General features: G+C 44.9%; 2 protein-coding genes and 2 pseudogenes across 7 annotated transcripts; all 4 read right to left on the bottom strand.

Moving 5' to 3' along the window:
* Positions 1 to 25,736: 25,736 nt before the first annotated feature.
* LOC135362157 (histo-blood group ABO system transferase 2-like) lies at positions 25,737 to 26,453 on the bottom strand (annotated as a pseudogene).
* A 25,003-nt stretch (positions 26,454 to 51,456) lies between these two features.
* Positions 51,457 to 192,484, bottom strand: LOC135362140 (alpha-mannosidase 2-like). Of its 6 annotated transcripts, none has more exons than XM_064575576.1 (22): positions 192,183 to 192,475; positions 189,026 to 189,283; positions 186,542 to 186,686; positions 172,807 to 172,978; positions 153,592 to 153,719; positions 144,855 to 145,028; positions 141,925 to 142,111; positions 137,451 to 137,628; positions 131,435 to 131,637; positions 127,688 to 127,870; positions 123,266 to 123,380; positions 121,990 to 122,057; positions 103,532 to 103,601; positions 101,992 to 102,210; positions 101,109 to 101,231; positions 97,257 to 97,371; positions 83,952 to 84,085; positions 81,001 to 81,142; positions 78,172 to 78,302; positions 63,701 to 63,895; positions 53,462 to 53,572; positions 51,457 to 51,890 (listed from the first exon to the last, which is right to left on the bottom strand). In XM_064575576.1, exons 2-22 carry the CDS (start codon positions 189,269 to 189,271, stop codon positions 51,738 to 51,740), a joined length of 3,192 nt encoding a protein of 1,063 aa, XP_064431646.1. In that variant the 5' UTR covers positions 189,272 to 189,283; positions 192,183 to 192,475; the 3' UTR covers positions 51,457 to 51,737. The 6 variants fall into 6 exon arrangements, with proteins under 6 accessions (XP_064431646.1, XP_064431645.1, XP_064431647.1 ...); XM_064575575.1 differs by having other exon boundaries at positions 103,532 to 103,697; positions 192,183 to 192,474; XM_064575577.1 differs by lacking the exon at positions 144,855 to 145,028 and having other exon boundaries at positions 103,532 to 103,697; positions 192,183 to 192,484.
* A 12,730-nt stretch (positions 192,485 to 205,214) lies between these two features.
* Positions 205,215 to 228,203, bottom strand: LOC135362141 (TBC1 domain family member 22A-like). Its single transcript, XM_064575581.1, has 4 exons — positions 227,855 to 228,203; positions 211,895 to 211,951; positions 210,564 to 210,903; positions 205,215 to 205,386 (listed from the first exon to the last, which is right to left on the bottom strand). The coding sequence occupies exons 1-3, from the start codon at positions 227,914 to 227,916 to the stop codon at positions 210,600 to 210,602; spliced, it is 423 nt and encodes a 140-aa protein (XP_064431651.1). The 5' UTR covers positions 227,917 to 228,203; the 3' UTR covers positions 205,215 to 205,386; positions 210,564 to 210,599.
* Positions 228,204 to 258,175: 29,972 nt separating this feature from the next.
* LOC135362156 (histo-blood group ABO system transferase 2-like) lies at positions 258,176 to 258,893 on the bottom strand (annotated as a pseudogene).
* Positions 258,894 to 288,358: the final 29,465 nt, after the last annotated feature.

Raw genomic sequence — 288,358 nt, 5'->3', positions numbered from 1 at the left:
TGCAGAAGGTGTGAGCTGTGCAGTGCACCCTTTTCTCAAAATGAAGTCATTTTGCGTAGGTGCTCCTGTGGAGCTGGGGAAGTACCGTGCCCACTCCCCCCACCACTGTCACAGTTTCTCGAAGATTCTCACTCACTCCTTACAAGCGCACGTGGGGGGGGGGTGCATGGAACCTCAGAAGTATGTGTAAGTGTAACAAATTCTAAAGAAAAGAGCTTTAAATACAGCGTGTCAGGTGGAAATAAGCCTTATCAACTCAGAAATTCTGAGGCAGAACCTACCAAACAAGCCATAGAGCATCTCAGCGATTGCTGCAGATTTTCTGTGAGTAGATTTGCTGCCTTCTGGTAAAACAAAAACACGTTTAACAGGCCCCCAAGTCCCCCCGGCTGGATTTGTTTTACATTCAAGAGCAAAGTCATTAATGATATTTCATGGTAAGTCTCAAATTCTCTATCTTCTGTAATCTCTCAAGGTTCTTGAGGATATTAAAAACACTTCCCAGGAATATTATGAGAAAAACGATCTTTTAAGTGCAGCTCACCATATAATAGGATTTTTTTTCTATGTCCGTTCCATAGCTCCTTTTAACAAAATGTCATGATTCAAGTACAGAAGTCCCTGGGAATCCCTTGGCATATTAAAGCATTTTGAATTTGTTAATTTGATTTAAGAAAAAGCCTGGGTAACCTACTTAGAAGACCTATCAAACCTCCACTTCGTATGTGGTTGGTTGTATTTCCTTAAGTGCATAAAAGACCTTGGAAATTCTTAATTTAATCAAGATTATTCACCTTGGCAAGATAACTCTGTACAGATAGCCAGCGGTGGTAGATGAGAGCAAATCTGTCTATTTGCATAAGGCAAGAAGAGCTGTGATTTTACTATGGAAGCAGAACAAGGACTGAGGACAATCCCGAAATCTAATGATTAGAAGTAGAGACAGCAAATCTCTTCACTGTAAATTTAAAATTTGTAAAGCATATCTGTAGTAGGCTCTTCTCTGTCTGTCTGTCTCTCTGCTATGGTATTTCACCGTTTGCAGAGACAAATCGTTAACAACAAAAAATGCTTCTGCCAGAACAGAGGGTTTTTTTGTTTTGTTTTAAGATTTTATTTTTATTTATTTGACAGAGAGAGAGACACAGTGAGAGAGGGAACACAAGCTGGGGGAGTGGGAGCAGCTGGATGCGGGGCTCGATCCCAGGACCCTGGGATCATGACCTAAGCCGAAAGCAGACGCTTAACAACTGAACCACCCAGGCGCCCCCAGAGGGTTTTTTTTTTTTTAAGATTTTATTTATTCATTTTCTAGAGAAAGAGAATGCACATGCGCGAGCAGGGAGAAGAGCAGAGGGAGAGGGACAAGCAGACCCCATGCTGAGCACAGAACCAGACTCAGAGCTCAATACCAGGACCCTGAGATCACGACCTGCACGGAAACCAAGAGTCAAATGCTCAACCGACTGAGCCACCCAAGGCACCCAGAACATTCAGTTTTTATTAAAAATCCCCAAGAAGTCAGAGCCTTATGGGCAAATGTATGAATCACGGGGAAGAGATGAGCTAGTCATTATTTAATTTTATTTTTGTGCCAGAGGATGTTTCTTTAATGATGGAACAATGTTGCTCAACTAAGAGACCCTAGGCCCCCTTACCTTGGCCAACATCTTTGAAGACAGGACAGATTCATTTCCTCTCTTCTTCCCGCCATCCCCTTTCCTTCATGCTCTAGAATCTCTTGGAATTTCGGGTGAAGCCTTAATCTCTGCTCCTTTTCCTGAGTTTTAACAAAACTGAAATCTCCTGATCTTCACCCCACCTTTTTGTTTCTGCTTTGCTTTCATTTTATATTTTGTAAAACTTTTTTTTTTTCTGTAAGGATGTACAAAGCAACTCTAAATTATGGTTCTCTGTGTGGAAGTAGGGTGAGCAAGAGGGGCCTTTTAACTGTGTTCCCTTCAGCACTGTTAAGATTTTGTTTTATTATAAGCATACACTACTTCTACCGTATTTAAATATTATTTTCTGATTCCAAGTAGTGTACGTTCATGGTAGATAATTTGTAAAATAGTGAAAAAGGGAAAACTCGAAAACCATTCCCACCCTTGGCCATGCCTGGTGAGAGCCATCGTCCGCAGTGTGGATGCTACTCAGCCCCTCTCAGGAGGGACCCTCTGGACTTCTGTGGGGCGGGAGGAGGGGAAAAGAACAGACCTGTGGCTGGCGAAATGTTATCTCCAGGTCTAGATAATTTTTATAAGATCTCAACCACTCCACTTTTTCATCTTCACCCATACCCAACTCCAGCTTCCTGAGACTTTCTGGGGTTCTGAGGAACGGATTGGCTTGCTTCTAGTTCCCCTCTGGCCCCTGCCCCCAGGCCCTTAGCGATCATCTTTTTGGTATGTCAAGTCAGTTAAAGCTCATCTGTTTGCTTTCAAGCTTCTAAAATTGTAGGACCTGTCTTAGGTGCTCTGGTCTCCTCTCCTGTTCTTTACCTTTATGGGCTTTTGCCTTTTTGATCATTTAATGTAATTTTGTAGGGTTTCCCAAGGGAGGAGATGTAAATACATAGGTTCGACTTGCCACCTTTAACTAGGAGTGCCCATATACTGCTTACATTTTTAAGGACTACGTAATATCTTGCATATAATTGTGCCAGAATTTGTTTAACCTTATCCTACAAGTCCCGTTTTGCCTATATTATTTATTCCCTTAAGATAAAACACAAAACATGGACCTGTTGGCCCTAAGAATTCCTCATGTTGGAAGGGGATCCATTTTCTATTTGGCCAAAGCTCTATGGAAGCTCTCTCTTCCCCGTCCCCGAGAGCCCGCCGCTTCCCTTGGTGCTCCACTTCCTCTTGCATTGTTCCTCCTTGAAGGGTGCTCCTCAATTCTGTTTGACTTTACTTCTGTTTGGTTGTCATTCCCTACACACAGCTCCTCTGGGCCTCAGGGAACCGGCTTCCTGCTCTGAGCACACCCAACCAGGATCAGAATGTCTTCCTGGAACACTCCACAGGGCTCTCTTCCAGTAATGTTTTGCATTTTGCATTTAGCCTGAATTTCCATGTTGGCTCTTCTGTATGGGACGCTTCATCAGAATGCTGGTCCCTTTGCTTTTCCGCCCTGTTTTATCTCTGCAGCTTATGTTGTGACATTCTCTCTGCTCCTCTACTAGTTGGTATGATGAATATTTGGGCCTTAGTCTTATTAGTCTGTATTTCAGAATCTCTTAGGCAATTGCATGACTAAATCTGCCTGATTTTGTTGGTCTACTCTCAGTAGCAAAGAGAGCTTGCTTAAAAACAAGACAAGTGCTGTGTATAGATAGAATCTCTCTTGCTAAAACTTTACAGGGTAATAGGCTCAAGCTGCTCGATTTTTTACTGTCTATTGACTTGAGCATGTTTGGGGGCGGGGGAGGGAGGTCCATGGGTGGTACACAGTCCCTGTTGGGCTCACCCTCTCCTAGTTCCAGACACATGTGGAACCCCCAAGGACATTTTAGCCATTTAAAACCCAGCAGCAAACAAGCCTGAGGGTCTTCCTCAGGGATGGGATGTGGCGGGGGGGGGGGGGTTGGGATGGGGGGGTGGGGGCTGTGCCCTTAATTCCATGTATCCTTCCAGTAAAGAAAGTGCCACTAATACTACACCCATTAATACTTAAAATCACAGAAATACAGCAGCAATTTTAGATTTTAATGACAACCTCACAAGAGCCAAAATGATGGAGGTTAGACACCATGAAATGTGCTCTATGCCTGTTTCTTGCTCTTCTTATGAGTGTTTCCGTCATTTTGTATCTTCTTTCTCTGCCTGTTTTTGGATATGTGTCAGCTTGTCCATTTCTGTTGCTCAATCTATGTACCGATTTTATTCTCCTTTTCATTTTTCCCTCTCATTAGCTTTTCCACCCCTCTTTCCCTCTTCTCTAACAGGTTATAATACAGAATTCTTCTCCCGTTTACAGTTTTGTTCTGTATCTTGAATGGCTGTCCATTTCCAGTCGTATATATTTAATAGTTTTCTGTTCTCAATTTTAAAGGAAGATGACTGAATTCTTTTTATGTCTTTCTCTTTAAAATATAAATTACTTTCGAATTGTTGGGTTTGGGGCTCATTTTTTCCCCCGTCTGTGGGTCAGTATCACCTAGTAGCAAGGTTTCTTGATACAACAAAGCATTCCTTGACTAACATTTCCAAAACACTACAAAGGTTCTGCCAATTATCCAGTCACTTCTGTATGTCCATATATCCTTCTTCTTGGTGATTTAGCAAGTTTAATATTAACACAACAAGTAAAATATATTTCAAATACAGATAATAAAAATAAGCTAACAGGGCACCTGGGTGTCTCAGTCAGTTGAGCATCTGACTCTTGATTTCGGCTCAGGTCATGATCTCAGGGTGGCGAGATCGAGCCCTACGTTGGGCTCCACACTCCTCGGGGAGTCTGCTTGGAAAGTCTTTCTCTCTCCCTCTCCCTCTGCCCCTCCCTCTCCTCTCTCTGTCTCTCTCTCAAATAAATAAATCTTAAAAAAAAAAAAAGTAACAGCTAACATTTGTCAAGTGCCAGGCATTCTTCTTGAGACTTGATGGTAATCGCCAACTTTGAGCTTTACTCAAATGTCCCCTTCTCAGTGAAGCCTTCTTCGGCCACCCTATCTAAAATGACAACGTTGACTTTTCCTATCTCACTGGCTTTACCTTTTTCTCCTTAGTGTTCATCCCTAACATACTATATTTTTCATTATTTAGCTTCTTATTTCTCATTCTCTGGAATATATGCTCCCAGAGGACATAGGTTTTTGTGTGCTTCGATCATTGCTAGATATCCTGGCACCTAGAACAGTCCCTGGCACATGGCGGGCCCTCAATAAATACTTGTCAAGTGAATGAATGAATAAATGAGCTCATGTAACCTTCACCACCACCCCATAAGATAGCTGCTCTTATTTATTTCCATTTTTAAAAAGATGTTATTTATTTATTTGAGAGAGAGTAAGAGCGAGAGAGATCACACAGGGAGAGGGAGAAGTAGACTCCCTGCTGAGCAGGGAGTCCGATGCGGGGCTCAATCCAAGGGCTCTGGGATCATGACCTGAGCTGAAGGCAGATGCTTAATTGACTGAGCCACCCAGGTGCCCCTGTTTATCCCCATTTTAAAGATGGGAAAGCCAAGGCACAGAGCGGTTAGTGAACCTGCTAAGGTATCTAACTTGTAAGGGAAACAGCTGGTAGCCTAACCCCAGCAGACCGGTTCCATAGTCCCGTTCTTTTTCTCTTTTTTTAAAGTAGGCTCCATGCCCAGCATGAAGCCCAGCACGGAGCTTGAACTCACAACACTGAGATCAAGACCTGAGCTGAGATTAAGAGTCAGCTGCTCAACCAACTGAGCCACCCAGGCACCCCATAGGCCTGTTCTTAGTAACTAACAATGCTTGGGGACCCACTATGCGCATTTATTTTTTAAAGAAAAAAAAATTTTCAGGAAAAAAAGAACAATTGAAGCCTTCCCAGTTCTGACCCCTTCCAGCCTTCCTCAGGGGTAAACACTGTCCTGAAGTTGTATATTTTAGGTATGTAATTTACTGTTTGAACTGCCTTCCCAATGGCTTCTGAGCCATGGGAACAGTGTGTGGAGGCAGAGGATCTACATAATTGAAAACTTCCCAAATCCATCTCTCAAATAAAGTATTGACTGCTTTTGTTCCTTTCATTTTCCTATTATTTTTTTTTCCTTCTCTACTTACAGACACTCATTTTTCTAGCTGGAAATAGAAAACCTTATCAGATTGGAATAACAGTCTTTCTTGCTGTACTTTTTCCCCAAAGACGGGATGAATTTGAGCCTCGTCAGAAAGCCATCTGCTGTGTACGCACAGACCTATTCAGAGCCAGAAAAAGAAAAAGAAGAAGGGGGAAAGCCCAGGCTTACTCATTTTAAAACAAAGAGTGGTGGCTTGTGAACTGCATGCCTTTGACAAAGGCTGACCACTGGGCGGTGTGCACAACAGGGAACAGAGGGTGTGAGGAGCTCTGCACTATTCACAGTGACCTTGCTGACCTTGGCTACCCATAAAACAAAAGGCGCTTGACGAACAGGGGAGAAGCCTCCACATCCAGCCCTCAGCAATCAGGCCAGTTCTCCTGGAAAATGGCCATTGGATTTGTGGTTTGCTGCCCATACCATCATTTCCAACCCCTCTATTGGTTAGAATGAACTCACTGTTATTCCTGCGGTGTCAGACCTTGCCAGTCTTGGTTCAGGCCTACCACAGGACGATGCTGTGAGGTCTTCAGAGGACACGTCATTCGATCCAGGGGACCACACCTGCCACCCAAGGGAGCATTCACGTTTGCTGCTGCAGACCAGCAGATCTGAAGCTGAGGGGCTTCCCACTCCTGGTTTCTGCCCAAATACTTCGTTCTCTACTTTCCTAGACTCAGCACAGCAAAAAATAAATGGCAGCATGAAAGCTCAAGGCCCAAATGAACATTTTCATATTCTTGAGCACATTTGAATACTGTTCTTTTTGTTCTCCAATTCATCTTTTAATGCCTCTATTTTTTATAAACACAAATATAGGCTGGTTGTAAAAAATATTTAAAGAATATATAAATATATAACTTAGAAAGTTAAACATCTTTGTTATCCCACCTCATAGATAATTGTGAACAGTTTGATGTATATCCTTCTAGAGTTTTTTTACCATCTGCACACTTTTCATTTATGTAAAGCTCTACACTTTCTAGCACTCTTAGTACATTATGGAATCTCCTTTCCATAGTTCTCATTCTCCCATTCACCTCTGCTCACTCATTGAACATGTCTTACCTGTTTGACTATAATCTCCATCAGGATGGAGACCCTGCCTGTCTCACGTAGTGGTTGCACCCCCCAGGGTCTACCACTGTGCCTGGCACACGATTGGCACTCAGTATAAACTGGCTGAAGGCATGGTTCTCACTCTGGCATGAAGCAGGCAGGACAGGTTCTATACGGCCTCTTCTCTGGTAAAGAAACAGACTCGGAAATGATTCGTAACTCGTCTACGTTCACAGCTATTCCACAGTCGAGCTGAGTCTCAAACCCGGGTCTTCTGATTCCAAATCAAGAGTTCTTCCCATCAAAGTACAGCTTCCCCTTAATAACTGCCAGAAAATCAGGACCAAGTCCCCAACCAGAGGCTTACCCATGTCCAACCTACCCCAGGAAGTCTCCATTTCACAGAGAGGAGGAATGCATTCAGTTTTGATATATTTGAGTTGGCAGAAAATAAATTAGAATGGAAAGATCCCCCTTCATTACTTCAGAAGATAAACCAGTGTTCAGGGAGTGACCTGTGAGGCTGCTTGCTGAGTAAATTATTCAAACATGGCGCTCAGTTCCTTTTGGCCATGCTGACAGAACAGTTGGTGTCTCTTAACTCTTGCTCTCACACCCCTGGGCTCCCGGCTGCACACAATTAGCTTCCAGAAGCTCGGGCAAGCTTGGGTCTCCATGGTGTCCGCTGGAGGTGAGGATCTACACAGTCAGTTGACTACAGAATGACTTCTCTGTCCAAACACTCAAGCCTGGCCAAGGAGTAATTGAAACTGGGATTGGTCCAGAGATTCTCAGGCATGCGGCTCCTGGGAAGAGACTGACCTCCCAAATGACTCTCTTTTGTGGTATAATCCTTTTTTTTTTTTTTTTTCCTCTGCCACTCTTGCATAGAGCTGAACTCCTTTATTTTCAGAGGGGACAATTTTCTTCAGGGAGGAATTGTGCCAATTCTTCAACAATAATGTTACTACTTAAAGGACATTTGTCTTTCTGCCCTTGATTTGATTTTACATTAAGCCAGTTTCAGTTAGTCATTCTGGTATAGAATCACTAAAGGAAGCCCTTCCGACACTCATGGTTTTAATCAGAGAAAAAGAAATATTTTTCTCTGTTTCTGCTCTTTTCTTCTCTCTTCTCCCTTCCTTCTCCCTGTCCTTCCTCCTTCATGCTCTTCCTTTCTTCCTTTCTATATAGAACATCTTAAGATATTGTTTTGCAAAGTGCTTTGTTCATGGAAGACATTGGTTTTATATATTTTTTCAAAAATAGTACATAACCCTGACTCAACCAGATATTTAAAAAGTCCCAACTATTAAAGCAGTCAGAGTAGATGGGCCTGATCATGGATAGATCAAGAGTATAAAACTCAATGTAGTTGCAAGTATATGTGGGAATAAAGTACATTCTAAAATTAACAACTTTTCAGATCAATACAGAAAAAGTTGATTATTCAATAAATGGTGATGAAAAACACTGGCCCTTTGGAAAAAATAAGCCTAATCCAAACCTCAGTTTTTATATCAAAATAAAATCCAGAAATATCATTGTAAAAGTTCATGTAAAAAATGAAACCATGAAAACAGTACAAAATAAGTAAAAATTTTTATAATTTGGGCATGGAAAAAACTTTATGACATTAAAAAAAAAACTCAGATTAGAAAGAACTGGTAGATTTTGCAATATAAACATTACATCCCCTCACGAAAAAGAAATATACCCTTAAAAAGTTAGATGAGAGTGAACAAATTATGAAAATATATATGACGCACATAAGGTTAGTATCTTCAATATACAAAATGCTTTCATGAATCAATAAAATTTAGTCATCTATCCTTCTATCAGGGTAGTAGGATTTGGGACAATTTTTACTTTCTTTACAGTTTTCTGTACTTCTGATTTTTTTTCTTTACAACTTGTTTTTTTTTTTTTCAAGATTTTATTTATTTATTAGACAGAGAGAGACACAGCGAGAGAGGGAACACAAGCAGGGGGAAGGGCAGAGGGGGAAGCAGGCTTCCCGCCGAGCAAGGAGCCCGATGTGGGGCTCCATCCCAGGACCCTGGGACCATGACCTGAGCTGAAGGCAGATGCTTAACGACTGAGCCACCCAGGCACCCCTACAGCTAGTATTTTTAATACATCAAAGCCATTATCAGTTTGAAAAAAAATTACTTAAAAAACATGTAGATGGGCATCTTTTAAAAAAAATACTTAAATTCAAAGCCCAAAATAACTTTTCCAGAATTGTCCAATGCTTCTGCTTTATAATATTAACCATTACACTTAGCCTTTAATATTCTCATGTAGTAAGATAAGACCAACTAAAAAAACAAGATACATGAGAAGTAGTAAGAAAAACTCATAAGACAAAAGAATTTTAAAATGACAGGGCAGGCCCACACTGAAGTTATGTGTTCTTTCAAAACCAGATTTGTACCTCGGAATAAGCCTAACCAAAGAGGTAAAGGATCTATACTCTAGGAACTACAGAACACTCATGAAAGAAATTGAAGAAGACACAAAAAGATGGAAAAATATTCCATGCTCATGGATTGGAAGAACAAACATTGTTAAAATGTCTATGCTACCCAGAGCAATCTATACCTTCAACACCATCACGACCAAAATTGCAATGACAATTTCAAAGTGCTGGAATAAACAATCCTGAAATTTGTATGGAATCAGAAAAGACCCGGAAAGAGGAGAAGGAAATGTTGAAAAAGAAAAACAAAGCTGGGGGCATCACGTTGCCAGATTTCAAGCTATATAACAAAGCTGTGATCACCATGACAGCATGGTACTGGCACAAAAACAGACATATAGACCAATGGAACAGAATAGAGAACCCAGATATGGACACTCAACTCTATGGTAAACTAATCTTTGACAAAGCAGGAAAAAATATGCAATGGAAAAAAGACAGTTTCTTTAATAAATGGTGCTGGGAAAATTGGACAGCTATATACAGAAGAATGAAACTCGACCATTCTCTAACACCATACACAAAGATAAACTCAAAATGGATGAAAGACCTCCATGTGAGACAGGAATCCATCAAAATCCTAGGGGAGAACAGAGGCAGTAACCTCTTCAACATCGGCCACAGCAACTTCTTTCAAGACACGTCTCTGAAGGCAAGGGAAACAAAAGCAAAAATAAACTTTTGGGACTTCATCAAGATAAAAAGCTTCTGCACAGCAAAGGAAACAGTCAACAAAACTAGGAGGCAACCCATGGAATGGGAGAAGATATTTGCAAATGATATTACAGATAAAGGGCTGGTATCCAGGATCTATACAGAATTTCTCACACTCAACACCCAAAATAGTAATAATACTAATACTAATAATCCAATCAAGAAATGGGCAGAAGACATGAACAGACATTTCTCCAAAAAAGACATAAAAATGACTAACGTTTAACATCACAAGCCATCATGGAAATTCAAATCAAAACCACAATGAGATACCACCTCACTCCGGTCAGAATGGCTAAAATGAACAAGTCAGGAAATGACAGATGTTCTGAGGATGTGGAGAAAGGGGAACCCTCTTTACACTGTTGGTGCGAATGCAAGCTGGTACAGCCACTCTGGAAAACAGTATGGAGGTTCCTCAAGATGTTAAAAATAGAACTACCCTACTACCTGACAATTGCACTACCGGGTATTTACCCCCAAAGACACAGACGTAGTGAAAAGAAGGGGCACCTGAACCCCAGTGTTCATAGCAACAATGTCTGCAATAGCCAAACTGGGGAAGGAGCTCAGATGCCCTTCAACAGATGAATGGATAAAGATGTGGTCCATATATACAAGGGATTACTCAGCCATCAGAAAGGATAAATACCTACAATTTGCACTGACGTGGATGGAACTGGAGGGGATTAGGCTAAGTGAAATAAGTCAAGCAGAGAAAGACAGTTACCATATGGTTTCACTCATATGTGGAACATAAGGAATAGCATGGAGGACCGTAGTGGAAGGGAAGGAAAACTGAATGGGAAGAAATCAGAGAGGGAGACAAACCATGAGAGACTCTGGACTCCGGGAACCTAACTGAGGGTTACAGAAGGGAGGAGGGTGGGGGGATAGGGTATCTGGGTGATAGGTATTAAGAAGGTCACATGTTGTGACGAGCACTGGGTGTTATATGCAAATAATGAGTCATTTAACAATACATCAAAAAATAAAGATGTAGTATATGTTGGCTAATTGAGCATAATTAAATGAGTAAATAAATAAATATGCTTTCTACATAAAAACAAATAATGGGTACAGAATTTCAGATTTGCAAATGAAATGTTCTCAAGATATGTATCACAGCAGTATAAATATACTTAACACTACCGGACTTTATCCTGAAAATGTTAAAATGGCAAAATCAATGTTATGATTTTTTACAACTTTTTTCCCTTTTTTTATGTTGTTAATCACCACACATTACATCATTTTTCCCTGCCTACTATCTTCTTTTTTCTTAACATATAATGTATTATTTGCTTCAGAGGTACAGGTCTGTGATTCAACAGTCTTATACAATTCACAGTGCTCGCCATAGCACATACCCTCCCCAATGTCTATCACGCAGCCGCCCCATCCCTCCCACCCCCCACCACTCCAGCAACCCTCAGTTGGTTTCCTGAGATTAAGAATTACTCACATCAGTGAGATCATATGACAGACTTTTTACAACTTTTTAAAAGTACATTCTGTAGGATTCCATTTTTATAAAGATTTTATTAATTTATTTTAGAGAGAGAGAGTGTGGCACGGGAGTGGTAGTAGAGGCAGGAGGTGGAAAAGAGAATCGTGAGCCCACGCTGCCCTGAACACAGACCCCACATGGGGCTCCATCCCACACCATGAGATCACATCCTGAGCCCAAATCAAGAGTCAGCGGCTTAACGGACTGAGCCACCATCCATCTCCTTGGGCATTACTGCTGTTCCATTCCCTGCTCCCTCCACCACTGCTGTGCTGAACACTCCTGAAAACACATCTGTGAAAAACCGGGCCAGAGTTTCCGGGGGTGAGTCTGAGGCCAAGCACTGCCAGGTGATGGGTGCACCTGCGGCCTGGGATGGGTGCTGCTCACTGTTCTCCCAGACAGGGGTGCCCGTCACTCTTCTCTCCAGGGGACCTGCGGGGGACCCCCATGACCTCAGGCAGCTGAGGGCCACCCGGCCCAGGAATTCACCTTCTCTAGCAGAGGACAGATGGGACTTCTTTCTCTGGCCAGGAATATGAACCCTGATCCTGGGAAAGGAGAGCTCTCCTGGACTCCTCACCCAGCCAGGCAGCTGTGGCCACGATGTATGTGATGGAGCCAGAGCGGCTGGGCCTTGGAGGGAATGAGTGCCTTAAACCAGCCTTGCGCAGGGCATGTGGGAGCAACAGCCCCTGCTTCCTGGGGAGCAGTGATGTGTGCGGAAGGAAGGAGGCTGGGGTGGAGCCTTCCAAGCCACACCACAGTCTCTCCCTTGGTCCTGAAACCAGCAGGAAGGGAGCTCCAAGAGCGGAGACGAGACTCCAGGAGGATTCCGATCCAGAGAAAGGGTGCCCGGAAGCAGCCAGCCCCACCGGCCCGCAGACCATTTGCACAGGATCACCTCCCGCGCTTCCTCAGCAAGTTGTCCGTCTTCGTGTGTGGACAGTGACTGGCTGGTGCACTTCCAGAGGCAGACTAGAAACTTTTCAGTGCTTGCTCGTGGGTCAGAGGACCACCGCCCAAAGAAGCAGAGGATGTCCCTCTTCCTCCGGAGCTGGGGAAGGCAGCCACCGTCCTGGAGCAGGACCGGGTCCAGGAGTGTGTTCTTTCTGAAGCGCCCACTTTCAGTGGGCGTGGCTGTGCCTGAGAAAGGCCCACTGAGCCCCAGAGTCAGGAGCAGTGAGGGGCTGTCTCCAGCCCTGGCCCAGGATCACGACCCGAAACCATCCTGTCTTTGGGAGGACAGGTCTCCTTCAGGAGCCAGGGAGGGGACTGGCCCCTCTCCCCTCCCCAGGTCCAGGACGCCCGGGACCTGCAAGAGCTCTTCATCTGAGGAGGAGTCATGGAGAGCGTGTGTGTCTCGTCAGCCCAGCAAGTGAAAGAACCAAACCCCAACGCTCAGGTTCTAACAGAAGCAGAATTTCAATGTACCATTTAGGGGCAGCCTCCTCCCTTCTTACGTGGCCTTAGGGGACCCCAGGGAAAGTCTTTTTTCTCCTTCCGTCAGAGACAGGAGCTGGCCCTATGTCACGGGGTCCCCACCACATCCCCATTCCTGAGGAAGAGCCACACACAGGGGCCTGGTGTCTGGAGTGTGGTCGGCCACTGCTCCTGGGCTCCCAGCCAGGGGCCTGGGGGCTGCATGGAAGGGCTGGATTGCTTTTGGGGGGAGGGGTGCTCACTGCCGACACGGCTCACCATCCCCCACTGCACTCTGCAATCCAGGTTCTGTGCCCAGCACCACACATGTTCCTGCCATGGGAGCAATCATTCAGCATTGCCCCATTGCACAGAGGAGGAGAGTGAGGCCCAGAGAGGGGAGGTACATGGCTCCAGTCCCAGGGCTGGTCAGCAGAGAAGCTGGAAGGCCAGCCCTCCAAAGCCCCTCCTAGCCCAGCCAGAGACTCCCTGAGCTGAAAGCAAGCACTCCCCTGCCTGCACAGCCACACACTGGCCCCTGAGCTTCATGATGGCCTGTTCTTGGCCCTGAAGGTGTTGCTGGCCGACTAGGAGGGGGACTCCAGCTCGGGAGACAGGCTGTAGATACAGGACAGAGGGACACGTCTGAGCTAATAGGAACCACACTCTGGTCTCCCTCCCAGAGCCTGCCCGGGAGCTGAAATCTGGGTGCCCTAGGGGCCAGCACACAACAGGGTCTGCGCTGACCAGGGAGCCATGGCCCCCAGGGAGAGTCCACTCTGTCCTCTCCCCGCTCCTGCCTGGCCTCACCTCTCTTCACTGTGGGGCTGCAGGACCCGGAATCAAGCCCCATTGAGCTGGCTCTGCTCCACCTTGTAATGAGTTTGCAGCCCCCAGAACAAATGGATTTCCTGGGACTGGAGGGAGGACTGACTGCAGACAGGGACTGGGCTGGGGAGGATGCGGGGCCTTGTGGAGGGTGAAGGATGGGGCAGGGGCCGGGTCCTGGGGATGAAATCCCTGAATGCCCATGGGTTCCCTGATTACAGTAATGACCACCTTCACACTCGGGCATCCTGCTGGGGGGCCCCTCGTCCCCGGCCTCCTTCCTGCCCCTCTGACTCCAGCCAGGCCTGCAGCCAGGGACAGGCTAGACTTCTGTCCTGGGTCCTGCCAGGAAGACAAGGCAGAAGGAGGAGAGGAGAAGGGGAAGGGGCGGACTGATCTTCCCCCTGCCCTGAGTTGGCTTCACGGATGCCTCCAGGTCCTCTGGCCCAGCCCTGCACTTAGCTGGACCCTGAGAGGGTATCTGCATTCCAGGCCAGCTGGGTGGGGGGTATTTAGTGACTTTTGCATCCCCAGATGTCCACCGCACCTGTCCTTACACCCTAAGGCCTGCTGCCCAGGATGGGTGTGGTTGCAGGGCTCAGTGGACTTCAGGGCCACAGAGCAGTTGGCGGTGGTGAGAGAACGTGGGGGACCAGTCAGGTACGGAGCCATGGGTCTCGCGCACATCCGCCGCAGGGCTGGGTCATGGTACAGGAGCTGTGGGCAGGTCATCTGTGCACACCTGGCCATGACACACCTGGCTGGCCCTCTCGGTGGGGAGGCCTGCGTGCCTGGTGCACCTGTCCCCCACCTACCCCTGGAGGAGCAGCCACGTTCAAGCCTTTCCATGTCCGACCCTCAGGGACAGTTGGGAACCTGGGTCAAGAGAGGCAGGGACTGGCCCAGGACAACTGAGGGGTGCAGAGTCCAAGGAACAGGGCCGCTCTCCAGTCCTAGGCCAGCCTCCCATGAGGTTCGCTTTGGGGGTGAGAGCCCCTCAGATCCTCGGGAATAGCTACCCACCCTGTCCCATGTGGGGACATGACCTTGGTCATCCACAGGAACATAGATGCATGCGCACCTGCACACACACACACACACACACACCACTCTGACTGCCCAGCTGGGGGTCAGAAGGGGAGGACACCCTGGGAGCGAGGTGGGTGACAGGGGGGAAAGAAGAAACAGGTTGCAGACAGCTGGACCATGGGGCAGGGCATCTGGACTCCTGGCGAGGACCCAGATCCATAGCATGGGGAGGGGAGACAGGCCAGGCTGAGGGTCAGGGGTCCCCAAGGGGCCCAGGGGGGTGGCCAGGGCACTGGGAGAGGACAGGGTCTGGGTTCCAGTGTCCATCACCAGCCTGGGCACTTGGAAGCACGAAGAGATACCCACCCCCAAGTCCAGAGGGGCTCCAGCCAAAGGCCTCAGCTTACTCTTCTGTCACGTGGGCTGTAGAGATGCAGTGTCCCTAGGGTCCCACAGGCTTGTGGGAGAGCCTGTTGGCCTTGGATCTCCATCACCGACCCCCTGTGCTCTCAGTCCTGGGAAAATGCTTTGTACTCCCTCGAGGTCTTCGGAGCAGGGGACAGACTGGGGGCTTGGGGGGCTGAGGACCTGGGTACGCAGAACGTGGCAGAGCACTGACCACTAGTCTGGGGACCAAGGCCAAGACCCTCCTTGTTGCAGCCTCTGGGTCTCCATTTGGAAGAGGTTCCAGATTCACTGCTCTGGTCCGGGTGACAAGGCCTTAGGAAGGAACGGAGCACCGGGACAGAAGAGGGAAACACGGACAAGGGAGGCTTCTGAGGTTTCTCACATCACCCCTGGAGTCCACAGATCCTGCTCCTGTGAGAGACACAGAGACAGAGACAGAAACAGAGGAGACAGAGAATGAACACATGACAGAGGGAACCAGAAGAAGTCACAGACTTTCCTCCATCAGCTTGGAAATGACATCCCAGCATTTGGCCCCATTCTCTTCCTGAGAGCGCGGTCACACAGGCCATCCACCCCACAGGGGAGGGGATTCCACACGGATGTGTGAGCAGGATGTGGGAATGCCCGGGAACCACTGTGGGGACTGCCCAGCACATGGGCGCAGACGAGGCCCCGGGGCCTGAGCCTAAACCTAATGGGAGCCCCTGGAAGTGTGCGTCACCAGGGGACAAGGTCGGAATCCGTTCATTGCAACCTTCCCACAGGGGCTGGGAACAGGCAAGAAGGGGGTGGCTTTGCCCAGACCCCAGAGCAGACCCAGGCCCCTCTGAGCTGTGCTCCATGTCCCGCCCAGCCCCTGGCTCCTCCTTGCACTGCCCAGTGTGCCCCAGCCTCCTGTGAGAGCAGGTCCGGAATGTATGTAGAGGTCCTACCCCTGATGGCGTCCTTAGGAGTAGAAGCCAGAACACCCCACTGTGCAGATGGGGAGCCTGAGGAGGCCCTGAGAGGCACAGGGTCTGTCCAGGGTCACAGCCCTGGGCACGCACAGGAGCCCAGTCTGAAGCCAGCTCTGTGTCCTCACAGCGGGGACACCGGCTGCACCCAGGCCTTGGGAAGGCTGTGGGTAGGCTGTGAGGGAGTCATTGTATGGATGGGGCATGGAGGGAGGGGGAGCATTGAGCAGCTGGGGGAGGGGGCCCTCGGGGGCGGGGCTCTTGTGTGAGGAGGAAGTTGGGTAAGGGGACCCCAGGCAGTGGTGACCTCACTTCCCTGACAACAGAGCCCAACAGAATTTGGAACCCCGGTAACCAGGCACCCACATTCCAGAGACAGCCCCCTGCCCAGCCTATTTCTTTGGAGACCCTCCAACAAAAAGCATGTTCGGGTGTTGCCTCCCTAAGTCTGGAGGCTGCAGTCTGAAGAAAGAGCGCCCTGCAAACGCTGGCCCCCGCTGGGGATGTCGAATCAGGGCTCCCCACCGCCTCTGGCCATTTGGCCGGAAGGACAGAAAGGTGACACCAGGAGGCCCAGAGCCTGCCACCCAGCCCCATACGCTCTGATCTGACCTGTGCAGCCCCAGGCCCCCCTCCGTCTGTGTGTGAGTGTGCGTGTGCGTGCGTGTGTGTCTGTGGGTGTGCGTGCGTGTGTGTGTGTAAAGAGGGGTCATGCGGGGTGGGGCCACCCTGAGCAGGAGCAGACTGATGAGGGGTCAGATTCCCAGTGGGCAGGTCATGCTCAAGGTCAAGGCTGGCCGTGTGGGATGGGGTGTGCGGGCGCTGCCCCTTCTACCCAGGGTTTATCCCGATAGCCCTGCAGGGATGGGTCACTGCATCCCGGGTGCAGGGCTGTGCACTCACAGGTCTGTGTCTGATCTGGGAGCAGCAGGGGGACTGGGCAGGAGGACAGTGAGGATGGCCGGGCAGGGCTGTGATGCCTCCAGCCGGCTACCCGTCCCTGTCTTTGCAGAAGGCCACGGATGACCTCCCGAGGCGGCTGGCGGACATGCCCTCTTCCCTGACGGAGGGGTTGACCCCACAGGCATCCCCAAAAACAAGTGCTGGGGATTGCCGGGCAAGACCTCCAACACCCCCCAGACCACTGTCCCAGGTGGTTGGTCACCGGACAGTGGTCCAGGAGCCGGAGCCCACGGAGACCGAGCCCGAGGGTGAGAAGGCTGGGGCTGGGTGTTTGTGGTGTGTGGGGATGGGTTGGTGCTGGCCCCACAGGGACGAGCCCCCAGAGCCTGGTGTGGGGCCTGGAGCAACGACTGGGCTCAGAGCACCCAGCGGGTGGACTGCGGTCGGGGAGACGGCCCGGGGAGGGCTCCTTCCTGGCTGTGGCTTCTCTGGGAGGCCCTGGGCTGGGTTCTGTCTCCATGGAGAGCAGGCTCGGGCTGAGCTTTTCTCCTCTCCCAGCTGCCCCACCACCTGAGGAGCTAGAGCCGGTTCCAACTCCATCGGCAGCTCTGGACGGAGTGGTGGTGCCTGCAGCGACCTCAGGAGGAGACCAGGAGCCGGCAGGTGACCCGGCACCCACCCACGGACAGCCTGAAACGGACCAGGAAGAACTGGCACCTGCCCCTGACCCAGCTCCTGCTACTGTTCCTGCCCCTGACCCAGGTCCTGCCCTGGATCCTGCACCTGCCACTGCTCCAACCCAGCTCCTGATCCTCCTCCTACCCCTTCCCCTGCCCCTGCCAGAGCCACTGCCCCTTCCCCTGCCTGAGCTCCGGTTCCTGCTCCTTCTCCTGCTCCTCTCCCTGCCCCTGCCAGACTCTGCTGCCCCTTCCCCTGACCCTTCCTGGGCTCCTGTTCTTGTCCCTGACCCTGCTCCTGCCCATAACCCAACCCCTGCCAGACCTGCTGCCCCTTCCCCTGCCCCTGCCTGAGCTCCTGTTCCTGCTCCTTTTCCTGCTCCTGCTTCTGCCCCTTCCCCAGCATGACCTGCTGCCCCTGCCCCTGCCCCTGCCCCTGCCCCTGCCTGAGCTCCTGTTCCTGCTCCTTTTTCTGCCGCTGCCCCTGCACCTGCAACTGCCGGAGCTCCTGTTCCTGCTCCTTACCCAGGTCCTGCCCTGGATCCTGCACCTGCCATGACTGCTGATCCTGTCCCTCCCCTTGCCCCTGCCCCTAGCCCTTCTCTTACAAATGGCCCTGCCCCTGGCCCTGCTCTTACACCTGGCCCTGCCCCTGGCCCTACCCCTATCCTAATCCCTGCCCCTACTGCTGCTCCTGCAGGGCTCCCAGAGCCACATCCAGAGCCCACAGCCCTGCGGGGAGAGCTCCTTGTACAATTGCCCTTAGTTCCATCATCGGACCCTGACGCCCCGCCAGATTGTTTCATCCCCTCCCCCTATATTCTTTCTCTCTGGTTCATATTGTTCTGGTTCATATTGTTCATTTTCATGTTCTGTATACTGTTTATTATTTGTTTTAAATAAAATTACTTGTTTTCAACTGAACATGTGATGAGCATAAGTACATTCCCAACGCTGTGCCACCACACCCCAGAACATTGCTGCGGAATATCTCGTGTCCCAAAGGAGTCCCCGAACCAGAAGCCCCCCTGCCCATTTCTCCCCCAGCCCAGACCCTGGAAACCCCTAAGCTGCTTTCTCTCCCTGTTCCTTTCCCTGTTCTGGATGTTTCTGTAAGTGGAATCACGCAATAGGTGCCTTTGTGTCTGCCCACCTATTTTCAAAGGGGACTTGTTTTCGTCTGTGTTTATTTGTCATAAAATTTCCCTTATTCGATATTAAAATGCCTGATGGATTACAGATCAGATGTAATCAGAGATGCCGCTTTAGGAATTATGGGCTGAGACCCCTGTTCCTGCTGGGACACCACAGCCTGACCCCAGACAGGACAGGGCTGGCCCCTGTGGCCCACACAGAAACCAGGGAAATGCAGAAGCTGGAAGACACACCACAAAGGGCAAAAGCATTGCTCACAACCCAAGGCCAGAGAAAGGTTTCCGATGCCTCTTGTCCAAACAACACACCAAGTCACTGGGTTCCACAAGGACAGACACCAAACGCATGCAAGTCCAAGGGGGGAGGACAGGCACGTGCAGAGTCAGAGATGAGGGAGCTCCCGGGGAAGGACTCTGGCAAAGGAAACCCTATGGAGGCAGCACTGGTCACCCTCAGACTGGCAGGTGTCTGGTCTGGGGAGAGCGTGAGGAAGCGGAGATCCCCTGCAGGTACCCTGGAGAGAAGGGTGACAGGCACCCCTGTCTGGGAGAACAGTGAGCAGCACCCATCCCAGGCCACAGGTGCACCTGGCATGCTTGGCCTCTGACCAACCCCTGGAAACTCTGGCTCGGTTTTTCACAGATGTGTTTTCAGGAGTGTTTATCACAGCAGTGGTGGAGAGAGCAGGGAATGGAACAACGCTAATGCCCAAGGAGATGGATGGGATCCACAGTCCCAGTCCTCATGATAGAATGTCCTGTATCCACTGTCACATTGTCATTCGGGGCACAGGATCCGGGAAGCCCCTCCTGAGACCCCTCCTGCCACCCTGTTCCTGGGAACATTCAGAATTGGAGGAGGAGGAGGTGGAGAGGATCCAGGATAACAGAGGGCCAAGGAGAAGGAAGGTCAGCACTGGGAGGACCTGAGCCACCATCCAGGGCCGGGGCTGTGGTGCCCTCGGACCTCACCCCAAATAAGGGCTCCTGATGGATGGACCCAACTTCTGCGGTTTCCCTCCCTCCCTCCCTCTCTCTCCCTCCCTTTCTCCCATCCTCCCTCCCTCTCACTCCCTCCCTCCTTCCCCCCTTCCTCCCTCATTCAGCAGAGGACCACGGGTCCCTGCTGTGTACTGAGCAATGGGGCTTCATCAGTGAGCACCCCCCAACCCACATGGTCACGTCCACTGTGGGAGGTGACAGGGGTCAGTCTCACGGCTAGGAGTGGTGATGAGCACCAAGAATCTGTTCCTGAAAACAGAGGCCAGTTACACAAAGAATGGAGAGACCCATGCTTAGCACTTCCTCTAGAAAAATCGAGTCCTGAAAAGTGATGAAGAGTGAGTATATCCTAGACTTCCTGCAGTGTGAGTTCTAATGGCAGGTACGCACTGATTCTTAGAACAAATAAAGTAAATTACCCAGTGTCGACTGGGGGGTTGTGACTAACTTTTCTGACCCAATGACAGCATTTCAGCTAACATCTCCAGGGCTTCCAAGTTGTCCCAAGGGTCTCTGCGATCCTCTGATCCTTCCATTGACCTCCTTGGGAAGCTCTGTCTTGTCGTCTTCCTTGTCTCCTGCCCCTTCTGGGACCCTTCTCTGGCCTCCCCGCCAGGGCCACCCCCACCAGGACTTCCTGTGCCCCGTGGCCTGGCGCCCGCATCCCATGGGGGTCCTGGGAGCCCGATGCATTGTGCAAAGCCTGTGCGCTCCCTCTGGGGTCACTTGGCATCTCCCCTGCAGCTGCCTGCATCATCCTGCACTGGGTCTCCTCCAAGCATTCTGTGAGGCCAACCTGTGTCCGTGTCACGGGCACGGAAGCGAGAGTCCAGAAGGTCCAGATGACCTGCTCCCAGTCCCAACGTGTGGAGCCTGGGCCAAGGATGGTCAGCGAGCAGAGGAGGACTTAAGCCTAGGAAGCCTGAGGGAGGACATGGCACAGTGAGCCTGCAGGAGGAGAGTGAACACCGTGGGGACCTGGCGCTCAGGCCTACTGGGAGACCACATCCCATCCTCACTGGCTCTGTCCCCAGGGCTGGAGGTCGTCCAGGTACCCACCCTCCCAGCCTGTAGGCTGACAGTGGCTGCCAGGAGAGGAGGCACCTGGTGCAGGAGAGAGCCTTCAGAGAGGAGGGGACAGGTGCTCCCCCAGCAGCTGGAGGAACTCGGGGTATCCACCCTCCCAGGCTGCAGGCTGGCAGTGGCTGGCAGGAGAGGAGGCACCTATGCAGGAGAGAGCCCTCAGGCAGAGAGGAGGGGGCAGGTACTCCCCCAGCAGCTGGAGGAACTCAGGGTAGCCACCCTCCCAGGCTGCAGGCTGGCAGTGACTGGCAGGAGAGCAGGCACCTAGTGCAGGAGAGAGCCCTCAGGCAGAGAGGAGGGGGCAGGCGCTCCCCCAGCAGCTGGAGGAACTCGGGGTAGCCACTCTCCCAGGCTGCAGGCTGGCAGTGGCTGGCAGGAAAGGAGGCAGCTGGTGCAGGAGAGAGCCCTCAGGCAGAGAGGAGGGGGCAGGTGCTCCCCCAGCAGCAGGTGCACTGGGTCGGGCTGAGGGGGCATCATTGGACAGCAGTGCCTGCAGCTGGGGTCTCCACACAGACCCTCTCCTTAGGCTCAGCACAAGCTTGTCTGGATGGCCTTTATCCCCCAAATACAAAGTCTGGTCCAGGGCCACCCCACCAAGTCCTGACTCCCAATCCTTTATACTCAGCTCAAGTGACAAGAAATGGCCAATAGTTTAGGTGGTGTTGGGTGCACAGGGAAATTTGCTTTTCTGGCCCATGCTGTAACATTGCTGGCATTTTAAAGATCTCAGGGCTCTGAATCAAAAACAGTAGGATGCCGGGGACCCCAGCTGGCTTTCTGGAAACCTACCTCTGTGCCTTCCAGCCTTCCCATCCCACCAGCTCTGCTCAGAATCCCTCCGGGCCACAGACCCACAGTCTTGGGTCCTCAGATGGCCCAGGCGACGTGCCCTCAAAAAGTGATCCCGGTGGGGCAGTAGGACACAGTGTAGATTCCAGCAAACCCCCCTCCCAGAAACTGAGGGTACCGCTGGATGAGCTGTCTGAAAACAGCCAGGTCAGGGGTCCAGGAAGACACCAGAAGCACAGGAGTCACTGAGGGGCATCTGAAGCTCAGGTACGGGCAGTCAGAGCTTCCAGGCCCTTCTTCCCTAAAGCTCCTCATTCCTCAGCCTTTCTTCCAGTGATTCTGCTCGGTTTCTATCTGCCCCAACTGTTATCCATTGCCTAGGCAGCAGAGACTCACATATGCCTTTAAATGTTTTGGACAATGAATGTTCACTTCAGTACATAGCCACTTCACTACTGGGAGAGTTGGTAGAAAGCAAAAAGTCACAGAGGACTCCAAGGGTCTGGACTTGGTGTTTCCCTCTCCTGAGATGGGGACACCTGTGGGATGAGCAGGTGGCCAGCTGGTGGGGGATGGGCAGGGACCTGACGTGGACAGATGGGGTAGGTGAGGCCCGAGGTCCCCAGGGTATGTGCCTGGCATCTGGACTGAATAGGTCTTCAAAGCTGCGGATTGGCTGGGATCATCTTCAGGCGGAGGAGGAAGGTGAGGGGAGCAGAAGGGACTGAGGAGGCTTGGCTTAGACAGGAGAGGGCTGAGACACTCCTTTGGGGGGAAAGTGGGTCAGGTCCAGGCTCACAGGGACAGACCTTGAGGCCATTGGGCTATGTGAAATAAGCCAGTCCCTAAAGGACCAATACGGGAGGACCCCACTTGTGAGGGACAGAGAGCACTCCGATTCATAGAGGTGGAAGGAGCTGCTGGGTGCCGGGGCTGGGGAGGGGAAATGGGGGGTTAGTGTCTCCTGGGTAGAAGTTCAGTTTGGGAGGATGACAAAGTTGTGGCAGTGGATGGAGGTGGCAGGTGCAAAAGAGTGAATATACTTATTGCCACAGAATTGTACCCTGAAACGTGCTTAATGGTATCAGGTGTATGTCTATTACACAATAGGAGAGTAGTGAGTCAGGAGGACGGGTCCATCGAAAGTCCCAGGAAGGCCCAAGAGCAGGGATCCTGTATCTTAGTTCTCGCTCTCATGCTCTGCGCCTTGTTGGGTGTCTAAGCTCACAGTAGCATCACTAAATGCTTGCTAAGACACAGTGCAGGCGGATGGTCCAGAGAGAGTGCACAAACCATCTGTGGGCACTGAGGAATCCCAACGGCACATGCATCCAGACTGAGTGAATACCCACATTTCACAAACACCAGCATAAAGAGCCATTTAAAACGAAGGCAGACGCCACTCTGGAAAACACTAGGGAGGTTCCTCAAAAAGTTGAAAAAAGAGCTACCTTATGACCGAGCAATTGCACTACTGGGTATTTACCCCAAAGATACAAATGTAGGGATCCGAAGGAGCACGTGCACCCCAATGTTTATAGCAGCAATGTCCACAATAGCCAAACTATGGAAAGAGTCTAAATGTCCATCAACTGATGAATGGATAAAGAAGATGTGGTGTGTGTATATATATATATATATATATATATATATATATATATATATATACAGAGAATATTATGCACCTATCAAAAAAATGAAATCTTGCCATTTGCAACGACGTGGATGGAACTACAGTGTATTATGTTAAACAAAATAAGTCAATCAGAGAAAGACAATTATCCTATGATCTCAGTGATATGAGGAATTTGAGGAACAAGACAGAGGATCATAGGCGAAGGGAGGGAAAAATGAAACAAGACGAAACCAGAGAGAGAGACAAACCATAAGAGACTCTTAATCTCAGGAAACAAACTGAGGGTTGCTGGAGTGGAGGGGGTTGGGAGGCGTGGGGTGACTGGGTGATGGACATTGGGGAGGGTATGTGCTATGGTGAGCACTGTGAATTGTATAAGACCGATGAATCAAAGACCTGTACCCCTGAAACAAATAATACATTATACGTTAATTTAAAATTCACTAAAATAATAAAAATAAAACAAAAGCAGGTGACCTCAAGCTGTATTACAAAGCTGTCATCATCAAGACAGTATGGTACTGGCACAAAACACACACATAGATCAATGGAACAGAATAGAGACCCCAGAAATGGACCCTCAACTCTATGGTCAACTAATCTTCCACAAAGCAGGAAAGAATACCCAATGGAAAAACGACAGTCTCTTCAATAAATGGTGCTGGGAAAATTAGACAGCCACATGTAGAAGAATGAAACTGGACCATTCTCTTACACCATATACAAAGGTAAACTCAAATTGGATGAAAGACCTCAATGTGACACAGGAATCCATCAAAATCCTAGAAGAGAACACAGGCAGTAACCTCTTCCACTCAAGAAATGGGCAGAACACATGAACAGACACTTCTCCAAAGACATACAAATGGCTAACAGACACATGAAAAAATGCTTCACATCACTAGCCATCAGGGAAAAAGAAATTAAAACCACATTGAGATACCACCTTACACCACTCAGAATGGCTAAAATCAACAAGGCAGGAAACAACAAATGTTGGTGAGGATGTGGAGAAAGGGGAACCCTCTTACACTGTTGGTGGGAATGCAAGCTGGTACAGCCACTCTGAAAAACAGTATGGAGTTTCTTCAAGACGTTACAAATAGAACTACCCTACCACCAGCAATTGCACTACTGGGTATTTACCCCAAAGATACAGATGTAGTGAAAAGAAGGGGCACCTGCCCCTCAATGTTCATAGCAGCAATGTCCACAATAGACAAACTGTGGAAGGAGCCGAGATGCCCTTCACCAGACGAATGGATAAAGAAGATGAGGTATATATGTACAATAGAATATTCCTCAGCTGTCAGAAAGGATGAATACCTACCATTTACATTGACATAGATGGAACGGGAGGGGATTATGCTAAGTGAAATAAATAAATCAGAGAAAGACAATTATCATATAGTTTCACTCATATGTGGAATGTCAGGAATATCACAGAGGACTACAGGGGAAGGGAGGGAAAACTGAACAGGAAGAAATCAGAGAGGGAGACAAACCATGAGAGACTCTGGACTCCGGTAAACAAACTGAGGGTTACAGAAGGGAGGAGGGTGGGGGGATGGGGTAACTGGGTGACGGGTATTAAGGAGTGCACATGTTGTGATGAGAACTGGGTGTTATAGGCAACTAATGAATCACTGAACACTACATCAAAATCTACTGATGTACTATATGTTGGCTAATGAATTTAAATTTAAAAAATTAAATAAAATTAATAAATAAAAAATAAATCCGCGGCAGGAAATGGAAATAACCCAGAGGGCGCCATGCTGCTGGAGGCTGAGCTAGCGGTTACGGCCAAGGCCTCTGGCGGTGAGGGCACCGGGGTTCTGAGAGGTGGCTCGGTGCACCCCTGACCCTGAAGCCCCATGGCCATGGCAACATGCAAGGACTGGGAGGGAAGACCCAGCCAGGACCCGTTCTGGCTCCATGGCTGCTACAGGGCTGTCCCAGCCCCACCAGGCGGTGTCTGTTTAGAACTAGAGAGAAAACCTTTTCCCTCAATTGTTCTTTTTAAAAATGGTTGCTCAGCATCGACACAGAAAAACATCTGACATAAAACTGGAGCCGTTCACAGCTGCAAATGACCCAGAAGTGAAGAAAATGTAGTGAACGCAAAGAGAGGACGCTGTATCCCCAGGCAGGCCTCCTGTGAGCAGGTGCGGCTGGGGCACTGGACGTGCCCGTGCAGACAGTACTGGACTGCACAGTGTCCCTCGAGGGGACAGAAGTGGGAACCTGCTCTGATGGCTCCACTGAAGTCAGCACCCCCTGCTGGAGACGGGGACAGCCCCTCATGAGTTCCAGGTGTCCTGGTGATTCTTGGGCATGGCCCAGATCTCAGCTTCTTCATGACCCGGGGCCAGCCCAGCAGCTGCACACAGGTCCTCCAGGGCCAGCCCAATAGCTGTGGGTCCCGCAGGTCCTCCAGGGACAGCACCTTGGTGGGCTTGTGGTCCAGCAGGTACCTGTTCAGGTGGCTCTTATTGTACCACATGGCCTCGATCCCATTGGCCCAGTTGACCACCATCACCTGGTGACAGGCTAAGGTCAGTTGGTGAACCTCTGGCACAACCCCCCAAAAAAGGCCCCCATGTAGTAGAAGTCACCCTTGTCCCTGGGGATGTGGGCCTGGGACTGGGACCAGCGCTCATAGCTTAAGTCCTCACGGGCCACCCAGTAGAAACCGGGGTGCAGGGTGCCAAAGAGGGGGGACAGGATCTCCATGCCCACGTGGTCACAGAACTTCATGTCCACGTCCCCGCACACCATGTCATCCACCTCATAGAGGAAGCACTCCTCATAGAAGCAGCTCATGATCGCCGTGTGCTGCATGGACACATCCTGCCAGTGTGGGGCACCGCGGACCTCAAGAACCACCACCCTTCAGTGCTCCTGGAGGGGCACACGGGACACAGCAACCAGCTGGTCGGTGAAGACATAGTAGATGACCCTGTGTCCACCATGAAGTGATTCTGCAGGAACAGCTCCAGGAAGACCCCGTATCCACAGGGGCAGGGGACAGGGCAGGAAGAGGGTCACTGCCAGAGGCTGGCAGCAGGACCCCAGAGCTGGGGGTCATGGACGTGTACACCTTCTTCATGGGGACAGGCCCTGTGCTGCTTTAAGCAACAGCCACCCTGGCTTGTCCTGAGCAAGTCCACTGGCAGGGCCTCCCTACCTTCTGCTCCCAGAGATAGGGGCCATCAGCACCCCATCTTACACAGGGGAGCCTGAGGCTTAGGAGGCTGGAAACCCATGCAGCCCCACTCTCAACATGCTGGAGCCAGGAACACCCCCCTCTCCTGAGCTCCCAGGCAAACCCTGCAGGTGCCCTACCCTGGCTGAACCCCTGCAGGTTCTGTCCCCACCTGCCATGAGTTGAGCACCTTTGGGCACAGCCCGTGTTTCTATGTCCTACAGACTGCGTAGAATCAGCAGGGCCGGCCAGCTGCCCCACTTTACTTTGAGTGGGCTGTCGCTGGTCCCCAACAGAGCTGTCTCCACCCCCTATAGGGTTCTCCCTTGAAGGCTACTGGGCCTCTGGCTGACAAGGTCCATCAGTAAACCACTGGTATTTCTAGGAGGGGTCACCCTCGAACTCCCCAGATCAGGAATCAGGTTCAGCCCATGGGCAGGGAAGGGGAAAGATGACCCCTGGAAAAAGGGGGCTTGCTTAGGCCCTAGCCTTGAATCCAAGGGGGTGAGCTTCTGGGTCCAGGTCTACATCTCCCTGGCCCCCAAACATTGGAAGTCTTGTCCAACTGCCTCACATGGCTGGTCCCCCGTTGAGGGGACTACCTGCCCCTCACTGTGGGGACAGCAGCTCCCCCATTGTCAGCAAGTGTGGTGAGCCCCTCTGAGACTGATTTTTTTTAAGATTTTATTTATTTGACAGAGAAAGAGACAGCTAGAGAGGGAACACAAGGAGGGGGAGGGGGAGAGGGAGAAGCAGGCTCCCTGCTGAGCAGGGAGCCTGACATAGGACTTAATCCCAGGCCCCTGGGATCACGACCTGAGCCGAAGGCAGACGCTTAAGGACTGAGACACCCAGGCGCCCTGAGACTGGCTTTTTTACACAGGCACTAAGACTACTTCCCTGTGCCTACCCCATACCTCGCAGGTTAGTAAATCGCTCACACAGGGAAGGTGGATACTACATTTAAATATGGGACGAGCACATACACCCAGCAGACATGAGTCAGGTCACCAGGGGGCAAGTAGAGGCCCAGCCAATGGGGAAAAAGCCAGACATGATGCAAGGGGAGAGAAGAGTGCTCCTGGCAGAGGGCACAGAGAATGCAAAGGATTGGAGTCAGGCCCAAGGAACATGTGGGACAACCACACAGCTTGGTGGCCCACAGAGGGGGGCTGCAGTGGGAGAGGTGAGGCTGGAGAGGACAGACAGGTGGGGAGCGGATCGCAGAGAGCCTCAAAGGTTATGTTCTGAAATGATCAATCTGGTTACCGGAGGAGAATGGTCTCTATACAGCAGAGGACAGGGAGACCCTAACCCTAACCCTAAACCTAACACTAACCCTAAACCTAACTCTAACCCCTAACCCCTAACCCCTAACCCTAACCCGTACACTAACCCGTACCCTAACCCTAACCCTACCCTAAACCGTAACCTAACCTGTACCCTAACCCTAATCCTAACCCTAACCACTAACCCCTAACCCTAACCCTAACCCGTACCCTAACCCTAACCCTCGCCCTACCCTAACCCGTACCCTAACCCGTACCCTAAACCGTTCCCTAACGCTAACCCTAACCCGTAACCTAACCCGTACCCGTACCCTAACCCTAACCCGTACCCTAACCCGAACCCTAACCCGTACCCTAATCCTAACCCGTACCCTAACCAAGCCGTACCCTAACCCGTACCCTAACCCGTACCCATACCCGTATCCTAACCCTAACCCGTACCCTAATCCTGACACTAACCCGTACCCTAACCCGTACCCTAACCCTAACCCGTTCCCTGACCCGTACCCTAACCCATACCCATACCCGTAACCTAACCCTAACCCGTTCCCTAACCCGTACCCGTCCCCTAACCCTAACCCTAACCCATACCCTAACCCGTACCCTAACCCTAACCCATACCCTAATCCTAACCCGTACCCTAACCAAGCCATACCCTAACCCGTACCCGTACCCGTACCCGTACCCTAACCCTAAACTGTACCCTAACCCTGACCCTAACCAGTACCCTAACCCTAACCCGTACCCTAACCCGTACCCTAACCCTAACCCGTACCCTAACCCTAACCCGTTCCCTGACCCGTACCCTAACCCATACCCGTACCCGTACCCTAACCCTAACCCGTTCCCTAACCCGTACCCTAACCTGTACCCGTACCCTAACCCATACCCTAACCCTGTATATCCTCCCCAGGGACAGCGAACAAAGTCAACACATATCTGCACACTTTGAAATGTGAACAGAAACCTGCAAACTCAGGTTCTCACAGGAGCTAAATGTTAATGACCAGGTGACAAAAAGGTGACACAGATAGCAAGTAACCAAAAGAAGATGTCATGTGTCTGTGAGCTGGCCACCTTCTCTACCTGTCGGAAGGAAGCCATGCCTGACAGGAGGGAGCCACACCTGGACCTGGTCTCTCTAGGCTGCTCTTGAGCAGAGCAGAGGATTTGCTGAGCTGGGTGTGGGTGCAGCAGGGAGAGATGGGCAGCTGGCCACAGATGTTACCTGCCAAGTACCTGTAGGACCAGCTCCCGGTCCTCAGCCAAGGTTAAGCAATACTTATGTTTAGTTACATATTTACTGTGACAGGAAAGGTGCTCAGTACTTTGAGTGACTATATTCTCTCCCTTTTTTTTTTTTAAATACACTTTATAGAGGTATGATTGACATACAAAAAGCTGTACATAATTAATGTATTCAGCTTGACCCTGACCCTAACCCTAATATCAAGTTAACATATACTCTGATTTAGAATAGAGCTCATAAATTATTTCATGATTATTAGGAGCTAGGGGATCCAAGGACCAACCTTCCTCTATCTTATTCTCCCTTGAATTTGACAGGTTGGAACACATTCGGCCACATGCTATCTGGAGAGTGGCCACACGGGGGCAACAGTGAGTAAAGAGTAGGGCAAACCGGGCCACAAAGCCAATTCTTCCCTCATCCTGTAAAACCTTGCTCATTCAATGTTTACAGATCATTCTATAGAGTATTAAAAGTGTGACTTTCTGGAATTTTTTAAAAACCAAACTAATTCTTTGAAACTGCTAAAAATATAATGTTTTTAAAAATCTCAGCGTTGGTGAGCAGATGAAGACCCAGGGGCCTGGGGAAAAGCTGTTATTATTGAATATGTTCAGATCTAATTAGGAAACAAGTAGGATTTATACTCCACTTATTTTCACAAAGAATTTGTGTCAACTAACAGTACTGAACCCACACAAAATAGTGCACTTCAGAGGAAAATAAAAGGAGATTCAACAGCCTCAAGAGGCAGAGAAAGAGCCACACCCGGGAGCAAAGAAGACATACCACGGATGCTAGCCTCAGGCTGATTTGCAGCCTGTAGATCCTCCAGAGCTAGAATGCCCCCAATGCCCCTGGGGGTCGTGGGTCAAGCAGAGCTCAAACCCTGCTGCTGCACTGTTGTACCTGGTGACGGGTCTCCTTGGTCACTTCCTCCATGAGCCACCCCCCACCCCGTGACTACCCCAGCCTGCTTCTCGAAACTCCCATTCCTCTTTATGACCCTGTTGTTTACTTTTCCCTTCACTTACGTAGTATATAGTATGTTTACCTACATCCTATTCTGTCATTTAAATGTTTTTGTCATGTTCTCACTGCACTGTACTTTGCATCATCCACCCTGATGTATAATCACTTGCTGCACTGCATGACTTAATTGGGGACTGGGAACACCCTCACAGTGTCATGGGGCTAGTGTCCTGGGCAAGGTCCTCACTAAGCCGGCTCATCCTGCAGCTGTTGCACTGAAGGCCTGATCCAGGCACTGGAGCCCAGTCTGAAGCCAGCTCTGTGTCCTCACAGCGGGGACACCGGCTGCACCCAGGCCTTGGGAAGGCTGTGGGGGGGCTGTGAGGGAGTCACTGTATGGATGGGGCATGGGGGGAGGGGGAGCATTGAGCAGCCGGGGGAGGGGGCCCTCGGGGCGGGGGTCTTGTGTGAGGAGGAAGTTGGGTAAGGGGACCCCAGGCAGTGGTGACCTCACTTCCCTGACAACAGAGTCCAACAGAATTTGGAACCCCGGTAACCAGGCACCCACATTCCAGAGACAGCCCCCTGCCCAGCTCATTTCGTTGGAGACCCTCCAACAAAAAGCATGTTCGGGTGCTGCTTCCCCAAATCTGGACGCTGCAGGCTGAAGAAAGAGCGCCCTGCAAACGCTGCCCCCCGCTGGGGATGTCGAATCAGGGCTCCCCACCGCCTCTGGCCGTTTGGCCGGAAGGCCCGAAAGGTGACACCAGGAGGCCCAGAGCCTGCCACCCAGCCCCACAGGGTCTAATCCGCCTGTGCAACCCCAGGTCCCCTCCCCTCCGTGTGTGTGTGTGTGTGTGTGTGTGTGTGTGTGTGTGTGTGTGAGAAGAGGGGTCATGTGGGGTGGGCCAACGCCATTCAAGAGCAGGCTGAGGAGGGGTCAGATAACCCGCGGGCAGGTCATGTTCAAGGTCCAGGCTGGCTGGGTGGGACGGGGTGTGGGGGGCTGTGAGCTTCTGCCCAGGGTTCCTCTCGATCGCCCTGCAGGGATGGGTCACTGTCCCGCGTGCAGGACTGTGCACCCACAGGTGTGTGTCTGATCTGGGAGCAGCAGGGCGACTGGGCAGGGGACAGGGAGGTTGGCCGGGCAGGACTGGGATGCCTCCGGGCCGGCTAGCCGTCCCTGTCTTTGTAGACATCCAATGAGATCGGCACGAGGCTGGCGGACACCCACTCCATGTCCGGGATCCGGAGCGTGACCCCACAGGACTCCCCTGGAGCAGGTGCTGGGGATTGCGGGGAGAGGCCTCCGACACCACCCAGACCACTGTCCCTGGTGGTCAGTGACTGCACTGGGCTCCAGGAGCCGTAGCCCACGGAGGCCGAGCCTGAGGCTGAGAAGCCCGGGGCTGGGTGCCCGTGGGTGTGTGCGGAAGGGTGGGGGCTGGCCCCACAGGAAAGGGCCCCCAGAGCCTGGTGTGGGGCCTGGAGCAACGACTGGGCTCAGAGCGCCCAGCGGGGGGACAGCGGTCGGGGAGACGCCCCGGGGAGGGCTCCTTCCTGGCTGCGGCTTCTCTGGGAGGCCCTGGGCTGGATTCTGTCTCCACGGAGAGCAGGCTCGGGCTGAGCTTTTCTCCTCTCACAGCTGCTCCACCACCTGAGGAGCTAGAGCCGGTACCAACTCCTTCGGCAGCTCTGGACGGAGGGGTGGTGGCTGCGACTTCAGCAGGAGACCAGGAGCCGGCAGGTGACCCAGCACCCGCCCACGGAGAGCCTGACGGGGGCCAGGAAGGGCCTGCTGGAGAACCTGCCTGCGGAGAGCCTGCCCCTGTGCCTGCCCCTGTGCCTGCCAGAGCCGCCACCCCTGCGCCTGCCCCGAACTGTGGCCCTGCTCCTGCCCCCGACCCAGCTCCTGCCCTGGATCCTGACCCATCCCTACACCTGCCAGTGCCCCGGTTCTTGCCGCTGACCCAGATACTGCCCCGGTTCTTGTACGTGCCAATGCGGCAGACCCTGTCCCTCACCTTGCACCTGCCCCCTCCCCTTCCCCGGCTTGTGCTCCTATTCCGGCCCCTGCCCCAACTCCTGCCCCTTACCCTGCCCCTGCCCCTGCCTCTGCGCCTACCCCTGCTAGAGCCAATGTCCCTTCTCCTGACCCACCTCCTGCCCCTGCACCTGCCCCTTCCCCAGCACCTGCCTGTGCACCTGTTCTTGCCCCTGACCCAGCTCCTGACCCTGCACCAGCCCCTTCCCTTACCTGTGCACCTCTTCTTGCCCCTGATCCGGATCCTGAACCTGACCCAGCTCCTGCCTGGATCCTGCCCCTTCCCTTGCCCCTGCCTGTGCTCCTATTCTTGCCCCTGACCTGGGTTCTGCCCCTGCCCCTGCCTGTGGTCCTGTTCCTGTCCCTGACCCACCTCCTGCCCCTGCACCTGCCCCTTCCCCTACCTGTGTTCCTGTTCTTGCCCCTGACCCAGCTCCTGCCCTGGATCCTGCCCCTTCTCCTGCCCCTGCCTGTATTCCTGTTCTTGCCCTTGACTCGGCTTCTGCCCCTGCAACTGTCCCTTCCTCAGCCCCTCCCTGTGCTCCTATCTTTGCCTCTGACCCAGCTCCTTCCCCTTTCCCTACCCATTTCCCTGCCCCTGCGTGTGCGCCCATTCCTGCCCCTGACCCACACCCTGCCCCTGCACCTGTCCCTTCCTCTGCCTGTGTCCCTGTTCCGGCCCCTGCCAGAGCCGATGCCCCTTCGCCTGCCTGCGCCCCTGTTCCTGCCCCTGCCCCTGCCAGAGCTGATGCCCCTTCCCCTGCCAGTGTCCCTGTTCCTGCCCCTGCCAGAGCCGATGCCCCTTCGCCTGCCTGCGTCCCTGTTCCTGCCCCTGCCCCTGCCAGAGCCGATGCCCCTTCCCCTGCCAGTGTCCCTGTTCCTGCCCCTGCCAGATCCGATGCCCCTTCCCCTGCCTGCGTACAAGTTCCGGCCCCTGCCCCTGCCAGAGCCGATGCCCCTTCCCCTGCCTGTGTCCCTGTTCCTGCCCCTGCCAGAGCCAATGCCCCTTCCCGTGCCGGTGTCCCTGTTCCTGCCCCTGCCCCTGCCAGAGCCGATGCCCCTTCCCCTGCTTTCCAGGACCGCTGCCCCTTCCCCTGGCCCTGCCTGTGCTCCTCTACTTGTCCCTGACCCAGCTCTTACCGTGGATCCTGCCCCTGGCCCTGCTCTTGCATCTGGCCCTGCTCTTGCATCTGGCCCTGCCCCTCCTCCTGCTCCTGCAGGGCTCCCAGAACCACATCCAGAGCCCACATCCTCACGGGGAGAGCTCCTTGTACCATTCCCCTTAGCTCCATCACCCGACCCCGATGCCCCGCCAGATTGTTTCCTCCCCTCCCCCTATGTTCTTTCTCTCTGGTTCGTATTAACTGTTCTGTTCTCTTTCCATGTCCTATATGCTGTTTATTATTTATTTTAAATAAAATGAATTGTTTTCAGTTGAACAAGTCCTGAGGATCAAGTACATTCCCAAAGCTGGGCCACCACACCACAGAACATGACTGTGGAATATCTGCTTCCCCAAAGGAGTCCCCGAACCAGAAGGCCTCCCTGGAAACCCCTAAGCTGCTTCCTCTCTCTGTTCCTTTACCTGTTCTGGAGGTTTCCTGTACGTGGAATCACACAGGATGGGCCTTTGTGTCTGCCCCCCTGTTTTCAAAGGGGACTCCTTCTTTTCTGGGTTGACTTGACATAGAATTTCCCTTATTGGATGTTGAAATCCCCGATGGATTACAGATGAGATGTAACCATAGAGCCCCCTTTGGTAAATATGGACACAATCTCGGGGCGGAGACCCCTGTTCCTGCTGGGACACCTCAGCCTGACCCCAGACAGGAAAGGGCTGGTTCCTCCTGTGACCCACAGAGAAACCAGGGAAATGCAGAAAGCTGGAAGACACACCCCAAAGGGCCAAAGCATTGCTCACAAGCCAAGGCCACAGAAAGGTTTCCCATGCCTCTGGTCCAAACCATGCTCCAAGTCACTGGGTTCCACAGGGACAGAGACGAAATGCATGCAAGTCCAAGGGGAGGGGGACAGGCATGGGGGGAGTCAGAGATGCAGGAGCTCCCGGGGAAGGACTCTGGCAAAGGAAACCCTATGGAGGCAGCACTGGTCACCCTCAGACTGGCAGGTGTCTGGTCTGGGGACCAGCAGCCCTGGCGAGAACGTGAGGAAACGGAGGTCCCCGGGAGAGAAGGGTGACGGGCACCCCTGTCTGGGAGAACAGTGAGCAGCACCCATCCCAGGCCACAGGTGCACCCATCACCTAGCGTGGGCAGCTCACTCCCACCGTGTCGAAGGGAACACCGTGTCCATCAACCTCTGTTTGCAACAGAATCCATAAAGTGGAGTTTCTGGGTCAACACGTATCCAGTGTTGAAGGTACAAGCCTCAACTTCCAACATCCCAGGTCTGGTTGTCCACCTTGAGCCTTGTTTGGGAAGCAGGGGTAGGGATCCCTGGGGCTGTGACCTGTGGGAGGGGTGGGGAGGGGGAGCTCTGAGTGGAGTGACCAAGGTACCCGGGGTGACCTGCCCAGCAGGGACCCTCCCGCCCCCAGCCCCTCTCCTGACCTCGTGCACGATGGCGAGGGTGTGATGGGGAAGGTGGTGGCCCTTGGCTGGCGAGTTCCCTAGCTGGTGCTGGAGCTGCTCAAGCTCCAAACCGGGCTCTGATCCCAGAGCTGGCGTGAGAGCCGAAGCTGCAGCTGCCCGTCTCGGGAGTTGCGGTACGCATCGGTGGAGGACCTGGCTCGAGCTCTGGGGCAGGTGCTGGAGCTGAATCCCCCTCCAGAGATGATCCAGACCCGGTTCCGCACTTGGATAGGGCTCTTGAACCCACGAACGGCTTTCCTCCCCTGCCCACTTCATGGATGACAAAACTCGGGACGGTGACGGGACCGGCTACAGGGGGGTAATGGCTACGGGGGGATTCAGACCAAGGATCCTGCATCCCCTTCACCACGCGCCCCACGCGGGTCGGTCCTGAGCTGCCAGACGGGGACAAGGGCCTGACCCGCTGCTCCCGGCAGTTGCCCCCAGCTGAGCAGAGACACTTGCCGGGGACCTGAAGTCCTCGTTGGACCTCTGTTCCGGCCAGCCCCACGCGAGCAGGGACCGTGCTTCCTCACCGCTGGGTCGCCAACCCCCAGAACAGTGCCTGGGAGGTGGTAGCACTTCACAGTTTAGTGAGTCAGTGGGATTCCCCCAGCAGCCCCGGCATGCGGGGTATGTTGTTACACATGAGAGGTCTGGGCCACAGACTCTTGTGTTAACGCTTTCTTCCACGCGGGCATCACCCACACCTGTGTCTATTCGCTGGAATGCAGAAGGGACCCCCAGACACCCTCCCTGCCCTCGGAGCTCCCAGCCTAACCGGTGGGTCAGCATCTCACCCACGGTCAGCAAGTGGGCGATACAGAGCTAGAGCACCTCGAGCACGAGACCTTGCACGAGCCGTGGGGCAGCTAAGATCTCGAACCATCTGACGCACCAGAACGTGCCCCGGCGCTGACTCGAGCCAGCCGTGGAAGCAGCTCGAGAGCCTGAGCCAGGGCCCCGCACACTAGAGCCCCTCCAGCTCCGACCCGCGGTCCCCCTCCGGAGGCAAAAGCGGCTCCGGGGTGAATTCCAGAGCAGAGCCACCTCCACACCAGTTCTCCCACCTGATCCGGCACCACTGGCAGAGTGAGAGGCAGCCCGAGAACGAGAGCCAGGTCTCGAGGCAGCTCAGCGCTGCTGGGGGAGGCCGGTTTCCTCTGAGAAGGCACAGGGACGGGCAGTGGGGATCAGCACAGGGTGATCCCCCTGGCAGGGTGGTGATCTTCTCTCCTCCTGCTGCTTCGGCACCATCTCGAGACGGAGAACTGGCCTCTGCCCCGGGGCCGGTCACCGCTGCAGAGTCGACGCGGCTGCCGAAGCAGCTACAGACCCAAAGCCCGCTGCAGAGCTCGAGGCATTTCCATGTCCTGCTGCGGGGCCTTCGCCAGGAGCTCGGGAGCTGGAGCCACGTGCGCCCCAGTGGGAGGAAGCCCCTGGACCTACGGCTCCATCGCCGACTGCAGAGCTAGAGCCATTTCATAATTGCCTTAATGCACCAGCGCATGGCTCCAATAAAAGTATCACAAAATCAGGGCGCCTGGGTGGCTCAGTTGGTTAAGCGACTGCCTTCAACTCAGGTCATGATCCCAGGGTCCTGGGATCGAGTCCCACATCAGGCTCCCTGCTCAGCGGGAGGCCTGCTTCTCCCTCTCCCACTCCCCCTGCTTGTGTTCTCTCTCTTGCTCTGTCTCTCTCTGTCAAATAAATAAATAAAATCTTAAAAAAAAAAGTATCACAAAATCAGAGATACAGGTGTCCTTTTCTTCACAATTTTGGCAACTATGTGACATTGCATTAAAGTTTCCTGAAAATGACACACGTGTTTCTTTCCTTTCACTTTCTTCAATGTGCCAACAGATCAACCTTCATGGGCACACTACCACATATCCGTCCTCTTCGGTGGGGTCCAAAGCTTAGATACACATTACAGAGGGTCTTTAAATTCAGCAAAGACACTTCCAGTCTAACTTCCAGTGATTTCCCTTCATGAAACTTCCGCCAGATTTGAGATAACTACTTTTGGTGCCGTTCGTGCCTTGCCACCTCCTCTCCCACACCTGGTAGGTGATATGCGTCCATCCTTCCGGGCTCAGCTCAGAGCCTCCCACCTCCCTGCTGTCCCTCTGCATCACTCGGGGCAGAAGCCAACTCTCCTTCCCCTGTATCCAAATATCCATCACCCGTGCAGTCAGCGCTGAGGTGACTCCCTTGCTCTCTGATCGTATGGCTTCTTGACTCCATACAGGATTTCTTCTCTCCTTTACTAGACCACAGGGTAAGATTATTAAAATCCTTTTCCCTCGGAGCCTAGCACAGGTACCCTGCCCAAATGACAACCTCAGTTAATGTTTATTGAAAGCTCAGTGCAAAATCTAAAACAGATTACTTTCAGGCTCTATTAAGGGGAGCCCCATAAATTAAATGGGATTAATTTGTAGTTTTTACCTAAGAAAATAGATTTTAACTTCAAAGTAATCTTATTAACTGCACTTAAAAAATCCATTTAGGAAGACAAATGAATGAGTCAAATTTTTTCCTTGAAAACTCACTTCCATACAGGCAGCCCAGAATGATTTCAGTCCTGTGTGTGGCAAGGAAATCTGTCTCAAGAAAAGCAAGTGCTCTGATCTTTCGCTCCAGAGGGGAGTTTTGGACCAAAACAAAGACCTTGCTGAAACTTCAGATCATGCTTTGAAAGCCAACCAACGAAGGCTACCTTTGGTTTAGTGAAGAGTTTTATACATCCAGACCCTAGAGACACATCCTGCTTGGTAGCAACGCTACTCAGATTTGGGACCAGAAAATGAGCCCCAAGGCTAAGCCTGTGAATAAAAAAATTGGGAAGCTATATGGAGCATGGGAACCAAGAACACTAGGCTCCATCCAAAGCCCTTAAAATATGCCCTTTTAAACAGCACTCTTCCAATTTCCCTCCTTTGCCTGTTCGGAGATTCAGAAATTCACTTATAATCTTTCAATGATAGACATTTATTGGGAAAAAAATATTAAAATATTTAAAGCGTTAGCTGGCGTACTTCAAAGGAGCTAGTCCCATTGACTCGTTGTTCCCACCCCAACCCCTTGGTCCTTTTCTCCTCTGCCTTCCAGATTTTGTTTGACATTTGGAAGGTTCATCTCGGTACACAGGAGCCAGCCCCAATCCCACACTTGAAGTGAATCTGACTCTGTGCCAAAGGAACTTTGCAATCTTTGGGCAAGTTGCTAGTACACACATCCTTAACTCACTTATCATTTTTTTAAAACCTTCTTCTTCCTTACATTTGAAAAAAATTCCTTCACGATATAATTAATTAAACACAATTTTATTAAACATATTGAGCAAAATATGCAAGGTGGTGGGAGCAGCAGGGACAATGTAAGAGGATGTGTTCTGAGGAACCTACTACGACCGAGTCTTAGTTGTGCAAGTACACACGCCCCCGTCCAGGAAAGTACCTAACGGAGAAAGCACAGCACTGGGGCAGTGGTGAGAACCACCAGTTTAAGTGTTTTTAGCTCTTTCTAACAAAACACTAAGCTCAAATGGCTTAAACATTTAGCAAGGTGGCATTATTTCACATAACGAGAAGGTTGGAGTTGGTTCATTCAGCTGCTCAATATCATCAGGGACCCAGGCTCTACTCATTTTTGACTTGGTCGTCTAGTTGACTTTTGTCCTCAGGCTTGCCACTGCAAGGTTGCAAAAGTGGCTGGGGCAGCCCAAGCATCAACACTTACACCAATACTACCTTTAAACATTGCGCTCTGAGGGTAAGATGCTCCCTCCTTCTGAAGAGGAAGGAGGCCTCCCCCATGAGTCCCCAACTGACTTCCCATTGGCCAAAATTGTGTCACATGCCAATTCCTAAATTCATCATCCAGCCTGGAGAAGAAAATTCTCATGACTAATTTAGATCAAGAACAATTCACATCCTGAAGCTCCTGGGTATCTGATTATGAATAAAATCAGGGTTTATTAGCATGGAAGGCAGAGGGGCAATGACTGGTCATTAAGCAACGACAGTATCTTCCATAAGGAGGTCACATACTTCAGGGAGATTAGGAATGCAGTTTGAAACCTCTATACTTTAATTTCTGGTAATGGGAACTTCCTGAAGGCTTTTGAGCAGGAAAATAACATGAGCAGATTAAGATGTAAGGGATTTGGAAAAATTGTAATTCTGAAAATTATAATTCTTGTTTCACAACATTTACTGGTGGTACACATATTTTCATTCATTTATTGAACAAATATCTTCCGAACGCCTGCTGTTCCAAGTGTGAGGATGCAGTGCTGAATAAATGCTGGGGTTCTTGCCTTCAGGAGAGCTTATATTCTGGTGGGGAAGGCAAACTACATCATTTCAAATTTGACTCTGTTTAAGCAGAAAGGAAGCAGTGTAATAAAAATACTCAGTGAGGGAGTGGAGGTGGGACTGGTTTAAATTGGCTGGTCAAGGAAGATTCTTGAGAAGATGATGCTTGAATTAAACCAGAATAATAAGGTGCCTGCCAGGGGAGGATTTGAGAGCAAGTTTGAAGCAGAAGGAACAAGTACAAAGCCCCGAAGAGGGATAATCTTGGCATGTTAGAGACCCATAAGGATCCTAGACAACAGTCAGAAGGGGGCGTGGTGGGAGATAAAGCTGATTTGGGTCGGGAAAGGATTTCTTAAACACCCTCGCCCCCTTCTCAGAGTTGAGATGAAGGAGAAGGACACGGACCAAGCCAGGCACGGCTTCTGGCCATGGTGAAAGGTTGTATGTTATTCCAGGTGTAACAGGAAACACACAGTTTTCAAGAGGGAAGATATTTTTCAAATTTTACTTTCTTTTATTTTCTGGCTTCTGTGTGAAAAAAAAGAGACATAAGGGGCAGGAGCCCTCTTACAACTCTTTTGTAAGGCAGAGTCCCAGGTGCACGAAGGTGACTTGGAATTGGGTGGCAGTGGGACAAGTAGACAGGTATTATGGGATGCTTCCTAGAGACTGTGAGGTATAGGAGTTACGGTCAAGAGCTACTTGGAAAAGTTCGGTAAGAGCAGAGAGAAATTACTCCCTGGGAATGTTCTAGGCCAGTGCTTTAGTGTGCATGTGAATCCTCTAGGGATCTTTGTAAAGTGCAGATTGTGACTCGGGAGGTCTGAGGTGGGGCCTGGGATTCTGCTTGTCTAACCAGTTTCCAGGTCATGTCACAGCTTCTGGTCTGAGAACCACACTCAGTAGCAGGATTCTAGCACAAGTGACCTTAACTTACATATTTAGTTGTATTTCCTACTACTGTCCTGTGCATACCATGTACAGACCGGTACTGAAACAGTGGCTACATGTTGCTAAATTTAATTAAGCTAAAATAAGACATTCAGTTCCTTAGTTGCACTACTACATCTCAAATGCTCAAAGCCACAGGTGGCTAGTGGCTGCTCTATGGGACAGCCCATGGATGACGAACTTGCCCTTATTAAAGAAAGTTTTACTGGGTGGCGCTGCTCCAGGCAGAGGAAACTATCTCTAGTTCTGTACGCCTCCTGTTACCATCTTTCCTTATTCTGTCTTTTCCAAGGAACGCTCGTGTTGTCTCTGTTCGAATCAAATGCATCTTTTAAGAACTGTCTCAAATCTGTGTCTTCTACGGAGCTTCCTGGAACTGAAACTGGGTGAGCTGCTTCCTTCCGATCTGCGTATTTGGTTTTTCTCCGCGATGTGTTTCTACTGTATTTTGTCCACCTCGTATTCAAGGTCCCCAGCCCTTTTCTCTGGTTGTAGAACCCCACCTTCTATGGGTGTGCACGTTGCGGGGGGGAGGACTATTTCTCGCTCACGCGATTCCGTGGGATTCATGCGAGCCGAACGCCGCCCTCACCACGGTCATTAGCACATGAGCCAGAGGAAGCGACGTCAGTGCCAGGACATTGGCTGAATAATTGAAGGCGCTCTCTCAGCGGGGCACCCAGGAGATGAAGACAGATCCTGGACGACGTCATCTCGTGCTTGGCTCTGCCTGTCTCTGGAGCTCCTTCGACCCTCAACCGTTCCTTACCGGGAACAATCGATCTCCTCGTTCCGCTTCAGCCAGGGGGCCACGGTCATTAGCACATGAGCCAGAGGAAGCCAGTGACGTCAGTGCCAGGACATTGGCTGAATAATTAAGGGCGCTCTCTCAGCGGGGCACCCAGGAGATGAAGACAGATCCTGGACGACGTCGTCTCGTGCTTGGCTCTGCCTGTCTCTGGAGCTCCTTCGACCCTGGACCGTTCCTTACCGGGAACAATCCATCTCCTCGTTCCGCTTCAGCCGGGGCCTTGCTGACGCTCGGCCACCCCCCGTCCGGCCGTCCGTTCAGCCGGCCAGTCGCGCTCGCGCTCCCTTGGTTGCCGCTCACGGGTTCGCGGGAGTCTGTGAGCAGATACCTACCGAAACTACGTGTTTCTTTACAAGTCTTGATAGCCAAATTATTTTGACGTGTTGATAATCAAATGTGATGGAGCCAAACACGATTTTCCTTATATGCTAATGAGATGCTTATGGATAGTTCTCTCCCGAGTTTTTAGCTTGGCACATGCATACTACAAATTGACTAGCCTCTGTACTACGTCACCCAAAACAAGCCCAAACTCCCCAGTTAGCACGTTCTCACTTGCCCGGCTAACCCACAGGATCCTGCGGCGTATTTGTCCTTCAGCCGCCCCACCTCCCGCCTTTGAAGGACGTCTCTGAAAGCCACCGCCCTGGGCGCTGGGTGGGGCCGGCGGGGTGCCTCCGGATCCCGCTCGCCCTCCTGATCAGCTCACGGGAAACTTCTTGGCTTCCTGTGTCGTCTTCCTCTCACTACTGTCCTGTAACATACGGAATCTGACCAGACCCTGCTCCTCCAATTGGCTCAGAAGGCCCCACAGGCACCACTGTCCGGAAGGCTCCTAGACCCGAAACTCAAAGGTGGCCACAAACCCAGACGAACTCATCACCACCGCCGCCTGCCACTTGCTCTCTCAAACTGTATTTCCCAACTAGCACTGGGCAGAAGGTGGAGTGATTCATTCTTGAAGGAACAAAGAACAGACCCTCACTCTTCCACCCTACCCCTCAAAATGTACTAATTCTTGTTGTTTACAAAATAAGACTTAAGCAGCACTCTGGAGGACTACGTACATGGTAAGATTTATCTTTTATTAGAGACCTTATATTACATATTCCCCAAAAGATATAAAACCTTCCAAGAGAAAAATATCAAAACCTATTTGATTCCAAGATAAGCAACATAATCAAAATGAAAGCAAAGATTTTCTTCCAAAGGAATGTGAAAACATTTCGACACAAGTACAACAAAGACATGGGAAGGTAATTAAAATGTTTCACAACACATTTTATAGCATTTTATTTTAATCAGTATTTGAAGAAAACAAGAATGCCGAGTTCTCAAACACTGCAGGTAAAAAGCTCAAATTACCAAAAAAAAAAAAAAAAAAATCACAGGAATGACCTACTCGCTCAACCGAACATCTGCGGTAACAAATGTAATAAAACCCAAGCAAACAAATATGCCACCGAGATCACAACTGAAATGTATGGTTTTTAGGTGTGCCAGAGACACTAAATTAATCAGTTCGTGACCGCAACCCAAAGCAAAAGCATCCTCTCCTCATTTCCCTGATGATTTATTCTAAAAATAAAAAGCAGAAATTTGCTGGTTTAAAGAGAATTTCTGCTTTACCTGTGAACGGTGGCAACACACACTAAGACCCCGACTGACATGGGACAGATCCATCTCAAACAACCAGAAGTGGCAAAACCACTGTTATTGCATCAAGATTTTTTATTTCAACTGATCAGAATTTCCACAATGATTAAGCACACCCACTTAACCACAGAACACAGTGAACTCCCAAAGGAAGGTTTTACATTTAAGATGCAATGAAAATACTGATCTTATTCCTGGGATTTGCTTCTGGCAATCTTAACATCTATAGATGTCCACAAAAAGGAAGTGCTTTGTTTTTCTTTTTTCTTTTAGTTGTTTATCCCCCAAAATGAGGAAGGAAACTTACAGTACATGTTTATTGCATGACATTACTCCCTTATAATATCTTCATCAACACCAGTATTGTTTCCTTAATTATTAAAGGCGAAAAAAATTTATGAACTTAACATAACTTAGCAATAATTGTAGGAGCTGCATCTTGGTAAAAAAAAAAAAAAAGGATGATCATCAGACTACCTGGTGAAACAGAAATTAGGTTTCAACTTCTCTATAAAGATGCTGGAATGGCAGGAGGTAAAAGGAAGTTTAAAGTCAGAGAATACTAAATTTATTAGGTAACACAAAGAGAATTTTCAAAAGTGTACATACTCAGTGAATCCTTTCTATCCTAAAACTGAATATTCTAAATGTTTCTAATGTTGCTTCAGTGTTAATGTCATGTTAATCATGATCCCAAATAAATTTCATCAAAAGTACTGTAATGGGAGAGAGGGAGCAAGATGGCGGAGGAGTAGGAGACCTGGATTTCGTCTCCTCTCAGGAATTCAGCTGGATAGGGATCAAACCATTCTGAACACCTACAAACCCAACAGGAGATCAAAGAAAAGAAGAGCAACAACTTTCTGAACAGAAAAGCGACCACTTTCTGGAAGGTAGGACGTGCGGAGAAGTGAATCCGAGGCGATATTCGGGAGGATAGACGGCGGGGGAGGGGCCTCCGTCGGCCGCTTCTGGCAAGTGATAAAGCCGCGGAGCACAAAATCGGAACTTTTAAAAGTCTGCTCCGCCGAGGGACGTCACTCTGGTGGCTAAGCGGGGGGTGGAACCCTCCGGGACAGTGTGGTCTCAGGACCCTCGGGGTCACAGAAGGACCGGGGGTGCCTGAGGGCGGCAGAGCTCCCAGGTATCGGAGCAGGGAAGCCGGCTGCAGAGGCGGAGCCCAGGCGTGGGCTCTCAGCTCGGGGTTGACATAAACCGTGATCCGCGGCACAGCCGGGCCACTGCTCCTCCAGCAGGGACCCAACAAGCGGCAGATCCGGGGAGACTCACCTTCCTCCCCCGGGAGGAGCCGCGCGGGAGGGCACCGCAGGGATCTGCTGGGTTTGGAGACTCCAGACCGGGTCGGGTGCCAGAGATAGAAACGCGCGGTCACAGGCCGGTTGAGCATGGAGTGCAGCCGGAGACCGGGGAGACGGGAGTGACTGACGGCTTTTCTCTGGGGGCTCACTGAGGAGCGGGCCCGAGTTCTCGGCTCCTCCGGGGCGGAGATTGGGGGGCCGCCATTTTCACTCTCCGCCTCCAAAGATGTTCGGAAAGCTCGCAGGGAACAAAAGCCCCGGAGAGCAAACCCGAGCAGATTACTTAGCCGGGAGGGGGCAAGGGCGGGGCAATTCCGCCTCCAGCAGAGACATTTGGAAACCACGGCAACAGGCCCCTCCCCAGAAGATCAGCGAGAACAGCCAGCCAAGACCAAGTTTACCGATCAATGAGAACGGCAGAACTCCAGCGCTAGGGGAATACTGCACATAGAATTCACGGCTTTTTTACCATGATTCCTTAGTCTTTTAAAGTTAATTTTTTTTTTTAACTGTCTTTTTGTCTTTTTATTTCTTTTTGAATTTTTCTTTTTCCCTTTTTCAAACAACATCTTATCAATCCCTTTTTTTAAAAAAAAAACATTTTTATTTTTCATTTTTAGAGTCATATTCTATCCCTTCATAGTAGTTACCCATATTTTTGGCTTATATATATAAGTTGTTCTCTCTTTAAAATTTTGAGATAGTTTCTTCTAACAGATTAAAATATACCCTAAATCTCTAGTATATGGTGTTTTCTATTCCCCTGCCTGATCACATCCTCTCCCTTTTTTTTTTCTTTTTCTTTTTCTTTTTTCTTTTTTAAATCTTCTTCTTTCTTTTTCAAACAACTTCTTATCAATTCCTTTTATAAAATTTTTTATAATTTCCATTTTTACAGTCATTTTCTATCCCTTCATCATATCAACCCTTATTTTTGTACATATATCTTTTTCTTTCTTTAAAATTTTGGGAGACACTTTCTTCTAAAAGACCAAAACACACCCCAAATCTAGTGTGTGGCACTGATCTATATACCATATAGATCATATTTGATCACATTCTGGTTTTTCTTTTGTTGTTGTTGTTTTGTTTTGTTTGTTTTTGTTTTTATCTTTATCTTTTTCTTTTTTTTTTCTTTTTCTTTTTTCTCTCTTTCCCCTTCTTATCCCACTGCTTCAGGTCTTTTCTGATTTGTTTAGAGTATATTTTCTGGGGACGTGGTTACTCTGCTAGCATTTTGTTCTCTCATTAATCTATTCTCCTCCACACAAAATGACGAGACGGAAAAAATCACCTCAACAAAAAGAACAAGAGGCAGTACCGACTGCCAGGGACCTACTCAATACGGACATTAGTACGATGTCAGATCTAGAGTTCAGAATCATCACTTTAAAGATACTAGCTGGGCTTGAAAAAAATATGGAAGTTATTAGAGAAACTCTTTCTGGAGAAGTAAAAGAGCTAAAATCCAACCAAGTAGAAATCAAAAAGGCTATTAATGAGGTGCAATCAAAATTGGGGGCGCTAACTGCTAGAATAAATGAGGCAGAAGAGAGAATCAGTAATATAGAAGATGAAATGCTGGAAAATAAAGAAGCTGAGAAAAAGAGAGATAAACAACTACTGGATCATGAGGGCAGAATTCGAGAGATAAGCGATACCATAAGACGAAACAACATTAGAATAATTGGGATCCCAGAAGAAGAAGAAAGAGAGAGAGGGGCAGAAGGTATAATGGAGCAAATTATAGCAGAGAACTTCCCTAATTTGGGGAAAGAAACAGGCATGAAAATCCAGGAAGCACAGAGAACCCCTCTCAAAATCAATAAAAATAGGTCAACTCCCCGACATCTAATAGTAAAACTTACGAGTCTCAGAGACAAAGAGAAAATCCTGAAAGCAGCTCGGGAGAAGAGATATGTAACCTACAATGGTAGAAACATTAGATTGGCAACAGACCTATCCACAGAGACCTGGCAGGCCAGAAAGGACTGGCAGGATATATTCAGAGCACTAAATGAGAAAAATATGCAGCCAAGAATACTCTATCCAGCTAGGCTGTCATTGAAAATTGAAGGAGAGATAAAAAGCTTCCAGGACAAACAAAAACTAAAGGAATTTGCAAACACAAAACCAGCCCTACAGGAAATCTTGAAAGGGGTCCTCTAAGCAAAGAGAGACCCTAAAAGCAACATAGACCAGAAAGGAACACAGACAATATACGGTAACAGTCACCTTACAGGCAATACAATGGCACTAAATTCCTATCTTTCAATAGTTACCTTGAATGTAAATGGGCTAAATGCCCCAATCAAAAGACACAGGCTAACAGACTGGATTAAAAAACAAGATCCATCGATATGCTGTCTGCAAGAGACTCATTTTAGACCCAAAGACACCCCCAGATTGAAAGTGAGGGGGTGGAAAACCATTTACCATGCTAATGGACACCAAAAGAAAGCTGGGGTGGCAATCCTTATATCAGACAAATTAGATTTTAAACCAAAGACTGTAATAAGAGATGAGGAAGGACACTATATCATACTTAAAGGATCAATCCAACAAGAAGATCTAACAATTGTAAATATCTATGCCCCTAACATGGGAGCAGCCAATTACATAAGGCAATTAATAACAAAAGCAAAGAAACACATCGACAACAATACAATAATACTGGGGGACTTTAACACCCCCCTCACTGAAATGGACAGATCGTGTAAGCAAAAGATCAACAAGGAAATAAAGACTTTAAATGACACACTGGACCAAGTGGACTTCACAGACATATTCAGAACTTTCCGTACCAAAGCAACGGAATACACATTCTTCTCTAGTGCCCATGGAACATTCTCCAGAATAGATCACATCCTAGGTCATAAATCAGGTCTCAACCGGTACCAAAAGATTGGGATCATTCCCTGCCTATTTTCAGACCACAATGCTTTGAAACTAGAACTCAATCCCAAGAGGAAAGTCGGAAAGAACTCAAATACATGGAGGCTAAAGAGCATCCTACTGAAGAATGAATGGGTCAACCAGGAAATTAAAGAAGAATTAAAAAAATACATGGAAACCAATGAAAATGAAAACACAACTGTTCAAAATCTTTGGGATGCAGCAAAGGCAGTCCTAAGAGGAAAGTATATAGCAATACAAGCCTTTCTCAAGAAACAAGAAAGGTCTCAAGTACACAACCTAACCCTACACCTAAAGGAGCTGGAGAAAGAACAGCAAATAAAGCCTAAACCCAGCAGGAGAAGAGAAATCATAAAGATCAGAGCAGAAATCAATGAAATAGAAACTAAAAGAACAGTAGAACAGATCAACGAAACTAGGAGCTGGTTCTTTGAAAGAATTAACAAGATTGATAAACCCCTGGCCAGACTTATCAAAAAGAGAAGAGAAATGACCCAAATCAACAAAATCATGAATGAAAGAGGAGAGATCACAACCAACACCAAAGAAATACAAACAATTATAAGAACATATTATGAGCAACTCTATGCCAGCAAATTAGATAACCTGGAAGAGATGGATGCATTCCTAGAGATGTATCAACTACCAAAACTGAACCAGGATGAAATAGAAAACCTGAACAGACCTATAACCACTAAGGAAATTGAAGCAGTCATCAAAAATCTCCCAACAAACAAAAGCCCAGGGCCAGATGGCTTCCCAGGGGAATTCTACCAAACATTTCAAGAAGAATTAATACCTATTCTTCTGAAACTGTTCCAAAAAATCGAAACGGAAGGAAAACTTCCAAACTCATTTTATGAGGCCAGCATTACCTTGATCCCCAAACCAGACAAAGACCCCATCAAAAAGGAGAATTACAGACCAATATCCCTGATGAACATGGATGCAAAAATTCTCACCAAAATACTAGCCAATAGGATCCAACAGTACATTAAAAGGATTATTCACCATGACCAAGTGGGATTTATCCCTGGGCTGCAAGGTTGGTTCAACATCCGCAAATCAATCAATGTGATACAGTACATTAACAAAGGAAAGAACAAGAATCATATGATCCTCTCAATAGATGCAGAAAAGGCTTTTGACAAAGTACAGCATCCTTTCTTGATCAAAACTCTTCAGAGTATAGGGATAGAGGGTACATACCTCAATATCATAAAAGCCATCTATGAAAAACCTACAGCAAATATTATTCTCAATGGGGAAAAACTGAGAGCTTTCCTCCTAAGGTCAGGAACGCGGCAGGGATGTCCACTATCACCACTGCTATTCAACATAGTATTGGAAGTCCTAGCCACAGCAATCAGACAACAAAAAGAAATCAAAGGCATCCAAATTGGCAAAGAAGAAGTCAAACTCTCACTCTTTGCAGATGATATGATACTTTATGTGGAAAACCCAAAAGACTCCACCCCAAAACTGCTAGAACTCATACAGGAATTCAGTAAAGTGGCAGGATATAAAATCAATGTACAGAAGTCAGTGGCATTCCTATACACCAACAACAAGACAGAAGAAAGAGAAATTAAGGAGTCGATCCCATTTACAATTGCACCCAAAACCATAAGATACCTAGGAATAAATCTAACCAAAGAGACAAAGGATCTTTACTCAGAAAACTATAAAATACTCATGAAAGAAATTGAGGAAGACACAAAGAAATGGAAAAACGTTCCATGCTCATGGATTGGAAGAACAAATATTGTGAAGATGTCAATGCTACCTAGAGCAATCTACACATTCAATGCAATCCCCATCAAAATACCATCCACTTTTTTCAAAGAAATGGAACAAATAATCCTAAAATTTGTATGGAACCAGAAAAGACCCCGCATAGCCAGAGGAATATTGAAAAAGAAAAGCAAAGCCGGTGGCATCACAATTCCGGACTTCAAGCTCTATTACAAAGCTGTCATCATCAAGACAGCATGGTACTGGCACAAAAACAGACACATAGATCAATGGAACAGAATAGAGAGCCCAGAAATGGACCCTCAACTCTATGGTCAACTAATCTTCGACAAAGCAGGAAAGAATGTCCAATGGAACAAAGACAGTCTCTTCAACAAATGGTGTTGGGAAAATTGGATACACATGCAGAAGAATGAAACTGGACCACTTCCTTACACCACACACAAAAATAGACTCCAAATGGCTGAAAGACCTCAATGTGAGACAGGAGTCCATCAAAATCCTAAAGGAGAACTCAGGCAACAACCTCTTTGACCTCAGCCGAAGCAACTTCTTCCTAGAAACATCGCCAAAGGCAAGGGAAGCAAGGGCAAAAATGAACTATTGGGACTTCATCAAGATAAAAAGCTTTTGCAAAGCAAAGGAAACAGTTAAGAAAACCAAAAGACAACCGACAGAATGGGAGAAGATATTTGCAAATGACATATCAGATAAAGGGCTAGTATCCAAAATCTATAAAGAACTCATCAAACTCAACACCCAAAGAACAAAGAATCCAATTAAGAAATGGGCAGAAGACATGAACAGACATTTTTCCAAAGAAGACATCCAAATGGCCAACAGACACATGAAAAAGTGCTCAATATCGCTCGGCATCAGGGAAATCCAAATCAAAACCTCAATGAGGTATCACCTCACACCAGTCAGAATGGCTAAAATTAACAAGTCAGGAAACGACAGATGTTGGCGGGGATGCGGAGAAAGGGGAACCCTCCTACACTGTTGGTGGGAATGCAAACTGGTGCAGCCACTCTGGAAAACTGTATGGAGGTTCCTCAAAAAGTTGAAAATAGAGCTACCATATGATCCAGCAATTGCACTACTGGGTATTTACCCCAAAGATACAAAAGTAGGGATCCGAAGGGGTACGTGCACCCCGATGTTTATAGCAGCAATGTCCACAATAGCCAAACTGTGGAAAGAGCCAAGATGTCCATCGACAGATGAATGGATAAAGAAGATGTGGTATATCTATACAATGGAATATTATGCAGCCATCAAAAGGAATGAGATATTGCCATTTGCAACAACGTGGATGGAACTGGAGGGTATTATGTTGAGTGAAATAAGTCAAACAGAGAAAGACATGTATCATATGATCTCCCTGATATGAGGAATTCTTAATCGCAGGAAACAAACTGAGTGTTTTTGGAGTGGGGGGTGGGGTGGGAGGGATGGGGTGACTGGGTGATAGACACTGGGGAGTGTATGTGCTCTGGTAAGCGCTGTGAATTGTGCAAGACTGTTGAATCTCAGATCTGTACCTCTGAAACAAATAATGCAATATATGTTAAGAAAAAAAAAAGAAGAAGAAGGTAGCAGGAGGGGAAGAATGAAGCGGGGGAAATCGGAGGGATAGACGAACCATGAGAGACGATGGACTCTGAAAAACAAACAGGGTTCTAGAGGGGAGGGGGGTGGGAGGATGGGTTAGCCTGGTGGTGGGTATTTAGGAGGGCACATTCTGCATGGAGCACTGGGTGTTGTGCACAAACAATGAATCATGGAACACTTCATCTAAAACTAATGTTGTAATGTAAGGGGATTAACATAAGAATAAAAAAATTAAAAAAAAAAAGTACTGTAATGGCACATAGGCTTGGAACTTCACTTTGAGGTTAGCACGTACAAAAGTTTGGAATTCACTCAACACACATGTTCTTTAATAAAAGAAATCAGGATGAGCTACCTATAAGTGGATTTCAAAACAGGGTCCCTTTTAAAGCATTCTTTCATAGAGTTACCTCCTGTGAAATGGAAACAGTGTATGGATTTTGCATGTCACAAAATCCTTGCTTCAAGCTGCCATCTTCTTGGCAGCAGCGGATTTTAATGAACAGTAGTTTTTCTTCCTTGTTTTGTTTTCTGACATCTCAGTACATTCAAATAGTCAAAATGTTTAGAATAACATCACCACAAATTTAATGAAACAGATCAGAATGTGGCCAGCATTGTCAGGCAAAACCGATAACACTTTATGTGTCATAGAAAGTACCCACCTCCTCCCCACCCCCGCCCTCTCCCCCTTCCTCAGTCATATGGACACCAAAAGATTTAACAAGACTTATAAAAAAATAAGGCACATTTATTTTGATATGGTTATTTTTAAAATAGAAAACCCCTCTCCGAACATCTGTATTCAAATGAGCTGTGTAAAAAGACACCTTGTGGTACCTAAAAGAGGTTATGGTACCTATGGGATTGCTTTTTCTATCTTAGTGACAATGGAATAAATTGCACCTATCCCACCCACATTGTCAAGTAATGAAAATATGCCTCTTTTTCTACTATTGAATGATTCAAAATCTGCTATTTCTGGAAATACAAAGAGTGAGAAGGGAGGGGTCAAGTGGTACATTAGAAAAAGGTGTGAAGATCAATGATGTACAGATATCATAAGGGTTGATGGATTGCACTTTTCCACATATTTCAATACACAAAATTTTTCGAATGCGTATGAACGATTGCAACCATTTTGGCCATTAGCTATTACCCTTCAGCTTTTTATTCCATTTTGGTAAAAATGGGTATTTTTGTAAAACTAATGAAGGATCAGCAACATGAATACTTATAACAATCTCTTCACAACTCCCGACACAGATATAGTTAGTTAGCATTTAACCTGAGATACAATCTGTGGAGAGGTTGTTTTAGACATTTCTTCCTTCATTGTTGCATCGATTCATACTGATGGTGGTGATTCATGGATGGAACTTAAAGAAAAACTGGCTATAGCATGGCTTTTTTTTTTCTTTCTGTACTAGTAAAATAATAATAATAATAATAATAATAATAATAATAATAATAATTATAATAACAATCACATAATTCATGTCCTCACAGTAGCCAGAAGCTAAAATAATGTGCTTCCTTATTGCACGTCAAACCAAGAAGTGTATAAAAGACAATGCTTCCCAATCAAAATTTGAAAGCCAGGTTCATCTCAACTGGATTCGGAATGTGCTGATTTCCATGGGACTCAAGTTGATCTCACTTATATTTCGGGCGTCTGGAGGTGAATGCATCAAGGATAATGATGAAGGTATGAGACTTGCGACAGTAAACATGCTAAGAAGCTTCTGTACCAAAATCTAGAAAATAAATGATAAAAAAAATTGCACAGTTAGGTCAACTTTGAAGAAAGATTAGTAGCACATCTATATATTTATTCAGTGGAAAATAGTAGGAGAGTAAAACAGTGTATTTGAAGTTTCCTTTTAATGATAAAAAGAGGAAGAGGAAGGAGATTAGATACAGCTATGCGTGCCTGGACACACAGACCACCCTGGGAGGGACACCTAGGAGAAGTGTAACCAGGAGAGGACAGCTCACTCTACATTCTTCTTCTGAATTTCTTGAGAACTTATCACGTGCAGGGGCCACTTTTTCAATAAAAGAAAACACATCTATGAGCCAGCAAGCTTTAAAAACATCCGTATCCTCTTACACCCAACATTTACACCTAACACTTGTCGTTCTTCTTGTTCCCAAAGAGCTGAGAGAAAGGACACAGGCTCCTCATGTCAGTGAGTCCCATTTTCAGGGTTGGGGGGTTGCTGAGAAAGTACTACCCTCATCCCATGTCTCTCTGGACCATATAATCCCCTTAAAACTTGACGCCTTAATGTCTATATACAAATGCTTACAACCAAGTACACTCACATCATCAGTAATAAGGTAAAGCGTAAATATCATGAAAAACAAACCCAAAACCATCAGTGCTTTCTTCGCACCAATTCCACGGAGGGCATGATATGAGAAATGAAGAAGCTTATCTGCCTAAGTGGATTTTGACCCCCTACCATATTGTCTTTTCTCTCCTTTTCAGACCCTATGCACATTCTAGTTGGTGGGGTTGGAAATGAATCTCTTAAGTCTGATCTACAGGTTATCTGTGAGGTTTTGGAGAAGAGCTGGGTCAGCTGAGCTGCCCCGTGGGGCAGACCTGCCTGTGTGCCATCCAGCTGTCTTCTCTGAGCACAACCTGCTCAGAGCCAGAGGCAGAAGGCTGGAGGTTCATTTCCTTCCAAGGAGAGCCTGAGGGAACTATCAGAAAGACCAGCTCAAAGGAGACAGAAAAACTGGGCAGCCGGCAGGTCAGCCTGAAGACCTGTTTGGCTGGCACGGTGAGGACTCCTATGCAAATCTGTCTTGATCAGGAGATCTAGACCCTCATTTCCCCTGGGACAACAACTGACTGGAGCTAAGTAAGGTTGCTTCGGGGCCGACTGGCCAGTGTCACCACTTCCCTACCCCACCCCACCCCACCTTTAGTTATTATAAAACCTGCTTTTGCCCCTCTGAGACTTCATGGACCTAGATCCTACATGAGCATGTGTGAGAGAGGAGGGAATATTGGGGGATGGGGGGCGGGGAGAGGATGTTTTGTCGGCTGGCAACGGAAGGCCTAGGAATGGAGGAGAATGTTGCCCCTACACGTGCCCATGTTCCAGACGTGCATTTTGATGCTGACAAGGAGAAGAGATCGAAGGTTGAGAAAGTGCTTTCTTAAGATGGAGAGACTTGAGCTAAATTACAGCAGCTGAGGGGAATGAGTCCACGAAGAGGCAATGAAACGTTATCTTATTGTCAGAATGATTAGCAGAAAGCAAGGATTTCAAAGCACATGAAATCAACAAGCAAAAACCACTTTTCAGCTCACCTTTCCCTGGGTTGTGGAACAAAGCAGCCCCGTGTCTCTGCTCGAGAAGCGGCAGTCAAACCCCTTCCTGTGGAGGATCAAGGCTGCCTCATCGGAATGCTTGCCATCCACCTGCAGATGAGCATAGAGTGACAAGACGCCACAGCGACATTAAGGCAAATAGCGACACCACTGTATACTCCACTGTTTTAAAGTCAGCGTCCCCAAACCAAAAATGCTCACTTTATTTAGCAGTGAAGCCAGGAAAATTCATTTCCCCTCCAGTCCCACGTTCACTGTCACACCTGCTACATCCCCTCTACCTCCCCCACAAGGAGGCAGGTGACAATATGTTTTAAGTCACCTCATGCCCTGGTTTCTGGCACAGTCCCCAAGGACCTGCGTGTCCTTTTGTCTACATGCCACATACTGTTTTATCAAAGTTTCTTCAAATAAAGCATTTACTTTTTTTAATTTAAATTCAATTACTTAACATATAATGTATTACTGGTTTCATGTCTAGGTAGAGGTCAGTGATTCATCAGTCTTATATAATACCCAGTGCTCATTACATCACGTGCCCTCCTAAATGTCTATCACCCAGTTACCCCATTCCTGTAACCCCTCCCCTCCAGCAACCCTCAGTTTGTTCCCTATGATTAAGAGTCTCTTATGGTGTCTCCCTCTCTGGTTTTGTCTTGTTTTACTTTTTCCTCCCTTCCCCTATGATCCTGTTTTGTTTCTTAAATTCCACATACGAGTGAGATTATATATGATAATTGTCTTTCTCTGACTGACTTATTTCGCTTAGCATAATACCCTCTAGTTCCACCCACGTCGTTGCAAAGGGGCAAATAAAGCATTTAATTTTTATTTATTTGGTTTTTAACATACACGCCAGCTGAATAAAGTGTACCTGAATTTAGTCCTTATCTGGTCATTGAATGATGTATCATCCATCTCAAAACTGAAACACACTTCTTTATTGAATGCTAATTTTTGCTAATTGCATTAATATTTTTAATCTTTAATGCACTGGTTCATTATTTTTATATAAAAGACATTTAAATTGAGTTAGTTATGCTTATCACTTGCTAGGCCAACCACATTTATTAGCTTGATGTATCATTTCAATTCACATTACAGAAGCTATTCTTCTTGTGCAAAGAGAAAAATACTAAACATGACAAGTCAGCTACAGGGATCAATATATACTTTCTTGCAGTAAAATTTCTTGCATCCATTTAAGTAAAGATGCCAGGAGTGCTCTGAATATTTTAAGTTACAATTCTCTTAATAAATTTTATGTTTCCTCAAGGGGGGAGACGCTTCTGATAATAAGCAAAATAAATTAAGAATCCTTGGACGAATTAAGAAAGGGACAGCTATTCAAAGGAGTTCAGTGTGCTCAGCACTGACCTGTGATGAAAATGATCCCTTTTTCTCCTCTGTGGCCACAGATACGAATATGTCCAAGTTCTTAATCATCTTCACTGGGGGATATGATTTTTAAATGTGCCACAGAGACATCTTTTCTGAGGAGGAGCTGTCAGCATTCTCACCACTGATTTGACTTTAATGTGCCTCAACAATTTAAAGCTGGCCTCACCTCGGATTCTTGGCTGGAATAACCTGCTTTGTGATATTTCACACTGGTATTCTGCAGTGGTACTGCTAAGATTTTGTTTGAAGGGAGAGGAAAAAGTCATTTAAGGAATTCTGAGTCATCACAGGACCAACATGATAAACATAGCAAGTTTAAATCATATGACAATGTTTTCTAATAAAATTTCAAGGTGGGGCGCCTGGGTGGCTCAGTTGGTTAAGCGACTGCCTTCGGCTCAGGTCATGATCCTGGAGTCCGGGATCGAGTCCCGCATCAGGCTCCCTGCTCGGCAGGGAGTCTGCTTCTCCCTCTGACCCTCCCCCCTCTCATGTGCTCTCTCTCATTCTCTCTCTCTCTCAAATAAATAAATAAAATCTTTAAAAAATAATAAAAAAATAAAAAAAATAAAATTTCAAGGTGTTTCACACAGTCCCAAAAGAGCATGAAACGAGCACAGTAAAAAAAAAAAAAAAAAAAAATCCTTCATTTATGACATACATAAGGTCTCCAGAAGGACAAGGACAAGTCTCTCGTGTGCTAAGTGTATAGGCTTGGAATAGTTACTGATCACCTAAGCATCAGTTTCTTTGCCTATAAAATGGACCTAATGCAGGTTTCCCCTCTTCATGGAGTCATGGCGTCTAGTAAGACGTTGAAAATATGAGGTATGGTGGCTTAGCTTATAGGACAGAATGTGTTGGTGTAGAAGCTACAGAAAATGGATCAGAACCTGGGCTGGGAGTCAGGCAGCTCGACATCTAGATCCTAGCTCTGCAATTTCCTAGATGCTTTTAGCAAAACCTGGTTTCTCCTGTAGCATAAAATGGAGATGAAATTCAATTGTGTAACAGAGACTCAGCCCAGTGTCTGCAGCAGAGGAAGCCCTTGGTACATTTTAGCCATTATTCTTTCTGTCATTGTAATCTATCAGATAAGTACTGGTGATTATTTTCCCAATAGCTCACTTAATTTTTTATTCACAAATTTTCTTTAGTGACATTATAACTCTGTAGCTGAGGAATCAAGAGACCCTCCAAACTGTATGTCAACAATTATGCATCAAAATCATAACATAACAAAATCATGACTAAGTCCCAATTCAGATTCACTATTTACATGGTCTATTGATGAGGCTCTTTTAAAAGCACTTATCATTATAACCTGAAACATTTAGCCATTTTAACTCACTAAACCATCCTTACAAAACCACCAGACAGCAGGCTTTGTGAAAATTCCTGCAACACATCTGCTCTTGAAATAATGAATGTGTGAGGCCTTTACCAGACTGGAGGTGATAATAAAAAAAAAAAGCAAAAGGAAGCATCTTTGGAATTTTGCCATTAGTTTTACAAGAGATTTAAACAATGCAAAAGTAGAAATTGAAGTCATAAAGAGTAATTTTCACTGATGGAAAAATGTTACACTTTCTCTAAAAACCAAAACTGCATCACTTTCGTAAGGACCAGAACACCAACTGAAATAGCAATCATCTTGTCCAAGTTTTTAAAAATTAAATATTCATGAAAGTATCAGTTTTCAAGCAAAAATACCTGAGGCAAAGCAGCAGTTTTTCAGTTTCAAAGTCTGTCTCATCATTTTATATCCAAGAAAACTGTTTTTCAAAGTAGGGAAACTGTGAATTTAACTTGAATATGCAGCTTCTTTCAAGTGTAATTTCATGGTTACACATTAATGGTCTTTCACATTAATGAATATAAAAACAGGTCTTTCAGAGTCTGTTTACTCTCCTCCAGTGAACACCATCTTTTTTGTGAAGGTATCTGTTTACAGCTCAGATCACATTTGAGACTGAATCCCCTCGGGAAGGCCTGGGTGTTCCGAAGTCACTTGGAGAATCCACCGCAGAACTTACTTCCAGGGGATAAAGCAACCTGTGGCTCTGAGGCTAAGCAGGGCCCGGGAGGTTTCTCTGGCAACGGGGTGGGGTGGGGGGGACGGAAGATGGTGCGGCTGGCAGAACGACGCCATCAAGGCTAGAAGCAGCTGGACTGGGGGCAAAACACACGAACCAGTCCTGTGTCTGCAGATACGTCATTTAACCTCTCAGAACTCAGAAAACTCGGGAGACTCGTGAAGCGCCCCTCTGAGGATCAAGTCCCAACCACAATGACAGTAACAGTAATCGCAGCTAACACTTTTTGAGCACTTGCCGTGTGTGGGACCCTGTACAGAATACTTCTCATGGAAGAACTCAATTCATCTCATAACAGCCTTTGAAACAGTGGAGGTGGTATACAAGTTTGTATTATTATATTTAAGTGCACATGAACATCGCAATCATGAAGCATGCCTTCTCATAGTCAACTAGCAATGATCACTGACCGACCCTACATTAGTCCTTCATGACCTTTCCCACAGATGGTGGATCCTTCTGAGGGTGTCCCATCATAACTGAGTGGTCAAGAGAAAAACAGGCAGAGTATTCCCTAACATTTTCAGCACTCTCACTCCCCTTTGTTTCCATACAAGAGGAGTAGAAGGTTCTGGGCGGGGATCTGCAGTCAACATGCTGGGGTGCGCCTCTCAGCACACCATTTACTGGCTGCATGACCTGGGAAAGCTACCTACCATCTTTAGGTCAGCTAGTTTCCTCTTCTGTAACAGGGGGGCACAATATTGCCTACCTTCACAGTACTGCTGGGAGAGCTAAATAAGGCTCTCTTTACAAAGAAAACACTCAGCATAATGCCCAGCACACAATTTTAGGTATCTTATTAACTTTTCAAAAAATATATACGGAATACAAGTCAAGGTGACATCGAGATTTACTTTGGGAATAAAATTCAACCTCCAATTTATACAAAAAAAAAGTGCCTACATTTTATTTCATTTTTAGCAACAATCACCACTGCTCATGGCTGAACTCTCACTGTTGACAACCTTCATTCGTCACGCACTCAGTGCTTAGTATGTGCCAGATACTGTTCTAAGTGCTCTACAAACATTAACTCATTTGATCCCTAGGACACCTCTGAGGTATGTCCTGTTATCATGGCCACGTTGCGAATGAGGCAAATGGGAGAATGAGGGGCTGTGTGCTAAGCAAACTGGCCGGTAAGCACAGGTGATGTGCTCAAACAAAGGCAGCGGGACTCCAAAGTGCTCTACCAGCTTCGCCCCCCTGCCTTCGCGCTAGCTATGGACTGGCGCTCAAGGACACCCGCTAGGAGGGGAAAGAGAAAGATCACTTTTAATGTAACAGAAGAAAAGGCTATAACCCGAAGGAGCTCACTCTCTGATCTGAGCTTAGAAAAAGGGAGTATTTAATCCAAGGTTCCAGCAGCCTAAAACCACGACTTATCAGAACATACATTAGTTGAGAAAGGAAGGCATGGACACTGTCATTTCCACCCACCCGCCCCATTTTAAACGGGATTTAAAGCCATTCTGAAAATCATATATGCACACGGCAGTGTCTCATAAGCAGAGCAGCAGGCAAGTGTCCCTCCATCGACATGGGTGAGAACCCAGAAGAGAGAGCTGTGGCCGTCCCGTCTCACACCAAAAGAAATCTGACTTGCTCATTAATAAGGTGAGCTTCACAGATAAGCACACTCCTGGAAACTGTAGTCAACGTTATGTGTGCACCCTTTTTTTCTGTGGAAGAGAGAAGCCATAACTTCGACTAGATTCCCTAAGAGAAATGTGTCTCTATCCTCCTCAAAGAATGTCTAAGGTCCATACAAATTAAGGCATGGCTAAACAGCTGGTGGAGAAATTTCTCCAACCTGCCCAGATTCCTTGAAAATGCCGACTGACATCCATCTTTCCCTGTATTCTGGCAACTGGAAAGGTGGGAAAACTGCACACTGCATTTTAAGTCCTGAGACAGGAAGTAACCAGTAGGAATTCATTTTCCAGGGCATTCATTAAAATGTCCAATAACAGTTATCCTGTTTCGATCAACAAGATAAGATGACAGAAAGAACAGAGAAGGTGAAGGGCTGTACAACGAGGAAATTTTCTCCACAATTTTCACCTTTCCAGAAGCCAGGGAGATTAATAAAGCACCGATCAATTCTTCTAAGAAAGGCAAAATGAAGTAAAAACCTTAAACTGCCTCTTATAAGAAAAGGGGGTGTGTAAACAAGTGGAAAGAGAAAATCTTATTCAGTAAGTGGTGATGTTGAAATGATAATATTTAACTATTTGCAAGAAATGGTTAAGCAGAAATCAGAATAAAATGTCAGAGATAGAGCTAAATGTAATACACGGAGAGAGAAGTAGATACAGATATAAAGATACATATCTATAAATGAATTAAATAAAAATACATCTGAACATAAAAGAGGTGGAAATAATCTGGGGGAAAGAAAAAGGTTGAACAACGTATCATTGTGCAAAACATCAAGGCAGCATGGCTCCATGAAGCCTTTAATTAAATGGCTTAATCAAATTCCTTCTGGTCCCTGGAATGTCTGCATTCCAGGCTGAAGCTATCTCTCCAGCCTACAGAACCCTGACCGATGATCCATGCCCCTGTGAGATTCTCCCAGCATCCTCTCTACCAAGACTCCCTTCCCCCCTAATCAATACCCTTTCCTGAGGATGGCATGGTTTTCCTGTTCCCGACCACTTCACTGGTGCTCCTGTTCCCCAGCTTTCAAGCCTTTACAGAATCTTCTTTTTAATATCTCAAGCTTCTGACAGTACAAGAAAAGGAGATGGTAAAGAGAAGAGAGGGGGGCCGAGCCTCCAGGAGGAGAAGGCTGACAGTTCACTGCTAGACGGGACTTCACTGGCACACTCGGCGGTGCTGCGAGGCAGGGTTTAAGAGATGCCTGCTCCCATCGTCCTCTGACTGCAACTAGATGACATGCAATCAGTTTTTTTCCAAAAACATATAAAATAAGAGCAACATATGCTTATATAAAACCATAAACTCATCTACCAATACAGAATAATTCCTGAAAAACTGGACTCTGAGGAACAGATTTAGTAACTCTTAAGAAGTCAAACGCCACCCTCTGAGGCCCTGTACAGCACCCAGATTCAGAAAACCTGCATGTGGGCCCTAATTCTGCCATGTACCACTGTGTAATTTTATCTTAGTCATTTAATTTCTAACTTTTACTTTCCCAATTTAGTCAATGGAGATAACAGTAATTTCTAGAATCATGAGAGTTTTTGAAAATTACTGATTCCTAAGTTGCCCCACCCCAGACCTAGGGAATCAGAATCTCAGAGATGGGGAAATTTGTAAGTCTTCTCTATTTCAAAATCTCCCTGGTGTGATCTGGACACATAGGACTCTGAGGACTGGTAGCTCGAAATGCTGCAGCACCTTGGTGGGTTAGCAACACCTCCAACCCTACCTTGCCTCTCTCACTGTTGCTCGAGTCCATAACCCCTTTCTCCCTGAGGAGTCAGGCTGCCCATGTGACGTTTAGAACTTGAGGAACCATCAGACGGTGACCTGGGAGCTGGGCAAGCAGGGGCCTCCTCCATCCCGCTGCCGACGAGGAGGTGCGGCAGAAACAAAGACATGCCTCCATCGTGTGAAGGTGGTTCTCAGACATGTTTCTTGTGGGAGGTGGTAGTTAGGAAAATGCTTACTTACATACAGGCCAGTGGAGACCCTGGTCTGGCTTGGAAGCTAAGAGCTATGTTCACACTACTTCAGTGGGAAAAATGCTTTGCAACCTCCAGAGGAACAATTCATTATTATATGTTTGGAGCTGCCAGCACACAGAAATAGGGATACAATCCAAAATGCTGAGGTCTGGTTTCTGGATTTCTTCCAAGTGATTTTTGTCTTCTTTTAGTGTAACCATGAAATTACACTTGACGCCTTTTTAAGTACCGAGCTTTCTTTGATTCAATACCTACGTCAGCTTCTTTCAATGATTATTTTCCTATTATCAGAGGTTAAGGGACAGAATGCAATTCTTTAAAGAAGTGATTTTGAATGGACAAATCAATCCCCTTGGATTACCGGTGAGCTTTTAACCAACTGTTAGAAATATGTGCTAAGAGTCAAAGACTAACACAGGAACCGGCACTGATAGGATAAAGTAAAACAGCCCCCAATAATACCGACTTCTGATCATGTGCCAGTGTGCTAGTTATGGTTACACATAATATTTCAGCCTTTATTCTTCCTGGTCAAATTGTTAAATTGCTTTCTATTTCCTCTGCTAAAACCCTAGTTTGCACCTGAGACGACAAGTACCATAAGCACCATCAGGACAACGTATGTTTATAAAGCACTTCTGTTTCCAAAGGGCTTTCACAAGCATTAGTTTATGTGTTGCTCACAACAGACCCGCAGCAGGCAGATCTGATATCAGCCCCATTTTATAACGGGCAGCTGAGTCGGCACTCGGCCAGCCATCAGGGAGTGGAGGTGGGCCACCTGTTGAAGGGTGTGAGGAACAAGGGGAAGCCAAGCGGACATAGTGAGTGGAGACCAGACCACACGGAGCCGAATTCTTCAGAGTGTGAACCAACTGAATAGCAACATTCATTGACTCCAGACAACTGGATCTGCTTCCAGAAAACAATCATGGGAAAGAGTCATCTAGAAACGAGGCTAAGGAACAGTGGCCGCCATGTGCCCCAGAAGCCTTCAGATCCTTAGGTTGCTAATGTCCTCTACCATCATGCCCAGAGGTGGCAACCTGAGGCTCAGAGTCTTTAGTACCACCCCCCCATCCCCTCATTCCCTTTGGCTTATGAATTAATGAGAGGAAAAGCTCAGGGAGGCTATCCATCGCTGGTGTGTTCTTTCCATGAGTCAAAAAGTTGACCCACAAAAGACTAGCAGAATCCTAGAAACAGAGCTCATGAGATTCGCTCAATCAGCAAATTGTTGCTGAGCCCCTTCTATGTGCAACCATTCTTCTAGGCAACAGGATGCAGCAAGGAATCAAAGAAAAGACCAGCTCACATGGAGCTTCTATTCTCACCATGGCACCCACGTTTAGGCCTTTCTACTTGCTTGTAACTCTTCCTGGACCACTCTACCCCCAGAAATCTGCATGAGTCACTTACTCTCTAACCTCCTTCAGATTTTTACTCCATTAACACCCTTTCTGCAAGGTCCTCTTCCAACCACACTATGCAAACTCGCATCATCTTCCAGAACCATCCTTCCCTATTTTCCCTAACACTTATCACCATCTAACACATTATATGTTTCTCTTATTTTTTCTTATTTTTCTCCTCCCACCAGAATCCATGCTTCAGGAACGCAGGGGTGATTGTCTGGTTTGCTCATGACAGTATCCCTAGTGCCTTTAGCTATAACTGGCACGTAGTAGGCATGAAATAAATCCTGGTTCGTTCGCATGATCAAACAAGGCTTTTGACACATGCAGATATGTGCAGGCCTCCTGTGTTCACCTGTATTCATTATCATAAGCCTCATGGATATTCCTACATAGGCCTAAGTTCCTTCTCTTGGTCATACAGTTTTAAAAGCCCTATATGTCCCAATTTGCAGGCATTTATCCTTACTTTACTTGGTTTGCTTTAGTTCTTTGTGCTTAAACGAAACATTTTTCTCTTCTTATGTGGTCTTCAACATGAGCATTCTCTTCTTTTCATACTCAGACCATTTATTACATTCCCTGCAGAATCCCTAAGCACTTAAGACTATTTGTAGCTACACATATGTCAATTCACAATATCACAAAACAGCTCTACAAAAGATAAAAATGATGTCAAATGTCTAATTTTTATTCTTTTCAAATGCAATCTCTGACTTTAAAAGTAGGCATACATGTAAACAAAAGCAGTCTAACTGAATTAAAATTCCAAATCTAATAAAACCTTCCCCTCTCTTCCTCTAGTATATCTTTGGATGTCTCTAAATAGTTGCAACATCTGAGTTGCAGTGATTTTCAAGAGAAAGATATGAATGTACAAGGCCTCTGATACAGAAATAATTAAATGCTATGCTTCTTAATTCTCTAACTCCTCAAGAAACACTGGCTAACAAGGAGAAATGAATGGAAAATGCCAGAAGAGCTGATCTTACGGCCTGTTCTCCCACCTACTATAATGTGACCCCAGGGCCAGTTTTTGCTTTCTAATCTGTACAAAGATAATATACCCTGACCTTCTCACCACATAGAACTTTTCCGGGAATAACATAAATTAGTAGTGGGATATGCTCTAAACTACACAGCAACAGTCAAATGAAAGGTAGAATGATTTTGCCTAAAGGCCAAGTCCTCTTAACGGCTCCTTGAGGCGCAGTAAAACCCACAGTACAGTTGACCCTTGAGCTGTGCAGGGGGTTAGGGGCGATGATCCCCCTCCCCCGAGTCAAAAATCCGCATGACTCTGACTCTCCCAAAACATAACGACTAATAGCCTACTCTTGGTTGGAAGCCTTACTGATAACATGAACAGTTGATCAGCACACATTTTGTATGTTATATGTATGTTACACTGTATTCTTATAATAAAAGAAGCTAGAGAAAAGATGATGTTAAGAAAATCATAAGGAAGAGAAAATACATTTTCAGTCCTGTAGTGTGTTTATGGGAAACAATCTGTGTAAGTGGACCAGTGCAATTCCAGCTCATGCTGTTCAAGGGTCAGCTGCAGTTCTTTCTGCTTCTCATCCCCTTATATCAAATACATCACAAAAAAGTAATTCTTTATAGATACATTTTGGGATATACCTTTGACTGTATTGTCCTCAGATTAACGAGATGAATGTCACAAGGCAAAGATGACAGTAACGGAGAGAATTCACCTAGCAGCTGAAGGGTGGGCACGGGGATCTTTTCTGTCATTGTAAAGACAGGATGATTCAGGAAAGAGGAAGTTATGTGGCTAACGAGAGAAGGATAACTGACTGACTTCTTTTCTTCTTCCTATCAAGAAAAAACAGGGGGGGCGGAGCAAGATGGCGGAGGAGTAGGAGACCTGGATTTTGTCTCCTCTCAGGAATTCAGCTGGATAGGGATCAAACCATTCTGAACACCTACAAACCCAACAGGAGATCAAAGAAAAGAAGAGCAACAACTCTCTGAACAGAAAAGCGACCACTTTCTGGAAGGTAGGACGTGCGGAGAAGTGAATCCGAGGCGATATTCGGAAGGATAGACGGCGGGGGAGGGGCCTCCGTCGGCCGCTTCTGGCAAGTGATAGAGCCGCGGAGCACAAAATCGGAACTTTTAAAAGTGCTCCGCCGAGGGACGTCACTCTGGTGGCTAAGCGGGGGGTGGAACCCTCCGGGACAGTGTGGTCTCAGGACCCTCGGGGTCACAGAAAGACCGGGGGTGCCCGAGTGTGGCAGAGCTCCCAGGGATCGGAGCAGGGAAGCCGGCGGCAGAGGCGGAGCCCAGGCGCGGGCTCTCAGCTCGGGGTGACCATAAACCGTGATCCGCGGCCCAGTCGGGCCCCTACGCCTCCGGCAGGGACCCAACAAGCGGCAGATCCAGGGAGACTCACCTTCCTCCCCCGGGAGGAGCCGCGCGGGAGGGCACCGCAGGGATCTGCTGGGTTTGGAGACTCCAGACCGGGTCGGGTGCCAGAGATAGAAACGCGCGGTCACAGGCCGGTTGAGCACGGAGTGCAGCCGGAGACCGGGGAGACGGGAGTGACTGATGGCTTTTCTCTGGGGGCTCACTGAGGAGTGGGCCCGAGTTCTCGGCTCCTCTGGGGCGGAGATTGGGAGGCCGCCATCTTCACGCTCCGCCTCCAAAGCTGTGCGGAAAGCTCGCAGGGAACAAAAGCCCCAGAGAGCAAACCCGAGCAGATTACTTAGCCGGGAGGGGCAAGGGCAGGGCAATTCCGCCTCTGGCAGAGACATTTGGAAACCACGGCAACAGGCCCCTCCCCAGAAGATCGGCGAGAACAGCCAGCCAAGACCAAGTTTACCGATCAATGAGAATGGCAGAACTCCAGCGCTAGGGGACTACTGCACATAGAATTCACGGCTTTTTTACCATGATTCCTTAGTCTTTTAAAGTTAATTTTTTTTAACTGTCTTTTTGTCTTTTTATTTCTTTTTGAATTTTTCTTTTTCCCTTTTTCAAACAACATCTTATCAATCCCTTTTTTTAAAAAAAAAATTTTATTTTTCATTTTTAGAGTCATATTCTATCCCTTCATAGTAGTTACCCATATTTTTGGCTTATATATATAAGTTGTTCTCTCTTTAAAATTTTGAGATAGTTTCTTCTAACAGATTAAAATATACACTAAATCTCTAGTATATGGTGTTTTCTATTCCCCTGCCTGATCACATCCTCTCCCTTTTTTTTTCTTTTTCTTTTTTCTTTTTTTAAATCCTCTTTCTTTTTTCAAACAACTTCTTATCAATTCCTTTTATAAAATTTTTTATAATTTCCATTTTTACAGTCATTTTCCATCCCTTCATCATATCAACCCTTATTTTTGTACATATATGTTTTTCTTTCTTTAAAATTTTGGGAGACACTTTCTTCTAAAAGACCAAAACACACCCCAAATCTAGTGTGTGGCACTGATCTATATACCATATAGATCATATTTGATCACATTCTGGTTTTTCTTTTGTTGTTGTTGTTTTTTTTTGTTTGTTTTTGTTTTTATCTTTATCTTTTCCTTTTTTTTTCTTTTTCTTTTTTCTCTCTTTCCCCTTCTTATCCCACTGCTTCAGGTCTTTTCTGATTTGTTTAGAGTATATTTTCTGGGGACGTGGTTACTCTACTAGCATTTTGTTCTCTCATTAATCTATTCTCCTCTGCACAAAATGACGAGATGGAAAAAATCACCTCAACAAAAAGAACAAGAGGCAGTACCGACTGCCAGGGACCTACTCAATACGGACATTAGTACGATGTCAGATCTAGAGTTCAGAATCATCACTTTAAAGATACTAGCTGGGCTTGAAAAAAATATGGAAGTTATTAGAGAAACTCTTTCTGAAGAAGTAAAAGAGCTAAAATCCAACCAAGTAGAAATCAAAAAGGATATTAATGAGGTGCAATCAAAAATGGGGGCGCTAACTGCTAGAATAAATGAGGCAGAAGAGAGAATCAGTAATATAGAAGATGAAATGCTGGAAAATAAAGAAGCTGAGAAAAAGAGAGATAAACAACTACTGGATCATGAGGGCAGAATTCGAGAGATAAGTGATACCATAAGACGAAACAACATTAGAATAATTGGGATCCCAGAAGAAGAAGAAAGAGAGAGAGGGGCAGAAGGTATAATGGAGCAAATTATAGCAGAGAACTTCCCTAATTTGGGGAAAGAAACAGGCATGAAAATCCAGGAAGCACAGAGAACCCCTCTCAAAATCAATAAAAATAGGTCAACTCCCCGACATCTAATAGTAAAACTTACGAGTCTCAGAGACAAAGAGAAAATCCTGAAAGCAGCTCGGGAGAAGAGATATGTAACCTACAATGGTAGAAACATTAGATTGGCAACAGACCTATCCACAGAGACCTGGCAGGCCAGAAAGGACTGGCAGGATATATTCAGAGTACTAAATGAGAAAAATATGCAGCCAAGAATACTCTATCCAGCTAGGCTCTCATTGAAAATTGAAGGAGAGATAAAAAGCTTCCAGGACAAACAAAAACTAAAGGAATTTGCAAACACAAAACCAGCCCTACAGGAAATCTTGAAAGGGGTCCTCTAAGCAAAGAGAGACCCTAAAAGCAACATAGACCAGAAAGGAACACAGACAATATACGGTAACAGTCACCTTACAGGCAATACAATGGCACTAAATTCCTATCTTTCAATAGTTACCTTGAATGTAAATGGGCTAAATGCCCCAATCAAAAGACACAGGCTAACAGACTGGATTTAAAAACAAGATCCATCGATATGCTGTCTGCAAGAGACTCATTTTAGAACCAAAGACACCCCCAGATTGAAAGTGAGGGGGTGGAAAACAATTTACCATGCTAATGGACACCAAAAGAAAGCTGGGGTGGCAATCCTTATATAAGACAAATTAGATTTTAAACCAAAGACTGTAATAAGAGATGAGGAAGGACACTATATCATACTTAAAGGATCTATCCAACAAGAAGATCTAACAATTGTAAATATCTATGCCCCTAACATGGGAGCAGCCAATTATATAAGGCAATTAATAACAAAAGCAAAGAAACACATCAACAACAATACAATAATAGTGGGGGACTTTAACATCCCCCTCACTGAAATGGACAGATCATCTAAGCAAAAGATCAACAAGGAAATAAAGACTTTAAATGACACACTGGACCAAATGGACTTCACAGATATATTCAGAACATTCCACCCCAAAGCAACGGAATACACATTCTTCTCTAGTGCCCATGGAACATTCTCCAGAATCGATCACATCCTAGGTCATAAATCAGGTCTCAACCGGTACCAAAAGATTGGGATCTTTCCCTGCCTATTTTCAGACCACAATGCTTTGAAACTAGAACTCAATCCCAAGAGGAAAGTCGGAAAGAATTCAAATACATGGAGGCTAAAGAGCATCCTACTGAAGAATGAATGGGTCAACCAGGAAATTAAAGAAGAATTAAAAAAATACATGGAAACCAATGAAAATGAAAACACAACTGTTCAAAATCTTTGGGATGCAGCAAAGGCAGTCCTAAGAGGAAAGTATATAACAATACAAGCCTTTCTCAAGAAACAAGAAAGGTCTCAAGTACACAACCTAACCCTACACCTAAAGGAGCTGGAGAAAGAACAGCAAATAAAACCTAAACCCAGCAGGAGAAGAGAAATTATAAAGATCAGAGCAGAAATCAATGAAATAGAAACTAAAAGAACAGTAGAACAGATCAACGAAACTAGGAGCTGGTTCTTTGAAAGAATTAACAAGATTGATAAACCCCTGGCCAGACTTATCAAAAAGAGAAATGACCCAAATCAACAAAATCATGAATGAAAGAGGAGAGATCACAACCAACACCAAAGAAATACAAACAATTATAAGAACATATTATGAGCAACTCTATGCCAGCAAATTAGGTAACCTGGAAGAGATGGATGCATTCCTAGAGATGGATCAACTACCAAAACTGACCCAGGAAGAAATAGAAAACCTGAACAGACCTATAACCACTAAGGAAATTGAAGCAGTCATCAAAAATCTCCCAACAAACAAAAGCCCAGGGCCAGATGGCTTCCCAGGGGAATTCTACCAAACATTTCAAGAAGAATTAATACCTATTCTTCTGAAACTGTTCCAAAAAATCGAAACGGAAGGAAAACTTCCAAACTCATTTTATGAGGCCAGCATTACCTTGATCCCCAAACCAGACAAAGACCCCATCAAAAAGGAGAATTACAGACCAATATCCCTGATGAACATGGATGCAAAAATTCTCACCAAAATACTAGCCAATAGGATCCAACAGTACATTAAAAGGATTATTCACCATGACCAAGTGGGATTTATCCCTGGGCTGCAAGGTTGGTTCAACATCCGCAAATCAATCAATGTGATACAGTACATTAACAAAGGAAAGAACAAGAATCATACGATCCTCTCAATAGATGCAGAAAAAGCTTTTGACAAAGTACAGCATCCTTTCTTGATCAAAACTCTTCAGAGTATAGGGATAGAGGGTACATACCTCAATATCATAAAAGCCATCTATGAAAAACCTACAGCAAATATTATTCTCAATGGGGAAAAACTGAGAGCTTTCCCCCTAAGGTCAGGAACACGGCAGGGATGTCCACTATCACCACTGCTATTCAACATAGTATTGGAAGTCCTAGCCACAGCAATCAGACAACAAAAAGAAATCAAAGGCATCCAAATTGGCAAAGAAGAAGTGAAACTCTCACTCTTTGCAGATGATATGATCCTTTATGTGGAAAACCCAAAAGACTCCACCCCAAAACTGCTAGAACTCATACAGGAATTCAGTCAAGTGGCAGGATCTAAAATCAATGCACAGAAGTCAGTGGCATTCCTATACACCAACAACAAGACAGAAGAAAGAGAAATTAAGGAGTCGATCCCATTTACAATTGCACCCAAAACCATAAGATACCTAGGAATAAATCTAACCACAGAGACAAAGGATCTGTACTCAGAAAACTATAAAATACTCATGAAAGAAATTGAGGAAGACACAAAGAAATGGAAAAACGTTCCATGCTCATGGATTGGAAGAACAAATATTGTGAAGATGTCAATGCTACCTAGAGCAATCTACACATTCAATGCAATCCCCATCAAAATACCATCCACTTTTTTCAAAGAAATGGAACAAATAATCCTAAAATTTGTATGGAACCAGAAAAGACCCCGCATAGCCAGAGGAATATTGAAAAAGAAAAGCAAAGCCGGTGGCATCACAATTCCGGACTTCAAGCTCTATTACAAAGCTGTCATCATCAAGACAGCATGGTACTGGCACAAAAACAGACACATAGATCAATGGAATAGAATAGAGAGCCCAGAAATGGACCCTCAACTCTATGGTCAACTTATCTTTGACAAAGCAGGAAAGAATGTCCAATGGCACAAAGACAGTCTCTTCAACAAATGGTGTTGGGAAAATTGGATAGACACATGCAGAAGAATGAAACTGGACCACTTCCTTACACCACACACAAAAATAGACTCCAAATGGCTGAAAGACCTCAATGTGAGACAGGAGTCCATCAAAATCCTAAAGGAGAACACAGGCAACAACCTCTTTGACCTCAGCCGAAGCAACTTCTTCCTAGAAACATCGCCAAAGGCAAGGGAAGCAAGGGCAAAAATGAACTATTGGGACTTCATCAAGATAAAAAGCTTTTGCAAAGCAAAGGAAACAGTTATGAAAACCAAAAGACAACCGACAGAATGGGAGAAGATATTTGCAAATGACATATCAGATAAAGGGCTAGTATCCAAAATCTATAAAGAACTCATCAAACTCAACACCCAAAGAACAAAGAATCCAATTAAGAAATGGGCAGAAGACATGAACAGACATTTTTCCAAAGAAGACATCCAAATGGCCAACAGACACATGAAAAAGTGCTCAATATCGCTCGGCATCAGGGAAATCCAAATCAAAACCTCAATGAGATATCACCTCACACCAGTCAGAATGGCTAAAATTAACAAGTCAGGAAACGACAGATGTTGGCGGGGATGCGGAGAAAGGGGAACCCTCCTACACTGTTGGTGGGAATGCAAACTGGTGCAGCCACTCTGGAAAACTGTATGGAGGTTCCTCAAAAAGTTGAAAATAGAGCTACCATATGATCCAGCAATTGCACTACTGGGTATTTACACCAAAGCTACAAAAGTAGGGATCCGAAGGGGTACGTGCACCCCGATGTTTATAGCAGCCATGTCCACAATAGCCAAACTGTGGAAAGAGCCAAGATGTCCATCGATAGATGAATGTATAAAGAAGATGTGGTATATATATACAATGGAATATTATGCAGCCATCAAAAGGAATGAGATCTTGCCATTTGCAACGACGTGGATGGAACTGGAGGGTATTATGTTGAGTGAAATAAGTCAAACAGAGAAAGACATGTATGATATGATCTCACTGATATGAGGAATTCTTAATCGCAGGAAACAAACTGAGTGTTGTTGGAGTGGGGGGTGGGGTGGGAGGGATGGGGGGACTGGGTGATAGACACTGGGGAGTGTATGTGCTCTGGTAAGCGCTGTGAATTGTGCAAGACTGTTGAATCTCAGATCTGTACCTTTGAAACAAATAATGCAATATATGTTAAGAAAAAAAAAAAGAAGAAGAAGAAGGTAGCGGGAGGGGAAGAATGAAGCGGGGGAAATCGGAGGGGTAGACGAACCATGAGAGATGATGGACTCTGAAAAACAAACAGGGTTCTAGAGGGGAGGGGGGTGGGAGGATGGGTTAGCCTGGTGGTGGGTATTTAGGAGGGCACATTCTGCATGGAGCACTGGGTGTTGTGCAGAAACAATGAATCATGGAACACTTCATCTAAAACTAATGTTGTAATGTCAGGGGATTAACATAAGAATAAAAAAATTAAAAAAAAAGAGAAAACAGAAATGCTTAAGTGTTATATGTATATATATATATGCAGTTTTCACAATATTAATGGAATTACCTGACAGGGTTTAAATAGAAAAGAAATATAAACAAAAACAAATATTTTAATTTTATATTTTGTAAATAACAGTCTTAGCCAACACAGAGATTACCAAGTCCATTTGTAAGCAATACAAGAAAATGAACAGTGTCCACCTAACTCATGTTTAGAAAGATCTTTTTTCCATTGCTTTAGTACTAAAAATCCTGATAACATTTTCCAAAAATCATTTTAGGACAAGGCATAACATTTTATGGAAACTCTTTCTCAACCTACCACAAAATTCTTAAATAGATGGGCTGGAATATTCACACATCTTGCACATCATCAAATGTGATCTCTTCTCCCTCAGGTTTTACCCACCATATACTCATGGTTTCATTTATACACTCAACTAGACCATAACATCTTGTGATCTGAAGCTATGCTCCATACATGTTACCCAATGACAGGATTTTTTGGGGAAAAACTCTCAAAATAAATAAGGTTTTTAAAATAACACAAGGAGTATACCTATATCATCTGTTAAATTTGGTAAATCACTACCACTGAACTGAAACTGTTAAATTATGTTATATAATAGTTAGTACATATTTACCTAGTACACAATTATTCAGTAGAATTTAAAAGTACTTTAGTCATTGCTATGGTATATACTTAAAGACAAGTGGTTCTGCATGTTCAAACATTAAACAAGTCTGCCAGGGCTGGCAATAGGCATATGGTAGATGACACACTTAATTAACTAAATCGATGACTAAGTAGAATCTTAACCAATAATGCCTAAGGTATAAGAGCACACAGAGAAAAACACTAAGAAGAGAAAATAATTTATGTGGAAAGTTTTTTTGATCAACAGTGACATGTGGAACAAATTTAATTTTGTATCTTATTTTTAAACTGTCCATTTCACTGATATCCTCTGATTTTGCATCCTTTCTGCAATACAGGGCTCAAATAAAAGGCTTGGCTACTTATCTGGCCGAAAAGGTAGGATTTATAGGAGATACGGGGCTTAAAATTCAGAATGTCAGATTAGCACTGAACAGAGGGTATTGAGCAAAGAGTGACAAGCATCTTGCCAGCAGCGAACTGTAGATGTCATTACAATTCAGACTATGGAGAAAGAAAAAAAAATAAAGGCAGTAGAGGGACAGTGCATACTGAGATACTGACACAAGGTCTAAATGACTTGTAAATAAAATATGCACCCATCCCACACTTTTTTTAAAAGAAAGATTAAAAAAGCATATATAATAATATTCACCAACAATACTGAAATTTAATGCATGTTGTTGAATACTGAGGGAACAGTTTCAACTGGAAACTTTAAATGTACTCCAAGATCAAAGGACTTCATAATCTAGGTCAGGATTGCTGACAAAATCACTTTTCAATAATAAAAGATAAAAGATCCCAACAGAAAAGAAGACACCTGCCGTATCAGAATCAGAAGGCATTAAGTCCATTCTAGGTCAAGTAACATTCAGAGAAAGCTCTCTGGCTTTGTTCTATGCTCTTGGAGGAATCCCTGGACACTTCAGTGAATAGGTGGGATACTTCTTGATGGATTATGTATACCTTTCAAACAGTAATGTGCATATATACTCTTCCTCCCAACCACACCAGTTCCCTTGACTCTCAGTGCCCCCCTGCAACCTACCATACATAAAAATGGCTTGGGGAGCTTTAAACATAGATCCCCGAACCCTAACCCAAATCTACTTAATCAGAATTTCCAGGGGTGAGCCCTAGGAAGCCAAAGCTTAACAGCCCCCAGAGTGAATCTCAAATCTCGGTCAGTCTGACACAGCTCTGTGGACACGTGCTGGGAACCATCACCCCAGACATCCTCCCAACCTTGTAGAAGAAACCGCTGCCTTTGCAATCAAATGTCTGAGTCTCATCCTTTAACTAGTTTTGGATTAAGAAAATGATTCAGACTCAGAAACATGTTAATGCTAAGTCTCGTCAAAGGAAACAATATCATGACTGTAAGTGCTTCGAGAATTCAAGAACTGTGCCATTTACTGTCCTAAGCAGGATAAGGGAGAGAAGTTTAGGGAAGATTTGTGGTTCAGAGCTATAAAAGCACCACGAACAAATAACGCTGCTGGAAGCTGGCCAGGCAGGGTGGGACAAAATCTCACAGAAGGTTCCATGATTCATGCACTTTCTTAACATGTTTATAGCAACGAGGGGCTCGACAAGATATTTAGCTGGTGAATTATCACCTTTTGATTAATCTCCTGGAAAGGTAATCTTTTAACTGTAACCTTTATGATAAACCCAAAGCTTATAACACATGTTTGCTATAGGAAATTTTAAGCTGTAAATGAATTCTCCAGCCTTGCAGTACTAATATTCTACTCTAAACATTATTTGGTTCCTTGTGGGTTGGAAGGCTTCAAGCTGTTCAGATCTAGCTTTCTCCTTGCATTCTGTATGAAATTATAAAGAGTTTATAGCACATTCTGATCCAAACCACAAGAAGTTGAGATCTCCATTGGGTTCCAGCCCTTATTTTATAAATCAGAACTTCCTGCTAGGCTCCATGGTGTCCTTCATGAAGCCCATTTAAGTTATCTGATCCCTAAACATCAAAGGTTTCCATCCATCTACAGCAAAACTTGCTAAATAAATTATCTAAGACAATAAGAGATGATATTTTGAGTCACTTTGGCTTATTCAGTATGACCTGATACATGGTGAGAACTTGATAAATGTTTTTTTAAACTTAATCTATCAACAAGTAAATGTAATATAAATAAAGGAGAGAAAAATACAGTAGGAGAAAGGATGTGGTAAAAAGAGACAGAAGAAATAATTGATGAAAATTAATGAATCATAAGATTTAGAAATATATCTCATTTAGCGCAGAGGTGAAGCCTGGTGATCTGTGAGCTAAATCTGCCTACAGATAGGTTTTGATAGGTCTGCATGGTATTAAAAAGTTGTCTGTTTTTTGGCCAACTCTCAAAAAAGAAAAAAAATCCAGGAGATTTCACAGTGAAATTGTCAACAACAACAAAAAAACTCCCTAAAACAGGTAACTTTTTTTTTTTAAACCCAAAACACTGGAAACCCAAGTCACCCTGGGCCCCCATATTCCCTCAAGTGCAGCTGAGTTGTAGCTCCTTGGTGGGATGTGTCCTCACTCATCACAGACCTGGGGTCACCTCACTTACGCGTTTGCCCTTAAACCTGACCAACCTCCCTCATGCCATCACTTTTCTGAGTCCTGTCAGCATTTGAGCTTTTCATCTGATCTCTCCTAGCTCCTTTTCCTGACATGTAAAGAACTGGTATCCACAGGTAAAATGACACAACTGTAATACCTGAACACTTCCCAGCACTTCTAATTCCTGGTTCAATGCCCTCTACCTATAGCAGTCTTCAGCAGGAAGGGATAGGGAGTAAGTGTCAAAGAAACAAAACCTAAAGGGTCAATGCCAAAGAGACAATTCCCACTTTCCGCTTCCATTGGTCATTACACACGGATGATAGTCCACCTCACATAGCTACAGTAACCCACTGGGCATCTGCACATCTCACAGCAATTATCATTCCAGTCCTTGTTCTCACTGCCTCTCTGCAGAACACTCACGAACAGGATTCGGTTCCACTTAGTCACCCAGATAACTCCTCCCAGAGGCTCTGGCAGGCTGAAGACTTTCTACTAAAATGCCTTCCTGTACAGAGACTGTCTCCTCACCATGGTTCCTACCATCGACATCTTAAACATGAGAGTCTGAGTTGAAAATAAAAACACTTTCTGCAAAGTTTAAGTTATAGGAGATGGAACATTCCTTAATCAAATGCCTTTTTAATCAATTGCACTAGAAATTAAAATGTATTTTCTCTTCTCTAGTTCATTTTTTATTTAAAAGAAACTATTGATTTAAGTCCAAGAATCTATAGTTGAGCAAAAAGAAAAATTTAACCAACATAGGATTATACAAACACTGGATCAAATTTCAATCAATTACTATCCAAGGAGTTTTGAATGGGAATAAACAAATTATTTCACTTCTAAGTGAAAGCTTTATAGATCTGACATGAAAATGCTTATTGCCATAGTTAATAGAAGCTTTGCAAATTAGTGTCTATATAGAGAGAAAAAAAAAAATCATAAAAGCCAGAGACATTTTCGGGAGGAGAAAAAGACAGTAGCTGCCAGCACTCAGACAATGATTTTCCTGTGCAGTTTTAGTCCTCAAATTAAGCTATCTTGTCAGTAATTGATTTAAACCATGAGTCCCAAGAACTGGTTTAAATCTTGACATCTAAAAATGGATATTAAAATCTTTTTTCCTAAAAGATTCTAGATACTGAAAGAATTCTTGGCTTTAATGAGCTGTTGCCATTTCATTCAATCAACCAGTGTTTTATTTATAGAATAGCTACCATAGGCAAGGAGCCCTGTGGGGTACATAAAAATGAAGCAGACAAGTCCCTGGAATGGAGCAGGGGAAGAGAACATGCCGAGTATGACAAGGCAGTAAGCAGGGGCTGGGATAAATGCGGTGGCACCATGCGCTATTACAGCTCACTCATTTATGCATTTGTGCATTCATTCATGCAACACATATCGGGTGCTTCCTCTACCAGGAACAATTCTAGAAGCAGAGGAACATGGCCCCCACTCTCATGAAGTTATGGTCCAAAAGAGGAGAGAGACAATGATCAAATATAATCACATCTATGCACGGAGGACAGATGCGCAATTCTGAGGAGGCACTGAGGATGGTGATCTGGCCTGGTCAAGAAAAAGCAGTTGACCAAGGCAGCTTTGGCCTGAACTATTATGAAGAGTTCCCTGGGCACAGAATGAAACCACAAATGCAAAGGTGCTGTGGGCCCCAGGTGCGTAGGGAGCACTTGGGACTGAAAGAAAACTAGTGGGCCTAGAGCAGAAATAACACGAGTCATGCTGGATGAAGCTGGGGGACAGGCAGGGCCCAGATCATGAGGGGCTCTTCAGGCCATGGGAAGGATTTTGGCTTTTATTAGGAGAGCAATGAGAAGACACCTGAGGGTTAAGAAGGGAGCAGTGAGGTCAGATTGAATTTTGAAAAGATGAATCACTTTGCTTACTTGATTTGAGAACAAATATGGCAGGAAAAGAAGAGCAGAATGATTCAGGGAACACATGATGTTTGTTTAGATAATGGTGGTCAAAATAAGCGAGTTTATAGATTTGAAATATTTAGGCAATAAGATAGTCAACACTGGTGATCATTGTTTTAAGAAAGGGGCAGGCAAAGGAGAAGTATCAATGAGAGATGACTGCTATGTATGTGGCACTGGATGGAAGGTGGTACTAGTCCCCGAGAGAGCAAACACTAGAAAAGAGCAGGTCTGGGGGGAAGGGAAGAGAGATCATGAGAGTGATCATGGATATGTCGGGTCTGAATAGCAGGATGCAGCTAGGTAGATGGGTCTGCAGGTAAGAGGTGAAATATATGTGTGGGTTTCATCTGCGTAGAGGTGGTCACCAAAGCCACAGGAGTAGGAGAGATTGCAGAGGGAGAACATATAAAACGAGAAAAGGAGAAGGCGTGGGGCCAACCCTTGAGGACTCTGACATTTAATGGCTTAATAACCATCAGAGAGATAAAGAACCACTTGAGAGCTAGGAGGAAAACCAGATGAGCATGGCACCACGGAAGCCCTGGCTAGACTGTCTTCTAAGAAGTGACATGGTCAGTGTCGAATGCTGCTGCAAGGTGAAGTAAGATGGTGGATCTCGTGACACTGGCAAGGGTGTGTGTGTGGTGGGGGAAGCTAAAGCAAATCCGAAATGAGTTGAGTGTGACACGGAAGCAATGAAATAAACCCATCTTCCAAAGCGGCTCAACTGGGTGTGGAAGACAGGACGGGAGAGCAGGGCAAATGGACATGAGTCTGTGTGGAGGTTGTTTTTGGTATGTATGTATGTATGTATGTATGTATGTATGTATTTATTAAAGATTTTATTTATTTTTTAGAGAGCGAGCGAGCGAGAAACAGCATGAGAGGGGAGAGGGTCAGAGGGAGAAGTAGGCTCCCCGCTGAGCCGGGAGCCTGATGTGGGACTCGATCCCAGGACCCTGGGATCATGACTAGAGCCGAAGGCAGACGCTTAACCATCTGAGCCACCCAGGCGCCCTTGGTTTTTATTTTTAATAGGAGAAAATGAAGAGTGTCTAAAAGCCTGCAGAAAGGGTTTCTTTCCTAGGGAAATGTCAGCTATGAAGGGCAGAGAGAGGGAAGGAGGATGATGATGCTGAGGAGGGCGCTGGGGTACGTTGCAAGGACAAGTGGAGGTACTGGCCTGGGAGGAAAGGAAGGTAAAAATGTCTCTATTGCAACATGAGGGAAGAAGGAAAGGGTGGGAGGAGATGGTTGATACCCAGAACAGAGAGCCCTGTCAGATGTGAAGTCGATGGTGAGGCCACCAGCTAAAAAGAGTAGAAAAGATCTGAAATGGATCAGTGAAGAAAGAAGGAGAGCAGAGTGAGAAAAAAAGGGCTGTGTACAGATCATCTGAGGTGGGAAATCAGTAAAGCACGGAGGACTGTGATGATGACTTTTGTGTAGCCTTGAAGAGGCGTATTGTCATGTTGGTTTACATCCAACTGAGCTTTAGCCAGATTTTTTTAATGGAATGCTGAGGTTTTGTCTTGAGAAATGAAAACTGAGCAAGAAGATAGACAAGTAAATCCATTTTCAATTGAGGAGTCTAAGACTAGAATAAGCACACTAAGGTTTCCCATAAATTTTACTAATCAAACTTAATCTAAGTATGTGATTAAGTTCTATTCTTAAATTCAACTCTTATTTTCTTTCAAAATAATCTCAGAAAATCTCACCCAAACTGATTCTTTAACATTTTACATCTACATAATAAGGAAAAATAAAAAATAAGATGACCTACATGCAAATCTGACATATGTGTAACTGAAGTTCTCTTTTTTGTCAATATAGGCTACACCTATTATAAAGATATCTCAATCCTGGGAACTGAAAATCATAAAAAAAGTGGACAGTCATAATTTCAAATTTTGGGTGGCAAAGAACAAACAACATCAGAACGTATGAGTTATTATTTTTTTCCTACCGTATTCACACTTCTTTTTTCCAGTAGTAGTCGAAATAAATTAGCTGTAACCTTGTTATCATGGACACCTTGCTCAAGGCCGCGATTATCATCTTGCATGAGTCTTCGATCCATGATAACTTCAATCTGACCTAACAAACAAACAAACAAACTGGCCAGAGTTATTTAATACAAACATCCAGTGACAATCACATAAGTTTAGGCACGGTCCTGATTTAAGCCAAGGAGACAGATCCATATAGCCCAAAGTACCAAGGGCTTTCTCAAAACAGCTAGGATAAATGCAAAAAACAGGACTTTATTTCCGTTCTTCTTCATAAATGTCTGGTAAAATTTGGTAAGAAATTTAAAAATGAGACAGATCAAAACTTAAGTGAAATTTAAAAAGAATTAATCTGAAGAGTAAATTATGTCCTCTAAAATTTTTAGTGGTAGCACCTGGAATTTAAAAACATTTACGAGGTTCATTAGGAAACATACATCACACCTGGAGTAACAAGGCAACTACAGATGTGTAGAATCTAAAAAGGATTTGAAAGACTAAGCGTTTTGGTTACTTGGTATCTGGTGATTCTCTGAAGAAACCCCAGGATTTGGAGACACCCAGCACGTACCCCCTTCCCTCCCTGGTATTAAGTTAGTGGCATCAACTATCCTCTCTCCTCTAGTTCAAGAAGAGGTCATATTTGGTTCCTTCATTGGCTGTGCAGTAATTCCACACCTCCTCTAGGTTAAGTTGTAAGCTAAGAATTAGGCTATGAGACTACAAACCAAAAAACCCTATCCAAAACAAAGCAAAAAACCACCCAGAGCCACAGTCATATATTTACACTAAAAAAAAACCTAGTCATACATAAAAATATATGCATATTCATCCATCCACTCATTCACATTTGTTACAGTACTAAATGATCTTTTGGCATAAAAGAGCAATACATAAAATATTTTAATAACTATTATTTTTACACAGTCAATCCAACTCTGTTTAGTTCTTTCTTCTCAATTTAGGTACCCAGTACATAAAACTGCCAGTGATGGTCAGAATTTTCGTTGTTACTACCTCCATATTTATTTTAGAACACAACTGTCTAGAATGTGCTCCTCAGGCACTGGGACGAATTGGCCATCTAGAGCTTGATCATGTCACACCCAAATGAGTACATCAATCTCTTGGCAGTTTCTCTCTTCTCCCTGCCTCCAAATGTTAGCCCTCATAATATGTGACACTCAGTAAATCTCCTGGGCTGTACTCAAATTGTTCTTCTGTTTGTAGGTACTGAAATGCTAGGGTGCTTGGCTGTCTGTAGCAGGGGCACCTGGGCCAGGTGTGACTCTTGAGCCCCCCATTTTTAAACGTTGCCTTAAATTCTCAAAGCTGGGTCCTTAAATAGGGAACTAGACATTAGGACTGGAGCAATCATGGAGTAGACAGTTATGTCACTTCCCTTGACAAAGGCAAGCTGAGAAATAAAGCTCCTCTGTCCCTAAACCACATTTAGGAATTTTATGTGAAGTTGTCCAATCTATAAATAGTTGACTTAATTTTTTAAAAATCAGAACATATGGAGTGCCTGGGTGGCTCAGTCATTAAGCGGCTGCCTTCAGCTCAGGTCATGGTCCCGGGGTCCTGGGATCGAGCCCCATATTGTGCTCCCTGCTCCCTGGGAAGCCTGCTTCTCCCTCTCCCACTCCCCCTGCTTATGTTCCCTCTCTCGCTGTCTCTCTCTTTCTCTGTCAAATAAATGAATAAAATCTCCAAAAAAAAAAAAAATAAAAACATAAAAAATTCCAGACTCCTGGGCTCTTCAGAAGCAGAAAAATTTGGCAATCCTGGGCCCCTTTCCCCATGGTGACAACAACCTGGCGCTGAGCAGCGGCTGCCCCACCGTTCACTGGGAATGGTGTGCCCCAGTTTGCCGAAGCCCCACCACTCCCCGCTGCATCCCTGATGTGAGGCCATTATTATTTTTCTAACAGCGTTAATGTCTTTATGGCATCATCCCATGAGTCTGTGTAATGAAAGCCACAAAAGAAGATGAGTAGTATGCTTTTTTGTGTGGGTGGACATATGGAATGTATGTATATGCCCAATTAAAAAAGTGGGTTTGGGGCAAAGGGTACGTCAGGTACCTGCACACCTTTATTATCTGCCTGGCTCCTTAAGACATTTGTCTTAGCAACTCTTAATATGTAAGAAAGAAGAGCAATTTGACTACATATAAATGATAATGAAAAAATATGTATTATAAAGGACATACGCCTCTCCATAGAAGGTTTTATAAAAATTAATCTGTGTTTACGATTTATTTTCTCTTTCCATCTTGTTCTATCTTTTGGAATCCTTAAAGTTGTGTCTGTCACCTCTTTATCTGCCTAGCTGTATCATTGCAACTCCCTTTCTTCTTTCGGGTAGAAGTGCCCTAGAACGATACGATTCAGAGAAGCACCTAGGTTTGAACTGTTACGTCCCGCCTTTGCGAACTTAGGCAACTCTGGGAATTTCTAACTTTTACCCCAGCTCCCTCTCCTCTTTGGCTTCTGGGAGAGTTTCCACAGCCATTCCATTATGACAATGACAGAGGCTTGTGCAAACAATGAGCTATCAGGAGAGAAAAATTATCTTTAAGAAGCCATGGTTTCATGGAGCTTTAGGTCCCTCATTCTTCATCAGAAGATTGAAGAAATACATTATTTTATGTTATTCTCACAAAACCAAAATTAACTAATAGCTGGTGTCTGAAGATGATAATTAATAATATGACCAACAGAAAAATTATACATTTGGAACTGAAACTTGTAAGAGCAAAAAAGAATCCAAACAACACGCACCACTTTTCAAACTTGAAACCCCTAAAGACTGAGCTGAGAGTAATGTCAAGCAATGCTTGGTGTCCTGTATATAGGCCATTGTGGTCATCGGATAGACATTTGCTTGAAGAGGCAATTTGCTCATCGTCATTCTGGGCTGAATCTATAAGACCAAACAGTTCACTTTAAAAAAAAGAAATCAAGGGATATTTACAGATGTACTTTAAAAAATTAGTACTGACTACAGATGACGTTTCTTCCAAAAAGAAAAAGGTATAGCTTCCTTTCTTGTTCAAAGGAAGAGCTAATTTAGGAATTAAAACATTCTTTCAAACAATATGAAAAAAAAAAAATAAGGAGGATCTTAGAAAACTTTTAGGTGAGAAAGGTAGAACTCATCCAGGTTCTTAAAATAGGCATTCCTATTTAAATTCAGAATAAAAATCCTTAACAAAAGTCTTCTAGCTTTCCAATATTTGCATAAAACAAATTATAAAGGTATCAAGTATTCATTTCTCATCTAAATCTAACATACTGCTTTTGTAATGAATGCTAAGCATAATAGCTCTCTATCCCCTTTCAAAAAATCTCTCTTATAATTCTTGAATCAGTTTTAATAAATACCACAGATCCCCTTATCAAATCCTCTAACATATTACATTAAAATAATCAAATTAATATTTATATTTAAAAACTCGTCAGTGCTTATTCTTCCTGTTTAGTGTCAATGTAGGTAGTTCCATATTTTAACTTTTCTTGGTCTGGTATGTGAATGCATGAAATACATTATTTTATTTTTTGACCGAAAATTCACTAAGCTGGTTGGGGCTGAGGAGAGTCCCTCAAACCTCAGGAGGAAACATCAAACAGAGACTTTGTTATGAGGTATCTTATTCACACCACATAAAAATGACATCTCTCCTGTTCAGCTCATGCAAGTGTGACATGACACTCAAGAAGAAAAGGAGTACAAAGTTAATGTAATAGTATTGAGTGCCCATTATAATGAGACAAAGTACGGGCTTTCACAAATATGATCTTTAATCTTTACAACAACCCTGTAGTGCATCCTTTAACTTACTGGTTGTACTTAATAGTGTCCCCCAAATTCATGGTCATCCATAACCTGTGAATGTGATTTTGTTCTGAAATAGGATCTCTACAGACATAAGGTATAGTGGATTAGGGTGGGCTCTAATCCAAGGGCTGGTGTCCTTCTAAGCGGGAAACCTGGACACGAAAGGACACACACGGCAACACAAGGAGAATACGACAGGGACTCTGGGACAGCAGAGGCAGACAGTGGAGTGATGGGTCTACAAGCCCATCAGAAGCCCCAACAGGCAAGGAAGAGTATTTCCCTAGAGCCTCTGGAGGGAGTGTGGCCCTGAAGACATCTTGATTTGGGACTTCTGGTGTCCAGAACTATGACAGAATAAATTCTTGTTGTTCTAAGCCACCCATTTTGTGGTAATTTGTATCACAGGCCCAGGAAATTATGAACCTGAAGAAACAACTGCAAAATGTTAAAAAAAAAAAAAAAAAGAAAGAAAGAAAAAAGAAGAGAGAGTTTCAAAGAATTTTCCATTTCTCCTTTCCAATCTGGATCTTCCCAATCAAATTAACTTGTATACTCACTGAAAAGGACATTCACACTGTCATGACTATAGGGCTGCCACCCTCACTCCCTACCTGTTGGTCTAGATTTCTAGTTTTGCTCAAGGACTACTCTTTCCAAGGCTTAAAAAATGGCCTATTTTAGAAGCAGAAATATTTAGGTCATAAATTTAGAAATTTAGAAGTTTAGAAATAATATTTTCCCATTTATTCAAATGCTCGATCCTTGAAAAGAAAATTCACATGTTTATTCACTTTTACTAAGTTTTTTTCATTCATGTATACACCCACACATACAAATAATTGCTTTTGTAAGATTTTAAGAAAAGAGTTTCTTTTGTACACAAGGAAAATGAATCACCATAAAGTCAGGGCTTCATTTGAAAACCAAACAGCTGTGGTAGAATTAACATGTAAATTCAAAGTGTATAATGCAATTTTTATGCTTTGGAAAAGGTTTAAATTTAACCTTTGCAGGAAATTGTAGAAGAGAAAATTATCACAACCCCTTCCACTCATCCCAGTTGAAAATCAGACAAAGTAAAAGCATTTGTTGTGAAATTATTTCTATTCATAGCCAGAAATTTCTAAAATGCTAATGTCTCAAAAACATGCTAATGTTTTTAGTGGTAGTATTTCAAAGCTATGTTGTCACACACATATACTCTGAATATAGAAATTTATGTAACAATCAAAAGAGCCCTATTAAATTAGAGAGCTAACAATCTGAAAAAGATTGAGTCAATTTTCTCATTACTATTTCAAACTATTTTGTGAACATTTTGATTAAATACATACCTGCCCACATTTCTATATATGTGCTTGTATTTCTTTGTCTATGTATATGTACACAAGTGTGTGCATAAAGGTAAATACACATACATTATTGATAAAAAGAGGGAAAGAGCTTTCCTGAAATTTAAAAGAGCCCATTATTACATTATACATTTAAAAGTATATATGTAATAAATTAAATACACACATACCATTTCTTTATGAGGGGAAAAATACATACTCCACCAATCCCTAATTATGTTTCCTTTCTATTAAACAAATTCAGATATATTTTGGTGTCAAGGCATTTAACATGCAAATGGTCACCAAATCTGCCTTTGAAAAAACTACCTCCGTAAATCAGATGCTCTACAAACCAATCTCTCAAATATCTGTTCTAACTTTGGACATCTGGTTGAATATAGAACCTATAAGTACCTGTTAAAATTCAGTTTTCCTTTAGAAATAATTTGTAAACTTAAGCATATTTTTCAAAGGATCCAAAATTAACTGGCCCACTACCATATATAAAAGTTACACACTAACACAGCTATTACTTAGACATTTTAAGGGAAAATTACCTGATATCCATTCAGGTCAGTATAAAATTTGTTTTGACTGTTTATGCTAGAAGAAATTCTCATTGCAATCTCACGGTTATGTTCTTTTCGGATGTCCACGATATTGGACACTTCCACAGACTGTCCGTCTGTTCCTAAATTTAAAAGAATATATATGTTAATAGAAATTGATTGCTCCACTTTTCTTATATTGTACAGAACTTCCAGAGTGACATACATTTTCCCGTTTTCTATTCCTATCTTCACCATTTTTCATGCTAACTGTGCCACCGTTCACCTTTTTCTTTCTTTTCTTTCTTTCTTTTTTTTTTTTTACACTGTCAGACAGTAGAAAACATTTACTCCAGAGAACATGTAACTCAACAGAAGGATGAAGAGCTTGGGATGAGATAAACGCAGATGAAATATAAGATGCAAATGATTCTCCAATGAGTTCTGGAGGGAAAAGAGAACTTTAAATGAGAAAAGGTTAGCCCACTCCAGGCCAGGCCGCCTGTCACGTGTACGGCCATTCTCCAACAGAGCCATGTGAGCCTACTTCTTCATGGCTCGCCTTCCGTGCTGGAAATCTGAAGCAGTGAGATCTACACTCTGTTGGTTCGAGAGACAGTCTATTACTGCCCATGATCTATAATCTAGGAAAAGAGACACGAGATCCAATGAGATGCTTTATGGCTAAAATGGATATTATCATATTAGTATTTGTGGAGTATAATCTGGACAGCTCCCCAGAAGTTAAATCAATTTTTTTTAAGATTTTATTTATTTATTTGACAGAGAGAGACAGCGAGAGAGGGAACACAAGCAGGGGGAGTGGGAGAGGGAGAAGCAGGCTTCCCGCTGAGCAGGGAGTCCGATGCGGGGCTCGATCCCAGGACCCTGGGATCCTGACCTGAGCAGAAGGCAGCCGCTTAACCGACTGAGCCACCCAGGTGCCCCAAGTTAAATCAATTTTAATTGAGTTTGGTATCTCTTAGGACCCCTTGTTATGGAGTGATTCATTTTGTCCTTTGCTATATAAAGCAGAGGACAGCTTGAAGAAGTCCCATATGTATCAAACATTTATTTTTTTGGATAAGCCTAAACTTTTCACTAATTTCTATCTGTCATGCCACCCTAACTATATCTTCTGGTCCTGAGTGAAGCCTTGGGTCTATTTCCGAGACGGAGAGGGGAGTTATGGAGAAATCCAACACTCCTAATACAGACTGAGTATGTAGAAGAGATACTGGATCTTCTACAAAAGAGCAATCAGGAAAGCAAGCAATCAAAGGAAGAAAGACTGGCCCTATCCTATTTCATACGGCAGAAGGTTTTTAAGGTTCTAAGAGCCCTGGACACGTACCTGCAGTTGTCAGTCGTTACCCACCAGTCCTCACACACACTCTGTCACAGCGTGCTGATCACCAGGACACTCTTTAGACAAAGAAGGCTATGTAAAGAGAAATGGGGAGTGGGAGAAGGGAGTAAGGAGGACTTTTTCTGGAAGCCAAGAAGAATCCCCAGGGCTTAGAGAAGATGAAAGCAAACAGTTAAAGGAAGGAAGTTTGAATCGGTGGGACTGGTGGAAAATAATGAAAATGCAGCTAGCTGAGGCACTATAGGTTTATGTGAGAAGTACACCGGAAATTGTAAGACATCAACAGTAATATGCTGACAATACTAAATGGGCAGAAGCCTCCATCAACAGATTTTTCAGAATTCTCACAGAAGTTCTTTTCTGGGAGATGTTACTCCTCCAACTCGACAACCTCAGTCAGAGATGACTTCAGTTTCTTACTATGTTCATAAAGCTGTGATGAGCAGTATGACCTCATGTGTGGGGGAAGAAGGTCCTTTTCTTTTCCCTCCCACTTTATGGCCAGTCTGAACCACTAACCAGTAAAATATACATATAACTTTCCTTCTGACAATTACCAGATAACTGACCCAAATAGCTTCACTACTACTGGGAAGTTAAAAGAAAACAAAAATCGCATCCACTGATGCCAGAACAATGGTGTTTTCTTTGACTAGGAAATGTATTACTTTCGATGCAAACTTTCCTTTCAGTAGGTTTATGTCAACCCCAATATCTTTCAAAGCCAATGAAATGTATATGGAATTCTAACAGACAAGCTTCCACAAATGAACCAAAGATGCCAAAAAACACAAAATACAGCATAGGGATGAAGTCCCCCATGAAGCATTCAGGCAAACACCTCATCTACTGGAGGCACTCGTGGCTGTTTGGCACCACGTCCGTTTTCTCCTCTCTAGACTGGATATTCTCCCAGGGGGTCAATAGAGTACATGAAATGAAATAAAGTCTTTACAAAGGAGAGTGTCATTAATTTCAAGTCACGTATCTCTGGAAAACATTTACAAAAAACATGCTTCAAGAAAAAATAAATAATTTCACATTACCTCTGGCAATAATAAATTATTTCTGTTGAGAAAATGATCTTTCTTGAGCTCAGTATTATGCTCAGATCCGGTTGTGGCAACAAATGCTTAAGTCTCCTTTAAAAGGAGCCTCGATGTCCATTCACAGTTCAGCAAGACATCTGTGCCAGGACAGGCTTTTAAAGTAAGATCAAACCTAATACACTTATTATGAACAAACCAAATAAATCTTGTAATGGTAATCAAAGCAAGGAGGTATCCCTGAGTCATCAAAGGTAATTTATTACTTTTTAAAGAAGAATCTATGTTAGGGGGATAAAGGACTGCTACCTTTTCCTACTCTAGGTCAAGAATTCCCTAAAGTGTGCCATTCCCAAAGAAGCTCATGGGATTGAGGGGAGAACTCCCTGGGAAGCATGGGTATGAACCGATCGGTCTCAGTGACCTGCAGAATCTTTGCAGCAAAAGGTTCTTTTACCAAATTGGTTCCACCTGGGCATGGATGGCCAGGAATTTCTAAGCCCCTCTGGTTTTTCTTCAGTCCTGGGAAAGAAAACAGCTCCTACCTAACAAGCGTAGTCCAAAGAGTTATGTCATTGATAAAGACAGAGAATTAAGAACTCCCTTGCTGCTAACACCTCACCCTCTGTCCCCAGAAAGAGAGAATGGAGATTATTTATCTTTATTAACAGAGGCAATGCAAGGTAAAAACAGAGCAAGTCCACAGGTGGAAAGCCATCATAGAGAAGCGGAAAAAGTCTTGCAGAACTCTGAAGTTTTGTTTGTTTTTTTTTTTTCTCCTCCCTGGAGCCTGTTAGCTCCTTACAGATTGTCTTACACACCATCTCTGCATTCCAGTTTTTAACAATAATTTGGGGATGTAGTAGGTGCTGAATCACCATTAAAGAGAATGAGTTAAGATGTGAGAGGCTGCCCTTCATGATGCAGAAGTCAGCTGACATGGGAGGAAAGCAAACTAGGCCATGGACAGAGTTTAAATAGAAAGAAAGGAATAAGTACTTAGATTTTGAGCAAACACATGCATGTTAGAATGTAAGCTCCTCAAGCACTGGGACCATGTCTTATTTATCTTTATGCTCCCAGCACATAATAGGCAGATAGTGTTTGCTGAGTAACGGGCAGCAGCTACATGGAAGAATCAGCCAACAATTACTGAGTCCTCGCTATGTACCATATGCCCCGCCATATGCTTTACATACAGTAACTCATTCAATCCTGACCCTAAGCCTAGGAGAACATACCTTGCCCCAGATCACAAGGCTGACAGAACCAGCACTAAGCCTCTCGGCCATCATGTCTCACTGGCAAATTGACCACTAGAGAATGTTAAAGTTACTTTGGGACCATCGATTGGAGAAGCTTTGCAGTGACTCTAAGTAGAAAGGAGACCTCCAGGTTATTTTTTAAGAAAGGGAGAGGGTACTGATCTGGGATGATATGCTGCAAGTGCTACCTAAAGGAGACAAATACATTATCAGTAAAATAAAATAAAAATAATAAAAAATAATTATGGGACAGGCTTGCCAGAATACAAAACTTCTTCAAAACAATCCGAAATCTTTTCTTTAAAAATGTCACGGTCACTTTAGAAGCCAATAAAGTAATATATACTAATTAAAGACACTGTGATCTCACGTATTTACCTAAGATGAACACTAATCACAAGCACAAGCATGTTCACTGTGCACTGGTGCCAAGGGTAGAAACATGGGGAAACAGGCTAGATGCCCACCAACAGAAAAATGAATAATAAAACCAGTACATCCACGTTTTGGACTGCTCTGTAGCAAATGAATGAGGTAGCTCTCTGCCCTGGCAAAGAAAGATATCTGATGCAAGAGGTGAATGGAGCATTTGTACAGTGTGATGAACTTTTTGCTAAAACCAAACACAATACTATACCTTTCTGCAGATATGCATGCAAGAGAGGTGTGTGTGAGAGAGAGAGAGGAGATAGAGATAGAGAATGCAAGTGATCCGAGGGTGCACACAGGTATCTGATTACCTCTCTTGAGTAGTGGATAGGGACCACGCACAGATTCTAGAGGGATTTTACATTATATACATATACTATAATGTGTGACACTTTTGTCAAAAGAGTATACATATATATTATTTGTATACATAAAAATTATTATCTTTTTTATTCTATTTTTTTTTTTAGATTTTATTTATTTGACAGAGAAAGACACAGCAAGAGAAGGAACACAAGCAGGCAGAGTGGGAGAGGGAGAAGCAGGCTTCCCGCTGAGCAGGGAGCACGATACGGGGCTCGATCCCAGGACCCCGGGACCATGACCTGAGCCGAAGGCAGACGCTTAACAACTGAGCCATCCAGGTGCCCCCGAACTTACCCAACTTAACCAGGAGTTGACGCTTAGGGTTATTAACTAATACACACTGCTTCACTCAACACATAAACGACAATTCTCACAACAATGATAAATTTAGTAGGACGATATGGAGATGATGTTTCTAAAAAAGCAAATATTATCATTTTTAAAAACTGTACTCATATCTGAAAGTACCAAGAATAAAAATGGTAATAATTCCCATAACTAGATGACCTTTTTGTCCATGTTGACTTATTCAACTTGCCTATCCATTGTAAGATCTAATTTATCCTCTGAGGTACTTGCTGATTTCCAGGTCTGTAAATGTTCATATTGACTATTTCTCCACAAGTGAAAATTTTAACATCTGCTTTCATGAATATAAATTTGAGTAAATTTCATTCCAAGTCTTGAATTTAAGAAAATGATGATGCACCACTTCGTTTCATTTCTAAAGCACTTGATAAATAACTACTACGACTTATTGATCAACTTATCATGAGCAAGGCACTAGTCTACATATTTTAGGCTTTTCATTTCAGTAATTCTTAAAATGACACAAAAGTAAATGCATAATAGGAAAAGTAGAGCATTTTGATTCCATGGATTGCAATTTTTGGTTAAAGATGACACCAATTAACTACAATATACTTGAAGACCTAGTAATAGAAAAAAACACACAATAACACTGAAAGCTGTCTTTTTTTTTTTTTTTTTGTCCTATTAAGCATTGATTTTAAGAAACAATAGGTTTGGGACGCCTGGGTGGCTCAGTCGTTAAGCGTCTGCCTTCGGCTCAGGTCATGATCCCAGGGTCCTGGGATTGAGTCCCGCATCAGGCTCCCTGCTCCTTGGGAGCCTGCTTCTCCCTCTGCCTCTGCCTCTCTCTCTCTATCTCTCATGAATAAATGAATAGAATCTTTAAAAAAAAAAAAGAAACAATAGGTTTTTTGGAAGCTCTCTCTTGGAGGGAATACAACATCTACATCAGTAACATTTTTTTAAATCCAAAACAGACAAGATCTAACGAAAGCACTTCCATGGGGAGTGAATAAAACAGCTCACAACACTGTAGAGCTTTCCTGTTCCCTTCCCAACGATCCAAGCTGGGGCTGGTCCAGGACAAGCGAGGGAAGAATGCTAGAATACTCATAATGGTCTGTTCGCATACTCTCCACACTGACAGTCACTCTGAACTTGCCTACTTCCCGCTCTCCCAAACATGCTCCTTTCCAAGGTAGCTTAATGCAGGAAGCCTGGATTCTGTGTACTCTTACTTCTCAAGTTGATCTTGCTATGGAGGCAAGCAGTTCTTCCTTGTTTTTTTCTTTTTTTTTTAAATCACACTTTTACCGTTCCTTCTCTTGAATTAACAAAAAAGAATCAGTAGCATACCACTCATTCATCCTAACTCCAGTGGACGCTGAACAGAGACAATTTGCAATACTGGTGTTTGGTTGAACTTTAAAGGCTGGGTAACAAATATTTTCCAAAACATGTGATTTTCTATTGTTTGGCTTCAACAAAACTGAAGGTGTATCTAATCAATTTGTCAGGCAGTAGATCATTAAAAATAATTGATTGAAACTCAAGTTTGACAATAGACAATTCTGTGATTTATGGACCATAACTCATAAGGAGTTCAAGGGACTGAATGACATTCTTATAATAAAACTCCTTCCATTCCCACCTATTTATGGTAACATCATTTTTTGGCCTTACCTTTATAAAAACAAAAATTAAGAAGAAAATCGATGCTGAAACCTATCTCATTCTAGCAATAAGTAACATTCACCAATGGATACATGAACATATGGGGATACAAAGGGTAGAAACGATTCATCCACTGAGCAAAAAGTTTCCTATAAGTTCATGAAATAAATGACCAAAATGGCAATATACAGGAGGCAGACGCTTAACGACTGAGCCACCCAGGTGCCCCTATACAGGGACTGTTTTGATCAACTGTATACTACTAATAATCTTTATAACTCAATCCAGAAAAAATTTAATACTTACTTTTAGGATGATAGAATTTTTAAACTTAATATACACATACATATGTATTTAATAAGAGTAATGAAAGGTTGATAAATAACAAGACTCTCAAGCATAAAAATATTACATTAAGATAAAATTCTGTGGAAGTAGAATGGAAATACGAGTTCAAGGAGAAAATAAGGATGTGAAATTTGACTGTTAAAGATCTTATTCAGGCCTTTTTAAAAATGCATGATTTGGAAATCAAATTGCTACTCACTGGATATGCTTATCTTAAAATATCAATATTTATTATATCCCAGAAAAAAGCATCTGCAATTCTTTAAATGTATAAAAACTAGATGCCAACTTAAATATATGTAATAGTTTTTTCAAATTCTAATAGGAACAAAGGAGTCTGATTAAAAAAAAACCCACTTCACGCTTTGTAATGTTCTTTCCCTCCTTTCTGCCTATATAAATGACATTTCTCTAAGACATAGCATCTCAACAGCTCACTTCCTTTATCAAATCTTCCCCAAAACCCCCAACCCTCAATGGCTACTGTCTTTTGTAACACTTATGTCTAATTCATCTGGCCCACATCCTCTTTTTTTTTTTTTTTTAAGTAGACTCCACACCCAGCACGGAGCCCAATGTGGGGCTTGAACTCACAACCCCTAAGATCAAGACCTGAGCTGAGATCAAGAGTCAGACGCCTAACCGACGGAGCCACCCAGGTGCCCAAAGCCTACACAACCTCTTAAGGAGACACAACACTTAATATGTGCCAGGCTTTATGTATATTAACTCAGTTAATCTTCCAACACTTCTGTGAGGTGGATTCTATTATTGTCACCTTTTTCAGTATGACAAAACCAAGGACAGAGAGGTAATAACTTGCGCAAGGTCAAGCAGCTAGCTAGTAAGCGGCAGAGCTGGGATAGGAGCTGGAGATGACATGCAGGTACGTGGACTCTGGAGTCTGAGCTCTTAACCACCATACCCCCCCATATTTCCCATCCCCCTGCCCTTCATCTGAGTTTAGTACAACACTTATTTGTGGGGGAGGATGCTTCCCTGCTAAGAAGCTATGCTTTCAACACAGCAGCTGCTGTCAACGAGCCCCCAAGATAACCTCTGAGTTCTCAATTTGTTTAGCCAGAATGTGCTTATAGTCCCTTAAAATAACCTCCTCTTTCATGCCTGTAGGGAATAATCAGATTCAACACATAGCTACTTATTTCAATTTTTAAAAGTTCCAATTAACAGGAAAGAAAAATCCTTAGCAGTCAATTGCATATTATGGTATTCCAAAAATGTCTGAATTACCTAAGTCTGCCTAGCCATAACTTACTTAATGTTTTTTACTCTTAAACTAAATATGGAACGCAGTCCTGGGAAAAAAATGAGAGATTGATTGCAAACCATTTTAATATCCTCATGAATCTTTTCATGGAAATAAAAACAACTTCAGTGAAGCTCTGAGACCTTGTTTACAAGGAGGAGGACTCCAGGGATGGAAGGCCCAGATTCAACCATCCTTAGAAGATGAATTTAGGAGCAAGGAGTTAAGCACAACAGAGACTTTATGTAATACTAAGTTTTGTGAAGACTCTTTAATGGTTATACCTAATTGGCCATCTATCTAGTCTTTCTACAGTTTAAGAAACTGAGTCCGTAAGAAATCTAAGGACAAACTCAAGGTCACTGGTTGGCTTCAAGGCACAACTGAGGATTCAGACCTCTAATTCCCAGTGTGATTCTCTTATGTGTTTAACTAGATGGAGTTCATTTTGACTTTCTAAAAGTCAAGGGTCATGTTATGAATCCAATCACATTACATATTCAAAACAGAGAAAAACTAAGCGACCTCTTTTTGAATGCTAAATGTGCCCATGCAAGGAAATTACTCAGTCATTGCAGCCAAAGGAAAGTCTTTTCTTCCATACTTTTTGATGGCAGTTCATTACATTTTACCTCCAGGCTACTTGCTTTCTTTTAGCAAGATCCATTACATATAGTACTTTCATAGTATGTTGGTGGAAAATAGGCAAAAGTATTGCATTTAGATATTTCTCTTAAGGGTTGAAACATGGTTTGCACACATACTCATTCATTCACAAACACCCGCCTAGGAGAACGTAGTCCTGGGGCGGAGAGGCGGGGGGAAGCTTGAAGGTATATATTTTAACCGATCTGGAACCTGAACCTTGTGCTAGTGAAAATGTACAGGACACACTGGTAACCCATAGCAACCTCATTCTTCAAAGTAGCTGTTGATGTCAAAAAACTAGGGCACCAAAGTCTAATAATTACAACTCCAAAGACAAATGAAGCCACAGCTAGCAAATGTCACTTACTGATCATGATGTCACTGCAAGGTATGCACTTGTTGTGATGAAACATATATAACGTAAGGGGATACAGGGGCTTCTGCCTGTATCACATTCTATCTTCCAAATCAAGATTAACAAAGAAAAGCTAAAGTAGCCTTAGTGACACGAAAAGCTTCAATTTAATTAAAGATGATTATAGTGCAAGAAAAATTAATCCTCATTTCTCCCATCTTTTCCTCCAGAAAAATGTTATTTTCTACAAACTAAATATAATCTTTGAAAAATTAAAAAAAAAATAGTTCCAAAAGGGCATTTCATTAAATTATGGGTGCTACAAAATGGATTTCTTATTTAACCTGATAGAAGGCGATACATTGTGTTGCATTAGAACTCTTTCAAATCCCTCTGATCTTGTAGAGCTTTTAAAGCTAGTGAGCACAAGATTTCCTCTAATTTAATATTTCTAGAAACGTTTTGAATGTAATGTTTGAACAATAATGAAAAGAAACACAAGAGTGTTTTTTAATAGCTTAAATGATGTTAAGAGAGGACTCTAAACTGCACCTCTGACCATTTTCAGAATCTGGAGAGAACACAAATAGACACTAAAACTTAAATATAAAACACCAAGAAAAAAACAAAAAACAAAAAAACAAAGTTGGTTGAACCTACGCCTCCCAACTCAGTTTGTTGCAAAATCAATGATGACCACACAGTTTTTATAATCTGGGAAGTGCTGTTTGATTTCTGTTCTTGCTTTTGTTTTCTCTCAAAGCTTAATTGGAGCCAAAGGTTACTTTGGGGGAGAAAACGGTCAAAGAGTAACTAAAATAGAGACTGAGGAATTTAAGGATACTTTATCAGGTTTGTATTACTTTAGTTTTTTTAAAAGAATATTTCAAGTAAACTGAATTTGAAACATTTAATATAGACTCTCAATAAAGACAGATATTCCATAATATCAACTCTTTCTGTTTCTTTATCCTTGTTGCTGAGAGGTAATAAAATCTTTTGTATAATTAATGGTTTAGTAACCTAATACCATTATAGTACCTAATCATAAAATATTAATAGTTTCTCTCCCCCAAGCCCCATTTTTTTCTGGCTCATAAATTTGGTACTAACAACAAACAGGCTCTATTCATTAATACTCATCCGAATAACTGCATCTGGTCAGTTTATTTAAAGGGGGCACAATTAGCATACATCCAAAGACAATTTAGAAAGTTAAATTTGAAAGTAGGTATTTACGTTCTTTCAAGAAATATTAAACACAAGCCACTCGACAAAAGCATGGAAGTTGGCTGATGTTTTCTCTACACCTAAGACGAAAAGCTACATCCTGTCCATGGATTTTGATCAATCGCCCAGATACCTGGTTTACATGAGGCCGAAGTTTAAAACACCGAAGAGCTTTCAAGTATTTCACAGTATGGCTGCTTTGGTGCAGCATAACCAGACCCCATTCAGGCACTTTGAACTCGTCGACATCCAAACACCCTGAAGACCTCACATCTCTTCCTTAGGTTTTGACCAGTGATTTAATTAAAACCCCAATGAGCCAGGATCCAGACAACCTGAGCCTTCATGCACCGGTATGTGAAAGAAAACGACAGATGGAGGGAGGTCAGGAAGGCGACTGAGAAGAGGCTCTCTCTCCACAATGGGGCTTATTTTTTCCAAGAGGGAGATTTGTTGAGAGGGGCTCAGATACAAACATAGAAGGATGTATAGTTTGAATGAAAGCCTTTCAGGTGAACTGGTATCTCCATCTCCCACCGATTGCTTTCATGTTGGAAAAAAACAAAAAATATAAACACTCTGGGCTTGAGAGAGCAAAAATAAAGATCGCTATGTCACTTCGAATGGTTATACACGCTGGTTTCAGGTTCAATCCAAGCCAAGAACAGTAAAACCCATCTGGAGAAGCACTCTAAGTTAACTTCACGTTATACCTAACTTATTTATCTGTCGTTTCCCACCAACTTCTGAAGCTTTCTGCTTTCAAGCTACAGAAATCTCATCCAAATGCTTCACCCTGTTTATTCCACCCATTGTGACATCCAGAGGCAATTCGAGGTCTGTATTCTTATTTTATTATTATTATTTTTGTTATGCTAATACTCTAAGCGTCCAGTTGAGAACAACTTCTCTTTCTTAACTGACCAATCCACTGGCATTGTCACCTTGGAGGGCTGGGAGGCAGTTAAATCTTGGTGGTTCCTGGTTCTGCAAAGGGGCTACTAGTCAGCCATTGGGCATTTTGGACTGCTTAGCTGGGGAGAAGGAAAGAGGAGAAAAGAAAAGCTTTTAGGGCCTGGTAAATGCATGTTTGTTGGGTTGAGTACACAGGCAAGTCAGAGCCTATTAATTTCCAAATCAACCACTGGGATATGACGGCAAACTAAGCTTATAGTCACAGCAGCAGAAGAGGGCCCTCTAATTTACGGAAACCATCCTCTGTGATGAGCTCCAGATCCCCTGGACAACCTGCGAAAACTCTGAGGCTGCAATGATGGTGACAGACTCATTTAAACAAAAAGAAAAGCAATTAAGCAAACGGACTTGACTGAGAAGTAGGAATTCTCTGGCGAGCTGCTTCAGCATGAACTCTGTCACACAGCCTACCTCCTAAGTAGACCTAAGGAAAAACAACAGTAAACCATGCTTGATGACACAGGCCTGGGCCAAAGTGGGGGCCATGCTGTACTCAAGGAAGAAACATTCCATTACAAGCAACAGTTTTTTAAGCAAATCTAAAAGCAGATAAGCACATCTCCTGTGTGATGGGGATGCTACTTTCTACCCATAAAATGAAACCTCTGGCCGTAGCTGAAGGTATAATTTTAGAGCTCTCAGAGATGTTGAACAATGGCTTATACAAGAGTAGAAAAGGATGGTCAAAAATATTGTTTCTGGCTTACCAGAGATTTTAGAAAACTCAATAAAACTCAATAAAAGATTATTTCAGACTTTCTTGTAGGTAGCAAAGTGAACATTCCCTGAACACAGTACCCTTTGCTTCCCCACAAAACCCAAAAAGCAAACAGCGCCTGCCCATATATTTTATCATTAGTTTTCAAACGCTTTATTATCTACTGGTATAAAGATTCAAGGAAACAATATTTCCTTTTCTAACTTTTTCAGCCTAGCTAACAGCAAAGAAGAATCTAAAGTGGCATTTTTATGAGGTCCTTTTCTAAGAGAGTTGATACCATGGTTAAGTGGTCTGGTTACTAGGATTAAATTTGTGGTTGGAAAAGTACTCCATTCTAAAAAAAGTGAATTCAACATGAACCAACATAAATGTGCAACTCTGAGGGTGTCTGGGAGCCACGGCTCCATCCAAATCCTAAGGAAGGACAAGAACCACTGCCCATGGTTAAGTCCCTAAGAGGATTAAAAGCCTATTTACTGTCACTTGGTTGATAAAGATGCTGCTCATCAGTCCCATCCTAAAAGCAATAAACAATCGCCCGATTTTATACTCTCCCAGGTAAAGACTTGTAAACAGAAAGAACTAGTAACGAACGTTTTTCTTAAAAGAAAGTTAAATTCCAGTAACACCTGCTATTGTAATACATTCCATATTTAAGGCAGGCCATACGTGGGGGGGGTGTGTGCATGTCAGAGACGGTCAATGATCTACTAACTGAAAGCCGTAATTGACAGAATGCCCATTTTGTAAAATTAAAACAACAACAAAAAACCCCACTGTTTTTAGATCTTAGAAATAAAGATTCCAATTAATGAACTCATGACCAAGACAAATATTATGAGACGTAAGAGGAGATATATATAGGGAAAGAACATACATATGTAGAGTTAAATGTTTTACCATTTCTGATTATCAAAAGGCTAAGTATATTTTTAAACCACACAGTGAGTATAATGACAAGTTTAGGAAAGACCACCATAAATACCATGTTCAAAAACCAATTGCTCCATGAGAGGCGATGGACTCTGAGAAACAAACTGAGGGTTCTAGAGGGGAGGGGGTGGGGGGATGAGTGAGCCTGGTGATGGGTATTAAAGAGGGCACGTACTGCATGGAGCACTGGGTGTTATGCACAAACAACGAATCATGGAACACTTCATCTAAAACTAGTGATGTAATGTATGGTGATTAACATAACATAACAAAAAAAAACCCACACAAAAAACCAATTGCTAGTTTATTAAAAATGACACACAAAGAATTCCAGAACCAGAGTACATGTTTCACAGCTATTGCTTTGTTTTCTTACCTTGGATGTTGTACAGTCGGACCCTATGGGTAACATGTTCCAAAAAGCAAGTCACGTCTGAGTAAAACCTTCCACGTTGCACTCTGACAAAGGGCAGTGTTGTGTAAACATAAGGCTGAGGAGGAAATGACATTTTTAAGAAAAAATTTCAGCTTTTAACTTTTCCAAGGGATGTTTATTATCATTTCCCAAATGGCAAATACATACCACCTGATATTTGCAATCTCAGGTGAAAACAAAACCTTACAAGGTATCAGAACAGGCGCATGCTATAAAAATGGAGTATAAGGTTTTTCATTAGACAAAAAGTGCTGAAAATAGAAAATAAAAATGTTTACAACTTGACTGGCCTAGGTGATCTACAAACATTCCCTCCCAGCTATAAAAATTTCTAATTAAAACCCTTCTATATTGTCCATGTGCTATTTATTAGAAATACCATTCATTCTACAGCAGTGACATTTTCCCAGGCAAACGTTTATTATAACCGTGGCCCCCTAATGTTCAGGGGTCGGGCAGGTGGCAAGGATGACCACAGGGAGTCATCTAAGCAAACAGAAAGCAGGATTCAGAGAATTGCTTAATCACAGTTAGGTTTACTAGTCTATAAAACACACTGCCCTTTTACTAGAAAGAACTGAATATAAAGCAAATTTACAAACTTGAAAAAACTATGGCAACCACTGGTTTAAGGTTCGTCATTTCGAATCTAGTTGTCAAGAAAAATCAGGAACAGAACATACTTCTGTGACATAGGAACACATTGAAAGCATTTATGAAGAATTATATTTTCTCTTTTTTTTTGAAGGAATTATATTTTCTTAAGCATTACAGGCTGCAGAAGCTCAACAATGGCATGACGAGCTAGGCTTGCATTGCGAACTACTTAAGTAGCATCAGATTTTCAGAACTGTGAAATTTTCTTCCAAATGTACCTCTCTGGTTCTAGAAAAAATATTCTGAAATTAATATAATGCATTAAGAGTTTACAAAGTTCTTGGACCTAATTTTACCATATAGCTAAAAAGTAAGGGAAGAACATGAAAGCTGGCATGGGGATTTCTGGGCTCCTACCTGTTTCTGATGCACCCACCTGCCTCCCTGATAGTCTTTTATTTTCTCTTTGTAAATATATGATAATTCTCTTGGTTTTTTAATTTAATATTAGAGCTATTTAAAGATAGAATAATTTTAAATAAATTAGTCACAATTGCCCATGCATAATATTCCAGAAGTATTGTTATTTTTCATTTTTTCTTTGGTATAAGAACAGTCAATCAAAACCAAATTCCTGGGGTGCCTGGGTGACTCAGTCGGTTAAGTGTCTGCCTTTGGCTGGGGTTATGATCCCAGGTTCCTGGAATCAAGCCCCACGTCGGTCTCCCTGCTGAGCAGGGAGCCTGCTTCTCCGTCTCCCTCTGCTGCTCCCCTTGCTTGTGCCCTCTCTCTGACTCTCTCTCTCAAATAAATAAATAAAAATCTTAAAAAAAAAAAAAAACAACCCAAAACCCAAATTCTTGTCCAAGTGAGAACAGACTGATACAGCTTATACTTAGGATCCACTACCCTTCCTAGAACGGCTACTATGAGCTGTAGTTTACCTTTAATTCCTCACTGATTAAAAAAAAAAATCGAAACAACAAAAAACTAGACTCCTTAGAACGGTCAATGCTATTCTTTAAAATCTATTATTTGGGGCGCCTGGGTGGCTCAGTCATTAAGCGTCTGCCTTCAGCTCAGGTCATGGTCCCGGGGTGCTGGGATCGAGCCCCGCATCGGGCTCCCTGCTCAGCGAGAAGCCTGCTTCTCCCTCTCCCACCCCTGCTGCTTGTGTTCCTTCTCTCTCTGTGTCTCTCTCTGTCAAATAAATAAATAAAATCTTTAAAAAAATAAAATAAAATAAAATCTATTATTTGATTTCGGTTAACAGGTTTTTCGAAATTGAAGAACAACAGTAACTTCTGCAGGAGACAGGTTTCTAGGCAACAAAATATGGAGAATATTTAACTTATCTTGAAGTAGAGAAAACCTATATAAGTAGAAAAGCAAAGGAAGATGTTCTAAAGAAAAAAATACAGAACTGACTACACAAAAATTAAAAAAAAATACTATAACAGCATAACATAATTAAATTAAATGACACACTGATGGAACATTTTGCAGTATATAGGAAAAAGGATTAATTTTTACCATATATAAAGAATGCTTATAGATCCGTAAGTCATACCAGTAGAAAAATGGTCAAAGAACTTATATATGAAACTCACAAAAGATATAGGAGAGAGAAATAAATGTATGAAGTTTAGCTTCCCTAATAATCACAAAAACTTAACAGTAAAATATTTTTCACCCATTATTATAGGTAAAGCTTTTGATATGACTGATTCTCAGTGCTTGGAGTGGTATATTAGAGAGCTACTCTCAAAAATGCTGGTGGGAGCGAATATTTATGCAGTCACTTTACAGGACAGAGAAATAGTATGTATCAAGTCTTTTTTTTTTTTTTAAAGGTTTTATTTATTTGACAGAGAGAAACACAGCTAGAGAGGGAACACAAGCAGGGGGAATGGGAGAGGGAGAAGCAGGCTCCCCGCAGAGCAGGGAGCCTGATGCGGGGCTCCATCCCAGGACCCTGGGACCAGGACCTGAGCCGAAGGCAGATGCTTAACAACTGAGCCACCCAGGCGCCCCAGTATGTATCAAGTCTTTTTTTTTTTAAAGATTTTATTTATTTATTTGAGAGAGAGAGAATGAAAGACAGAGAGCAGGAGAGGGAGGAGGGTCAGAGGGAGAAGCAGACTCCCCGCCGAGCAGGGAGCCCGATGCGGGACTCGATCCCGGAACTCCAGGATCATGACCTGAGTCGAAGGCAGACGCTTAACCATCTGAGCCACCCAGGCGCCCCTGTATCAAGTCTTAAAGGCCTCATCCACTGACACAAAATAACTCTTCTAGAAAGTTATTCTCAGGAAATAATCATCACTGCATAAAAAGAATGCTACAAAGAAAGCTTATCACAATGTTACAGTAGTGAAGTATTGGGAGAAAATCTACATATGCAACAATAGGAAATTCTTTTTTTTTTTTTTACATATATATACATTTTTGTGTGTGTGAAAACATTTAAGTTCTACTCTCTCAGCATATCATATAATATGGTGTTATCAACTACAGTCACCATGTTAGACATTGGACCCTCAGACCTTTAATCACAACAGTATATATTAAAAATGTGTTTTCGAAGAATATACCATTTGATTGTGAGCACTGTCACAACAGTGAAAATGGGGGAGAAAGGGATATGCATAGTAAGACAATAAAAAATACATCAAAATGTTGGCAGTGGTTTGCATGGCCTTTGGAATAGTTGGTAAATTTTATTGTTTTCTTCAGTTTTCTGCATTTTCAAAAATGTGCCAAAATTTGTATATATTATTACACCTTTACAGTCAAGGGGAGGGAAAATTTTTTTTGTTTTTTAAAGTGCTGAAAGTTAAGGAGAAAAATGGCCCACTGGACAATTTATTTTTCTCCTATGGCTAGATAATTTGTCTCTGTATATGTGCTGTGCCACACAGAACACCACAACAGCACCTGAACCCTCCAACAAATCTGGCTTCTTTCCATGGAGAGCAACTGTTCATTGTAGCACCTTAATGAATTCCAACCCTGAAAAATTATTTGTTTACCTAACACTCACGACTACCGATTGCCAAGTGTCAATAAGGAAATATAATAGTGGAACCAACTCATCTATACCTAACAGATGACAAAATAATGAGATGAACTTATTTTTTTCTTCATTACTCTTTCAATAAATGCTTATTCACAGCTCAGTTCATTGGCACTTACCTTGGCTTCCCCATCAGGTAAGAAGAGGTAGGCACCACTTTTGTCCTTTTTACTGGTGGTTCCATACCATGAAAATTGCACTTTTACTTCATGATGTTTACTGTCTTCTTTACTTATCATTTCCTAAGGATAAAAACAATGTTTAAAAGCAACTTACTATATTAAGATTTTAATGATGTTGCATCTGGTTCCATGTATATGTTGATTAAAAAAAAAAACACCAAAAAACCTCAAGACAGACAGAAAAATGCCAACATTCAGCCTCTAATGTTCACGATTCTTGGATGAACACCCAAAATCTTATATTTAAAAGTATACTTTTATAGCTAATACTTAGAATTTAAAACTTTCACAATAGAAACAAAAAGAACACACTTCATTAAGGAAGAAAGAGATACACAAATTAAGAGATGTGGACCAGTGCTTCTCAAACTTTCTGTACTGAAGAAGCAGGTTTATTTTTTTATTTCCAGTATGCATGGACCAATATTTTTGTGAAGTACAATAAGAGTGAATTACTAGAAAAATTAAATTTAAAGTGATATACCAAATATACACTCAAATTTTTTATTATTAGATTCAGTAGGCATAAATTTATTGTGTCATTGTGCTTTCAGAGTTTCCACAAACATTTTTCTCAACCATTACAGCTTCTATACTTATCTTGTGGACCAGTAACAGTTCACGGAGCAGCACCACCCACAGACCACCCTTGTTAGGAGCAAGTGGTCACAGTGGACCACATATATCAGATACATATAGCTCATCCATCCTTTCTCCCAGAGTATTTGCATCGACTTTCCCCCCTCTGCATAAATAATCTGCACATATTATAATAAAAGTGATAAGCCTTCCATGAATTTGGAAACTATTCAGAACATACCTCCAAAAGCCCAGACTGATCAAACCGAAGTTTAACAAAGGAGTTCTCTAGAGTTATATCTTCTTCAGTACTTTTTACATTCTTCATGTTGAAAATTCCTTTATCTTTTACGTTACCATTATGCAGCACATACTCAGCTAAATGTGGGTCTGAACTTGCTGATTCCAAAATTTTATACACTTTCAGTCCGAGTGGTGGCATCTGCACTAGGAAGGAGATCTTTAAAAGACAGAGGAGAGAATTTTTTTAAAGAGAAATGCAATCTACTGAAAGAAAAGGATTTATACATCTAGTAAGAACAACAACAAAAAAACTACCGTATTTTAAAAAGAATTTAATACTCTAAAGATGTTTTGAGAATTTATGGGTAGAGTATCCACATTTCCGTTTATCCAGGGAATCTAATAACTTCAGGTTGGTAGGACTATCAAAGGCATGAATGCTTTCATTCAATATATGAAATTATACGAGCAACCTCAATTGTCCTCTGGTGCTCTTAATGGATGCTCAGAGGAGAAAATGCTTCATGAAGGTAGGAGCTTTAGGTGAACAACAATTTTTCCTAATTATCAGGACCCTTTTTATACTATGGTTTCAAGTACATTAAAAATAAAAGTGGTAAATGTAATACTATAAATATTAGGCAGGCTAACAGTGGCCATCGAATGCCTGGGGTCCAGCAGACAATGCACAAAGCACAGAGGATGCACACACACTGTAAGTCGTGACCTCTGCCTTCTAGGAGCTATTCCTCCCTTTTCTAGATAGGCTGTTTCCTGTAACATCTGACCAAAACTTCTATTATCTTCTCCTTTCTAACTAAAGGATTATGAATTTATGAAAGCAGCCAGCAATGGCTTTTAACAAGCAAAGTAATTCTCATTTAGAGTTCCTAGCTTTTGGCTGCGTCTTCAGAAGTACAGTTTAATTTGCACTCGAGACTCCAAGAATTCAACTTTTCTAGTGATGTGGGGGTCCAGTTTAATATTACTTTAAGAAATTTTCTCCAAAAATGTCTATTACTTCAGGCCAGGCTTTCCACAGTTGTATCTCAGGTAAAAAGCACCTTCCTCTATTTTAGGAAGTCCTTCTTTTATGGTGTGTCACGTCACCTTTGCAATGAAACGCTGAAAGGACCTAAGTTATTTAGAAAAGGTGTTATTCATCTCAACTTCAGTGTGCATAATTGTTACTGAATTGAGTTAAACAAAGAATTTCAAAATTTTTTAGGTAATGATGACTTCATTACTTCAGGAAAAAGTTCCAATACTTACAAAGATATACAATATACATGCTAATAACATACTAATAATAACATGTGATATACACACTAAAGAAGATATTAGTATTCTAGGAAACACAGGATCTCTTTTCCTTTAGTGTCATTTAACTGGTCAGTTAAATCCCCTGGTATCCACAACTTTAACCACTTCACATACACCAATGTGATGACTCAAAGGGAGCAGGGATACATATATAAACTACATACTGGCTATGCTTTTTTAATGGTGACTCTTTAAGTTCTATGGCGAAAACGTACCTCATAGGCTGTCTGTGAAATAGTAGTTGCTGTATTCCAAACTGCACTCATCTGAATTTCCACAGGCTTTCTGGAAGCAGAAGACACTTGTGCTGTGGGGGAACTCACATAGACTGAGACCACTGAGATTCGGTCTTGTTCTGAAGGATTACAGACCACAAGATACCTGCAAAAACGGCTGCTTCACTACTCGGGTCTTAAAACAGTATTTCTACTTCTTTTACACTATGTGTAAAGACTCAGCTTGTAGACATAGAGTCAACACACGGAGAGGACTTATAAGGAACACATTCTGGTAAAATTTTTGGAGAACACGCAATTTCATCACAAATAACACACACTACAAAGGGTAATGAAATAATGATTCACTTTCTAAGAATAAAATGTTATACAAATGGAAGACATTAATAGAACTATAATAAAGTTATTTCCATGGCCCAGAAAATGACCTATATAACACATGGTTTTATTAGCCTTTCTAAAATAATCAGCTTGATCCAACTAATCTCCTGATCCCTGCCTAAGCTCGCTGAGTAAGAAAACACATACATTGCCTATTTGTACTTTAGCCACAATTAATTTCAATTAAAATCCTGACATTCATTTTAGACCACTAAAAGACAACAAAAATGTATGGCTATCCATGCAGAATCACACATTTATTTTATATACATGGGGTCCTTATTCCCCAAGAGAGTTGGTTCTGGAAAAAAGATCATTTCAAGTAGCTCCACTTAAAAAGGGTGTTAAAATTTTATACAAATAGTGCTAAAAAAGATTTGACTGGGCCTAGCTAGAAAAAGGACAACACACACTATTAAAATAAGTTTAGACAATTATTTAAAACTACATGCAATTCTTAGAATGAGCAAAAAAATGAATGAACTGGAGTTTCTGGCAGACTTTTTCCAACAATATTTTATATTAGCACATTATGACACCTTCACGCATTTAATTTTTATAGGATGGTTTTAAACATAACTACATTTGTAAACAATATTCAAGGACTTCATCATTTTTCCTAAAGTCCTCTTCTTAATTTCTTTGATATTCAAAGAATTCTTAGTTGGAGATCCTCACTGTTTCATGGCTTTGCCTGTGAGCAGAAATGTTCTAGACCATCATATCACAGACTTCATGAAACAGAGTCTTTGAAAGATTTATGATTTTACTTTATGATCAATTCGAATCAGATTATCTTCAAATAAATCAAAAGATATTTCAAAGAGGATGTTTGAATAATATAACTCACTGATTCATTAGTGAATATTTTCTTGATTGAAATATTTTGGTTTCCTATACAATTTTGTAACTGCAGGACCACAGAACTGAATAGTCAAATAGCAACCCCATCTCCCCCTGACCCATAGCAGCTACATCAAAGATGGCAGACACCAGCTAGTATTGTGTATTTAGTGCATTAGAAAGCGTAGTCATGCTCTTTTATTCTACGTGTGTTCTGTGTATTTCAATTGCATCGCAAATCGCATAAGAAGTAAAACTAATACTTGCAGTGGTCAAAACTAAAGTGAAGGACAACAGGAAAACACAAAAGAAAAGAGCGAGCATGTAGCATAAAATCTATAAAATGTTTGACTTATAAAGGGTTTATCGGGAGAAGCTCTTATGATAGAAATGGTATTCTGAGATACCAAAAGCGACAACACAGCAATAAAAATGTCTCTAATTCCTAATGGCTTATAGTATGCATCAGGATCACACAACCTAGCTTACACCACTTATGTTCACCGAGATTCCATAGATGTGCGAAAGAAGAGTGGCTGAAGCTGTGTAGTCAAAAACGTATTTACAAAGGACACTGAAGTCTTGACATACTGGGTAAAACCCTATTTTATCCACAGAAGCAATTCTAAAGAATAGTGAGGGCAATGCTAACAGACTTACCTGAAGGATCTGCCAACCTATTGGTGCCCTCCTACTGCCCTCTACCAGAGCTTACGTGTCACCTGACTTGTCCCATCACAAACACACCTGGAGAATCACAACTGCCAGGATTCATTGTTACCAGCAAGACAATACTATATTCCTAATGTGCAACGTGGAGAAGAAAAACAGTTGAGGATCACCTATCCTCAGCACCAAAGATGTTTAAGCCAGCATCCCAGAAATGAGTGATTTACTGCTTAACCCCATGTTCCCAGAGGCTTAGAGATAATATGGTCTGAAGACTCGGGCCAGTATCCTGATTCTGCAGAAGCCCTGAGGCACATCCAGGTACTGAGCCTAGAATTCCTACTGGCAGGTTTGTTGGATGCTCTACTACACAGGTCTAGTCATAAGGGCTCTGATAATAAAATGTAACATGTGCCCAACCAATAAATTAGGTAATAAGCATCCAGAACACAGATTCCTTCCCGTGTCCCATAGGGGAAAAAGATTCACATTTAAAGCAAATAATAATTTTAACCATACATTTAGTTTTATATAATATTAAATCACTTTTTATAATAAGCTGTGAACTAGGTTCTGTTTTGTTTCATTTTAGTAGCTAATTAGTATGAGTCCTAATTAGTATGTGACTCTGACACACACATTAGTATGTGATCCCGACTTTTTCAGGATCGGGATACCTTCACTAAAATCCTTTTCCTTGTTCCTCTTGTAGTGCATGCTTTATTAATCTGCATTTAGAAGGAAAAAAAAATCTGGTTCAGAAGAACAGAAGACTTTGAAATACGCCATATCACTTCAGTCTATGCTGTGAACTGCTTTGAGTTAATTAGCTCTGTCTCAGCAATTTCAGAAGACATGATGGACACGGGGAGGAAAGAAGAGAGAGAACAGAGGACTGAGTGTGCAAGAAACCAGAAAACAAAACAAAACAGAACAGCTAAGGACTCTCATTTAATCATCACTTCCCCCCTGCCCAACCCTAATACAAATCACTTTTTAAAATGACTCGTAGTCCAGATATTTACTTTCTCTCTTTCGTGGTGCATTACACAGTTCCAACTAACGGGGGGAAAACCTCTGGCATTACAGCAATAACAGAAGAGGATCATTTAAGATTTGCATTACCTGGCAGATACAGCAAAACTAACGTCAGCTTTTCTTTGCCACTATCTCATCTCCTTTCCCAAGTTTTTCTTAAGTTCTACCAAGTTATGCATTTCCAAATATCATAACTGGAAATGATTATAATCCTTCCCAGATTACAGTTGGTAGTCCCCATGCTAACTCTGCCTTCACAGTGTAACAAAATATCTCATCATAATCCAACACACAGAGGGCACACATTTTTCCTCTCCATCTTCTGCACTCTCCCAATTATGATCCTTGATGAGGTAATTGCAAGATGTTGGAAGCAACAAACAAAATCGCTTTGATTTCATTAGACAAACCACACAACTAAAACACCTTGTATAAACTTAATTCACTGTATAATAATCTGACAACAAACTAGAACCACACAGCTAGTTAAGAAAGTTTGATTTAAAGTATAGACAATAAAAAGGCAATTAAAACACAGACTAACCAGGCAATTTAGCAGGTGTTCACTGAACACATAACTACTTTGCCATTGCTTTTCAAGAAATAAAACTTAAAACTATCATTTTAAATGCAGTCTGTTCAGCCACTTCCACAGATAAAATCTAAAGCTAATAAAATCTAAAATAATTTTGTACCTAGGAACAAAATCACAGTAGACTAATTATAAGGGCCTGGGAAGGAAGATTCTTTTCAAGTTCACATAAAATTGATGAAAAGAATGATTTAAGATATCATGCCCTGAAAGCACTAAGGAGACAAACTCTGACCACGTTGTAAATCTTTCAGAAATCAGTATGTGAGAATGATGGTCGCCTACTGATAAATATTTTCTTCAAACTTCTAGGTGACAGTAAAAATGTATATATAATAAATACAGTTATATTATTTAAAGCTGCCTATCATAAACTTTAAACTGCCTAACACAAAACCATAAAAAGTATTTTTTCAGGAGGTGCAAGAAAGGAATAAGAATTTCTTTTTTAATTCTGATAACGAGGAAGCCTAATGAATATTCAAGAAGCTAGATCACTAGTAGACAAGCAGAATCAAGGAAAGGACTCTTATAAAGAAGAAAAGTTAGCACTTAAATACCTCTGTGCTTCGGGAATGTGGTACAGAGGGTGAAAAGTCAGCACCAGTTGACTTGCAAAAATTTCTTGAAAGACAGACATTTTTCAGTTTTTGGAAGGGATGGGAAGCTGGACAAAGAGGAAAAGTTGAGGCACTTAAGCATGATGCTAGTAACAATCCAATGCAAGTCAGAAGAGTTATGGTGCTTTCTCCTGTACTGTGCCTTTATTAGGGAATTTGCTAATTACTTTAAACTAATTATTTCATAATTCTTCCAAACCTTTATTATATAGCTCTACAGTCTCTATCTGCAAAATCTGAAAAATTCTGAAAATCAGGTTTTTTCAAAACTCATTTGGTGGCAAAACCTAAACTGAACTGACATGAAGCCACATAAAATTATTTATTCCACTTGATCTTTTAATATTCAGAAATTTTAAATTATTTAATGAGCCCTGTCCCAGACTGAAATATTTATGTAATAATATGCCATATATGCATATTATGTTCCTAGAAAATAAAAATTCTGAATTCACAAAAGATTTCAGGTAAAGGATTGAGGATTTTATTTAAAGGTAGGCTATACAAGCAGTCCAAGGCATAGACTTCTTATAGAAGACACCCTATCTGTGGTTCTGAACAAGAAAGAAAAAGAAAAAAACAAAAAACAAACAAACAAAAAAAAACACAAGAAATGAAAGGGGAAGGAGAACATGAACATATCCCAGCACAGTGCGACAAAGGCAGGAACACAAAATAAATCTGTCACTGAATGGCTGACTATCTGAACCAAGGAATAAGTATCTTTTAACATGACCCTAAATAGGTCACTAAGAAACAGTAAACATTTAAGAATATTTTCTTTATATATGAATACCCCAAATCCCAACAGGACATATATGCTTTTACTTTATCTCTATCCCAATTCTTAATTTTACAATATCTAATTATGTTTTGGTTTTAGAATAAATGGAAAATCTGTTTCTTTAATAATTGTGTTAGATATGATTTTACTACCTAACTGGTAGGAGAGTCTTGAGAACAGGATTTTAAGAAGCTTCTAGCATCCAGGACTGATTTATTCAGCACAGACCTGTTTCCACAGTGTGCAGAATACAACTCCAGTCTGAGAGGAAGAGGGCAGGGAAGAGTAGTCCATGATCAGAAAATATGGTAGCTGGCCTGAGTCGTCTAGTTAATGAACCTAATGAGTAGATAATGCTAGTTGCCTACCCAATAGCCATTCCCATATTCTCCTTTCCTGACAGAAACTCAATTTTACTCAGGAAGACAGTAATCGTACCTTTAAAAAAAAAAAAAGCCCTTGATTCTCCATGCTTGTGGCTACGTGACACAGTTCTGGCCAATGAAATATAATTAGAATTCAGCAAGTGGAGCTTCCCAGAGAATTATTGTATCCTCAATTTAATAAAAGTCAGCAGACTCAAGTGGCATAACTTTCATCCTTTGCTCCTCCTACCCCTTCCTGGCTGGAACACAATGCAATGTCTGGAGAACCAGGCACAATCTTGAAACCATGAGAACCACCACAGGCTAATGCAGAGCTGAGAGGTAAAAGGGGCCTGGTCCTTTCATGACCTCATGGAACACATCACAAGGCCTGGACTACCTACTACTTTGAAACTTGGTTTCTTGGGAAGCCAATGTAGCACGCTTTTTGTTACATGCAGTTGAATGCAATCTGAAGCGAAACACTATACCCACAACAAATTATACTGAAGTACCCAAAACTCCTATTGATCTTAAAAGAAGGTAATACTGAATGCAAGATGATTCTCCTAAAGCAAAAATTTTCCCATAAAGATTGATCACTACAAACATACTTTTCCTCAGAGGGATGCTTAGTTTTAAATCTGTCCTTAACTGCCTATCAATTACTACACGTAACTTCTCATAATTGTCACCTTCTCTACCACAATTTTTAATGATCAATCAGCAAACATCTCTTGTATACCAAGTACTTCTTATTTCATTCAACCATTCATAACTTCTTTAATTCAGGCGAGTCTTCTTTATTTTCTCCATGGAATGTGAAAGGCAGATTTCATAAAAACTTAAGCTAAGCCTCAGAATTTACCAATCCTATGCTCTTTATTACAAAATACATGCTAGCAGAGGCATCTTCTTTAACTTTATATAGAATTTTATGAACATAGTTTATTTGACCAATTCCTCGATGGTTATTATTGAACATTTAAGTCTTTTAAAGTATTTTTTCAGATGATAAAGCTGAGAGAAAGGTTTTGCCCACAGTTCTCTTCATCTCTACACAGGATCGATTTTTTCCAGTGCAATGCCTAGTTTGAACGCTCCTGGCACGTATTACTGGGTTACTTTCTAGACAGACTGCTAGGTGTCATGTAAGAATGATGAATAAGACCCAACCTATGCCTTCACGGGGTTTATAGCAAGCATCTTCATAGGAATATTATACATGTGCTATGTGGGACAACAGTGGTTAGACACACAGTCCCATGGGAGCATACAAGAACGACACCTAATATGACTCAAGTATACTGGAAAAAGTTTCCAGAGAATGTAACACTTAAGCTGAGTCCTAAACGATAACCAGGGGTCAATCAGGCAAAGAGAGTGTGTGTGTGTGTGTGCGTGCGTGCCTGGGGATGTGCTGGTAGGGGGTTTTTGTTTTGTTTCCAGGCAGCAAAGGTCTAGAAGTAAGAGAACATGGTATGTTAAGAGAATTGATAGTTGAAGGGCTGAAACACAGAGTGCAGGCTGGGGTAATGTGAAAGATGATGCTAGAGAAACCAAAATGTAGACACATAATTCAAGTTAAAGAGTCTGTAAGTTTAGCCTTAGGGCAGTGGGCAAAAGAAGAGTTTTGAGCAGCTGAAACATCATGGCTAGTATCCGTTAAATGCCTACTAAGTACCAGATTCTACACTATAAAATTCATATACGTAACCTTATTTAATTCCTCCAACAAATGTATGAGGGAGGGACGGACACCTGTTACAGGAGTGTCGCCATCACTCAGGGGAGAGACAGTAGCAACCTAAAGGAGGGCACTGGTACTGAAGTTAAGGAGAAGCGGACAAAACTGTGATACGTTTAGGAAGTAGAATGAAAAGACCTGGTATTTGTTTGGGTACAAGGAGAAAGTGAAAGAGACAGAGATGAGCAGGGACTGAAGGGGACACTAATGAAAAACTGCAATGCATGATCACTCAAAAATTGAGGCCCAGGTAACTGGATGATGCTGCTGAAATTTTATTAAGGAGCTCAGGACCACAGAATATTTGAGTAGAGAGTAGGAATCCGGTTTTATTTTTAATTTAAAAAAATTTTTTAAGAAAAGATTTTATTTATTTGACAGAGAGAGAGCACACACACACACACACACACACAAGCAGAGGGAGAGGGAGAAGCAGGCTTCCTGCTGAGCAGGGAGCCCAATGTGGGGCTTGATCCCAGGACCTTGGGATCATGACCTGAGCCCAAGGCAGACGCTTAATGACTGAGGCACCCAGGCGCCCCAGGAGTTCAGTTTTATACGCACTGAAATGGAGGTACAGGTGGACCATCCCGATGGAGCTACCTATCTGGCCTGTGGGCAGAACTTGGCCAACTTTTCTCAGAAGAGATATGGATGTGGTGAGTCACCAGTACATGGACAATAAATCAAGGCAACTGAGTAGGAAATATCACTCTCACCAGGAGCTTTTATCTTTTAAATCTTCCTGAGGCAAAACAATTACTTATTTAAGATCTCTTATATGCTCTTGACTCTCCACCTCTTTTAGATGTTAACATAATCTGAAGTCACAGATCTATATTCCTGTAGCTTTTTCTACAGTACATACCTAGCTTCAGTTCCGGTAACCAAATTTCCAGTCATGATCTGCATTTCACGATGTCTCATTATTTTCAAGGCCTTCTTACTTTTGATTCAAATATTAGTCAGCTGAGTTGACTTTATCAAGAAAATATTCAAAAAGAAGAGTACCCATGGTTCATTTTGTGTTTTCATATTTGAAAATGTCTTTTTTTGTTGCTTTCACATACAAAAGATAACTGTGAGTATAAAATGATTTAAAAACTCTATAGTCTTCTCATTACAGAGAAGAAACCTAAGTCTGTTTAGCTTTTGTTCCATATTACACAGTATATATCTTTCTGCTTGGGTACTTCTACAATATGTCCCTTTCCTTTTAATTGGACTAAGTTACCAAGACATAACAGGAGTGACCCTCTTTTCATTTGTATTACCCAGAACTTAACCCTTTTATCTATAAAGTCAGACCTTCTCAGCTCAGAAAACTTTCCATCAGTTCTGTCTTTGATCATTGTCTCTGCTCCATTTTTTTCTCCTGAAGAAAATCACTGTCTTTTGTTTAAATCTTACCCTGCATACCAATCATCTTCTCTCCTGTTGTTTCCACTCCTCTTCCTTTTCTCTGCATTCTTGCAAAGCATCTCATGGGTTTTTTTCTTTCGTGTCACTGGACACTCTTTCACAATGTCGGCCTCACTCTTCAGTATCACTTGTAAAGATGCTCACTCATCGCGCCCCCACCAATAACCTTCCCTTTTGTCCCTTCCCCGTATCATCTCACCAGTTTTTCATCTCGGCTCTTTGTTTCTCGTTTCAGATTTCTTAGAGATCATGACTCAAATTTTTTGAGAACTCCAAAGAGGTTTTTTTGTAATGTTTTCCTGGTCTCTGTAATAAATCATTTTAAAAGGTAAATTGTTCTTCTGAGTCTTCATGTAGCGCTACTTTCTGTCGTTCTGTAGAGCCTTTGCAAAGGTTTGCTAGGATAACTTTCCCTTTACTTACCCTCACAGAAGCAGATATCCAGACCCTGTGTATGCTAAAGGTACTCTTGGTCTTTATTTTGGCATTAAAGCCCTCTCTTACCTAGAGTTAGTTTATTTGACGAGTATTTGGCAAGGGATTCAAAAGCAAGGGATTTGCCAGGGGATTCAAAAGCAAGGTAGTTCCCTGCCATCATGGAGCTAATATTTTAGCAAGGGAGACAGACAGCAAGAAATAAATAAATTAAATAACCAGTTTGTTAATAATGCCTAAAGGAGGGGAAGAAAAATGCAGTGATGGAGAAGAGTAAGTTATATAATATATAAAATATATAATAAGGAATGTAAGTCCACATGCATAGAGCCAGCCTGATTGCAAAGGTCCAAAGGGCTACCATCCAAGGTGGCTATGCCTGTATATTCATTGTTTTATGCCAACTCTGGTGAACAAATGGAGGGATTCTTTCTTCAGCAAAGACTATCATGGGTATCCTTCTGGCCCATGCCACTGTCAATAGTAATTTCCTTGAACGGATACTTCCCTAGGTCAGTGCTCTACCATCAGTTCCCCACTTGTTTCTGCCTATTTTATTTCTTTTTTTTTTTTTATTTCATTATGTAATGTTAATCACCATACATTACATCATTAGTTTTTGATGTAGCATTCCACGATTCATTATTTGCGTATTAACACCCAGTGCTCCATTCAGTACGTGCCCTCTTTAATACCCATCACCAGGCTAACCCATTCTCCCACCTCCCTCCCCTCTAGAACCCTCAGTTTGTTTCTTAGAGTCCATAGTCTCTCATGGTTCATCTCCCCCTCCGGTTCCCCCCTCCCCCTTCATTTTTCCCTTCCTTCTATCTTTTCTCTCTCTCTCTTTTTTTAACATATAATGTATTATTTGTTCCAGAGGTACAGGTCTGTGATTCAACAGCCTTACACAATTCACAGCGCTCACCATAGCACATACCCTCCACAATGTTTATCACCCAGCCCCCCATCCCTCCCACCCCTCACCACTCCAGCAAACCTCAGTTTGTTTCCTGAGATTAAGAATTCCTCATATCAGTGAGATCATATGATACATGTCTTTCTCTGATTGACTTATTTCGCTTAGCATAATACCCTCTGGTTCCATCCACGTCGTTGCAAATGGCAAGATATTTTTTTTGATGGCTGCATAATATTCCATTGTGTGTGTGTATGTGTGTATATGTGTGTGTGTATATACACACACACACACACACATATATACCATTTCTTCTTTAACCATTCATCTATTGATGGACATCTTGGCTCCTTCCATAGTTTGGTTATTGTGGACACTGCTGCTATAAACATCCGGGTGCACGTACCCCTTCGGATCACCTCATTTGTATCTTTGGGGTAAATACCCAGTAGTGCAATTGCTGGGTCGTACGGCAGCTCTATTTTCAACTTTTTGAAGAACCTCCATACTGTTTTCCAGAGTGGCTGCACCTGCCTATTTTATTTCTGTCAGATTCAGTCTCCAAATTGGTTGTGAAATACAGACACAATGGAAGCCCTCTTTTAAGTGTGATTAAGGCTGGCAATAGACCTATTAACTGAAAGAGATAAAGTTGACTTGAAAGTTAAAGTTTAAGTAGTACAATTTTAAGTTACACACATATGACTTAATAATTCATGTTTTCATATATGTTTTATATATACTTATATATATATAACATTTCCTAATCTATTGATATTAAGAGCAAAGCTTCTGGTTTAACTATGGGACCACTAACTGGAGTCCTGTGTCATATTTTCTGCATAACCATGCATGTGATTAATCATGTATGGTTTCCAGATTAGGTTTTTCTAAAGCAGACCAAGAATTTCACCACTTGAAAAAAATATTAAGCCATATGAGTACAGACTGCTTCTACATCTTTATGACTTCTTCCCAATTTTTTTTAGGCATCTCACCAGTGACTCACATTTGTTGAAAATTTCTAAAGAACCCAACTTCATTTAAAAAAAAAACAATCTTTTGTATAATTCATCAGTTCAATAAAAATTAATCAAATTGTGTAAGAAAAATAACAAGAACAACTGATCTGGGAATAAATAATTGTTTCATGATAATCATACAATTCAATGGAAAGACCAGAGGGAGAGAATTGTACCAGTTTCCCTAGCTAGTGGCCTGTTAGGGACAAGGTCAGGCTATCATGGGCACAGAAAAGGAATGGAGTGAATCAGTTGATCTAGTTGGCCAATTAAATGGAGATTGGTTAACAGAAATCTTAGGAAGAGAGAATGAAAAGAATAGTTACTTTATCTCCTTAACAGCCTCAAAAAAGGAGCCCTGTCCCTGTATTAAAATATTAGTTCTCTGTTCTAGGTGGTAGGTACACAAATTTCAAAGCTTTGGGGGTAGACATTATAAAAAGGAAAAGGAATCAATCTCCACACCTGCTTCTAGAGACCTGCAATGTAGCTATTATTTCTAACTGTTTACCACTGGTCAGTGAGTAATTGTATTTTCCAGTCCAGTTGATCAACTTTATAGTTTGTGGATATCTTAAATTGTGGCAATAGGCTGACTGTCAAACCAAGATTTGGTGTTCCTCTGATTGTTGATCATCATCTTTGTTTTCGTGAGTTTTAATAGGAAATTGAGAGAGTCAGTCTCAGAGTCCCTAGTCTGCCATCACATAAAACAAAGTGTCAACTTTTTTGTTTTTTCATAGAATAGGCGTTATTCATCTAAGTCAATGTAAGGCTGAAACAGTATTTCTGGAATTAATACTCATCATTTCTGATATCATAAAATAAATAGAAATGTTAAGGGTAGGGAGACTGTTGTGGGAAAGGTAGGGCCTTTTCTATTCTCTCCCCCAGAGACCTTTATATCTCCTTGGAAAAAGTCAGGCAAAAGACAAGCCTGCGAATGACCGATTTAGAATGGCAAACACCAGATAAGATTATTTGATGTTGTGATCCAGACATGATTGCTCTAAAACTAGTTATAACATAAAATTAACTAATATATCATGTTGAAAGTATCCCCAACTCCCTAGGAAGTTTTTGGTTACTTAAAGTAATGTACTATATTCTACTCAAGTCTTTTGGGTGAGACATCCTTTCTAAAAATATCCCACATTACACACAGGCTGAAACGTGTTTCTGGATAATTGGAGAACCGGTCACAATCTATATCTTGAAACAAGTCAAAATGAATAAAATGTAACTCAGATGCAACATAGATGAAAACACACAAACACCTTTCACAAGCAAGAAATACTTAAACAAAAAAGCATCTCAGAGGAGAGTTTAGGAACGCCTTCAAAACCAGTAATGAGCATTAACTCTTAAATAGACTATGCTATTAATACCCAGACAGACCTCTACTAGACTAGAACTCAGTTTTTTATTTTTAAGAGTCTCCAGTACTCTCAGTTAACAATTGCCCCATTAAAGGAAAAGTTCTAAAGTCTCTCATAATAACAGAACCTGCAGAGGATCCAGAGAGTCAAATCCTAGTCAAATCATGTATTCTATTATTACTTTAAATTCCCTTGGGATAATGTTAAAAGGCAGCCCTTCATTATCAAGGACAGAAACCCTCAATCTCTGTGACTTTGTACATTTGTTTTTCTGCTAACTAATGTGAAGACATTTCTGTACTAGTTTTCTAGTGCATGACAAGATTTGAGCTCACACTGTTACGATCCATGAGCAATAAAGCACAGTTCTTACACTACTCATCACAGTTATCACTGCTAACACTGTTCCAGCTCCCCCAAGAAAAACCACCAGGTACAAAGTAAGGTGCATCGTGACGTTCACAGCTCTCTCAGGAGACGCCACGTGCTCAGATTAGAACCACTTTCGTTCAAGTAGCGGAATCTCAGCTCAGTTCTTGAGCTATAAATGACTCTACCAGGTCTATATTATAATAAATAACACTGCCAGAATCTGAATGGTGAGAATTCCATTTCCCTAGAAATTCCACTCCAAACAATAACTGTACGGCTGTGAATTTGGTTACTTCATTTAAAACTTACGTTTAAACAACTGGTAGGAAGATTAGATACAGTGTGATTTGGTCTAAAAATACACTGATGATATGGTAACAGATGAAAAAATGATTTAAAGTCTTGAATGCCATTACACTAATAGATAATTACTGTGAGAAGAATGGTTTGTGATAACAACATTAAAAACACAAAATGCAGAATCAGGCAAATACTCTAAGTCAGCAACAACAGAAAGTCTTGTGTGTAAAAACTGATCTGATCAGCAATGTCCACAGTACCCAAAACACGGAAAGAGCCCCAATGTCCACTCACTGATGAATGAATAAAGAAGATGTGTATGTATATATACATACATACACACAGTGGAATATTACTCAGCCATCAAAAAGAATGAAATCTTGCCATTTGCAACAATGTGGATGGAACTAGAGTGTATTACGCTAAGTGAAATAAGTTAGTCAGAGAAAGACAAATACCATGATTTTACTAATATCTAGAATTTAAGAAACAAAACTGATGAACATAGGGGAAGGGAAGGAAAAATAAAATAAGATAAAAACAGAGAAGGAGGCAAGTCACAAGAGATGCTTAACTACCGGGAACAAACTGAGGGTTGCTGGAGGGGACGTGGGGGGGATGGGGTAACTGTGTGATGGGCATTAAAGAGGGCACTTGATGTAATGAGCATTGGGTGTTATAGGCAACTGATCAATCACTAAATACTACCTCTGAAACTAATAATAAACTGTATGTTAACTAACTTCAATTTAAATAAAATCTAAAAAAGAAAAAAAGTCATCTGATCAAGTCAACTCATTTAGATATTTGGGAGTATCTTTTGAACCCACCCATTCTAAAGAGCCTTCAAGAAAGCAATCTCAACAAAGGTAATTCTGTAAGAATGCAATGATGCTGAGAGGCAACCTAAAATTTTTCAGGTCCCATGGTATGAAACTCTATAATCTCCAATGAACAGTTATCCAAATGTTGAGCAAATTCAAAGCTTTGAGTTGTTATTTATTTTTGCTTGTAGTATTATTTAGTGTATTCAGAAGCCCTCTGGCATCCAAACTCCAAATACTAGATGAAAGAACTATTTGGAGAGAAGATATACCAGGATACCACATCTTCACGTAGAATGTCTACGCATATCTGGTGTCTGAAGTTTAATAGTCTCTTCAATCAGTAATTAATTGTATTTCAACAAGTCTTTATTCAATTCTTACTATGTTGACTGCAATTCCACAGGCATGGTGGGAGAAATAAATAAAAGAAATAGTTCCTACTGTCAAGGAGTTTACAGTCTAGCAGAATTAACTTCAAATAATTATTATACTGAGAGAAATAAGAAAACATCAATTCCCAGTTACATGATTGAGTCATTTTGGATCTGATTTAGATGAAAATTTGAGGCCAGTACCATAATGGGATGGCACTTTGGCATCATGGGAGGAGGTGGAATATTGTGCACATGGTGAATTGTATGTGAATTGTAGTGGCCAGTGGATAAACTGTGGTAGACCGTCTCCAAAGATGACTGCCATCATTCCCTTCAAGTCATGGAGAATAATTCCCTCCCCCTGAATCTTGGCTGACGCTAGTGACTTGCTTCACTAAGAATGTAGTGGAAAGGACCTTCTAGGAGTTCTGAGGCTAGGTCCTAGAAGCCTTGCTGCTTCCACCCAGGTGTCTTTCTTGCGTTCCGCTATGGGTAGATTCCTGTGACAACTACATGCAATAAATTAGGGGCAGAGAGAAACTGAAGACAGAAGAGCAGGAAGTCATTGCAGTAGTTCAAGTAAAACATTTAAAAAAAAAATCATAATAGAGGCCTTAAAACCAGAAAGTAATAGGAAGACAGGAGACGAAGAATGTCAGAGATGAGCAGAGGGGAAAATCCAAAACACTTTCCAGCTGATGAAACTTAAAAGAACAAGAAAAGGTAGAAGTCAAAGTGGGTTCTAGAGGCTAGAAAATTTATGACTTGTTCAGGGTGTCCTAACTCTTAACTCTTAATTGTACCTGCTTTCCATATAAAGACTATTTTTCAGCACCTAGACAACCAAAAAGAGAATGATGCTATTAATAAAGATTAGGATCCAAAAAGAAAGCACACGTGGAGAAAACAAGAGGAAATTAAATTAGAGGTGCTGGGCAGCCATCCAGGAAGAACCATTACAACAAGCACATGACAATGGAGGTACTGAGTGCCTTTTCTGGAACTGAGTACTTTTAATATCTGTTTGATACTCTAAAGTCACCCAAGCCCCAAAAACAAGGACTTCTTTTGTGTCTCCACATGGTTGGTGGTTTCATTTGAAGTTAATCCCTTCTTTTTTCTGGCCAAAAATCCCTTACCAATAAATGCCTTGTTAAACATTAAAAGCACTTAATGGTAAATTTGTAATGGGTTTGAATAAATTGCTCTCAAACTAAAAGTTTTCTACTTGAAAAGTTAAATTTTCAGATTTACAGAAGTTTCAGATTTTAGTTGTATACTCCATGGCATTTCAAATTATCCACATTTAAAAAACAAAGTTCCTTCACACGTTGTCAAAACACATGATTTGGCGTCCTGGGCTGCGGTGATATTTGCTTCCATCCTGCCTCAAGTACTAAACACTGAAAGGAGACTGAAATCCCTGCCTGTCCTAGGAGTTTACCTTCCATCCTCTATGTCCTCCACGTCCCTAATCCTGTAAATCTTTGTACTACAGTTTTTTTTTTTTACAATTGGGCCTTGGAGGAAAAGAAACACCTCGGTACATTAAAGGATTATTTAAGGCTAGAAAATTTATGACTTGTTCAGGGTGCCCTAACTTTTAACTCTCAATTATACCTTCTTTCCACATAAAGACTATGAATGCATATACTATAGAGCTTACCCAACCTTGTGAACTCAATCAGGCTCACAGATATGTACCACATCCCCATGAGCAGATTAGCCACTCCTTTTTAAAGACTCCCAAACTAACTTATGTTAGGTTATAGCTATAACTAATGTTGCCAAACAGCATGATCAAATTCATTTACATGTATTATTGAAATTGTGTGAGTTAGGGGCACCTGGCTGGCTCAGTCATTAAGTGTCCGCCTTTGGCTTGGGTTGTGATCCCAGGGTCCTGGGATTGAGCCCCACATCGGGCTCCCTGCTCAGCGGGAGGCCTGCTTCTCCCTCTCCCACTCTCTCTGCTTGTGTTCCCTGTCTTGCTGTGTCTCTCTCTGTCAAATAAATAAAAACTTAAAAAAAAAATAGCTATGAAATTGTGTGAGTTAGATCAGTATTTCTCAGACTTTTCACATAACTCCTTAAAGACTCTTTAGACATTTTTTGTTAATCATCCCCCCATACCATTTTAATACACTTAAAAGTATATCTGTTATTGTACTATTGAGTACTATTTTTATGCTTTATATATTTAAAAAAATACTTTTTTTCAAACTCCCCAAGAACCAATTTTTACCCTCCTAAGGAGGATGTCTCTCTCACTGAGAATGCATGTTTTATTTAGATTAATAAATTGTTGCTCAAACAAGAATTATTCTTATCGCCAAAATAATGCTAAGCCTTAGATCATTATATAGGGACTCATGAAGAACATGAGAAAGACTCATGACCATACTCCTGAAACTTTCAACTTCAAGACTGAGAAGTGCAATGATATCACTTTCAGTATCTGCTAAATAAAACTATGAAATTCTTCCATTTTAAAGGCCACTGTCATTCCTCCATTCTTCTCTGATTTTGTTGAGAGATCAGCTCAGATTATTTGTGGCTAACAAGTAAAATATAGATTTTAAAACCAGAAGTATAAGTAGTTCTATTCATGAGGTCCTCAAGTACAAAACAGATAATAAAGATACAAATAAGAACTTGACAATCCTAAGTACTCCCAATTCACCTAACTACAGAAACAGTAGTAGCACTGACATTTGGTAGAAAAGAACTGTGAAGGAGTAATATTAAGATGAAGAACACTATTTAAATACAAACTGTTTAAAAGGAAATATCAGAAAGCAATCATTTTACTAATAGTCCCAAAAATGCTATTTACGTTGATGTATAATTAAAACTCCTCAATATTAAAGCTCAAAATATATTTCTTCTTAGTTAATACACCTGGATCTCCTTTCTTCCTCCAGCATAAGTAGAGCTAAAATACCACTTACTCCTGGCTAAAGCAAGGACAATAGAGGAAGAAGAAAAGCCATAGGGTTTGTAACCCATTAGGGCTCCATCCCACCCACCCTACCATTCACCCAGAGGAAGACTAATGGGGTGGGGAAGGGGCATAAATTATTTATAGCAAGCATAAGGCATTCTTACAGTCAGCAGAAACAAAGATCTTCCCCTACCAAAATAGAAAAAGGGGGATTATGCCTAATACCAGAGTTTATTAGGGGCAAAATAGTTAAGGAACAGCCACACAACCTCAACTACATCAAAATATTACATATTTTAAGACAAAGAAAACATTTTGTAATGGGAGTATCATTACTCTCTTATGACTTGGCAACCTGAAAGCTGTTAAGCCTGCAACAGGACTTCAAAGTTGAGACTTAAACTGTCTTTTCCAGTGAATCCCTTCTTTTTCTGGCCAAAAGAAAGAAATGTAGGATTTCTTTACCATTACTTTAGTGATACTTTAGTGTTACTAAAAAATACCTGTCTTCTTGTTCTAAGGTATGAGCTGTATACATTTTTAAGTCTCTACTTCCTGAAGAGATTTAGCAAACTAAGGCTTTATTTTCTGAGTAACCAAAATGTCAATTTTATTAGCAATTGTAAATTTTCTGTAATACTTTGATTCCATTTATTTTAAAATAATTCTAATAAAGAATACCTAAAATCATGAATTATCCTTTACAATTATTTTTTTATCCTACAATTTGTACATACTAAATTTCTCAATTTAGATAGCAAAAAGTTATATTATATAAGAATATAGTGTGTATCTGGGGATAGTGGGTACTGACCTAGTGATATTTGGTCATTTAAAACAGAAGACTTGGTTAAATGATTACCAATAAAAACACAAAACATTTCTTTATAAATCAGAGGCAGCCACCAATTAATCGCCCCATTTTCAGGTCAACTGAACACCCTTCCCATTTGCCTTAACATAAATCCACAATGCCAAAATGAGACAGTCTGGCCAGCACAATGACAGTTATCTAGTAAGCAATTTATAGTAGGAACTTTTCATAATTAAGTTTCTTCCTTCATTTTAAAAATGGGATCGGGGATCAATGAAAAGATAAGTTAACAAAGGGTTAAGAAAAAACATAATCATAAATCATATTTATGATCCCATACCAAATATCTGTAAAAAAATAGTTGTAATTGTTCATTCAGCAATTAATGTATCAAACACTGTGTTAACTATTAACATTGAACATGACAGTCATGGGAGAAAAATCCATTTCTTCAAAAAAATTTTTTAAATTAATAAATTTATTAAACAAAATACTGCCTCAAAGTATATCCTGGCGAGGGAAAAGAAACATGAAAAGCAAAAAAGTCAAGTCAGAACAGTAGCAAAGTGTATGAGAAATTATGTATTTACCTTGGCTCTGCACTCAGTGTTATTACAGTTTTTTGTGGTAGAGAACCTTGTGAGTTTTGTTTCAAATCCTGTAAAAATAAACAAAAATTTTTTATTTTACTTTTAAAACTTAAGTTTCAAAACTAGCTATGTAATAGTACTTACAAAAATCCTAAAAAGGACACAATGGTGTCCTCCTTCTAGCTACATAAAGGTCCATCAAAGTTCAAAATAAGTAATTCTTGTGTGTGTGCATTTTTATGGGTGTGTCTTTAGACTTCAGTACGGCATGTGTTACACGGACTACTAGAGTCCAGTTAGGAACCAAGTAAATCAAAGTTCTAAAGATCATTTTGCAAAAAGTTTCACTATTTTACCTTTGTATCACAGGTTTCATATCCTTAAGCAATGTATGTCCATTTATTGGATTTTTTACTTCAACATGAAAATATGTAACCATAATTTGATTGCAAACATCAGTATATGAAAATACTGAACTTACTATCTCTGATTCCAGATGTGTAAGTTCCAATTACATGTAAAATTTCAAAGCCTATGGCTCACAATAGACTCTAATGATAAAATATTACAGTTTTAAAACATCTGAGTTGCCAAATCGAAGTCTAAAGAGGTTTGCAATCCCCCATTTTTTCCCACTGTTCTTCCTTGCTGCTGAAGAGTATATTCTTCCTCTCAGAGTATGTTCTGTTTTATTGGCTCCCCTGATCCTAACCACGATACAAGCCAAGGCAGGAATCATCCCATCTAACAGATAAATGAATGAGGGCTCACAGATGTTAAGCAGCTTTTTCAGGCCCATGCAATCAGGTACAGAGGTGGGGCTAATAGCTAGTCTTTAATTCCTCAACTGCTCCTCTGCTGTTACACACATCTGAGCACTGCTCACAGCGCTCCATGGGCTCATCCTGAAACCAGAAGACAATTCAGGGGCTTCTAATCAAAGCCAAGCAAAATAACTAATTACAGCGTCTAGTTACCTTACAGTATCATATTAATAGTGTTCTCAAAGCTGTATGTTCCACATAATGAAGTTCATTAGTTTTCATGCTTAGATTTCGTCAGAACAAAATATACACCATAAATCAAATACAGACACACTTACAGGAAAGAAGAACACATAGGTATTTCATATAAAATGATGCAAATTCTTTCAAATCATGTATAAGGAAATCACTATTTTTCAAGGTTTCTTTTCACTCAGCTTCTCACCCCCTTTTCTGAATCAAGAACAAAAGAATCACACATTTTTATGATAATATAAAAGGTAGCAACTAACCATGTCTAGGAGGTTATCAAAAGAGTAAGAGTTGTACGAGGTTTTGTCCTTCAAAATAAGAAGTAGTGCAGAATATCCAATTATCTTCTTCAAATTCGTTAATGAATGAAAGAGTCTGTGAACCAAAAATTATTACTGGTCTGAGAAGCAATTCAAACATCAGTATACAATATTTTCAGTTTCTTTAATAATGGCCAAACCACCATCATCCTGTATTCACAAAGTGAAACCTATAATGAAGCTATAATGAACGGACTCTTCTTTGCCCAGAACTAAGTACTTAGGAAAAAAAAGTTAGTCAAAAGATTTCACTAATAAGGATTCATTTAAAATAGAAAACTTTCTGTATACACCTGAAACGTGTAAACTTAATCAAACTACCGATACTTTCTACAAGTATCATGCCAAATACTAAGAATATTCAACATGATCACTCCAATAGCTTTAAGGCTTTGTTACCAAAAAAGTGATTTGGTCCTTTACTTTAGAGAATTCTTTAACAAATGTTGAAACAGCAAAAGAAAGCATGAGATTAACTGTCACTCACAAGAATATTCGTTCAGTATACATACTTCAAAAAACTCAAATTCCTGAAAACTTCAAATAAATATTTTGTTGACTTTAGTTTCATGTTCTTGTTCAAAAAAAGAGAAAGTTTTCACAGGTCTGGATAATGAAATTGTCTTTCTCCTTGTTACTTTTCTTGGTCATTAAAATTGTTAATTGTATTCCAATTGTACTTTTATGTCTGAGGAACCAAAGAGATGCGTATGAATCAACCTACTCAAGATCAATTCTGGAATATAATATTGGTACAATATCAACTATTGCTGAAGCACTACACGTGGGAAAAGAATTTGAAGGTTTTTTTTTTTCAAGTTCCATCTTGTTTATTTAAACCTTTATAGAACAGGTAACCCTAAGTAAAGCCACTGAAGAAATCTGTCGAAAAACTTGGCTAAACATGCTTTCAATCAGCCATTGAATCTATTATGTTTATAGAGTGATTATATTATTTTCCCCAATACAGGACGCAATTTTGGACCTACATGTTAAGAACATTTTTGTTGGCATGCAACGACAAAAAAATGTTTAAGAGAATTAAAAATAACTTCTTTTTGCAGAACACTGAGATTACTTTCAAAGATGTAAGTGATCACAATCAGTAAGTTAATTAACTATGCAAATGTGTTATACATACATAGTGTTAAAGTCTTCTGCATGTGAGTTCAGGCCATCATCCAGCTAAGTTTCTTAGTCTATTCAAATGTTTTCCTAGGTGATAACAAGTGTTTTCACCAGACTAAAAGACAATATGAGTGACTACAATTCAGTTATAGGAACAAGCCCCTCGATTTAAGTTTATTTTTATCTATATGGCAATCTTTATTAGGCTGTCAGAACCTGAAGAATAAAAGTCATGTTCCACTCCCCCTGCTTGTGTTCCCTCTCTCACTGTCTCTCTCTCTGTGAAATAAATCTTTAAAAAAAAAAAAAAAAAGAAGGGGCGCCTGGGTGGCTCAGTTGTTAAGTGTCTGCCTTCGGCTCAGGTCATGATCCCAGGGTCCTGGGATCGAGCCCCGCATCAGGCTCCCTGCTCAGCGGGAAGCCTGCTTCTCCCTCTCCCACTCCCCCTGCTTGTGTTCCCTCTCTCACTGTCTCTTTCTCTGTGAAATAAATAAATAAAATCTTTAAAAAAAAAAAAAGTCATGTGCTCCATCAGCTAAAACCTTATATGTATTACAGTGCACTGGAGCTTAAACTGAGGGAATGCCACACATCAATGTTTGTATCCTAAAGGCACATGCACAGTCTTCTAACGAGGTAAGCACTAAGAACTGGTAGTGTATTCCCCAAATGCTTTCTCAGGATGCATAAAGCCATTCTGTTTAAAGCAAAACAAGACTAAACACAGTAAATAAGTTTGGGAAACATTGGGTAAAGCAAAATTTTAATGTTTCAACAATTCATCATTGTGGGACTTCCCAGAGCCTCTAATTTTCTAACATGCCCGTATTTTATTATCACTGAACCGGACCATCACTTAGAAATCACAGTTTTCTACTCTGGTATCATTACTACTGTTTCAGGCAGATACTATCATGTTTGTCAGTGAAGTTTGATCTATACATATGGGCCCTCATACTTACCCTTTGTTCATTTTTTTCTCCTACCTACCTTAACTACAACATAGAAATAGGCAGAATTCTAAATATTTCTGTAACTGATCTCATTACCATTTCTTCTCTTGCACATAGCCCCATTATCCACTTTTAGGCTGAACATCCATCACAAACACTGTCCCCCTCTAATTCATTTTTTCATGCCATGATTAGAATTTACCTTCAAATAGCCATGATGTATTCTTGTTCTCCAGGTGATAATTATATAAACATTCAATCTACTGTTGAGAGCAGTACTCTAAGTAAGAATCACCTTTAGATGGCAGAAGAGAAAGCTAGAAGGGTCTGGACCCCTGTCGGCACTGTAGAGCTGCTATACCTGAACTGGGGACCTGCAGACTTCTTCCACGTGGCATAAAAATAAGTAGGATAGGATTTATTCAGTTTTAAGTTGTTATTACTAGCAGCCAAATGCAATCCTTAACTCATACACTTGTTCACAGGGACACTTCTGCCAACATTTGAATAAACAGTCAACAGTCTAAGAACAAGAGAGCACCCAATGCTAGCTGCCTCTTTGTTTATAACTCTCTAACTTGTGTTTTGAAATTTCCTACTTAAAATGTCTATGCTAATGACTTGATAATTGTGTATGACTTCTCAATGAAGTGTGAAGTGCTCGCAAAGCAAATTTACAAATGTCAAGTATAATTTGAGAATTATTGTCTTTTTTCTCTAAGATGCAAATTTGTATGGTGATGTTTTTATAAGCTAAAAGCATAACCAAACATATGGAGGAACTAATGACAGCCCTTCTGGAAAGGTTATGAGATAGAAAATGTTCAGTTGCAAAAACTCAATGACCTGTACCCAAGTCTCTTTCAATATGGCAGCCAGAGAGAGAGCAGGTAGACAGTATAGGAGAATGACTTCTTCATTTCCTCTTAGGAACTCTTTTCTGAATATAAGCCTCACTTTTAAATTCAATAAACCAAGAAGACAGGAGCAGGTGAAAAGGAAAAAAATGGAGGATCTGACCTTATTTTAAAAAATGCCTTCTGTGGGAGAAAAACCAATTATCATTATCAGCCAATGAATGTTTTCCATTTTAAGCCCAGCTCAACCTCAACAGATGCCAAATACATTTGCCACAAGAAAACTGAGAAGATATTCAAGATGCTACCATGAATATATTTTCAAGGATTCAAGTCAACTAATGAAACCTCAAGAATTTGTTTTTCAAATATCTAGAAAGGCAGTCAAAATACTATAACTAAAATTTTAATTAACACTTATAATGATTAGTGATATCAGTTGTGGATCAATCTGTAATGTTGACTTTATATGTTGTATACACTTTTAACATATGGGAGAGAGCATTTATTAAAAAAAGAGGTTCACTTCTTAAATCTGTATTATAAGAAAATCAGAGCACACTTTAACAATTTTAAAATATTATTGAAGTACACCATTTTTGATAGGAAAAAAATCTGGAAGAAATAATAACTAAGCCATAATGAAATAATAGTCAAAACTCCTTCCCCAACATAGGAATCTCCTCTACAATGATCCTAATGAATGGTTACCCAAACTAGGGCATGATGATGGAAATCTCACTATCACAAAAGGTAAGCCTTTTGATTATTGGGAAGCACTATTTACAAAGTCTCCTGCTGTTCTGAGCTAAAGCCTGTACTCACTGTTTCCAATCCTGCAATGTGAAAATAACTGAGCTTCCCCTCCCTCACTCATCTCACAGACCTTCTAAGAGTTGAAGATGGTTTTGATATCAATACCCAAGCCAACCCTTCTCATCCCAATTCCTTATATCATCTATATATGTCAAAGTTTCTAGGTTCTTCTACTTCCTGGCTAAACTCTAGGCTGAGAACAACTGGATATGAAATAGGATGAAATTAAACTGCTATACAATCAAGTATGGCTCTTTATCTCCTTGGATTATAGCTATGATTTATTTGATACCAAATCCCTGGTCAACAAGGTAACCCCAATTACCACATTATACTTGGGAGAAAACAGAATCAGCTTTATAATAATGTTTTACTACTCCATTTGCAGAAATGCACTGCAATAAAAAGTTAGGACAGCTAGTACATTCTCAATACAATTCTTGAAAAATGCTTTGAATATTGATGTTGTTTTTCTATAGCAATACTTATAAGGGATGTCATTATTGATATGGTCTGATGTACATTAACAATTTCATCAAAGATATAAGCCTGTGACCCAAAATTAAAAAAAAAATTGTTTTATAATCACTTTTTAATAATTATATTACCTGGTACCATAATCCACAACCACCCAATCTTTTGCAGTTCCTGTGATAGCATCATGATGTTGAAACAGTCCCAAATTTCTTCTGGCTTCTGTCAGTGCCATGTAATGGGATGATGAAAGAAATTTACTTATCTTGTATTTCTGAGCTTGTTTCAGGGCGAAACAGTAAAGAATTTCAGCAGCCCTAATTGTATAAAACAGTCATTAATTCTTATTTCAAAACAAACATTTACTATTTAAAATATGTGGTACTGATACAATTTTTAAATGCATTTTTTAAAAAATCCACATTTCAAAGTCAAACAGAGAAAGACATGTATCATATGATCTCACTGATATGAGGAATTCTTAATCGCAGGAAACAAACTGAGTGTTGTTGGAGTGGGGGTTGGGGTGGGAGGGATGGGGGGACTGGGTGATAGACACTGGGGAGGGTATGTGCTCTGGTAAGCGCTGTGAATTGTGCAAGACTGTTGAATCTCAGATCTGTACCTCTGAAACAAATAATGCAATATATGTTAAGGAAAAAAAAAGAAGAAGAAGAAGGTAGCGGGAGGGGAAGAATGAAGCGGGGGAAATAGGAGGGGTAGACGAACCATGAGAGACGATGGACTCTGAAAAACAAACAGGGTTCTAGAGGGGAGGGGGGTGGGAGGATGGGTTAGCCTGGTGGTGGGTATTGAGGAGGGCACATTCTGCATGGAGCACTGGGTGTTATGCACAAACAATGAATCATGGAACACTTCATCTAAAACTAATGTTGTAATGTATGGGGATTAACATAAGAATAAAAAAAAGAAAAAAAAAAATCCACATTTCAGCACAATTGATAAAAAAGATATTGATAATAAACATTCCTATAAAACCATCTAGGTATCCATCTAATATATCTAGATTATCAATCATCAGAGAACATCATGTCTAAATTGATATAAAGGGCGCTTGTTCTAGATGGTCCTGGAAAGAAGCCAGTACCCACTGGCAGCGAGACAGGTATACTTATGTATAACATAGTGAAAAAAAAAAAAAAAAGCTCGAAACAGCAGTAAAAAGTGGATAATGGTTGCTGCCCTTTCTTTTCTCCAAGATCAGCCCAGACACATACCAGGAACTTCATCACCAGAAAGCCATTCACTCTCACATACATACATTAAAGGAGAGACGGTGCAGAAATGGTCACATGAGTGGGAGACTAACAGTGAAGGAGAGGCAGAAAGCGATGGCCTGACAGCTCAGTGACAACAGCTAGTCTCTGTGCTGAATGAGAACATTCGACAACTAGAGGGAAAGTAACAATATAAACTGAAAGGTGATAAAACATATGCTGTCGCTTCTCGTTTATTTTAAAGAAAAAACACTTGGGCTTACGAGTAGTTTTTGAGCAAGAATATGGGGACTTATCATTTTCATGCTTTATTTTTTTCATCAGAGGATATGGTTCAAGACAGGTTTCGAAAAAGTTCTTTAAAAAAGAGATATGGCTTGGGGTGCCTGGGTGGCTCAGTCGTTAAGCGTCTGCCCTCAGCTGAGGTCATGGTCCCAGGATCCTGGGATCGAGCCCCACATGGGGCTCCCTGCTCAGCGAGAAGCCTGCTTCTCCCTCCCCCACTCCCCCTGCTGTGTTCCCTCTCTCTCTGTGTCTCTCTCTGTCAAATAAATAAATAAAATCTTTAAAAATAAATAAATAAAATCTTAAAAAAAAAAGAGATGGCTTGATGAAGTAAAAAGTTTAAGAAGGTTCTTTATGCCAAACATATTAAGAAGGATGGAGAGAAAACCAAGGCAGCTTGAAAATGTATCACAATATAAGGAAAAGGATAAATTTAAAGTACTCAAAAAAAAAAAAGAATTGTTTTAAATTTTGAAATAATTAGAAGATACTAAATAATCTCTGCCTTTAAATTCTAATCTTTCTAAAATTCATGGCAGGAGAAACACTAAGTTTGAATTAAAGAAATTGTGTATATATGTTCATCTATACCCATAGCACATATTCCTGGCTTTGCAAAGAGTACCTATACATATAGATATCCCAAAATGTAAAAAGGGGGTTTAAAAAATATTTTCTTCTTTATACTCTTCTATCCTATCCAAATGTTTTACAAATGAGCATCAAGATGAAATATCTATAATCAGACAATAAACTTATTTTCAAGTAAGTTGATTACATTTTGAAATTTGTCATTATTATATGGTTTTTTGTCATTTTATTTTAAAGCAGAATTTTCAAAATATATTATTACTCACACTAAGTACTTCACCTTAAATATGTTCAATAAATTAAAATTGAATCAATATTTGTAACTCTGTCACTAAAAAATAGTTGACACTTTTAAAAAAGTGCAGTAGTCCAAAAGAATCTCTACATTACTTAGTACTTTCTCTGTTTTTATCATAGGTAGTTTAGAGTAACATAATAGAGAATTAATATTCTATTGGGCAAGAATGCATCAATCTCTCTAATATAGAAATACTATTTTATTACAAATACAGGAATATGTATCCATCTGGCACATTTGTGAATATCCCCAAAAAAAGGCAAAGATCAGGCTTTTGAAATAATGCTGACAGCATGAAACAGTAAAAATAAAAAAAAAACACACTACTATACCAAAGTACAACTCTGGGAGAAATTCATGATCTTTATAAAAGGGCTTTCCAAAATGTACTATTTCTACCAGTACGGAGAAGAAGGTAGATATAACATGACTTTTTATTTTTAATACTGAGATTCATCATGAAAATTAATCATCATGAATTCATGATCTGAACTAAGCTGAAAGTGAACTCATCACGAAAATGAATTAAGCTCCCACGCTACACACACATAGAGAGAGCCCCAGGAGTCCCCAGGGTGGTTCATCCTTACCAAAAAGTAACAGGACCCACAAAGATAGCTACTAGCCACGTGTGATTATTTATTTACATTTAAATCAACTCAAATTAAAGGAAATTAAGAGTTCACTTCCTCAGCCACACTGGTCACATTTCAAGTGCTCAACAGTTACATGTGGCAAGTGGCCATACTAAACAGTGCAGAAAACAGAAACAGAAGATTTCTACCACTGCAGAAAGTTCTGTTGGACAGTGACTGAAAGTTCTACTGGACAACGCTGGTTAGAGCGTTTTTGTTTTCTCCTGACTTTTCTGCTTTCTCCCTGTCACTATGCTTTTTCAGCCAATCACTCTGCCGCCATCAGTTCTCATCTCTTTCAAGTTTTGCTCTTCTAAGCAGAGAATCACACCTATAGAACTATGTTTCAATAAATAAGAACTGAGGTGGAGCCTCTGAAGTTCTCCCACATATAAAATGCATTAGTTTTAGATTGTGTACTTTGAGGCCCACATTTTAGCCACAGAGAGGCCCTGTTTGTTCCTTGTGACCCTTGCTTGTTTCCAGCAATTTAGTCTGTCTGGCTACTGACCTGCAGACACACATAACAATGCCACTGGATATTATCACGGTGTGCAAACAATACCAGTAATTAATTAGAAACATATAAAACATAAGATACAAGAGAAAGTCTAATCAGATAAACTGCTTTTTTCAGAACAAAAGCCCATATAATAATCTGATTATGCACTAGAGACATAGCTCTGATTGCATTAAAATTTCACAATTACATTAAACACATCCCAATACTGCATACATGTTGTATATTATGCAAAACTCTATGCTATGCTATGTGCTATGATCACATAAAAAAGGTGAATAATTAATGTAGCTTTCTAAACGTAAATTTTGTACCTTAGATGGGATTCCAATATCCTATCCATTCGTTTGTAGAAGGGTCTGGATGTAAAGTAGCCGCTCCAGTAATGATCGTCTCGGTCAGCATAAGTGAAAAAATCTCCACTTAGAACAGGGGACATGGATTGGCTATTCTTTCTAATGGTTACATCTTCTTTATCCAGTGCATCAAAATAATCTGATAAAGTCCCAAACTGTATCTAATAAAAAAAAAAGTGACACTTATTCATCTCTACCTTAAAATTACTTCTAGCACTAAAAGGAAAAGTTAACAGTAAATATTTAAGATGCGCTTTCCAGTTAAGATGAAATTCTAGCTCAGATTTTACAAAACTCAAAAGCAGGGGGAAAAATATACAGTAGCTCTTTCACTTGCATCAGGTCCCAAATTAAACTAAAATAAAACTTACACCCCTAAGGGGTTAGAAGAACTACTGAGATATACAAATCTGTGGATCTGAAAACACCTTACCAATCTCCAGAATTTCAAAGTGTGCAAGGGTCAGGGAATAGAATAATTCAGAGATGAATAAAAGATGGGAGGAAGCAGCAAAAATAAAACATTTACATACAGTTTGGTTAACCATTAAGTATTTTCATATGTCATATGCACATACACACCCCTGGCCTCCCCATTCCCCTTGCTTGAGCTCTCATAAGGGAGACTTTAAGAACAGCAGGTCATTAAAAAAATGGACTTTATCTACCAGCAGGTAACATTGAATAGAAGTAAAACACAAAGAGTGACAAGAACTGCAAGGTTGACTGCTCAAATGAAAAGGTCTTTTGACTAATGATTTAAATTAACAGAACATAAATCCATTTTTATGAGCCCAAGCTATTCCATAAATCAAAGGAAAAAAGAAGTATTATACCACACCATGTAAACAGATATTAAAAGGCAGTGTTTTTAGAGATAAACAGAGAATTTAACAGGGAATGTATTTCTTTGAATATTAAGATGCTATTTTTGTTGTTTCCTACCACACACAGATACACACACACACACACACACAGATACTAAAAGCTACTTTAATTCAATGTGGCAGAAAAATAATTAAGAGCAGTTAAAAACAGGGGTGCCTGGGTGGCTCAGTCATTAAGCATCTGCCTTTGGCTCAGGTCATGGTCCCAGGGTCCTGGGATCAAGCCCCACATCGGGCTCCCTGCTCTGCAGGAAGCCTGCTTCTCCCTCTCCCACTCCCCCTTCTTGTGTTCTCTCTCTAGCTGTGTCTCTGTCAAATAAATAAAATCTTAAGAAAAAAAAAAAAGAGTAGTTAAAAACAGTGAGTAGCACTCTAGAAGAGTGGTTAAGAACAGCACAGAACCTGGATCCAGATAGCATTGGTTTGAATTCCATCTCTACCATTTACCTAACAATGTGGTTTTGAGCATATTTATATATTGTCTCTGTGTCTGTGTTACAGCTAATAGGGTTCTAAGTAAAATGCTTAGAAACACAACTGGGAATAATGGTCTAAGTTTTAGCTATCATTTTTCTATTGCAAAGGCAAAATTTCAGCTGGAAACATGATGATATTAGTAAGACAAATAGAAGTTATCATGTACCTGTGACACAATAAATTTTATAACAGCAAAATAGATAATTATTTCTAAATCCTTATGTTTACATCACAGAAAAGCAATTTTCAACAATATTACCTTGTCTTATCTTGGCTTCACCAAATACAATGTATCTTGGGCAAGTTAATATATTTGTGCCTCAGTTTCCTCATCTCTAATGGGGATAATTATAGTACCTACCAGAAAATGTTCAGAGAATTAAATAAGTTAACTAAAGTGAAGCACTTTAAAAAGTTAATAGCAGGGGTGCCTGGATGGCCCAGTTGGTTAAGCACCTGACTCTTGGTTCCAGCTCAGGTCATGATCTCGGGGTCATAAGATCGAGCCCCACATTGGGCTCTGTGCTGGGCATGGAGCCTGCTTAAGATTCTCTCTCTCCCTTTCCCCATCCCCACGCCCCCGCACCCCCAAAGTGCATGCTCTCTCTCTAAAAGAAAACGTTAATAGCAAATAGTAAGTACTCAAAAATTAAGTGTTATTTATTACTCACTTAACACATTCTAAGAAGCAGAATATAAGTGTGTGTGTGTATAACCATGAGGGTCACAAATGCAAAGAAATACAGCATTAACTTCAGGCCCAATAGTACAGACAAGCTCAGGGAAGTATACTGATAAAAGTAAAAAATTTTCAACAATCTAAATTTCTGACTCACTTTCTCATCTATATAAAAAGGGATTTCTATGAGATAACAAAAATTCCCTTCATTTTCAGATTTCAGGGAACTGTGGCATGCTACAGAGTTAATATTAACAACAAAGTATACCCTTTTAGAATATTGTAACTAATTTTTGGTATTAGCCAAGATGAAAGTATTTCCTTCTTGGCAATTGCCCCAGGCAAAGTTCATTTAAGTAGCCTGGTGAGCATTCTCACAAATTTAATTCAATCTCAAAGGACTGATATATAATCCTGTATCTATCCTAGAGTAGTTTCAAAAGAAATTATTTAAGAGTGAATTTTTCTATAGTCTCTTGGTAGCTCAAAGTACGTATTCCAAATAACCAAAAAAAAAAGTAGATGTTTTTTACTTCAAAAGGCAACAAATTATATCTTTAACATAACCTTAATCTTAAACATAATCAAACTCCTCTATCAGAGCAACATATGAGAAAAATACATAAATTGTTAAATAAGTGATGACCAATGGGAAACTGACTGGCTTGGTTGGTACAATGTCAATTTTTAGCCATCTAAATTCAATTGCTTACTTGGGTTTTTCCTTTCATTAAAAGAAAATAATAAACTGAAGCTTCTGGCTTGGACAAAATAACTTCAAACATCCTACAGAGAACAGATACTAGATAAACCACAGAGAGAAAAAAAGCTTTTGTTTGAAGGTATCTAAGGACAATCAAAGCAGCCAACACTTGAGTGACAAAAATTCCAGAAAGAAAGGAAATGCATGAAGGTTACTGGGTACAAGGTTAGAATGCAAAAGTCAACTGTATTTTTATACATGGAATATACCACATTCATGGATGGCCTAATATTTGTAAAGAAGTTAACGGTACTCAAATTGATCTATAGGTTCAATGCAATGCCAATCAAAATTCCAACTTTTTTTGGTAGAAATTTAAAAATTGATCTTAAACCTATACAGAACTATAAAGAAAACCAATGCAATCTTGAGAAGGAAAACAAAATTAGAAGACTTATGCTATCAGAAATTAAGATCCATTCTAAAACTATAGTAATTAAGACAGTCCGAGACTAAATAGACAAAATTGAATAGAGTCTATACAAGAGCCACACAAATAGTTTCACTCAAAATTAATGAAAAAGATGATGCTGCAGTAAAGTGGGCACACTGGTCTTTTCAATAAATGGTGGTAGATACCCATATGGGCAAAAATGCACCTCGATCCCTGTCTTCATACAATTCACAAAAAAATCAATTCCAAACAGATTACAGACCTAAATATTGAAGGTAAAACAATAAAGCTTCTGGAGGACAGCTTCATAGGAAGCGTATTTTCATAATTATGGGGTATAAACAAAAATTTCTTAAGCAGAACATGACATGGAAAGGAAAATACTGTTATATTAGATTTAATTAAAACAAAGAATTTCTGTTTATCAAAAGACAGCATTAAGAAAGAAATTAAAAAACAGGCTCACATAGTGGGAGACAATATTTGTATAACTTTTATCTGAAGGAAGACTCAAACCAAAATATATAAAAGAGTTATAAATGGTACAAAATAAACAGACAACCCAATTTAAGGAAAAGTCATCAAAAGATTTAAATAGTCACTTCACAAAAGAGGATACCTAAATGGCAATAAACTTATGAAAAGAGGTTCAATTCATTAACTACCAGGGAAATATAAAATAAAACCATCATATCGATCATAAAAATTAAAAATGAAAAAAAAATCCTAACAAAAAATCTGAGTAAGGAAGTACAGCAACTGAAATTGTCATACAATGCAACGACTAGTGCATCTATTTTGGGATACCATTTGGCAATATCTACTGAAGTTGAACATGTGCATACCCATGACCAAAAATTTCTATCCCATTTTATACCCACATAAATTCACATACATGTATATAAAAACATGCACAAAATATTCAAAATGGCTTTATTTGTAATACACAAAAACTGGAAACAACCCAAATGTCCATCAATAATACAATGGACAAATTGTGATGTATTTATCAAATGGATATTAAAGATAATATACAGTATTAAAATTGAATATACTGTGGGGCGCCTGGATGGCTCAGTTGGTTAAGAAATCCAACTCTTGATTTTGGTTCAGGTCATGATCTCAGGGTCATGAGAATGAGCTTCACATTGGGCTCCGCACTCAGTACAGAGTCTGCTTGAGAGTCTCTCTCTCCCCTCCCCCTGCCCCCCCCCCGCTCATTCAAATCATTGCCAAATCTTACAAAAGTAACCTTATTTTCCCTTCTATCATCATGGTTAGTGTTTTTTCTTTTGAAATGATACAAGAAGGAAATCTTAAGTATGTGACCCTGAGACCATGACCTGAACCAAAATCAAGAGTTGGATGCTTTTTAAAGTGACTTTACAAATTGCCCTACTGGGCAAAGAAGGAAATAGGTAAAATACAAAAATCAGTACTTTAATTCTTTAGAATGAGTGGTAGATCCTTTTATGGATCTCAAAACCATTCACTAGGAAGATGTACTTAGGGATAAAATACCCATCTGCATATGCCATCCCCTAAGTAAATGTTTGTGTATCAGCTTCATCTTTGAGGAGATTATAGAGATGATTTAAACATAGACCTAAAGTTCATAATTTGGTAGAAATTCAGTTGTAAGTATCTTGAATACACCTGGCATTTTATTTAAGTTTATTTAACTATTTAATATTATTTACATTTACTTAATAAACTTGAATTCTCCCTACATAAAATGTGACCTATCATCAGCTTTCTAATTTCCTAAACAGTAACATCTCTTCCTTTCTGTAGTATTTCCACAAATATTCTACTGTCTCATAGGTTAGTATGTGAATATAATAAACACATTGGGTAATTTTCTCATATAGGGTCTAATATAGGACTCTTGTTTGAATCCTGACTCATGAAACATATGCTTTAAAAAAAATGCCTGTATGTGATCAGGAAAATCTGAATCTATCTGGATATATGATAATATTGAATTATTGTTAATTTTTTAGATATAATAGTGGCATTATGATTGTATTTTTAAACAGAGTCCTTATCATTTAGATACATAATGAAATGGTTACAGATGAAACTACATGACTACTATTTCCTCCAAAATAATCCCTGGGAGAGGGTGAGAGAGGACAGTGAGGCACAGCTGAAGTGAGAGTGACCTCGAGTTGATCAATGTGGTAGCTGAGCTATGGATATGGGGAGGCAGGGGTCAGGGGAAGGGTACTTAAGTTGTTCTCAAAACTTTAGGGTACATTCAAAATTTTCCAAAAGGGGAAAAAAAAAAGAGAGAAAGAACTACAGGTAAATGATTAATTTTGGAAGTCTTCTCAACTAAGAAAGATGCTAGTGTATTCTCTGGACACAAGACATTAATTTGCAAAATTCATGACACGTTCATCTGCATTGCCCGTCACATTACTAAAATCACAAGGATGCAGCCGTCAGAGAAACAAACTTTTGATGCTGGTAGAAAAACAGGACATCACTGAAAACTGAAGATCACAACTTAGTAGGTGCATATTTACAACTACATAAAAGTAAAGTCTCTTTAATGCTGTAGGAATGGGGGGAAAGGGACAACTTCAGAAATGCAACTATAGTACTAGATAATTTTCCTCTTTAAGAACTACACTCTTACATACAAACTACATATTCTAGGAAATATTGGGATGTGGGACAAAGAAACTAAGGCTGTTGTGTTTTAGCCTCATTTAATAATGAAGGCTCAACTTCAAATACAGTATCATAATTAAATATTTTCAAATTACCTTAACATTATACTCAGGATGAGAATTCATATAATCAAAAAGCAGCTGATAATTCTTATACTGATGATCCCATTCTATGCGTTCACAGTAGCGAAAATCATCTCCTAGTGGGGCCAGGACAACTGTAGTACGGAAGAGCTTTGACTTCTTTCGGTACTGATCTAGAAGCATCTCAGCCCTACAAAAGAAAAAGGAAAATAAGAACAGTACTAAGAAAAGGACAATGGGGCAACTCATTAAAAAGTGTATTATGTTAAAAGAAATTGTTGTATACTTTACCTGTATTCTAGGTTAGTATGATTTATAAGGCAGATTTTTTAAAACTACTATACTAATTTTCATTATCCACTTAAAATATTCATAAATTTTGGGGTGCCTGGGTGGCGCAGTTGGTTGAGCATCCAGGCTTTTGGTTTTGGCTCAGTCATGGTCTCTAAGTCATGAAATCAAGCCCCACATTAGGTCCTGTGCTCAGCGCAGAGTCTGCTTGGGATTCTTTCTCGCTCTCCTTCTGCCCCTCCCCTCTGCTCTTTCTCTCTAAAATGGATAAATAAATCTTCTAAAAAATATATTCATAAATTCTTACCAGAGAGAAAAACCCACAGGTTTCCAATGGATTATCCTTAGAGAAATAAAGTCACATACCAACTTTGACATAAAATTACTGGGAACATCAATGGCCTCCTGAAGCCCGGCCATAGACACTGGATCCCAGATTGCCTGTATTTTAAAATAATTTAGTCCAAGAAGACAATAAGGATTTCTTATCTATATAAACTTTGAAGTTGGCTTTGACTCAAGATGCCTTTCTCTAATTTGATCTAAACTTGCCTGATTACACATAAAAAAATTAATAGTTTGAATGAAACCAATTATAGAACCTGATTTCCTCTTCAAACAGAAGAAAAACAACTCACTTAACACCTGCCATCAATAAACTGGATATCTGTCAGTGTCCTTCTCAGGGCTGATCAACAGATAAAGTTTTGGAGATCAAATAGCTTTTTTGATTTCTACCTTCCTCAGATCTAACCCATGAGTCCAAAGGTCAGCTAAATACTAAATGTGCTGATGTGTTTTTATATTTCATATTATTCTAGTATTCTGCAGAAAACCTTTGGGGTTGAACTGCTGAATGCTGAACCGGGGTACCATTTGAGGAAGTCTAGGAATACAAAGTATTTAAGAGGAATGGCTTATAAAAATGAAATTAAATAAGCGGATGAAGAACTCAGAGTAGTTCTCTATGTTTGTAATGCCAAGCTTAAGAAATCAGTGATAAATGACTAATGTGCTTTTTACCCAGTATTCCAATTTTCATTTCTAGGGTTATCGAGAAGTTCCAATTCACAATATAAAAACTTACGAAAGAAACTCAAAGACCATCAATAATGGAACGAAGTATTTTATAGAATTAAAAACATTTAACTAAATTTAGAAATTCACATGATCTTTTTATACTGATAGTCTCTGAAACTGCTTTGCAAATATTAAATTATTAGCAAAATTCAATAACTTGGTGAGTAAAATATAACCATAATGTTCTTACATAACATAGTTTTCTGAGATTAGCGTTCAGTAGAGTACTTAATTTTTACTAATAATTTACTAATATTCCACACTTAACCAAAAATAACCTTGGATTATTAGTTATAATTAAAAAAATACATGTCTAATGAGACTAATCAAATAGAAAGAAAAATAAGAGAAAAAAACCAAACATATAAATCAGATATGAGAAAGATACACTATGACTGAGCATCCAATCGGATTCCCCTAGGCAACCAGCATAGAAAAGGATAAGTGATCATTTAAATGAATGCCAAGGTTTACTACTAGATATACCGTATCTTGTGTGTATATGCATATGACACATAAGAGGAAAGAATCACAAACATTAAGTGTGAGTCTTCCATTCAGCATCTGTCCTAACTCCCAAGCTCCTGCTCAGAAGGTGTCAACACGGAATTCAAGAGACCAATCTACACTACCTGGTAGAGAGTGGATATTCACTAAATACATTGTACACTAATGCCAAATGAAATGACCGATATCACACTTGAAGATGTGCAGCAGCAATCTGCTCTTCACTCCTACCAGTTAGAAATGTCAACTTAACTAGAACAAAGAAAAAAAATTTCCTAGAACATCCTGTATCATTTGACACACAAATCACCATCATATGTAAAATACTTGTATGAGAACAAAAACTCAATGTGATAAAGAATGGTACCTCTTTATTTGCGAAGTAGAGGAACCTGCTGAACTAAACAGTACCAATTTTATCACCTGTAAATTGTAGTTAAATTTCATTTTCTTTAGGGTATTAAAAATCACGTGCCACTAAGCTGGAATGCCCGTGTTTGCTCTCCATTAATCACAAAGTAAAAAGGACGGTGATATCTGGATGTGAAGTAACCAGTAAAGATTTCAAGAATTATAAGAAGTTTTTTAAAAAATCTACAGAAGTATTAAATAGACTCTTTCATCTCTATGCCCCCAGGTGCCTGGAAATCACTTGCAGATTCACTGGAACTGACTGAGCACAAGGTATGTTCCCGGGGGGCAATCTTTGTAGTGTCAGATGGGACACAGCAAAAGGATTACACAAAATAGCTTCCCCCCTCCAATAATGCACTTTAAACAGGTACTCTCAGCAACACCCAAGAAAAGAAAAAGAGGAGCCTCACAAGGTCTTTGGTGCACTGGGAGTCCCCAATTAAAGCATCTGGTTACCTTCAAAGAAATTCCCTATCTCTGACCCCCTGAGCTACAGAAGAGCGTATGCTGCCTAGCTCTATACCTTTTGCCACATAATACACTGGATTATTCTCCTCCGCCTAACTAACCTAAGCCCAGAAAGCACGCCATTCACTCTTCCTCACTGATCTTCACTGCTGTAGGAACCAATAAAATGAAACCAGGTTGATCCCTAATCTCGGGACAGTTTTTCAAAATAACTATAAAAATCAGATTTTGCTGGAAGCGATCTATGTTAAAGGCTGCCATGTTAAAATACTTTTGTGTGTGCCAGAGTGAGAGACCCTCAATGAAATATTTTATGGCCACAAGGACTGACTCAAGGCAGAGACTCAATCTCACCTTCTCCTTCCAGTTTTTAAAGAAGCAATTTTTAAAATAAATAGACTTGATAGTGCACAGTGCAAAGATCTTACTTTATTTAAAAGGCTTTATCATTGTGCTTCGAAACCACCTGGGGGCATGGTTATGTTGGCACCCTATTCTCATTTTGTTGGGCTGGAGATTTTTTGAAAGCTCCCTGGGTAATTTGGGCAGCCATGCTTGGTAACTACCGACCTGCCTCATCCTTGCCCATTTAACCCTCCTGTGGAACGCAGGATGCCTGGCTTCTTCTTAGCAATTCACACGAGCGTGGAGTTCCCAAAAACCATCAAACTTACAAATGGCAAAAAAAAATTGCACATAATTATTGTTATACAATTAGTGTACACAATATGGTGAGTTTAAAAATATTCCTACACTCGTGTTGCCATCATGTTATTGAAAATTTTTTAAGGATAACATGTACAAGAACCTAGGCAGAGTAGGTTTTCAGAAACCAGAAATTCCAGGGTCTTAAAAACAGTTAATGAATGTTGTGGTTTGCAGAATTTATGGCTGTCATCCTACTTTAACTGTTTATAGCTACCCCCCTCACTCTCAAAAATCTCCTCATGTGTTTAATAAATAACATGATCGATCTAAAAAAATAAAATAAAAGCCTGTATCATTTTTCTGCCAGAGGTGAGTGGTTTATATTGCAACACAATGTTTTATTTAAAGGCATTATACACCAGTAATTTTTAAGTGAAGAAATTAAACTTTAAAAGCAAACAAATGACAAGTATAGGTAATGAGATGCTTCCGTCATGAGCATAATTTTCTTCCTAAAAAAAATGTTTCATCCCTTTTTTATTTAAGTAATTATCTTTAAGTATAAATATTCCTAATTAAAAATTGTCTGCAAGTCAAAAATATCAGAATGATCGAAAGAGTGTATTCATCAGAGCTGGGCAGCATCCACTATTATTGAAATTGTATTAAAAGAACAGATAATTATACTCTTTATGTGTTCCATTTCAATAAACCTGTTTTTGCAGTTGGGTTGCTTTTCTTACCAATGTATACAATAGAGACCAGAAGTTTTATTATCAACTAAAGTATGTGAGATCAATCAAAAGCAGCAGAAGGCTTTTATAATGAGGGCAAAGGAGAGGGTAATAACAGACTGTTATAGGTTCTCCATTGTATATTGATCAACTGTTGTTCATTTTCCATTAAGTTATAACACATAAAAGGCACAGTCAAAGCTCTGCATTTTTAAGTTGCTTTAGATCTGGTTGAATAAGTACCTTGAGCATGGATAATGTTGGCTACTGAACCCTTTAGCAAAGAGCAGCAGAGTTGTTGCTTTGCTCAAGATGCTGTCTTAATGAAATGCATATTTTCATACCTCTTTTGGACATTTCCAAGATGTATTGTTTCTGGGGGGACTCCCCAGGGACAACCAAATCTGCCTCCGGGAAGCCGTTTAAAATCAAACTGGCAGCATATTTTAGGATCAGGTCCACACGTACGAGGGATGTCATAGCTGTAGAAAGGCATCATGTGGCAAAAAATATCTGTGCCAGATCCCAGATCTAAAATAAAGAGCCAACAGACAAACCTGGATTTATAAATTGTGTTTTCCCAAAACTGTTCAAAATGCCAGTACTTTCTACATATATAATGCAAGCTCCACCCTAAATCTACAACCTACTTAACTACTACTCATACATAAACTCCAGTGGCATTTAAAGACCACCAGCCTGAAGGAAGAGACTCACATCTCAGTCTCTCTCTACCTCCTCTATCTAAACTGAGCAGAGACCCATCACGGACCAGCGTGTGCTGGCCTGGAAAGATACAAACGAACAGAAGCAAAAGTTATCCCTGGCTCATCCAAAAATATGGGCTGTGTCCATCCCTGGCTGCCAGCTCCTTGCAACATCTGTCCCCACATCAGTAACGGGACACACTGGGGAAGACCATGACACTAGCCGCAGAGGAAAGGAGAGAAGGAGAGAGGAAGAGAATAAAAGGAGGAAAGGAAGAAGTAGGGAGGCTTGTGAGAATGCTGGGCAAATTCCTATCTATTTCTCGCTGTGAGGAGAAGAAAGGGCAACCGGAAGAGTTCACAGAGTCTCCCCGTTGTTCACCAATGAAGAGCCACCAGGACTTTTCACCAAGAAAGCAGCACAGGACAAGGGGAAGTACTTCTTAAAACCAAAACAAACAAACAAACAAACAAACAAACCCAAGAATAAAAACGAAGCAAACAAAAAATATACTGAAAGGGAGCACTGGTTCCTGATGCAGAACTGTCTTTAATTAAATGCCCAATGCCAGCAAGTGTTGTTATCACTGCCCTTGAGAGGTCAGAAGCCTACCACCCAGTGATGGAGGACTTGAGCAAGGGTTAAATATGGTTACCTTTTAGGCTCCTGACCTGTAAATACCTCTCCCTCTTTATTTATAAAGTGTGGATTTCTACTTTTCAGCAATGGGTTATGTGATGCTTTTATGACAAAGACAGACACAACAACGAAAACAAAAAAGCAACACGCACGTTTTGAAAAATGAAAATACCTCCTTCATTAAGAACCAGAACACACAAAGAAGCTCAAATGAGTTCCAAAGCATAATTTTGAAGCAACATGTTCAAATCTATCTGGTAAGTGCTAACATATTCCAGTTCTATCTCGTGCTCCATTTAGTTACCAGCTCTTTTCCAAAATTTAAAGCTTTTATAATTTGAATATTTTTGTGCTGTCAGTTGCTTCACTGAATCACACTCGAGTGTGACATCACGGATCTGGTCACTAATGCTTGCTAACCGCACAGAGGCCCTCGGTGACAACTCCTCTTCCCTTCTCCGGTAGATCAAAGACACTCAACAGCCCCACCCCTTCGCCTCAGCCATACTATTTAGCAGCTCATTTACACGTTTCAGTTTATCTGCTGCTGTTGGTCTTGTCTTTCATCAAATTAAGACTATAATTTCCTGATAGGCAAGGAAGTTTTCTGTATTTCTTCCAAGCATGGTATTAAGTACATAAAAGTACTCAGTACTTTCTTGCTGATTGGTATTTATGGGCAATTTGAATGTAGGCAATACTGTTAAGTAGGGCCTCTTCAAATTAACAATCCCTTTTTTTTAATTAATATGCTCTTTGCATTTGATCAAACTATACAGGATATAACCCCCTACAAGTTCTCGTTTTCCCTACAGGTTTTAAATTCCAGAATAAAAAATTATATAGTTAATTTCTTTCCTTATTGAAAAAACAGCAGTACGTATCAGGAAGTTACTGTCTAGTTTTACAAACGATTTTTTGAAAACACTTAAGGGGGGATCTAACTTACACAGGAAAACAAGTATGATGCAATGCAGTAATTTCTGAACATTGTTTTAGTAATGAAACCCTTTTTGTGGATGAAATCTTACAGAAAGCCCAGTACCGGGAAAGCAGTGAATGGCAGGGGCTTAAAAGCCTGGGCTTCTGAACTACACAAAGCTGGATTCAGATCTCGCCTCTGTACCTACTACCTGTACGACTTTGGCAAAAGGCTTCACAGCTCTAAGCATCCATTTCTTCACCATTTAAGAGGGATAATGAGAGAAGAGAAGATAAAGGATAAAGATCTAGTGAGAGAGCAGATATAAAGCATACAGTACAATGCATGGCCCAGAATAAAGAACTCAATAAAGAAAAAGAAATAATAAGGTATTCTGAATTAAATGGGGGTTGGGAAAGGCAAAAACCTCTCAAGAAGCCTAAATCTTGTCTCCTTCCCACCCCTCAGCAAAGAGCTGTAGAAGTATGACCTTGGGAACACCTGTGCACCCACAGAATACAGCGTGAAAACAAGCAGGACAGGTAATAGGAGGGCTGTTCAGGAGGACAGGATTAATGGTTTAAAAGGCAATTCTTACTAGATGCAGAGACAGGAAAGACAGAAGGAGGAAACACAGGCTGAATGTGAAATAAAGGACTGGATATAAGTTCTCACACATGTTCAACTTTGTGATAAAACAAGTCCTTTTCAAAACAGAAGCATGTAAAAGCATTATTTGCAAAAGACTAATTCCTTACATTTATTTACTTCCTTTAGGCATAAAAAAGAATCCACGGTGTTCTATAGATAAATATCCTCACCACTGCTTAAGAGAATCTTAACACCAATACACTGGGAAAAAAATCGTAAGAACGTATATCTTGAAGCAACCTAATTTTCAAGACTGACACTCTGAATAAAGCCCGTAACAGGAGGAGTTCATAACCCTTATGAAATAACATCTAGGTCAAGTGAGATCTTCCACTTTCATCACACCCTATGTACCCCAATTCTGTCTCCAAAAAAATTCCAGCGTTTTATGCAATGCAAAATGTTTTTTAACTGCATAATGAGCTCTCTGAATAAGCATGTGAGAAAATCCGGCGCGTTTGAGGAGATAAGCCATTGTTGGTGAATGTCCAAAAGGATCAATAGACCAACCGGACCGAGGTTTCACTCCTGTCGATAAAGAAAATAAGTGTTATTTTTTTAACTGATAATGAAACGAAAAGAAGTCACAATCCATTCAGAGCCATCAGAGTTCTATGGTATTCTGGGTCTGAGGACAAGGCATCTGCCCAGCATTCCCCTTGAGCATACGTTCCCAGCAGGGCTCCCAGACGGGAGGATGCTGCCCCTGCCATGTCTTCTTCCCAGGCAGAGGAATCGCACTAGAGGTTAGTCAACTGGCACTGAAATCAGCACTCTGCCATCTCATAGACACTAGAAAGCTCCTGCCATTTAGTGGAGCTAGAGAAACAAACAGGACCTAGCCCCCATCCTTCTAAGACCTCACAGTCTTGTTTTCCTTTGAGGTGGATAACCCAGCAACTTGCTATGTAATAAGGAAAAGTAAGCTAACTTATTTCAACCTGGACTCCTCAATCCCAATGTGAAGGAATTTTCAGGCTGTCTTTCATACCTCACAATAGCTTCAAATCATCTTTTTATACAGTAGCAGAAGTGACCAAAATAACTGCACCATATTTCATTAAATCTTAGTGAAATATAATAAAATTGTAATATAATATAATGCTGGTACTTTCTCTCTACCCAGAAAGGATTAATGGAATTTTCCACAACTGACTAACAGCAACTGTTAAGAGCCATTGACTAAAGATATAGCTCAATTTCACATAGGGTACAATGTAAAAAATAAACATAATAAATGTAAAGACTGGAATTAATGAAAGAAGACTAGTAATCTGGCATTATACAAATCTGATCTTTTATTTATTCAGGATACTCAAAAGCAAACTTGTACATGCAACCTATAGAAATCTATAGACGTAGTATTACTATGTGCATTTTTTTCAAACACCTGGTTAGCACTTCCATATACCTAGACTATGAGAGGTTCTAGGATTACAAAAATGAGTTTATCTTGATCCTGACTGCACAGAATATCATGCAAATAGGTGTAACACAGAGTATCAGAATATGGAGGGGAGGGAAGAAGTCTGTGGAACAATCTTGAAGATGAACACAGAGCTGGGAAGCCAGCAAAGGAGACTGAGGAGAAAAAGTCAGAACTCTCAGAGGACCAAGAATATGTGTCAAAACTCAAAGAACTGACCACATATTTTTGTTTTTCACATATGTAATTCACCTCTAAAAACTGTAAAGAAACCTTTTTTAAAAATATTTTATTTATTTGAGAGAGAGAGAGAGGGAGAGATCACGAGCAGGGGGGAGGGGTAAAGGGTGAAGCAAGACTCCCTGCTGAGCAGGGAGCCTGATGCAGAACTTGAACACAGGACCCTGGGCCAAAGGCAGATGCTTAACTGACTGAGCCACCCAATTTAGCTCATATTTCTGTGCTGTCAGTTGTTTCACTGAATCACACTCAATTTAGTATTTTTGGTTTTTTGTGGTGGTATGGTTTAACAATTCTGGAACTACTTTTCATGTATTCTAAGGTTGAGCAAATTAAGACCAGGGAGCCAGGGTTCACACTGTTAAGGAACTACCAAATATGTAAATGTGGGAGAGCAGAATGTACTTTAGAACCCTGACTTGAAATAGGAGGTATCAGCACTAACTTACAGTTTTGTAACACACACCCACACCCACACCCATTTTCTAGCTCTGCCCCAGGAGGGCCTAGATACAGTAACACCTCAGGACCAATGAGCACACCTTAGCTTCTAGATGATGACTTCTAAACACTATGCTCTATTAAAAATAACCTTAAAGAAATGGCTCATCCCAGGACGGTGGCTGGGAAAATACAAAATAAGCCCGGAACATATACTTACAGCATAAAGTAAAGAAATGGTCAAAGAATCATCGGAACATATTAAAATAACTCAGGAGATAGCCTGTAGGGGCTTCCACTATCCAAATGTGTGACAATTGGGGCATCAAAATAAACAATGATAGTACTGGGTTATAACCCATTGAATAAAATAAGAAGCCACGAGATCCATGAGCCCTAAATAAAAAGAAAATAAAAAAAGAAATAGGAAATAAAGGAAAACAAAAAGGAAAGGTGTATTCCTTTCAGTAGAATGCCAACTAATAATTATAGAAGGAATGACAGAATTAGAAAACCATCAATGGATCCTAAAAGTACAACAGGCAAGTTTGATGAGGAATAGGATATTTAGCTAATCTCAATGTGTCCCCCACAAATAAGTTATTAATTAAAGAAGAAAGATGTAACAGTACAGCAAAGAAACTTAAGAGACCCAAATTAAGCAACTGACCAAGGCTAGCAGCACCAGTATTAGAACAGGGAGACATCATGTGCCTCCTGACAGGATGCACTGAGGCCAACAGAACATCACTGCAGTGATATTCGAGCAAAAGAAGTAGATTGGTTTAGGGGCGCCTGGGTGGCTCAGTCGGTTAAGCGACTGCCTTCAGCTCAGGTCATGATCCCAGGATCCTGGGATCGAGTCCCACATCAGGCTCCCTGCTCAGCGGGGAGCCTGCTTCTCCCTCTCCCTGCCACTCCCCCTGCTTGTGCTCTCTATCTCTCTGACAAATAAATAAAATCTTTAAAAAGAAAAAAAAGTAGATTGGTTTAGGTTAGGAAGGAGGGAAGAAGGGAGGGAAAGAAGGAAAGCGGGAAGGAGGGAAAGAAGGAGGGAGGGAAGGAAGGAAAAACAACCTGAAGCTAATCGTGAGGAAATGGACATACTCAAATAAAAGGACTTCCTACAACAAAGTCCTTCACTCCTCAAAAATATCAAGGTCAAGAAATTTTTAAAAAAGGCTGAGGAGCTAGCTGTTCCAGATTAAAGGAGACTGAAGAGATGCGATAACTAAATGCAACACATGAGCATGGTTGGATCCTGGACTTAAAGGGAAAAAAAAAAAGCACCTTTTATTAAAAAAAAAAAATGCTATTGAGAATTTGAATATAGCCTATGAATTTGATTACAGTATTATATCACTGCTAACATTCTGGATTTGGTAACTTTCTTCTGGTTATATAAGAAAATGTCCTTTTTTTTAATTTAACTTTTTTTAATTTTGTTATGTTAATCACCATACATTATATCATCAGTTTTTGATGTAGTGTTCCATCATTCATTGTTTGCATATAACACCCAGTGCTCCATTCAATACGTGCCCTCTTTAATACCCATCACCAGGCTAACCCATCCCCCCACCCCCTCCCCTCTAGAACCCTCAGTTTGTTTCTCAGAGTCCATAGTCTCTCCTGGTTCGTCTCCCCCTCCATTCCCCCCCCTTCATTTTTCCCTTCCTGCTATCTTCTTTTATTTTGACATATAATGTATTATTTGTTTCAGAGGTACAGGTCTGTGATTCAACAGTCTTACACAATTCACAGCACTCACCATAGCACACACCCTCCCCAAAGTCTATCACCCAGCCACCCCATCCCTCCCACCCCCTACCACTCCAGCAACCCTCAGTTTGTTTCCTGAGATTAAGAAGAAAATGTCCTTATTTTCTTAGAAAACACACAATGAAGTATTGGAAGATAAAGAAAGAAGATGCCTCCAACTTACTGTCAAATATTTCAGAAAAACATGCATTATGAATCTAAGTACAGGACATATGAAAGAGCCCTTCCCAGCTGTCATGCAGCTTTTTATAAGTTTGAAATTATATCAAAATTAAGTTATAAAATAATAAAGGATTGCAATGTCCCAAATAACAAGGGCGGAATTAGCTTACAAGTGAGAGTAAAAATCACCATCAAATTCTACAGTGATGTCAGATTTTAGCAACGTTAGGGATGTTTTCCCTATCAAACTCACATGATCCACAGGAGCAGCAACCTAGCTGCAGTGGACATAAGAGTCCCTGGGAGGTGATGATACAGAAAAGGAAGAATGTAAACCATATTTTTTAAAACTCTGACATGAAAGGAGGTGAGAGCTAGGCAGAGACCTAGAAAGGACCCCAGTATCCCACTAGGGTTTTCCTTGGTATGGTAAGTACTGTTTTAAAAGGGGTAAGGGGCAAATTTAGGTAAAAGCGCAGCATAAAAAAGCGCCAAAGTTTTATAAAGGGTATGTTTGCCAATAATACCAGGAAAGATCATGAAAAAGATTTTGTGCCATCAAGCAAGATTATCAAAATACATAATAAAGTAAAAATTGTTAGGAAAAATGACAAGAAATGGTCATTAAAAAGAATAAAATACACCCCTCAATTTTTGACAAACCTAACAGACTTAAAAATTAGAACAGAAGTAATATGAATAATATAATTAGTCACTGGATTATTCCAAGTACATTTAATATTAAAGCTTAAGAAAAGTCAGGGAACAGTTAGAAAAACAGGTATTTTGGGCAAAAGACAATGTTGGTAACTCAAACTTCAAAAAGTTTATGATATTTTGGGTAAAAGATAATCTTAATAACTCAAACTTCAAAAGGTTTATAATGATCATATTTGCATAACAGAGGTCACAAAGGCAGAAATTAACAAAAAACAGAACAATTTAAAAAGCATTCCATGACCAAATATAAAGTATCCAAAACAACATGCTGTTGTTCTAAATTGCTTAAAAAACAAAACAGAACATGAATTTACAAAATGCAGCCAAAGCTACAAAAAGATATTCCATTTCTCAAATGTGTCCATTATCTAAATGTAAGAGCTAAAAACCATAAAGTTCCTAGGTAAAAACCACAAAGTAAATCCTATGACCTTAGGTGAGACAATGGTTTCTTAGCTGTGACATCAAAACACAAGTGACAAAAGAAAAACTAAAATGGACTTCATCAAAATCAAAGCTTTTGTGCATCAGAGGACACCTTCATGAAACTGAAAAACAACCCACAGAATGGAAAAAAGTATTGGCAAATCATTGTCTGACAAGAAACTAGCGTCAAGAATATACAAAGAACTCTTACAAGTCAACAATAAAAAGACAAAGAACCCAAATGTAAAAATAGCCAAATAATTTGAACAGACATTTCTCCAAAGAAGATATATAAATAGCCAATACACACATGAAAAAACGTTTAACATCATTAGTCTTTAGGGAAATGCAAGTCAAAGCCACAATGAGGGACCATTTCATACACACTAGCATGGCTAAAATAAAAAAGACAATAACAAATGTTGCACATGTAGAGGAATTAGAAATCTCATACATTGCTGGGGGGGAATGTAAAATGGTGCAGCCATTATGGAAAACAATTAGGCAGCTCCTCAAAATGCTAAACACAGAGCTACCATATGACCCAGCAATTCCATTCCTAGGTATAAACTCAGAAGAAATGAAAACATATGTCCTCACGAAAACTTACGCTAGTGTGGGGTAGGGGGATGGGGTAATTGGACAGTGGTCATTAAGGAGGGCACTTGATGTAATGAGCACTGGGTGTTATATGCAAGTGATGAATCACTAAATTCTACCCCTGAAACTAATAATACACTATATGTTAACTAATTGAATTTAAATTAAAAAAATATATTTGCTGGGGAAAAAAAAAACAAAAAACAAACAAACAAACAAAACCTTACACAAGTGTGTATAGCAGCATTATTCACAGTAGCCAAAAAGGGGAACACTCTAAATGTCTAGCAACTGAAAAAAGGAGAAACAACTGTGGTCTTTCCAAACAAAATAGTATTATTCAGCTATAAAAAGGAATGAAGCACTGATACATGCTACAACATGAATGAACTTGAAAACATCGTGCCAAGTAAAAGAAGCCAGTTATAAAGGCCATATTGTATGATTCGGTGTATGTAAAATGTCCAGAAGAGTCAAATCCATCCACACAGAAAGCAGGTGAGAGGGCTCCTGGGTGATTAGTCGGTTAAGCGTCCAACTCTTATTTAGGCTCAGGTCACGATCTTAGGGTCCTGAGATTGAGCCCCATGTCAGGCTCTGTACTCAGTGGGGAGTCTTACTTGGATTCTCTCTCTCCCTCTGCCCTTCCTCTGCCCCCCCCCACACTCTCTCCTGTCTCTAAAATACATGAATACATCTTAAAAAAAAAAAAAAGTAGATTTGTGGTGGCATGGGCCTGGGGCAGGGAAGGGTGGAGTCAAGAAAGGAGTGTGACTATTAATGGGTAAGAGATTTCTTTTGGGGATGTTGAAAATGTTCTAATAGAGGGTGGCAACGGTTGCACAACTCTGTGAACAGACTAAAAACTACTGAGTTGTATACTTTAGGTGGATAAATTTTATGATATTGGAGACAACACAATTTTAAGAAGAAAATTTATGCTGAGCAAAAACTGATGGATCCAAAGGAGTCAGTCCATATATATGAAGTCCTGAAACAGGCAAAAATAATCTACAGTGATAGAAATCAGAGAGCAGTTGGCTGCAGGAGAGTTGAGGAGGATGAGGGAACTTTCGGGGGTGATGAAAAAGTGGCTTAACTGGGTATATATATTTGCCAAAACTAGAACTCTATAGTTAAGATTTGCATGTTGCACTGCATAGAACTTATATGTCAATAAAAGCTAAACATAAAGAAAAAAATCCCCAAACTGAAGTTTATAAAAAGAAATATTCCTGGTTTAGAACATAATTATTTAAGAAAAGTGGCACTGTGTAGGGGGTCCCTAAGTCTGCCACCCCCATTTAGTGAGCTGTTAAGAAAATGTACAGGACTCGGCATATGGTCATACCCACAGCTATGACTTATTACAGTGAAAGGACACAATGCAAAATCCACAAAGGGAAAAGGCACAGGGGGCACAGTGTCCACGGGAAACCAAGCACAAGCTTCTAACAGTCCTTTCCCTATGGAGTCACAAAGGATGGGTTCAATCCCTCCATGTTGTGACAACTGAAACAACTGTGACAAAAGTGAAATGCTATCAAACAAGGAAGCTCCTGAAGAGACTCAGCGTTCAGGGTATTTGTTGGGGGCTGGTCATGGAGGCATCCTCAGCCTAGCAGTACATATTAAGATTCTGGACTTCCAGAAGGAAAAGAACTCAATACATGATCACAGTAGCATCTGTGATTAGCATAAACTACATTGTTTTTACACAGTTTAAACACAGTGAAACAATTCCACAGTATCTGTGTGGTAAGGATAGATGTTTTTTATTGGACTTACTTCTTGGCATTTCTATTTTTTTCCTATTTAAAATTTTTTTCTGTGTTAGAGATAAAATCCCTGCCATCCCCATTCATTCTTTCTTTATATTTTGGAATAATTCAAACTTAAAAGAAAAGGTTTAAGAAAAATATGAAGAACTCCCATAAACTCCTCCACCAGATTTACCAATTATTAACATATTTGCTTTACTTTTTCTTTTGCCATATCATTGGTGTGATTGTTGTTGTTATTAGAATAAGCTGCAGATATCACGCCTGTACACAAAAAAGAGATAACACAGGGGGTCTGAAAGTGCTATCTTTAGAAAGGTCTTGCTTGGAAGGTTTGCCCTTGGCTGGTGTCTGGGGACCTGGATTTCCTAAATGCTACAAAATTGTACTCAGATATGAAATATTTGAAAAGAATTACATACCACGTTGCAGGATGCAAATACTAGGTACTGCAAAGATTTAAATGAGTCCCATGTTCTTACCAGTTGTATTGAACACCTGGTTTTATCAGGGCAGTGTCCTCTTCCCCATGTCTTGTGGTAACAAGATCCCTCTTTCCCATGGAGGACCTATTCACATGGTTCCAGTAGAGCGGACCATGCCTTCCACAAACCCCTCTCCCGCATGACCATTTCCAATAAACTGACTAGGGCTTGATGATTTCAGCCTCTACACCTCTGGCCACAGAAACTGGCTCAGAGTTATGCACTTAATCCAAAGTGAGACAATTAGGTAAGACATTAAGAAAAACTTCTACTGATTAGACTGGGAAGATGAGAATCCTAGTTGCCTATGGCCCTCTTACTCACCATGTGAAGAGAACCAGGAGAAGACTAAGGCCATGCAAAAATAAGCAGAGCCAAGTGGAGCCTGGGTGGCTCAGTCGACTGAACATCCGATTCTTGATTTCAGCTGAGGTTATGATCTCAGGGTTGTGAGATCAAGCCCCGAGTAGGGCTCCATGCTGGGCATGGAGACTGCTTCAGATTCTCTCTTTCCCTTTCCCTCTGCCCCTCCCCACCCTCTATCTCTCTCATAAATAAATAAATAAGCAAGCAAGCAAGCAGAGCCAAAAGAGATAGTGTCCAAACAATATAATCCAACTTTACCTGAACCTACCGTACCTCTTGAATTCTCAATGACAAAACTAATACCTTCCTTTTGTTCTTCTTTTTCTTTGGCAAGTAAATTAGGTTTTTGCCTCTTCTAACCAACAGTCTTAACTAATATAAAATTAAAATCCCAATGGGATACTGTTAGAAGAAAATTATTCTAAAAATTAATAAAAACAGTACACAAAATAATAGATTACAAAGTAGATGACACTAAAAATGACCACATTATATTTATGCAACTTAGCTTATGATGGAGGAAACATCATAAATTAATGAAGGATAAAAAAAATACTGGGAAAATCAGTTATTTAAAAAAATAAAATAGAGCCTCATCTCATGTTCCCCAAAATTAATTGCCCAAAGTAGTCCAAATGAAGGAAAAAGACGTCAATACATACCTAGATTTTTTTCCAGCCACTGATGTCCTTCAATTAGTTGGTCAATTAAGGCAAAATAATGTGGAGCAGCTTCATCAGGCATAACCCAGCCACCTGTCACAATTTCAAACTGACCATTCTGTAGCAAACTAGAGAGAAAATAAATATAGGAGTTTACAATAACATATACAAGAAAAGTTCAAATAAAAGATTTAAAATAGCATAAACATCAGGGACAGCCCTTAAGCAAGTATAAACATTACTTACATGAGTTACTAAAAAAGTTTTTTAAACCAGGGAATAAATTTCAACTTTGGGGCCCTGGTGATAAAACATCCTTAGTGAAGCGTGTGTATGTGACCCTTCCTTCCTAGGCAAAGCCTCTGCAGGTCACTTTGGAAGTTCCTTTTCATAAGGTTATAATCTCCCAGACAACTTCAAAGATCCTGATGTCAGGAGACACATCTGATTTATTTCTGAATCTTACAAAGCACCTAGCAAGGTGCTTTACTTGCAGTATGTCCTGAATGTTTACTGGAGGGCTGTCGTTTTAAGCATGATATTTGTTTCAATATACCTATATTGAATATCAATATTCATTTTAGTCCTTCTGACAATGGTAAGTTAATCATGCAAACTACACAAAAGTAATAATAATAAAGGTAAAGCCAGTAAATAACATATGCCTCTGGGAATACAGAAAACATCATAAAGCACTTTGCTCCAGATTCAGTTAAAATGTGTCTATATAGTTTATTTTACATTACTGAGTGAAAAGCTCTAACATTACCATTATCTGTCCATTGGGTACTCCTTTGCCATAATGCCATACAAGGTAACTAGATTCCCCACCCCTGGAACAACTGAATTGTTACAAGAAGATCCCTTCCTCCAAAAAAAAAAAACAAAATCGCAGACTATTAAAAATTTGAAGAAGTACCTGAGGAAGTATAGAGGTCAAGAATTTAAGCAAACACCTTAAATGCCATAGACTTGTCAGTCTGCAGTAAGATGGCTTGAGAAATTGTGTAGAATTCCAGAAAGAAAAGCAGCTTTAATAAGGATACACATCACCGGATACCTACCCTGAACAGCCGAATACCAAGCCAAATTTTGTTAAAGCAGCCCAGAGGCATAGAAGATAAACGTTTTCCTACAAAGCCTATAACAGAATCCACTACATTAACACAACATCTGATTTATTCAAACATGTGCATAACCATACAACCAGTGAGAGAGTGGATAATGGACACAAATTTTAAAAATGAATGAATAATTCCTTGTATAAAATTTTTAAATGTTAATTTAATCCTGTATTGCCATGGGAATCACCAACTAACATAATTTCACATGGACACTATGATGGCTCATTATAGTGCCTAAAAAAACCCAAATGTCCAGTCAAACCTTAGATTCTCAGAGGCCCAAATCAAGAACTTAACAATATACAAACTGGGAATCTCCAAAAACAAAACAAAACAAAAAACCCACATTTCTTTAAGAACACAACTAAATCCAAGGCTATTTTATCCTATTCTTACTGTCAAACTGCTTCCAGTCAGTTCTCTTTCTTATCTTTCTGGTGATTGCCAGATTTAGCCACACTCTGGAGGCCTTGGCCCAGACCCAGCTCTTAAGTCTTATGACCAGTACGTGGAAGCCTGAGACGTCAGGACAGATCTGGGATTTAAACTCTGGCCATCAATATAGAAACGTGGCTCCTTATCTCAGCACTCCAGTAAAGAGATCTTTTGGAAAATTTCAGAAATAAATTGGTCAAAACAAAGTCTTTGCTGCTTCTGAACAGTTAATAGAAATTACAGATTAAGAAGTCTAAAAATTAAAATTTAAAAAAAAAAAAACACTCCAATGATGGAATTTCTCATCTCAGTTTTATTTTGCTACATGATCCCTATCCCCAGGCATGAATGGACTCCAAGAAACAGCTAAGTGAGCAAAGAATCATACCTACTATATACATTAACTAATTTCCCCAGGTCCATTTGTAAACAATCTATCCCTTCCTCCTCCCCATGATGCCCCAGATGTCTGTGATCAGTATTGAGTTCTTATTCGAATGCAATGCTTATCTTAAAGACTGACTTGTCAATTTGGGGAAGGCATGAAAAGCCTCCCATGCATTAAAATGTTTTCCACGATCTTTTTTACCTACTTATTTTCTTCTCTCCTATTTTTCCCAAACTGATTGGTCCCAGGTGTCCTCATGTCTCAGCCCAAATAAAACCTGCCCAGAGAAATCTCCCTGAGCACCCAACCTAAATCAGTTCTCCCACCATACTACCACACTCTCACACGACAGCATTTATCACCAACCAGAATTACCTTGTTCCGTTTCCATGTATGTCTCCTCCCTCTCCCTCCTCAACCCCACCCGCCATGAGAGCAGAATGTAAGCTCCCAGAGAGCAGGGACTAGCACCTGCTGTTTTTTTTTTTATTTTTTTTATTTATTTATTTGAGAGAGAGAATGAGATAGAGAGAGCATGAGAGGGAGGAGGGTCAGAGGGAGAAGCAGACTCCCTGCCGAGCAGGGAGCCTGATGTGGGACTCGATCCCAGACTCCAGGATCATGACCTGAGCCGAAGGCAGTCGCTCAACTGACTGAGCCACCCAGGCGCCCTAGCACCTGCTGTTTTGCTCACTTATCCACACCCAGCACTGAGAAGTGTGTGTGGCATGTAAGGGGCACTCTGACAGTTGTGAGATAAATGATGAATGACTGAACGAGACTCTCGGCTCAAAGTCAGTATTGACAGAAAGTTTTAGATTAGATGAAGCTCACAGACATATGCAAAATAAACTGGACAGAAAGGGGCCAGGTGGAAAGGGGTCTGAACAATCTGGGTGTGAGGTGGTACGACCCAGAATATGAAAGTGGTGGGGCCCCCGGGTGGCTCAGTCAGATGAGTGTCCGTCTTCGGCTCAGGTCATGACCTCAGGGTCCTGGGATCAAGCACCGTGTCGGGCTCCCTGCTCATAGGGGAGTCTGCTTCTCCCTCTGCCCCTCTCCCATTGCTCCTGCTTGCTTGCTTGCTCTCTCTCTCTCAGAGAAATAAATAAAATCTTTTTAAAAAATATGAAAGTGGTAGGAAATATGGAAGAGGAAGGAGAGAAAGGAGGTGTCTCATGAAAACTCATCCATGGGAATTGGGCAATGACTGGCAATAGAACAAAGGACGAAAGCACGTATGTCTTGGGTGTTAATTCCTGGTGTCTAACGGCACCGTAGTGTGACACACACAGTGGAGGTGAGAAGGGAGGTCACTTTGGGATCATAAATATAAATTTGGATAAGGCTGTCCGATAGGATGGTGAGACACCCCAAAGGAGCTAACCGAAGATGAAAAGTTCAAGAAAAGAGGCTGATAGAAAAATTAAGCTTGGAGGGACTAAAACAAAGAGGAAACAGAGAAGCTAGGAGGTGAGGAGAAAACAATCAAAAGGAGAGTCAAGGACCAAGCAGAAGGAAAATATAAAAGGAAATAGAGGCAATAAGAAATGTGAAAGATAAAAAGAATAAATCTGTGCAAACAGCCTGAAACATTCTAGAAAACAGTAATGAGGTGCAACCTACGCTCCCACTTGGTAAAAGGCATTTTTACAGTTAAAAAGCTACCATGTAATTGCGACTTACTCAGAAAAGGACACATTGGTGGACCAGAATATAAAGCTGAGAAATAAATTTTTTAAATATTTATATGATTAAAATAGCAAATTACATTACTGGAAAAGAATGGGATATAGTTTTATTTATAAAAGCTTCACTCAGAGGGATTTAAAACAAACTTGTAAGAAAGCCAAGTTATTATGTCATATAAGCCAAAAGACTGATACTTTGAAAGAGCATGCTCATATAGGTTTTTAAGAAAAACTATATGAATAGGTCACAACAGGCATGAATGTCACAGTCGCAGGCCAGAAAGGACACAGGTTTTAGCTTTTCGTAGGATAGTGTCTCTAACCAAGCAGAAGAAAAACCAAACGGAAAAAAAAAACAAAAAAAAAAAACATGATATGAAGTACGAAGCAATATAACAATGACTAGACACCTGGCCAAACAATCAGGTTGGTGAGTACTCCTATTCCACTGAACTGCCTGGTTTTCCTAGTCTATACATAAGAATGGTGAAAACCAGATGATAAACTGGAAGACTCCTAGAGGCAGGAAGGTGTGGTCTTATATTAAATATTCACTGCGTTAGGCAAAAACACTCCCCAAAACCAAAACCAAACCAAACCAGAAACCCACACACAGCAGTTGCAGAAGAGAGAAGGGCACAAAATTCCCATGTATATGCCTGTATTCTAGAATATATGCAGTTAAGTATCTCATGAATGACAGAAAAACAAAAAAGGTCCAAAGAAACACGAGGAAAACATTAACCTGATGATTGAGAAACACAGCAATGATCTTCATCATTTAGTAACAAGTACAAAAAGTAGAACTGCCAGTCTACAGAAACACCACCTCAGGAAAGACTTAGAAAAATATTTATAAGCAATAATAGAAAGGCTATGGTAGCCTACAAAAAGGTGGCTTTTTTATTTATATATATATTATTTATATATAATATATAAAATAAATATATATTAAATATATATTATATATTAAGTATATATTATTTATATATTTATAAATTGCCACTGTTAGCAACATGATGAAAATAAAATTAAGACAGACCGCAACTGTATATTTGAGACTTTGATTTTTTTTTTTTTTTAAATCAAGCAATGGGAAGTACCTACAGCTACAGAAAAAGTCACTTAGAATACAGGTGCTTCCAATGTCCATGCACTTAGTGCTCAACAAGCAAAACTGAGCTATTTCTCTGGCCCAGAGGAATACAAAATCGAAAAAGACATGCCCACTCCATCGGATCTATTCATCGTTTCTGCCAAGAGACTGGCTTCTGGCAAAATTTTTGCATGTACACTTTTCCTCGTATTTCCTAATAAACATGAGATCTAGAAACAAAAGTGAAAAGACAGGGAAAGGGAGGGAAAGAGAAGAATATAGACATACAGAAAATAGGAAACCAGGCATTAACTTCAACATTAACAACACTCCTGTTTCACTTTTTCAAATGGCTGACTTGTAACCACTGGTAACAGCATTACACATTTCTGTTTCTACTATTTCATTGCCTAGGAATTTGGTATAATAAGCTTAACAAAATAACCGATCAAAATTAGGCTTAGCATATCTGTCACAGCTCAATTTGCCTAAGATGCAGAATTTACACTTAAGAATGTCCTTGCTGACCACACGAAGCTGCAAATCATTTTCTCTGAGTGTCACTTTTTCCCCTCTGTAGACTCATCACACATTTGGAACTTGGTCACACATAGAAAGATAGACTCAAAGAGCTTTTTTCCCTAATGCGGAAATGGTTACAGATAACTTAGTAGTAAAAAATGCATCATTTAGCCAGCTTCAAAGAACCACAAATTAATTTCACATGAGAAAACAAATTGAATTTGTAATCACACATCTGGGGAAATATGAAATAATATAAGATGATGTACAGGAATTCATTCTTAAATAAAAATTTAGTTACGTGGAAAATTCAAAAGATGGAGGCTCCCAACAAATCAATTAATAGCCTAAAAACATTTGCTTATCATGTGCCTGATTCATACGCCTTTCATGGGAAGTACCTAATATATGAGAACAAAAATAAAACCTGTTTTAAGACCCCTCATAGAATACTAATTGGGGATATTCATCGTATACTTCTGAATATTGTTGACGCCTGTCTTTAAAACTATAGTACACGAGGGGGCGCCTGGGTGGCACAGCTGGCTGAGCATCTGACTTGGGTTTCAGCTCAGGTCATGATCTCAGGGTGGCGAGATCGAGACCCAGGTCAGGCTCGGATCTCAGTGCAGAGTCTACTACAGATTCTCTCTCTCTCCCCCTTCTTCTGCCCCTCCCCCTGCTCACACATTCTCTCTTTCTAAAATAAATTATATAAAGATTTAGAACGTGAGGGACAGATGGCAAATGTGTTCTCTCATCATTCCTTCCTCACTTCATTCCAGCCACACTCCTTTCATTTCACTGTCCACGCGCTCTCTGCCTGGCATCTCTTCCCTCCCAACACCTGCCTCACCGGCTCTTGTGGATCCACCTGGAGCCTTTCCTAGCCACCACATCTCGTCTAAAGCTCAGCCACCTATACAGTTATCTGTCATAAAGCCCAAAACTTTCCTTTTATAACATTTATCACAAAACTTAATTACACACTATATGTTTACTGTCTTTCTCCCTCCATAGACTGTAAGCTCCGTGAGGGCAGGAGTCACACCTAGTTTCCTCACCATTTAACACTCAGGGTTCCTATTAAAAAGGATACCAATAACTCAAAAGACAAGTGAACAAAGAATATGCAGCATATATTTCAGAAATGATGGCCTCCCAAAAATGAAAAGAAATTTAGCCTCACTCATAAGGAAATGCAAATTAAAACTTCAAGATGTCACTTTTATTTATCATATTGGAAAGATCAAAAAGTTGTGTAACATACTATGAGGTCAAAGATGTATGGAAATCGGTATTGTTACACATTTCTGGCAGTAACTATCAAATTGTAAAATGCATATACACTTTTATACATGTTCATTCAAATTAAGTCAAAAAATAAAGTATAAAAATAAACAGAAGCATTATACACACTAAATATAAAGATACATTCCATGCATTCACAAAAGACCAGAAATAAAACTACATGGTCACCCACTGGGAAGAGTCAAAAAATAGATTTTTATACTGTCTTTAAAAAGAAGGGCTCTTCTTTCCTGAAAGGTTCTCCAAGATATATTAAGATTGAAAAGCATGGTACAATATCCATTAGGATGGAAATTAGATTAAAAAAAAAAAAACAGCAAATAGGTGTCAAGGATGCAGAGCTATTGAACATTGTGGGTGGCAATGTAAAGGGGTACAGTTGCTGTGGAAAACATGAGGGGTCCTGCAAAAATTCAAACATAGAATTACTACATATCCAGCAATTCCACTTCTGGATATACACACAAAAGAATTAAAAGCTGGGACTTGAACAGATATTTGAACACCTATGTTCACAGCAGTATTATTCACAATAGCCAAAAGATAGAAACAACCCAAATGTCCAATGATGGATGAATGGATAAGTAAAATGTGGTATATTCATGCAATAAAATATCATTATTCAGCCTTAAAAAAGGAAGGGAATTCTGATACATGCTTCAGCATGGATGAACCCTGAAGACTTTGTGCTAAGTGAAATCAAAGTGAGACACATATTATTCCATTCATATGAGGTACCTAAAGTAGTCAAACTTACAGAAACAGAAAGTAGAATGGTGATGCCAGAGGCAGGACGGGGAAGGTGAGTGGCAAGTTATTGTGTTACACGTACGGTTACAGTTTGAGATCATGAAAAAGTTCTAGAGACAGATGATAGTTATGACTGCACAGCAATGTGAATGTACTTAATGCAATCAAATGGTACAAATAAAATCAGTAAGATGCTAAGTTTTACGTTATGAATATTTTACAATAAAAAAAGACTCATTCAGAAAAAGATCAGCACAATGTGCGTGCCATGCTATCATTTGCATAATAAACATGTATTTGCACACAGGTATATGTACATAGGTTTTCCTGTATATCTATAATAGAGTTCACAGCAGCTGCATTCTGTGGGAAGAACTAGATGGCAAAGAGACAAGAGTGGTTCATCTCTTACCTTTCACTGTGTACCCTTTATACACTTGGGACTTACATTAACACATTAATTAAATGAAAAATTTTTTCTAAACTATAAATATTATACCGATTTCTCCTAAACATTGAAAACTAACATAGCTATAGCATAAAATAATCATGAAATGTTATTTAAGAATATTTCCAATATTAGATGGCTCAATTAATCTTTTTTTTTTTAAGATTTTATTGATGTGAGCAAGAGAGAGAGAAGGGGGGTAGAGAGCATGAGCGGGGGAAGAGGGAGAGGGAGAGGGAGAAGCAGACTCCCCACTGAGCAGGAAGCCTGACACGGGCCCAGGACCCTGGGATCATGACCCGAGGCGAAGGCAGATGCTTAACTGACTGAGCCACCCAAGGACCCCCATTTCTGTTAAGTTTTAATAAGAGGATATTCTTTATGCAAACTGGTGCAGTTTGCATAACAGTATGGAGTATCCTCAAAAAGTTAAAAATAGGACTACCCTACAACCCAGCACTGCACTAGGCATTTACCCAAAGGATACAAAAATACTAATTCAAAGGGATACATGTACCCCAAAGTTTACAGCACTATTATCAACAACAGCCAAATTATGGAAAGACCCTAAATGTCCATTGACTAATGGATAAAGCCGTCATATATATATGTATATATATACATAATGGAATATTAGCCATAAAAAAGAATGAAATCTGTCTCAAATAAATAAATAAAATCTTTAAAAAAAAAAGAAAAAAGAAAACAAAAAAAAAGAGGATCGTCTTTAAATATTTCACTGTATAGTGAATATTACTTCACTCTATCATTTTCCAAAACAAATTAATAAAATGCTCATTCATAATGAATCAAAATATATATGAGATTAAAGAATAAAATTCAAAAATTTATTCACTATCTTGCTATAAATGCATAAGGGGTTATGGTAGGCACAGTTTTTGACCAACTTCTTTTACTTAATACTATACCAGTGCACACCTTTCCATGTTAATAAACAGACCTATCATCATGTTTATGGCTGTACTGTATTTAAAGGGCTTTTGAGATATCAACACACAATACACGTGTGTTTGGTTTGATCAGTTTTGACAAGTGTTTATACCCCTATAATCACCACCAAAAACAAGATATGGACTATTTCCATTAACTCAGAGAGTTCCTTCATGCCCCTTTCCAATTATCTCCCACCTCAATTGCTCCAAAAAGAAAGACATTCTTACTTCATTTCTATCATAATAGATAGGTTTAGCTACTCTTAGACTTCATCAAGTAAAATTACACAATATTTATTATTCTGTCAGGCTTTTTTTGCTTAACACGTTTATTAGATTCATCCATCTTACCATGTATTTCAGTAATTCATTCTTTTTCACTGCTGAGCAGTAATTCCACTGCACGAATATGCCTTTTTTCATCTATTATCTTGCTGATGGACATTTGAACTGTTTCCAGTGTGAAATCACCATGAAAATGTCTAAACAAGTCTTTTTGTGAGCATGTTTTTATTTCTCTTAGGTAAATTCCTAGCAGGGGGCTCCTAGGTCTCATTATGTATGTGTTACTTTGGAAAACTTTGGTGGCTTTTCAGAAAGCAATTGTCCCATTTTATATCCCCACTAGCAATATGAGAGTTCCAGTTGCTGCACATTCTTGTCAACTCTTGGTGTTGTCAGGCTTTTTGATTGTAGCTATTCTAAAGGGTTTGGGATAGAATCTTGTAGTAGTTATAATCTGCATCTCCTTGATGACCAGACATTAACCAGCCCGAGCACACACACCTTCCTCCTCACTGCTGAAGCCTCATAAACTTCTTCTGGGTGTTTGAACATGCCAAGCTCTTGCTAATAATCCCTGGCCCATAATCACAATTCTGCTCTCATAACCTGGAATTCCTTCCCCACCCCCTACGTAACTGGCTAATTATAACCCCTTTCAGGTTTCAGCCTGAATACCACCTGCTTCAGGAAGCCTCCCAAGACACCCTTCTTGCTTCCATAGAAGCAAACACTTTATTGTGATACTAAGTTTTTTTCCCTTATTTTATTATTTTATTTATTTTTATTTTTTATTTTATTATGTTATGTTAATCACCAAAATTACATCATTAGTTTTTGATGTAGTGTTCCATGATTCATTGTTTGCATGTAACACCCGGTGCTCCATTTAGTACGTGCCCTCTTTAATACCCATCACCAGGCTAACACATCCCCCCACCCCCCTCCCCTCTAGAACCCTCAGTTTGTTTCTCAGAGTCCATAGTCTCTCATGGTTCATCTCCCCCTACGGTTTCCCCCCTTCATTTTTCCCTTCCTGCTTTTTTTTTTTTTTTTAAACATACAATGTATTATTTGTTAGAGGTACAGCTCTGTGATTCAACAGTCTTACACAATTCACAGCACTCACCATAGCACATACATCCCCAATGTCTATCACCCAGCCACTCCATCCCTCCCACCCCCCACTACTCCAGCAACCCTCAGTTTGTTTCCTGAGATTAAGAATTCCTCATATCAGTGAGATCATATAATTATCTTTCTCTGATTGACTTATTTCGCTTAGCATAATACCCTCCAGTTCCATCCACGTCATTGCGAATGGCAAGATCTCATTCCTTTTGATGGCTGCATAATATTCTATTGTATATATATACACCACTTCTTTATCCATTCATCTGTCGATGGACATCTTGGCTCTTGCCACAGTTTGGCTATTGTGGACACTGCTGCTATAAACACTGGGGTGCACGTACCCCTTTGGATCCCTACATTCGTATCTTTGGGGTAAATACCCAACAGTGCAATTGCTGGGTCATAAGGCAGCTCTATTTTCAACTTTTTGAGGAACCTCCATACTGTTTTCCAGAGTGGCTGCACCAGCTTGCATTCCCACCAACAGTGTAGGAGGGTTCCCCTTTCTCCGCATCCCTGCCAACATCTGTCATTTCCTGACTTGTTAATTTTAGCCATTCTGACTGGTGTGAGGTGGTATCTCATTGAGGTTTTGATTTGGATTTCCCTGCTGCCAAGCAATGTTGAGCATTTTTTCATGTGTCTGTTGGCCATCTGGATATCTTCCTTGGAAAAATGTCTGTTCATGTCTTCTGCCCATTTCTTGACTGGATCATTTGTTCTTTGGGTGTTGAGTTTGATAAGTTCTTTATACATTTTGGATACTAGCCCTTTATCTGATATGTCATTTGCAAATATCTTTTCCCATTCTGTTGGTTGTCTTTTGGTTTTGTTGACTGTTTCTTTTGCTACTATCAGGTCTGTCTTCCTCATCTCCTGTATCCCCGGAGTCTAGCACAGTATTTGTTGAATGAATGATGGAGTAAATAAGGGAAGGCTTCAGAAAAAAGGTAATATTTCAGCTGAGTCTTGAAAAATGAATAAGACTGAGATTATCCATTGCACAAAAGGAAAAAAAAAATTCTAAGCTCAACTCATGGGCAAATTCCTAAACAAGAAATAACATGTGTCTGAGGACACCCACGCAGCTCAGCAGGGCTAAGAATAGACTGTGAGGCAGGAAGTGATCAGAGGGAAGGATGGACAAGTAGGGAGGAATCAGAGCAAGAGCCAGTGTGTGCCAGACAAGAGATGGGTCTGTACCTTTTGACACTGAAGCATCACTGAAGTGTTTTAAAGTCAAGAAGTGACATGGACAGAATGATACATTAGAAACCTAACTCTGTGGGAGAAATGGAGGACACCTGGAAGAGACAGAGCTAGACACAGGAAGACCAGCTGGAGGTTTTCATAATAGCAGGAAACACAGAGTAATGGGCCTGGAACTGGGGTCCAGAGCACAGAAATACTAAAGAGGAGTAAGTGACAAGGCTTAGGGGACTAACTGGATTTGGCCTGAATGGCAGATGGAAAAGGCAGAGCACACAATACTTAACAGCACTGATTCTGGGGCCAGGCTGCCTGGCTCTGGTCTTCATGACCTATTCACTAGCTGGAGAATCTTAGGTGCGTTCCTTTACACCCCTGCCTCAGTTTCCTCATAAGGAAACTCAACTCATCTTAACTCCTAAGAAAGCTATAGGACTGACTGGATAAATACATGTAAGTGCTTACAACATGCCTGGTATACGTTAAGCACTCAGGAAGTGTTAGCTGTAACTATTGTCATTAAATAGGGAAAAAAGAAGTTGAGGTTGGCACTCTAGATCTGGAAGCAGCCCAAACACCTAGTAATTAAAGTAACAGTGTGGATGAGCCTGCAGGATGAAGAGGAGAAGCAAGGGGTACGACCCCACAGGCGAGAAAGGGACATGGAGGAAGTGAGCAGAGGAGGAAACTGAGGGGATGAAAAAGGCATGCTCAGCAAGGCAGGAAAAGAAACAGGAGACAAACAGCTCTGGGTCAGAGAAGACAAGAAAGAAAGAATGTCAAGGACAGTGAAGTGGTCAGTGTTGATGCTGCAAAGAAAGCCTTCAGGGGGACGGCGCCAACATCCAGTGGATGGAGCAGCTGAGAAGTCCCTCGTGGCTTGTGCCAGTATCCGTGAGGTAGACAGAAGCCAGCAGCCGGAGTGGCTGAGGGGTGGCAGCTGCACAAAGCTGCCTCATTGGAAATAAACTGGGAGTGGAGGAAGTGGGGTGAAATACGTACTTCTTCAAATACACATATGCTGCTGCTTCAACTATGAGAACTAAGATTATTTTAGACACCGACGAATTGCTTTGATTCCTTTGATTAAATGCTATGTATCTTTAGCCTCTAAACTCAGTCCAAATCTGCAATTTGCTCTGAACATCACAAGACACACTGTAACTTCTTATTGCTCTGCAAATTTCACAGCAGCCTTCGGTCAAGTACCATAAAATTTGACCTGTATAAAATGTATAATAAATTAACCTGTATGAGAACTTTAAAAGTACATTTTTATAGTGAAACCTGAAATGCACATCAATAAGTTTGGATTTGTATTATTTAAGAAAGTGATCTCAACCATTTCTCTGATTTCTTTTTTTTTTTTAAAGATTTTATTTATTTATTTGACAGAGGGATAGAGAGAGAGCACAAGTAGGCAGAGTGGCAGGCAGAGGGAGAGGGAGAAGCAGGCTCTCCACTGAGCAGGGAGCCGGATGTGGGGCTCGATCCCAGGACCCCAGGATCATGACCTGAGCCGAAGGCAGCCGCTTAACGAACTGAGCCACCCAGGTGCCCCCATTTCTCTGATTTCAATAAGCAAACAGATAGTTAAGAAAATAGGGTACAAGGTTCACTTAAATATAAACCTAGGAAAAAAGATGTAAGAGAATGACAGATTAGAAATTGTCCATTCTTGGGGCACCTGAGTGGCTCAGTCTGTTAAACATCTGCCTTCAGCTCAGTCATGATCCTGGGGTCCTGGGATCAAGTCCCACATTGGGCTCCCTGCTCAACGGGGAGCCTGCTTCTCCCTCTCCTTCTGCCCCTTCCCCCATCCAGCTAGTGCTCTCTCTCTCATGCATGCGCTCTCTCTCAAACAAATAATCTTAAAAAAAAAAAAAAAGATTGTGCATTCTTGGCAAAGCAATGAAACCCAGCAATGTGTTGAAGATAAAATATTTTCATTAACCATCACTTCAATAACCATTCACTGATGATACCTTTCCTCCCCACACACATATGAAGCCTTATTTCATACCAAAATGTCCACACAGAAGCTGGTCAAGACTTCGGTGAACACAAACTGTTCTAGGTTCCAACAACTCATTAAGCTTCTTCACTGAACACCAGTCTCAACAGCAAGAGCACATGCACCGTAAAAACTGTTTCAGTGTCTCAGTGCCCAGAGAGAAAAAAATAAGTATGTAATATGCTGGGTGCTAGTCAAAAGAAATGCTAAGGTTAATGTTTCAGCTGCTTGATTCTGAATAACGATTCACATTTTGATGTATTATAAACATCATGCAGTATTTAACTGCATTTAGCTGAAGAATATTCAAATATGAAGCCTAAAAAGTAAAAAGAATGTTAACATCCTAGTCATTTTCAAAAATAAAACAAGCCTAGACAGAAAATGTGTTGATTATTTAATGGGAGGAAGTTTCTTTTAAATCCACTGGATATGTGTTACAAGTAGGCACCATGACTATAATTGATTAAATTACTTTGAATCACACACACACACACACACACACACACACACAAAAGGCTAGATGTTGTTTGCATGGATCTCCCTTTAGTTAACTAGATTCTCATTTTTAAAAGCTTATAGAGCTGAAGACTGCTGCCACAGGGGGTGAGAATCAAACAAGTCACTGCTAGAATAGATTACGGGGATCATTTGAGTTATGTTTCTGTTAAGTTCCCACAATCAATTGGTATTCTTCAGGGACAATAAAAGCTTACATGGAACTCTGCTGGAATTAACAGGTTCTGTTCTGCAATAGATAGCTTGCAAATTTAGGTACAGACATAGAATCCATAGACTCATCTTCAAAAAGGAAAAAATAAGCCACTGCATAAGCATTATACTAGCAGTCAAAAAAATTCTATCAGTTAACACCACTTAGTACAAGCTCAGAATTTTAAATACTGAAAGCACACCTGTACATCTATTAATTTTTCCCCAAAACATACATTTAGGCAAGAAATACTAAGAATGTTATGTTTAAGTAAGTAGGGGAAAAAATGCTATGACCCTAATTCCACAGATAAATGTAATAAGTGAATAAAAGTGTATGATGATGCCAAGAAGGGAGAAAACTCTGACAAAGCTTGACCAGAAACAAAACTCATTTGCCTTAACTTTGCTATAAAAAACAATGTTTTCTTTGGGACTCCTAGGTGGCTCAATCAGTTAAGCGTCTGACTTTGGTTCAGGTCATGATCTCAGGGTTCTGGGATTGAGCTTGTCAGGCTCCCCACTCAGCAGAGGGGTCTGCTTGTCCCTCTCCCTCTGCCCCTCCATTTGTGTTCTATCTCTCCCTCAAATAAATATAAAATCTTAAAACAAAACAAAACAAAAAGAACAAACAAACAAAAACAATATTTTCTTCAAGCAAAATGGTATCATCAAGATCAGGCCTATATTCCAGAATATTTCCCACTGCCAAAATAGCATCTGTCAAAAGAAGTTTAAGACAATGAATTGAGCATTAGATTCTCATTTGTATTCCCACTCCTTACCACATCTTACCATTTTCTATCCTTAATCTTAGGTTGAATCCCATGAAATTGCTATTTTTGTACATCAAAAATGGTGAAATACCGGCAATTTCATACAGCTCAACGTAAGTAAAATGGCCAACAGAGCAGAAAAAGAGAGAGAGATATGCACCCAGCTAGAATAAGGAGAAGGGGACTATCCTCATGCTATAAAATTGGCAGTGGTTCTGACAGATACTACATAGATGAAACTAAAATAATTCAAGTACTAACTTGCCATCATCCTACAAGAAAAATCAACATGGAGTCTCAAATCATAAAGAGAAAGGACTCTGAGAGATTTGGGCAACAGCCCCTAATTTGGAGGGCCAAGGACTGAAGCAAAGCTGTATCTTGGGACAGACACTAATCACTATCTCCATACTTCAACCTGAGGGCTCTTTGAGAGCTCATCCTACAGAGAAGCCTCTCAACCCCAAGGTCCTTACTGCTGCAGAGGGTAGCTCCCTCATGCAGCCATCCTGGGAGGAAACAAGCATGGCCTCACCTTACGAAAAGCAGCAGGCAGCAAGCCCACTTTCCTTCGGAGGTAGCTGGACTCTAGTCTCCTATACTCTTGTGAAGCAGGACCTTCAGACAGGCCAAAGCTCTTACTTGGCTTACACGTCACAAAAGAGAAAGCTGAATGGAGAAAGCTAATCCTGGCCTCCGCAGCTTCACCCAGCAGAGAACAAACACTTCATAAATCTCCCCATCTTCCCACAGCCCCAGCTACTCTCTTCCCCTCGGCCACTCCTTTTCATGACAGGGACATATTCTCCAGCTGCTGGGTCCCTGATGCTCATGCAATCTTTCAGAATCCAGCTCTCCAACAAAGGATCTGAGGGGGAATAGATCAGCTAGCTTTCTTGTTTGCCAACAACACCTGCCGACTCCAGAGAGGAAATGCACTGGGACACTCTCCTGGACACACAAAACTGAGGACTACAAGTCCAAGCTTAACGAAGGGCTGGAAGAAAATGAGAGGACATGCTACAGGGATCACAGGGACCATGTCCCAGGACAGGAAGAGTCTTATGAACGCACCAGGGCTGTGAGAGATGACCTGCAACCTTCCCTCTACGTCTGCCTCCCTTGCTTCCTTTTGTCCACCCTCGTTTCACTTTCTAACGACTCAGAATGCTGGGCAGTAATACACTGATTAGCCGAGCTCAGGTCATAGCTGGCCTGTCTGACCTGAGGCAGGAAGATGGAGGATCTGACATGTGTGAGAGGCCATTTCCCAAAAGGAAACCAGGGGAATGGACACTGGCCAGTCAATATGAACTAACATCCACAACAAGGAAACAAAGTATTTAGTTAGAACAGGAAGGAATTGAGGCCAGTTACACTCTCTGTTTTGGGACAAATTCTAGGTGTATATACATCTGTTATTGTTCAAGGATGAATAAAAAGGACAAAAATACTTGGACTTACAGGGTACCATATAAAGAATGCAGAACTGAGGGGTAAAAAACAAACAAGCAAACAAAAACAGTTAAAACCAAAGCGAGAAAAGAACATGTTTCATACCCTCAAAGAACTGAATCTGAAGTGGGGGAAAAAAAGAACCCTTAAGAAAAATCTTTAAGAAAATCTTTAAAACCCTTAAGAAAAATCTCCCAAACACAGTAAATATAACAAAGAAATCAAAAATGCATGTGGAAAAGTGAGACTCAATAACTAGAAAATTTAATCCCCAGAGAAAATAAAAACAGTATATAGTAAGGGCAGAACACATAAGCCGAAGATATGTTTGAATTGACAGATGGAAAGTTTAATAATAAGTTATACCTAGATACACGGTCAAAATTTAGAATTTCATGGATAAAATTTTAAAAATCCTAAAAATGTCTGAGCGGGGAAGTGGAGGGGAAGGTTATTTTCACTGAAGCAATACATTAAAAAGCTTTTTTAAGAAAGAAAGCATATATTTTACAGTTAAATTCTTTTATTAAAAGAAAAAAAAAAAGGATGACTTCGGAACTAAAGTTCTACACTGAGTGTCCAAGAGAAAGACTCAAAGTGACAAAAACTAAAATAACAAGAGCTTTTAATATTTATTAAGGACTTAAAATATGCCAGGCATTGGGCTAAGCATTTATTTGTATTCATTCAATCTTCATAAAAACCAAATAAAATAGGTCCCAATATTATCCTCACTAGACAAAGAAAATGAGACACAGAGAGGTCAGATAATTTGCCCAAAGTTCACACAATAGATGGGAGTTGCCAGAATTTGAACCCAGGTAGCCTCATTCCAGGGCCTAACCATTTGAACTACTGTTCTAAATGAATTCCCTCTAATGTAAAAAGGGCACAGAGATCAGGCAAATCCAAACAAACTACAAGTGAGTGGTAGTTATAGTAATTTTAGTTATTAAAAGGAGAAAAGATAATTATTTGTCAGTGGTGAGAGTTAGAATTTATGATCAAGAAAAAGAAATACTCAGCTCACGAGTGTCCAAACCTCGTCGCTCTTGCCCCATTGGAGATATCCATTGGGGCAGTTGCAGAATGCATGACCGAATGAGCTAGTAAGCAAAGATCGGGCACAGACCCTTATGTACTAAATTTAAAAAGTAATAAAATCCCTAAAAATAAAAGGGAGCTGACAGGGGAACAGTGGCAAAAAAAATAGGTATAGTCATTTCTGCTATAAATGCTTGTTTCAAAAAAATTTATTCCAAAGTGAATGATTATATCAGGGAGCAAATTTTGTATTGCTTAAGTGAAATTTTGTCCCTGAGAAACAGAAGTGAAGAAGGCAGAAAACTGCACCCAGTTGAACCCAGCCACATAGGGATACACAAGACACACACACACACACACACACACACACACACACACACCCTCCAAGGTCTACCAGTTACTTCAATTCACTGTCTGTGTTCACAATCATCCACATATGCCAAAAAACTTCCTGTCAGATTTCAGATAACCCACTTTCTACCATTTTGCACTAACTCAAAATCTGTACTCTTTCTGACATCCACGTCTACAAGTATAAACTTCAGGTCTTTTATTGTAGCATTTATGTTATTTCTAACCACCTAACATACATAAATCTCTACCAGCATCTTTATTAGGTTCCCATCTCTTCTGTGTGTGTGCGTGCGTGTGTGTGTGTATCACTAGCAAAGTTTTTGAATGCTGTGCCCTATCAAGAAAAAAAAAAAAAGGTCTGATGGATAATGATGGAAAACCAAATCCCTCCAAATTATCTTTAAATTAGTTTGTGTCAATTTCCATCAAAATCCTTTTCTTTTTTGATAGGGTAGGAAGAATTTAACAAATTAATTCTAAAGCTCCTTGGGAAAATTAAGTGGTCACTCATTAAAAGAATTTTTCAGCAAAGAAAGACAAAGGGAGATTTAAATTGCCCATTAATGAAACAGATCTTAAAGCCACGACAATCAGAGTCAAGCAGAAAAGTCCATGAAAGAGGTCAGAAAACCCAGAAATCAATGCATATTTAAATACAACAAAGATGGCACTTCAAATAAGTAGGGAAAAAAACAGACAATTTACATCTCAGGGCAGCAGCAGAGCACAGCATGGGAGGGAAGAGCCTGTGGGGCTGGACAGGCGGCCCCGGATGGCACGCCAGCGAGGCGCGTCCCAGCTGGGTGACCCCGGACAACCAGTGTCTTTATCTGTAAAACGAGGACAGTCATTGTACCTACTTCACAGGACTGCTGCGAGGATTATCAGTTATCATTTGTGAAGTGCTCAGAATAGGCATTAAAACAGTAAGTGCTATATATGTGATATTAAATAAATAAAAGAAAGCAATTCATGCTATGATAATCCTTAAACTCTTGGGAGCAGAAGGGAGGGACACATAGGGAACAGATTCTCTCATCATACCACACTGAGAAAATATGCAACATTATCAGTAATCAAAAATCCAAATTAAAATATTTCAACCATCGAATCGGTCAAAGTTTTAGAAAAAAATTATACTGGTGGCCAACTAGGCAGAGACATTGGTACAATTCTATATGGAAGATAGAAGAATACTCTGAAACAATCTTTCCAAGGGTCACTTTGATTATATGCTTCAAAAACCATTTAAAATATTAAGCCCCTTTGACCTAATAATTCAATCTCCGGGACAAAGTTGGAACATAAGGACTTCAACAGAAAAGTTTCAAGTCACTTTTTCAGAGATGAACTAGAATCAGGGAAAAAAGGATGTGAAGAAATATTTTAGTTTCAGATATAAGGCTAAGAATTTTTACCTTCTAAAAATTCAAGTCTTGTTTCACTGTATAATTAATGTTTAATATTACCAAATTGCAAAAACAAAAAAACAAACAAAAAAACAGTTTTAAAACAAACCTTTTCACAGCATCCTTCTTCGGCTTATCTATAGTATCCCACCACTTTGAAAGGTAAGAAATCTCAGACCACATAAATTTTCTCTGTGAGTCTTCTTTCAGCTTGATGACTATGTTATTAAAAATATACTGAGTCATCTCTCTAAAGTAGTCATCAAAAGTCTTCAACCAACCTAAATCAAGACACAAATATACAACAAAGGTCTGATTCATATGTCTGATTTCAACTCAGTCACATTCCATTGCATCACCTTTGGATACCCTTAGATGTTTCATTCATATTAAGACACATTTAAAAATTTCAGAAATGTTTCAAGTGGTGAAATTCCATTTCAATGGATACGAAACTCAAAAAGTCACTAATGACAAAACACTCTGAAAACTGCACAAATTCAGATAGAAATGAGGGAAAAAATGAGAAAAATGACCTGAGGCCCAAAAGCATTTATTTATGCTTAGTAATTATAGTATTGAATTCAATTATTTATAATTTATCTCTAATTTAAGGAATTTGCTTTAATTCTAAAAATCTGAACAGCGTTAACAAGCTGGCAGTACTACTCATAATGTAATGAAAACTGTATCCCTTCATACCACATCTGAAACTCCCTACCCATTTTAGTAAGTTAAATTAAGAAAAAGAAAAGTATAAACTATATCTAAAAGTCAGCAGCAAAGCAGTAAGGTAATTAATAGCACTATTATGAATACAGAGAAGTAGAATTCTGCCAAGAACGGGCATTAGTTTCCAAAGGCTGTAAATTATTCCATTTTTTGGAAGCACAAATTGACACTAATCAAACAACACAAGTGTATACATGTATGTCAAGTCTTTTTCAAAAGAAAATTGTAGATACTGAGGACTTAGTTCTCAGACTTTTCTCAAATATCCTGGAAGTTTTATCTAAAGATATTTGCAATTTCACTCTAAAGAAACATCTTTTTATAAGATTCTATTTATTTGACAGAGAGAGAGAAAGAGAGCACAAGCAGGGGGAGTGGCAGGCAGAGGGAGAAGCAGACGCCCCGCTGAACAGGGAGCCTGACACGGGACTCGAATCCAGGACCCTGGGATCATGACCTGAGCTGAAGGCAGACGCTTAACTGACTGAGCCACCCAGGTGCCCCATCCCTATAAAGAAACATTTTTAACAAGACCCATAAGTCCAAGCATAGCCCTATCTGGCAGAGCATTAAAGCAACATGATGAGCTGCTGAGGCAAAATCATACCCAGCTATCTATTGGCCACGTGGACCTTCCAAAGAACAACCTCTTATCCATGAAATCTTATAGAGAGATAGGAGTTTCTATACATCCAGGCTAAACTACTGCTCTATTTTTTCCAAACCTCAAACATGTGGGGAGACTAAACTATTAAGGGGTCAACTGGTTAGTTCTTTTGTTTATAATTAATATCTGAAATATACTGTATTAGCTGGAAGATAATAAAATGTGCTAGGGCAGAGAAGACAATGCAACTATTTTGACAATGTAAATATGAGCTTCTGAAAAGGGCACTGACACTCTGTATTTCTCCCTTTTGCTTTAACTAAAATCTATTCATTCATTCCATAGTTATTTAGTGAGCATGTACAAAGCGACAGGTCTGAAGCCAGAAGCCAAAGAGGAATTCAGTGTAAAATATTCTTTACGAGGACTTTCTTGATCTGGGACACCTTTAAGTTATTTTTAAAGTCACCAAAGAATACTACATGGATAGTTTAACTTTTCCATGTTTAAATAAAAAGCCTATCTATATAGAAAATTCAAAGATAGCTCATGAAATAGTGGTTTGCAAAGAATCCCATCTTGCTTGGCAAAGGTACAAACTTGGGACTCCTGCCCCAGACCGCAAAGCCAAGATCCACATCTGGATTCCCAAGGACAAGCAAAGAAAAGCCAACCTACCCCTAGCATGCTCCAACTCGCTGCTAATGCTGACCATGCCAACATCCAAGACAAAAAAAACATCAAGTGCTCAGACCAGAGTCCAGGATATAACACAGGACTTGATAAATGTTAGTTGCTATTATTATTATCACCTTCATCAGTCTTTAATGGACCCTTCCCCATCTCTACAATCAAAACAGGTAAAAGAGGAAATAAAAGATATTTCTAACAACTAAATTTTGAAAAGGGCACATTTATTTAAAACATTTAAATAAACTGTTCCACATCTTAAACATATTGGTAACCCAAAACTTTGGTTTGCAAAGAATTCATTCTATGCCCCTATTAAGGGCTGAATTGTGTCCCCTCAAAATTCCTATGTTGAAATCCTAAACCTCAATACCTCAGAATGCAACTGTATCTGGAGACAGGGTCTTTCAAGAGGTGATTAAGGTATAATAAGGTCATGAAGGTGGGCCCTAATCCAATATGTCCTTACAAGAAAAAGCAATTAGGACACAGACATACACAGAGGGAAGACCATGCGAAGACAGGGGGCTATCTGCAAGCCAAGATGAGAGGCCTTCAGAAGAAACCAACACTGCTGACACCTTGATTTTGGACTTGCAGCTTCCATAACTGTAAGGAAATAAATTTCCGTTGCTTAAGCCACCCAGTCTGTAGTACTTTGGGATGGCAACCCTAGCAAACTAATTTAGCCCTAGAAAAAATCAGTGTTATTACCATCCGAAAAACAAAGATTGCACTGTGGGGAGAATTTATTTTACCAAGGACCATTATAATATTTAATTTAACATGTATCTACCTCCATATTGCAAGACTGAGCTAAAATCAAATGTTTGGAAGTGACCTCTCCTTCTGCATCATGCTCTTATTATACATGTGCAGTGAGGACCATGTAAATTCCTGAAATGGCTCTGTGCAAATTATTGTCTTTAAGACATCACACATAGGTGTTTTACCTAAATTTTAACAAAGGTCAAAACTAAGCCCTAATTATTTGGCTATTAACTCAATAAAAGAAAAGAGCTGTTAACAATGGAATGACTCCAAAATTAATTTAATAATAAAACTCTAGTAATCTAGCATAGAAAGCAAATTTAGAAGAAACTGTCTTTATGAAGCTGAATAAGTAACAGGGTTTTTTTTTTCTTTTTTAAGTACAATTACTTGTTTTCATCAGTTATAATTTGTTATTAGCTAAGACCCTTTCAAAGAATAGTTTATCATAGGAGTTTTCATAAAGAAATCACAGTGACTGATTAATCCATGTTGCCTTCAACACTTCATTTGCCCTTCAACAATCATGCAGAAAATATGTCAAAGATATTTATGTGAGCCAAAATACATGCTGAGATGTCAACTTAAAAGCCTTCCATAAAACTCATCTATAATAGATACTAATATCACTAAAATATAACACAATTAATGAAGAATGAACTAAAAGATAGCCTCTTGCAGCTTTCAATATTGAGTAATATAACAGTAAATTAGCTTTTATTGCTCTTATACAATAATCAAGTATTCCCTTTTACACTGAATTGGCTCTTTCTTGTCCTCAATTACTGTAAAACTACAATTGTATATTAACATAAGACCAATCAGAAAGACAGTATTTTATGAAAAGTTGTATGGGATGATTTTTTGTGACATAAAATTATATTCCTACCTCTGGATTTAATAATCCTAGGACATTGAGTTGCAAACTGATTTACTTAAGTGGTCAATTCACAGCCTTTTTCTTTCCCTTGAATACACTTGGAAATTGAACCAGGGCTAGAATAGCACGAAGAATACCTTTCCATTTACTCTTTTTCCCCTCTAACAACACTTCAACCCATAAAACAGCTAGTCACCATTTTTAAGTAAGTGGGGAAATATCTAAAACAAAGAATACATAATTAGAAGTTCTTTAAAGCAGGCATAACTCCAAGTTTGCTATCACTATTTTATCATAAAAAATTTTAAGTTTTAAAATATAAAGCCTAATAAAGTTGACAACCCAATGCTTATTTTTAATGCTTGTGAACAATTAAGCACCTCGTAATTGTTCACTGACAAAACACTATTTTTTAAAATTTGACTCTTGATCTTGCTTCAAAATCTAAAGACTTTGTGGCACTCTGATCCTCTCAAGGAACACTCAGTTTTATTTGGTTCAAGAGCATACACAGCACCAATTTAGCACTTGGGCAAGGGGATCCCTTCCTGAGCCCTGGTCACTTGAGGGATCTTCCTATTCGTCCTCTGACCACATTCTTTTCACACAATAAATTCCCAAAGCAAAGAACCTGCCCACCCAGAGCCTGCCCTGACTTGCCCTGACCTGCCCTTCTGAGTACCAGGGCCCAGAAATCTGTGTTCAAACAGCCTCAAGCCAGTTTCTAGAGCCCACCAAGGGCCTTCTATAGGTTTTTCTATAGGGAAGTCGACCTGCAGGTGGTAACCTCCCTAGCCTGAGCAATGGGCAGGGGGAATGCAGTTTGCAGGGGTGTGGGAAGAGTGCTGGGGTGTCTGCAAAGGAGGGCCTGGTTTAGGACAGGGCCATTTCTGGGAGACAGGGCTGGGCTACTATAGGCTGGCTCTTCCCACATGCACCAACACATTCCAGTAGAGAACTGGAGCCTGATCGATCTCAACCCACACATGGCCTTCCTGATAATGGTGCTATTTCTCAAGGCAGGATGAAAAGACCTATCCTTATTTAGCAATGTATCAGTTTGATTTATAACTTTTAAATGTTTATACAAAGGGCCTGAGGACCTCCAGGTATTTCTGCCCCAATTCCTACAAATTTGAGAACCTATAACCCGAACTTCAAAGCATTGAATTCTCATGAAGCCAGCACCTAGTATGAAGCCTACACCATCAAGAATTCAGTAAGTATGTGATAGATGAATGAAATGCACGGCCAAAAGGATAGGGGAAAAAAGGTATATGAAATATAAATACAAATTTATTACTCCAACTGGAAATGAAACCAAAAGGAAAAGACATTGCACACATACACAATTAGCTCTAATGCATTCATTGTCTGTTCTGATGCTAACCTAATAATCTTTGGTCATTATCTCTTAAGGTTCTATTTTATATTTAAAAAAGCTCTGTCAGCCCTAAGATAATTTAAAACACACATCCTCTCGGGGGCGCCTGGGTGGCTCAGTTGGTTAAGCGACTGCCTTCGGCTCAGGTCATGATCCTAGAGTCCCGGGATCGAGTCCCGCATCGGACTCCCTGCTCAGCGGGAGTCTGCTTCTCCCTCTCCCGCTCCCCCCTCTTGTGCTCTTTCTCTCTCTCACTCTCTCTCTCAAATAAATAAATAAAGTCTTTAAAAAATAAATAAATAAAAATAAATAAAAAATAAATAAATAAAACACACATCCCCTCAAATCATTGCTACACTGTTGTGATTTTAACTGCTACAATAATGATTTTTTTAATGACTACATTTATTCTACTCAAAGTTAAATAGGTACTGAATGTTAAGAGAGCATAGTAAATTTTGAATCAAAAATAATTATATCCAGATAATAAACATGTAAAAACTATAACTTAAGCTTCAGGTTACTTCTGTTTTAACATAATAGTCTCAAATTAAGAAACAAATATAAAGGTTTATAAAATAAGAAAGCTTCTTTATTTTAGTAATGAAGTTATTGTCTATCAACATATGATCAACAGGTTTCTTCCATCACTTGTCAAATCCTTCCATAGTTGACTGCAATAGCCACTCTTACACTTAAGGTATCACGCACCATCTTAACTGGTATTATCATAACTCAAATCCGCTGCTGATTAATTTTAATTCCAACATTTCCATTATAAGTTAAGCTTGTTTCCCCCTGCCCTGATAAACTGTGAAAGAGTTTTCACCAACGTCTTGTTCCAGTTTATTCATTCAAACACAAACCAAGCCTCTAATAAGGCAAAGCAATAAAGCTAATCAATGAAAACAGATTCCACAGTGGAAATATGAGCGAAATGCCGTGGGAATATAGAAGTGGTGGATTCCTACCAGGAGGACAGAAGAGAGATTCTTAGAATAGTCATCATCTGGATAGAGGAAAAAGGTGGTAGTTCCCAAACAGAAGGAAGAGCATGTGGAAAACACACAAAACCACAAAGGTCTGTGTCAGTTTCAGGGAGAAGGCAGGTGGGTATGGCTGCGTGGCAGCTTACACGCTGGGAGTACAGAGAGAAATAAAAACAGAAGTGGGGGTCAGATCACCGAAAATCTTCTAAACTGTTTTTGATTCTTGCTGAAAATCTAGGAGGAAGGAAGTTAAGGTCTTTTGATCTGTGCTTTCAAAAATGAGTGTGCTGTGAGTGTAAAGGATAGACGAAGATGGTAAAGTAGAAAACAGGAAATGAGGCCACTGCAAAAATTCTGCTGGAAAACGTTTATGACACCAAGGAGGCAAAATGAAGAGAAGATGCTAACTGACTGAAGCTCCCGAGAGACGAGAGAGAGACTCAAAGATGAAGCTGAGGTTTTCCAAAGACCTGTGAGTCTTTGGAAACCTAGAAGCCTGCTGAATCCTATAAATGCTTCTGAACTCAGGTTTCCAGAATCACCTCACCTTTTTCCCAGGTGATTCAGTGTCATCTAATAGTTTTCAAAGCATATCAGCTTCACGTCCACGAAGCTGTTTGAGATACAGCACTTTTTGAACCCGTGTAAGATGCCCTCACTGGAAATTCTATCCCACACCACGGGAGCCATCTGCATTACCGTTAGGACAGCTGGGGTTTTGTTCACCCTGCAGCTGATTGTATAATGTCCAATTGTGACCCCTTACTATATTGCTTTTCTAAATGCCCTTTAAAAGACCTGCATACCTCGATATTTGACACCTGCCATTGTGAGATCAACCTCCACAATAATTTCTAAATCTGGGCTAAAGTTACTTCCCTCCCTTGTTAAGGACTCCATCCATGAGCATCAATTCACACTGAGTAGGACACTTTAGGCCTACTACGTCTTCCCCAAACAGGGCTTAGTGGTCTGAAAAAATGAAAAGTGTCTATAAAATGAAAGAAACCATTAGAAGTAAAAGTAAAAGTGACTTCCTTCGAGGAGTTACTCTTAGGATATGAGGCTATTTAGCCTTACGGTCAGGGCAAATGTGGGGCAAATTATCAGTTTCTAAAAGAAACCATTTAAAAGCTGGAAAATACTGCTTCTAAATGACTTGCTAATTGTAAAATATGCAGCAATGAGGAAAACCACTCACCATCTCATGTACTCAAGTAGTATTTAAGGACAGGAACATCCATTTCAATAAGGATAGACCAGAAGGAAAAAAGGATGGGAAACAGTGTGGTGAGGTGTCTACTTTTGCAAGATAGTTCATAAAATGTTTTATATGATTAATCATACTAAAGTGGATGACATCTAACACGGAAACACTTAGAAGACCTTCTTCCTAGAAGCTCTGCCTGTGGTTTCAGAAGTATTACCTTCCAGAAACAATATTAAATAGTGGCTACAAGTCCGAGTCCAGAGCTTGGGTTCAAGCCCAGCCCTGCCACCAACACATTACTTGGACTCTCTTCTGCCTCAGTTTTCTCATCTGTGACATAAGGGTAATAATAGGACTTTTGTCATAGAGTGGCTGAGAGCAGTAATGGATTTAATACGTGAAGAGAACAGTGCCTGAAACACAGTAAAGTCTCATAGGCAGTAGCAATTATTTGTATAACTGGCACATCGGTGAGCTCTGAAGCACCCAGACCGGACAGACAGACAAAAGTAACCAAAACAGGAGGGTGGGGACATGTCTGGTGATCACCTACATCTCTAGGTGCTACTTGATGTATATGCTCCTAAGGAATGCAGTCCAGGGAGAGCCACAACGATCAGCACTCTCCCCCTGAAAAAGAACCTCAATACACCAATTTGAGAGATCGCTTAAAAAGATAATTCTAAAGTGCTGTGTAAACATTTAACTCTTAATGCCAGTATTTTCCTAATTAAGATTGCCAGATAAAATACAGGATGCCAATTAAATTTGAATTCCAGATAAATAATGAATAAATGTTTACTGTGTGTTCCCTATGATATTTAGAACACACACTAAAAAAATTATCGTTTATTGGAAATGTAAACTTAACTTACATTTTTTTTTTATAAAGTTAAATCTGACAACTCAAGGGGCTCCTGGATGGAAAAGTCGGTGAAGCATCGGACTCTTGGTTTTGGCTCAGGTCATGATCTCAGGGTCCTGAGAGATCAAGCCCTGAGTCAGGATCTGCGCTCAGCGGGGATTCGGCTTGGGATTTTCTCTCTCTCCCTCTGCCCCTCCCCCTGCTCGAGCACTCTCTAAAATAAATAAATAAAATCTTTTTTTAATAAAGATTTTATTTATTTATTTGAGAGAGAATGAGAGAGAGCACATGAGAGGGGGGAGGGTCAGAGGGAGAAGCAGACCCCCTGCCGAGCAGGGAGCCCAATGCGGAACTCAATCCCAGGACCCTGAGATCATGACCTGAGCCGAAGGCAGTCGCTTAACCGACTGAGCCACCCAGGCGCCCACAAATAAAATCTTTAAAAAAAAAATCTGGCAACTCTATTAACAACCCAAGGTTCAGATAAATGTGTCAAATTAGTTAACGCCCATAAAGCAAGAAAATCATTTGAACTAAATAAAATATCTTGAGAAGCAGCATGGTAAGTAGAAAGAACAGAGATCTCAGAATTAGGCAAATCTGAGCTTTAATTCGCCATCCTGTGCCAATTTATAACTGATGGATCTCGAAGACATTAGTATACCGACCCTAGCCTCACTGTCTTCACCTGGTAAATGGGGTTTAATTTACCAGTTTTAAGGGTTGCAGAATGGATTACATGAAGCAACACACACTTAACACTCCCCTGATACAAGACAGGCAATGAATACCAGTTCTCACTCAGTTCTTCCTCATGCATTTTAGCTCCAGAAACTCAAATTTCCCATCACAGTGGCCAAAACCGAAGAACTCATTTTATCCCTCAATTATTAAACAAAACAAAGTGCTCCGCAAACTGTGCCCACAAAGACATGGCCCTCTCCTGACCATCTCCTTCCACTCAGCAGGTTCCTTTGGCAGATGGACTTGCAAGTCTCCCCTGCTTTCACCCACTGGGTGTTACCCAACTATGGCTGACCAGAACTCTTTTCTTCTGATTGTGCTGAACAATACATGAGCAGAAAACCTTTAAAATAATGCCACACTGCGATTTCCTCACGTTTTTGTTCTCTCTCGCTTTTTTTTTTTTTTTTTTTTTTTTTTTTAAGAAAAAGGGCACATAGGGGCACCTACATGGTTCAGACGATTAAGGGTGACTCTTAATTTTGGCTCAGGTTGTGATCTCGGGGTCGTGAGACTGAGCCCCAAGTCTGGCTCTGCGCTCAGCAGGGAGTCTGCTGGGACTCTCTCTCCCTCTCCCCTCATCCCACTTATACCACTCTCTCTAAAATAAATAAATAAATCTTAAAAAAAAAAAGAATAAGGGTACATACACTCATTTCAAATTATCATATAATGCTAAATGCAAAATTCTGTTTCCTTAATTTAAAAAAAAAAGTGAAAAATCCTACTCACTCATTTGAATCAATAAAAACTCTGTAAAACAACTGCAAATGCACAAAATAAAATGATTTTCCACTGTGGCTCTTGTGCCTAGGTCTCTCTGATTCAGAGTCATACCACATGGGGGATTATTTTCTAATGTTCATCTTACAAATTGCTTAACTAACAATATGCGGTCCAACTTTCCATTTAGTATACCTTATCTACTCTCTACACACTGTGACTTTTTTGAAGGAAAATTAACTAAATATTTCGGCAGTTTAAGTAGTGGGAAGGAAAGAATTAAGATTGTAGATACAAAGGTGCTGTTTTAATCAGCTTATTAAATATAACATGAACATGTATCAATCAACTAACATTTAATTTCATGGTCTATGATTCAAAACTTTTCAAAAGCGTAACAGTACAAAGTTATCAGCATTTACTTAACAATTCCTTTCCAATTTTGTTTTAACTCATGTAAACCATACAAAATGCTGTATGACAATTGTTACATGTCCTCATAGACTGGAAGAAGGCATGATTAGGAATTAAAATACGAAACATAATTTGAAATTTATCTGTCTTGTGAGATATCAGAACTCGATCCAAAAAGAAAAACACCTACATATATAAAAACACAGCAACAGAATTCCTAAAGTTAGGGAACTCAATATAGGAATCTTTCATAAGTCTATTTCAAACATTCCTATCCCCAACAGACAAAACTCCGATGAAACAAACCACTAAGCTAAAGTTTGTTTTAAACTGTTGCTGCAGAAAATGCAAACAAATCTCTATAAATCTCATTTAGAAAGTAAACCGCCTAACTGCACATTCATTTAGGAGTATTATACAAAGATTTCCCATTACAGAGTCACATTTTGACTTGGAATGTTTGTGCACACACTTATCTCTTTTCTTCCACTGAAAAAGAGGTTTCTTCATGATCTGAATGATTTACTTCTTCACAGAATGATTTAGCTTACCTAAACTCTACTTTTGTGAAGGAGCGGTGAAAATTATCAAGAAAAGCCAGCGAGCGGTTCTGTTCTCTATTTTGCCTGGTAGCAAAAATCGCTATCGCTTTCGCTTTCAAAAAGTCCATGGGGGAGCCTGGGTGGCTCAGTCATTAAGCATCTGCCTTTGGCTCAGGTCATGATCCCGGGGTCCTGGGATCAAGCCCCAATCGGGCTCCCTGCTCGGCGGGAAGCCTGCTTCTCCCTCTCCCACTCCTCCTGCTTGTGTTCCCTCTCTCACTGTCTCTCTCTGTCAAATAAATAAATAAAATCTTTAAAAAATAAAAAAATAAAAGGTCAGTGTCAGACTATTATTTCTTCCTCAAGTGGAGGAGGGCCTGAGGGTAAGGGTCATTAACATCTTTTACTAAGACAAAAAGACTCAACTCTGGTTGCTAAGATACCAACAGACAGATTCACTTAGAGCAGTCAGGACCAATGATTAGAGAAATCTCCCCACGGAACAACACATTAACTACAGCGGGAACCCCTAAGGCAAACAAAATCTCAAAGGCATAGGTAATCCCTGCCCTTGAAGAGCTTCCTATCATCTGCTGTTTGTATTTAAAATTACAAAGCACATTTTAAATATTTTTTTTTTTAAGGAACAGAAATAAGACAACAGGAAGAAGAGATGGAGGGAAGCTAAAGAAATGTGAATGTCAAGGTCCAATGTTTCCTCTGAGTCTGCAGAATCACATTCCCTGGTTCACTATTTTATTGAACCGAATGAGTCAGTACCATGTGCTGCTGACTCTTCTGGGCATTAGTGACCTGCTGGTTATAAGACAAAGTGTGAGCCCTCACTGAGCTTGCATTCTAGTGAGGAGACAAAGCAGAAGTGCTGTAAACGTTGACATCTCTGCCTGTGTGCAAGTATGGAAGGTTCAAGAAGCTTCAGAGGGGCATGGAGAAAGGTCGGGAAGGCCTCATCTCTATTTAGCGATTACTATATGCCACGTGTTGGGCTAGGCAATGAGACAGACTGAACAGGAGGCACATGTTCTCTGTCCCTTGAGTGTACTCAGGTGGGAGGTCCAGGTAAAGTAACAAGGAATTCTTGTGATGCCACTTACTGCCCCTGGAAGTCTGACAAGTTGGTAACGCCTTCATCAGGAATAGTGACACTCACCTTCTAGGGTTGTTTTGAGCACTCAATGTTTATAAAACATTTGGCACACTGCCTGGTAAACCACAAATTTTATTATTACAGTTAAGCGTGCGTGTTCTAGAATTACAAGAAATGAGATTGGTGGAAACTGAGGATGGCAGAAAAGGGGAAGAGACAATAAAAGTCTTTAAAAAATCTAAAAGGTTGGAGAAATGGGTTCACATGAGGACTTGCAAGACATACTGCAAAGTGTATTGACGACCCTATAAGAAACTGGATACAATGGAATCACATCACACACCCAATTAAGAGACAAGAAATGAACTGGCAGAGAAGAAAGGAGAGAACAATTTAAATACTACAGGGGCTCTGCCACCATTTCACTCAATAAGGGAATATTTCAGAGTGAATGAGATTTACAGAGAAAATCAATCATCTGTAGTCCTACAGGCAAACTCAGATCCCACGTATCAAGTGTGAGCACCTCACCTCACTGTTAAGTCTAGATATAAACAAAGACCTGTTTTTCAGTACACATACCCTACATGCAAATGTACTATTTAATTTGGCATACAAGTAAGTAAATAGCTAAAGGAATTTTAATTACGTGTGATTTTCATCACCTTTTGTATTTACTTGATAACTAACTCCTGCTTTAAGATGATCTACCATATGATCTGCATTTGACAGACACACAAATGTGCCCAAAGGACTTGGGGCCAGTATACAGCCAAGCCAGGATGCCTGCCTCATTCTGCCTGGCTCCAGATCCCTGCAGTCTTTCCATGATGCCTGGCCATCGGAGTTTGGATTTGAAGGGACAGGCTAAGTTTAAGGAGGAAGAAGATGCAAAACATTTAAGAGGAAAGGTTAATAAGATGGATGGGTATTTGTAAGAAAAGATAAAGACATTAAGACCAAAGACAAAGAAACCAAGTCGGAAGCTGGTGTGACATATGCTCATCACAAATTTCCAAAATAATATTGATTTCACATATTTCAGACCTCTGTGCATACTGAATTTTGAAGTTTTATGGAAATTCAAACATTTCAGCATCCAAACTGTCCGAGTACCTTTCACATCCAAAGCAGCACACGTGTGTACGCACACACAGACACACACAACTTCACCAAATCATGTGTCCATCCAGACCTAAAGCAACAAGTTCTACTGTCTTAGAAACAGAAGGGAACATATGCCAATAAATCAATGGGAAAGGATATAAGTCAGAGATAAATGAATGCTGGGAGTAAAGAAAAAAACCTTCAAAGTACTAGGTGAATAATGGTGCCTCTGATTAGTAATGATGAAATGGAAAAATTGAGAAAAGTAACAAATAGAAGTGTAAGTCAGTCCTCAAAGGAAGTCTTTTGAAGTACATTCCCCCAAAAATTCTGCAACAGAATTCATGAAGTATTTACTCTGTGCCAGTGTACTCACACTAACAAATCTATACATTGAATCACATTTCCCACTGTAATTTTAGCAATTCTCCCTTACCTTGGAGGAAAAGGTCTCCAGCCCCAATAAATAACAAAAGCTGTCATATGAAATAATAACAATAATGATAATGACAGGAGTTACCGGGGCCATGCATCACGCTTTTACAACTCATCTTATAAAGTAGATACTTTATTCTGATTCTACCCGCGAAAATACTTACTTTCACATTCTGTAACTTGCCTAAAGTTGTCTCACACCATGGGGTTGGGACTCCACACTCATGTCCACCTGACCAAGGCTCTTAACCACTTTACATTGCTTTTCCATTTTAAAGATTCAAACGTTCCCATGAGAATTCTGCATTTTTTAGTGCACAGTTTATGAACACAAAATAATTCTCCCACACAGTATTTTACAAGAAGTAACTACGATGAACAGTCAGCACCTTAAGTGAATTCAACTTTTCATCCCCAAAACAAAGACCTTCTTGTGTTTATTACTATTTCACATCGCACAAGTACTATCCATGAATGGCACATAAATTGATAAAAACTCAAAATAAAAGGAATACGTTGCTGGAACAAGTCAGCAAATAGTGTCTCAAAAACTTGAGAAATCAGCTCTACCAGATTCTCGTTAAAATACTCTGTGTGTACAGGGGCTTAATAACCTGTAGTTTTTTTGAAGTGTAAATTTTACCTGGGTCATTATGGGAATGAGGCACCACAAAGACTTGAAGGGGCTTAGAGTCCCATTCATTAAATAAATAGCTAATGTCAAATCCTTGTTTCCAAACTCCACCATCTGGATTGTCAAAAGGAATTAGACTGTAAACATCCAACATCTAAAAATACAAAAGACAAAATATAGGGGAAAAAAGAGTAAATTTAACCATGTATTACCATTTTTAATTTGAACTTAATGTTGGAAAATATTTGCTCAAAGCTAGTCACTGTGTATGTATTTTACTAGATAAAACTATTTCTGTAGACATTAACTGAACAGTTTAAGGCAGAAAACATTTAATTACCATTCAAATTCTTAAAATGCTACTGTGTTACTTAACTATCCTGATAAATAAGCCCCTCCTCCATCTGCTTCTAATGAAAAATAATTTCATTCAATTCCTTCTTGCCCTGCTTTTCTTCTAATACATTTTAGTGGAAACTGATAGGAACTAAACAGCAAAGAAAAAATTTCTTGATGAAATGTGATTATGACCAAATATTTCAGCATTTTCACAAGCAATACTGATGATTTTTTTTACTTTGAGTTGTCTGTATTTTACAATTAATCACATATATTTTAAAATCTGTATCTGAATGGAAATGCATCTACAGCTGTTCCTTCATTTAGCAAATGTTATGTTCACCTTTTTCATTCTAAAACTAAAACTACAACTGAGTGAATGAGGCATAATCATGTAAAAATGGAAATTTTTAAATGTTCAAATGCTCTCTATGTTTCCAATGTAGTAGTCTGAGGTAATAATCTTTTTGGACACAAAGGAAAAAATATTGCAGAAAAAAAAAAAAAACCTAAAAGCTGGTATTTTTCATATCCTCTATAATACTAAATGTGACAAAGAACCCAAAACTGATTTTACCAAAATTTGACTTTGGTAAAATTTAAATTATGTAAAAATTATATATAAAATTTTAATTACATAAAAATCACTATATATTATAAAATATATAAGCGGGTTACAAAGAAACTTAAAGATACCGAGCAAATTATGTAAAAAGTGAATGCAAAGTATTTTAAGGCAACAACATATCTCTCACTTCAGAATGTATGACTTTAATAAATAAAATAAAATGCTCCCAAGGATGAGTCAATAAAGGGAACCAGCTGGAAAGGAGGATGTGTTAACAGTCTCTGTTATTCCTTCTGGTTCTTTCTCCGGCCCTGCAGCTCGCCCTGTACCCCACTGCCTCGTTCTGCCTGCCTTCTGGGGTTCTTCAGCAATACGGCTGTTTCTGTCCAGCCCAGATTTAACAACCCCCTCCAAAAAGAGTTTTGTTGTTCTCCTTTAAAAGGTACTTATTTAAAACCTATACGAAGCCAAGACTCACAAAAATAGATATACCTTCACAGCACAGAATCCTGATAGTGTGGGAACCTGACCACACACTAGTTGATAAGATTATGGGCACAAGGCTTGGCCAACTCTGTCTCCAGCTGCTGGCTTGGTCTGTGAGCCACAGGCTTCAAGATCCTATCACATTCTCTGTCCCCAGAAGTTAGTAGAAACATCTACTCCAAAGCAAGGCCAGAGCCAACCCATTTTGTCCAACAAAATTAAATTAAATTAAATTAAATTAATTGACGAGTACAGACTCGTCACCAAGTTTGAGCTCAGGTCTAAGGTACAGGTTAAACACAGCTCTCTGCTAACTGGCAGAACAGAGCACATTTGACACACCTTAAATTTAAGAAAAGCAGAAGTCCTTTCTTATCCTAGTTTACAACTCCACCACCCTCTAGAAAAGCGCTATCCAAGAGAAACAGAATGCAAGGCAAATCCGTAATTTTTTAAATTAATTAATTAAATTAATCCAATATACTCATAATATTATCTCCACATATATGTAAAATGAAACAAAGTATTTTGTATTCGTTTTCATAGTAAGTCTTCAACACTTAGAACACATCTCAATTCAAACTAGCCACATTTCAAGTGCTCAGGAGCCACACGTGGACAGTGACTTTCATACTGAACAGCACAGCTCTAGAATATTTCCCTTCCCTCTCTCACAAAGAGATATTCAGCAGAAGGTATCGAACCCTACACTGTGTGAAACCTATAATGTATAAAAGATATATAGTAAGAATAAGGCTTTTCTTATACTCTTAATAGGAAGATAAGAAAATCTCTTTGGTCAAATTTAAACAAACCTCTAAAAGTCTTCATCTACTAGACAAAATAAGACCTAAAAAGCATACAAAAAGGCCATAATCACAAAGTATAAAATAATAAAAAAAATAATTAGGGAAATAAAGAATTACAGAATTTTATCACTAAAAACAACTTTAATGGTCATGTGACTAATCCAGTCACTTTACAAAAACAGAAACTAGAATCCAGAGTTTAAGCAACTTACTAAGTTAAAACAGACACCAGATCAAAAAAGAAAGAAAAGCAAGAAAATCCCAATGATCATTAACGAATGCATACATTACCTGCACATCTGAATTCCGACTTCCACTTTGCAAAGCGAACGAACAGTCTTCAGGGTCCACTACAAGGGACAACTGTTTTGATGGCAGAAGAGGTGCGCCAGCACCTTGGCTGAAATTGCCTTGTGAACTTTTTGGACCATCCTCCACAGACTCACTCAAATTGATGACCGAGTCTCTAATGTTTGAGATGATCTCATTATTCTCAGCTAGCAAACGCTCCAAATGGTCTATTTTTTCTTGCAACATTGAGAGCTGGCCCTACAATAAAAAAGAAAAAGGCAGCTATATGAAACTCTAATATAGCTCTGCTGGGGCACACACATTTTTTTTTTTTAAATTATGTGCCTGCCCAAGAGGGCAGCCACTCACCCTTCACTTTCCACTTTTATAAGTGGGACCACAAAAAGCGTGGACGGCTGGCAGTGTTGAAACACCAATTTACAACAAAAAATCTCCGTGGCTGCAATCTTTGTTTAATCATATTTTAAAATGTGCAAGAGAAAAACCAAAAATATTTTGGGATATATTTCCTATTGCCCCCAAACCCAATCCTAAAAGATCTGTTGAGTTCTCTATAATAGCTAAGTATAACATATTATGTTCAGGTATGAAATTTTAAATTTTAGTTAACTGATTCTAGTTACTTGAAAGGGTCAAAAAGTATGAACCTGAAAAAAATCATTCCATTGTAGTAACCCTAGTGGACAATCCTAAATAAGAAATATCATCTACAGGAAAATCAATTAGTCAACCCTCAATTAGCCACATGCATGAAAAGTAACCACGCTATAGGTCACGTAGACTGCTTCTCCTACATTGTGTGACTTTAAGGGTTTTTTTTTCTTTTAAGATTTTATTTATTTGACAGAGAGAAAGCTAGAGACAGAGCAGGAGTGGAGGGGGAGGGGCAGGGAGCCTGATGTGGGGCTTGATCCCAGGACCCTGGGATCAAAACCTAAGCTGAAGGCAGACCCTTAACCGACTGAGCCACCCAGGTGCCCCAACTTTAAGGTTTTTTAATTGATCCTCACATTAAGAGGCTTGTCATCTTTATAACATAAAACTTGTTGTAGAGAGTAGTATTTCAGCTTATGAGAGCAAGGACAATCTTTGTCTTATTCATTCCTATATATAGGGCCTTAAATACGTGGTAAATACTTAAATATCTGTCCCATGGCCCTTATATTTCTGGAACTCAACAATAATTCTTTAGTGAGCACCCACTGTACCAGGCAAATGCTACATGCTGGGAAGACAGATACACATAAGATATGGGTCCATACCTGAACACAAAAAGTGGCACTCTCACAAGCAACAGCCTACCCAAAGTCCACACTAGGGTTTAATAAAATAACTCTATGCCCAGCGAACAAATAACTCTGGACACCCAAAAACAAAAGTTCTATCACCAGTAAATAACAGGAAGACAGAAAGAAGAAGGAATGAAGTAACAGGAAGACAGTAAGAAAGAGGAAGGGGAAAAAAACACCTGAATGTCCAAAGGTGAAGAACTGGTCAAATGGTACATCTATATCATGGAAATGTTTTCAGTCACTGAAAATTTAGAAATATTAATTCCTTAAAAACAGAAATACGTGAATCACAGACCTGTACCCCTGAAACAAATAATGTATTATGTTAATTAAAAAAAAAAAACAGAAATATATGGGAAGGTACTTTCAGAAGATACAGTAGAGAAAAAGTTTAAAAAGCATGCATAAAAAAATAGTAATTTGGTATCATCCTTTTGGAAAAAAAAATTATGGAAGACCATAATCAAGATGGTAAAAACTGGTCACGGCATTCACAGGGATTCCCCAAACCTCAAACGGGCCAGTGCCCGCAAACCTCCTAAGGCAGTCCACCTTGGCACCACTCGGATCCAGGAGCGTCACAGGGGTCACCACTGGAAGAACATCTCTAGGATTCTGCCTGCTTCCTTTTGTGGAAATTTACAAGAGGAAGGTTGACCCGATCTTGAGGCCACAGCGGTCAGGGCCCCGCCGACTAGAGACCCTCCAGCTCCGACACGCAGTCCCCCTCCGGAGGCAAAAGCAGCTCCGGGGTGAATTCCAGAGCAGAGCCACCTCCACACCAGTTCTCCCACCCGATCCGGCACCACTGGCAGAGTGAGAGGCAGCCCGAGAACGAGAGCCAGGTCTCGAGGCAGCTCAGCGCTGCTGGGGGAGGCCGGTTTCCTCTGACAAGGCACAGGGACGGGCTGTGCTGGGGCGGCCTCCTTCTCCCCAGGGTTGATCCGGAGCCCTGTCAATACATGTCACTGCACCCCGGGCGCAGGGCTGTGCCCGCACGGGGCTGTGTCTGATCTGGGGGCAGCAGTGGGGCTGGGCAGGAGGACGGTGAGGACGGCCGGGCAGGGCTCCGCTCACTGTCTTCGCAGAGCCCCATGGAAGAAATTGGGGACAAGCTGGTCAACAGGAGCCTCCCTCAACGGCTCCCCGGCGTGGGGCACGTGCACCAGGCAGTCGGTAAGGGCTGGTGCGGGCTCAGGGGGAGTGTGGGGACGAGGACGCTCAAGGACCAGGCTCGGGGAGGGCCGGGAGTGTCTCCTGCCCCGACGCCATCCGGGACACTGACGACCCGGGGTGCCACGACGGCTGTGCCCCTTACATGGCCATGACCTCAACCCAAGGGGTCTGGGCTGCTCCCTTCACAGACACACACAAACAGACACACACGCCAAACACACACACACACCGAGTCCTTCAAACACACACACACACACACACCTGGTCCTTCACACACAGACACACACACCCGGTCCAGCCCCAGCCTTGGCCAGGTACAAAATCACCCTTCACATACGTGGAAGATGATCCGAACCAATTTGGATATTCTGTGGCACTTCAGGACACGGACAGAAATAGTTTTGCAATTTCTGTGTTGTGAATTGTCCCTCCTTTACCACAGATCAGCCCCACCGTGAACCTGAGTGGGACCTGCCGCTGGGGGCGAGCCAGAGGCAGTGGGCGGTCCGTGCTGACAGCCTGAGGAAGCTGGTGGAGCCGGGCCAGGCCCTCTCCTGTGGCCCCTCTCCCAGAGCACCTCCCAGAGGAAAGCCTCCCCAGCCCTTCCCACACCTGCTACTCGCCAAGGTGAGCAGGGCCCCCCGTCCTGCCCGGAGGCTCCCCCTCACCTCCGGGCTGTGTGTCTCGGGCCTGGCACGTCCCCTCTCCGAACCTCAGGTGTCTCCTGGGGACCCTGCATGCCACGAGGCCAGGCCCCACACACGGGGTTGCAGTCGGGCCTGTTGGGACCGCTCCCCGACCCTGTGGCCGGCCCACGGGGAAGGTGGCCTGGGGCTGAGGCGGTTCCTCTCTACCGTGAAGGAGTTCTCTGCCCCAAGCCTCGGTGTCCTGTGTCCCGGGCAAAGCCGCATTCCTGGCTGTGAGGAGGTTTCAGATTCCATCTGGGGTTCCCATCCTGGGTGGAGCCAGAGCAGGGATCCCTGGGGGCTGGCAGAGGGGCCCCAGAGGCACTCAGACATCTGAAAGGTGCTGGCTGGGCTTCATCGACTCCACACATGGACAGGAAGCCCCTTCTAGACATTTTCCATAATTCAGGGAACAGGGCAGACAAATGTCCCTGCCCCGCGGGCCTCTTTCTAGGTGGGGGTCCGCCACTAAGCCTAGACGACAAAGCAGAGATGGGCACACGATGTTGCGTGGGACGCCCTGCCGGCCTCCTCTACATACGGATCCCTCTGCTCTCATTGTCCGAAGGATGACGGGCCCTAGGACGAAGAAGAGCCCTTGTCTCAGAGGTGGTGAGGGAACGCGGGGGACCGGTCAGGTGCGGAGCCATGGGTCTCGTGCACATCTGCCGCAGGGCTGGGTCATGGTCCAGGAGCTGTGGGCAGGTCGTCTGTGCACACCTGGCCATGACACACCTGGCTGGCCCTCTCGGTGGGGAGGCCTGCGTGCACCTGTCCCCCACCTACCCCTGGAGGAGCAGCCACGTTCAAGCCTTTCCATGTCCGACCCTCAGGGACAGTTGGGAACCTGGGTCAAGAGAGGCAGGGACTGGCCCAGGACAAATGAGGGGTGCAGAGTCCAAGGAGCTGCTCTCCAGTCCCAACCCTCCCATGAGGTTTGCTTTGGGGGTGAGAGCCCCTCAGATCCTCAGGAATAGCTACCCACACCGTCCCATGTGGGGACATGACCTTGCCATCCCCAGGCACGTAGAGGCACATGCACCTGCACACCCACCCCCACACCCACACACACACACCACTCTGACTGCCCAGCTGGGGGTCAGAAGGGGAGGAAACCCTGGGAGCGAGGTGGGTGACAGGGGGGAAAGAAGAAACAGGTTGCAGACAGCTGGGCCATGGGGCAGGGCATCAGGACTCCTGGCAAGGACCCAGATCCATAGCATGGGGAGGGGAGACAGGCCAGGCTGAGGGTCAGGGGTCCCCAAGAGGCCCAGGGCGGTTGCCAGGGCACTGGGAGAGGACACGGTCTGGGTTCCGGTGTCCATCACCAGCCTGGGCACTTGGAAGCAGGAAGAGATCCCCACCCCCAAGTCCAGAGGGGCTCCAGCACAAAGGCCTCAGCTTACTCTTCTGTCACTTGGGCTGTAGAGATGCAGTGTCCCTAGGGTCCCACAGGCTTGTGGGAGAGCCTGTTGGCCTTGGATCTCCATTCCCGACCCCCTGTGCCCCCAGTCCTGGGAAAATGCTTTGTACTCCCTCGAGGTCCTTTGGAGCAGAGGACAGACTGGGAGCTTGGGGGGCTGAGGACCTGGGTACGCAGAACGTGGCAGAGCACTGACCACTAGTCTGGGGACCAAGGCCAAGACCCTCCTTGTTGCAGCCTCCGGGTCTCCATTTGGAAGAGGTTCCAGATTCACTGCTCTGGTCCGGGTGACAAGGCCTTAGGAAGGAACGGAGCACCGGGACAGAAGAGGGAAACACGGACAAGGGAGGCTTCTGAGGTTTCTCACATCACCCCTGGAGTCCACAGATCCTGCTCCTGTGAGAGACACAGAGACAGAGACAGAAACAGAGAAGGAGACAGAGAATGAACACACGACAGTGGGAACCAGAAGAAGTCACAGACTTTCCTCCATCAGCTTGGAAATGACATCCCAGCATTTGGCCACATTCTCTTCCTGAGAGTGCGGTCACACAGGCCATCCACCCCGGAGGGGAGGGGATTCCACAGGGATGTGTGAGCAGGATGCGGGAATGCCCGGGAACCACTGTGGGGACTGCCCAGCACATGGGCGCAGACAAGGCCCCGGGGCCTGAACCTAAACCTAATGGGAGCCCCTGGAAGTGTGCGTCACCGGGGGACAAGGTCGGAATCCGTTCATTGCAACCTTCCCACAGGGGCTGGGAACAGGCAAGAAGGGGGTGGCTTTGCCCAGACCCCAGAGCAGACCCTGGCCCCTCTGAGCTGTGCTCCATGTCCCGCCCAGCCCCTGGCTCCTCCTTGCATTGCCCAGTGTGCCCCAGCCTCCTGCGATAGCAGTTCCGGAATGAATGTAGAGGTCCTACCCCTGATGGCGTCCCTAGGAGTAGAAGCCAGAACACCCCACTGTGCAGATGGGGAGCCTGGGGAGGCCCTGAGAGGCACAGGGTCTGTCCAGGGTCACAGCCCTGGGCACGCAGGGGAGCCCAGTCTGAAGCCAGCTCGGTGTCCTCACAGCGGGGACACCGGCTGCACCCAGGCCTTGGGAAGGCTGTGGGGGGGCTGTGAGGAAGTCACTGTATGGATGGGGCATGGGGGGAGGGGGAGCATTGAGCAGCCGGGGTAGGGGGCCCTCGGGCGGGGATCTTGTGTGAGGAGGAAGTTGGGTAAGGGGACCCCAGGCAGTGGTGACCTCACTTCCCTGACAACAGAGTCCAACAGAATTTGGAACCCCGGTAACCAGGCACCCACATTCCAGAGACAGCCCCCTGCCCAGCTCATTTCTTTGGAGACCCTCCAACAAAAAGCATGTTCGGGTGCTGCTTCCCCAAATCTGGACGCTGCAGGCTGAAGAAAGAGCGCCCTGCAAACGCTGTCCCCCGCTGGGGATGTCGAATCAGGGCTCCCCACAGCCTCTGGCCATTTGGCCAGAAGGACAGAAAGGTGACACCAGGAGGCCCAGAGCCTGCCACCCAGCCCCACACGCTCTGATCTGCCTGTGGAGCCCCAGGCCCCCCTCCGTGTGTGTGTGTGTCTGTGAGTGTCTGTGAGTGTGAGTGTGCGTGCGTGTGTGTCTGTGGGTGTGCGTGCGTGTGTGTGTGTGTAAAGAGGGTTCATGCAGGGTGGGGCCACCCTGAGCAGGAGCAGGCTGATGAGGGGTCAGATTCCCAGTGGGCAGGTCATGTTCAAGGTCAAGGCTGGCTTGGTGGGATGGGGTGTGCGGGCGCTGCCCCTTCTACCCAGGGTTTATCCCGATCGCCCTGCAGGGATGGGTCACTGCATCCCGGGTGCAGGGCTGTGCACTCACAGGTCTGTGTCTGATCTGGGAGCAGCAGGGGGACTGGGCAGGAGGACAGTGAGGATGGCCGGGCAGGGCTGTGATGCCTCCAGCCGGCTACCCGTCCCTGTCTTTGCAGAAGGCCACGGATGACCTCCCGAGGCGGCTGGCGGACATGCCCTCCTCCCTGACGGAGGGGTTGACCCCACAGGCATCCCCAAAAACAAGTGCTGGGGATTGCCGGGCAAGACCTCCAACACCACCCACACCACTGTCCCAGGTGGTTGGTCACCGGACAGTGGTCCAGGAGCCGGAGCCCACGGAGACCGAGCCCGAGGGTGAGAAGGCTGGGGCTGGGTGTTTGTGGTGTGTGGGGATGGGTCGGTGCTGGCCCCACAGGGACGAGCCCCCAGAGGCTGGTGTGGGGTCTGGAGCAACGACTGGGCGCAGAGCATCCAGCGGGTGGACTGCAGTCGGGGAGACACCCCAGGGAGGGCTCCTTCCTGGCTGCGGCTTCTCTGGGAGGCCCTGGGCTGGGTTCTGTCTCCGCAAAGGCCCACAGAGAGCGGGCTCGGGGTGAGCTTTTCTCCTCTCACAGCTGCCCCACCACCTGAGGAGCTCGAGCCCGTTCCAACTCCATCGGCAGCTCTGGACGGAGTGGTGGTGCCTGCAGCGACCTCAGGAGGAGACCAGGAGCCGGCAGGTGACCCGGCACCCACCCACGGAGAGCCTGACGTGGACCAGGAAGAACTGGCACCTGCCCCTGACCCAGCTCCTACTACTGTTCCTGCCCCTGACCCAGCTCCTGCCCTGGATCCTGCCCCTGACCCAGCTCCTGCCCTGGATCCTGCACCTGCCACTGCTGCAACCCAGCTCCTGATCCTCCTCCTACCCCTTCCCCTGCCCCTGCCAGAGCCACTGCCCCTTCCCCTGCCTGAGCTCCGGTTCCTGCTCCTTCTCCTGCTCCTCTCCCTGCCCCTGCCAGACTCCGCTGCCCCTTCCCCTGACCCTTCCTGAGCTCCTGTTCTTGTCCCTGACCCTGCTCCTGCTCATAACCCTACCCCTGCCAGACCTGCTGCCCCTTCCCCTGCCCCTGCCTGAGCTCCTGTTCCTGCTCCTTTTCCTGCTCCTGCTTCTGCCCCTTCCCCTGCCAGACCTGCTGCCCCTGACCCTGCCCCTGCCGGAGCTCCTGTTCCTGCTCCTTACCCAGGTCCTGCCCTAGATCCTGCACCTGCCACGACTGCTGATCCTATCCCTCCCCTTGCCCCTGCCCCTGGCCCTGCTCTTACACCTGGCCCTACCCCTGGCCCTGCTCTTACACCTGGCCCTGCCCCTGGCCCTGCCCCTATCCCAACCCCTGCCCCTACTCCTGCTCCCGCAGGGCTCCCAGAGCCACATCCAGAGCCCACAGCCCTGCGGGGAGAGCTCCTTGTACAATTACCCTTAGGTCCATCGCCGGACCCCGACGCCCCGCCAGATTGTTTCATCCCCTCCCCCTATGTTCTTTCTCTCTGGTTCATATTGTTCTAGTTCATATTGTTCATTTTCATGTTCTCTATACTGTTTATTATTTGTTTTAAATAAAATTACTTGTTTTCAACTGAACATGTGATGAGCATAAGTACATTCCCAACGCTGTGCCACCACACCCCAGAAGATTGCTTTGGAATATCTCATGTCTCAAAGGAGTCCCCGAACCAGAAGCCCCCCTGCCCATTTCGCCCCCAGCCCAGACCCTGGAAACACCTAAGCTGCTTTCTCTCCCTATTCTTTTACTTGTTCTGGATGTTTCTGTACATGGAATCATGCAATAGGAGCCTTTGTGTCTGCCCACTTATTTTCAAAGGGGACTCGTTTTCTTCTGTTTATTTGTCATAAAATTTCCCTTATTCAATATTGAAATCCCCGATTGATTACAGATCAGATGTAATCAGAGAGGCCACTTTAGGAATTATGGGCACAGGGGCGCCTGGGTGGCTCAGTCGTTAAGCATCTGCCTTCGGCTCAGGTCATGATCTCAGGGTCCTGGGATCGAGCCCCGCATTGGGCTCCCTGCTCCATGGGAACCCTGCTTCTCCTTCTCCCACTCCCCCTGCTCGTGATCTCTCTCCCTCTCACTCTCTCTCGCAAATAAATAAAATCTTTTTTAAAAAAAGGAATTACAGGCACAATCTCGGGGCAGAGACCCCTGTACCTGCTGGGACACCACAGCCTGACCCCAGACAGGAAACGGCTGGTTACTCCTGTGGCCGACACAGAAACCAGGGAAACGCAGAAAGCTGGAAGACACAGCACAAAGCAAGGCCAGAGAAAGGTTTCACCTGACTCTGGTACAAACCACGCTCCAAGTCACTGGGTTCCACAGGGATGGAGACCAAACACATTCCAGTCCAAGGGGGAGGATAGGCACGCAGGGAATATGTGTCAGAGATGTGGAGCTCCCGGGGAAGGATTCCGGCAAAGGAAACCCTATGGAGGCAGCGCTCATCACCCTCAGACTGGCAGGGGTCTGGTCTGGGGAGAACGTGAGGAAGTGGAGGTCCAATGCAGGTCCCCTGGAGGAAAGGGTGACGGGCACCCCTGTCTGGGAGAACAGTGAGCATCACCCATCCCAGGCTGCAGGTGCACCCATCACCTGGCATGCTCGGCCTCGGACTCACCTCCGGAAACTCTGGCTCGGTTTTTCACAGATCTGCTTTGAGGAGTGTTCATCACAGCGGTGGTGGAGAGAGCAGGGAATGGAACAACGCTAATGCCCAAGGAGATGGATGGGATCCATGGTCCCAGTCCTCATGATAGAATGCCCTGTAGCCACTGTCACATTGTCATTCGGGGCACAGGATCCGGGAAGCCCCTCCTGAGACCCCTCCTGCCACCCTGTTCCTGGGAACATTGAGAATTGTTTGAGGAGGAGGTGGAGAGGATCCAGGATGACACCGGGTCCAAGGAGAAGGAAGGTCAGCACTGGGAGGACAGATGGACGTGCCCTGAGCCACCATCCAGGACCCAGGCTGTGATGCCCTCGGACCTCACCCCAAATAATGGCTCCTGAGGTACAGATCCAGCTTCTGTGGTTTCACTCCCTCCCTCCCTACGTCATTTATTCACTCATTCATCCCCCCCTCTCTCTCCTTCCCCTCCACTCCTCCCTTCCCTCCCCCACTCCCTCCCTCCCTGCCTCTCTGCCTCCCTCCCATCCTCCCTGCCTCCCTCCCTCCCCTCTACCCCTCCCATCCTCCCTTTCCTCCTGCCTTTCTCCCCTCCCCCTCCCCATCCTGCCTCCCTCCCATCCTCCCTTCCCTTCTCCCTCTCTCCCCTCCTTCTCTCCCATCGTCCCTCCCTCTCTCTTTCCCTCACTCCCATCCTCCCTCATTCAGCACAGGATCTGGGGTCCCTGCTGGGTACTGAGCACTGGGGCTTCATCAGTGAGCACCCCCCAACCCACATGGTCACGTCCACTGTGGGAGGTGATGGGGGGCAGTCCTCATGGCTAGCTCTGGCGATGAGCACTAGGAATCTGCTCCTGGAAACAGGCCAGTCGCACAAAGAAAAGAATGGAGAGACCCGTGTTTAGCACCTCCTCTAGAAAAATCTCGTCCTGAAAAGTGATGAAAAGTAAGTATGTCCTAGACTTCATGCCATGTGAGTTCTAATGGCAGGTGCGCACTGATTCCTAGAACCAACAAAGAGTAAATCATCCAGTGTCAACTGGGGAGTTGTGACACAATTTTTCTGACCAAATGACAGCATTTCAGCCAACATCTCCAGGGCCTCCGAGTTTCCCCAAGGGTCTCTGTGATCCTTTGATCCTTCCATCGACCTCCTTGGGAAGCTCTGTCCTGTCCTCTTCCTTGTCTCCTCCCTCTTCTGAGACCCTTCCGTGGCTTCCCCCTCCCCCACTTGCCAGGGCTGCCCTCACCAGGATTCCCCATGCCCCTTGGCTGGGCGCCCGCATCCCACACTGAGCCCCATGAGCCCAGCGCCTTCTGCAAGGCCTGTGCGCTCCCTCTGGGGTCACTTGGCATCTCCCCTTACAGCGACCTGCATCGTCCTGTGCTGAGTCTCCTCTGAGCAGTCTGTGAGGCCGGCCTGTGCCCGTGTCACCGGAACAGAAGCGAGAGTCCAGAACGTCCAGACGACCCGCTCCCAGTCCCAGCGTGTGGAGCCTGGGCCAAGGATGGTCCACGAGCAGAGGAGGACTCGGACCCAGGGAGCCTGAGGGAGGATGTGGCACATTGAGCCCATAGGACGAGAGTGAGCAATGTGGGGGCCTGGTGCTCAGACTTGCTGGGAGACCACATTGCACTGACTCTGTCCACAGGCCTGGAGGTTTTCAGGGTATCCACCCTCCCATGCTGCAGGCTGGCAGTGACTGGCAGGGGAGGAGGCACCTGGTACAGGATACACCCTCAGGCAGAGAGGAGGGGGCAGGCGCTCCCCCAGCAGCTGGAGGAACTCGGGATAGCCACTTTCCCAGGCTGCAGCCTGGCAGTGGCTGGCAGGAGAGGAGGCACCTGGTGTGAGAGAGAGCCCTCAGGCAGAGAGGAGGGGGCAGGCGCTCCCCGAGCAGCTGAAGGAACTCGGGGTAGCCACCCTCCCACCCTCCCAGGCTGCAGGCTGGCAGTGACTGGCAGGGGAGGAGGCACACCTCGTGCAGGAGAGAGCCCTCAGGCAGAGAGGAGGGGGCAGGCTCTCCCCCAGCAGCAGGTGCACTGGGTCGGGCTGAGGGGGCATCATTGGACAGCAGTGCCTGCAGCTGGGGTCTCCACACAGAACCCCTCCTCAGCCTCAGCACAAGCTTGTCCGGATGACCTTTGTCCCCCAAACACAAAGTCTGACCCAGGACCCCCCTCAAGCCCTGACTCCCAATCCTTTCTACTCAACTCAAGTGACAAGAAATGGCCAATAGTTTAGGTGGTGTTGGGTGCACAGGGACATTTGCTTTTCTGGCCCATGCTGTAACGTTGCTGGCATTTTAAAGATCTCAGGGCTTTGATTCAAAAACGGCAGGATGCCGGGGACCCCAGACAGCTTCCTGGAAACCTGCCTCTGGGCCTTGCAGCCCTCCCATCCCACCAGCGCTCAGAATCCCACCAGCTGCTCAGAATCCCTCCAAGCCACAGACCCACAGTCTTGAGTCCTCAGATGGCCCAGGCGACGTGCCTTCAAAAAGTGATCCCGGTGGGGCTGCAGGACACAGTGCGGATTCCAGCAAATCCCCCTCCCAGAAAGTGAGGGTACCACTGGACAAACTGTCCAAAACCAGCCAGGTCAGGGTTCCAGGAAGACACCATAGGCACAGGAGTAACTGAGGAGCATCTGAAGGCCAGGTAGGGACAGTGAGAACCTCTGGTGTTTTTGCCTAGGGGCAGCTCCGGTCCCCCTAAACCCTCAGTGGAATGGCTTTACTGGGGCATTGGGGGAGAACCATGCCTGGAGGACCCGTGGCTCCACTGTCCAAGGTCGCCGACTTGATCAGTGCACAGGTGGGGAAAACCGGCCACACCCCGAAGAATTTCTAGAAACAGTAGCCATCTCAGTGGTAGCTGACCTGGGAGGTCAACCTTTCAGCTGCCTGAGGTGAGATCGAGGCACAGACCAGCACACTAGCCAGAAATGGAAGAAGGAGAACCAGTTCTTCATTTCATAGTTTCTAAGTCACCAGTTTGTTCCTACGGTTAGTATATTTTGCATCCTGGGAAATCTCTGCCTGTCTAAGGTCTTGAAACTGTTCTCCTCATGTTCTGTGCTGGAGAGGTTCTTGCAAAATCTCTGGTTTATAGGTAAAAATCATCTGGAATTGACTTTGGTTGGCACACCCATGCTGGGAAAAGGATGAAGCTTCCCCAAAATACTAAAAAAAGAACTCCCGTATGATCCCACTATCAGGTAGACCTTTTCAGGAAATAAAGTCAGTTTCTCGAAGTAAGATCTGCATTCTCCCACCCAATCTCCCTGAGGAGGGGCGGCCACCCTTAGCGACCCTCCCCTTGAGGCAGGTGCCTCCCTGGACAAGGGGCTACCCCAGGGCTGGAAGGTCTCCACAGCAGCACATCCAATGTCCTGGATACTAGGAGACAGAGTACAGCACCAGGCCAGTGAGGGTCAGGACACACTACCCCGAATATGGCACCTTGGCAAAATAAATACAGAAGCTAAAAGAACTTTTGCATAGAGCAAAGCAAGAAGGTCTCTCTGACCCCCAGCCATCAGCCCTTTTTCCCTTAAGCAGGTCAGAAGACTGCCATGTGGAACTTTCTCGCCCCGGACCACAGAGATGACGTGCTTATCACCAGAGTCAAGGAATTTAGGACCACGGGGTCTATACACACACACCTGGTTAAACTAACCCTTATCTTCCTAGTTACTTCTTTACCGTTTACGAGCCCTAGTCCAAACCCCTGCGTCTGTCAATTCTTCACACACTTACTGCTTCTTTGTCTAAAAGGTAGAAGAGCTGTCTGCTCCAGTCACCTCTGCTGGTCTTCATGGTCTTGTGAGGCTCCCACCAAAGCAACCAATACATTTTGCTTGCTTTTCTCCTGTTCATCTGTCTTTGTCAATTTCCAGACTCAGCCGGGGACCTTAACAGGGTTGAGGAAATCTTTTTCCTCTCTTGCAGCTCTGTGGGGCAGGGGGTGGGGAGTCAGGAAAACCCATCCCATGTTCCTGGCTTTGGTTAAAACCGACCTCTGCTGGGAAGCAGCATAGGACTGTGCACGGCTGGGGGAGCCAGAGAGAGGCACGTGGAATATGTAGGAGCTACCTGACCCCCAGCCGGGGGACTTGGCCCCAGTGACAAGTCCAGGCTGTGATTATGAATATTATAATGGAAGCATCCTGAACATCAGACCTTCCCCACTCCAGGCTTCATGATTGCTGCTCGTTGTAGTTGCTACTGTTGGCTTAGTGACTTTTCTGAACTCACTTTGTCAAGTCTGTATTCTTTGCTGTGTGTGGCCACTGAATCCCTGTGCTGTTAACTCAGTGGTCAGCCAGTGGCTGGGCAGAGAGGTCACCCCTGTTTCTGAGCTATGGGCTACAGACTGGAAGTCCCCACAACCTCCTCTTCAGGTTTGAATAATCTGCTCCAGTGGCTCATGGAACTCAGAGAAACATGTTACTTACTAGATGACCAGTTCATTAAAAGGACAGAACTCAGAGCCAGGCAGCTGGAATCGATGAGCAGGGCAAGGTGTGTAGAAGAAGCTCGGGGCTCCCCCACTCTCTGAGTTAAAGAGGCCTTTGCCCACCTCCACTCTGACCTTCGTCTGTACTTCCTAACTGATGACGTCCTTCCTTCGGGCTCATCTGTTAACTCAAGTGACAGACCTGGTGGGCACCAAAATGACTCCTCAAGTAATAACGACTGCTGATGTCCTGGTGATTCTTGGGCACAGCCATGAATCTCAGCTTCTTCATGATGGGGTGCAGCCCAGCAGCTGTGGATCCCACAGGTCCTCCAGGGGCAGCCCAGCAGCTGTGGGTCCCACAGGTCCTCTCGGGGACAGCCCAGCAGCTGAGGGTCCCACGGGTCCTCTGGGGACAGCACCTTAATGGGCTTATGGTCCAGCAAGTACCTGTTCAGGTGGCTCTCATTGTGCCACACAGCCTCAATCCCAGTGGCCAGGTTGACCCCCATTGCCTGGTGACAGGCCAAGGTCAGTTGGTCCTCTACCACCGACCCCGCAAAAAAGGTCCTCATGTAGTAAAAGTCGCCCTTGTCCCTGGGGATGTGTGCCTGGGACTGTGGCCAATGCTTGTAGCTGAAGTCCTTGCGGGCTGCCTGGTAGAAACCGGGGTGCAGGGTGCCGAAGAGGGGGGCCAGAATCTCCATACTCACGTGGTCGCAGAACTTCATGTCCACCTCTGTGCATACCAGGTAGTCCACCTCACGGAGGAAGTGTGGAATTATTCTTAGAAAATATATTGTAAGCCCTCAGGAGTGATTGTGGAAGCAGCTGAAAGGTCAACAGCGTTCCTGTTCTCAGACTATTGAACGCAAGGGCCCAGTAGGAGCAGGATCCCATGATCCCCAGGGGCAGGGCACAGGTTAGGAGCTAGGAAAGAATGTAACCCTCAGGTCCCCTTTCTGCACCTGGTGCTTGCTAGCACAAATATCCTGCTTTTCCCTTATCCCATGACTGCCTCCCTGAGTGCCTGCCCCTAGGGGATGGTGCAGGACTGCTTTACCACTTCAGGATACTTGCCATCCCTTTGTCCTCCTCTCCCACGCTTTGAGGCAACTGCCCTTGCTTTTCTGATAAAAAAATGAAATAAAAGCAGAGGCAGCCCTGCATGGTCACTCAGCTGCTGGGCTGCCCCCCATCATGAAGAAGCTGAGATTCATGGCTGCCCAAGAATCACACATGTTTCTCTGAATTCCATGAGCCACTGGAGCAGATTATCCAAACCTGAAGAGGAGGTTGTGGGGACTTCCAACTCATGGCAGGTGGGGACAGAACCTTCAGGGGGTCAGCCAGGGGAGGGGACCTGCAGGGTTTGCCCGGGAGCTCAGCACAGGGGGAGTGTTCCTGGCCCCAACATGCTGACTGTGGGGCTGCATGGGTCACAGGGTCACCTACCCTAACCCTAACCCGTTCTTGCAACTTTCTTCTACATTTGAAATTACACCAAAATAAAAGGTTTAAGACGTCACGTGCATCGTCATGTGCGTGATCTGACCCCAGCGCCCTCAGCAGCTCAGCGTTAAGAGAACGAGAGGCCTCCCTTCCTGTCCCTGGAAGAAGACACCTGGAATCACGCGAAGGAGGGAAAGCAGGCCTGGGGAAGAGGAGAGCGGCACGTTTTTACCGCACATCCTCTGGTGCCGCGTGACTGTCTTACGTGTGCGTGAGCAAATCAATCAGGAAAATGAAAACGCAGAAACTCGCGGGAAGGAACCCTTCTGCACCCACAAGGGGAGCAGCATCCTCAGGGACGCGGCCTATCCTTCAGCTCCATGCTCGCTCCGCCTCCGCCCGCCTCCCTGCTGGGCAGCCCAGCCGTGTGCCTCACGCGCCACCTGCTGGCGGAGCGGGGCACTGCTGCCGAGGCGCGCCAGCCCTCCGTGCCACCCTGGCACCCACCCTCCACCATGCGTGATCTCGTGACCGCGGCCACATCCCACCTTCCGGAGAGCCCCCGCAGCCAGCAAGATGCCCGATGCAGCGTGGCACTCCGCAAAGATGAGACGTACCGAGGAAAGGACGCGGCTTCGAGGGGAAGCCCAGCAAATGGACTTGGAGGCGAGCACCCGCCTCAGAGCCTGGTGGCAGAGCGGCCCCGCGGCCATGGTGACCCCTGAGAACCACACTGCTGACTGTACGGCCCCCTGCTGGCCCGCCCACCCCAGCCCCGCCTGGGCTCCCGGGGTGTTCACGGCCTATCCCACACTTTACACCAAGGAAGGTGTAAAGTCAGCAGCACTCAGGACCCCGGTCACCAGCTCTGTGTCCCCACGAAGACTCTGAAAAGCAGGGACACCAAGCTGGCCAGTCCTGTGGAGCAAACCAGTTCAGCCCCAAGAAGCCAAAGGAGTTCAATCGGAGCATTAAAAAATAGAACAGAACAGAAAATACCAGATCAATGGCCCCGGAAGCCCATGACCAACACACAGCTGAAGTAAACCTCAAGGACAAACGGCTCATCTCTGTGACTCGCGCAGGACGGCACAAACACATCGCCCTCTGACAAAGTAAACCACACGTGGGGGCGCAGGTGCACGTGCCCTCCGCCAGCGGGGGACTCACCGAGGTCTGTGTTCGGGCCGGCAAGGAGCTGCTTGAACTTGTCGAGCCGGGAGGCCTCTCGTTCACTTAACGCTGAGCTGCTGAGGGCGCTGGGGTCAGACGTGCCACCCACGGCGGCCGCCACCGAGTGTGGGAGAGACTGGGACCGCTGCAGAGGAGCAGTGTCGCCGGCGCTATCTGCGGAGAGAGCGCGCAGGGGGTGAGGACGGCCTCCTGGACCCCCCCCACGGCCCTGTTCCCCAGTAAGAAGGCTCCCACCCGCGCCACCTGCCCTTCGGGAACGCCACCGTGCCACAGCCATCCCCTCCTCCCCTAACCGGCCAGTGCAGACCCGCGTGACCGGGGCAATAAAGTGAAACTAGTGAACACCCAAGAAGCCCACTGGCCTTATTGGTAGAGCGTTACTACCTGGGAAAACAGACATGCCTCACACAAAAGCAAAACGACAACCAGAAAACTCCAGACCCCCCCGGCTCCCCCACTGCTAGCAGGCCTGCCCAGGTGACACAACCCAAGGATCTGCTGGTGCCTGTGGGGCTCACCTGGGCCTGAGCACAGAAGGAAGCCACCGAGCCACACGTGGAGGAGCATGAAGCCCACAAAGGCACTGCACCCCTTGGATCTCCCCAAGCCCCATGAGGGAGGCGGGCAGGGACCATCACCAAGAGAAAGCACAGGAAGCTAGAGCGCATGCAAGCAGGGGAGGGGCAGCAGGTTGCAGGCCTGCCCAGCACCCCCCGCCCCAGGGCACCACCTACCACCACGCACAAAGGCCCACCGACGGGGACACACAGGGCCGAAGTGAAACCGTGCGTTAAATCCAGGAACCCGGACCAGGAAGAGCCACAGAAAAGAGCCCAAGGCCCAACACCCACTCAGAAAGAGCCACCAGGGACCAACGAGGGGCCCACAGGAACAGGCAGCACCAGGCTGTACACCCCCAGGTCTAAATACCCTTGAATGGTCACATCTCCCAGAACTGAAATTTAAAGTAGAGGAAAAAACCAACTCCAGGAGATGGGGCGGGAACCAAACAAAGTGAACAAAACATGCCGGCTCCTGGCCGCCGCTCTCAGACTCCCACCGACCCCCTTCTTCCCGCAGAGCTGACTCATTACCCTAAAATCGCGGCCCGGAAAGGCTTCACACAGAAACCCTCAGGCTACAGAGGAGCAGTGTCTGGCCCAGTTAAGCTTCCAGAAAAGCCTGGAGAGGTGGGCGTCGAGGTGAGGGCAAGTCCCAGCCCCTCCGCAGGGCTGACCCCTCGCTTGGAGGAGGTGTCCCCACCGGCCTGCCCTCCGGGAGGCCCAGGGCAGTGATGCTCAGACCCCCTCCTCCCCGCCCTCAGAATCTGCCACTCTGCTGTGCGTCATGATTCCTCAGGAAAGACGATGGGCGGGGGGAGGGATTCCTCGTTCTAACGCGGAACCAAACGTGCTGAGTTTTACTTCTCCGCCATCTTAGAGAGCATCCCTGTGATCTACTCCGACATGTAAGGACCACGTCGTCCTGAGCAGAGCACACATCCGGTCCCCCTCTAAGATGGGACGGGCAGGGTTTGCAAGGCACAGTGATGCCCCCTGCCCCCCGAGGAAGCAGGAAGGTCAACAGCAGGTCTCCCTGCTACTGTAAGTGGAAAACACATCAGTGTCCCCCTCCGGGGCAGCCAGTGTCCACCCAGGACCCACTTGCATCTCAGTCCCCATCAGCGATGGACAGTCCTCCCCAGCCACGCCCACTGAGCCCTTCGCAGCCAAAGGCGCAGGCTCCCCATTACGCCAGCGGCACCCTAGACCAAGCAAAGGGCATCTGACTTCAGATACAAAGGTACAGATACCTCAGACGCTGATTAAGAAAGTGAGGACAGTCGAAAGGTAAGCAGGAGGCGCGGGGAAGGCCAGCCGGAGACCCCTGCTGCAGCATCCCGGAACTTTCAGGCTGTCATCTACCCAGGGCTGAGGGCCAAAGGCGAGGGCAGCCAGCAGGCCCTGTGGACGCTGCGTGGGGTGACGTGAGCTCCCACGGTGGCGCACCATAAAGGGACAGGCACCGACACAATGCCGGCAGTGGGAAGGGCAGGCAGCACTCTGATCACACTGGGCCCCATGAAACACAGCGTCCAGGCCCCAGAAACACAACTCCGCTCCGAGGAGCACAGTCACATGAAATGGCACTCACAGGTCCCTCACCTCAACAGAGGCCTGGCCTGGCCCTGGGCTGTGGGGCCGGTGCAGGGACAAGAGTGGGGCAGAACATGGAGGAGGGGAGAGCCCGCGGTCACCAGGCCCTGAAGACACCTCAGTTTAGCTCAGCAACATTCACGTAATGACACAGGACCCCAAAGGGAAACAAAGGTAATGGGACATGGTCCCTGCCTTGGGGGAACTTGCAAACCACGTAGATGAGGTGTGCAGTCAGCCAGCCCAGCCCACCCGGCACCTCCCCTCGGCTGGGATGGCCCCACCTCCTAAGCCTGGAGCCTCACCCTACGGGTAACCTTAGAGACATCACCTCCTCCGTGAAGCCTTCCCTGACACGTCCTGGCCCTCCTCAACAAGACTGAACTGGGACTTCTACCCCTGGGTGCTTCTGGGTCCTGTCCATCACTCCAAGGCTCCATTCCACCCAGGGAGGTGAAAGACTCAGATCCTTGTGTTTCCCCACTAGACTGCCTGCCAGTCAACACATTTGCGCCGGGCCCAGCCCAGTAAGAATGAGGGCTGACGTGGTCGTCTTAGCGCCAACACCGAGTAAGCCAGCCCCACGACTAACAGCCCACCAAGGGAACTGAACACAGGCCCACGAGTTCTGCGCACCACTGCCAGCCACCCGTGGGGTCGGCTCCCTGAGAGGCCACCTTGGGCTCCAGAGCGGCCCTCTCCCCCTTGGCACTGTGCACGGTCGGGCCAGAGAGTCCCCTGGGGGCCAGGCACCCTGGTCTCTGCCCACTTCATGCCAGGAGCACACACTCCCTGCCCCAGATGTTAACAGGAAAGGTCCTAACACAGGACCTCATGTCCCCTGGGGGCGGCATCACCAGCGAAGAGGCCCTGCTCTCTGTGGGGAGGTCAGCAGCTAGCAGCAGGCCCTGGCCTCAGACGCCCTGGACTTGAACCCTACCCCACCGCTCAGCATGCTGGGCGAGCCACGTGACCTCCCTATACCTCCCCCGTAAGCTCTCTCCTAGACTGGCTGCAAAGTCAGAGGGATCTGTTCATGACGAGGGCCCGACACAGTCTCTGCCCCACAGTAAGCGATGGACAAACACTAGCTGCTATCATGAAATGAACTGCTCACAAAAAGCCTGCTCAGAAAGCAAAGGAAAGATGGTTGATGCGCAAGCGGGTGGAGGCAGAAGGCAAACACAGTAATCGGCCCCTTCCCCAGCATGAGCCGCTTGGGGTATCCTTCACCTGGCTTTTACAGGAGGAGGCCACCCCAAGGCTCCCCACCCTGGCAGGATGCAGCCCAACTGCATACCTGGCCATGGGCTGAATGCCGTGAGGCCCCAAAGTCCGTATGCGCAAGTCCTTCCCCAGACGGGACGGTGTTAGGAAGAAGGGCCTCAGGTTTAGAGGAAGTCAGGAGGGTGGGGTCCCCTGATGGGATCGGTGCTCCTGAGGAGTCACGAGACAGCCCGTTTCCCCTCTCTAGTCTCCCCCATGTTGGGATACTGTGAGAAGGCAGCTGTCTGCGCCCCGAAGAGAGCCAGGACCCAACCGTGTTGGCCGCCTGACCTGACTTCCGGCCTCCAGAACGAGGAGACCTAACTTTCTGCTGCTCATGCACCATCGGCCTGTGGTGCTCTTCGCAGCAGCCCCACGGCCTGAGAGAACAGGAGCCTGCCCGCTCAGCCGAGATGGGCCCCCACCTCTACGGGTGCTGAGGCCCGCCCCCCAGCAACTGCTCAGATGGCAGGTGTCACAGAGGCTCTACCCAGGCCCCAGAGGCGTGGGGCACAGCAGAGGGCAGAGGAATCCGGGGCACCTGCCAACTTGAACAGGCACCCAGGCTGAGGGCACTGCCCGGCCGGGGCGCGCAGGCGGTAATCGGCATAGGATGCGTCAGTCTCGGGGAACCCCGACCCACTCGCAGAAGCCCTAAACAGATTTTCATTTTTAAACTCAAATACTTTGAAGTTCAGCCTATTTTGGAGAAAAACAGTTCAGATTCCAATATGAAAACTGGTCAAAGGAACTAATTCACAGCGTTCTCACCCACGAAGACGTGTGATGTTCCAAACATTAGTCAGCTCCCGGGAAGGGTTTCTGAAAACTAGACAGGGGGATGAACGCCAGCTCCGTGGTCCCAGCAGGGCAAGCTGAGGCTGCCCGATGCCCTCTTCTCTCCTCTGTAAACAAGGGGCAGTCCCCCTGACCCCCAGAGACCCTGGGAGAGGGAGGCCGTGAGTCCGCCGCGGTGCAGGCCGGCCCCTCTGCCACCAGCTCCCCACGCCTCACTGCCTCACCTCACTGATGCTCACGTGTCACCTTCTCAGTAGGGCATCTGGATGCTCTGACTGAAGATTACGCCCCAGGTCCAGGCTGCTGTCACCACCTCCCACCTCTGTCTCGACCCAGGGCGCTTGTCTCCTCCCCGCACGCTCCAGGCCTCCTTACTGACCCAACGTGTAGGTCAGTGCTTGTCCCCCTCACCAGAACACACACTCCAGGCCAGGGACTTCCTGGGGGCACCCCAAGCCCTAAGAGTCTGGCCCATCACAGAGGCTCATCAAACACTGTGTTGTTTTACATCATAGACACCCCCAAAAACAAAAAGCAAAGCTACTGAGAGCCGTCTCCAGAAAGGCTACTGAGCACCAGGCACGGGGTACGAGACATGCGCTGATCGCATCCTTGAGTGTATGACCTGGAGGCAGTCATTCCACACCCCAGACTCTGCCCCCTACAGACTCTGAGCCACGTGCAGGTGTCCCGGCGGGGGAGGGGGTGTCATTGGAAGCTGCCGGAGGAGGTGCAGCCTCTGAATGTGCAGTTGGCCTGGCCCCTGAGCTGGAAATGTCCCCCTGGGACAACCGGGGCACACTTAGAAGGGAGACACAGTCCCCTGGGGCCTGGTGCTCACTGTGGGCCTCTCACAGCCAGGCCACGAAAGCCACACAGCACACCCTCCACCCGGAGGAGAGAAGCACTCAGCTGGGGACACAAAGAAAAGTCTACGGCTTCTCCTGCCTGGGAAGGCCTGTGGGCACGTGGATCACAACCCCAAGGTCTTCCAAGGGCACGAGCTCCTGTGGCAAAGAGGACGGAACGCCCGCTAACCTCCCGCACCGAGAGGCCTCCAGCCCCTCTCCCTCGCAGCACTGCGCGTCATCTCCTCGCGCCCCCGCCCACCTGCAGGACAGGATGTGTGGCTCTCGCTGAGGGACTTCACCAGCCGAGGTCACCGCTCGGGACCGAAGGAGGCTCTGCCGAAGGCTGTGGCTCCTGCTCGGGGCCCGGCGCCTCCTGCGGCTTGCGGCGCTCCTGCCGCTGGCTGTGGTTGCGCAGGACGCGGTGGGCCGTCTCCATGACCACGTCGGTGTTCAGGCTCTCGGCTGCCACGGCCAGGAGCCCGTCATTGTCCTCGCCGGCATCCCAGGCGTCGCTGGTGTTGCTCTCAAACTCCGGGAAGGTGCTGATGCTCTTGGCCTTCACGGGTGTGGCGGGCGCCTTGGGCGCGCCCTTGAGCAAGCTGCAAAGCAAAGGCAGACTTCAGCTGTCCCCCCGGAGGCTGGAGCGGACTCACCCCACGACCGGTCAGAAAGGAGCCCATGGATGAAAGGTGCACATTCAAGCTTCCAGTGTCAACTGAGCTGAGGGTGAAGAGCAAGCACAACCCAAAGAGGCATCCGAGAGAGGACTCCTGGGGCACCCAGGGGGCTCAGTCGGTTAAATGTCTGCCTTCGGCTCAGGTTGTGATCCCGGGGTCCTGGGATCGAGCCCCACATCGGACTGCCTGCTCGGTGGGGCGTCTGCTTCTCCCTCGCCCCCCTCCCTAACCCCCCACTCTTGTGCTCTCGCTCTCTTTCTCAAATAAATAATCCTAAAAAAAAAAAACAGAAGAGGACTCCTAGGATTCGGGGGCAGGAAGGAGAGGCTCTCGAGGGGCAGTACCGCTGAGCAGTCTCTGCTCAGTGACAGAAGCCACTCAGGAGGAACCCCAGCACCGCAGTCACGGCATTCACAGGGAGTCCCCAAACCTCACCCGGGCCAGTGCCCGCAAACCTCCTAAGGCAGCAGTGGGGGCGGCGGGGGCAGGAGCGGCTGTCTTTCGGCGTGCAGACACGACACAGCACCACTAGAGCAAGAGGCCCCGCGGGGGGCCCAGTGACACCCGCCAGCACGGGCGGGGGGTCACATCAGCCCCCTGCGTGGCTCTGGTGGAGGAGCCAGACACAGGGGCAGAGCGTGCAGTGGAGGGCAAGGGAAGTGAGCTGACCACCGAGAACAGGCCCGGGGCCAGGCCCTCCCGTCAGCTAAGGGGGTGCCAGCTTCGTGCTCTCCTCCACTTTGGGCTGGGCTTCCTCCTCTGCCCTTGTCCGGAGGACCAGTCGTGCGAGGCCCTGACGCGTGTCTGCTCGAGGGAAGACCACGCTGCTCCCCTCAGGACCCCGAGGAGGCCGGCGGGTCACCAGGACGCCCAGGCGCGTGCGTGATGCAGCATGACCACAGGCCTCATTTACGTGCCGTGTAACAGTGGGTCGAAGGGGGGGTGCTGGGCGCCGTACACATGCTGGATGCTGTTTAAAAAGAAAGGAAAACCGATTAGCTTCTCTCCGGCTTCCTCAAGAGCCCACACTAACTCGGGAAAAGGACCAGTTCCCAGTAACCTACACGCCTGAGCAGCAACTCTCCCTCAGCTGCCACGGGTCCCGAGGGCCCGTCTGGAAGGGATGAATGGCGCCACACAGGTCCACGCCACACACACAACGGGGCATTCAGCCTGCCGGGCAAATGGGCCTCAGCCCAGGGAGCCGCAGCCCTGACCGCATCGGCAGGGCCTCAGGCGCCGCTGCCGACGAGGCTGCTGGGAGCTGGGAGCCACTCAGCATCGCCCAGTTCCAGCAGCCTCTGCTCCCGGACCGTGTGCCAGCGGCAGGACTACGAACTAATGCTGAAATGCCCGTCTGGAAATTCCCATCTGCTGCCATTTCGTCAAAAACAGAATGCAGAATCACAAAAAGAAGATAAATGTGTTTTATAAAGACTTAATGATTTTATTATAAAAGTTTTCTGGGGGCGCCCGGGGGGCTCAGTCGGTTAAGCGTCTGCCTTCAGGTCAGGTCATGATCCCAGGGTCCTGGGATCGAGCCCCACATCGGGCTCCCTGCTCCGCGGGAAGCCTGCTTCTCCCTCTCCCACTGCTGCTCCCCCACTCGTGCCCTCTCTCTCTCTCTCTCTCCCTCTCTAATTAAGTAAAATCTTTTTAAAAAAGATAAAAATTAAATTTAAAAATAAAGTCTTCTGTTCATCAGAGTAAACTTGGAAAACAGATGGAAACAAAACAGCCCCCGTGGCAGACACCAGGGCGGTCCACTGAGTGGCTGCACCCGCACCCCTTCCTCGGCGGGGGCGTCCAGCCAGGGGAGGCCCTGTGACCCAGCGCAGCTCAGTCACCAGCAGTGTGGGCCCTTCCTCATCTGCCTGGAACACACATGTGAGGCCTAGAGGTTCCCCAGCCTCATGCCACCATGAGAAATGAGCAGGAGATATCAACCACCCGAGAACGCGGGCACGGCAGGAAGATGAGAAAGAGCACGGGTCTCGGGGGCACTGCAGCCCTGCCAACACCTTCATCTTAGCCCAGCACCAGAACTATAAGACAGCAAGTGTGTATTATAAGCCAATAGGGTTATGCTGATTTGTTACAGCAGCAGCAGAAAACCAAAAGAGAACAGAATGGTGACAGACAGGTGACAAAGCCATCCTCTTGGCTTATGGAAGCTTAAAGGTCTCTGTGGTTAAGTCAACCTCACTTTTATGCGTTACACGGGGCTCTCCTTTGAGGACTCTACTTAAAAAGGCCCACCCCCAACTGTCTTAGTCCATCCCGGCTGCTATAACAAAAATACCACGCATGTGGCAGCTTATAAACAAAGACATTTATTCCCCACAGTTCTGGAGGCTGGACGTCCAAGATCAAGGTGCTGGCAGATTTGGTATCTGGTGAGGGCCTCAGCTGGTGCCTTCTGCTGCGTCCCCACCCAGCGGAAGAGGCAGGGAAGGTCTCTGGGGTCTCTTTTATAAAGGCTCTAATCCCACCCTGGGGGAGTCCAGCCTCAGGACCTCCTCACCCCCTCAAAACCCCCACCTCCTAACACACTCAGTCTGGTGGGTAGGGCTTCCTGTGAGTTTTGGGAGCGCACGAACATTCAGCCCAGCCGACTTACTGAGATGGCATAAATCTCCAACTGTGTCCTAGTTCCACACTTGTGTGGTTTTATTTTTTACCCTTGAGTATTGAGTCACCTAGAATTTATTTTATTTTGCTACAGACTGTAGAAAACATTTTTTTCTTTTGACAGAGAGAGAGAGAGCGATAGCAGGAACACAAGCAGTGGGAGTGGGAGTGGGAGAAGGAGGCTCCCCGCCGAGCAGGGAGCCCGATGTGGGGCTCGATCCCAGGACCCTGGGACCATGACCTGAGCCGAAGGCAGACGCTTAAGGATTGAGCCACCCAGGCGCCTGTAGAAAACTTTTTTAAAAAATAATCCACTGCTCCAATGACATTGGTTAAAAACCTATCCTATTCCCTACTGGTTTGCGGACACTGTCTTCAATACGCAGGAGATTACTCTATGCTGGGGCATTTTTTCAGTTTTCCATTCATTCCTCCATGTCTGTGCCTGTGACACAACATTTTAATTACAGAAAATGTTCCCTTTTATATCCTAAAATGTTTCAGCAAAATTTAACGTACATTCGATAGCCCCCACGTTGCGACGGGGTTGTGAGGAGTATGAGGCAGGCAAAGACAAGCACACTGGACTCCAAACTCGCACGAACCTTTAAGTTTACCTACAAAAATAAAAAAAAAAAAATGAATTGGCGTTTATAATGTTCTTGGACAACAAAAACATGGTAAACTGGAATATTATTCAGTGAAATAGTCATCAGCTAAAAAATAAAGTGCTAGCTCACGCTGTAACACGGAAGAACCTTGAAACCATCACGCTACGCGTGGGAAGCCAGTCATGAAAAAACACCTATTCTGGGGCGCCGGGGTGGCTCAGCCATTGGGCGTCTGCCTTCGGCTCAGGTCCTGATCCCGGGGTCCTGGGATCGAGCCCCACATCGGGCTCCCTGCTCCGAGGGAGGCCTGCTTCTCCCTCTCCCACTCCCCCTGCTTGTTCCTGCTCTAACACTCCCTCTCTGTCAAATAAATAAAAATCTTTAAAAAAAAAACCTATTCTATGATCTCACTGACATGAAATGTCTAGAAGGGAGACAGAAGGGAGACTAGTGGTTGCCTGGGGTGGAGGATGGGAGACTGGGGTGACAGCAGAAGACTACAGGGCTTCTTCCTGAGGGGACAAACATATTCTAACGTTGACTGTGGCGACGGATACACCGCAGTACCACTGACTTTCACCCCTTAAATGAGGGAATGGTGTTGTACGTGAATTTTAATGGGTGAACTATTATTATATGTGAGTCTCAATGAAGATGTAAGCTTTTAAAGGCAGCACAGTTTCCACCTGGTTCTCTTGGGTTCTCTCTTGGAACCCAGGCACCAGGCTTTGAAGAAGCCCACATGTAAGCACTAGAACCACAGCTTCCAGGGGGTGTCCCAGCTGATGATGGCCGGCATCAACCTCGACAGGCGTGAGTCACCAGCCTTCTTCTGATTTCCCTCCCAGCCTCTGAACCTTCCCAGTGACACCATGGAAAAGAGACCAGTCTGACCCACAGAATCCAGGAGGGTTTGGGGGTTTGTTGTTGTTGTTGGAAAGAAAGAGTATCAGCCCACGGAGGTCATGCACAACCCCTCTGTCGTGGTCCCTTTCCAGAAATCTCTTGGAGGCTTCCCCGACCTTGGTAGGTTTCCTGTTTTAAGAACCAAAGGGCCTGGGTAATTGCTCTAGGCTTTAGCTTCCTCGTCTCGGAAATGGGAATAAGAACGTGTAAGAAATGAGACAGCCATAAATGGCAGCAGCTTGACTACCGCCAAGTGACCTACAGACAGCATTCACCGGTACTATGCACCTACCTTGCTGGCTTGCACCCTTCCCTTATGTCTCAGTACACGAATAGGGCTCAAAACCAGCAGGCAGTGGGCCTCTGCCCTCTATGTGCAAGGCATTTCCATGGGTCTTGCAGTGTTACCACACGCTGCAGGCCCCTTGCCTCCCAGGAAAGCGCCAGTGCATTAATTCTTCATGGGCACACCACTTGTGTTTATTGAGCAGAAAATGTTCCAGCAAAGTTCAAGCTCAGACTAAAAGGCATCTCATTTTATCTTATTAAAATTGCATTTTTATCTGGTCTTGCATAGCCAAAAAGAAAAACAGGCTTCAGCTAAAGCCATTTTAAAAGAATAAGTAGCACATCATGAAATCTTTCTTTAAAAAATATGTTCACCAATAAACTTTTTAATGAATTGTACTGCTTAAAAACACCACAGTAACTCATTGCTTTAAAGAGGACCCCAGTGATTCCTCACAAAAAGCAGATACACACGACATAATGCCACTTCTAGGCACACGCCATGAAAACCCCTTGTGTAAGGACGCAGGAGGCAGGTTCAGCGATGTCACTAACGCTAAAAAGAAAAAAAAAATTAAGAAAAACTTTTATCCATCATCAACTGAAGAATGAATTCACATTATCCCTTTGTCCATTATCAACTGAGTAACAAATAAACAAACTGGAACATACACCTATAATGGAATACTAACTACAATAAAAACGAAGGAACTACAAGAACCAAGATCGGGGAACTTACAAGCCTACCACTGAAGAGTAACTTGAATATGCACAGTATGATGTCATCTATAAAATGTTTTTAAAACGAGAAAATGAAACTATCTACCGTGTCGGATACATACATGGTGGTCAAAACTCCCAGCTCATGATGGTGATGAAAACAAACGGAGAACAGGATGGGAGCGGAGGGCTGGGGGTGGAGGGGACTCTGGGGCCGGGAAGAGGATGCAACGGCTTCAACTCCGAAGAGCAAAAGTGCGCAAACAGTCCCGAGGCCCATCGGTGGGTGACCAGGCACACGCCGGAATATACCGTCAGCTTCCAACAAGGAATGAAGGGCTGACAGCCGCTCCCACGTGGATGAAGCCTGGAAACATCACGCGCAGCGAAAGGAACCAGTCACGAAGACCACATTCATATGATCCCACACACATGAATAAGCACATGTCCAGAATAAGCAAGTCTACAGAAACAGAAAGCAGATGAGTGGCAGCCAGGGGCTGGGGAGGAGGGACTGGGGAGTCACGGCTGGTGAGGCAAATGCTCTAAAATTGACTATGGTGATGATCGTCCAACTCCACAGACTAAAAACACTGAACTGTACACTTTAAGTGAGTGAAATAGAGGACAGGTAAATGACGTCTCCACAAAGATGCTGAAAGGAAGGGAGGAAAGGGGGAGGGAGGGAGGGAGGGACGGGGAGAGGCGGAAGAAGCAGGAGGGTCTCCTCCCTGACCGGGTGTCCGGGAAGGCCGCTGTGCCGCGGGGGGCGAAGGCTGGAGCAAGGCAGCCCTTCTGCACCAGCCACCCGGCTGGCCTTTAAACAGGTCCGAGTCTACCTCTGCAGCCCCGAATGACAGAAGTCCCTAATGCCACCAGCCCAGAACAAAACATTTTAGTAGCTTCAAGTGAAAATGACAGACATGATATCACCCCTGAACTAAGACCATGAAACTTCAGAAGGATTCATTGGTTATCAGCAGGCCAACAGTGGGGACCACAGCTACATAATCTGGGCGGGCGGGTCTCCATCCTGTATATAGTATACGTAGTGTATAGCGTTAGCGACCACACAACTGGGTGGCCGGGAAGGACTCTCAGATGGAAGAACAAATGCACGAGAACTCACGATGAGTCATGGACCCAACCCTTGGCCCCACAGAGGTTCCCATCCAGCTGAGAGGGAGGCGCCCAGACCAAGGACTGTACCCCACAGGGCAGCCCAGGGACAGGCAGGTGGAGAGATGCCCCCCAGGATGGCGCCCGGAAGAGGACCCCCCGACAATAGCCCCTGAGTTCTCAACAGAGCACACCCCTCCTGCATGAGGCACAGGGAGTCACCCCTGCAACGCCCCCACCAGGAAGGGGAAGGCAGGCGACAGAGACAGTAAAGCTGAGATTCACCACAAGCAGGAGGTGGGAGCGAGGGGCGCCCCCAGGCAGAGGAGGTCACAGGTGAGGACAGGCTGGAGACACGGGTCAGCTGGGGGAGGCCCACAGAAGAGAGACGGGGACCCCTGAACAATCACCGCTGGCTCCTCAGGACTCTGCTCCACCACCTTTACAACTCGGGCAGGGAAAGTATAATAAAAACCAGAATCTAAGGCTGTCTGAGTGCCCACTTGTGGATGGCCAAGTGCTCAAGCCTGGTCCCCCTTGGAGAGCACCCTTCATTCGGCAGACACTGGCTGAGCACCTGCTGCAGGCAGCGGCACCGGAGCTGGAGAGACGCCAGGGAGCCAGGGACACAGGGACAACCCCTGCCCGCCCCCGGCTCCCACGATGGCAGGCGATCATCTGAACACAGGTGAGCAGAGCAGCGGGAGAAGCAAGAGGGCGATTCTCTCCCGCGTGTCCTGGCAAACATGTCTCTGGTCTAACTAGGACACCCCACCACCAAGGCCCTGGCGTGGCAACAAAACTGACGAGCCAGGGACCAGGATGGCTCTCTGTTCCTCAGTGAAAGGCTGGAGTAGCAGGGCTGCTTTCAGCCCTGAGACAGTGAAGCGTGAGAGGAAGGGAAAGTACGGAAAAGAAGTGTCCTAAGCACCTAAAAGGAAACCAAGAACCTATGCCGGCATTTAGGATGAAGTGCTCGCCCGCAGCTCGGGCGCGGGGCATCAGTGGGCAGGTCGGGAGCCCCCGCTGCGGCCACCACCTCCCCAGCCACCAGCCTCCCCGGCCGGGCTCACAAACCATGCTGCGCCCCCTCTGCGCTCAACATGCTTTTCTGAAATATGAACTCAATTAGCGACTGATTTACCATTAGGCTCGCTCTAACACACAGCAATGTTCCCCAGGTTTATAAAATATTCAGAAGAAGTAAGTTTTCCAAGGAAATTAACTTTAGAGGGCTTCAGAGGAAAATGTGTGAAACACCATTATCACCACAGCAAACAATTCCATCGTCCCTCCACCCACAGCAGAGTCTGGAGCTCTCGGCCCCCGCGGAGCCAGCTGCAGGCACACGTGGCCCCACGGACCCAGACCGGAGCACCTCTCGAGCTGTCCCAGCAATGACACCCGCGCCACCCCACCCGGCATTGCCGCTCAGCCTGGCCCACACACTCTTGGCCGTCCAGTGCCCCCACGGGGCCAGAGCTCCCCGTGAAAGGGACAGGATTTGTCTCCTGCCATGCTCCTTGGGGCCCCCAGAACCCAGCAGAGACTCGGGCAGCTGTTGAGTCGGTCAGCAGGTTGCTCCATGGACAGTCTCTTGGAATAGATCTTGGAAATGAGCATGTTTACAAAAAAGTGCTCCTCCACATGAGAAGAGGAACGTGTGAACTCACAGATACAGGGGACAGGCTGGTGGCTGTCTGATGTGGGGGGAGTCAGGCAAAAGGGTGAAGGTGGGCAGGAGGCACAAACTTAAATAAGTCCTGGGGAAGTGATGTGGGCAGCACGGTGACTACAGTTAGTAACACGGTGTCGCAGACTTGACCACAGCTGACAGAGAAGACCTCACAAGTTCTCACCAGAAGAAAAGCAATCTGAACCTTGTGTGGTGGTGGAGGTTAAGGACAGGCTGTGGTGATCATCTCACAAGATATACACGTATCAAATCATTACACTGTCGCCCAAAACTCATACAATGTTCTACGTCCACGAGACCTCCACCCAGACAAAAGTGATGGGTGTGTATTATGGAAAACAGAAGATACGATGAGTAGGAAGAAAGGAGGCTTTGGAATCAGCAGGGAAAGTGTATAGCGTGGTGGCCAGCCACCCCCAAATCCCACCTTCCCTCAATCCTCCTGCCCTCGTCTGGCCTCCAGACGCACCTCGTCCAGCCCTCCCGACCTTGCTCTCCATCCCCCCATGCCACCGCACCCCCTTTCCTGCCGGCCTGTCCAGGGGCTCCTCAGACTGTTCTGCACATTCCTGACCTCCACACCCCACAGCCGAGGCCCCAGCCCTGCCTTCTTCCCACTTTACGGGAAACCACGCTCTTTCCTGATGCTCCTGACCGTCTCTAGGTAAAGGGTTCTCAAACCGCTGCCTCTGGGGCACCACTGGCAACTCAGCCACACGCTCCCCTCCTCACATTATCGGGTCCACTACAGAAGTCAGCTCTGCCCCAGTTGCCACACCTCATGCCCACTTCTCACAGTGTCCAGCCCCGGGACAACCCCCACGGGTCAGGCAGAAGACTAACGAGCGCACCCTGCCTCCTGCACCCCCTCACGCCCCTCTGCCACCAGCAGCTCCTGGCCCTCCTGGGCCGCCAACGTCTGTGGCGTCAAAACCCACCTGCTATCCCCACCACCCTGGATCGGGGCTCGGTCTCTCCTCCTGCCCAGGTCACCAACTCCCTCCATGACCTAATCTCCATGAATGGCAATCCAGGAGCCCAAGGGCCCCCCTCCCCTCCTCCCTGAAGCAGGCCACCCGCATTCAGCCAATCTCCACGTCCTCCTAAACCCTGAACCACTTCCCACAGCTCCACCCTCCCCTCTGTCACTGTCCCACGCGGCTGCCTCTGGTTCTGGTCTCGGCTCTGCCAGTCAGGGGACAGCTTCACTCCCCAGCTCAAAGTCTGCAAGGTCTTCCTGTCGCCCTTGGGGAACAACTGGAACCTTCCCTGTTCCTCTCCCGCCCATCCCCACACCAACACCCCCGCTTGGGGCCAGCGCTGGCCTCCAGCCCACCCCGTCTGAACGCCCAGCCCCCTCGGTCAGGTCCCTGCTAGCCACGCTCTTCTCTCCTGCTCACCTTTTCCTCGGCCGGGCCTTCATGCAGCCACTCGGCTGCCACACAGGCCAGCCCCGGGCCCTGTCTACAGAACACCCCCACAACCAAGTACGGACCTATAGGAACGGACGGTCCTTCAAGGTCCAGTTTGAGGTCACCCCCACCCTCCTCCACCAGCATCTCCCGTCCCTCGCCCACGCTGCCCCAGGAACTGGGAGCACCCCCCAGACTGCCCTGCAGGGGCCCAGGCCAGCAAACTTTAGGGCCTGTTGTGCACACAGAAGGCATCCAATAAATGCTTGAGACATTTAATGCTTCTTCGTTATACAAATATTTGAATGATTGAGCCTTTTACACGTGAAGGAGTTAAGTTCCACAGGACAGAGCACACTCTCTCAGAACCCAACAGGAGAGCACCCTCTGATCAGCTCCTGCATTTCCCTGGCCTGACCCATCCCAACTGAGCCACTGAAAATGAGGCCGGTCTCTGAATCCACATTTGGTCTGGAAATAAAATGCCACACAGCTCTAGTGAGTGGTTTGGGAACAGAAAACTAATCCAAGAAAGAGCACAATCCTAAAGAGAAAACAAAACGGGGCCCAGAGCCATGCCACGGCGGCCCGACCCGAGGCACTACCAGCTCGCCCGGCAGACGGCCCGGCAGATGGCTACCGTCGGCGGAGACAGGCCTATGTGCTCCTTCCCCACCCCATCAAACTGCCCAGCGCCCCCGACAGGAGGAGGAAAATGCTTTTCTCCTCCCAGAGCCGGCCTGAATTCTGAAAGCAGCGTGGCCAGAGGCCCCCTTTAGATCCCCACGCCGACAGCCCAACACATCGTCCCACCAACTGGCTGGCCTCACCCCCTGCAAACAAGTTCACTGGAAAAACTAGAGAACCCCGTGTATCAACACCCTCAAACGGACTGCCCCCTGCCTCCAATGTTCACAGTGGCGCCGAGGGACCCGTCCCCTTTCCAAGACCCTGCCCTTTGCCCTGCTCTCCACACACATCATGCCCAGTGCCCCGTGACATTCCCAGTCACCCTGCGGAGGGCTTTCCGTGAAGGATCAGGAGCTCATCCAGAAGACAGGAATTAAGCGCTGTTTGTCTCCCCTGGGCATAAGCCTTAGAGCCAGCAAGCCTTATTCTTTTAGTTGAATACAAAGGTTCACTGAAAGAAGGGTCCTTTCAAAACTGGAGCAAGGTATACGCGGGAACAGGTGCAGAGCTGCTCCACGGCACATTTGAGAAGCGTACCGAGGGGGCTGGCCACGAGCAGCATGGCCAAGCTCAAGTGCAGAGGCTGTGTGAGAAGGAAGACAGCAGGCGACAGACATGCCAGCCGGGGCAGTGGGCACACACCAGCGCCGGCGAACTCCAGACCCCCAGAGGATGGATGCCAGGACGGGCAAGAACACCCAGGAGGGTCCCCAGGGAACAGAGCTAATGCCGTCGGGGACCCAGAAGTGTCCAGCTCTGCCCTGAACTAGCATGCCTGGGCTCAGAGGCGGCTCACTCGCTTAGGAGCCGCGGGCCTGGGACAGACGCAAGCTCGGCAGCACCGACTGGGCAGACGGGATCACACTCGGGCAGGGCTGCCACAGGGCCTGGTGCGCGGGCTCCCCGGCCGGCTGTGCGAGCCCCAGCAACAGCATCTGCAACCCTTAATTCACGTGACTGCAGGCGGTCCACACTGTTCTAACCACTGACGACCACGGGCACCTACCTCTGTGACCCTCAGCACTCAGGCTGGAATTGCCATGGTAACCCCCAGAAAAGAGGAAACAGCATTTCAGAATGGGGGAACACAAAGACTAGGGATACTCAAAATGAAAGTCCCCCAAGCCCAGGGCCCCACAGACGGGAAGAACCCAGGCTGCCCCATTCCCTCTGGGCCTCCCAACCCCTCCGCCTCTGGCCTGTGTAGGGAATATCAGGGTGAAATTAGAAGAAGCTGTTCCTCTCCTCCTGAAGAACCCCCACGCTGTGCAAATCCGAGCGCACGAGAACTGCGTTCCTGACCCCCAGGCCAGAGGAGCCGGGCGAGGGCCGAGCCCAGGGGCCAGCAGTGGGAGCCAGCTCTGCCACCCACCCACAGCCGAGGCTTCCGGGTCTGCAAACCCCCGGCCGTAGGGAGGGCCGACGGCGCGGCGCGTGTCAGGACCCCGGCAGGAGAGAAGCAGTCTCGAGCGTACAGTGTCACAACAAGGCCCACGGTGCCTCGTCCGGGGTGTGGCACAAAACCCTGCCCCAGGACGTCTGTCCGCAGCCTCGCTCGGCATTGTCTGCGCTCCCAGGGCCCGGCACAGGGCCATCCCGACACCCGGCTGTCTGCAGGACCCCCCTGGCGGACCCGTGCTGCACCCTGAAGGGCCTGCAGGGCCAGACTCCAAACTGCACACGTCTGAGCACCAGGAAGCTGAGGAGCGGTTAGAGACAGAGCTGCTGGAGAGGCCGGGGCGGGGCGGGTGTCCCATACTGGCCCCGGTCACTGCTCCACCGTCCTCCTCCGTGCTGCACGCAGGCAGGGCTGGCCCAGGGCAGTCTGGGGAACAGAGAAACAGACGTAGGCTCCCAGGGCACTTTGACTCGTTCCCACCCATGACCTCCGACCATGTCTTCACAGCCCTCGGGGAATGGAATACTTGCCCCTGCTCTCAGTTTAAAAAAAAAAAATTTAATCAAAATCATCAGGGATTTATTTATTTTAATCATTTCTGTCCTCACTTAAGATTAACCCATAAGAGTCTAGACTTGCTACATTAGACAAATGTGTAAAAGAGAAAAAACATGATTCACATCAAGTTCATCTTTCAAAATGTTTCCAGACCAGCTAAAAAGGCATTTAGTAACATCAAACAGGACCACCAAGAAACAAACAAGCAAGAGGAACTGTGTGCATAGCAAACCACCCCCACCCCCACCCCCGGTGCTTCCAAGGCGCTGGCACAGTAAGACCAACTCCACTTACAGACGGAGCCCAGAGAGACCCGCTCGCACAGGACACAAAGACCCACCCGAGAGACTCCCGGGCTCCTCGCAACACGGGAAGAGAGGAATAAAAAGGCACTCCGTCCAAACAGCCACTTCAAAAATACAAGCAAGGAAACAAACAGGTTTCTGAAAACACAAGAGCAAGCTGGTCAGGGCAGCAGATCCGAGCTTCCGGAAAAAGAGGCAGGGCCTCCACCTGGTTCCTGGACCCAAGGAGACATGAGGAAGAGCCCTCCCAGTGCTGTTCCAGTCCTTCGGGACTAAATGCACTTTGCAGAGGTGGGCGGTGAGGGGCCAGCCCACCCGGGAAGACGGAAGCAGGTGCCCTGTCCACATTCAAGGGCAAGACTCTGCAGGGTCAGGTGCGGACCTCTCTCACCCGGACCCACAACCCTTCCCATCCAACATCCCTCCCGCACATTCCTCCAACCTTCCTCCTCCCACTTCAGGGTTTTTCTGTGGCTGCTCTAACGGTCCTCCACACACAGCCTGAAACGCACTTATTATCTTAAAGTCTGGAGGTCAGAGTCCAAGGCAGTTCTCACGGGACTAAAGTGTAGGTGTTGGCCACTGCACTCATTTCTGGACGCTCTGGGGAGAGTCCACGTCCTGCTCATGCAGGCTGTTGGCAGAATCCAGTTCCCTGCGGTTGTAGGACCGAGGTTCCCGCCGGCTGCAAGCAGAAGGTCACTCCAAATGCTGGAGGCCACCGCACCCCCCGGCTCATGGCCCCCGCCTCCACTTTCAGAGCCAGCGACAAGACAAGCGTCCATCTGCTGTTGATTCTGACCACTTTTAAGCGCTCACTCCATTCTACTGGACCCACCAGGCCACCCAGGAAAAGGTACCACCTCAGGGTCAGCAGATCTGCACCTTCCACTCTTTGGCCATGTGGTCTGGTTCCAGGTTCCAGGGATAAGGATGCAGACATCTTTGGGGTTCATCATTCTGCAACCACGCCCCATCCCTCCGGCCAGAACCCTGGTGATCGCCACCCTTCAGTGCTTCGTTGCGGCCCTTTTCTATGGCCTTCCGAGCCCTGCCCGCCTCCCACCCCTCTTCTCACAAGGCTCCCCTCCTGCCGTCCTCCTCCCCAGCCCCAGGGTCCCCGCAGCACCCTTCCCCTGCCAGGAGTGCTCTGACGCCCACCCTGCATCTCCGCATCTGTGCATCTCTGTGGGCTGGCTCCCTCTCCACCTACAGGTCTCAGGTCAGGCATGACCTCTTCTGGAAGGGCATGGCCTTCCATTGACGCAGGGTCCTGTGCTTCTGCCAACGCCCCCAATGATGACCTTCGAAGAACATACCAATGTGCTTACCGTCTCCCTCACCCCAGCAGCCTCTGAGAGCCACATCTCTTGGCTCAGCATTCAGCACGGGACCTGGCACACAGAATGCGTTCTGAACGAATGAACTGTCCCCCCAACAAGTCCTCCCCTCAGCTGATGAGTGATGGCGGCCTGTTACAGTGACGGTGGAGCTGATGTCTCACCGGCTCGGAGACTCCTCGGGCTGTGGCCGCTGGAAGCTGAAAGCTGTCGGAGCCACAACACCGTGAGCTGTCTTCTCCTCCAGCTCCACCCCAAGCACCCACAGCCTTGCCGATTCAGTCTGGGCCCTTCCTGCCTCCATCCCGCTCACAAAGGTCGCCCTCCACAGGCCCCACCGCCCGCACGGCCTCCTGTGCACAGCGCTCGCGGCCCCGGCGGACCCACGCCGGAGGGCCGTCTGCGCTCGCACCGCGGTGGGCGGTGACTTCGTCCTGCCACTGACAGCTAAGTGTGGCAAGAGTGCCACCCACAACTGCAGAGGGCAGCCGCCCCTCGGAGCCAAGTGGGTCGCTGGCCCAAGAGAGAACCAGCCCCAGAGAGTCACAGACTGAACACGTCCTGATCCCCACCACCCGCCCTCTGATTCTTGCAACACCACCGTCCTCTCTCACCCGGACGTTCACCACAGCCTCCGAACTGGTCTCCCTGCGTCCGTCCTTCCCTCCCAGCCCCTATCCTGCCATCCACCCAGAGGCCAAAGGGATCCTGCCACACCTCTGCCAAGACCCTCCAAAGCGCTCCCCCATCAGAATAAGAGACAGAAAGCCCACGTCTTTCCACTGTGACCACGAGGCCTGCCCCCACCAGCTTCCGGACCTCGTGCCCCAGGACTCTCCCCCTCCTCCCTTGGCTCCAGTCACCAGGCCCCCCGCTCTTCTCGAGCACACCGCTGTCGCTCCCAACCGGGGGCTTTCCACTGGCCCTCTGCCCAGACCACTGTCCTCCCAGCCACCCAGGGGGCCTGTTCGCTCCCCTCCTGTGAGTCCTGCTCAAATGTTACCTCCTCTGTGAGACCTTCTCTGGCCACCTTATCACCGGGAAACCCTCCCCACTCCACACGCCTCCCAATCCCAATTCTCTGCTTTAGGTTTCAGTAACAGGATAACAGTTCCCACCTTCTCAGGGGTAACTCTCTTCTTAACTTAGTCATGGTCTCTCTTCTCTGCCCCTCCAGCTCCGCAGTAAGCTCTGAGACAGCATTGGTTCTGAGCTGTTTTGTTCACTGGTGTATCTCTAGCCCCTGGAACTGTTACTGGCACCAAGAGTTGGTTAAACAAATATCTACTGAATGAATGAATTTTCAAACTCTCAAAGCTCCTCCAAGAGGCCCTCTCTCGTGCTCATCAAAGAGAATCGGACCAGACCGAACAAATATGTGCCTGGAGATCTCAGCCACTTAGGTCTCATCCAGCTTCAGCAGGTTACACTGGCAGAAACTGATGGCCCCAGGGGTGACATGACCTGGTGAAAGTCACACAGAGATTAATAGAAAAAAAAAGGCTGAAACCCAGACCACAGAACCAAGTCAGAGGTGCTTCCACCACATCACACATCCTGCTTCATCCAGAAGTTTCTAAGAAAGCCCCAGCCAAATAGACAACCTAAGGACCAGCATGAATAGAGGAGGGGGGGCTACTGGCAAGACCACCTCTCATGCAGTGTGAGACCCTGGCCAAATCACCTACTAGAGATACACCAGTGACACAGTTTCTTTGGTAAGACTCCATAATTTAAAAGATGATGGCAGGGCGCCTGGGTGGCTCAGTCGGTTAAGCGACTGCCTTCGGCTCAGGTCATGATCCTGGAGTCCCGGGATCGAGTCCCGCATCGGGCTCCCTGCTCGGCAGGGAGTCTGCTTCTCCCTCTGACCCTCCCCCTTCTCATGCTCTCTCTCTCTTAAATAAATAAAATCATGGGGCGCCTGGGTGGCTCAGTTGGTTGGGCGACTGCCTTCGGCTCGGGTCACGATCCTGGAGTCCCGGGATCGAGTCCTGCATCGGGCTCCCTGCTCGGCGGGGGGTCTGCTTCTCCCTCTGGCCCTCCCCCCTCTCATGTGCTCTCTCTTTCTCTCTCAAATACATAAATAAAATCTTTAAAAAAGAAAAAGTAATCTTGACATCCGTTTCTCTCTAATCTAAGTTCGCCAGGCACTGTCCACGCACTGTCTTCACCTTCCCCGGGGCGCGGGCCGGGGATCAGCCGCACGCTGATCAGGACTTTGGAGCCGAACAGCTTCCAGGGTGCACCCGGGTCATTGCACGCACTTCATTTTTTGTTTAATTTCTTTTTCTTAATTCGCTTCCTGCTGCGGACTCAAGAAAGGAGTTGGTTTTGCGGCCGGAAGGTGGGGTACGTGGAAATTCACAGGGAGGCTCAAATCCACCGGAGCGAGTCCTCGAGCTCGAGGCCAAACGCAGCCGAGCGCGGGAGGGACAAGAAGGCCATTCAAGGGAGTCCCACCGCCGCGCCCCCCGGAGAGGCGATCGCCCGGCAAGCGCAGCCGAGCGCGGGAGGGACAAAAGGCCATTCAAGGGGGTCCCACCGCCGCGCCCCCCGGAGAGGCGATCGCCCGGCAAGCGCAGCCGAGCGCGGGAGGGACAAGAAGGCCATTCAAGGGGGTCCCACCGCCGCGCCCCCCGGAGAGGAGATCGCCCGGCAAGCGCAGCCGAGCGCGGGAGGGACAAGAAGGCCATTCAAGAGGGTCCCACCGCCGCGCCCCCGGAGAGGAGATCGCCCGGCAAGCGCAGCCGAGCGCGGGAGGGACAAAAGGCCATTCAAGGGGGTCCCACCGCCGCGCCCCCCGGAGAGGCGATCGCCCGGCAAGCGCAGCCCGCGCGGCCAGCGGGCCAGGTCCGCACTCCCCGAACCCTTCGCAGCGCGACCCGAGTCGGTCCCCTTCGGCTTCCCAGGGCGCCCGGGATGTCACCGAGGAGAGCCTGCCTAGGAGTGTCACCGAGGAGAGCCTGCGGCCTCGGGAAGCCTCGCGACCAGCTGCTCCTCCTCCCTTCAAGCCTCGGTCTGCGCGCAGCCCCCGTCACCGCCCAGACCCTGCGCTCGAGCCCCCCGGCCCCCCAACGTCGCTCTCGTCCCCAGCAGCCCTCCCCAGACCCCCGACTCCACCCGCAGCCCCGCGGGCCCACGCGCCCGCCCGACCTCCGAGCCCTGACCCCGACCCGGCCTCCCCGTCACACCCACCTGCCCGGGACTTCGCCGTTGCTGCGCCTCCAGAACCGCTTCCGGGCCCCGTCGCCGGCCATGGCCCCTCCTCCTCCCTCAGGCCCGCGGCCCGACACCTCGAGCGCGGCCGGCCAGGCCCGGCGGCCCTCTCCTGCACCCCGAGCGGCCCCTCAGCGGCCCCCGGACGCCCGAGCCCAGCGCCCAGAGGCTCTTCCGCCTGCTCCCGGAAGTCCCGCCTCCGCGCGCCCGGAAGTCCCGCCTCCGCCCCGGCGCGCCGGACGCAAGGCGCGGGCGTGACGGCATTGAAGGGCGACGCCGGGGAGGGGTGTGGCGCCTGCGGTGCGGGCGGCTGCGGTCCGTGTGTCGGTGGCTGGCTGGGGCCCCCGTCCGGCTCTGTGCACTGCTGCCGGGCGAGGCGGCGGGAGGGTCCTGGGCGCGCGGAGGCAGCGAGGGGCAGCGGGGTCGGCGGAGCGGGGGGGGGGGGGGCGGGGGGGCGCCTGGGGGTCGCGGAACCCGGCGCAGGAAGCCCCCGGCAGGGTTTTCGAAGAGTCGGCGCGAAGCGGAGCGGAGGGAGAGTCCGTCTACACTGGTGGGGCGCCGGGCGGCTCAGTCGGCCCGCCATCTGCCTTGGACTCAGGTCATGACCCCAGAGCCCAGAGGCTCTTCCGCTTGCTCCCGGAAGTCCCGCCTCCGCGCGCCCGGAAGTCCCGCCTCCGCCCAGGCGCGCCGGACGCAAGGCGCGGGCGTGACGGCATTCAAGGGCGACGCCGGGGAGGGGTGTGGTGGCTGCGGTGCGGGCGGCTGGCTGGGGCCCCGTCCGGCTCTGTGCTCTGCCGCCGGGCGAGGCGGCGGGAGGGCCCGGGGCGCGCGGAGGCAGCGAGGGGCAGCGGGGTCGGCGGAGCGGGGGGGGGGGGCGCCTGGGGGTCGCGGAACCCGGCGCAGGAAGCCCCCGGCAGGGTTTTCGAAGAGTCGGCACGAAGCGGAGCGGAGGGAGAGTCCGTCTACACTGGTGGGGCGCCGGGCGGCTCCGTCGGCCCGCCGTCTGCCTTGGACTCGGGTCGTGACCCCAGGGCCCTGGGCTCGAGCCCCGCGTCGGGCCCCCCGCTCGGCGGGGAGACTCTGCTTCCCCCTCCGCCTGCCCCTTCCCGGCTGGTGCCCTCGCTCGCTCGAGAGCTCGCTCGAGTGAATGAAATCTTTGAAAAGAGCGAGTCTGCGTTGGTTACGTGGTGAAATGACAGCTGCTGAGGTTATTTTTCGGTGTTTCGGTGTTTGCTTCTTTTAACTCGACGCAGCCAACGAAGATGTGGGGTGACGTGCGTGACTGGCGCTGGATTTCTCTTGGTCGCGGACCCGGACCGAGAAGCCAGGTCCTGGCCTTTCCCGACTGCAGGACGGTCCGTGGACGCACCTCCGCCAGTTCTCTCATGAGACAAGAATCGGGCTGCATGTGTAAGTGTGCCCGTGCCCCTCGCTTACTGATGGGTAGCACTGATGGAGTTCTTGCCGCACGCAAGATCTGCGCCGGGTTCTTTACATGCAGTACGGCAGCCGTATGCCCACCACCCCCAAAGGCTGCCCCTCCCGGGAGAGCAGAATGGCTCGCTCACCTCGCGGACACCGAATTTTATGCCCTTTCCACAGGTCCTTGCGCCCACCCTGCAACACTTACCTGTTTTTATGATCTCTGTGTCCACAGGTAGCTTGTGAGATCCTGCTCAGTGGGGCCTAGGTCTTCTGCCTCTGCAAGTGTGTGTTGGATGAATGACAACCACGGGAACTCTCCAGGGACCCCCTTTTGTCACCATAGAAACTCCAGGAATCTTCTCTTTGGTGTGATCTTAATGGATCCTTGGTGATCCCCAGCTAACAAACCCTCACTAGATCCTCAGGGCTCCTTTGTTCATAGCCTGATGAGCTCTTCCGGGATCCTGTCCTTACATGACCTCAGGGAAACTCCAGAGATCTTCCAATAAAGTTTCAGTGGATCCGCAGGGACTCCCTCCTGACACAACCTCAGGCAGTCTCCTGGGATTGTCTCCTAGTGGAGCTCAGGAAGGCCCCAGGGACCTCTTCCCAATATACAGCCCCGAGGCCTCAGAAAGCCTCTCAGAGACTGGCTCCTAACAGCCTCCGGGTCCCCTGTGGACATCACTGGGGACCTCAGGGGTTCTGTGCAGCTCTTCTGGCTCATTGCAAGAATCAGCGAGGTGACGGAGCAAGATGGCGGAGGAGTAGGAGACCTGGATTTCGTCTCCTCTCAGGAATTCAGCTGGATAGGGATCAAACCATTCTGAACACCTACAAACCCAACAGGAGATCGAAGAAAGGAAGAGCAACAACTCTCTGAACAGAAAAGCGACCACTTTCTGGAAGGTAGGACGTGCGGAGAAGTGAATCCGCGGCGATATTCGGGAGGATAGGCGGCGGGGGAGGGGCCTCCGTCGGCTGCTTCTGGCAAGTGATAGAACCACGGAGCACAAAATCGGAAATTTTAAAAGTCTGCTCCGCTGAGGGACGTCACTCTGGTGGCTAAGCGGGGGGTGGAACCCTCCGGGAGAGTGTGGTCTCAGGACCCTCGGGGTCACAGAAAGACCGGGGGTGCCTGAGTGCAGCAGAGCTCCCAGGGATCGGAGCAGGGAAGCCGGCTGCAGAGGTGGGGCCCAGGCGCAGGCTCTCAGCTCGGGGTGGCCATAAACCGCGATCCGCGGCCCAGTCGAGCCCCTGCTCCTCCAGCAGGGACCCAACAAGCGGCAGATCCGGGGTAACTCCCCTTCCTCCCCTGGGAGGAGCGGCGCAGGAGCGCACCGCAGGGATCTGCTGGGTTTGGAGACTCCACACACGGTCGGGTGCCAGAGAGAGAAACGCGCGGTCGCAGGCCCGGTGAGCACGGAGTGCGGCGGAGAGCGGGGAGACGGGAGTGACTGACGGCTTTTCTCTGGGGGCTCACTGAGGAGCGGGGCCCCGAGTTCTCGGCTCCTCTGGGGCGGAGATTGGGAGGCCGCCATTTTCACTCTCCGCCCCCAAAGCTGTACGGAAAGCTCGCAGGGAACAAAAGCCCCGGAGAGCAAACCCGAGCAGATTACTTAGCCGGGAGGGGGCAAGGGCGGGGCAATTCCGCCTCCGGCAGAGACATTTGGAAACCACGGCAACAGGCCCCTCCCCAGAAGATCAGTGAGAACAGCCAGCCAAGACCAAGTTTACCGATCAATGAGAACGGCAGAACTCCGGCGCTAGGGGACTACTGCACATAGAATTCACGGCTTTTTTACCATGATTCTTTAGTCTTTTAAAGTCAATTTTTTTTAACTGTCTTTTTGTCTTATTATATCTTTTTGAATTTTTCTTTTTCCCTTTTTCTACCAACATCTTATCAATCCCTTTTTAAAAAACAACAAAAAAAAAACTTTATTTTTCATTTTTAGAGTCATATTCTATCCCTTCATAGTAGTTACCCATATTTTTGGCTTATATATATAAGTTGTTCTCTCTTTAAAATTTTGAGATAGTTTCTTCTAACAGATTAAAATATACCCTAAATCTCTAGTATATGGTGCTTTCTATTCCCTTGCCTGATCACATCCTCTCCCTTTTTTTTTCTTTTTGTTTTTTCTTTTTTTAAATCCTCTTCTTTCTTTTTTCAAACAACTTCTTATCAATTCCTTTTATAACATTTTTATAATTTCCATTTTTACAATCATATTCCATCCCTTCATCATATCAACCCTTATTTTTGTACATATATAAGTTTTTCTTTCTTTAAAATTTTGGGAGGCACTTTCTTCTAAAAGACCAAAATACACCCCAAATCTAGTGTGTGGCACTGATCTATATACCATATAGATCATATTTGATCATATTCTGATTTTCCTTTTGTTGTTGTTGTTTCGTTTTGTTTGTTTTTGTTTTTATCTTTATCTTTTTTTTTTTTTCTTTTTCTTTTTTCTCTCTTTCCCTTTCTTATCCCACTGCTTTAGGTCTTTTCTGATTTGTTTAGAGTATATTTTCTGGGGACGTGGTTATTCTGCTAGCATTTTGTTCTCTCATTAATCTATTCTCCTCTGCACAAAATGACAAGATGGAAAAAATCACCGCAACAAAAAGAACAAGAGGTAGTACCGACTGCCAGGGACCTACTCAATACGGACATTAGTACGATGTCAGATCTAGAGTTCAGAATCATCACTTTAAAGATACTAGCTGGGCTTGAAAAAATATGGAAGTTATTAGAGAAACGCTTTCTGGAGAAGTAAAAGAGCTAAAATCCAACCAAGTAGAAATTAAAAAGGCTATTAATGAGGTGCAATCAAAAATGGGGGCACTAACTGCTAGAATAAATGATGCAGAAGAGAGAATCAGTAATATAGAAGATGAAATGATGGAAAATAAAGAAGCTGAGAAAAAGAGAGATAAACAACTACTGGATCACGAGGGCAGAATTCGAGAGATAAATGATACCATAAGACGAAACAACATTAGAATAATTGGGATCCCAGAAGAAGAAGAAAGAGAGAGAGGGGCAGAAGGTATAATGGAGCAAATTATAGCAGAGAACTTCCCTAATTTGGGGAAAGAAACAGGCATGAAAATCCAGGAAGCACAGAGAACCCCTCTCAAAATCAATAAAAATAGGTCAACTCCCCGACATCTAATAGTAAAACTTACGAGTCTCATAGACAAAGAGAAAATCCTGAAAGCAGCTCGGGAGAAGAGATATGTAACCTACAATGGTAGAAACATTAGATTGGCAACAGACCTATCCACAGAGACCTGGCAGGCCAGAAAGGACTGGCAGGATATATTCAGAGCACTAAATGAGAAAAATAGGCAGCCAAGAATACTCTATCCAGCTAGGCTGTCATTGAAAATTGAAGGAGAGATAAAAAGCTTCCAGGACAAACAAAAACTAAAGGAATTTGCAAACACAAAACCATCCCTACAGGAAATCTTGAAAGGGGTCCTCTAAGCAAAGAGAGACCCTAAAAGCAACATAGACCAGAAAGGAACACAGACAATATATGGTAACAGTCACCTTACAGGCAATACAATGGCACTAAATTCCTATCTTTCAATAGTTACCCTGAATGTAAATGGGATAAACGCCCCAATCAAAAGACACAGGCTAACAGACTGGATTCAAAAACAAGACCCATAGATATGCTGTCTGCAAGAGACTCATTTTAGAACCAAAGACACCCCCAGATTGAAAGTGAGGGGGTGGAAAACCATTTACCATGCTAATGGACACCAAAAGAAAGCTGGGGTGGCAATCCTTAGATCAGACAAATTAGATTATAAATCAAAGACTGTAATAAGAGATGAGGAAGGACACTATATCATACTTAAAGGATCTATCCAACAAGAAGATCTAACAATTGTAAATATCTATGCCCCTAACATGGGAGCAGCCAATTACATAAGGCAATTAATAACAAAAGCAAAGAAACACATCGACAACAATACAATAATAGTGGGGGACTTTAACACCCCCCTCACTGAAATGGACAGATCGTGTAAGCAAAAGATCAACAAGGAAATAAAGACTTTAAATGACACACTGGACCAAATGGACTTCACAGACATATTCAGAACATTCCACCCCAAAGCAACGGAATACACATTCTTCTCTAGTGCCCATGGAACATTCTCCAGAATAGATCACATCCTAGGTCATAAATCAGGTCTCAACCGGTACCAAAAGATTGGGATCATTCCCTGCCTATTTTCAGACCACAATGCTTTGAAACTAGAACTCAATCACAAGAGGAAAGTCGGAAAGAACTCAAATACATGGAGGCTAAGGAGCATCCTACTGAAGAATGAATGGGTCAACCAGGAAATTAAAGAAGAATTTAAAAAAATACATGGAAACCAATGAAAATGAAAACACAACTGTTCAAAATCTTTGGGATGCAGCAAAGGCAGTCCTAAGAGGAAAGTATATAGCAAAGAAGCCTTTCTCAAGAAACAAGAAAGGTCTCAAGTACACAACCTAACCCTACACCTAAAGGAGCTGGAGAAAGAACAGCAAATAAAGCCTAAACCCAGCAGGAGAAGAGAAATCATAAAGATCAGAGCAGAAATCAATGAAATAGAAACCAAAAGAACAGTAGAACAGATCAACGAAACTAGGAGCTGGTTCTTTGAAAGAATTAACAAGATTGATAAACCCCTGGCCAGACTTATCAAAAAGAGAAGAGAAATGACCCAAATCAACAAAATCATGAATGAAAGAGGAGAGATCACAACCAACACCAAAGAAATACAAACAATTATAAGAACATATTATGAGCAACTCTATGGCAGCAAATTAGATAACCTGGAAGAGATGGATGCATTCCTAGAGATGTATCAACTACCAAAACTGAACCAGTATGAAATAGAAAACCTGAACAGACCTATAACCACTAAGGAAATTGAAGCAGTCATCAAAAATCTCCCAAAAAACAAAAGCCCAGGGCCAGATGGCTTCCCAGGGGAATTCTACCAAACATTTCAAGAAGAATTAATACCTATTCTTCTGAAACTGTTCCAAAAAATAGAAACGGAAGAAAAACTTCCAAACTCATTTTATGAGGCCAGCATTACCTTGATCCCCAAACCAGACAAAGACCCCATCAAAAAGGAGAATTACAGACCAATATCCCTGATGAACATGGATGCAAAAATTCTCACCAAAATACTAGCCAATAGGATCCAACAGTATATTAAAAGGATTATTCACCATGACCAAGTGGGATTTATCCCTGGGCTGCAAGGTTGGTTCAACATCCGCAAATCAATCAATGTGATACAATACATTAACAAAAGAAAGAACAAGAATCATAGGATCCTCTCAATAGATGCAGAAAAAGCTGACAAAGTACAGCATCCTTTCTTGATCAAAACTCTTCAGAGTATAGGGATAGAGGGTACATACCTCAATATCATAAAAGCCATCTATGAAAAACCTACAGCAAATATTATTCTCAATGGGGAAAAACTGAGAGCTTTCCCCCTAAGGTCAGGAACGCGGCAGGGATGTCTACTATCACCACTCCTATTCAACATAGTATTGAAAGTCCTAGCCACAGCAATCAGACAACAAAAAGAAATCAAAGGCATCCAAATTGGCAAAGAAGAAGTCAAACTCTCACTCTTTGCAGATGATATGATACTTTATGTGGAAAACCCAAAAGACTCCACCCCAAAACTGCTAGAACTCATACAGGAATTCAGTAAAGTGGCAGGATATAAAATCAATACACAGAAGTCAGTGGCTTTCCTATACACCAACAACAAGACAGAAGAAAGCGAAATTAAGGAATCCATCCCATTTACAATTGCACCCAAAACCATAAGATACCTAGGAATAAATCTAACCAAAGACACAAAGGATCTATACTCAGAAAACTATAAAATACTCATGAAAGAATTTGAGGAAGACACAAAGAAATGGAAAAACGTTCCATGCTCATGGATTGGAAGAACAAATATTGTGAAGATGTCAATGCTACCTAGAGCAATCTACACATTCAATGCAATCCCCATCAAAATACCATCCACCTTTTTTCAAAGAAATGGAACAAATAATCCTAAAATTTGTATGGAACCAGAAAAGACCCCGCATAGCCAGAGGAATATTGAAAAAGAAAAGCAAAGCCGGCGGCATCACAATTCCGGACTTCCAGCTGTATTACAAAGCTGTCATCATCAAGACGGCATGGTACTGGCACAAAAACAGACACATAGATCAATGGAACAGAATAGAGAGCCCAGAAATGGACCCTCAACTCTATGGTCAACTAATCTTCGACAAAGCAGGAAAGACTATCCAGTGGAACAAAGACAGTCTCTTCAACAAATGGTGTTGGGAAAATTGGATAGCCACATGCAGAAGAATGAAACTGGACCATTTCCTTACACCACGCACAAAAATAGACTCCAAATTGTTGAAAGACCTCAATGTAAGACAGGAGTCCATCAAAATCCTAAAGGAGAACACAGGCATCAACGTCTTTGACCTCAGCCGAAGCAACTTCTTCCTAGAAACATCGCCAAAGGCAAGGGAAGCAAGGGCAAAAATGAACTATTGGGACTTCATCAAGATAAAAAGCTTTTGCAAAGCAAAGGAAACAGTCAACAAAACCAAAAGACAACCGACAGAATGGGAGAAGATATTTGCAAATGACATATCAGATAAAGGGCTAGTATCCAAAATCTATAAAGAACTCATCAAACTCAACACCCAAAGAACAAAGAATCCAATCAAGAAATGGGCAGAAGACATGAACAGACATTTTTCCAAAGAAGACATCCAAATGGCCAACAGACACATGAAAAAGTGCTCAATATCGCTCGGCATCAGGGAAATCCAAATCAAAACCTCAATGAGATACCACCTCACACCAGTCAGAATGGCTAAAATTAACAAGTCAGGAAACGACAGATGTTGGCGGGGATGCGGAGAAAGGGGAACCCTCCTACACTGTTGGTGGGAATGCAAGCTGGTGCAGCCACTCTGGAAAACTGTATGGAGATTCCTCAAAAAGTTGAAAATAGAGCTACCATATGATCCAGCAATTGCACTACTGGGTATTTACCCCAAAGATACAAAAGTAGGGAACCGAAGGGGTACGTGCACCCCGATGTTTATAGCAGCAATGTCCACAATAGCCAAACTGTGGAAAGAGCCAAGATGTCCATCGACAGATGAATGGATGAAGAAGATGTGGTATATATATACAATGGAATATTATGCAGCCATCAAAAGGAATGAGATCTTGCCATTTGCAACGACGTGGATGGAACTGGAGGGTATTATGTTGAGTGAAATAAGTCAAAAAGAGAAAGACATGTATCATATGATTTCACTGATATGAGGAATTCTTAATCGCAGGAATCAAACTGAGGGTTGTTGGAGTGGGGGATGGGGTGGGAGGGATGGGGTGACTGGGTGATAGACACTGGGGAGGGTATGTGCTCTGGTAAGCACTGTGAATTGTGCAAGACTGTTGAATCTCAGATCTGTACCTCTGAAACAAATAATGCAATATATGTTAAGAAAAAAAAAAAAGAAGAAGGTAGCAGGAGGGGAAGAATGAAGCGGGGGAAATCGGAGGGGTAGACAAACCATGAGAGACGATGGACTTTGAAAAACAAACAGGGTTCTAGAGGGGAGGTGGGTGGGAGGATGGGTTAGCCTGGTGGTGGGTATTGAGGAGGGCACATTCTGCATGGAGCACTGGGTGTTGTGCACAAACAATGAATCATGGAACACTTCATCTAAAACTAATGATGTAATGTATGGGGATTAATATAAGAATAAAAAAAAATAATAATCAGCGAGGTGACAGCAGGACCGAAGATGATGGAAGTAGAGTTCACAGAGAAAAAATGGACAGTAGTTAGTGACTGGCTGGATGCAATTATAGCATCTTAGATCGGTTGTCCCTATAGCTTGAGGATGCTTTCCTGCCTCAGGTCTCCTGGGGGAAGGAGCAAGACTGACACCAAGATTGATGAAGGCTTCAGGACCCACTGAGCAAAGAGTTAGTAGTGCCAATCAGAAACAGGAGAGCAAGGGGTCAGCCTGTTTGCAGCCTACGTTTATGATTGGTTTAGGATGACGTGGGTCAAGGTCACGGATGTAAGACCTCAGCCAAGCACGAGGTTAGAGGACAGATTAGTCTCCAGACAAGGAGATGGGGGGATCTGCCAGGGCAAAGTCAGAGGAATAGGTCAGCATCATGGCAACATAATCAAAACACAAAGCCAAGAAGAAACAATCCCCAGAAATGGATTTTGGCTGGGGAGCTTGGTAAGGATAGGATGTAAAAGGAGCGTTTGGTAGAAGGCCAGGTGTACAAACTGAGTATAACATATGTACAGTCTAGGAATGGGATCTCTGCAGGCATCAAACAGGACAGATGCATGAACCAGAACGAATGAGTGGAGCACTTTGTATTTATTTGTGCAACAAATAATTTTTAAAAGATTTGTTTATTTATTTGAGAGAGGGGATGGGGGGTGGTGGCAGATGAGGAGGGAGAGGAAGAAGCCAACTCCCTGCTGAGCGCGCAGAGCCCACACAGGGCTCAAACCTATGACCCCGAGATAATTACCTGAACCAAAATCAAGAGTCAGAAGTTCAACAGACTAAACCACCCAGGCACCCCTGTGCAACAAATAATTTTTTTTAATTTATTTGAGAGAGAGAGAGAGCACGAGAGGGGGAGGGGGGAAAGGGAGAGGGAGAAGCAAACTCCCCGCTGAGCTGGTAGCCTGACGCAGGGCCCGATGCCAGTACCCCAGGATCATGACCTGAGCCAAAGGAAATGCTTAATGAGCTGCCCAGGTGCCCCAACAAACAAGAAGGTCACTTTCACTAAGATTTAAGCTAATGGAAATTAAATCCAAGGACATGCCATTTCACACATGACAGATGGGCTAAAACTTAAAAATCTGTCAATGCCAAAATCGACAAGGATGTGGATTTGTGAGCGGTGCAGAATGAACTGATTCACTGCTGGTGGGAGTATAAATTGATTTAGTGATTCTCAACAGCCATCTAGCAATTTCTAGTAGTTAAGGATGCATATACTCTACAACCCAGCAATTCCACCCTTGGTGTGTACCCTAGAGCAGCTTGCCCAAGTGTGCAAAGACAAGAACATTCACTGCAACATGCTGCTTTTGCTGGCAGCGGGGAAGGTCATCAAGTCATCTCTAGGAGAATTGGTAAATGATACATAGCTATCCAATAGGATGCTTTATGGTAACAAAATGAATAAATTAGTTACATATATCAACACAAATGATTTTCACAAGGTTAAATGAAAAAAAAGTTGAATATGGATGCATGCACTGTTTAATTCCATTCTTTTTTTTTTTAAGATTTTATTTATTCATTTGACAGAGAGAGAGAGAGACACAACGAGAGAGGAAACACCAGCAGGGGGAGTGGGAGAGGGAGAAGCAGGCTTCCCCCGGAGGAGGGAGCCGGATGTGGGGCTCGATCCCAGGACCCTGGGATCATGACCTGAGCTGAAGGCAGATGCTTAATGGCTGAGCCACCCAGGCGCCCCTAATTCCATTCTTTTAGAGTAAAAAAGAATGCTAAACACTAAATTCAGGAGAGTGGTTGCCTCTGGGTATTGGTGGGGACTTTGATCAGTAAGTAAGGAAGTCAAGGGGCTTCAGTTTTTTGATTATGCTTTATTTCTGATGGCCGAGGGAATGTATGCTGCTGTTGTTTTATTATTTATGACTTCTCCCATGTATAAAATGTTTGATTACGGAGCTCTTACTGCTGTGTCTGTGAGCACACTCTTGGAAAAGGATGAGACAATGAATGAGCAGCGTTCACTGAGAGGCGTGGAGGGGTCGGGACAATTGATGAGACCTGTGACTGTAGTTTAAGGCGAGCGGGCAAGATGGGACAAAATGCAAGGAGTGGCTCCAGGGAGAGGGAGCATCACAGCTGCAGCAGGGAGACAAAGATTGGAGCGCTGGGTAACAGGGGAGTCTTGGGCATGGCTGATCCTTGCGTGCAGGCAGCTTCTTGGGGAGGAGAGGTTGAACGGTGAGGGGCCACCTGGAGAGAGGTCCTGAATTGAGACCAGAGGGTGGAGCCTTTGCACTGTGCACAAACCGGTCATTGCACGGCTGCCCCCTGGGAGGGGGGCCCTGCAGCTGCAGGCAGCTCCTCAGAGGGACTTCTCTGAGCCATCAGCAGCTAGCACTCCCGGCCACGGAGGAAATGAGAGCCTTTGTCCCAAGGAGCGCATCTGGGCAGCACACTGTAGCGCTGGCTGCAGTCCACCTTGGCACCACTCGGATCCAGGAGCGTCACAGGGGTCACCACTGGAAGAACATCTCTAGGATTCTGCTTGCTTCCTTTTGTGGAAATTTACAAGAGGAAGGTTGACCCGATCTTGGAGCCCCTCCTCCTGGGTGGGGGAAGGCATGTCACTGTGGTGTTGGCTTGCATTTCCTACGATCTCATGATGAAAATCGCCCCATGTGCTCACTGGGTCGTCTGACTATCTTCTTTGGAGAAATGTCTATTATTTTCAGTGGGGTTGTTTAGGTTCTTAAGTTGGAGGAGTTTTGTACACATTCTAGATGCAAGACTCCTATGAGATTTGCAAATATTTCCTAGCATTCTTTGGGTTTCTTTACATTCTCTTGAGATTACCCTTTCATTCACAAAAGTTTTTAGCAACGTTGAAGTCCAGTGTCTCTGTTTTCTCTGTTGTTGCTTGGGCTTCGGGTGCCATACAAGAGACACCATATTGCCAAATCCAAGGGAAGGAAGATCTGCCCCTAGGTGCTCTTAGCTTCCTTCTGAGTGTTAAGAATTTTCGCTCTTAAAGTTCATTCTTGGATCCATGTGGAGTTCATTTTTTATAGGGTGGAAGGGAATGCTCTGACTTCACTCCTTCGTATGTGGATATCCGGTTTCTCAACACCGTTTGTTGGAGACACTGTTTTTGCCTCATTGAATGATCTTGGTCTCCGTGTTCGAAAACAACTGACTGTACATGTATGTATTCCTTGATTCTCAGCAGTATCCCATTGATCCATATGTGTTGGTCTTCTCTGCTCATACCTTTCGGGAAATATTATAATCTCGTACAGAGTTTTTCCAATTCTTAGGATTATTTGCATAGAAGATCATGTCCTATATAAATAAACTTTTTCTTCTTCCTTTCCATTTGTGAGCTTTTAGTAACTAATCTTGTATAATTTCTCTGACCAAACTTCCATGACAATATTGAAATGAAGTGGTGGACATGGGCATCCTTGACTTTTTGGGGATTTTAAGGAGAAAACTCTCAGTCTTTCACCACAGAGAATGATATACATATGAGTTATTTTTCATAAATATCCTTTATCATAATTTTAAAGAATTATTTATTTATTTATTTATTTATTTATTTATTTGAGAGCATGCAAACCCAAGAGTGGGGAGGGGCAGAGGGAGAGAATCTCCAAGCAGACTCCCGACTGAGTGCAGAGCCCTCCCTGCAGCTCAATCTGAAGACTCTTGAGATCATGACCTGAGCCCAAACCAAGAGTCGGACACTCAACCCACTGAGCCACCCAGGCACCTCTCCTTTATCACAATTTAACCTTCTATTTCTATTTTATTGAGAACACTTGTTATGAAAAGGTTTGGATTTTGTCAAAGCTTATCCTACAACAATTGACATGGTCATGTTTCTTCTGGATGTGGTCTAGGACACTGATTAGATACATTGAACAGCCTTTGCATTCCCGGTGTAAATCACACTTGGTCATGATGTAGAGTCCTGTCAATGTGCTGCTAGATTCTGTCTGCTAGAATTCTGTTGAGGATTTTTGCCTCGCGCTTCATAATGGATTTTGGCCTGCAACTGACTTTTCTTGTAAGGTCTTTGTCAGTCTTTGGAATCGGGACAATGCTGGCATTCTAGGGTGACGTGGGAAGTGTTCCCACCTCTTGTACTTTTTTCAGACTTTCAGAAGGATTGGTATTCCGTCTTCTTTAAACGTGTGGGACAAATCACCAGGGAAAGCATCAGGTTCTGGACTTTTCATTCTTGGGAAGTTCTCATGACTGCTTCAGTCTATTTACTTATTAGAGGTCTGCTCAGGGTTTCCATTTCTTCTGGAGTCACTTTGGTAGTTTGTGTGCTTCTCAGAATGATCTGCTTCATCTCAGGGAGCCAATTGGTTGGTATAAAGTGGTTCCATTTTGTCTTTTTGTCAATTTTGTTAAGTCTGCAAACGAAAGAACTGTTCTTTTCACTGATTTTTCTCACGTGCTCTTCTCTTCCATGTATCTCTGCCCTAATCTTCATAGTTTCCTTTGCTCTACTAACGTTGATCTTCTCCTTCGACTGAACCAGAGGAACCTTCGAACTGTTCCAGATGCCAGCCAGCCAGAGGGCCATTGTCTAGGTCTGGGTTGTTGGGTAGAGAAGCAATACAGACTGCAGTGGATCAGGCTACCTGGGCAATTTCTACCTCACCTGGCATTCCAGGTCACCCCCAGACCGTCATTTCAGGCTGAAGCTCTCCTCCTGCCAGGCATGATGCCCAGCAACAGACTGACCTGACTTCCCATGAACCACTCACGACCTTAGGGGACTTCTGTGCTCTAGGAACAAGCAGACTAGCTGAATTTTGCCAAGAAGCACTGCCCATGAGCAGAAAACCTGCATAGCTCAGGGCACTGTCTTCTGTGTGCTTCCTTCACACCTTCCCATGTGTGGGTCACAGCCACCTGTGCCCATGGACACCCTAGAGCACCCATTCACCCAGGGGGTCGGATCAATGCAAAGTCAGCCCTTCAATTCTGCCACCACACCCCCAACACAACACCCAAGACCAAAAAGAGCGCTCACTCCAAGTCCTGGGACCAGCTCAGATGCAGCCCCTACCTGCGCAGCAGGGACATCGCCTACCCGCTCTGCATGCTCCTCCAGCCCGATGTAGATGTGGACGACATTAGTGTGGGTTTTGTCCCAGGATCCCTGATGGCCAGGAAAAGGAGGTGACTGTCCCACCCTTTCTCCCTGACAGACATCCCTTCCTGGAGCCTGGGTCCCCACTCCACAGCCACAAGGTGCCAAGAAGACTCAGTCTCTAGAAGCTTCTGGGCTAGATGCTGACCGGGGTTGCCTTACACAGTCTGGTGTTTCTGCTGGCCTTGCCGTTCCTCAAGTTCCGGAGTGGACCTCCCAGTCGTCGCTGGAGACCTCAGGCATCATCTCAGCCTCTGTCAGCACCTCCCCCTCCTCAGCCTCCATCACATCTGTGGCAGCCTCGGACTCACACGAGTGCCGTGTCTCGGGGTCTGCAACCACGGCTCCTCGCTGCCGCTCTCCATGCAGCAGGTGGGCGCTGCTGCCTCAACCCCATCAGCCTGGACATGAAGATCGGCACCATGTCCAAGAGCATCCCACTGAACTGGGCACGTGGGGCGTCCCTTTGGTCTCCTGACTCAGACGTCTCTGAGTAATGACCTCACTGGAACAGCTAGCTACTCTGACAAGAAGCCACCTCTGGAACTTCCAGGCAGCATGCCCAGGCCTGGAAGGACGCAGACGACCACCACGGCCCCCACTCTACACAGGAGGAAACTGCGGCAGCCTCCTCACCTCCGGCTGGTGCTTGCTTGGTGATCCATGCTTGGGTGGGGACAATAACATGCCCACCAAGCTCCTTCTAAATCTACGATGCTGTGGCTCTGGTAAGACTGGCCGGATTGTGTCCCCTGAACCCCCCAACCCGCAGTGTCCCCTAACTCCTCGCCCAATATCCAGAGAGCCCTGCGTGATCTGGTCTAGACATGCTCCCCAGTGTGCACCCCTCAGCCCACTCCAGCCTCTGTAGGGCCTTCGTCCCCCAGGGAGCCCGGCAGGAATTTGCCCCTCAGAACCCCTCCCATCCCTCCTTATGACGCCCATCCAGGATGGCCTCACCTCCAAGCCTGGGCTCAAAGGCTCCTTCCTCCGGCTCCTCTGTAAGCTCAGGCTTTGGGTCAGATTGAGCTGGGTTCAAACCCACAGCAGGGCCATGTCACGGCCCTGTGACTGGCAAGCTCCTGTGGGAACGCCTGGGACCTCAGTTTTCTACTTTGGAGATGGGGTCAGTGACTCCCACCTCAGGAGGATGGGTTGGGGTTGAAAGCAGGGAGATGAAGGTGCGTGAGTCCTGGATTTTGGGGAGAGGGGCTGCTGCCAGGAAGACAGGGGGAGGGGATGTAGAGGAGGAAAAGGCAGCCTGACCTCCTCCCTGCCACACGTGTCCCCATCACCCTCCCCTGACCCCCCCGCCATGCACTGAGATGAACACTGAAGTGGAACGTGGGGGCCAGGACAGCAGCGGGGGTATATTTCATTTCTCTCTAGTCCCCAGGTCTCCATGTCCACTCAGTCCAGCGGCCCTGCCTGGCGGGACTGGGGCTGGCCCCCGGCCTAAGAGGACGTGAGGGTCACTGAGCAGGCAGTGGAGATCGGGACACGGAGGACCAAGGCCACAGCCAGCCCCTCGGGGTTGCGCAGGCCTGCTGGCAGGTGGGGTCCCGCGCAGGCGCCGTCTGCTGGGCCGTGTGCGCCTGCGCAGGATCCACCTGCCTCCGACCCACCGTTGGTGGGAGGGCCCCGCGCACCCAGAGTGCACCTGCGCCACGTCCACCCAAAAGGTGGGAGCCGACCGGCCATGCTGAGCCATGCTAATGAAGGTCCTCCTCCAAGCCCTCATGGGACAGTCGGCAAACTGAGGGCAGGAGAGGCAGGGACTGGCCTGGGACCCACCAGCTGAGCAGAGCCTAGAGGAACAGGGAGGGTTCCAGCTTCCGAGGCCAAGCTTCACCTCGCAGGGGGTTTCCTTGGGAACGAGGGCCCCTAAGATCTGCCCACACTCCCATGTAGGGGCCTTTCCTCTGGTCACCCTCGCGCGGGCACACGGACGCACAAGGCTCTCTGCGTGCGCGCGCGCAAGCGCACACACACTCACACACACACACACACAAACTCCCCAGGGGCGTCCAAGGGGGCGTGGACCCTGGAGGGGACAAGGGGAATGAAGGAGGAGGTTGGAAGCAGCTGGGCCGTGGGCTGTGGGCATTGTCTCCTGGGAACATGCCCGGGGCCGTAGCATGGGGCTCGGGGGAGACATGCCAGGCTGATGGCCAGGGCGTCCCCAAGATGCCCAAGGGCTGTCACAGGCACCCACATTCTAGAGACAGCACCCTTCCTACTCAGTTCACTTGGCTGGAGATGCTGCAATCCTGCTGTATCCCGAGGTCCCCAGGATGTGGTCTCAGCGAAGCCGACAGTGAGAGCCGTTGCCTACACTGCAGACCTGGGGTCAGGTCCCACCCCTGACACCTCTGACCATTTGCCTGGAGGGGCCCAAAGGGAACACAGGAGGCCCAGAGCCAGCCATGCCAGCCAGACACCGCTGTGATCCGACCGGGCAGCCCAGCGCCCCTCTGTGTGTGTGTGTGTGTGCAGAGGTCTCAGGCAGGGTAGCCCACCCTGAGCAGGAGCAGGGTGATGAGGGGCCAGATGCCTGATGGGTGAATCATGTTGACACCCCGGGTCAAGGCTGGCTGGGAGGGACGGGGTGTGCTGGGGCGGCCTCCTTCTCCCCAGGGTTGATCCGGAGCCCTGTCGATACATGTCACTGCACCCCGGGCGCAGGGCTGTGCCCGCACGGGGCTGTGTCTGATCTGGGGGCTGCAGTGGGGCTGGGCAGGAGGACGGTGAGGACGGCCGGGCAGGGCTGTGATGCCTCCGGGCCGGGCGCCGCTCACTGTCTTCGCAGAGCCCCATGGAAGAAATGGGGGACAAGCTCGTCAACAGGAGCCTCACTCGACGGCTCCCCGGCATGGGGCACGTGCACCAGGCAGTCGGTAAGGGCTGGTGCGGGCTCAGGGGGAGTGTGGGGACGAGGGCGCTCCAGGACCGGGCTCGGGGAGGGCCGGGAGGGTCTCCTGCCCCGACGCCATTCGGGACACTGACGACCCGGGGTGCCACGACGGCTGTGCCCCTTACGTGGCCATGATCTCAACCCAAGGGGTCTGGGCTGCTCCCGTCACAGACACACACACACAGACACACACGCCAAACACACACACACACCCAGTCCTTCAAACACACACACACACACACACAAACCTGGTCCTTCACACACAGACACACACACCCGGTCCAGCCCCAGCCTTGGCCAGGTACAAAATCACCCTTTACATACGTGGAAGATGATCCAAACCAATTTGGATATTCTGTTGCACTTCAGGACACGGACAGGAATAGTTTTGCAGTTTCTGTGTTGTGAATTGTCCCTCCTTTACCACAGATCAGCCCCACCGTGAACCTGAGTGGGCCCTGCCGCTGGGGGCGAGCCAGAGGCGGTGGGCGGTCCCTGCTGACAGCCTGAGGAAGCTGGTGGAGCCGGGAAGGCCCTCTCCTGTGGCCCCTCTCGCCGAGCACCTCCCAGAGGAACGCCTCCCCAGCCCTTCCCACACCTGCTGCTCACGAAGGTGAGCAGGGCCCCCCGTCCCGCCCGGAGACTCCCCCTCACCTGCGGGCTGTGTGTCTCGGGCCTGGCAAGTCCCCTCTCCGAACCGCAGGTGTCTCCTGGGGACCCTGCGTGCCACGAGGCCAGGCCCCACACACGGGGTTGCCGTCGGGCCTGTTGGGACCGCTCCCCGACCCTGTGGCCGGCCCATGGGGAGGGTGGCCTGGGGCTGAGGCCGTTCCTCTCCACCGTGAAGGAGCTCTCTGCCCCAAGCCTCGTTGTCCTGTGTCCGGGGCAAAGCCGCATTCCTGGCTGTGAGGAGGTTTCAGATTCCATCTGGGGCTCCCATCCTGGGTTGAGCCAGAGCAGGGATCCCTGGGGGCTGGCAGAGGGGCCCCAGAGCCACTCAGACATCTGAAAGGTGCTGGCTGGGCTTCATCGACTCCACACATGGACAGGAAGCCCCTTCTAGACATTTCCCATACTTCAGGGAACAGGGCAGACAAATGTCCCTGCCCCGCGGGCCTCTTTCTAGGTGGGCGTCCGCCGCTAAGCCTAGACGACAAAGCAGAGATGGGCACACGACGTTCCGTGGGACGCCCTGCCGGCCTCCTCTACATACGGATCCCTCTGCTCTCATTGTCCGAAGGATGACGGGCCCTAGGACGAAGAAGAGCCCTTGTCTCCGAGGTGGTGAGGGAACGTGGGGGACCGGTCAGGTGCGGAGCCATGGGTCTCGTGCACATCTGCCGCAGGGCTGGGTCATGGTACAGGAGGTGTGGGCAGGTCGTCTGTGCACACCTGGCCATGACACACCTGGCTGGCCTTCTCGGTGGGGAGGCCTGCGTGCTTGGTGCACCTGTCCCCCACCTACCCCTGGAGGAGCAGCCACGTTCAAGCCTTTCCATGTCCGACCCTCAGGGACAGTTGGGAACCTGGGTCAAGAGAGGCAGGGACTGGCCCAGGACAAATGAGGGGTGCAGAGTCCAAGGAGCTGCTTTCCATTCTTAGGCCAGTCCCAACCCTCCCATGAGGTTTGCTTTGGGGGTGAGAGCCCCTCAGATCCTCGGGAAGAGCTACCCACCCCGTCCCATGTGGGGACATGACCTTGGCATCTCCAGGCACGTAGAGGCACGTGCACCTGCACACCCAGCCCCCCCACAACCCCCCCCACACACACACACCACTCTGACTGCCCAGCTGGGGGTCGGAAGGGGAGGACACCCTGGGAGCGAGGTGGGTGACAAGGGGGAAAGAAGAAATAGGTTGCAGACAGCTGGGCCATGGGGCAGGGCATCAGGACTCCTGGCAAGGACCCAGATCCATAGCATGGGGAGGGGAGACAGGCCAGGCTGAGGGTCAGGGGTCCCCGAGGGGCCCAGGGGGGTTGCCAGGGCACTGGGAGAGGACAGGGTCTGGGTTCCGGTGTCCATCACCAGCCTGGGCACTTGGAAGCAGGAAGAGATACCCACCCCAAGTCCAGAGGGGCTACAGCACAAAGGCCTCAGCTTACTCTTCTGTCACTTGGGCTGTAGAGATGCAGTGTCCCTAGGGTCCCACAGGCTTGTGGGAGAGCCTGTTGGCCCTGGATCTCCATCCCCGACCCCCTGTGCTCCCAGTCCTGGGAAAATGCTTTGTCCTCCCTCGAGGTCCTTCAGAGCAGGGGACAGACTGGGGGCTTGGGGGGCTGAGGACCTGGGTACGCAGAACGTGGCAGAGCACTGACCACTAGTCTGGGGACCAAGGCCAAGACCCTCCTTGTTGCAGCCTCCGGGTCTCCCTTTGGAAGAGGTTCCAGATTCACTGCTCTGGTCCGGGTGACAAGGCCTTAGGAAGGAATGGAGCACCGGGACAGAAGAGGGAAATACGGACAGGGGAGGCTTCTGAGGTTTCTCACATCACCCCTGGAGTCCACAGATCCTGCTCCTGTGAGAGACACAGAGACAGAGACAGAAACAGAGAAGGAGACAGAGAATGAACACACAAGAGAGGGAACCAGAAGAAGTCACAGACTTTCCTCCATCAGCTTGGAAATGACATCCCAGCATTTGGCCCCATTCTCTTCCTGAGAGCGCGGTCACACAGGCCATCCACCCCGGAGGGGAGGGGATTCCACAGGGATGTGTGAGCAGGATGCGGGAATGCGCGGGAACCACTGTGGGGACTGCCCAGCACATGGGCGCAGACGAGGCCCCGGGGCCTGAGCCTAAACCTAATGGGAGCCCCTGGAAGTGTGTGTCACCAGGGGACAAGGTCGGAATCCGTTCATTGCAACGTTCCCACAGGGGCTGGGAACAGGCAAGAAGGGGGTGGCTTTGCCCAGACCCCAGAGCAGACCCAGGCCCCTCTGAGCTGTGCTCCATGTCCCGCCCAGCCCCTGGCTCATCCTTGCATTGCCAAGTGTGCCCCAGCCTCCTGTGAGAGCAGGTATGGAACATGTGGAGGGGTCCTAGCCCTGATGGCGTCCCTAGAAGTAGAAGCCAGAATACCCCCAATGGGCAGATGGGCAGACTGGGTAGGCCCTGAGAGGCACAGGGTCTGTCCTGGGTCACAGCCCCGGGCACGCGCAGGAGCCCGGTCTGAACCCGGGCCTCCCAGGGGCTGTGGATGGACTGTATGGGTGTCACTGTATGGATGGGGCATGGGGGGAGGGTGAACGTGGAGCAGCTGGGGAAGGGGGGCCCTCGGGGGCTCTTGTGTGAGGAGGAAGTTGGATACGGGGACCCCAGACAGTGGTGACCTCACTTCCCTGACAACAGAGCCCAACAGAGTTTGGAACCCCGGTAACCAGGCACCCACATTCCAGAGACAGCCCCCTGCCCAGCTCATTTCTTTGGAGACCCTCCAACAAAAAGCATGTTCGGGTGCTGCTTCCCCAAATCTGGACGCTGTAGGCTGAAGAAAGAGCGCCCTGCAAACGCTGTCCCCCGCTGGGGATGTCGAATCAGGGCTCCCCACCGCCTCTGGCCATTTGGCCGGAAGGACAGAAAGGTGACACCAGGAGGCCCAGAGCCTGCCACGCAGCCCCACACGCTCTGATCTGCCTGTGCAGCCCCAGGCCCCCCTCCGTATGTGTGTGTCTGTGCGTGTCTGTGCGTGAGTGTGCGTGCGTGTGTGTGTGTAAAGAGGGGTCATGCGGGGTGGGGCCACCCTGAGCAGGAGCAGGCTGATGAGGGGTCAGATTCCCAGTGGGCAGGTCATGTTGAAGGTCAAGGCTGGCTGGGTGGGATGGGGTGTGCGGGCGCTGCCCCTTCTACCCAGGGTTTATCCCGATAGCCCTGCAGGGATGGGTCGCTGCATCCCGGGTGCAGGGCTGTGCACTCACAGGTCTGTGTCTGATCTGGGAGCAGCAGGGGGACTGGGCAGGAGGACAGTGAGGATGGCCGGGCAGGGCTGTGAAGCCTCCAGCCGGCTACCCGTCCCTGTCTTTGCAGAAGGCCACGGATGACCTCCCGAGGCGGCTGGCGGACATGCCCTCCTCCCTGACGGAGGGGTTGACCCCACAGGCATCCCCAAAATCAAGTGCTGGGGATTGCCGGGCAAGACCTCCAACACCCCCCAGACCACTGTCCCAGGTGGTTGGTCACCGGACAGTGGTCCAGGAGCCGGAGCCCACGGAGACCGAGCCCGAGGGTGAGAAGGCTGGGGCTGGGTGTTTGTGGTGTGTGGGGATGGGTCGGTGCTGGCCCCACAGGGACGAGTCTCCAGAGGCTGGAGTGGGGCCTGGAGCAAAGACTGGGCGCAGAGCATCCAGCGGGTGGACTGCAGTCGGGGAGACACCCCAGGGAGGGCTCCTTCCTGGCTGCGGCTTCTCTGGGAGGCCCTGGGCTGGGTTCTGTCTCCGCAAAGGCCCACGGAGAGCAGGCTCGGGGTGAGCTTTTCTCCTCTCACAGCTGCTCCACCACCTGAGGAGCTATTGCCGGCTCCAACTCCTTCGGCAGCTCTGGACGGAGGGGTGGTGACCGCAGCGACTTCAGGAGGAGACCAGGAGCCGGCAGGTGACCCGGCACCCACCCACGGACAGCCTGACGTGGACCAGGAAGAACTGGCACCTGCCCCTGGCCCAGCTCCTGCTACTGTTCCTGCACCTGACCCAGCTCCTGCCCTGGATCCTGCCCCTGACCCAGCTCCTGCCCTGGATCCTGCACCTGCCACTGCTCCAACCCAGCTCCTGATCCTCCTCCTACCCCTTCCCCTGCCCCTGCCAGAGCCACTGCCCCTTCCCCTGCCTGAGCTCCGGTTCCTGCTCCTTCTCCTGCTCCTCTCCCTGCCCCTGCCAGACTCCGCTGCCCCTTCCCCTGACCCTTCCTGGGCTCCTGTTCTTGTCCCTGACCCTGCTCCTGCTCATAACCCTACCCCTGCCAGACCTGCTGCCCCTTCCCCTTCCCCTGCCCCTGCCTGAGCTCCTGTTCCTGCTCCTTTTCCTGCTCCTGCTTCTGCCCCTTCCCCTGCATGACCTGCTGCCCCTGCCCCTGCCCCTGCCCCTGCACCTGCCTGAGCTCCTGTTCCTGCTCCTTCTTCTGCCGCTGCCCCTGCCCCTGCGCCTGCCGGAGCTCCTGTTCCTGCTCCTTACCCAGGTCCTGTCCTGGATCCTGCACCTGCCATAACTGCTGATCCTGTTCCTCCCCTTTCCCCTGCCCCCAGCCCTGCTCTTACAACTGGCCCTGCCCCTGGCCCTGCTCTTACACCTGGCCCTGTCCCTGGCCCTACCCCTATCCTAATCCCTGCCCCTACTCCTGCTCCTGCAGGGCTCCCAGAGCCACATCCAGAGCCCACAGCCCTGCGGGGAGAGCTCCTTGTACAATTGCCCTTAGTTCCATCGCCGGACCCCGACGCCCCGCCAGATTGTTTCATCCCCTCCCCCTATATTCTTTCTCTCTGGTTCATATTGTTCTGGTTCATATTGTTCATTTTCATGTTCTGTATAATGTTTATTATTTGTTTTAAATAAAATTACTTGTTTTCAACTGAACATGTGATGAGCATAAGTACATTCCCAACGCTGTGCCACCACACCCCAGAACATTGCTGCGGAATATCTCGTGTCCCAAAGGAGTCCCCGAACCAGAAGTCCCCCTGCCCATTTCTCCCCCAGCCCAGACCCTGGAAACCCCTAAGCTGCTTTCTCTCCCTGTTCCTTTCCCTGTTCTGGATGTTTCTGTAAGTGGAATCACGCAATAGGTGCCTTTGTGTCTGCCCACCTATTTTCAAAGGGGACTTGTTTTCGTCTGTGTTTATTTGTCATAAAATTTCCCTTATTCGATATTAAAATGCCTGATGGATTACAGATCAGATGTAATCAGAGAGGCCGCTTTAGGAATTATGGGCACAATCTTGGGGCCGAGACCCCTGTTCCTGCTGGGACACCACAGCCTGACCCCAGACAGGACAGGGCTGGCTCCTCCTGTGGCCCACACAGAAACCAGGAAAATGCAGAAGCTGGAAGACACACCACAAAGGACAAAAGCATTGCTCACAACCCAAGGCCAGAGAAAGGTTTCCTATGCCTCTTGTCCAAACAACACACCAAGTCACTGGGTTCCACAAGGACAGACACCAAACGCATGCAAGTCCAAGGGGGGAGGACAGGCACGTGCAGAGTCAGAGATGAGGGAGCTCCCGGGGAAGGACTCTGGTAAAGGAAACCCTAAGGAGGCAGCACTGGTCACCCTCAGACTGGCAGGTGTCTGGTCTGGGGAGAACGTGAGGAAGCGGAGATCCCCTGCAGGTACCCTGGAGAGAAGGATGACAGGCACCCCTGTCTGGGAGAACAGTGAGCAGCACCCATCCCAGGCCACAGGTGCACCTGGCATGCTTGGCCTCTGACCAACCCCCGGAAACTCTGGCTCGGTTTTTCACAGATCTGCTCTCAGGAGTGTTTATCACAGCAGTGGTGGAGAGAGCAGGGAATGGAACAACGCTAATGCCCGAGGAGATGGATGGGATCCACAGTCCCAGTCCTCATGATAGAATGTCCTGTAGCCACTGTCACATTGTCATTCGGGGCACAGGATCTGGGAAGCCCCTCCTGAGACCCCTCCTGCCACCCTGTTCCTGGGAACATTCAGAATTGGAGGAGGAGGAGGTGGAGAGGATCCAGGATGACAGAGGGCCAAGGAGAAGGAAGGTCAGCACTGGGAGGACCTGAGCCACCATCCAGGGCCGGGGCTGTGGTGCCCTCGGACCTCACCCCAAATAAGGGCTCCTGATGGATGGACCCAACTTCTGTGGTTTCCCTCCCTCCTTCACTCCCTCTCTCTCCCTCCCTTTCTCCCATCCTCCCTCCCTCTCACTCCCTCCCTCCTTCCCCCCTTCCTCCCTCATTCAGCAGAGGACCGGGGGTCCCTGCTGTGTACTGAGCACTGGGGCTTCATCAGTGAGCACCCCCCAACCCACATGGTCACGTCCACTGTGGGAGGTGACAGGGGTCAGTCCTCACGGCTAGGAGTGGTGATGAGCACCAAGAATCTGCTCCTGAAAACAGAGGCCAATGCTTGGCACTTCCTCTAGAAAAATCGAGTCCTGAAAAGTGATGAAGAGTGAGTATATCCTAGACTTCCTGCAGTGTGAGTTCTAATGGCAGGTACGCACTGATTCTTAGAACCACAAAGTAAATTACCCAGTGTCGACTGGGTGGTTGTGACTAACTTTTCTGACCCAATGACGGCATTTCAGCCAACATCTCCAGGGCCTCCGAGTTTCCCCAAGGGTCTCTGCGATCCTCTGATCCTTCCATTGACCTCCTTGGGAAGCTCTGTCTTGTCGTGTTCCTTGTCTCCTGCCCGTTCTGGGACCCTTCTCTGGCCTCCCCGCCAGGGCCACCCCCACCAGGACTTCCTGTGCCCCGTGGCCTGGCGCCCGCATCCCATGGGGGTCCTGTGAGCCCGGTGCATTGTGCAAAGCCTGTGCGCTCCCTCTGGGGTCACATGGCATCTCCCTTGCAGCTGCCTGCATCTTCCTGCACTGGGTCTCCTCCAAGCATTCTGTGAGACCAAACTGTGTCCGTGTCACGGGCACGGAAGCGAGAGTCCAGAAGGTCCAGATGACCTGCTCCCAGTCCCAACGTGTGGAGCCTGGGCCAAGGATGGTCAGCGAGCAGAGGAGGACTTGAGCCTAGGAAGCCTGAGGGAGGACATGGCACAGTGAGCCTGCAGGAGGAGAGTGAACACCGTGGGGACCTGGCGCTCAGGCCTACTGGGAGACCACATCCCACCCTCACTGGCTCTGTCCCCAGGGCTGGAGGTCGTCCAGCTATCCACCCTCCCAGCCTGTAGGCTGCCAGTGGCTGCCAGGAGAGGAGGCACCTGGTGCAGGAGAGAGCCTTCAGACAGAGAGGAGGGGACAGGTGCTCCCCCAGCAGCTGGAGGAACTCGGGGTATCCACCCTCCCAGGCTGCAGGCTGGCAGTGGCTGGCAGGAGAAGAGGCACCTAGTGCAGGAGAGAGCCCTCAGGCAGAGAGGAGGGGGCAGGTGCTCCCCCAGCAGCAGGTGCACTGGGTCGGGCTGAGGGGGCATCATTGGACAGCAGTGCCTGCAGCTGGGGTCTCCACACAGACCCTCTCCTTAGGCTCAGCACAAGCTTCTCTGGATGGCCTTTGTCCCCCAAATACAAAGTCTGGTCCAGGGCCCCCCCACCAAGTCCTGACTCCCAATCCTTTGTACTCAGCTCAAGTGACAAGAAATGGCCAATAGTTTAGGTGGTGTTGGTTGCACAGGGAAATTTGCTTTTCTGGCCCATGCTGTAACGTTGCTGGCATATTAAAGATCTCAGGGCTCTGAATCAAAAACAGTAGGATGCCGGGGACCCCAGCTGGCTTTCTGGAAACCTACCTCTGTGCCTTGCAGCCTTCCCATCCCACCAGCTCTGCTCAGAATCCCTCCAAGCCACAGACCCACAGTCTTGGGTCCCAGACAATGTGCCTTCAGAAAGTGATCCTGGTGGGGCAGCAGGACACACTGCAGATTCCAGCAAATCCCCCTCCCAGAAACTGAGGGTACCGCTGGATGAGCTGTCTGAAAACAGCCAGGTCAGGGTTCCAGGAAGACACCAGAGGCACAGGAGTCACTGAGGGGCATCTGAAGGTCAGGTACGGGCAGTCACAGCTTCCAGGCCCTTCTTCCCTAAAGCTCCTCATTCCTCAGCCTTTCTTCCAGTGATTCTGTTCGGTTTCTATCTGCCCCAACTGTTATCCATTGCCTAGGCAGCAGAGACTCACATATGCCTTTAAATGTTTTGGACAATGGATGTCCACTTCAGTACATAGCCACTTCACTACTGGGAGAGTTGGTAGAAAGCAAAAAGTCACAGAGGACTCCAAGGGTCTGGACTTGGTGTTTCCCTCTCCTGAGATGGGGACACCTGTGGGATGAGCAGGTGGCCAGCTGGTGGGGGGTGGGCAGGGACCTGACGTGGACAGATGGGGTAGGTGAGGCCCGAGGTCCCCGGGGTATGTGCCTGGCATCTGGACTGAATAGGTCTTCAAAGCTGCAGATTGGCTGGGATCATCTTCAGGCGGAGGAGGAAGGTGAGGGGAGCAGAAGGGACTGAGGAGGCTTGGCTTAGACAGGAGAGGGCTGAGACACTCCTTTGGGGGGAAAGTGGGTCAGGTCCAGGCTCACAGGGACAAACCTTGAGGCCATTGGGCTATGTGAAATAGGCCAGTCCCTAAAGGACCAATACGGGAGGACCCCACTTGTGAGGGACAGAGAGCACTCCGATTCATAGAGGTGGAAGGAGCTGCTGGGTGCCGGGGCTGGGGAGGGGAAATGGGGGGTTAGTGTCTCCTGGGTAGAGGTTCAGTTTGGGAGGATGACAAAGTTGTGGCAGTGGATGGAGGCGGCAGGTGCAGAAGAGTGAATATACTTATTGCCACTGAATTGTACCCTGAAACGTGCTTAATGGTATCAGTTGTATGTCTATTACACAATAGGAGAGTAGTGAGTCAGGAGGACGGGTCCATCGAAAGTCCCAGGAAGGCCCAAGAGCAGGGATCCTGTATCTTAGTTCTTGCTCTCATGCTCTGCGCCTTGTTGGGTGCCTGAGCTCACAGTGGCATCACTAAATGCTTGCTAAGACACAGTGCAGGCAGATGGTCCAGAGAGAGTGCACAAACCATCTGTGGGCACTGAGGAATCCCAGCGGCACATGCATCCAGACTGAGTGAGTGCCCACATTTCACAAACACCAGCATAAATAGCCATTTAAAACGAAGGCAGACGCCACTCTGGAAAACACTAGGGAGGTTCCTCAAAAAGTTGAAAAAAGAGCTACCTTATGACCGAGCAATTGCACTACTGGGTATTTACCCCAAAGATACAAATGTAGGGATCCGAAGGAGCACGTGCACCCCAATGTTTATAGCAGCAATGTCCACAATAGCCAAACTATGGAAAGAGTCTAAATGTCCATCAACAGATGAATGGATAAAGAAAATGTGGTGTGTGTATATATATATACAGAGAATATTATGCACCTATCAAAAAAATGAAATCTTGCCATTTGCAACGACGTGGATGGAACTACAGTGTATTATGTTAAACAAAATAAGTCACTCAGAGAAAGACAATTATCCTATGATCTCAGTGATATGAGGAATTTGAGGAACAAGACAGAAGATCATAGGCGAAGGGAGGGAAAAATGAAACAAGACGAAACCAGAGAGAGAGACAAACCATAAGAGACTTTTTTTTTATTCTTATGTTAATCCCCATACATTACATCATTAGTTTTAGATGAAGTGTTCCATGATTCATTGTTTGTGCATAACACCCAGTGCTCCATGCAGAACGTGCCCTCCTCAATACCCACCACCAGGCTAACCCATCCTCCCACCCCCCTCCCCTCTAGAATCCTCAGTTTGTTTTTCAAAGTCCATCGTCTCTCATGGTTCATCTACCCCTCCGATTTCCCCTGCTTCATTCTTCCCTTCCTGCTACCTTCTTCTTCTTCTTTTTTTTTCTTAACATATATTGCATTATTTGTTTCAGAGGTAGAGATCTGAGATTCAACAGTCTTGCACAATTCACAGCGCTTACCAGAGCACATACCATAAGAGACTCTTAATCTCAGGAAACAAACTGAGGGTTGCTGGAGTGGAGGGGGTTGGGAGGCGTGGGGTGACTGGGTGATGGACACTGGGGAGGGTATGTGCTATGGTGAGCACTGCGAATTGTATAAGACCGATGAATCAAAGACCTGTACCCCTGAAACAAATAATATATTATACATTAATTTAAAATTCACTAAAATAATAAAAATAAAACAAAAGCAGGTGACCTCAAGCTGTATTACAAAGCTGTGATCATCAAGACAGTATGGTACTGGCACAAAACAGACACACAGATCAATGGAACAGAATAGAGACCCCAGAAATGGACCCTCAAGTCTATGGTCAACTAATCTTCCACAAAGCAGGAAAGAATACCCAATGGAAAAAAGACAGTCTCTTCAATAAATAGTGCTGGGAAAATTAGACAGCCACATGCAGAAGAATGAAACTGGACCATTCTCTCACACCATATACAAAGGTAAACTCAAATTGGATGAAAGACCTCAATGTGACACAGGAATCCATCAAAATCCTAGAAGAGAACACAGGCAGCAACCTCTTCGACCTCAGCCACAGCAACTTCTTGCTAGACACGTCTCCAAAGGCAAGGGTAACAAAAGCAAAAATGAACCTTTGGGACTTCATCAAGATAAAAAGCTTCTGCACAGCAAAGGAAACAGTCAACAAAACTAAGAGGCAAGCCATGGAATGGGAGAAGATATTTGCAAATGACATTACAGATAAAGGGCTGGCATCCAAGATCTATAAAGAACTTCTCAAACTCAACACCCAAAAAACAAATAATCCACTCAAGAAATGGGCAGAACACATGAACAGGCACTTCTCCAAAGACATACAAATGGCTAACAGACACGTGAAAAAATGCTCCACATCACTAGCCATCAGGGAAAAAGAAATTAAAACCACATTGAGATACCACCTTCATCACTTAGAATGGCAAAAATCAACAAGGCAGGAAACAACAAATGTTGGTGAGGATGTGGAGAAAAGGGAACCCTCTTACACTGTTGGTGGGAATGCAAGCTGGTACAGCCACTCTGAAAAACAGTATGGAGGTTCTTCAAGACGTTACAAACAGAACTACCCTATCACCCAGCAAATGCACTAATGGGTATTTACCCCAAAGATACAGATGTAATGAAAAGAAGAGCGCCTGCCCCCCAATGTTCATAGCAGCAATGTCCACAATAGCCAAACTGTGGAAGGAGCCGAGATGCCCTTCAACAGACGAATGGATAAAGAAGATGTGGTATATATGTACAATGGAATATTCCTCAGCTGTTAGAAAGGATGAATACCTACCATTTACATTGACATAGATGGAACGGGAGGGGATTATGCTAAGTGAAATAAATAAATCAGAGAAAGACAATTATCATATAGTTTCACTCCTATGTGGAATGTCAGGAATAGCACAGAGGACTACAGGGGAAGGGAGGGAAAACTGAACAGGAAGAAATCAGAGAGGGAGACAAACCATGAGAGACTCTGGACTCCGGTAAACAAACTGAGGGTTACAGAAGGGAGGAGGGTGGGGGGATGGGGTACCTGGGTGATGGGTATTAAGGAGGGCACATGTTGTGATGAGAACTGGGTGTTATACGCAACTAATGAATCACTGAACACTACATCAAAATCTACTGATGTACTATATGTTGGCTAATGAATTTAAATTTAAAAAATTAAATAAAATTAATAAATAAAAAATAAATCCACGGCAGGAAATGGAAATAACCCAGAGGGCACCATGCTCCTGGAGGCTGAGCTAGCGGTCACGGCCAAGACCTCTGGCGGTGAGGGCACCGGGGTTCTGAGAGGTGGCTCGGTGCACCCCTGACCCTGAAGCCCCATGGCCATGGCAAGGTGCAAGGACTGGGAGGGAAGACCCAGCCAGGACCCGTTCTGGCTCCACGGCTGCTACAGGGCTGCTCCCAGCCCCACCAGGCGGTGTCTGTTTAGAACCAGGGAGAAAACCTTTTCCCTCAATTGTTCTTTTTAAAAATGGTTGCTCAGCATTGACACAGAAAAACATCTGACATAAAACTGGAGCCGTTCACAGCTGCAAATGACCCAGAAGTGAAGAAAATGTAGTGAACGCAAAGAGAGGACGCTGTATCCCCAGGCAGGCCTCCTGTGAGCAGGTGCGGCTGGGGCACTGGACGTGCCCGTGCAGACAGTACTGGACTCCACAGTGTCCCTCGAGGGGACAGAAGTAGGAACCTGCTCTGATGGCTCCGCTGAAGTCAGCACCCGCTGCTGGAGACGGGGACAGCCCCTCATGAGTTCCAGGTGTCCTGGTGATTCTTGGGCACGGCCCAAATCTCAGCTTCTTCATGACCTGGGGCCAGCCCAGCAGCTGCACCCAGGTCCTCCAGGGACCGCCCAATAGCTGTGGGTCCCGCAGGTCCTCCAGGGACAGCACCTTGGTGGGCTTGTGGTCCAGCAGGTACCTGTTCAGGTGGCTCTTATCGTACCACATGGCCTCGATCCCATTGGCCCAGTTGACCACCATCACCTGGTGACAGGCTGAGGTCAGTCGGTGAACCTCCGCCACAACCCCCCAAAAAAGGCCCCCATGTAGTAGAAGTCACCCTGGTCCTTGGGGATGTGGGCCTGGGACTGGGACCAGCGCTCATAGCTTAAGTCCTCACGGGCCACCCAGTAGAAACCGGGGTGCAGGGTGCCAAAGAGGGGGGACAGGATCTCCACGCCCACGTGGTCACAGAACTTCATGTCCACATCCCCGCACACCATGTCATCCACCTCATGGAGGAAGGGCTCCTCACAGAAGCGGCTCATCATCGCCATTTGCTGCATGGACACATCCTGCCAGTGTGGGGCACCGCAGACCTCAAGAACCACCACCCTTCAGTGCTCCTGGAGGGGCACACGGGACACCAGCAACCTGCTGGTCGGTGAAGACATAGTAGATGACCCTGTGTCCACCAGGAAGTGATTCTGCAGGAACAGCTCCAGGAAGACCCCGTATCCACAGGGGCAGGGGACAGGGCAGGAAGAGGGTCACTGCCAGAGGCTGGCAGCAGGACCCCAGAGCTGGGGGTCATGGACGTGTGCACCTTCTTCATGGGGACAGGCCCTGGGCTGCTTTAAGCAACAGCCACCTCCTGACCTGTCCTGAGTGAATCTGCTGGCAGGGCCTCCCTACCTTCTGCTCCCAGAGATGGGGGCCATCAGTGCCCCATCTTACAAAGGGGAGCCTGAGGCTTGGGAGGCTGGAAACCCATGCAGCCGCACAGTCAGCATGCTGGAGCCAGGAACACCCCCCTGTCCTGAGCTCCCAGGCAAACCCTGCAGGTGCCCTCCCCTGGCTGAACCCCTGCAGGTTCTGTCCCCACCTGCCATGAGTTGAGCACCTCTGGTCACAGCCCCTGTTTCTATGCCCTACAGACTGGGTAGAATCAGCAGGGCCGGCCAGCTGCCCCACTTTACCTTGAGTGGACTGTCGCTGGTCCCCAACAGAGCTGTCTCCACCCCCTATAGGGTCCTCCCTCGAAGGCTACTGGGCCTCTGGCTGACAAGGTCCATCAGTAAACCACTGGTATTCCTAGGAGGGGTCACCCTCGAACTCCCCAGATCAGGAATCAGGTTCAGCCCATGGGCAGGGAAGGGGAAAGATGACTCCTGGAAAAAGGGGGCTTGCTTAGGCCCCAGCCTTGAATCCAAGGGTGTGAGCTTCTGGGTCCAGGTCTACATCTCCCTGGCCCCAAAACATTGGAAGTCTTGTCCAACTGCCTCACATGGCTGGTCCCCCTTTGAGGGGACTACCTGCCCCTCACTGTGGGGACAGCAGCTCCCCCCATTGTCAGCAAGTGTGGTGAGCCCCTCTGAGACTGAATTTTTATAAGATTTTATTTATTTGACAGAGAAAGAGACAGCTAGAGAGGGAACACAAGGAGGGGGAGGGGGAGAGGGAGAAGCAGGCTCCCCGCTGAGCAGGGAGCCTGACATGGGACTTAATCCCAGGCCCCTGGGATCACGACCTGAGCCGAAGGCAGACGCTTAAGGACTGAGCCACCCAGGCGCCCTGAGACTGACTTTTTTACACAGGCACTAAGACTACTTCTCTGTGCCTACCCCATACCTCGCAGGTTAGTAAATCGTTCACACAGGGAAGGTGGATACTACATTAAAATATGGGACGAGCACATACACCCAGCAGACATGAGTCAGGTCACCAGGGGGCAAGTAGAGGCCCAGCCAATGGGGGAACAAGCCAGACATGATGCAAGGGGAGAGAAGAGTGCTCCTGGCAGAGGGCACAGAGAATGTAAAGGATTGGAGTCAGGCCCAAGGCACATGTGGGACAACCACACAGCTTGGTGGCCCACAGAGGGGGGCTGCAGTGGGAGAGGTGAGGCTGGAGAGGACAGACAGGTGGGGAGCGGATCGCAGAGAGGCTCAAAGGTTATGTTCTGAAATGATCAATCTGGTTACCGGAGGAGAATGGTCTCTATACAGCAGAGGACAGGGAGACCCTAACCCTAACCCTAACCTTAACACTAACCCTAACCCTAACACTAACCCTAACCCTAACCTCTAACCCCTAACCCCTAACCCTAACCCGTACCCTAACCCTACCCTAAACCGTACCCTAACCCGTAACCTAACCCTAACCCTAACCTAACCACTAACCCCTAACCCCTAACCCTAACCCGTACCCTAACCCTAAACCTAACCCTACCCTAAACCGTACCCTAACCCGTAACCTAACCCTAACCCTAACCTAACCACTAACCCCTAACCCCTAACCCTAACCCGTACCCTAACCCTAACCCTAACCCTACCCTAACCCGTACCCTAACCCGTACCCTAACCCTAACCCATACCCTAACCCGTACCCTAACCCCTACCCTAACCCGTACCCGTACCCTAACCCTAACCCATACCCTAACCCGTACCCTAACCCTAACCCTAACCCATACCTTAACCCGTACCCATACCCGTACCCTAACCCGTACCCGTACCCTAACCCATACCCGTACCCTAACCCTAACCCGTACCCTAACCCGTACCCTAACCCGTACCCTAACCCGTACCCGAACCCTAACCCGTACCCTAACCCGTACCCGAACCCTAACTCGTACCCGAACCCTAACCCGTACCCGAACCCTAACCCGTTCCCTGACCCGTACCCTAACCCATACCCGTACCCGTACCCTAACCCTAACCCTAACCCGTACCCTAACCTAACCCTAACCCGTACCCTAACCCGTACCCTAACCCGTACCCTAACCTAACCCTAACCCATACCCTAACCCGTACCCTAACCCTAACCCTAACCCGTACCCTAACCCGTACCCATACCCGTACCCTAACCCGTACCCGTACCCTAACCCATACCCGTACCCTAACCCTAACCCGTACCCTAACCCTAACCCATACCCTAACCCGTACCCGAACCCTAACCCTAACCCGTACCCTAACCGGTACCCTAACCTGTACCCGTACCCTAACCCATACCCTAACCCTGTATATCCTCCCCAGGGACAGCGAACAAAGTCAACACATATCTGCACACTTTGAAATGTGAACAGAAACCTGCAAACTCAGGTTCTCACAGGAGCTAAATGTTAATGACCAGGTGACAAAAAGGTGACGCAGATAGCAAGTAACCAAAAGAAGATGTCATGTGTCTGTGAGCTGGCCACCTTCTCTACCTGTCGGAAGGAAGCCATGCCTGACAGGAGGGAGCCACACCTGGACCTGGTCTCTCTGGGCTGCCCTTGAGCAGAGCAGAGGATGTGCTGAGCTGGGTGTGGGTGTCGGGGGAAGAGATGGGCAGCTGGCCACAGATGTTACCTGCCAAGTACCTGTAGGACCAGCTCCCGGTCCTCAGCTAAGGTTAAACAATAAATACGTTTTGTTACATATTTACTGTGACAGGAAAGGTGCTCAGTGCTTTGAGTGACTATATTCTCTCCCGTTTTATTTTTTAAAAACAGTTTATGGACGTATGACTGACCTACAAAAAGCTGTACATAATTACTGTATTCAACTTGACCCTGAACCTAACCCTAATATCAAGTTAACATATACTCTGATTTAGAATATAGCTCATAAATTATTTCATGATTATTAGGAGCTAGGGGATCCAAGGACCAACCTTCCTCTATCTTATTCTCCCTTGAATTTGACAGGTTGGAACACATTCGGCCACATGCTATCTGGAGAGTGGCCACACGGGGGCAACAGGGAGTAAACATTAGGGCAAACCCGGCCACAAAGCCAATTCTTCCCTCATCCTGTAAAACCTTGCTCATTCAATGTTTACAGATCATTCTATAGAGTATTAAAAGTGTGACTTTCTGGAATTTTTTAAAAACCAAACTAATTCTTTGAAACTGTTAAAAATATAATGTTTTTAAAAATCTCAGCGTTGGTGAGCAGATGAAGACCCAGGGGCCTGGGGAAAAGCTGTTATTATTGAATATGTTCAGATCTAATTAGGAAACAAGTAGGATTTATACTCCACTTATTTTCACAAAGAATTTGTGTCAACTAACAGTACTGAACCCACACAAAATAGTGCACTTCAGAGGAAAATAAAAGGAGATTCAACAGCCTCAAGAGGCAGAGAAAGAGCCACACCCGGGAGCAAAGAAGACATACCACGGATGCTAGACTCAGGCTGATTTGCAGCCTGTAGGTCCTCTGGAGCTAGAATGCCCCCAATGCCCCTGGGGGTCGTGGGTCAAGCAGAGCACAAACCCTGCTGCTGCACTGTTGTAAATGGTGACGGGTCTCCTTGGTCACTTCCTCCATGAGCCACCCCCCACCCCCTGACTACCCCAGCCTGCTTCTCGAAACTCCCATTCCTCTTTCTGACCCCGTTGTTTACTTTTCCCTTCACTTACATAGTATATAGTATGTTTACCTACATACTATTCTGTCATTTAAACGTTTTTGTCATGTTCTCACTGCACTGTACTTTGCATCATCCACCCTGATGTATAATCACTTGTTGCACTGCACGACTTAACTGGGGACTGGGAACACCCTCACAGTGTCATGGGGCTAGTGTCCTGGGCAAGGTCCTCACTAAGCCGGCTCATCCTGCAGCTGTTGCAATGAAGGCCTGATCCAGGCACTGGAGCCCAGTCTGAAGCCAGCTCTGTGTCCTCACAGTGGGGACACCGGCTGCACCCAGGCCTTGGGAAGGCTGTGGGGGTGCTGTGAGGGAGTCACTGTATGGATGGGGCATGGGGGGAGGGGGAGCATTGAGCAGCTGGGGGAGGGGGCCCTCGGGGGTGGGGGTCTTGTGTGAGGAGGAAGGTGGGTAAGGGGACCCCAGGCAGTGGTGACCTCATTTCCCTGACAACAGAGTCCAACAGAATTTGGAACCCAGGTAACCAGGCACCCACATTCCAGAGACAGCCCCCTGCCCAGCTCATTTCGTTGGAGATCATCCAACCATGAACATGTGGGCTTGTTGCCTCCCTAAGTCTGGATGCTGCAGGCTGAAGAAAGCCCGCCCTGCAAACGCTGGCCCCCGCTGGGGATGTCCGATCAGGGCTCCCCACCGCCTCTGGCCGTTTGGCCGGAAGGCCCGAAAGGTGACACCAGGAGGCCCAGAGCCGGCCACCCAGCCCCACAGGGTCTAATCCACCTGTGCAGCCCCAGGTCCCCTCCCCTCCGTGTGTGTGTGTGTGTGTGTGTGTGTGTGTGTGTGTGTGTGTGAAGAGGGGTCATGTGGGGTGGGCCAACGCCATTCAAGATCAGGCTGATGAGGGGTCAGATAACCCGTGGGCAGGTCATGTTCAAGGTCAAGGCTGCCTGGGTGGGACGGGGTGTGGGGGGCTGTGAGCCTCTGCCCAGGGTTTCTCTCGATCGCCCTGCAGGGATGGGTCATTGTCCCGCGTGCAGGGCTCTGCACCCACAGGTCTGTGTCTGATCTGGGAGCAGCAGGGCGACTGGGCAGGGGACAGGGAGGTTGGCCGGGCAGGACTGGGATGCCTCCGGGCCGGCTACCCGTCCCTGTCTTTGCAGACCTCCGATGAGATCGGCACGAGGCTGGCGGACACCCACTCCATGTCCGGGATCCGGAGCGTGACCCCACAGGACTCCCCTGGAGCAGGTGCTGGGGACTGCGGGGAAAGGCCTCCGACACCACCCAGACCGCTCTCCCTGGTGGTCATTGACTGCATTGTGCTCCAGGAGCCGGAGCCCACGGAGGCCGAGCCTGAGGCTGAGAAGCCCGGGGCTGGGTGCCCGTGGGTGTGTGCGGAAGGGTGGGGGCTGGCCCCACAGGGAGGAGCCCCCAGAGCCTGGTGTGGGGCCTGGAACAACGACTGGGCTCAGAGCGCCCAGCGGGTGGACTGCGGTCGGGGAGACGCCCCGGGGAGGGCTCCTTCCTGGCTGCGGCTTCTCTGGGAGGCCCTGGGCTGGGTTCTGTCTCCACGGAGAGCAGGCTCGGGCTGAGCTTTTCTCCTCTCACAGCTGCTCCACCACCTGAGGAGCTAGAGCTGGTTCCAACTCCATCGGCAGCTCTGGACGGAGGGGTGGTGGCTGCGACTTCAGCAGGAGACCAGGAGCCAACAGGTGACCCAGCACCCGCCCACGGAGAGCCTGACGGGGGCCAGGAAGGGCCTGCTGGACAACCTGCCTCCGGAGAGCCTGCCCCTGTGCCTGCCCCTGTGCCTGCCAGAGCCGCCGCCCCTGCGCCTGCCCCGAACTGTGGCCGTGCTCCTGCCCCCTACCCAGCTCCTGCCCTGGATCCTGACCCATCCCTACCCCTGCCAGTGCCCCGGTTCTTGCCCCTGACCCAGATACTGCCCCGGTTCCTGTACGTGCCAATGCGGCAGACCCTGTCCCTCCCCTTGAACCCGCCCCCTCCCCTTCACCGGCTTGTGTTCCTGTTCCGGCCCCTGTCCCAACTCCTACCCCTGCCCCTGCCCCTGCCCCTCCCCCTGCCCCTGCCCCTGCTAGAGCCAATGTCCCTTCTCCTGACCCACCTCCTGCCCCTGCACCTGCCCCTTCCCCAGCACCTGCCTGTGCACCTGTTCTTGCCCCTGACCCAGCTCCTGACCCTGCACCAGCCCCTTCCCTTAACTGTGCACCTCTTCTTGCCCCTGATCCGGATCCTGACCCTGACCCAGCTCCTGCCCTGGATCCTGCCCCTTCCCTTGCCCCTGCCTGTGCTCCTATTCTTGCCCCTGACCCCAGTTCTGCCCCTGCCCCTGCCTGTGGTCCTGTTCCTGTCCCTGACCCACCTCCTGCCCCTGCACCTGCCCCTTCCCCTACCTGTGTTCCTGTTCTTGCCCCGGACCCAGCTCCTGCCCTGGATCCTGCCCCTTCTCCTGCCCCTGCCTGTATTCCTGTTTTTGCCCTTGACTCGGCTTTTACCCCTGCAACTGTCCCTTCCCCAGCCCCTCCCTGTGCTCCTATCCTTGCCTCTGACCCAGCTCCTTCCCCTTTCCCTACCCGTTTCCCTGCCCCTGCGTGTGCGCCCATTCCTGCCCCTGACCCAACTCCTGCCCCTGCACCTGTCCCTTCCTCTGCCTGTGTCCCTGTCCCGGACCCTGCCAGAGCCGATGCCCCTTCCCCTGCCTGCGTCCCTGTTCCTGCCCCTGGCCCTGCCAGAGCTGATGCCCATTCCCCTGCCTGCGTCCCTGTTCCGGCCCCTGCCACTGCCAGAGCCGATGCCCCTTCCCCTGCCTGCGTCCCTGTTCCTGCCCCTGGCCCTGCCAGAGCCGATGCCCCTTTCCCTGCCAGTGTCCCTGTTCCGGCCCCTGCCACTGCCAGAGCCGATGCACCTTCCCCTGCCTGCGTCCCTGTTCCTGCCCCTGCCCCTGCCAGAGCTGATGCCCCTTCCCCTACCTGTGTTCCTGTTCTTGTCCCTGAACCAGCTCCTGCCCTGGATCCTGTCCCTTCCCTTGACCCTGCCTGTGCTCCTATTCTTGCCCCTGACCCGGGTTCTGCCCCTGCACCTGCCTGTGGTCCTGTTCCTGTCCCTGACCCACCTCCTGCCCCTGCACCTGCCCCTTCCCCTACCTGTGTTCCTGTTCTTTCCCCGGACCCAGCTCCTGCCCTGGATCCTGCCCCTTCTCCTGCCCCTGCCTGTATGCCTGTTCATGCCCTTGACTCGGCTTCTGCCCCTGCAACTGTCCCTTCCCCAGCCCCTCCCTGTGCTCCTATCCTTGCCTCTGACCCAGCTCCTTCCCCTTTCCCTACCCGTTTCCCTGCCCCTGCGTGTGTGCCCATTCCTACCCCTGACCCACCCACTGCCCCTGCACCTGTCACTTCCTCTACCTGTGTCCCTGTTCCGGCCCCTGCCAGAGCCGATGCCCCTTCCCCTGCCTGCGTCCCTGTTCCTGCCCCTGCCAGAGCTGATGCCCGTTCCCCTGCCTGCGTCCCTGTTCCAGCCCCTGCCCCTGCCAGAGTCGATGCCCCTTCCCCTGCCAGTGACCCTGTTCCTGCCCCTGCCAGATCCGATGCCCCTTCCCCTGCCTGCGGCCCAGTTCCTGCCCCTGCCCCTGCCAGAGCCTATGCCCCTTCCCCTGCCAGTGTCCCTGTTCCTGCCACTGCCCCTGCCAGAGCTGATGCCTCTTCCCCTGCCTGTGTCCCCGTTCCTGACCCTGCCAGAGCCAATGCCCCTGCCCCTGCCGGTGTCCCTGTTCCTGCCCCTGCCCCTGCCAGAGCCGATGCCCCTTCCCCTGCTTTCCAGGGTCGCTGCCCCTTCCCCTGGCCCTGCCTGTGCTCCTCTACTTGCCCCTGACCTATCTCTTACCGTGGATCCTGCCCCTGGCCCTGCTCTTGCATCTGGCCCTGCCCCTCCTCCTGCTCCTGCAGGGCTCCCAGAACCACATGCAGAGCCCACATCCTCATGGGGAGAGCTCCTTGTACCATTACCCTTAGCTCCATCACCCGACCCCGTTGCCCCGCCAGATTGTTTCCTCCCCTCCCCCTATGTTCTTTCTCTCTGGTTCGTATTAACTGTTCTATTCTCTTTCCATGTCCTATATGCTGTTTATTATTTATTTTAAATAAAATGAATTGTTTTCAGTTGAACAAGTCCTGAGAATCAAGTACATTGCCAACGCTGGGCCACCACACCACAGAACATGGCTTTGGAATATCTGCTTCCCCAAAGGAGTCCCCGAACCAGAAGGCCTCCCTGGAAACCCATAAGCTGCTTCCTCTCTCTGTTCCTTTACCTGTTCTGGAGGTTTCCTGTACGTGGAATCACACAGTATGGGCCTTTGTGTCTGCCCCCCTATTTTCAAAGGGGACTCCTTCTTTTCTGGGTTGACTTGACATAGAATTTCCCTTATTGGATGTTGAAATCCCCGATGGATTACAGATGAGATGTAACCATAGAGCCCCCTTTGGAAAATATGGACACAATCTCGGGGCGGATACTCCTGTTCCTGCTGGGAACCTCAGCCTGACCCCAGACAGGAAAGGGCTGGTTCCTCCTGTGACCCACAGAGAAACCAGGGAAATGCAGAAAGCTGGAAGACACACCCCAAAGGGCCAAAGCATTGCTCACAACCCAAGGCCACAGAAAGGTTTCCCATGCGTCTGGTCCAAACCATGCTCCAAGTCACTGGGTTCCACAGGGACAGAGACGAAATGCATGCAAGTCCAAGGGGAGGGGGACGGGCATGGGGGGAGTCAGAGATGCAGGAGCTCCCGGGGAAGGACTCTGGCAAAGGAAACCCTATGGAGGCAGCACTGGTCGCCCTCAGACTGGCAGATGTCTGGTCTGGGGACCAGCAGCCCTGGCGAGAACATGGGGAAACGGAGGTCCCGGGAGAGAAGGGTGACGGGCACCCCTGTCTGGGAGAACAGTGAGCAGCACCCATCCCAGGCCACAGGTGCACCCATCACCTAGCGTGGGCAGCTCACTCCCACCGTGTCGAAGGGAACACCGTGTCCATCAACCTCTCTTTGCAACAGAATCCCTAAAGTGGAGTTTCTAGGTCAACACGTATCCAGTGTTGAAGGTACAAGCCTCAACTTCCAACATCCCAGGTCTGCTTGTCCACCTTGAGCCTTGTTTGGGAAGCAGGGGTGGGGATCCCTGGGGCTGTGACCTGTGGGAGGGGTGGGGAAGGGGGGCTCTGAGTGGAGTGACCAAGGTACCCGAGGTGACCTGCCCAGCAGGGACCCTCCCGCCCCCAGCCCCTCTCCTGACCTCGTGCACGATGGCGAGGGTGTGACGGTGAAGGTGCTGGCCCTTGGCTGGCGAGTTCCCTAGCTGGTGCTGGAGCTGCTCAAGCTCCAAACCGGGCTCTGATCCCAGAGCTGGCGCGAGAGCCGAAGCTGCAGCTGCCCCAGTCTCGGGAGCTGCGGCACGCATCGGTGGACGACCTGGATCGACCTCTGTGGCAGGTGCTGGAGCTGAATCCCCCTCCAGAGATGATCCAGACCCGGTTCCACACTTGGATAGGGCTCTCGAACCCAGGAACGGCTTTCCTCCCCTGCCCACTTCATGGATGACAAAACTCGGGACAGTGATGGGACCGGCTACATGGGGGTAATGGCTACGGGGAGATTCAGACCAAGGATCCTGCATCCCCTTCACCACGCGCCCCCCGCGTGTCAGTCCTGAGCTGCCAGACGGGGACAAGGGCCTGAGCCGCTACTCCCGGCAGCTGCCCCCAGCTGAGCAGAGACACTTGCCGGGGACCTGAAGTCCTCGTTTGACCTCTGCTCCGGCCAGCCCCACGTGAGCAGGGACCGTGCTTCCTCACCGCTGGGTCCCCAACCCCCAGAACAGTGCCTGGGAGGTGGTAGCACTTCAAAGTTTAGTGAGTCGGTGGGATTCCCCCAGCAGCACCATGATGCGGCGTATGTTGTTACAGATGAGAGGTCTGGGCCACAGACTCTTGTGTTCACGCTTTCTTCCACACGGGCATCACCCACACCTGTGTCTGTTCGCTGGAACGCAGAGGGGACCCCCAGACACCCTCCCTGCCCTCGGAGCTCCCAGCCTAACCGGTGGGTCAGCATCTCACCCACGGTCAGCAAGTGGGCGATACCGAGCTAGAGCACCTCGAGCACGAGACCTTGCACGAGCCGTGGGGCAGCTAAGATCTCGAACCATCTGACGCACCAGAACGTGCCCCGGCGCTGACTCGAGCCAGCCGTGGAAGCAGCTCGAGAGCCTGAGCCAGGGCCCCGCACACTAGAGCCCCTCCAGCTCCTACCCGCGGTCCCCCTCTGGAGGCAAAAGCGGCTCCGGGGTGAATTCCAGAGCAGAGCCACCTCCACACCAGTTCTCCCACCCGATCCGGCACCACTGGCAGAGTGAGAGGCAGCCCGAGAACTAGAGCCAGGTCTCGAGGCAGCTCAGCGCTGCTGGGGGAGGCCGGTTTCCTCTGACAAGGCACAGGGACGGGCTGTGGGGATCAGCACAGGGTGATCCCCCTGGCAGGGTGGTGATCTTCTCTCCTCCTGCTGCTTCGGCACCATCTCGAGACGGAGAACTGGCCTCTCCCCCGGGGCCGGTCACCGCTGCAGAGTCGACGTGGCTGCAGAAGCAGCTGCAGACCCAAAGCCCGCGGCAGAGCTCGAGGCATTTCCATGTCCTGCTGCGGGGCCTTCGCCAGGAGCTCGGGAGCTGGAGCCACGTGCGCCCCAGTGGGAGGAAGCCCCTGGACCTACGGCTCCATCGCCGACTGCAGAGCTAGAGCCAAGGCAGGACTCCGAGCTGGACCGGCTCCATAGTCAGCTCCGGCGGCACCTCCGACCTGGAGCCAGCGCTGGCTCCCCCTGCAGAGCTAGGGACAGTGGGAGCAAGACCCAATCCAGCACCAGCTCCAGCCAGCTCCGGCCCCACCTCCCGGAGCAGCTGATGAGCTCCAACCAGGGTCAGTTCCAGCACCAGACTCGGCCTGTCCTCACCAGCGAACGCATTCCTTTTCTTCTCTTTTGGCTTTGGTTTCTTTTCACGTCTCCAGGTATATTTGTAGCTTAAGATAAAATAAACTTTATCTTTTTAAACATTTCAAAGTGTGCAAACCACTGTTATCAACTCCATTTCCCGTGCTGGCACCATCACCCTATCTAGTCCCAGAACATTTAATGCCCTGGAGAGAAACCCCGCACCCTCTGAGCAGGTAGTCACTGGCCATTCCCCATCCCCCTGCTCCCAGGCATCCACTGATCTGGCACCTGTCATTTACCTGGGATGAATTTTTCATACACGTGTGATCATACCGTATGTGGTATTTGGGGTCTAGTTTCTTCCACTGAGTAGGATGTGTTCGAAGTTCACCCACGTGATAGCGTGTATCACTACTTCATTCCTGGCGTGGCTGAATGAATCCCATTGTATGAACAGACCACGTTGTGTTTGTCCATTCAATTGTGGGTGCACCTGTGGGTTGTTTTCATCTTTTGGTTATTGTCCAGAGTGCTGCTACGAAGACTTACGTGCAGGCTGTTGTTAGAGGGCCTGTATTCCATTCTTCTGTTTAGAGAATGAGTGGAGTTCGGCCAAATGAGAACAGTATGCTCAACGTGTGGAGGACATGCCACACCCTTTGCCACACTGGCTCCGCCATATTACATCTCCCTCAGCAATGGAGGAGGGTTTTGTTTCCCCAGATCCTCTCCGACACTTGTTATTTCTGCTTATTCACTAGAGCCCCTCCTCCTGGGTGGGGGAAGGCATGTCACTGTGGTGTTGGCTTGCATTTCCTACGATCTCATGAGGAAAATCGCCCCATGTGCTCACTGGGTCGTCTGACTATCTTCTTTGGAGAAATGTCTATTATTTTAAGTGGGGTTGTTTAGGTTCTTTAGTTGGAGGAGTTTTGTACACAATCTAGATGCAAGACTCGTATGAGATTTGCAAATATTTCCCACCATTCTTTGGGTTTCTTTACATCCTCTTGAGATTACCCTTTCATTCACAAAAGTTGTTAGCAACGTTGAAGTCCAGTGTCTCTGTTTTCTCTGTTGTTGCTTGGGCTTCGGGTGCTATACAAGACACACCATATTGCCAAATCCAAGGGAAAGAAGATCTGCCCCTAGGTGCTCTTAGTTTCCTTCTGAGTGTTAAGAATTTTCGCTCTTAAAGTTCATTCTTGGATACATGTGGAGTTCATTTTTTATAGGGTGGAAGGGAATGCTCTGACTTCACTCCTTCGTATGTGGATATCCCGTCTCTCAACACCATTTGTTAGAGACACTGTTTTTGCCTCATTGAATGATCTTGGTCTCCGTGTTCGAAAACAACTGACTGTACATGTATGTATTCCTTGATTCTCAGCAGTATCCCATTGATCCATATGTGTTGGTCTTCTCTGCTCATACCTTTCGGGAAATATTATAATCTCGTAAAGAGTTTTTCCAATTCTTAGGATTATTTGCATAGAAGATCATGTCCTATATGAATAAACTTATTCTTCTTCCTTTCCATTTGTGAGCTTTTAGTAACTAATCTTGTATAATTTCTCTGACCAAACTTCCATGACAATATTGAAATGAAGTGGTGGACATGGGCATCCTTGACTTTTTGGGGATTTTTAAGGAGAAAACTCTCAGTCTTTCACCACAGAGAATGATATACATATGAGTTATTTTTCATAAATATCCTTTATCATAATTTTTAAAGAGTTATTTATTTATTTATTTATTTATTTATTTATTTATTTATTTATTTGAGAGCATGCAAACCCAAGAGTGGGGAGGGGCAGAGGGAGGGAATCTCCAAGCAGACTCCCGACTGAGTGCAGAGCCCTCCCTGGAGCTCAATCTGAAGACTCTTGAGATCATGACCTGAGCCCAAACCAAGAGTCGGACACTCAACCCACTGAGCCACCCAGGCACCTCTCCTTTATCACAATTTAACCTTCTATTTCTATTTTATTGAGAACACTTGTTATGTAAAGGTTTGGATTTTGTCAAAGCTTATCCTACAACAATTGACATGATCATGTTTCTTCTGGATGTGGTCTAGGACACTGATTAGCTACGTGGAACAGCCTTTGCATTCCCGGTGTAAATCACACTTGGTCAGGATGTAGAGTCCTGTCAATGTGCTGCTAGATTCTGTCTGCTAGAATTCTGTTGAGGATTTTTGCCTCGCTCTTCATAATGGATTTTGGCCTGCAACTTTCTTTTCTTGTAAGGTCTTTGTCAGTCTTTGGAATCGGGACAATGCTGGCATTCTAGGGTGACGTGGGAAGTGTTCCCTCCTCTTGTACTTTTTTCAGACTTTCAGAAGGATTGGTATTCTGTCTTCTTTAAACATGTGGGACAAATCACCAGGGAAAGCATCAGGTTCTGGACTTTTCATTCTTGGGAATTTCTCATGACTGCTTCAGTCTATTTACTTATTATAGGTCTGCTCAGGGTTTCCATTTCTTCTGGAGTCACTTTGGTAGTTTGTGTGCTTCTCAGAATGATCTGCTTCATCTCAGGAAGCCAATTGGTTGGTATAAAGTGGTTCCATTTTTGGCTCTTTGTCCATTTTGGTAAATCTGCAAAAGAAAGAACTGTTGTTTTCACTGATTTTTCTCACATGCTCTTCTCTTCCATGTATCTCTGCCCTAATCTTCATAGTTTCCTTTGCTCTACTAACTTTGATCTTCTCCTTCGACTGAACCAGAGGAACATTCTAACTGTTCCAGATGCCAGCCAGCCAGAGGGCCATTGTCTAGGTCTGGGTTGTTGGGTAGAGAAGCAATACAGACTGGAGTGGATCAGGCTACCTGGGCAATTTCTACCTCACCTGGCATTCCAGGTCACCCCCAGACCGTCATTTCAGGCTGAAGCTCTCCTCCTGCCAGGCATGATGCCCAGCAACAGACTGACCTGACTTCCCATGAACCACTCACGACCTTAGGGGCCTTCTGTGCTCTAGGAACAAGCAGACTAGCTGAATTTTGCCAAGGAGCACTGCCCATGAGCAGAAAACCTGCATAACTCAGGGCACTGTGTTCTGTGTGCTTCCTTCACACCTTCCCATGTGTGGGTCACAGCCACCTGTCCCCATGGACACCCTAGAGCACCCATTCACCCAGGGTGTCGGATCAATGCAAAGTCAGCCCTTCAATTCTGCCACCACACCCCCAACACAACACCCAAGACCAAAAGGAGCGCTCACTCCAAGTCCTGGGACCAGCTCAGATGCAGCCCCTACCTGCGCAGCAGGGACATCGCCTACCTGCTCTGCATGTTCCTCCAGCCCGATGTAGATGTGGACGACATTAGTGTGGGTTTTGTCCCAGGATCCCTGATGGCCAGGAAAAGGAGGTGACTGTCCCACCCTTTCTCCCTGACAGACATCCCATCCTGGAGCCTGGGTCCCCACTCCACAGCCACAAGGGGCCAAGAAGGCTCAGTCTCTAGAAGCTTCTGGGCTAGATGCTGACCGGGGTTGCCTTACACAGTCTGGTGTTCCTGCTGGCCTTGCCGTTCCTCAAGTTCCGGAGTTGACCTCCCAGTTGTCACTGGAGACCTCAGGCATCATCTCAGCCTCTGTCAGCACCTCCCCCTCCTCAGCCTCCATCACATCTGTGGCAGCCTCGGACTCACACGAGCGCCGTGTCTCGGGGTCTGCAACCACGGCTCCTCGCTGCCACTCTCCATGCAGCAGGTGGGCGCTGCTGCGTCAACCCCATCACCCTGGACATAAAGATCGGCACCATGTACAAGAGCATCCTTGCTGCTACCGCTTTACAGGTTAGATTCCATTACAACAAATGTCACATTACAAAAACCAAACATTTCCCAAATATTACTCACATCGCTCAAATACCACAACAAAATGATAAACATCAGAAGCCTTTTAGAGTTTGTTGCAAGGACATCACAATTTTTTTTTTGCCATTTTTACTGAAGAAATGTTTTTCTCCTTCCCATACTTTCATTTTGCCACTGTGAAGGTCTACAGAAGCAAAACTTTTATTCAGAGACCAAAATCAACATCTACCTGAAAAACTCTATTGTATCCATATCAGATTTACTTATAACGACATTATCATATATGCTCACAAATATCAGGCAAAGGTTGGCAATTAGGGCACTCACCCAAAACTACTAGATGTCAGAATTCATTACAGTATGAAAATTCGTTTCTTACTTGTTCCTCAAATTTTACATTTTAGCATTATGCTTTGCCATCTTTCATATGCTGGAGGTAATTCTGTGTTTGGCATTTGCATCTGTGGCTTAAGAAAGCTATAGGAGTACAAATGTTTTGTGCACCATCATTAAGCAGACCACTCAGAAGAGGATAGCGAAGGCGGCAGGTTTTAAAAGTTTTAAACATTGTGGGGCATCTGGGTAGCTCAGTGGGTTAGGTGTGCAACTCTTGATTTCAGCTCTGGTCATGATCTCTGGGTTATGAGATCAAGCCCCGCGTTGGGCTCTGTGCTGGGCATTGAACACGCTTAAGATTCTCCCTCTCCCTCCCTCTCTCTTGCTCCCTCTCCAAAAAAAAAAATAAATAAAATAAGTAAATAAATAAAAGTTTTAAACATTATTTCCCCAAAGCTTATTTTCCTTCCTCTTCCTTATAGATGTAACAAACATAATTTTCTAAGGAAACACAATAAAAGGAACACAGAGAGCTATGGATAGCTCTGTAGAGAGCAATTCTCTCCCTAATTTTCAAATAGAGCATTCAAAATTATTTACATCTTTAAATGTTTGCTGCAGTAATAGAGTTAATTATGCTCTCTTCAAGGCCTGAAATTTACAATTAAAGCCAAATAAAGAAAGATCTTAACATTTCATTTTTAAGTCTTTTAGTTTTCAGAATAGAAGATTAATGTGCTTAAACATCTGCAAAATAGGACTTTGATTTAAAAATCTAACACTTGACATATAGGAAGATTTTTTTTATGATGAATCCCTAATCCCAAAAAGATATACAAATCATTTTTACCCAATCTGTCTTACCCTAAGAATAGTTATTTTATTGATCTTAAATGTGGAGTGTTTGGGTTTTTTTTTTCCCATTTAAGTATTTTCAAATGAAAGTTTATAATTTAAAACTTAAAGTTTTAAATGTACTTAAAGTACAAAATGACTTCCAACTTTAAAGAGAAATAAAGAAGACTAAAGGGGAAACTTTGTTATTTTTTAAAATTTATCATGCATATAGAACAAGGCCAGGAAATTCGAGCCAGGAACTTCAGCCTCTCCTACGGTTACATGAGGGGGCTTGGGAGGGTGTAATGGACATAATTATTTGCAATGATGCTACTGATGCTACCGTAACTTTGAAAATCATGCCTTCCCCATTCACCGCAACTTTCCCCATACATTCCAAATAGTTAAATCTTCCACACTTGTAACTGATTAATTCTAACTAACAAGTAAGAAAGTAGTTTATACTTGACTATAATTGTACTGCTTTTACGGTTCCAATTTGCTGCCCCCTGAGAGCAATGCTCCTGAAAGGTGGCTTCTTCCTCAATTAATTCAAATTCCATTGGGTCAAAACCAATTAAATTATAGTCGAATATCAGCTTCATTAAATATCCTTATTAATTTTCATAAAACTAGCCACTTATAACCCCCCAATAAGAATTCTTTCAGATTCCTAAGTCAATCCTTTCATTGTATTGTACAAAGAAACTGAGGCACAGAAAAAATGAAGGACTTATGCAAGGTTGCCTAGACAGTGAATACCTAACTTTCTTTTTTTTAATCTTTAATTTTATTTCATTATGTTATGTTAATCACTATACATCATTAGTTTTTTTTAAAAGATTTTATTTATTTATTTATTTATTTATTTATTTATTTATTTATTTGAGAGAGAGAGACTGAGAGAGAGAGAGCATGAAAGGGGGGAGGGTCGGAGGGAGAAGCAGACTCCCCGCCGAGCAGGGAGCCCGATACGGGACTCAATCCAGGGACTCCAGGATCATGACCTGAGCCGAAGGCAGTCACCCAACCAACTGAGCCACCCAGGCACCCCATCATTAGTTTTTGATATGGTGATCCACGATTCATTGTTTTCAAATACCTAACTTTCTTACAAAATTATCTTCTTTCCACTTCCTATTAATTACTACCTAATACAATTATAAATTGTAATACTGGGCTTTAGGGGCCTAAAGCCGCAAGAAAATATTGAGAACAAAACAACAACAACAACGAAACAAATAAAACCATCCTACCTTGACTTCAGGTAAGAGAACATCCTTACAGTTTAGCAAAAACTAGGGAGGTGGTAGGTGGGGATGGTACTACCAATTTTGCTATTAAAATAATCTAAACTCTCAGCCGTCCATTCATTGAAATGCATACTGAGTGCCCCGCTTGTGCCAAGCCTTGTGATACGTGATCAAGACAACTGGCGGTCATGTCTCTGGTAACAGGGTAAGGCTATCCCTCGGAGCTCTTCAGCCGTTGACCTTCAGGCTGTATGCTAGGAGGTGGCTTCCTTTTTTCCTTCAATACTATTTGTGACGTTCAACTTAACTTGATTCTACTTAAGTAAAGATGTGTGGGTCTTTTTTTTGTGGGTGGGAGGTGACTACTAGTATAAATATTCGCCTGATGAATGTAATTATTCAATGTAGTCCTATGCCAAATTTTTATGCAGTGATAAGCAAATTTTTATGCAGATAGAACGTAAAAATGTAATCAACCTATAATTACCTCATGGAGGCAGGGAAGACATCTGCCATTTCATGAAGCAGAATCTTCTAAACTAATCACCTAGAGACATAAAAGTGAAAAGTACACACCTAGAACATTTGCACAGCAAATACTTTTCAGTCATACTTATGTTTAAATTTGAAACTGATTTGCTGCTGACTGAAAGAAAGGAAACAACAAATCAGATGATATAAGGCAAAACTGATTTCTTTTCCCCCTTGAGGCAAGGACACACTAAGCTTCAACTGACTAGCTTCCAAGTAATCAACACTTGGTACTCCAAACTCAACTATTTTCTAGTCAAGCAAAAACAAAACACACAAATAACTCAAGGAAGGACAACTTTATAACTTAAGAGTTCGTCTGCTTAAAAATAACTATCCCTTCATTCTTTCCCAGGTTGTGCTCACATATGATCACTCTCCTGTAAAAATTACCAGGTAAATTTTAACAAGGTTTTATAGATCATATTTTTAAGGATGCCTCTCCTCACCCACAACTAAAATACCAGAATATTCTGAACAGGTGCTACTTTGGAAGAATGTGATCAAAGAGGACACTATATTCCTTAGGCATTTTTACAGCTGAAACAAATGCTTTGGGGAGTGAAAAGGTGTTTAAACCATATATATGCACTCAATTCAACATTCAAAGGCATATGGAACACCTACTATATGTCAGGCACTGCAACTGACACAGGAGGGAGAATTTACAAAAATAATGATTAGTCCATATCTTTAAAGAGTCCCTAATCTAGTGAGAAAGATAGACGCAATCATAAGGTAATGTATTAATGTTATAACAGAGATTTGGACACGTGTTATAAGGATACAGAGAATTTCTCCTAGAGAAATCAAAGGTCATTTGAATAGCAAAATGAGAGAATGACACTCAGGGAAAACAGTGCCCGTGAAGGTGGACTCATTGAGGTAAGTTTAGAGAAGCTGTTCAATATGGCTTTAATATGATGTGATGGGGGAAGGGGAAGATCACAGGGCAGATGATGAAACCAGTAAATTAGGCTGAGGCCAGAAAGTTGAGGGACTTCCATGTGAATCTAGAGCTTAGAATTTCTCCCCTACACAATTTAAGATGTTGGAGGTCTTCAGCATGAGTGTGGCATGACCAAGACCTAGGATTTGGCAAAATAATCTGGCAACAGCTTGAAAGAGAAACAGCTGAAGGATGGAAAAAACTTCACGGAGAGATCCCAATTACAGTTTATTTTTTGCCTTGGTGAAAGATGAAGTTATTGGCAGAAGGGGCAGACTCAAGAGTCATACTGAAAAGACCAAACAGATATTTGGTGATTTGAGTCATGTGCACATTTACACACTTGAAATGTCACGGGGTAGATAATAGTCTCCCGAATGAAAAAGAAAACAAGTTCAGTCAAGGTCTAGGATTAACTTTGTATGACACCTCTGTTTATCTTAGAAGCTTATTGTTCTTCTGTGTCATGTCTAGAAGCATCTTAACAAATACTGACTCAGTTCCTATTACTTAAGTAGCAGTTACGATATCAACAATATTCAACAGATTATGGTTTGCAAATATCTGGTTAAAAGAACTTAATAATTGCAGAAAAAATGGGGCCATAACTGATGAACAACAATACAGAAAATGCTCTTCACAGGCAACCTTTGAGACATATTTGTATGAATTATGGAATAATCATCTCACGCCACAGAGACTGCATGTGTACAACCATGACATAATTTACTTGAAAAGATCACTGAGGAGCATTCATTAGTGATGACTGAAATTGAAACTTTCTCCTAATTTCAGCTGAGAGAATCCATAGTAAGGCAAAAGTAACCACGGAGTCACTTGCTGTAGGACTGAGAAATAGGTTTTTTAAATAATAGTTTTTTTTTTCCTTTTTTCTTTTCTTTTGGTGGGGGGCTGGCTTTGTTGTTTTGCATTGGGAAAAAATTTCTAGATCTCAAAATGGTAATTTAAGAACAAACAAACCCCTCTCTATCAAAGAGTTTTGGTATATATGTAAACATAACAGCAAAGTCTTCACAAAGCCCCTCTTGCTTAACATTACAGTTGCCTGAGTGAAAATGGAATGGTTTATAAATGATACCATAATTTACTCACTTTGTGTAATTTCCTCTCACTCATTGTTAGGAGGGGGAAAAAATCAAGAAAAATATTTTCTCCCCATCATATATGCATAATTGTTTTCCTGTTTTGAAAGAGCAATGGCAACATCCAACAAAGGCTCCTGAAGGTTTTTTAAAACATCAATCCCTTTCACAGTGGGGGGGAGTGATGTAGGATAAGCAAAGATCAATAAAGCTTAGATGTTTCCTCCTGCTCTGACTGCGCTCTCCCATCAGGGAATGCTTCCTGCACACGGCAAAGTATGACACGGGTCCATTTAGAGCAACAAGGAGAAGCACACCGTTTGTCAGAGGGGAGAGCAGATCAGCACTCACACTCTCCCATCTCCCAAATGGTTCCCTGTCTGGTTCTCTTCTGTCTTTCTCACAGCTTCTCCACAGTTAACACAAACAAGCTTGGCTGACCGGAAACTGTGATAATTGCCCCTGAGCCAAGTTCAGCTAACAAGGTGAGTTGTGATAGCTTCCAGCCTGTGAGGAAAACAGTGGAAAATGAGCCAAGGCCTGCAAACCCAGCCCCAACTCCAGACCTCTGCCCAGAGAGGTTAAGACCGGCATAAGGAAACCTGAAAAGAGAGGTTTTCACCTTTAAGATTCCCATCTTTCAATCACTCTACAGAGTCCACCTTCTGTCTCTCTTTTTCCCCTTAAAAAAAAAAAAATTCCTTCCATGTACACTTCCCAGTGTTTATGTTTATGTTGTTTATGTACCACGTTTCCTTCTTTTTAAAATCTTTGTCTTCACACTTCTTCAGGAATTAGCAGGGATTAAGAAAGAGACTTGCTTGGAAAATCTCTCTTCGTTTGGCCATACTGACAGTCCCAAGAGCCCGGGATGCTCAATAAGGCTGACAGGTAAATACTGGGAGATCGGACCTCTCTCTGTCCACTAGGGTGGCTAAATGGGAACAGTCAGTAGTTGTATTTTCCTGTCTCCCAACAAACCTGCCTTTCTTTAGAAGATAAAGATGATACCACGTTACAAAGAAATTGGTCTCTGCATTTAGTCATTCAGTTAACATTTGCTGAATATGTGCTCTGTGCTAAGTGTTGTGCTGGGCAGTGTGGACATGAAAGCAAAGCAGTATGATGATTCTATTTTGTGAATAAAAAAATCAAGACCTTATCAGTTCAAAGATTTTTGTGTAACTCCTGGATGTAAAGAGGTCATCTGAGGGACACTGTTTTTATATAAGCTGCCTGGAGTGGAAAATATTATAAAACCTATTGCTGAGCTCTTGCAAAGGCAAAGCAGATAGTGGTAAAATATATGGCAGAAAATAGAGATAAATGCTAAGAGGTCAGCAGCCATGGTTTTTGTCAGCATCTAATATTACCGCCATAATAGGCTCTCAAATTTAGATTTGGAATCTTGACTTGCCCCTTGAGTTCCGTTCTCATGTCTAATTGCCTGGTAATGCACATTCCTCTCTCCTCTTCCTACTCCTGCCACCTTACTATCAGTCCCCCAAACATGTTACCCCTCTAGTAATGCATTCTTCTACATTGTCACATGCTAATACATTCATATGAAGGTAGACATACACACATAAACCCACTTTTTTGTTGTTCTACAAAAGAATAGGATATGAATACATATTTCTGTACATATTTCCTTCCTCATTCAATAATACCTCACAGAAAGTTCCTCTAAGTTAGCTCATATAATGCTGTTTTTGATGGCAATATAATATTTTACATTGTGATATACTATAATTTATGTATCCATTCCACTAACAGGAATTGTTTGTAACTTTCCAAATTATAATAGGGCTGAAATAAACATTCTTATACATACCAGTGCTTTTTTCCTTAGAGGCAGATTTCCTGAAGCAGAATTAGCAGGGCATAGAATATGTGTATTTTCAATTTAATAGAGATCGCCAGATTGCCTTCCTAGAAAGGCAATAACGACTCACATTTCCAACAGCAATGTATGCAAATAACTTCCCACAGCCCCATCCCAAGTAACAGGTGTTTTGGATCATTTTAATTTTTGCCAATCTTATGGATATAACATAATAGTTTGGTATTATTTTAATCTGCATTTCACTGACTGCTCATAAGTCTGCCCATCTTTTGAAATTCTTGACCATCTCAATTCGCTTTCCTAAAATTCATATCCTTTCCCTATTTTCCTACTTGATTATCTTATCAAGCTGTAAGAGCTCTTTGCACATTATACATACAAACCCTTTTATCTGACATCCCTATAGCAAATATTTTCCAAATTTGGAAGTATTAATTTTATGTTCTATTTGCAATATAAGTTTTAACTTTTATATTGCCAAAATTATTTTTTCTTCTTGTCTAACATCTAGATTTCCTGTTTAATTAAGGAGGTTCTCTAAGGGATGAATTCTACTTAAATATCAAAGTTCCTTCCTTCCCACATAAAATATGAGAAATCCTCCTTAAACTGTACTTTAAGAACCATACCCTTTGCTTTTTTTACATCTAGTTCTTTGGACTCTCTAGCATGCTGTAAAATCTGAGTTTCTAATTACTAAAGTAAACAGACTTTTCACAGAAATGTGAAGATAAAAAACTTACTAGATGTCACCTTAAACTTTCTATCCATTACAGGGACTTGCTTCAACATCATTGTCAAAGAATAATCTAATCTCTGCTTGCTCATTTCCAGTGAGGAGACACTTATCACTTCTCTAGACCTTACCATTCCACTAACAGGAATTGTTGAACTTTCCAGAAGTTTCTATTCATTTCTTTCGGAGTGATATCTGTACTTTTCATATTCCTACTGAAATAACCTAACTAAGTAAATATAGAAGAGAATGGAAACTGGACTCAGTAATTTAATGGTGATGTTCTCAGTACCTGAAGATTATTCAATTTCTTCTTCCCTTCCTTCCAATGAGTAGCTACTTTATGCCAAATATTAGAAATACAAAGATAAAGGGGAGCCTGGGTGGCTCAGTTGGTTAAGTGTCCAACCCTGTATTTCAGCTCAGTTCTCAATGTCAGGGTCGTGAGTTCAAGCCCTGCGTTGGGTGTGGAGCCTATTAAAAAAAAAGGAAAGGAAAGAAAGAAAGACAAAGATAACAAAAATACAGCTTCTGACCTTAAAGTCATGGAAAAGTAATATGTAGTTAATGTATATATGCATATATCTGAATATATATATTGTATATGAAGGGAAAATACTGTACAATGAAAATGCCTCTCAAGATCTGTTTTAAGGAATTCTAGCGCATATATTAGGTAGTAACTGGAATAATTGCAAATTATAGAAGTTAACCAAGCTGAAGATTGAAAAGGACATTTAGAATATTGAGAAAATTAAAATTTAGCACGGTTTTCTTGAATTTGATTCAATCAATTAAGCTCTAATTAAACTGTATTACCTAGATGATATTATATTTTGGTCAGGCAATATAATGCATTTTATAAGAAATCTAAGAAGCCTCAGGCAATAAATCACGTGTCTTGAAGAGTAATCTGGCCTAGATAAAAATTAATTTAAAAAAATGTTTCCAGCCTGCAAATTTGCTTGCTTATTAAGGGCCAGGTTTTCTTTGCTAATCAGTACTGAGCAAAAAATTGGAAAAATATAAATACAAACATTTACACATCTTGAAAATTTAAACAACTGAAGATTGGTTCAATGTCATAAAAAATAGGGAAAATATTTCCCAATAAAAGGCAATCCTGATAAATACTAAGAAATTAATAAATCAATAAACAGATAAAATAAACAAAGTGCTAGGAAAATACACAAGCAGCTGATTATCAGTGCTTATTCGGTCAAGGCAGCGGTTTGCTCCTTCCGTGAAATTCCAAGGAACTTTGCAGATCCTTACCTGGGTTTGGAGAGTAATTTGCTTCCTGATTTACTCAATGCTGACAGCCACATTAAACAGACATTTGTAGGACTTCAGAGGCAATGAGCTATTGCAAGCATTTATCCATCCAACCATCCATCCATCCAACCATCCATCCATCCATCCATCCTTCCATCCAACTGGCACACCCAATTCCTAATTCTAACATCAAACTTAGAAACATGCAACCTCTTCTAGAACAAAAACACAAGAGAATTCTATTTATATTGACCAGAAATATTATTCTTGGCAAAGACAAATTCCAACAAATTTTATATTGAAGTAGTAATCAATTCAAGTATAATATCTACCTGAAAATTGTCTAAAGTCAAAATATTTGAAAATCATAAATAGCACTAATAACAGGCAAAAAAGTAGCAAGTTAAAACACAATTCCTTTATCAGACTATGAGCCTAAAATAGCATCAGATAAAGGAAAACACAAAGCTGAAAAAAAGATTTTAAAAGATTTTTAAGAGATTTAAATTTCAATTTTAGAATATTTAAAAGCTTCAAAGCCATTTATCTGGTCAATCTGGTCTATTAAAGAAGACCCAGGAATACATTAGAGGATAACACAAGTATTTGCCAAGGCCAAGACCTCTGTGAATCACTGCAGGTCTGATGATGTCAGCTGTTTTGATTGACATAGTCATAATACAGCTCTGTTTTAATATGGCAGAGTTAAGTGAGCTCTCTGCTGTGTTTCCATATCTTCTACGATGATTATATATACTTTAAGTATTTGTTTACACCTCTGTCTCTGTTAGTCTGTAAGCTCCTAGAGGTAAGACTTTATATTCCTAATAACAAACACAAACTTTAGTCTTAAATGATAATTCAGTTTGTTTTATTAATGATATTGCATAAACAGGATCTTAATCAGTTTAGTTCCTACTATGTTTATCTTACCTTCATAGAATTATAACGTTACAAGTTCAAATATGATTATAAACCATCATTAAAAGAAAGGGACAGTATCCTCAAGAACTAAATCAAAACACAACGTCACATTCTTTGGAAATCTACAAGCTAAGTATCTTCTTGAATTCTAAAAAAGCTTGTGGAACTTTCTCTATCAAGTGTTACATTTATAGGACAGCCTGGCAAATGGGTTTTAAAAATCTTTAGATACTCTATGACTTCCTTAAATCCATGTATTTAGTACTGTTTCTAATCAATTATCAGTTATACTAGCTCCAAATGTTTTTGCATCTCTTGAAGTAAACGGAGCATCTGCCTGCAGACAATATAGTCTAAGAGGCATTTTATAAAAATTGATTCCTATGAAAACCTAGAAAAAATCAAGTACAACAAAAGACTATAAAGAGTCTTTCTAACATACATGGGATTTTTTAAATTTGTTTTTGTTTTAATGTATGGTCTTATTTTGAGGATCTATTTAAGCTAGCATAGCAGATCTTGAATCAGGATTTCTTACACATAACAAAACATGTAAACACAACCTAGCTTGTTTAAACCATTATTAACAAAACTCATTAATTTGTATTAAGTATATAAAAGTACTCACATCACCACTCACTAAAGAGCCTTCAGCTGAGCAATCGAAATTCAAAAGGGAAAAGACCCCTAACTAAAACAGAGTTGTTTGTGGACATGTTAACTGAGTTGTCAGTGAGTCAGGCATAAAATGTGAACAGTACTTAAGACTCCTTCGACTTGAAATACTCTAGTACTGGAAATGATCTAAGGTTTCTGACAAGTTTCCTACTCTAGGGAAAGAGATACTTTGATACATCATTTAACATGTATGAACCATCACTAATTTAGAGATTGTGATTTTTTATAAGCATTTTCACCTTAGTCATAAATGATCAAACTTAACACCACCAATAATGAGACAAACTGACCATGCTCTTCTGATGTATTCTTGTCAAAAATGTTTAATCCAAGACTAATCATGAAGAAACAATGAGATGAATCCAAATTGGAGAAACTTCTGCAAAACAACCAGCCTAGAACCTAAAGATGTGGATGCCAAGGAAGACTGAAAAAAGGCTGGGAAATGATTTTAATTTAAAGGAGACCAAATAGGACAACTAAATGCCATATGTGACCCTTGTTCAGGGGGTGGGTCAGCTATAAAGGATTTTACTGGGACATTTGGGAAAAATTAAATATAGACTCTGTATTACATATTACTCTATATTACATACATTACATATGTATTAAATTCTCTAGTGTATTATATTCTCTATAATAATTATATAATACTTATATAGAAGTCTTTGTTCTTGGGAAATACATGTCAAAGTATTTGGGGGGAAAAACGTAATGAAATATTTAGGGAAGAAGAGTCATGATGTCTGAACCTGTTCTCAAATGGTTGGGGGTGGGGACAAAAGGATTTATATACAGAGATAAAGCAAATGTGGAAAATGTATTCAAATGATAAATTCAGAGTATATGAGTCTTGATTGTTCTTTAAAATTTGAAATTTTCAAATTGTGAAAACTTTTCACAATAGACAGGGGGAAAATAATCAAATGCAAATTTTACAACTGAAAAAGACAATAACTGAAATTAAGAACTTAATAGAAGGGGTTCACAAGCATATTTGACAGAACAGGGGAACAAATTAGTGACCTGGAGGGTAAGTCAGAAAAAATTATCCAGACTAAAAATACAGAAAAAAGATAAGAAAGTATGGCAATGCGTGTATGAGCATGAGACATGGTGAAAAGGTCTCATAGATGTACCTGTAGTCCCAGAGGAGAAAGAGGCTGTAGCAGAAGTCATATATGAAGAAACAGCAGCCAAGAATTTCCCCAAATTGACCTTAGACACCAAACCATAGATTCAAAGCAATACGGACACTTAACAGGATAGTCAACACAACAGAAACCATACTTAGCATATCATGGTACAAACTGTTAAAATGAGGAGGAGAAACTCTGAAAAGCAGCAGGGTGGTACCTTCAAAAGAGCAACTCCCACTTCTCAATGGAAAATATAAATCAGAAGAAAATTGAATAAATATTTTAAGAGCTGGGAAAAAATAATGCCCAACCTAAATTCTATACCTAGTAAAAATACTCTTTAGAAAAAGAGGTGGAATAAAGACATTTCTGAACAAATACAAATCAAGGGAATTTATCATCAGCAGAATTGTACTAAAGGGAATAATAATGAAAGGAGTTCTTCCAGCAAACAAAGAATAATCCCAGAGAGAAGGAATGATATATGATAATAATGCAGATCAATGGAAAGGGTGAAAATGTGGGTAAATCTCAATGATTATATAAAACAACAAAAATCATATCTTCAGTTTAAAATATACAGAGAATCTAAATTCACTACAAGAACAGCCTAAAGGCAAAATGGTAATAAATGGAGTTGAAGTGTTCCAAAGTCCTCACTTTGTCAGAAAGTGATAATCAGACTTAAAAAAAAAAATGCAAGTTTTAACCTCTAGGAAATTACTAAAAGAATAGTAAAAAAAGATACAACTAACAAGTTAATAGGATAAAATGATATACCGAAGGCAGGTGTAGCATCTCAAGACCAGTTGAAAGTCTACAACAATTATCTAAACAAAAGATCCTGGAGGCTTGGACTAGAGGAGTAGCACTGGAATAACAAAAGGTCATGGAATTCTGGATATTTTCTGAAAGTACAGTCAATAGGATGTTCTGACAAACAGGATATGGTAGAAGAGAGAAACCTAGAAACGTACAATATATCATGATACATACAATACAGACATACATGTATAAGTTGCATCCATTTCAAGTGTACAATTCAAAGAGTTTTGACAGATGTATGTATCTATGAAACTACTGCCACAATCAAGAAGCAGATTTCTTTGACCCCCAAAAGTTTCTCACACTCCTTTTCAGTCCCTCGGCAAGCACTGATCTGCTGTTCTCGGTCACTGTAAGTTAGCAGTTTTTAGAATTTTATATAAATGGAATCTTAACAGTTTAAGTCTTTAGAGTCTGGCATCTTCCATTCAATATAATAATTATGAGATTTATTTACACTGTTGCATGTCTCACTGGATCATTCTCTTGTATTCCTGAAAGGTGGTATATCCCCTAGATAGTTACACCACTTTTTATAATCCATTCAACCACTGATGGACACGTGGGTTGTTTTCAGTTTGGGTCTGGGATATTGTGGTATAAGAAATACATATTTTTAGGGTGCCTGGGTGGCTTATTTGGTTAAGTATCTGACTCTTGATTTTGGCTGAGGTCATGATCTCAGGGTCATGAGATTGAGCCCCACGTCACGCTTTGCACTCAGGAAGAGTTGGCTTGTCCCTCTCCCTCTGCTCCTCCCCCCACTTGTGATCTCTCTCTCAAATAACTAAATAAATAAAATCTTAAAAAAAAAAGAAATACACATTTTCAAGACATGAAAGCAACTTTAAGCGTCCATCAGTGGATGAATGGATGAAGGGAATGTGGTATATTTACACAAGAGAATATTATTCAGCCATTAAAAGAAGGAAATCTTGCCATTTGTTACAACATGGATGGACCTTGAGGGCATTATGCTAAGAAAAATAAATCAGAGAGGGGCGCCTGGGTGGCTCAGTCGTTAAGCATCTGCCTTCGGCTCAGGTCATGATCCCAGGGTCCTGGGATCGAGCCTCGGATTGGGCTCCCTGCTCTGCGGGAGGCCTGCTTCTCCCTCTCCCACTCCTCCTGCTTGTGTTCCCTCTCTCACTGTGTCTCTCTCTGTCAAATAAATAAACAAAATCTTTAAAAAATAATTAAAAAAGAAAAAAAAAGAAATCACAGAAAGACAAAAAACATATAATCTCACTTACATGTCAAATCTAAGCAAAGAAAAAAACTGAACTCATAGACACAGAGAACAGGCTGGTGGTTGCCAGAGGCAAGGGGGGCAAGGAGGTGGGCAAAATGGATGAAGGGAGTCAAAAGGTACAAACTTCCAGTTATAAAATAAAGAAGTCATGAGGATGTAATGTGCCGCATGCTGACTATAGTTAATAATACTGTATTGCATATCTGAAAGTTGCTAAGAGTAAATCTTAGAGTTCTCATCACACACACATACAAATTCTGTAATTATGTACAGTGATATCAGACTTATTGTGATCATTTTGCAATGTATACAAATTTCAAATCAATATGTTGTGTACATTATATGTCAATTGTACCTCAATTAAAATATACATATTTTGTTGGTCTTCCTCCAGTTCTTGGCACAAAGCTCCTAAATCCTTGGGATTTTTTAAGTGGTAAGGGTGACAGGAACATCTTCTGTTATTCATAATGAGACCCCTCTCAACCATATCTGAGTTCATGTTAATTAAGTGACTGCCGTGGTTTCCTTGATAGCTACAGAATGGGGGCTGGTTAGCAGGGGAGCCAACTGTATGACTAGAGGGTTGAAATTATCAGCCCTAACCCTGATGTCTGTCCTGGAGACAGAGTTTGACCACCAACAGCCAATGATTTAATCCATCATGCCTACATAACGGAGACTTCACAAAAACCCCAAGTGATGGGGTTTGGAGGATTTCGAGGTTGGTGAACATATCCGTGTATCAGCAGGGTAGTATATCCCAAACTCCATGCGGAAGGAAGCTCCTGTACTTGGGACTCCCAGATCTCTCATACCTCTTCATCTGGATGTTCATTTGTATCCTTTATAGTATCCTTTGTAATAAACCAGTAATTATATGTAAAGCCTTTCAAGGAGTTCTATAAGCCATGATATAACAAAAACTACAGAAGCTGAGAAGGGGGTTAAGAACCCCCAATTGTAGCCAGGTCAGGCTGAAGTGTGGGTAACCTGGGGACCCACTACATGTGATCGGTGCCTAAAGTAGGGGGCAGTCATGTGGGCCTGAACCCTTAACCAGGAGGTCTGTGCTAACTTGCAGAGAATTGGAGAA

The sequence above is a fragment of the Mirounga angustirostris genome, unplaced genomic scaffold (assembly GCF_029215605.1).
Source record: "Mirounga angustirostris isolate CCGP_5_RB_7025 unplaced genomic scaffold, mMirAng1.0.hap1 SCAF_12, whole genome shotgun sequence".
NCBI classification, from domain to species: Eukaryota; Metazoa; Chordata; class Mammalia; order Carnivora; family Phocidae; genus Mirounga; species Mirounga angustirostris.
This window is presented reverse-complemented; position numbering and strand designations above follow the sequence as displayed.

Coding starts and splice junctions, on each gene's coding strand:
- LOC135362140 (XM_064575575.1), bottom strand. CDS start 189,271: ATGTTGCAAGAAAAAATAGACCATTTGGAGCGTTTGCTAGCTGAGAAT. Junction 78,303..81,000: donor GGTTTCAAGTTTGAAAAGTG/GTGCGTGTTGTT, acceptor TTTGTTTGTTAG/GTCAGATTGAAGTTATCATG. Junction 53,573..63,700: donor TGAGGACAATACAGTCAAAG/GTATATCCCAAA, acceptor GCTCATCTGCAG/GTGGATGGCAAGCATTCCGA.
- LOC135362141 (XM_064575581.1), bottom strand. CDS start 227,916: ATGGCCGGCGACGGGGCCCGGAAGCGGTTCTGGAGGCGCAGCAACGGC. Junction 211,952..227,854: donor AACGGCGAAGTCCCGGGCAG/GTGGGTGTGACG, acceptor CTTTTTAAACAG/CATCCAGCATGTGTACGGCG. Junction 210,904..211,894: donor GACCCACTGTTACACGGCAC/GTAAATGAGGCC, acceptor TTTGCTTTGCAG/CTTGCTCAAGGGCGCGCCCA.